Here is a 288,358-nt window from a genome sequence, read left to right as displayed (position 1 = left end):
TCGACAGTTTAAAATTACAATACCGATTGCTGCTTGGCCCCCTCATGTCCTGACTTTGCCCCGCACTCTTTGAGGCTGTTGCCCTTTCTGTACTTGCCCCAGGCCATCTAACCTAAAAAACCACCCAGTCCACGTCACACAACCCCTGCTACCCGTGTAGCCGCCTGCTGCTTGTAGTGGACTCCTTACCTATCCAGCAGAACCCGAAACCCTACCACCCTATGGCGCACGTCGAGGAATCTGCAGCCCACACGGTCGCAGAACCGTCTCAGCCTCTGATTCAGACCCTCCACTCGGCTCTGTACGAAAGGTCCGCAGTCAGTCCTGTCGACGATGCTGCAGATGGTGAGCTCTGCTTTCATTCCACTGCCGGCCGGTGTGGCCGCGCGGTTCTAGGCACTTCAGTCTGGAACCGCGTTACCGCTAAGGTCGCAGATTCGAATCCTGCCTCAGGCATGGATGTGTGTGATGTCCTTAGGTTAGTCAGGTTTAAGTAGTTCTAAGTTCTACGTTACTGATGACCGCAGATGTTAAGTCCCATAGTGCTCAGAGCCATTTGAACCATTCATTCCGCAAGCGAGACTGGCAGTCTTCACCGAATCAGATAGTCGTCGGAAGCCAGAGAGGATTTCCTCCGATCCATAGCGACACACATCATTGGTGCCGACATGAGCGACCACCTGCAGATGGGTGCAACCTGTACCCTTCATGGCATCCGGAAGGACGCTTTCCACATCTGGAATGACTCCCCCCGGTATGCACACGCAGTGCATATTGGCTTTTTCCCCTGCCTTGCAGCAATATCCCTAAGGGGCCCCATTACGCGCCTGACGTTGGAGCTCCCAACCACCAGTAAGCCCACCCTTGGGACCGCCCGGATCTTGCAGACTGAGGGGCAACCTGTGGAACAGGACAAGCAGCCATGTCCGGCCGAAAATCAGTATCAGCCGGACACATGTTTCATATTGCCATATTGAATATAATCGTGACATGATGCAGTTAATACGAGTGTGCACACGTGAGTGAAATTTAATTTAAGCTTCAGTAGATGATATTGGTGATTCCCACCGCTGCTGTGATATCTTGCAACCGGCGTTATACGATTTTTCTTCTTTGTGAAGAAAAATTTTTTTATGTAGCTATTCACACGTACATTACTTAGGCTTCAGTAATTGTTTGTTGGTAGGAAACTAAATTACTCAGCACTGTCTCTGACATTCTGCCTCGTTTGGAAGACAAAATGCGGCTTTTGAAATAAAGAGGTATTCATTGTAGACAGTCTTTGCCCATCTACAAGCCAACTCTGCTATTGTTATAGTACATCAGCAGATTAGGAAACATAGCACGTAGTGAAATGGTAACGGATGACTAGAACTACAACGTTGACTGCACAACTAGAGTGGTTAGCTTACTGTAATTTATATTCTGAAAGTTTTGTTACACTGTGACAAATAACGATGACTACTAAATGTGACTATGTATGAAGAATTTTTTATCATAGCCTTTGACTTTTACAGTTATACAACAATCACCATTCTCTGAACAATATTCTTCTGCTTTTGATTCAAAGTATCTGGTCGCTTATTAGTGGACATAAATATGGGGTATGACCACCCTTCGCCTTTATGACTGTTTGAACTCTGCTGGTAAGACTTAGAGGGGGTGTCTGAATGTCTATGGAGGAGTGGCAGCTCATTCTACCTCAACAGCCCAAATCAGAGATGGTAGTGATGGACTCTGGGGTGTGTGTGGGGGGAGTCAATGTTCTGCCTGGATTCAGGTCGGGACTTCAGTCCATCTGAGGAAATCTATTGTCCATAAGGGATTGCCTCGCAGATGCTGGTTTTAGGTGGGGCGCATTGTCATGCTGATACAATCATCGTTCACGAAGGGAAAGGAGATGTAAGGAAATGACATCGAAACTGGAAACAACTCAGTAGTGGAAGAAAAGAAGAATTCTCCTATTTAGGATTGAAGATCACGCAGGATGGTCGAAACAAGGAAGCTGTAAGTACGCCGGCACAGACGAGGAAAGCTTTCTTAACAAATTACCAGGTAGTGATATGAACCAGGTAGTGAAATGAAAATGAGGCATAAATTCCTGAAAGTCTACGTGCAGAGTTCAGTGTTGTTTGTATGGAAGAGAAACGAGGACTTACAGAATTTCGTAAACGAAGAAAGTGAAAAAAATTGAAAACAGATGCTATTGAAGAATGTTGCTAAACTAAATTAAGTACGCGACGAGAAGTGACTAATCAAAGTAGGCCAAAAAATCTAAGGCTGACGTCTGCCAGAAGAGGTGAGGTATTAGTAACACATATACAGTCGCGTAATGGGCTTGTCAACCTAGCGCTGGCATGAGCACTACAGGGGTAACAGAGCAAGGGCAGACAAATACCGAAATATGCAAACACGTTGTAGAAGTTGTTAGGTACGGCGGCCACGGAGAAACGGGAAGATTAGTACAGACCTATAAAAGAAGTAGACTCATCACATTCACCTTCATATTGGATTTAGCTGTAGGCGTACAAATGTCTAGTTCTATCTCGATTACAGAGTTCTCAAACCAGTTTGCATTAATTTATAATTACATTTATAATTACGCATGCCTATAGCTGGTTTGCTACTAGGGTATTTAGAACTGATTTCATACGAATTTCGTAGCGCATTAAAACGTGGCATCAGTATTTGCCTAGGAGGTCCAATTTCTAACACGTAACACTTTAGTGAAAAATACGTTACACTAAGTGCAATCCAAGGATGAAATAAGAAAACACGGAATTTTATTATTAGATTATACAAATATTATTGTGTACAAAAATAAAGGAAAAAGTCAGTGATGAAACCAATGAGTCAAAGAAAATGTTTGTCGTTAAATCTGAAATCCAGTAGCTCAAAGGCTTCTTTCGACAGGTTGATACCTTTGGTGAATTTCCTTAAATCCCCCTTGTTGAAACTTTAAGGAACTGATGACATCCCCTCATAATCACTGTCTCCATCCTTAACGGTCAGCACTCATTCTCACAAAGCCTTGGTAGCTGGTCAAAAGTTGGGATCGGCACATCCCCTGACTGTGGGTCCGGCGTGGTTGCAGAATCAGGATATACATGAAATGAATTCGCAACTGCGAATAAGGACTACCATTAGCTGTATAATGGAATGATGACAGTGAGAATTTGTGCCGAACGGGAATACGAACCTGGATCTCCCGCTTATAGCGAGTAGACGCCTTACCACTTGGCTATCAGGGCACGTTTCACGGCCAGACCCAAACTTCCATATGTCGCGAACCCTCTGTCCACAACTTGTACTCGTACATCCATTACGTATACTCATGTTCAGAAAAACAAACCAGAACACTATGAACGATTAAAGACAGGACATTCATGTTCACAGTACACGTGTACCATGTAGGCTTTCACGGCCGGTATTGCCTTCATCTAAAAGTTCCGGGCTGATAGGCCCCAAAACTTACACAAGGAGGCTATTGTGTCAACTATTGAGGCAAGTATCGGTCACCTTCCACAGCAGTCCTTTGATGTAATTAGGATGGAAGCAGCTAGGATTTTACGTACATGTAAGCCACCTAGCAGTAATTTGTCGCAGGCATAAATGAATGCGCTGTGGGATATTGACGCTGATAAAAACATTACTGTTCTTAATACAGATAAGGGTAATTCCACCGTCATATTGAAGATTGAGGACTATCATGGAAAGATCAACGATATTTTGGTTCCTTACAATTACAAAAGACTTCAGAAGGATCCGACTATGAAGATTTTAAAAACGACCAATGGGCTGGTGAAAGCGTCTTCATTCGCCTCCGATGATAAGAAGCTGCTTTTTAAAACAAAAGCTTACCCACCTAGACTTTATGGATTACTCAAAGTGCATAAACCTGAGGTTCCGTTGTGGCCAATTGACAGCGCTATAGGCGGACCAACACGCGAATTAGCTAGACAACTTGCCTCATTTCTGCAACCTTATGTTGGTAGGACTGACAGTCATATTAAAAATTCAGCTAATTTCATTGACAAGTTAAAGGAAATGAGCGTGAGTCCGGATGATATCCCCGTCAGTTTTGATATAGTGTCGTTATTACCGTGATTCCGGTAAACGAAGCTATCTCATGCATAGCGGATAATTCTCCTGCCGATATTGTGGCATTATTCCCACGCTCCCTCACCACAACCTACTTTCAATACAATAGTGACTTTTATGAACAGTGGCGTTCTACGGATCGGAGCGTGGAATGCCAGATCCATTAATCGGGCAGGTAAGATAGAAAATTTAAAAACGGAAATGGATAGGTTAAAGTTAGATATAGTGGGAATTAGTGCAGTACGGTGGCAGGAGGAACAAGACTTTTGATCAGGTGAATACAGAGTTATAAATACAAAATCAAATAAGGGTAATGAAGGAGTATATTTAATAATGAATAAAAAAATAGGAGTGCGGGTAAGTTACTACAAACAGCATAGTGAACGCATTATTGCGGCCAAGATAGACACGAAGCCCATGCCTACTACAGTAGTACAAGTTTATATGCAAACTGGCTCTGCAGATGATGAAGAAACTGATGAAATCTATGATGAGATAAAAGAAATTTTTCAGGTAGTGAAGGGAGACGAAAATTTAATAGCCATGGGTGACTGGAATTCGAGAGTAAGAAAAGGGAGAGAAGGAAACATAGTGGGTGAATATGGATTGGGGGAGAGAAATGAAAGAGGAAGCCGTCTGGTAGAATTTTGCACAGAGCATAACTTAATCATAGCTAACACTTGGTTCAAGAATCATAAAAGAAGGTTGTATACATGGAAGAAGCCTGGAGATATTAGAAGGTATCAGATAGATAATATAATGGTAAGACAGAGATTTAGGAACCAGGTTTTAAATTGTAAGACATTTCCAGGGCCAGATGTGGACTCTGACCACAATCTATTGGTTATGAACTGTAGATTAAAACTGAAGAAACTGCAAAAAGGTGGGAATTTAAGGAGATGGAACCTGGATAAACTGACTAAACCAGACGTTGTACAGAGTTTTAGGGAGAGCATAAGGGAACAATACAGTAGAAGAAGAATGGGTAGCTCTGAGGGATGAAGTAGTGAAGGCGGCAGAGGATCAAGCAGGTAAAAAGACAAGGGCTAGTAGAAATCCTTGGGTAACAGAAGAAATATTGAATTTAATTGATGAAAGGAGAAAATATAAAAATACAGTAAATGAAGCAGCAAAAAGGAATACAAACGTCTCAAAAATGAGATTGATAGGAAGTGCAAAATGGCTAAGCAGGGATGGCTAGAGGACAAATGTAAGGATGTAGAGGCTTATCACTCTAGGGGTAAGATAGATACTGCCTACAGGAAAATTAGAGACCTTTGGTGAAAAGACAGCCACTTGTATGAATATCAAGAGCTCGGATGGAAACCCAGTTCTAAGCAAAAAAGGGAAAGCAGAAAGGTGGAAGGAGGATATAGAGGGTCTAGACAAGGGCGACGTTCTTGAGGACAATATTATGGAAATTGAAGAGGATGTAGATGAAGATGAAATGATGGACACGATACTGCTTGAAGAGTTTGACAGAGCACTGAAAGACCTGAGTCGAAACAAGGCCCTGGGAGTAGACAACATTCCATTGGAACTACTGACAGCCTTGGGAGAGCTAGTCCTGACAAAACTCTACCATCTGGTGAGCAAGATTTATGAGACAGGTGAAATACCCCCAAACTGCAAGAAGAATATAATAATTCCAATCCCAAAGAAAGCAAGTGTTGACAGATGTGAAAATTACCGAACTATCAGTTTAATAAGTCACAGCTGCAAAATAGTAACTCGATTTCTTCACAGATGAATGGAAAAACTGGTAGAAGCCGACCTCGGGGAAGATCAGTTTGGATTCCGCAGAAATGTTGGAACATGTGAGGCAATACTGACCCTACGACTTATCTTAGAAAATACGAGGTGCATTCAAGTTCTAAGGCCTCCGATTTTTTTCTCCCTAGTGGAAAGAGATATAAACATGCTCGTTGTTTTAAAATGAGGTTGCGTTCATTGTCAATACGTCCCAGAGATGGCAGCACCGTATGGCAGATGGAATTTTACCGCCAGTGGCGAGAATGAGAACTGTTTTAAATACTTAAAACGGAGACGTTTTCCTTACTTGAACAGCGTGCAATCATTCGTTTTCTGAATTTGCGTGGTGTGAAACCAATTGAAATTCATTGACAGTTGAAGGAGACATGTGGTGATGGAGTTATGGATGTGTCAAAAGTGCGTTCGTGGGTGCGACAGTTTAATGAAGGCAGAACATTGTGTGACAACAAACCGAAACAACCTTGGGCTCGCAAAAGCCGATCTGACGACATGATCGAGAAAGTGGAGAGAATTGTTTTGAGGGATCGCCGAATGACTGTTGAACAGATCGCCTCCAGAGTTGGCATTTCTGTGGGTTCTGTGCACACAATCCTGCATGACGACCTGAAAATGCGAAAAATGTCATCCAGGTGGGTGCCACGAATGCTGACGGACGACCACATGGCGGCCCGTGTGGCATGTTGCCAAGCAATGTTGACGCGCAACGACAGCATGAATGGTACTTTCTTTTCGTTGGTTGTGACAATGGATGAGACGTGGATGCCATTTTTCAATCCAGAAACAATGCGCCAGTCAGCTCAATGGAAGCACACAGATTCACCGCCACCAAAAAAATTTCGGGTAACCGCCAGTGCTGAAAAAATGATGGTGTCCATGTTCTGGGACAGCGAGGGCATAACCCTTACCCATTGCGTTCCAAAGGGCACTACAGTAAGAGGTACATCCTACGAAAATGTTTTGAAGAACAAATTCCTTCCTGCACTGCAACAAAAACGTCCGGGCTAACGTTACGCAACAGTTTCTTCGTGATAACAACTTTGAAGTGATTCCTCATGCTCCCTACTCACCTGACCTGGCTCCTAGTGACTTTTGGCTTCTTCCAACAATGAAAGACACTCTCCGTGGCCGCACATTCACCGGCCGTGCTGCTATTGCCTCAGCGATTTTCCAGTGTTCAAAACAGACTCCTAAAGATGCCTTCGCCGCTGCCATGGAATCATGGCGTCAGCGTTATGAAAAATGTGTAAGTCTGCAGGGCGATTACGTCGAGAAGTAACGCCAGTTTCTTCGATTTCGGGTTAGTAGTTAATTAGCAAAAAAATCGGAGGCCTTAGAACTTGAATGCACCTCGTAGGTTAAGGAAAGGCAAATCTACGTTTCTAGCATCTGTAGACTTAGAGAAATCTTTCGACAATGTTGACTGGAATACTCTCTTTCAAATTCTAAAGATGGCAGGGGTAAAATACAGGGAGCGAAAGGCTGTTTACAATTTTTACAGAAACCAGATGGCAGTTATAAGAGTTGAGGGGCATGAAAGGGAAGCAGTGGTTAGGAAAGGAGTGAGACAGGATTGTAGCCTGGCCCCGATGTTATTCAATCTGTATCTTAAGCAGTAAAGGAAACGATATTAAAATCCATGGAGAAGAAATAAAAATGTCAAGGTTCGCCTATCACATTGTAATTCTGTCAGAGACAGCAAAGGACTTGGAAGAGCAGTTGAACGGAATGGACAGTGTCTTGAAAGGAGGATATAAGATGAACATCAACAAAAGAAAAACGAGGATAATGGAATGTAGTCGAATTAAGTCGGGTGATGCTGAGGGAATTAGATTAGGAAATGAGACACTTAAAGTAGTAAAGGAGTTTTGCTATTTGGGGAGCAAAATAGTTGATGATGGTCGAAGCAGAGAGGATAGAAAATTTAGACTGGCAATGGCACGGAAAGCGTTTCTGAAGAAGAGGAATTTGATAGCATCGAGTATAGATTTAAGTGTCAGGAAGTCGTTTCTGAAAGTATTTGTACGGAGTGTAGCCATGTATGGAAGTGAAACATGGACGATAAATAGCTTCGACAAGAAGAGAATAGAAGCTTTTGAAATTTGGTGCTACAGAAGAATGCTGAAGATTAGATGGGTAGATCACGTAACTAATGAGGAGGTATTGAATAGAATTGGGGAGAAGAGGAGTTTGTGGCACAACTTGACAAGAAGAAGGGACCGGTTGGTAGGACATGTTCTGAGGCACTAAGGGATCACAAATTTAGCCTTGGAGGGCAGCATGGAGGGTAAAAATCGTAGAGGGAGACCAAGAGATGAGTACACTTAGCAGATTCAGAAGGATGCAGGCTGCAGTAAGTACTGGGAGATGAACAAGCTTGCACAGGAAAGAGTAGCATGGAGAGCTGCATCAAACTAGTCTCAGGACTGAAGACAACAACAACAACAACCACAACAACATGAACAGATCGACGGTGTGGCTATGGGCAGTCGTCTTAGTCCTGCTGTGGCTTACTTGTTAATGGAGACTTTTGAACATCGGGCGTTGCATACTATCAGTAAGAAACCAGAAAGATGGTATCGCTATGTCGATGACACTTTCGTAGTACGGACACAAGGAGCAGAGGAGTTGGATGCCTTCCTGAAACACCTAAACAGCACTAATCCGAAAATCTAAGTTACTATGGAGACGGAGAGTAATGGGAAACAGAGTTTTCTGGATGTGTCCGTGATTAAATGGATTAAACGACGGAGCGGAACGTTGGGCCATAAGGTGCATAGAAAGGCCACACATACTGATCGTTATCTGCATAAAGATTCAAACCACCTCCCTAGATATAAGAGAGGTATAAAGACCTTACTAGACAGTGCGTACAAAACTTTTGTACCCGTTTATTTAAAAGATGAGTTTGAACAACTACAGTTGACGTTCGTGAAGAATAGCTGTTCCAGCAAGGAGATAGATCGAGCGCTTCGCTCTAGGCAGACAATCAGAAGCAACGACGAACAAGAGCTGCCAAACGTAAGGCTTTCCTTCCGTTCATTAGTAATGTCACAGATCGCATTTTGAAAGTGTTAACCAAGTATGCGGTGGCAACTATTTTCAGACAGATATATATTTAAGATCAGCAAAAATGCACGACATCCTTTGACTACACCGGGGGTATGTAAAATTCCTTGTAGTTGTGGACAGGTTTATATCGGTATCACAAAGAGAATATAAGAGGAATTGCCGCCTGGGTCACACGGGTAAATCATCAGTAGCAGAACACGTTTACCAGGAAGGTAATCCTGAAATAAAATTCAGCGAGACGAGCGTCAAAACTAAAATCTCGCATTATTGTGCGCGCATGTATAGAGAGGCTATCGAGGTTGTTAAACACCATAATAATTTTAACAGGAAAGACGAAGGTGTTAAACTGGATGAAATTTGGATGTCAGCGTTGCACTGTAAGTGTGACGACCGATTACTTTCAATCGAGAATGTTTGCATTACCAGTGACAGTCTCACGTGGTGGAGAGTGGCGCCCTCTCTACTGCATATATAATCAGCACTTCCTCGAGTTTTTTTTTTTTTTTTTTTTTTTTTTTTTGCAGTCGGAGGATGTCTTCTGTCAGGGAGAGTTTTATACTTCGACCACGGCCTATCAGCCCGGAACTTTTAAGTGTATATTAGTATGTTCTGCAGAATTGATTAGCATTTCAATCATGTCAGCCCGCGGGTTCAGGGTCAACATCGATATTACGGCACGGGCTACGTGAGCGTCGTCCATTCCTCCGCCTACCTTTGACGAAAGTGCAGAAACATGCTAGACGGCAGTGGTGTATGAAACGTCACTGGGGTAGGAATGGCATTAGACAGTCTTTTCGAACGAATCTGGGATTTGTTTGTTTGAAAATGATGGCTGCTTTTGCTTCGCCACAGACACAGGGAGCGGAATCACAGTGGCTGCATTCGCACTAGACATACAGCGCCACCTCAAGGGCCAGTGGTTTGGGATGCTATTGGGTACAACCACAAACAACAGTTGGTGCGTGTCCAGGGCACTGTGACCAATGTGACCTGCTTGAATGACATCCTGTGACCTGTAGGCATATCCTTTCTGCACAACATCGCAGAAGCCATATTTCAGCAAGACAACGCACGAACACATGTATCTTTACGATCACTTGCCTTCTTGGTGTCACAGGATGTCAGCTTTGTACCCTGGCCCGCCAGATCACCATACTTGTGGCCAACCGAAAACGTGTCGGACATGGTGAAATGACAGGTGCAACGCTGTGGCCCAACGCCAACCACCACATATGAACTTTGGAACATCAATGCGGCATGGCTGGCCATACCACAGGACGCCATTCGCGCCTCATACGTGTGGATGCTATCACGCGTGGAACAAGTTATCAGGACCAATGGCGAACGCGGTGCCTACCAGGCAACAGGACAGATGCTGCTCCGAGGTGACTGAAATGCTGATCATTTCTGCAGTGTATACCAATGTACGTGTCCTGCATGTAAGAACGTCCTATCTGTAGTCGTTCAGGGTGGTCTGTTTTTTTTCTGAACATGAGTGTATATTCCCTTGCAGATTAAAGATTTTACTTGAAAATCGCTTGCCCGATGTCGGCGGATAAATACGATATTGCACAGCCTGTGTTACTTGGAATTACGGTGCATCATAATTCGGAATAACACAGGCTCTGCAATATCGTGATGTCGTAACGTATAAATCAGGATACGTCCAGCTGCTACAGTCATTTCGATTGATTCCAGTAATATTCACTGGGCAGAAGTAAATGTCGTCGAAGTAATTTTCAGGTTGTCTGACAACTGCTGGCAAGCCAAATTTCAGTCTTTCCCTGTTACCGGCAGTCCTGTCCCGTAATTATTATGCAGACATTTTTCGGAACTGATGCAGTACACATAATAACTTCAAATTACCTAAGATAAGCTCTGTTTATTACATTATTAATAGTATTTCTGTTTTTTTCGATGTCTATTCTCCATATACGTTGAGATGACAAAAGTCATGGGATTCTTCCCAATGTCGTGCCGAAAGACCTTTTACTTGCTGTAGCTCGTAATACGATGTGCCATAGGTTCAACAAGTCGTTGGAAACGATCTGTAGAAATACTGAGCCATCCGCACTCTGTAACCGTCCATAACGGCGAAAGTGTTGCCGTTGCAGGATTTTGTGCACGAACTGACCACTCGATTATATCCCATAAATGTTCGATGGGATTCATGTCGGGCGATCTGGGTGGCCAGATCATTAGTTTGAACTGTCCAGAATATAGGGTGTCTCACTCAAACCTCCCTGATTTCAAGGACCCAGGAGGGAAAAATCACAGCAGATACGACAATGAAAAATGCTCCACATTGGAGACGATACTTAGCACTTCTGACGCGGGAATATAAATTCTTTGAGATGCTCTACAGAGTGCAGCGTGGTCGCATGAAGTGAAAATGGCGACTCCACAGCAGCGCACGAAAGCAGTAGTGTGTTTTCAGAAACAATATCACCGATTACTGTGCAAAGAAATTATCGTCGTGTGTATGAATGTAATCCACCTGATGTGAAAACAGTTAAGGAATGGTATAGGAAATTTCTGGCAACAGGAAGTGTTCTGAAACGTTCTGGCAGTGCACGTTATGGAGTTTCAGAAGAGACAGTGAAGGACATCAGACAACCATTTCTTAGTAGCCCAAGTAAACCAATTCGTCAAGCATCTAGGCAACTAGATGTACCTCGATCAATATTGCATCGTGTAGATCAGCAGCATCTTCGTATGGGTGCTTACAAAGTGCAAATTCTGCAACATCTGACGACAAACCACCCTGACAACAATTTGCTGCTGATATGCTGCAGCGTATTGATATGGATGCCAGCTTGCTGGAAAGATGTTTATTTTCAGATGAGACGACACTTCATCTATCAGGAAGGGTTAATAGGTACAATGTTCGGATTTGGTGTTCGCAAAATCCGCGCGTAGTCATTGAACATGTTCATGATAGCCCTAAACTAAACGTCTGGTGGGGGCTAATGCACGACAGGATTGTTGAACCGGTCTTCTTTGCGGAACAAACAGTGCATGCGTCAGTGTATCAGGACACTGTTGGAGCAGTTTGCGACCCTCAGATACAAGACTTGCAACCCAACATCATTTTTCAAGAATATGGAGCTCCATCACATTGGTCAACGGCTGTTCGCAAGTCCCTGGATAGAAAATTTCCCAGTCGTTTGATCGGACGCGGAGGACCCATTGCCTGGCCACCACGTTCATCCGACATTACGCCGCTTGATTTCATCATGTGGGGTTCGTAAAGGACCGCGAGTATACGGCCAAAGTGGGCGATATTCCTACGCTGCGACATCGTATCGCTAATTCAATTGCGACAATAACAAAGGCAATGTTACAAAGAACTTGGTATTGAATTGAATATAGATTCGATATTCTTCGTGCTACAAAAGGTTCACATGTAGAGGTGTATTGATGATAAATAAATAAATTGTTTGAGATGCTTTACAATGTGTTCCAATTTTCATCGTCGTATCTACTGTGGTTATTTGTGCTGGGCCTTTGAATTCAGGGAGTTTTCAGTGTGACACGCGGTACTTCTCAAACCAATCGTGAACAATTGTGGCACAGTTGCGGGTAGAATTGTCATCCACAAAAATTCCTTAGTTGAGTGGTTGCAAATGGTCTCCAGGTAGCCCAAAATAACGATTTCCAGTCAATTATCGCTTCAGTTGAACCAGAGTACCCACTTCATTCTACGTAAAGACAACTCACACGGTTACAGAGCCATAACCTGCTTGCTCAGTGCCTTGTTGACAACTTGGGTCCATGGCTTCGTGAGGTCTGCGCTACACTCGAACGCTACCGTCAGCTGTTGCCAACTGAAATCAGGACCTATCTGATCAGGTCACGCCTTTCCAGTTCTCTATGGTCCAAAAGATAGCGCCACGATCCCAGAGAGGAGCTGCAGGCGATGTCGTCCTGTTTGCAAAGGCACTCGCGTCGGTCGTCTATTGCCCTAGCTCATTAACGCCACATTTCGTCGCACTCTCCTAATAGATACGTTAGGCGTAAATCCCACATAGATTTCTGCGGTTATTTCTCGCAGTGTTGCTTGTCTGTTAGCATTGACAACTCTACGCAAGGGCAGCTGCTCTTTGTTTTTAAGTGAACACCGTCGGACACTGTATTCTCCATGATGAGAGGAAATGCCGGAAATTTAGTATTTTCAGCACCTTCTTGACACAGTGGAGCTCGGAATGTTGAATTCACTGATGTTTTCCGAAATTAAATGTCCCATGCGTCTAGTTCCAACCATCATTCCATGTTCAAAGCTTGTTAATTCCCGTTCTGCAGCCATAATCACGCCGGAAATCTTTCGTGTGAATCATATGAGTACAAATGACAACTCCATCAAATCAGTGCCGTTTTATATCTTGTGTACGGGATACTATCCCCATCCGTATATGTGTGTGTCGCTACCCCATGATATTTCACACATCAGTGTATGTACCAAAGCACATCAGCATTATTTACATAACTTCTTCTACTTGAAATCGATTTGTTTCTATTCTGCAGTACACATACAAGAGCCTACAACAGAGTACGTCGGAGTTTAACTTTACAACAAATCTTTCCTATCACGTGAGTCGTCGTCAGCTCTACCCTGTATGGCGAATGCTTACAAAAAACCTCAATGCTAGTAGCGTTCAAGGTGACTTAAGTTACCAAATGCCAGGGTTCGGATGCAGGACAGCAATCATCGAATTAAAATTATATGGGAAACAGTTTAGAATCATTTTTAGTCGACAGTTGTTCGGCTGATATAACGGTAACATCGATATTTGGTGACAATATAATCGGATAATCGTCTTGTTATCATGATATAACTACAGAAAACTGAAATATACTTCCTTTTTAATATTGAAATATCTACAACATATAAATGTACGTAAAGGTTAATACTTTGAAGTTACTAGAGAAGGTTTGACTATTGCCAATTGTGTATTTTTGTAACCTCCGCTTACTAAGAGATACGGTGGAAAAATATCTGAAATATAAATCTCCAACCCTCTACTAGTGCACGAGCGATGGGACGCAGCATCTCCGAGGTAGCGATGAAGTGGAGATTTTCCCGCAAGACCATTTCACGAATATGCCGCTAATATCAAGAATCCGATAAAACTTCAAATCTCCGACATCGCTGTGGCCCGAAAAATATCCTGCAACAGAGGGACCAACGACGACTGAAGAGAATTTTGCAACCCTTCCAAAAATTGCTGCAGATTTCAATGCTGGACCACCAACAAGTGTCAGCGTACGAACTATTCAACGAAACATCAGCAGGGGACTGTTCAAGCTGGTGGAGGCTCTGTAATGATGGGGGCCGTGTGCAGTTGGAGGGATATGGGACCCCTCATACGTCTAGATACGACTCTGACAGGTGACACTGTAACGTCCCCTTACAAAAATTATGAATGACTGTGCCAGTTAACTTCTACGTTATTTGATACAAAGACAGATGAGTAAAACTGGACGTACTCAGATAGTTCTCTCTTTATAAGTAGGCTGTTTATTGTTATGTTGGTAACGCCATGTAGCGCTCTGTATGAAAATCACTGACTGCGCTGTGTGCCGTGTGTGGCTGGCTGGACTCATTGTTGAAATATTCACTAGTGTAGTGTTGGGCAGTTGAATGTGAACAGCGCGTAGCGTTGTGCAGTTGGAGGATTCATCCGAGAAAATGACGTTTTGCATTCGTGCACCCAGGTTCGTCGTTCAGTACACCATCGCAGGCGCTCCAGTCTGTGATGCAGCGTCAAGGGTAACCGCAGCCATGGTCTCCGAGCTGATAGTCCATGCTGCTGCAAATGTCGTCGAACTGTTCGTGAAGTTGGTTGTTGTCTTGCAAACGTTCCCCTCTGTTGACTCAGGGATCGAGACGTGGCTGCACGACCCGTTACAGCCATGCGGATAAGATGCCTGTCATCTCGACTGCTAGTGATACGAGGCCATTGGGATCCGGCACGGCGTTCCGTATTACCCTCTTGAACCCACCGATTCCGTATTCTGCTAACAGTCATTGGATCTCGACCAACGCGAGCAGCAATGTCGCGATACGATAAACCGCAATCGCGATAGACTACAATCCGACCTTTATCAAAGTCGGAAACGTGATGGTACGCATTTCTCCTCCTTACACGAGGCATCACAACAACGTTTCACCAGCCAACGCCGGTCAACTGCTGTTTGTGTATGAGAAATTGGTTGGGAACTTTCCTCATGTCAGCACGATGTAGGTGTCGCCACCGGTGCCAACCTTGTGTGAATGCTCTGAAAAGCTAATCATCTGCATATCACATCATCTTTTTCCTGTCGGTTATATTTCGCATCTGTCGCACGTCATCTTCGTGGTGTAGCAATTTTAATGACCGGTAGTGTATACTACAACATTGCGACATTACCTAGGTTATACCTGCATCTTGTATGGCACAGTCGCCAGCCATCTCTACAGACAATTCGTAGGTATCAATACAAAGCACTGCAATTACGCTTAGGAACTCTAGGATTCGCTCCGACAAACGCACTGTTATTCGAATCAATGGAAGCGTTCTTGTGACTACGTAAAAATACCCCAGCGGAAAATTTATTCTGAAACACAAGCTATACTTTGGGAATTAGCTGACAAATAAACTTTTCGACATTACAGGGCGATGTTACATCGATAGTTAATGGGCCTATAAAGTAACACCATCACTTACGGAGGCACTTTCAGTGCCCCAGAAAATCATTCGAAGAACGCGACAGCTGCCGTATTTTGAGCAAGGCTGTGAACATATCAACCATGTACCTTCGACGCACGTATTAATCTGGAATGCTCTGAGCATCCAGTAATCAATAACAGCAGTTCAGAAAGCCTTCTAGAACAATGACAATTTGCTGAGTGTGTCTGTACCGAAGGGTCTAAGTTCAATGATGCCGTGGGCTGAACCTATGTAGATATTAAAAACGAAAAGAGTGAAGCATTTCGCCTACCGAAAGAGGCTTCAATTTACACGATAGACCACCTAACCATTGGAAGGGCAGTAAGATGCGGAATGATTTGCGCCCTACCAAAACCACGATTTAGTAGTTTTTGTTTACCAAATAAATGACGTAGTAAATTGTAGGATTACAGGTAGTATTGGTATAATTGGAAGGGAAAGAAACATAAATGAATGTCTAAGAGAGAAAATGGGGGCCAACGACTTCTCCCTTTTCTCACAGAATTAGAACAGTACATCACTGAGTGTTAGTTCGGTGTGTATTTTATATCCTTACAGATTATAAACTGCATTTCATAAATAATAAAAATTAGTTGATCGCGTAACTTTTGCACTTTTATGTAACCAAAGCCATTACGTTTTTTGCAAGTGCAATATTATAATTATTGTAGTCATTTTGTGTCAATAGAACGTTCTTCATCACGTTCGAAGACAGTGGTTTCCTGTTATTATTGGTAAACCTGAAAGTTGTTTATAAATAACACAAACATTTAAATCAGTTCGACAAATTACTGAAGCAACATTTGATATTTTTTGCGTATTTTTTATTTTACCTTTCTGTTGAGGAAATTCCGTTTTCTAGCGCTGGATGATAAATCTGGATTACTTTCTATATTTTTACTACAACATCATTCCATTTAAATTTACAGATCAACATTTTTCGAATAAAACCTGAATTAGACATTGACAGTTTTATTTTTACAATAAATACTGTTTATTCTTAAGTAACAGACAGGAGGATAAGTATACAGAGAGGAGGATAATTATGTAGAACAGAAACTTTGTGTAAGTTACCTGGTCTTGTATATATCCTCACTCAGTTTCTAGATGGTTCACCGTTTCAGTTTATAGGGGAATCGAGTAGGACATAGATCGCATATGTAAAGAAAGCGATCGTTGTGAGGTAACACCTGATAGGTATGCAACAAACCCAATGTACAGGTAACACAGACGCTTCCCTGACTGGCCAAAATTACTAGTAAAACAACTATAGTCTAAGCTTACTTGTGGTAGTCTACGGCAGCCTACGGTAGTTTTGCAACTCTACACATGACCATATCAGCTGACCATACCAGAAAACTTATGGACTCGCTGTCTATGGTGCAGTGACATCCATTGGTAAGGACGATCGTGTTCTCATCCAAGAAACCAAACAGCTGCTGCTTCACCAGAGCTGACCAGAACTGCTATGGAGGTATCATTTGCGTGGCTCAAGGACCATGCTGTGATTATGGGAAATGACAGAGCTGACGCGAATACGAAAGGCATACAAGAGCAATCCATCCCAGCGGATGATCTAATTGGTGAGTTAAAGATAGTGAAGAGAATGGAAGAAAGCGTGGAAAACCGAAGATCTGGACTGAGGTACCTGGTACGAACGAATTCAGCGACATCTACTGAAGGTCCAATGGAATACTGAAAACTGAGCTCTGAAATGTAACTCAACTGGTATAGGGAACGAGAGACAGTTTGTAAGGATAAATTCCAGGTTGAAATTCAATCACAGCCTCTAACCACAACAATTCTGTACACTCCACATCATACTATTGTCATATTTCGACCATGGGGAGATCCAGGACATCAACCACATCTACTTTGCTGCTCTCGACATAGAAAATCAGACTGGCCTACTTGCGAAACTGGTCGACAATGATCATGATCTTCCTACGAATGTGTTAACACTCTTGACCACAATGAATGCGGACATTCCTAAATTAATTATGGAATTCGTGCTAGAAGATGAGTTTAAATTGTTAAGCTCAGGTTTGCGTGTGTGTGTAAGATTTGTTTTAAATATCTCAGAAGTTGATGCAACGATAGTATGATGCCTTCAGAGGATAGACTGATCTGTAAATTTTGAAATAGCTGTATTGGTGTACCCATACGACAACAAATAAACAAAGAGGAAACAGAGCAATTCTTCCTATAGTCAGTCAGTTCCGTGTCGTACCGGCTCGTCACGTCAGCCCATGGGAAACTCGCTGCAGGGTCTGCACGCGGTGCGTGGCTGCGGCTGGCTGGCAGACGTGCCGTAAAGGGCTATAAAAGGGCGGCGTGGGTTTTATCTCTGGCAGCGGTGTGGGAATCGTGCGCGCGGTACGCCTTAACTACGGCGATACTGGCGGCGATCACAAAACTGATCCGTTTAAGCTGGCCAGAAATAAACGGCGAGCGGATCGTAAACCAGTACATTCCTATCGACATACGGCAGAGCAACAAAAATAGCGAATATGGCGTTGAGCGGGAGAGGCAGTTGGTTTTGCCGGCGGGAGACGCGGAAAGGGTGCCACGAGAGCGTGCATGAATTTGTAGTCGGGCTTTCAACGCGAATACTGGCACTATAAAAAATTCCCAGTTAAAGTATTTTTGCAGCTAATAAAAAGCGTTAACGATGAGTATATCGTTCCATCACAAGTACATGTATTCTGTGTACTAACGTACTGTTTTCATGAATATTACAATCTCCTGTACTGAAACAAATGAAACGCTATTGCTTGACAAAGAAAGTGAAGCACCCAGAAGAGAAGGTCGTACTTCAACGTAATTTCGTAGACATACATGTACGTATCACTGGAGGGTATGTAAATGACTAGACTGGCAAAGCTCTGTGCCAATGTTTAGCATTGTTACTAGGCCTGATACGGAGTACGAGGTAAGTGAACACTGCTAGGTGTTGAGTGATTATTGTGAGGGACACAGAGATGACATGTACTCCTGTGAGAAGGCACTATCAGCACCAGACATAGAAAGGGGCCTGATCGTGGATCTCCATTTGGCTGGCTGGTCGAACTGGGTAATATCCAGATTTGTTGGGCATTTGGATGTGACATTGGCCCGATGTAGGAATGCGTGGAAACGTGAGGGTAGACACTCTCAAGGTACTGGTCGTCCGTTTGTGACAAATACAAGGTATTGTAAGCCAAGCATAACATAACCTCGTCACATGTGCACCTATCATCCGAGAACAAGTAATGGACTCCTTGAAAAATTGTTGTGTCACCCTCACACAATGGACGGAGACTAGCAGCAGGCGGGATAGGGAATTACGGTCACATGCGTACGCTGACGTTAGCACCCCAACACAAAGAAATGTGTTTGTAGTGGTACCGTGATCGGGAAGAATGGACTACTGATGAACAGCACTGCATTGTGTTCATCGGTTAATGGCGGTTATGCACTAAGAAACAGTAGTGTTAGTCCTAGCGTCATGGTGTGGGGAGCCCTCAGATATGACTTCAGGCCAAGTGATTGAAGAAATGCTGACAACATAACACTGTGCCACAGACATCGTGCGTCCTAATGTGTTACCTTTCATACGACGATATCATGGTACCACTTTTCAACAGGACAATGCTACTCCTCAAATGGTAGCTATCTCTATAGACGTCAATTCTGTTCCAGTGTATTGAGCATATGAGTATGAAGAACAATTTTCTCGAGTTATCAGCCGAGTTAACACACGTTCTGCGGAAAAAAAGATGCAGAAGGACCTGCATCTAAACTCCAGTAGCTGCCACCATCCAGCACACAACGGAAATCCATGCTCGCCACCTTTGCGCGCAGAGAACGAGACGTATGCGAGAAGGAGAGTCTGCCAAACGAGTTGCAGAATATTCGGGAAACCTTTCGCAGGAATGGCTACTCAGACACACAGGTAAGAGGCCCTCTCTAACTGAACAAGGAGAAGAAAAAAGATCAGCTGGAAGAAGACGCAAAGCGTCCGGCGTTCTTTCCGTACCCTGGATCACCCATGGCCAAGACTGTCAGGATTTTCTAGAAAGATAACATAAGAACCATTTTCCGTTCCTCGACTACAATCAAAAATACGCTCGACTCTATGAATGACAAATTATGGCTACGGACACCTGGAGTCTAAAGCATCAGCCGCTCAGAACTTGTGAGAAGCGTTAGCCTCCGCTAAACGGACAAATCTGCAGTCGCTGAGCACAGCCTCAGTGGAGGTCATGTGTTATATTTGAACAGACCAAAGTGCTGTGCCGGGTGAACGATTTTTGGCACTGTCATCAAAGTGGCAGTGGAGATACGGGTCCATGATGATCTTGTCAACTGGGATAGTGGTTTCCATCCGAGCTACGCATGGGGTGTGACGGTTGCAAGAAAACGCGAACAGTGCTCTGCTGTGTAGGCGACTAAGACAGCGGATGAAATAGACAGGTAGCGCTATGACGCGACGGCCGGACCTGCAGCGTACCACTAGTAACCCCACGAACGTCTGCGACACCCCTTTCGGAGGCGCGCGGTGGCAGAGCCGTTGCAGACGGGCCACAGGAGCCTGTCGCCCAGCAACTATACAGACCCGCGGTGAAGATGGAGCTGACTTCTCCTGAAGACGACGAGTAGTAAACTTGACGAAACGTTAAGACACAAAGCGACGCCGTGACTCGGCTAATAACGCAAGAAAACTACATCATCGAGATTCGCAGAGAAGGCTTGCGTCCCCATACGTACAAGACAAGTTGCTAAACTTGTGGCCCATCTTGCCTCGTTGCTGTTGTGGTCTTCAGTCCTGAGACTGCTCTCCACGCTACTCTATCCTGTGCAAGCTTCTTCATCTCCTAGTACCTACTGCAACCTACATCCTTCTGAATCTGCTTAGTGCAGTCATCTCTTCGTCTCCCTCTACGATTTTTACCCTCCATGCTGCCCTCCAATACTAAATTGGTGATCCCTTGATGCCTCAGAACATGTCCTATCCATCGATCCCTTCTTCTAGTCAAGTTGTGCCCAATCCTATTCAATATCTCCTCATTAGTTATGTGGTCTACCCATTTAATCTTCAGCATTCTTCTGTAGCACCACATTTCGAAAGCTTCTATTCTCTTTTTGTCCAAACTATTTATCGTCCATGTTTCACTTCCATACATGGCTACACTCCATACATACACTTTCAGAAGCGACTTCCTGGCACTTAAATCTATACTCGATGTTAACAAATTTCCTTGCCATTGCCACTCTACATTTTATATCCTCTCTACTTCGACCATCATCAGTTATTTTGCTCCCCAAATAGCAAAACTCCTTTACCGCTTTAAGTGTCTCATTTCCTAATCCAATTCCCTCAGCATCACCCGACTTAATTCGACTACATTTCACTATCATAGGCTTGCGTTCCCATACGTAAAAGACAAGTTGCAAAAGTTGTGGCCCATTTTGCCTCAGGAAAGAATAACACGGCCTTACGGCAACCTTCCCAGCAAAACCAGTGTATGCTTGAAGGCCAGAGGTGGTGCACTGCCATGCTGACAAATGCAGTCATATCGCTAAGTTCTTTGTTGACCTTGGTCACGTAACGCACCGATAACGTACTTAGATTCTGCGCCCACTGGCAGGCAGGGTTACCCCGTGCGCGTGCTGTAGTCGTACCCTGGTGCGCCGAGCCAAGTCCGCCTAGCGCCGAGCCAAGTTGAGCGGGTAGCGCAGCTCGCTAGGCGCTCAGCGGGCAGTGCGGCACTATGCTTTCGAATTTTTTCAAACTGTTGCATCCTTGAGTCCCCGTTCACCAGATGTACATCTACAGGTTACAGATGTCAAGAATCACACTTTATTAATAATTATAGTACAGAGGAATATCTCCAGTTACAGTTACATTTTCTGCAAGTACACCAAGTCCTTTCATCCACACATGTATTTTCTCATCATTACTAACTTTTCTGCAAGAACGTGTATACAATGTAAATGGCATATTACTACAAACATAACTAGGTCTACTTTGTATCTTCGGGCTGATACCACAATGCCACGTTTTGTACGCGATGACATCTCGGTCGGGAAAGACTCCAGTCCAGGCAGGGATGCGTTTTCGCGCAACGAACAATGGCCAGTGTAAACCAACCACTACCAGAATTTCCCATGGCTGCATCTAGGGTAAAATTTATCCTACAGCCACGGAAGAATATTGGTCCATTCAATATCACTGTTTGTGCTGTGCCATTTCCCAAAGCTCAGTTTGAAAAAATTCGAAAGGGCAGTGCCGCACTGCCCGCTGAGCGCCTAGCGTGTTGCGCTACCCGCTCAACTTGGCTCGGTGCTAGGCGGACTTGGTTCGGCGCACCAGGGCACGTGTGCTGCTAGTACGACTACAGCACGCGTCCGGGATAACCTCGAATAGCGTCACATACCTTCTCAGCTGTTGGGGAGTTTCATGTTATTTCCTCCTCGTCTTCTGGTTGTGCAGACAGGAAAATAACATCAGGCTTGACAGTAATCATGGTAACAGGTTGAGTAAGGTGCAGTTAAGATCCAATCAGTAACGCCCACTTCACAAGTAAAGCGAAGCAGATTAAGCTACTCTGATGACAGGAGCTTCTCATGGTAGCATGGAAGCCACAAATCACTGGAAGAAGTGTACAGCCTTGCTGGACTGTGACTAACAAATTAGTGAGGTACATCAATGAGTGATCCCTTATGCGTTTTTACTTCTTGAGAGTGCGCCAGATCTTCTCAGAAGGCTCGAGGGCGAAAGCCTCCTGATTGAGGTTTTTTTTCAAATGCATCACAGCTCATGAATATCATTTATTTGTTTAGAAGACGTCAGTACAAAACTAGGTGAAATTAATAGGCTTCTGTTAGTTTGCCTTGTTTTCGCATAGGTGTGTGAAGCCCTTGGGGGATCTACTCAGTACCACATATTCCGATTTCAAGGTCAAATAGACATACGTCTAGAATCATCTGGTAACACAACCCACCACATTACTTACACCTTCGTCAGTTGCACTTAGGACGTCGGCTCTTCACACTGAATACTCGTTGTAAATATTTGTATTCTTGTCACTGTAGACGCTGTGTTCTGATGAAGTATTTACAAACCGTCATTTATTTTTCAATGATGAAACAGGAACAGTTATGCCGATGCCACTAAACCGTTTACTCTGTGTTCCAGAGAATGTGTTCTCCATAGTTTTCATAATTTCATTCACTCGACAAATATACTTATATACTTCCGAAGTAAGGATGGACAGTAAAAATCATATCGAAGTAATACACCGATCAGTGGCACATATGTAATGATGGATTTCTAAAAATACATCCATGTTTCCAACATACCGATTTTTATAATACGAGTAGAATAATGATAATCTGAAGTAGTCAATATGAAGGTTGGCGTGAGCACCACAGTTCTTTACTAGGCATGTTGTTGGAGGTTGTATGTCGCCTTCCTTTTACCTTTGAACTGATTCACAGAGGCTGTTATAGAGGGACCTGCAGTTTTTATGTGGATTCCAAACCAAGCTGCAGTTCGGCGATTTTCGTATGAATAAACATTGTCAGAGGTGAAAGAAGTGATAAGTAAACTAACAATGAGACGACGTGAAAATAGGATTTTTTTTTGCTTCTTTGTGGTACGTGAAGTTCGGAACGTATTAGGATTCCCTCAGAACTGTTCGACGCAGCTCTCCAAAACGCACTAGAAAAGAAGCTTTGAAATTTCCCGAGCGTCTGTAATATTTTTTTCGCTGAGTATTTCGGCTCTATTGTAGAATTATTGCCTGCCCTATCGCCAGCCTTGGTCCTATTCCCAGTTTTGGTAAGTTTTTAAAGAAGTGCGAATGTTCTATGAGCATTTCCGTGAAGTTTAAAGTACATGAAGATGAAAAACTTTAATTTGTCGTATTTTTAAATTTAAATTTAAAAAGTCTTTATTTACAATTGTTTATAAAAGTTAGGTCATTTTTATAGTTCATATTTACAATTAAAACTGATTTTCGTGTGTAGTATGTAATTAGAAATAAGTAAGATTTGAAACCTCCTGGCAGATTAAAACTGTGTGCCCGACCGAGACTCAAACTCGGGACCTTTGCCTTTCGCGAAAGTTCGCAGGAGAGCTTTTGTAAAGTTTGGAAGGTAGGAGACGAGATACTGGCAGAAGTAAAGCTGTGAGACCGGGCGTGAGTCGTGCTTCGGTAGCTCAGATGGTAGAGCACTTGCCCGCGAAAGGCAAAGTTCTCGAGTTCGAGTTTCGGTCGGGCACACAGTTTTAATCTGCCAGGAAGTTTCATATCAGCGCACACTCCACTGCAGAGTGAAAATCTCATTCAAGTAAGATTTGCATTTGCATAAAAATTACAATTAGTGTTAATCAGCATATACGCCTCTAATTTTAAATGACGTATACATTACAACCAAACCAAAACATACGAAAAGAAGAGCGACAGAAACGAGACTTGAACCAGCGATTCCGCGATTACCAGTCTGGAGCGCTACTGATTTTTGTCCCATCTTTAAGTATTTTCCGCTTCAGAGAAATCCTGGTACGACGTGTACATTTTTTTGAAAAATTTGCATCAGTTGGGGGTCGAACCCATGGTCCCGACTTGGTAGCTAAACTTTCTACCACACAGCCGCACTGTCTGTCGAAGGAGTGTCATTGTGGGTTTTACAGAACTTTGGAAAAGTTCTCAAGGATTTTTAAATAGTTAAATATTTTTAAATAGTTGCAACGAACTCAAAAATGGGTCAAAAGGCTCTGAGCACTATGGGACTTAACATCTGAGGTCATCAGTCCCCTAGACATAGAACTACTTAAAACTAACCTTAGGACATCACACACATCCATGACCGAGGCAGCATTCGAACCTGCGACCGTAGCAGCAGCTCGGTTCCGGGCTGAATCTTCAAGAACTGCTCGATCAAAGCGGTCGGCTGCATCGAACTGTTTTGGCAGTTTGACGCTTGAGTTCTGAACTTAATTATAAAAATCCTATTTCCGTATGGTCTCCCTGTAAGCTCCACATCCACATTGGTGTGGTCTAGATATACAAGAAGCTGAAAGTGAAAAATACTTTCATGTAGTCTAAAATCTGTTATGAGCAAGTGCTAATATTTCTTTTCTATGCTTTGAAGGACATCTGTTAAGACATCAGGTTATGACTTCCATGGTACTAGAGGGAGCTGTAGAGGGCAAAAACTGTAGAGGAAGACAGAGATTGGAATACATCCAGTAAATAATTGAGGACGTAGGTTGCAAGTGCTACTCTGAGATGTTGAGGTTGGCACAAGAGAGGAAGAATGACAACCCTCCCCCCCCCCCCTCCCGCCAAAAAAAAAAAGAGATATATGCTTTGACGAAACAAATTTTTCTCAAATACCTCCCCCTCCCCCCCGCCCCAAATCCCCACCAATCGAATCCGTTGTCCATTCAATCAAAACATGCATCACCTTTGAAAAGGCCCTCTAATGAAACACATGTTCCGAGTATTAATTGTATTTATACACGATTTTATAGAGTTATGAAAATTATATTTTATAGTCTTCCCTATATTGCAACAGATCCTTTTAGTCTTTCTATTGTGTATGTAGTCATACAGCAAACAGTAATATCACGAGAGGCATGCTTGCAGGTACCCCAAACTTCCGAGAAGTCGCCACAAATACGGTACTCATAAATTGGAATATACAGAGTGAAGAATCAAATATCGCACTTGAAAGTGGACATGCGATTATTCATACAGATTCAAGACAAAAAATTTATCAACCAAAGGTCCTCCTGCTTAGCTGTGTGCTAGCGTGCCTGCTTCCCATGCAAACGGGCCTGGCTTCGATTCCCAGCCGTGTTGGAGAATTTCTCCGCTCGGGGACTGGGTGTTGTGTAGTCCTCATCATGATTTCATCCTCATCACCGGCACGCAAATCGCTCAATGTGGCGTCGACTGAAATAAGATTTGCAATTGGCGGCAAAAATTCACCGGATGGGCGTCCCGGCCAACGATGCAATACGCTCATTTCATTTCCATATCAAGCAAAATTAAATCGGGTGCATTTTGAAAACATGTGTGCGAAACGAGGAGCTATTAACACTGTCACATTGTGCAGAGCATCGGAACGTGTAGAGGAAGACGTATCACCCGCATTGCCAAACCAGCCGTCGCACCTCACTATCATCAAACCCACGTCCACCACAGAGCTATGATTCTAATCAGTCTACCTTCCGCAGAGGAACAGCACAGATGTCTTGTTAGATTCCCGCAGCGCTGTTCGGGCACAGAGTTGTTTACCTGAGTCCTCCACCATAACGTGCTATATTTTCTCATAAACATAATGGCTTATACCCATAGACAATCGGCACTAAAGATCAAGTTTTCAGCTGAATATGCTCGACCAAAAGCACTTGAACAGTTTATCAGAAATGAAGCGAATATTGATTGTAGCGATCTTATTGGCATCCACCTGTCTGTAATGAGCAGTGTGGTGTACATTAAACTGATTAACAAAAAAGTATGTAAAAAAATTCCACGTGCGACATCAAGTGGTCTTAATCTCCATCACTTTGACGGACACATCAGTGATATCACTGTGGAACATACGGGACTTGGACTGCTGACGATCCACGTATTTTAACTCACTTTTGGGGTTCCTTCTGAGGTGGTGATATCTTATCATGCCCGTATGAGAAGGTATTTAACCACAAAGATGAAAAGTGGGCTCAATTTACCACATACCTGGTTCTCAGCGGGGTACGACAGATCCTCTAATAGCTGTGCCATCGTACGTATTTACTGGCGGATGCCATGCCATTAAAATATATGACGCCCAGCCGAAAATAAGCTCAGAATGTGGTCTTGAAGGACACGTCCGTTCCAGCTGTACGCAATATACAGTTACCGCTTGGGGACCAGTGGGCAGCGACCAACCCGACGACTCTCCCGCTGACGTATGTCAAGCACATCCAGAACTAACTCCTACTACTGAACCACTGTCGCCTCCAATAGCTCCACAGGCTGTTGCGCACTGAATGACGCCTATGCCCATGCTCCCTCCCACAATGCGTGTCTCATGCAGTAGTGAGCAATCTCTGGCGCAGGCGTTTGACCTCGAGTATCGTTGTGGCAACCGCTGGTTTCATGCATGACTGTCAGGATCCCCAGGCGTCTTCGGACAGTGAAGATCATCGTCAAAGAGATCTCTGAAACGGCGGATCGGCCGTCTGACGCCTGCAGGTCACAGTCTCAAGATATTGAGGGTAGTATCAACCAAGATAATCTCCAAATGGATGACACCATGGCTGAACCACAAGCCTGACACCCCATCGAAGGTAAAATCTTCATCGCACGCATACACTGTCCCCGCACTTCACCCATCGTTGTGACAGCAACGAATGCTGTTGCTCCAGCCCACGACTGCTAATCGACAGGTGTACTGGGTGTGGATGTGCCACCTGCTGGGACTTCGCTGCTGCTCTTCCTGTCTCACTGAGCGTCCCAAAGGCCACAATTCCACGACAAGCTTACATATTTGGGTGAATCGAAGTCAGCATTATATGTGCAACTGTCAAACTGCAATTACTTCACAAAATGTTGAGGGCATCTGACCTCGATGTTCCTCTCCTGCAGTAAGTTCTAGAGGTGTTTCCTATGACTATTTTTCTTATGACATGTGCTGACAGTGGTAATAGGACAGCAATACTTTTAAAAGGGGGCACTGAGGTAGACAAGGTGGCTTTCCTACCATCAGCTAGGTGTCACGCTGTGACTTTCCATGGTCATCACTCCTTCACGCACGGCCAAGCGACGGGAACAGTCAAGATTCTATTCAGAAGAGGTCGCCCGTTTGTTTGTGGGCCATTAGGACTGTACCGTTCTTAGCGTCGACTTCAGTTGTGTGTTGTCCCAGAAGGACCCACAGCCCCGTTGTACCATATGCCAGGAACTCAAGCTGACAGTACGCTGACTAAACCTCACCGATACTTGGGACGGCGTGCATGCTGATTAACCTGGATGTAAGTATGCCACCAGCCACTACGCGAATCGTCTTGACTGTGTCTATTTTTTTCCAAGCACTCGCAACTGCCACGCTTGACGCTGAGTTACGGTCTACAATCAACATTTCACTGTTTCCCGCCAGTGGCAGAAGGTGTGGCACATTCGAGGCATGTGGAAGCTCAGTGTCACCCAACTCCACGATCTGGAATGCAGACAGGTCATAGAGATTACTTGGAACGTCTTCCAGCACATGGTTCAACACTCCAGTGGTGGCTTGACTGCATCAAGCCTGTCTTATGTCGATCGATGATGAACGACGGTTGCGACGACATACCATTGAATATTATTACACAGTCCCCCACGAGCTCTCGGGTCATGCTGCCTCTGTTCAACGTCAGGTTGAAATTTAACGGATTAAGGCGTAAATAATTTCGATTATGCGTCAGCCTTGAGTGTATAATAGTAGGTGCGTGATCTCAAGACTGTGTAATAGGAGAACCCCATCCATGCATCATATTATCCAAGAGATGCAGCAACGTCGGAGAACGCATGTCCACGACCTCGACATGTCAGACGGTCGCCGAGTGACGTCCCAGAACACCACAGCAAATAAGCATGTCGTGCACTTGTTTTGCCAGGAATCCTTCATTGGGCTGCTGTGGTGATTCTCACAGAGACGATTACGACTGGTGCTCTTAATAAGAGTGTAGCAGATAAATCCCCAGGTCCTTAACGGGTTTCGATGGAGTTTTATCGGACATTCCACGACATCATGGTTTTACGCTGGACTACGATGTGTTAGGAACTGGTGAACCCTGACCTTTCTCTCCCACCTGAATTCGTAGGAGACCTGCTTATCCAGGTTCCCAAGCCGTCGAGGGTACGGGGAGTAGAACATAATCGGCTGTTGACCATGTTAAACTGTGACTTCAAAACTTTTACCCGGGTTCTTGACGCCCGCCTTCGACACGGTCTCCCTCTAGTCACCTCCATGAATCAAATGGGCGTTGGTGGTGACAGAAACGTTCAGACGGCGCTCAACGATTACCGCTACATCAGAGCCCTGATAGCGATGTGCCGTATTCGCAGTGCCTTAGTGACAGTGGATTTCGACCACACGTTTTATAGAGTTAATCATCAAGTCCACAGTTTGTGGTCTAGTGGCTAGCTTTGGTGCCTCTGGATCACGGGGTCCCATGTTAGATTACCGGCTGGGTTTGAGATTTTCTCTGCCTGGAGAATGGGTGTTTGTATTGTCCTCATCATTTCACCATCATCATCATCATTCGTGACAGTGGCTAGATTGGACTATGTAAAAATTCGACTGTGTAAAATTTGGGACCCTGTACAGGAATTTGGGACCCTGTACGGGCACTGATGACCGTGCAGTTCAGCGCCCCAGAAACCAAACATCATCATCATCATCATCAACAACAACAACAACATTAGTCATGAATCTATAGAAAAGTGCTTCCTACGCACATTTATCGTCTTGAGAGTCCTCCGAGGTAACCCGTCGCCAGTGCTGGTCCATGACCGTGCAATAGACCCTGTTTTCATGACATGGTCAGCACACCAGAGATGTCCACTGTCGATGCTTCTTTACGCCATCGCCCTTGAGCCACTGTTACATGGTTTACGTAGCCAGCTGACTGGGATCACACGCTTTCATCTGTTGTGTGCACGCGGATGACTTGTTGTCCTTCCGTCTATTCGGGGATGAATTGTGAGAGACACTACAATAGTTCAACTGATATGGGACTGCTGTGGGAAGACGTGTGAAGCTGAAGATGCCTGGTGCTATGTTCCTTGATAGAGGTCTTCCTGGAGGAAGTGTGGTCCCATCGCCATTAGTTGACAAGCTCAAATGTTTGGGGCTCATATTCACGCTTGATATACAGTGAACGGCCTCACTCAGCTATCAACGCTCCCTTCAAGTGATCCGCTCGAACGTTCGTGGCAACCTCCTACGAGCACTGGACATGATACAATGGATGGTTTGTGTTAACACTCATCTGGCTATGCGACTGCGCCATTTGGCACAGATTTCGCCAAGGACAAAGGCAACAGCACACAGCTGCAGGCACTGTTTGGCTGCATTGTAAGCATCAAAGTCCGCTACAACATACTAACTCTTCCCCCTCCAGACGCAGACCTCTGTCTTGTCAAAGTTAGTGCGAGAGCAGCTGCCCTTTATGTAAGTATGATGGTTAAATTGTGGTCCCGAACCGGATTCATTGCAAGCCTGACTGATGAACTGAGCCTCCCTTTCGAGTAGCGCACGCTGCAGCAGCACACACTTCTCCCTCCCTCTCATATTTCAGGACCTTTTTTAGCGAATATAGTTACTTGCATAACGACTTGCCTTGTATATGAAATCCTGCTGCACGTGATATATATCACCTAATGATGAGAAATCACACCCAGAATGTGGTGACATGCCGATATCCTACGGTCGCGTGGCTCATGGCCTGGTGTTCTGTGACCCATGTCCTCCTCGACACGAACGTTTGTGCGAGCTGATGTCCGGTTCTTAATTGGAAATGATACATGATACAATTTCGTCTACATTCCATTAACATGCCAGGTTGGCCGCTCTGTCCCCAATGTCACACGCTTGACACAGATGAACATCGACTCATGTGTGGGTCTTCTTCAGAAAATGCTTGCCTTTATTCTGTGTACGGCTCATCGTAGCATTGAACTGAAGACGCTCCGTTCCAGATGAGACGTACTTCTCATGTACGAGTACAGAGTCCATCACAATGAACTAAATAAAAGATCTATCGATCTCCTACTTGTTTCATGAAGGATTTTGTACATTCCTGGAAGTTCGCCTTACCTTTCTCTTGCCCAATCCGAGATACAGTCAATGCTATGCAAACTTTTTAGGTAGTGCTTTCTTGGACCCTCCCTGCAGCCGAGGTGTCCTTTGTATGAGAAGATGGTTTCAATGTAAGAGTATAACAGCAAGGCTTGGACCAGTGTACCGTTAAATGGAATATTCTTCGAGAAGACCTGGAACATGCCTGATTGACTTGGGATTCTAAACGGATCTACCCACAAGCTGGCAGCGTGTGGATGCCATTTCGTTTGTTTCGCTGTGAAGGCGATCTTACTTCCATTTATGTTTTGTTTGCTGTTGATGCTAATTCCACATCGTTATTTTTCGCCTGGAACGCGTCCTATTTCATCTTAATTGTTTGGTGTTATAGTCATGATCACAAATAATGTATGGCCCAGTTGTATGTTTTCCCCTATACATTCCTTTTTGTAAAAATAAAAATAAAAATCAAGTTGTTCCATTAAGTTTCGGGTGAGCAGCGGCTGCAGACCCGAAACTTAATGGAGCAGTCTTTGCGCCGCCAAAACCTGAAGATTCACAAAAATCAAGTTAATTGCAAAACATTGGTGAAAGCCACTTCTGATGGGATATAAAAATGAGAAATCCTTGTTTAGTTCCTCTTTCATTTTTTAGACCTACATTCCCTAGGTCTCGTCGTTTATAAACAGGACATCATTTTGACACAAGACAATAGCCTATCTCATAACGGTGGGAGTCATTAAACAGCGTGTCTACTAGCAGCGAAGTGCACTTTCACGTTCATGTAAGGTGTCTTCCTGACAGAGTGCACAAACTTTGAATACGTCGGTATGGTTTTGGTGCTGGGTGCATCCAATAACCAAGCTCTTACTGCTGCTCGTGCGAATGCTGCGCGGTACCCTCGAACGCGCCATCCCGATAAGAATTTTTTTTATTTCCTAGAGCGACGCCTTCAGGAAACCGTTAATTTTCGTCCACATGTAATGGACAGAGGGCGTCCAAGGACTAGACGTACTTTACAAACAGAGGACGCGATTCTTGAAACCGTTCACCAACCATCTTGGCGAAGTACCGTGGATATTACAAAGCAGTTCAAAATATCTCAAAGACTGATTTCTGAAGTGTTGCAAGACGAAGAACCGCATTAATACCATTACATGTTAACTCAACAACAACGACGAGAGGACCGTATTCCACGAGCAGAGTTTTATGAATGGCTTTGCACCAAGTGAAAGATGAACGTTTTATAAATAACGTGATATAGACTGTCAAATTTAGTTTCGCCCTTGAAGGTATTTTCAGCATCCACAACAGCTATTATTGGCAGGAATACAATCCAAATGTCATCCGTGTATGGGGCTTTTAGGCACGCTGTGGCATAAGCCGGAGTCGTGAGAGGAGTGCTTTCGAGCCCTTACCAATTGCCGGATAAGTTGAATGTATCGCACGTTTCACCAATACTTTGCCATGCCGTTTAGAAAACTTTCCAATTTGCGTTCGTCGAAAGCCGTGTTTCAGCATGATGATACGCTGCCACACTTCGGAATGAATGTCAGTAACTATTACAATGAAGTGTTTCCAGAGAAATGGATTGGTCGTGGTGGTCCAGTTTCTGGTTTCCACGTTCCACAGTCTAAAATCGACTAGATTTTTATTTGTGGGAACATTAAAGGAACAAGTATACAGTAATCTACCCACGGATGTACAGGTACATTACCTAACAACTCGAGAGCGTGCGTAAGGTGCAGCCAAGTATGATCCAGCGAGAGGCGAAGTGTATGCAATTGCAAGGTGGTCGCTTTGAAGATCCTCTCTAAAATGACCATTGACCGTACGTATATGTACCGGCTCTTTAATGAAAAGCCTGGACGTCAAACGTGCAGAATGTAATTATTGTGCGTAGAGTATCTAATGTAGCCTACATACTGTGTTTCTGAATTTCATTGGACGATGTTACCGTTTCCATTAGTATTTTCTGTTTGCTTTATTTGAGTCATCGACGAAACAAAGTGGCAAGAAGATCATGTCACGTCTTAATTTGTAAACGAAATAAATACACGAGATACTGCATTGTAGACGTTTACATTGGATACAATTTGATGCGTCAACTGAGAAACATGTCTGGCTCAATCGTGAATCTAACATCGACGAGTTTGCATATCCGTTCCCCACGTCACTGCCTCATCTCACTTTTCTTTTCTTTTTAATCAAACCTTCATCCACCCCTACAGCCCGTCCTTAAACTCGCCGGGTATTGCCTTCATTGACTAGCTTCCTTAAGCTATATTCGTGTTTTCCTCAGTTACCGAAGTTCTTCTTCTTCCTAAAACCAAAACTTCTTCTTCTTAAGACGCTGTTATAATTTTATTTAAAAGGTGGTTTTTAATTTATTTTTGTAGATATATATATATATATATATATATATATATATATATATATATATATATACTTTATTGCACTGCGATATTTAAGTTGTACAGCACCTCGATGGATATGCTTGGAGGCAGATACAACTAAGCAGTGGTCTGTCAAAGCGTGGGTTACTGAAAACACTGTCAACAAGACTATGTCCGTCCGTAATATCTTCTTTATTGTAAATAGTTAGTAATGAATTAATGACGAGGTCCTTGTCATCCATTCCTTGGAATCATTAATGGAGGCCGTATGACTGCATTTAGATGACCAAGCATAGTATAACTTATACTTCCTGCTGTTTTAATACAGATATAAATTAAACTAAAACTGAAACAGTTCTTATGAGTCTGTGAAGTCCTTCTTCAATTATTATGGAAGGAGAAGAACCAGTTCTTCGTTAGCTAAGTAATACTAAACCCGTTTTCTCCTTATTGTGATAACATAACAAATAAAACCCTCCGAAACCATTCTTGGTTTTTTGGAGGTTTAGCAGTACAACAGTGGCCATCCAAGACTTAAGTTATGGTTCAAATGGCTCTGAGCAATATGAGACTTAACAGCATAGGTCATCAGTCCCCTAGAACTTATCTAGGCGCTTCAGTCTGGAACCGTGCGACCGCTACGGTCGCAGGTTCGAATCCTGCCTCGGGCATGTATGTGTGTGATGTCCTTAGGTTAGTTAGGTTTAAGCAGTTCTAAGTTCTAGGGGACTGATGACCATCGATGTTGAGTCCCATAGTGCTCAGAGCCATTTGAACCATTTGAACCATCTCGACCAACGCGAGCAGCAATGTCGCGATTCGATAAACCGCAATCGCGATAGGCTACAATAATGTCACGTACACTGTACACACTGTTGCAACAATAAATCTTGAATGAATTGGAAACCACTAAAAGAGTGACCGGCAGCATATGTACATAAGAAGAAAGGTGATTCTCCGTATTCGGTTAAAACTCGGAATGAGATGTTTTTTGATCGTATGTCGTAGTGTGGTAAGTTTCATTTGCCAGTTAATTTTAATCATATCCTTCGGGTTTGGGCCAACCTGATCCCTAAATGTTTTCTCTCATTCGTGTGCTGTAGCCGTGTTTGGTCCATGTTTGCGGTTTGGGTACTTGCGACCTTTGTTTTTGATTTGATCCAACTGAGTCTTGCTCTGGTTGCATTTTCATACTTTTTTTTTAATTCGTCTAATTGTGTCAACCTCCTTCCTGGAAGTGGCCATGACACTCTCGTCATCTGCGTAAGTTCGGCACACTGTTTTTACATCAACTGTCTGGAGGCCTAGTAGGGAACTATGGAACTTATGCAACGAAGTTTCTATTGTTGAGGCGAACAGCGAATTTGTGAGGAGGTATCCATGTCGTACTCCTTGTTTAATTCGCAACCGAAGCTGTCAGTTGCCCATTAATGTTCAGCCTCAATTCTACGTCAGCTATGCATTTTATCAGCTTTTTGGTTGGCTCACTGAAACCTATTTTATCCAGAGTTTCAAACGAAAATTGGTCATGAAACTTGTCAATATCTTTAGTAAACTCTATAAAATCAATACCTAATCTGGTTTTACATATCCATGTTAAATGTACAATATCTCTGTATTCGGCTGAAATATTTATCATTGACCTCCCTATGGATGCACTGGCTTGGTACGGTCCAATTACCTTACTAAGTACCTGTTTCACACTGTTGTTTATAACCCGCTACATAATTTTAAAGTCTGTGTTGACCAAAAGTAAGAGAACGTAAATTTTCCAGTCTGTTACTTTGGACAGGCTCTAGTATGAGAACTATCATTCACTCTGTAAGTTGTGGGGGGAAGACGTTATTTACTAAGAGCTCGTGGTACATTTCGGTGAGTTCCTCTCTTATAATATCCCAAAACCGTTTGTAAAATTCAATGGACCATCTAATTCAGCAGCTTCCCTGTTGGGAACGTCAATAATGATACGCCTGACGCTCTCATTTGTAATCTCGTTTCCCGTTTGCATCTCAGGTCCACCCTGTATCGCTGTAATGTTATCGGACTTCTGTTTCCTAGGTATATGTGCCGATTTATCTCGGGGTCCTCTTCGGGGCTTGTACTGCCGTTTTCTAGTAGCCATCCCCTTTTTTTTATTTTGATATGAACTACAAGGATTTACATCGCTGTAATCCATGTCGACATGTTGCTGATGAATTGAAATTCGATGGACTTCGTAGCTGTTTTCATGAAAGATAGTTGCAGACTAGTCGTTACCGGTTTCATCCTCGTCAGCGTTATGTGATTCATTTTCTTGGCGGTCCCATATTCAAGTATGGGAATTTCACAGCAGCTAAAATAAGGATGTGGTCAGAGGATTTCATGTACGTATTCTCGGTGTTGCCTGCTGCCTTACTTGTGTGGATCAGTTCCTGCGTCTCAGATCTTATGCACTGTTGCAGACTGTTTCGTAGAATAAAAATTCGCCGTGGACAGTTTCCCCGATGATGTCCTCGTTCATTGCGTGCTTGACATGTGCAACTTTACCCAACGTATATTATGTTTGCCTTGCAAGGGCCTACTAGAATGTGCGACAGACCTAATCCCTTGTAGCACTGAATCTTTTAGCTATTAGACCTCCTTTCTAATTCGATACTTTTGACCTGTCCATAATTAGAAAGTACCTGTATCAAGTCCTTGTCTAGCTCTGGGGGAAGATGTAACATGCTGATAGTTTTCAGTTCACTGTCAGACTTACTTACATCAACGGTGCTGACAGAATCATCACGATGAAGGAATTCCATTTGGTACTCGGTTTTCACAAATTTTCCGTCTAATATAGCAGAACTATGCAATTTATCAAAAACACAGTACTTCTCATTATTCATTTCAACGAACTCAGCAATCATTCCATGTAACTGATAGTTATCAAACGGGCGGATGGGACCTTAGGCCACAAGGTCTACAGGAAAGGTACACATACTGATCGCTACCTCCATAAGAACTCAAACCACCACCCTAGGCAAAAGAGGGGGGTCATAAAAACACTAGTGGATAGATCCAATAATATTTGTGAACCAGGCTACTTACAAGAAGAACTAAATCATTTACGAATGGCCTTTGCGGAAAATGGTTATACGAAAAACGAGATTAACCGAGCACTTCACCCAAATAGAAAAATGCCTAAAAATAGGAGACAGCAACAACCACCAGCTGGAAAAGTATTTCTTTCGTTCATCCATAATATTACGGATCGCATTGGAAAAGTACTAGCCAAGTTTCAGGTAAAGACCATTTTCAGACCTACTAAGAAAATTAGTGAATGCCTAAGATCAACAAAAGATGCTCGTCACCCCCTAGCCACCCCAGGGGTATATAAAATTCCGTGTAGTTGTGGCAGGGTTTACATAGGAACTACAAAAAGAAGCATCAATACACGGTTGACGGAGCACAAAAGAAACTGTCGCTTGGGTCATATCGACAAATCGGCAGTAGCGGAACATGTTTTTAAGGATGGAGCTCACGAAATAAAATTTGGTGAAACAAGCGTGCTAGCGAGGACGTCGCACTATTATACACGTATGTATAGAGAGGCAATTGAAATCCACAAACATCAATACAATTTTAATCGTAAAGAAAAAGGATTAAAATTGGATAAGATATGGGGGTCGACGTTGCATCAATCACGTGACAATCGATTGCCTGCAATCGAGAGAACAGACGATAGCCAGAGAGAGCTGCACATCGACGCCACGTGACGTGTGGTGGCGCCCCCTACGATCTCTATATAAGCGGCGGCCCCAGCTCCTAGCAGCCAGTCGTCGACGCACCTCGGAAGATGTTATCCATAGTTGAGAACGAAACGTCAGGGAGAAGTTCTACAGATCGACCACGGCAACTTAGCCCGGAAGAGTTTACTGATAATGAACTCAGTAACATCACAAGAAATACCGAAATTTTCATACAGTCAGTCATGAATTAACAAAGCTGAAGGTTGCACATAACTTGTATTCCTGTCAAAGGTGAACCTCAAAGTATATATATATATATATATATCCAATGAACGTGATTTACAGCTAGAGGGAACCTCTGAACAACACAGAAAGACAATGAACAAGAGCTATTACTACTTAAAAGTTCGATGGCTACACAAGGAAACCCGACATACACGTACTGTAGGCTTCTCTACGTTAGAACTCAGATAGAAATCAGACACACCACGGAGCGCCGCACCGCACCTCAACACGGGCTGAGCACTAGGCCGCGGTTGTTGAGTAATCGAAGGCCGACCGCCAAGAGCAGCATTTTCTTTTCACCCTATATTTATGCTACCTCCACGAGATCTTGAAATTGTACGCTTCATGTGCCTGCAATAATGTCAGCCGCCACAGATGGGCGATAGCTGGTTCTAGTCGTACTTTCCTCTTCCGTAGAACAGAGCTCAGATGGACATCATTTCGCGGGTCTTGGATAAATCGAGACATGCCGCACCCATTCGCCCAGTCACAGTTCCTGTTCCAGTTTCCAGCCTTTGCAGTTGGCCAGTTGCATTTCATCAGCTTCGGTCTGCAATTGCCGCCGTTAAGGACAGCCGCAATTAATTGGTTATCGTCGGACAGTAAACGTCGAGTGTCTGAGTGATATTCAGTACTCAGACCCAGAATTCAAAACTGTTAGACACACCTGTCCAGAATCAACTTCTTTATCTGTGTTAGAGTAGCGTGTAGGACTTTAACTTCAATCTCCATATTTCACTACAACCTGAGTATTCTGTGTAACTTCTTTTAAAAAATGGTTATCACTTCTCTCATTGTGTCCGCAGCTCGTGGTCTCGCGGTAACATTCTCGCTTCCAGAGCACGCGGTCCCGGGGTCAGGGATTTTCACCTGCCTCGAGATGACTGGGTGTTGTTGTGTCGTCTTCATCAATATCATTCATCACCATTACGGTTGGATGAAGGCAATGGCAAATCACCTCCGCTAGGACCTTGCTAGTACAGTGGTGCGGTTCTCCCGCTTCGTCCCCTACGCTCTGTCCAGGAGTATGGGACCTCATCATTATCTCTCATTGTGTGTTGCTCAAGTGACTAGTTTTAGATACAACGGCCTGTCATCATATCTACTACGAGCGTGCAAGCCGGCTACATTGTACCTGAAGAGATCTTCTGTCCCTGGAGGTCCGCTTCCTGGTACATTGAATGTTGGGTATCATATTTGTTCTGATGAGTACAACACTTTCTACAGGAGTCTCAGAATGAATTAAAAATTCACGAGAAATGTTATCTTCAGATTTATTAATCTTACAGTTTCAATGTACTAACTCATGATGGTCAACCTATAATGAAAAGATCACTTAATTTTTATCAGACTTGTGAATGTCGGATTCAGTATCTGCATTCTGATGCAATTCAGTCCAGAAGAAATCTCTAACTATTCCAATATCATTCAGAAATTTCGTCGTTAAAGTGCATAGTTCTGAAGTGAGGTCCAAAATGTTTGATGTTGCAAGATCAGTCTATAATTCTATAGGTCCCACTCTTCTGGATACATCATTCTGAGCAATTTTCTGCATCTTTTGCCACTGTTTCTTCAGCTTAAGTAATTTTACATATTTTACAGCGGACAAAGTGTATAAGCTTTCCGTGTTTCCCATGTTGCTTCTGTTGCCGCGTCAAAAGCTAATATCACCTGTATGACTTATGATGCAATGGCTACAGTGTATCTGATTCACTGTGCATTGAGAGTACTTTGGTCTCAAGAGAGGAGAATATCATATGAAACAGTTCACAGTGCTAAACATCTTTATATCAACGAGTGGACACGTCTTTTAACTTTGTTCCAACAGCTGGAGCTTCGCGAATTTCGTCATTAGCAGTGCAACTCTGTTTTTATCTCAGAAATAATATTTTGTCGTTGAATGCATACCATTATGCACTGAGCCATCAAATCCAAACTGTACGTTAAACACATATTGTGTTTGTTTTGATTGAACACTAATTCTAGTATTTTAAGCATGATGGGTGTATTATCGGCACCAAAAGTAGTCACATTAGCTCCACACAACAATTCCAGTTCGATTCAAGACAAAGTTTCTTATGTTGGCAGTGTGATGCTCCACAGATTTTAGAGAATTGTTTTAACCATTTCAGATAATATCCCATTTATAGCAAATACGCTTCTCATAGCGAGATGACAATGTTTACACAATAGGGAAACTCATTGTACGTAAAAATAAGCTCATCCATGGAAAGAATAAAACTGTTACAGTAGCAATTCTGTCACTCGCTCTGCAGTAGTGACACAAAGGCACACATTCGCGGGGACGGCTATTCAATAACTGTCATCCAAAGAGCAATAAAGAATTTAAAGTTAGGAAAACATAAAAATATGAATCAGTCAACTGGCTGGAAGACGCAATTACCACTCTAAAGGAAATGAAATGTATATATGCCGGATATGTAGCCTGGCGAATGAATTATCCAAGGAAGTATCCTGTTAGATTACAATGCATATAAAAACAACAGCTTGGTTAAGAGGCGACGAAGAAAGAGTAGGGTTTAACGTCCCGTTGAGGTCGTGGTCATTAATGACGGAGCACTCACTCGAAACGTTTCGTAGATGGGTAGGGAAATTCAAAGGAACCATCTCGTTAGTTTCCTGGAGCTGTTTTTTGGTCATCAGTCTACTGACTGGTTTGATGCGGCCCGCCACGAATTCCTTTCCTGTGCTAACCTCTTCATCTCAGAGTAGCACTTGCAACCTACGTCCTCAATTATTTGCTTGACGTATTCCAATCTCTGTCTTCCTCTACAGTTTTTGCCCACTACAGCTCCCTCTAGTACCATGGAAGTCATTCCCTCATGTCTTAGCAGATGTCCTATCATCCTGTCCCTTCTCCTTATCAGTGTTTTCCACATATTCCTTTCCTCTCCGATTCTGCGTAGAACCCTGCTCATTCCTTACCTTATCAGTCCACCTAATTTTCAACATTCGTCTATAGCACACCACACCTCAAATGCTTCGATTCTCTTCTGTTTCGGTTTTCCCACAGTCCATGTTTCACTACCATACAATGCTGTACGCCAGACGTACATCCTCAGAAATTTCTTCCTCAAATTAAGGCCGGTATTTGATATTAGTAGACTTCTCTTGGCGAGAAATGCCTTTTTTTCCATAGCGAGTCTGCTTTTGATGTCCTCCTTGCTCCGTCCGTCATTGGTTATTTTACTGCCTAGGTAGCAGAATTCCTTAACTTCATTGGCTTCGTGACCATCAATCCTGATGTTAAGTTTCTCGCTGTTCTCATTTCTACTACTTCTCATTACCTTCGTCTTTCTCCGATTTACTCTCAAACCATACTGTGTACTCATCAGACTGTTCATTCCGTTCAGCAGATCATTTAATTCTTCTTCGCTTTCACTCAGGATAGCAATGTCATCAGCGAATCGCATCATTGATATCCTTTCACCTTGTATTTTAATTCCACTCCTGAACCTTTCTTTTATTTCTATCATTGCTTCCTCGATGTACAGATTGAAGAGTAGGGGCGAAAGCCTACAGCCTTGTCTTACACCCTTCTTAATATGAGCAATTCGTTCTTGATCGTCCACTCTTATTATTCCCTCTTGGTTGTTGTACATATTGTATATGACCCGTCTCTCCCTATAGCTTACCCCTACTTTTTTCAGAATATCGAACAGCTTGCACCATTTTATATTGTCGAACGCTTTTTCCAGGTCGACAAATCCTATGAAAGTGTCTTAATTTTTCTTTAGCCTTGCTTCCATTATTAGCCATAACGTCAGAATTGCCTCTCTCGTCCCTTTACTTTTCCTAAAGCCAAACTGATCGTCACCTAGCGCATTCTCAATTTTCTTTTCCCTTCTTCTGTATATTATTCTTGTAAGCAGCTTCGATGCATGAGCTGTTAAGCTCATTGTGCGATAATTCTCGCACTTGCCAGCTCTTGCCGTCTTCGGAATTGTGTGGATGATGCTTTTCCGAAAGTCAGATGGTATATCGCCAGACTCATATATTCTACACACCAACGTGAATAGTCGTTTTGTTGCCACTTCCCCCAATGATTTTAGAAATTCTGATGGAATGTTATCTATCCCTTCTGCCTTATTTGACCGTAAGTCCTCCAAAGCTCTCTTAAATTCCGATTCTAATACTGGATCCCCTATCTCTTCTAAATCGACTCCTGTTTCTTCTTCTATCACATCAGACAAATCTTCACCCTCATAGAGGCTTTCAATTTATTCTTTCCACCTATCTGCTCTCTCCTCTGCATTTAACAGTGGAATTCCCGTTGCACTCTTAATGTTACCACCGTTGCTTTTAATGTCACCAAAGGTTGTTTTGCTTTCCTGTATGCTGAGTCTGTCCTTCCGACAATCATATCTTTTTCGATGTCTTCACATTTTCCCTGCAGCCATTTCGTCTTAGCTTCCCTGCACTTCCTATTTATTTCATTCCTCAGGAACGTGCATTTCTGTATTCCTGATTTTCCAGGAACATGTTTGTACTTCCTCCTTTCATCAATCAACTGAAGTATTTCTTCTGTTACCCATGGTTTCTTCGCAGCTACCTTCTTTGTACCTATGTTTTCCTATCCAACTTCTGTGATGCCCCTTTTTAGAGATGTCCATTCCTCTTCCACTGTACTGCCTACTGCGCTATTCCTTAGTGCTGTATCTATAGCGTTAGAGAACTTCAAACGTATCTCGTCATTCATTAGTACTTCCGTATCCCACTTCTTTGCATATTGATTCTTCCTGACTAATGTCTTGAACTTCAGCCTACTCTTCATCACTACTATATTGTGATCTGAGTCTATATCTGCTCCTTGGTACGCCTTACAATCCAGTATCTGATTTCGGAATCTCTGTCTGACCATGATGTAATCTAATTGAAATCTTCCCGTATCTCCCGGCCTTTTCCAAGTATACCTCCTCCTCTTGTGATTCTTGAACAGGGTATTCGCTATTACTAGCTGAAACTTGTTACAGAACTCAATTAGTCTTTCTCCTCTTTCATTTCTTGTCCCAAGCCCATATTCTCCTGTAACCTTTTCTTCTACTCCTTCCCCTACAACTGCATTCCAGTCGCCCATGACTATTAGATTTTCGTCCCCCTTTACATACTGCATTACCCTTTCAATATCCTCATACACTTTCTCTATCTGTTCATCTTCAGCTTGCGACGTCGGCATGTATACCTGAACTATCGTTGTCGGTGTTGGTCTGCTGTCGATTCTGATTAGAACAACCCGGTCACTGAACTGTTCAAAGTAACACACCCTCTGCCCTGCCTTCCTATTCATAACGAATCCTACACCTGTTATACCATTTTCTGCTGCTGTTGATATTACCCGATACTCATGTGACCAGAAATCCTTGTCTTCCTTCCACTTCACTTCACTGACCCCTACTATATCTAGATTGAGCCTTTGCATTTCCCTTTTCAGATTTTCTAGTTTCCCCCGACTCGTAGAACGTTATCCTTTCGTTGATTATTCAATCTTTTTGTCATGGTAACCTACCCCTTGGCAGTCCCCTCCCGGAGATCCGAATGGGGGACTATTCAGGAATCTTTTGCCAATGGAGAGATTATCATGACACTTCTTCAATTACAGGCCACATGTCCTGTGGATACACGTTACGTGTCTTTAATGCAGTGGTTTCCATTGCCTTCTGCATCCTCATGTCGTTGATCATTGCTGATTCTTCCGCCTTTTGGGGCAATTTCCCACCGCTAGGACAAGAGAGTGCCCTGCACCTCTATCCGCTCCTCCGCCCTCTTTGACAAGGCCGTTGGCAGAATGAGGCTGACTTCTTATGTCGGACGTCTTCGGCCGCCAATGCTGATTATTTATCTAAATTTAGGCAGTGGCGGGGATCGAACCCGGGACCGAAGATGTTTTGATTATGAATCAAAGACGCTACCCCTAGACCACGGGTAACTCCTTCGTTTAGGGAGGTATATGATACTAGCAGACATACAGGAGTAACGAGGATGTTAATAGGCTAGGAGTGTAACGGATAGATAAGTCTAGAAATGCATTTACCTAGCAGGTGTGAAATGGCTGATGATGAAAATTTGGTGAATACGAGAGGGTCTAGATGGAAAGCAGTAAAGTTAATTTTTTCATTTATGTGGCCATTCTATCCGTAGCTGCTTTAACCCGCCAGGGTAGCCGAGAGCGCTGCCGCGCTGCTTCCTGGACTCGGGTAGGCGCGCCGCCCCCGTATCGAATCCGCCCGGCGGATTAACGACGAGGGCCGGTGTGTCGGCCAGCGTGGATGTGGTTTTTAGGCCGTTTTCCACATCCCGCTAGGTGAATACCGGGCTGGTCCCCACGTTCCGCCTCAGTTACACGACTCGCAGACATCTGAACATGCTCGCACTATTTCATTAATTACACTCGACGCAGACAGTAGGGGGTACACTAATTCTGTCCCGGGGCGTACGGGGTGGCGGCAGGAAGGGCATCCGGCCACCCCTTCAACACTAACCTTGGCAAATCTATTCCTAACAATGCCGACCCTGCGTCAGAGCGGGACGTTCTATTTTTGTACTGCTTTGGAGAACGAAGCTTTCCTTGATGTTAAACACAATGTAGGGGAGGGGAGGGGAGGCGGAGGGAGGGGGAACAGCACGTCAACTGGAACTCGCCACTGTGTTCCTCGAACCAATCCATTATACTCCTCACCTTGGGACATGGCGCATTATCTTGCTCAGAAATGTAACTGCCGTAGGGAAACGTGATCGTCATACCACCAGTACACGATAATCCTTGGTCATCATGGTGCCTTCCACGAACTCCATTGAACCCATGGATGCCAACGCGGATGTTCCCCAGTGCATAATGGAGCCGCCGCAGCCTGTCTCAGTCCTGCAAATAGAGGCGTCAAGGAGCTGTTCTCCTGGAGGACGAAGGATTCGCGCCTTTCCACCAGCATGATGAAGAAGTTGTCGGAATTCATCAAACCACACATCGCCCTGCGACTGCACCAGTGTCCTGTGCCGATGGCCACGTGGCTATTTCAGTTATAGTTGCTGATGTCGTGGTGTTAACTTTGGCAAATGCATGGGTCGTCGCCTGCTGAGGCCCATCGTTGGGAGTGTTCGGTGCACTGTTTGTTCAGACACATACTCTGCCCGGTATTAAAGTCTGACGTTAGTTCCGTCACAGTTCGCCGTTTACCAATCTGCGCAGCGCATGACGTCCGACACCTGTAATGAGGGGTGGCCTCATAACCCCACGTGGTTCCACCACGTTGTGAAGACACCCGCCTCAGCACTCCTCGAGCATCCGACAAGACGTGCAGTTTCCGTAATGCTCGTGCCATCACAGTCTGCCCTCTGTCAAGGTCAGATAGATCGCGCGTCTTCCCTATATAACCACGGACAGCACGCCCACTGATACCACATGCTCCATGCGTGTGTCTGACTAGCAGTCATTCCTCGCTAAGTGACGCTACTACCACCTGGACGGGTTTATATCGGTGGTCATAAGGTTCTGGCAGATCAGTGTCTATCACAGGAGAAAAGATAGATACTGCCTGCAAGAAAATTAAAGAGGCCTTTTGAGAAAAGAGAGGCAGCTGTATGAATATCAAGAACTCAGATGGAAAACCAGTTGTAATGAAGGGAAAGCTGAAAGGTGGTAGAAGTATACAGAGAGTCTGTACAAGGGAGATGGTCTTGCAGGAAACATTACAGAAATGGAAGAAGACGTAGAGGAAGAGAAGATGGGAGGTATGATACTGCGAGAAGAATTTGACACAGCTCTGAAAGATCTAAGTCGAAACAAGGCCCCGCGAGTTGACGACATTCCGTCAGACTTTCCGATAGCCTTGGGAGAGCCAGTGATGACAAAACTCGTCCATCTGGTGTGTAAGATACACGAGAGTGGCAAAACACCCTCAGACTTCAAGAAGTAATTCCAATTCCAAAGAAAGTAGGCGTTGAAAGGTTAGAATATTATCGAACTATCAGTTTAATAAGTCATAATGGGAAAATACTAACACGAATTCATTACAGAAGAATGGAGAAACTGCCAGAAACCGACTTCAGGGAAGATCAATTTGGATTCTGGAGAAAAGTTGGAACATTCTAAGCGGTAGTAACCCTAAGACGTATCTTAGAAGATAGGACAAGGAGAGACAAGCCTACTTTTATAGCATTTGTAGACTTAGAGAAAGCTTTTGACAGTGTTGAACACTCTGTTTGAAATACTGAAGGTAGTTGGGGCAAAATACAGAGAGCGAAACGCTATTTACTTTTACAAAAGCCAAACGGCAGTTATAAGAGAAGCATAAAAGGAATCAGTGATTGACAAAGAAGTGAGACAGGGTTACAGCTTATCCCCGATATTGTTCAAGCTGAACAATGAGCAGGCAGCGAAGGAAACCAAAGAAAATTTGGAGAAGGAATTAAAGTCCTGAGAGAAGAAATAAAACTATTAGGTTTGACGGTGACATTGTATATCTGTCAGAGACAACAAAGACTGGGGAGAGCAGTTGAACGGAATAGACAATGTCTAGGAAGTTGGGTATAAGATGAACTTCAACAGAAGTAAAACAAGGATAATGGAATGATTCTGAGGTTATTACATTAGGAAACGAGACATTTAAAATAGTAGACGAGTTTTGTTATTTGGGCAGCAGAGGAACCGATTATAGCCGAAGCAGAGACGATGTAAAGTGTAGGCTGGCAATTGCAACAAAAGCGTTTCTAACGAAAAGAAATTTATTAACATTGATTATAGATTTAAGTGTTAGAAAACCTTTTCTGAAAGTATTTGTATGGACTGTGACCATATATGGATGTGAAATATGGATATGTTTACACAGGAAGAGAATAGAAGCTTTTGAAACTTGGTGCTACGTAAGAATGCTGAAGATTAGATTGGTAGATCACATTACTGATAGAAGGCACTGAATGGAACTGCGGAGAAAGAAGTTAGTGGCACAACCTAACTAGAAGTGGGGATCGGTTAATGGGACACGTTCTGAGGTATCAAGGGTCACCAGTTTAGTATTGGAGGGAAGTGTGCGGGTAATAAGTGCAGACGGAGACAAAGAGATGAATACAGTACCGGTAAATAAGGAACAGAAGTGGCCCCAACATTGATCCCTGGGCACCCCCCACTTGACCATACCCCACTCAGACCCTACATCACAGCCATTCTCACCATTGTGAATAATGACCTTTTGCTGTCTGTTGCTAAAGTAAGAGGTGAACCAATTGTGAGCTACTCCCTGTATTCCGTAATGGTCCAACTTCTGGTGCAATATCTTGTGATCAACAGAACCGACTGCCTTAGTCAAATCAAAAAATATGCCTAATGTAGTACCACTATAAGAAATGCGTAATTCTACCAAATAATCAATAGCAGCATACGAAGGAATACATCAAAAGCTTTCAAACAGACCTTTCCCGAGGTGAGCGATAAGCAGGCATGAAATACCACCGCAGATGATGTTTCTTTCCAATAAAACAAAACACGTTTTATGACAAAATCACGCACTTTTTTGTAGAAAAAACGGATAATACTACCTTCAATGACTGTAACTGGCAATGTGCAATATGATTGAGAACCAGTGAACATGCAATGGATCATTAGGGTTTTCAAGAACAGAACGCCTACTTACTAAACTGTTTCATTATTTTCCAGGGCTTTAAGCTTTGGAACAGTTTGAAATTGTGTTTAAAGCTTGTAGCAAGTACTCTTATTATACCTCTTTAGATTATGACAGTATTTTCTATTTTTAAATTCACAATGGAAATCAAATTTTTGTTGCGCCTGGAATCCGCTATATAGACTACCTCCTATTAGCACTGAGTGGCCGAGTTACCAGGTGAACTTTTTAGGCATTTAGATAAACAGATTCCAAATTATGAAAATTTCCTAAATTTCCTGCCCTATTATGGTCAATGAATAAAAAGAGTCGTTTAGGTTAGCGTCCTCTGCAACTGTAATGAAAGTCTTATTACGATCAAACGCGTTTCGCTTTATTCTAAAGCATCTTCAGTCGTCACTCTAACAACAAGGTTTTTTATCCTACCCTATCATTTGCATTCCTTAATTTCCTACTATAAACAGTACTAACTGTAGCAATATACTAACTATAGCAATACCAAGATATTTTCCGTAACACACATTACCAAGGATGGGGGGGGGGGGGGGGAGGAGGCTGGTATTTTGTGCCCACCTGAAAAAAATATCCGGTAATTATTACGAATTATACTAACAATATACATTTTAAAGAGGTACTGATGTGTAAATATGATGCAGAACCTGAAAATGTTCAAATGTGTGTGAATTCTTAAGGGACCAAATTGGTGATGTAATCGGTCCATTGACTTACACACTACTTAAACTATCTTATGCTAAGAACAACACACACACACCCGTGCCCATGGGAGGACTCGAACCTCCGGCGGGAGAGGCCGCGCAATCCGTGACATGGCGCCTCAAACCCCGCGGCCACTTCGCGCGGCAAACTCACATTCAGTTAGATGTAGTACCGACTTCGTGACCACCACAAAAAAGTTAAAGAACTCAAATTTCGTTCATTTTCTTGAATTTTACTCTCGACGTATTTTTTAAAGACAATCTGATGTATAAGTAAGACCACGAACTTCGAAATACTGAGTATGACAGTCAGCGGAGAAAGAAATTTATTACTCAGACTGAAATTTTTGGGTTACATTTTACTGAAAAATTTAAAAGATACACGGAACGAGCCGGCCGCGGTGGCCGTACAGTTCTAGGCGCTGCAGTCCGCAACCGCGGGACTGCTACGTTCGCAGGTTCGAATCCTGCCTCGGGCATGGATGTGTGTGATGTCCTTAGGTTAGTTAGGTTTAAGTAGTGCTAAGTTCTAGGGGACTGATGACCTGAGATATTAAGTCCCATAGTGCTCAGAGCCATTTGAACCATTTTTTTTTTTTCACGGAACGAGGTGCAAGAATTCATTAGAAACAATATATATTATCTCAAAATTTAAAGTACAAAGTAAGTGATTAAATTACAATTTTTCAAAAGGCTACCTCAAAATAGCACCCTCCCTTCCCCCCTTGGTATTGCAAAGGTAATTTTTATCGTTATTCGCGGTTTTTTCTTGGTTAAGTCATTCTTTCTTTTCTTCCACTTACACTGCCGTTTACGAAAAGTGCAACACCGAGAAGAGATTACCCGAATAGCGTGACAGTTGGTGGAAGTGGCGACTGCCATACAAGCAATACGTGATACGTTTTGCAGCTAGATGTGGTGCACCTAGGCCGAGCAGAGCTCTCGTGTCGGTCCGACGGGGTCGGTGTTGCGCCTAGTGTAGTCGGTGCAGAGCTGTCACACAAGGTGGAAACAATACACTGAGTGCCAGTATGTCTCGTCGGCATCGAAGGGAGCCATGTCGGCATGTGAGCGAGTTCTAACGGGGCAGAATGATCAGTCTCCGGGAAACGGGGTTGTCACACCGTGGCATTTCGTCTCGCGCAGGGCATGCTGCTAAGACAATGATGTGTGTGTGGAAGCAGAGGACAGAGAAAGATAGTACGCAGCAACGAGCGGGAACTAGACCACGGAACATGACTACAGCATGTCATCTTGACTGCATAGCCCTTACGGAGCGTACCGCGTCACCGACAGTGTTGGCTTGTCGCTGGAGCACTGCAACAGGTGTGAACTTGTCTGCATCGACGGTTCGTCGCCGTCTGCTGCAGGTTGGACTGGTTGCACGCATGCCATTACGTCGCCATCCATTGTCCGGAAACCACAAGCTCCTCCAACTGCAATGGGCACGTGAACACCGTCACTGGGGTGCTGAGTGGCAACATGTAATCTTTTCGGATGAGTCCCGCTTCAATGTGTCCTACTGTGATGGCCGTATACGTGTCCGGTGGTACCGTGGTGAGCGCAACCTGGAGGGCTGCATTGTGGAACGGCATAGCGGACAAACACCAGGTGTGATGGTTTGAGGTGCCATTGGTTATAACAATCGGTCTCGCCCCGTATGTATTGCGGGCACTTTGAACAGCAACCGGTACCTAATGTAGGTTATTTATCCTGAGGTACTCCACATGCTTCAGGCATCTCCACAGGCCACATTTCAACAGGACAATGCCCGGCCACATATTGCGAGGAATGTACACGCCCTCTTCGAAGACCGACGGATACCATTGCTTCCCTGGCCTGCACGTTCGTCGGGCATGTCGCCCATCGAACATGTCTCGGGTATGGTTGGTCGGCATCTGGTGCGTCACGGTCCTTCAGTGTCTGGTGTCACGGATTTGTGGGCTCGGATACAAACTGCTTGGAGGGGAAATCCCTCAGGAACGTATTCAGAACCTTACACGGCGTGTAGCAGCTCTAATTGCAGCGCATGGTGGTCACGCTACATACTGAATAGTAGGGCTCAAAGGACAAGTACAGAATTGAGAAGGTAATCATTTGTTACTTGTCGTGATCCTAACATGTGGTATTAAATTAATTATTGAATTCATGTGTTTCCTTCTTGGAGTTGCAGTTTCCACAAACGGTAGTGTATGCGTGCTAGATTCTAATACACAATATTTTCACTAACAGTAAATATATCAATTTTATAAGTGTTTATATTTTCCGACTGGTGTGTGTGTGTGTGTGTGTGTGTGTGTGTGTGTGTGTGTGTGTGTGTGTGTAAATCTATATACATGTATATACATAAAAACTGGTTAATTGCTTAAGACATTTGATATTGCTTACGACATTTGTAACCGTGTGAAAAAGTGCTCTAGATAATTTTGAGCTGTTGTTAGATCTTGGGAATGTGACTGCGATGTAGACATTCTACAGTAAAAGTGGGCATCCCTAGGTCTTACTCTTTCTCGTCGTCAGTAATCGCGTTTTTGGGATGAACAGACCACTACTGTTGTCGTCATATGAAGCAAGGAACTTAGTTTTTGCTTCACACACTGCACTTAATGAACTAGTGAGGTGAACAGCCGCAGCCGGCCGTAGTGGCCGTGCGGTTAAAGGCGCTGCAGTCTGGATCCGCAAGACCGCTACGGTCGCAGGTTCGAATCCTGCCTCGGGCATGGATGTTTGTGATGTCCTTAGGTTAGTTAGGTTTAACTAGTTCTAAGTTCTAGGGGACTAATGACCTAAGAAGTTGAGTCCCATAGTGCTCAGAGCCATTTTTGAACAGCCGCAGTCAGAGGCTCCTGGTAGGAATGGGAGACGCTGTGCGACCAGTAAAAAGCGATGCGCCACGTGCGAGGCTTTAGCGGAAAATCCGACGAGACCGCCCGTGAGCAGCGAGGTGCGATGTGCCAGCAGCAAGTAGCAGCGAGCAGCGAGGTGCCAGCAGTGCGGCTGCGGTGTAGACGTACCCTTGCTTCCAGTCGAGCTGCATCGATTCTGCACGATCAGCGCCACGAATGCCTCCTGCTTATGCAGCCATTCTGCGGGAACAAATTGCGGCACGTGCAACTGAGTTTTGTCGAGACGAAAGCCCCACGCTGCTGCTGTCCCAGGAGCTCGTAACTACGTGAAATTTTGTTGTTTCAGCGATATACTTGGTAAGGTTGTTTGGAAAGGATTATGTACTGGCTGTTGTACTAATCTCATGAATGTATAAAGTAATTTTGTGTTAAATGTGTACCAGCGCGTGTGAGTTAGGTGCGTGCTGCATTCCTTCAGTATTGAAAGGTCAGAGTTGTGCACTGGATATTGCTCTTTTTTTTTTTTTTGCACTGTTATATGGAGTTTTACTAGAACATCAGATTCGTTACCTGTCAGAAGACTCTGAGTGGCGTTTCGTCAGTGTTTACTGCACTACATTTATCTTTCAGTTGTCAATTTTTGATTCCTCTACAGAGAGCACTATCTTAAAAAGCAGGAAAGCACGCTACAGAAAGGAAAATTAAGGTTTTTTATCAGCTTTAGGATGACTCTAGCACAGACTCTTCCGTCTTCGATGACAGGACGACTAAAGGGTGTGAGGTACTGGGTAATGTGCCGCCCCTTAAATGTTTCGCAATTATCCCTCATAAATAAATTGCCATCTGATTGTTTTCATGTTGTAGCAGCTATTTCCTACGTTAAGGACAGGATTCAGTGCATTGCAACAATAACTGTTACATATCTTTTCAAGATGGCTTCACTGTCTAGATCTGTCCTCCTGCTGCGTAATATTCCACAAAACTATTTCAGTTCACCATAGCTGTTTGTTTTTATCTTCTCATTTTAGAGTGCAAATTTTCACAAATGCTGTATAAATTTCTTCAATGACAACAAATATGAGATGTATCTTGTTCATGCAATCCAAAGACTTTTATCGAAAAACTATCGCTTCACAAGCTGAGAGCAACACGAACGAAATTAAGAGTGCTAATCACACTCTAGTGGAGTCTGATACAGTCCTGACGCTATCTCATGCTCTCGGCGCCAAAAACTCAGATACAGGGTGGTTCGTTGATCGTGATAAGCGTCAAACGAAAAAACTATAAATAACGAAACTTGTCTAGCTTGAAGTGGGAAAACAGATGGCGCTATCGTTGGCCCGCGAGATGGCGCTGCCATTTTTATTACATATTTTTGTAGTGCGTAAAGAAATATGAATGTTTTAGATGGACCACTTTTTTTCGTTTTGTGATAGATGGCGCTGTAATAGTCGTAAACATATGGCTCACAATTTTAGACGAACAGTTCGTAACAGGTAGGATTTTTAAATTAAAATATAGAACTTAGGTACATTTGAACATTTTATTTCGGTTGTTACAATGTGATACATGTACCTTTGTGAACATATCATTTCTGAGAACGCATGATGTTACAGCGTGATTACCTGTAAATACCACATTAATGCTATAAATGCTCAAAATGATGTCCGTCAACCTCAATGCATTTGGCAATACGTGTAACGACATTCCTCTCAACAGCGAGTAGTTTGTCCTCCGTAATGTTTGCAAGTGCATTGACAATGCGCTGAGGCATGTTGTCAGGCGTTGTCGGTGGATAACGATGGAAAGTATCCTTGAACTTTCCCCACAGAAAGAAATCCAGGGGATGTCAGATCCGGTGAACGTGCGGCCGATGGTATGGTGCTTCGACGACCAACCCACCTGTCATGAAATATGCTATTCAATACCGATTCAACCGCACTCGAGCTATGTGCCGGACATCCGTCATGTTGGAAGTACATCGCCTTTCTGTCATGCAGTGAAACATCTTGTAGTAACATCGGTAGAACATTACTTTGGAAATCAGCATACATTGCACCATTTTGCACCATACATTAACCCGCCAAGGTCGCTGATGTTCCACTAGTCGCAGCCATCGTGGATTTTCCGTTGTCCAATAGTGCATATTATGCCGGTTTACGTTACCGCTGTTGGTGAATGACGCTTCGTCGCTAAATAGAACGCGTGCAAAAATTCTATCATCGTCCCGCGATATCTCTTGTGCCCAGTGGCAGAACTGTACACATCAGGCCCAGAATGCTTTGTGAACTTTCCGTATCCCTCATCCTAGCGGCCCACCGGAAAAATAGACCCCAGACAATGAGGGCTCGTCGCTATTTTTTGAACTATCGGAGAAAGCAAAACTGTTGTCAGAAGTCTGCCCCTCTCTTGTGATGAGTGCTAGAGAAGAACACAGCAAGGTGCCAGCTGCCAGATAGATCTCTAGTTTCGTCGTTAGTCTTTGTTACAAGAGGAAATGCTCGCGCCTTCCCCTTCCATTCGCAATATTTTCGAAACATCTGAGCTAATCAGGAAAACCGCGCGCTTTCCGGTGGCTCACAAACAACCGCCGCTGGCACTGCCGAGACGACTTGGACGGTACGCCGTCATCAGCGAGAGGGCTGTTCTCTCCAGCGCATTCCTGTGAAGTTTTATAATGAAGGGCTGCTGGCTTGGCTGAGAACATTGTGCAAGCGACTCTCCGATACAATGTCGCCAGTCTGTGTTGTATGAGGACCACATAGGCCACTCTTCCCAGGAGACACGCGACCCCAGTGGGAATACCAACATGCTAGAACATTACAGCAGACAAAAATACTGTTATTTTAATAAAATCTGACTTTCTTGTTCCTCGTAATTATAAGACGAGTACCTAATTATACGAAACTAAGTCAGAAATGATGGCATAACTTTTCTTAAAATCTTCATACTGACCTCTGTCGCAGTCTATTTCATTGTTATGCTGTCGTGGTCCAGCTAGGAAAGACTCATCCTAATTCCTCTACTTGTCTTCCTTTCACTGCAGATAGACCACGGCCGCTCGGTTAGAACTTTGCACCGAAGTGGAACAACGAGGGGACATGCCGTTTTTGTTGGGAGAAGGTGTATCGGGGACTAAAATCTGACAAGGACCTTTGGCACAATATAGAAACAGTGTCATGCCGCAAAGGATTGTCTACGAATTGCTAAATTCAAAAATGAGTGCAAAAGCGTTATGCAGAAGGAAGGAGCCGGATGACCATCCACCGTGACAGATGACGACAATAATGGGCGTGCGTAGATCTGGTAGACAGACGAGTGACTGCTGATGAAGTGACACGTCGTCTGCAAATTAGTCATGATTCCACCTACAAAATCATCCACAACACACTTGGGTTTCATAAAGGCTCCGTAACATGACTCCACAACAACCAAGAGGGAATAATAAGAGTGGACGATCAAGAACGAAGTGCTCGTATTAAGAAGGGTGTAAGACAAGGCTGTAGCCTTTCGCCCCTTCTCTTCAATCTGTACATCGAGGAAGCAATGATGGAAATAAAAGAAAGCTTCAGGAGTGGAATTAAAATACAAGGTGAAAGGATATCAATGATACGATTCGCTGATGACATTGCTATCCTGAGTGAAAGCGAAGAAGAATTAAATGATCTGCTGAACGGAATGAACAGTCTGATGAGTACACAGTATGGTTTGAGAGTAAATCGGAGAAAGACGAAGGTAATGAGAAGTAGTAGAAATGAGAACAGCGAGAAACTTAACATCAGGATTGATGGTCACGAAGTCAATGAAGTTCAGGAATTCTGCTACCTAGGCAGTAAAATAACCAATGACGGACGGAGCAAGGAGGACATCAAAAGCATACTCGCTATGGAAAAAAGGCATTTCTGGCCAAGAGAAGTCTACTAATATCAAATACCGGCCTTAATTTGAGGAAGAAATTTCTGAGGATGTACGTCTGGAGTACAGCATTGTATGGTAGTGAAACATGGACTGTGGGAAAACCGGAGCAGAAGAGAATCGAAGCATTTGAGATGTGGTGCTATAGACGAATGTTGAAAAGTAGTTGGGCTCATAAGGTAAGGAATGAGGAGGTTCTACGCAGAATCGGAGAGGAAAGGAATATGTGGAAAACACTGATAAGGAGAAGGGACAGGATGATAGGACATCTGCTAAGACATGAGGGAATGACTTCCATGGTACTAGAGGGAGCTGTAGAGGGCATAAACTGTAGAGGAAGACAGAGATTGGAATACGTCAAGCAAATAATTGAGGACGTAGGTTGCAAGTGCTACTCTGAGATGAAGAGGTTAGCACAGGAAAGGAATTCGTGGCGGGCCGCATCAAACCAGTCAGTAGACTGATGACAAAAAAAAAAAAAAAAAAAAACATGACTCCCAAAACAACTCACAGTGTTGCATAAACAAACCTGTTTGGACATCTGCCAAAAACATTTAGACCTCTATGTTAACCAACGTGAAGGCTTCTTAGACAGAATTGTCACTGGTGACGAAACATGAATCCATCATTAGTAGCCTGGAAGTAAACATCAGAGTATGGAATCGAAACATCTACAATGGCCCAGCAGCAAAAGTTCAAAACCCAACAGTCTGTAGGAAAACTGATTCTCACCGGTTTTTTTTTTTTTTCTACACACAGAGCTCAGTATTCGAACATTGCTGACAGAGTGGCACAATATGAATCATTTGGCATTGCAACGTCGTGCTTACTGACAGGCTGATGCCTGCAATTCGAAGCAAACGTCGGGGACTAATGGCGGAAGTTGCTGGGTCGTTGCATGACAATGCCCGTTCACATACCGCTGCCCGCACTGTTGAAACGCTCCGGTAACTCAAGTTGAAGAAATAGCTCAGCCTCCATATAGTCCTTATCTTGCTCCTTCCTAATACCAGTCTTGGTCCACTCAAAGGGGCATTAGGGGTCCGTCGATTCACCTCGGACCAAGAAGTGAAGGACACTGTGCGTCACTGCTCATCCGGAAACCTCTTTTTACTCGTTTGAGGACATCAGGAAGGTTTTACAACGACGGACCAAATTCGTTGAAAAGCAAGGGCACTATATTGGCTAATGATGTTAACGTGTGTGTCCTACTTGTATTACAGCAAAAGTATAGCTACATTTTGGATAATTTTGACTTAAACTCGCATATAAATGTTAGCAACGACGAACCTAACTATTAGGCTGATTGTAATAACCTCTGCTCTGTTTCTGCCTACGCTGAAATAACTGGCAAAAATTAATCTTATACGACTTTTCGTCACAGCAGGGGGTTGTCTAACACCAAGTGCAAATAACGAGACTTACACCAGCAGCTTCCCATGTTCGCTTTATCAATTTATCTGTTTAATTTATCTGTTTGTTAGCCTTTGCTAAATTGAAAATCCATGTCAGCTGGCTTGGAGATAGGGTAAGGAGTGTTGGCCCATATCATTACTTATTAACCATTTCTGAGAAGCTTGTAGCACTTGCAAACAGAAAAAAAATGTACAGTCAAAAAAAATGCAGAACGATGCGAAAAATATCTGACAGATACAATTTAATTGTCCCCTGATTTACTAGAACAGATGTAATATTAGGAGGAACACATTCTTCTTCTTTTACGTTATTTGATACAGACGCTAGCAAACTGTTACACAGTTTACAAATCATATTATATGGTATAAAAACATGATAATCACTACAAATGTATAACTTCTTTAATACAAAAATCTGATGCAGATTCCATCTATTTATGTGAAAAATTTTGAAACTACTTATTCTGTTAGTAAGACATACGTATTAGTTGCATTTTATACTTCATGCGTATTGTTTTAGTTCTGCTTTGCAGCGCTAATATTGACATGTTCATGGTGACAAAATGTCATCCAATTTCTGCCAGTAATCATACCCATCATACAGAATGTCCATGTCTGATTCTGGATAAGATTTGTATATTTCTTTTCCTTTTTGAGGTGCCTAAGTCATCTCCTAAAAGTTATAATGAATGTAGCCTCATCGAAACTTCGAATCGAGTAAAGAAATCCTCGATAAAAGGTATATTTTAGCCAGACCCGAGTTTACTTTCTCACTCAGATTACCTATTTCTTATCTATTGAAGCTCATGAAGTTTTCTAACTGTGAAACAATTTTTTTCCGTGAACATATTTTCCTACTTATATTTCGTTACGTTAACAGATATCGATCTCAAACCATGAAAAAAAGTAGTCACAATTTTAAAAGTATTTGATCTGTAAAGAAAGCTATGTCAGATACAATAATTTGTGTTCTTCAGTATTATCTGTAAACAAAACATTGTTTATAATTTTATTAATTCTACTATTGACAATGAAATCTATTTCATAAAACTACAGAAAGTTATTATTTCTCACCTTTTCAAAATTTTCAGGCTTTGTTATTAATAATTAGGCCTACAAAACTTCACTTAAGTAATTATTTTTATAAAACATATGAATTACAGTCGTTAAGAATTTCAACAACGAATTTACATTAACGCTTATTTCATTTACTACCTGTTCTAGAAGATATTGTATACGGGATTCATAAAAATACAGGGTGGTCCACTGCTAGTGACCGAGCCAAATATCGCACGAAATAAGCATCAAACGAAAAAAAAAAAAGAACGAATCTCGTCTACCTGAAGAGTGAAGTACAAATTCAGGCTTTCCATACTGGAGCGAAGAGCATTGCAAGCCGGAGGCTGTAGAAGCATAGAGATAGATTTGCAAGTCAGGTGAGTGTTGTCGCTTCCGTGACTGCGTGTAACGAATATTGTCAAAAAAATGGCTCTGAGCACTATGGGACTCAACTGCTGTGGTTATCAGTCCCCTAGAACTTAGAACTAATTAAACCTAACTAACCTGAGGACATCACACACATCCATGCCCGAGGCAGGATTCGAAACTGCGACCGTAGCAGTCGCACGGTTCCGGACTGCGCGCCTAGAACCGCGAGACCACCGCGGCCGGCGAAGATTGTCACCGTGTGATTTTTAGGAACGCGTCATAGCGTTAGATGCCTACCTAAAGCCGCATTGGTGACTCTTATTTGTTATTCCTGAATTAATGCATATTAAAGTGAACCTTGTGTTAATATGCCTTGTTTGTTAACTTTCTAAGTGTACGTCAAAATGGTGCAAATGGCTCTGAGCACTATGGGACTTAACATCTAAGGTCATCAGTCCCGTAGAACTTAGAACTACTTAAACCTAACTAACCTGAGGACATCACACACATCCATGCCCGAGGCAGGATTCGAACCTGCGACCGTAGCGGTCGCGCGGTTCCAGACTGAAGCGCCTAGAACCACTCTAAGTGTGCTCGTTCGTTCCTGAGTATATCTGGATACCACCTCTCCTGGTACCATTAGTAAAGCAATTACTTCTGCCACATCCTTTAAAGTCGATTCATTCACCATCTCTGGAAATAAGATTTCTTTCATATAAAGTTTGCGTGTACCCTGCTGGCGAGTCATGTCAGTAGTATGAACTGCGTTTAACGCTTTAAGTGGATCATTAATTTTGAAAGGCGGTGTTAGGTACGCTTAGTTCTTCCCCATGTGTGACTTAAATGTGCAGTAATGGAATTCTTTTCACTATCATTTCGGTAGCTGGTAACCTCTGTGACCCTTTGATTATGGATTAATCGGGATAATCAGCCATATTTCTAAATACAGGAGAAGTTTCTTCGAAAATTGACATTAAGCAATTATCCAGATGACAAACATCATTTCAATTAACCTTGTACAGCAAGGAACATACAATATTAGAAACGCTTCATTTAGCTCACCGCACCAGGATATTTGCTTATTATTAACGATTCTGTTAACGATATGGTAATGAGAAGGTGACCTGGGGGAGAACTGGAAGAAAAGCGAATAGGATGGTTGGAGATAAGGTGCTACACAAGAATGCTGAAAATAATATGAACTGATAAGGTAAGGAATGATGAGGTACTCCGCAGAACCGGCGAGGAAGACACTGGTAAGAAGAAGGGACAGGATGATAGGACATAGGTTAAGATATTAGGTAATAACTTCCACTGCACTAGAGGAAGCTGTAGAGGGTAAAAACTGCAGGGTAAGACAAGAGACTGGAATACATCCGACAGATAATTGAGGACGTAGGTGGCAAATACTATACTGCGATGGGAAAGGTGGTTCAATGTAGGAATCTTTGGCGGGCCAGTCAAAAGACTGATACCTCGAGAAAAGTGTACTTGGGATCCTTTCCTCATTCTGAGGAATTCTACTATCTGTTCAAGTTAGTTGTTTTGTTTTGATATAGCTTGTATACTTTTCTCTTGAGTTAATGATTTCCGTAAAGCTTCAACACTTCGCAGTCGTTGGTGTGTATCTTCTACACTAGCACACACTTTCCACGAAGTGGTTATCAAGACATACTGGTCTAACCCTGTTGATTTGTTATCTGTAATAAACCAGTGAATATATAAGCCGTAGTTGCTGTGGGAATGACATGTGTTTCCAGTAGGAGTATTGCGTGTGTTGTAGGGGGCCGGTATTCGGTGTTCCCCTCCGGAGAGCTGCACATCCGTCACGTGACCCCTGAGGACGGCGCGCTGCCCTACCGCTGCGAGACCAGCCACCTGCTCTCCGGGGAGTCGAGGGTCAGCTCGGCAGCCGGCAGGTGAGTAAATAACGGTACTGGTAAAACTGCTCCGACGGTTTCCACATCATCTCGGTTCTCCCCAAGGGGCCAGGGCGCAAAGTACTGCGCCATAACGAAGGGCAGGGAACCGGAGTCTCTGTTAGTATTCTCGCTCCAGCAGAAGTCGCAGCCACATGTACGTACGTATGCCACCTGGGGCCGACTGTATAGCCTGAACCACCAACATTGTCTCACTTGCCACGCAGACAATGAGACGGCTGATGTTTGCCGCTAGCACTTGGCTGCTTGTGCTGCGCTTGAGCACAGAGCGCTTTGCTCGCCGCTCGCCCCTCGTCCGTCTAACAGCAGACATTGGTGTCCTAGAAACTACACCCAGTAACGTTCTCACGCACTGAAATTTGAACCCAGAAAAAGTCGACGAAATCTCACAGTTTGAACTCCCATCTCGCCCGGCAGGTAAAAGAGCTGAGGGCTCTTTGACTTTAAATGGAGCCTGAAACTTGCGTAATAAATACTTCGCGTGAAGTGCGATTTGCGGCATAAACAAAAATTAATTGCGGAGATGCAATCCACAGAATATGATCAGAAAAGCTTTAGAACAATGCGCACGACTGACTGGACACATTCAGAGGGTACGAGCATTCGCGTACGAGTGGTTGCTATCTGATGAGAAAGATCTATATTAATTTTTTTTTGTGTGTAAAATAATTACGTCGTAACACACTCGGAGATTGCGAACGTACAATCAGGGTAGAGGCACGCACTTTCTATCATTCCCCGTGGCCTGGGTAAAAGAATTGCAATTATTTAAATTTAAGAAAATTTCTTTTTCAATCGGACTCCTATTTTTATACTAAAAAGGAAGATTGCAGGTTCTGAATGTCTCGGCAAAAACACATCGAAAATAATCTTACCGGCCACCAAAGGAAAGTAGTGAGCACAATCACGTACCTCTATTGTTGAGCAGCGCCGTCGCAAAGATCGTCGCCTCCATCTAAAATTCGCCTTCTCGAATTATCAGAATAATTTGTACTCCATTGGTATGGGAATTAGGCTTGATCTTGACAGACATTATAAAACACATTTTTCATCTTTTAACACACACATAGACATGAGACTATAAAGTACGTCTTTACGCCAGCATTTCAGAACAAAAAGGTAGTTAATACTAGATGTAATAAAAGAATCTCGAAATTAGTCATTTATCTCTCAATGATAAAAAAGTTTTTAGAGTATTCCTCTGGTATGACAGTTGAACAAATTTTCTTCTTGTATCTTTGAGATTAAATTACAACATTTTTTAGTTCCTTTTCACGTCCTTTAAGATATAAATTATGGGAATTGTTCTGTACACTAAAGGAACTGGGAATGTCTCACTCGAACACTTTGGGAGGTATGATTCCTCAAATGTTTTGTTGTGTTTTGATAATACCAAATCACCCACATTAAACTTCTGTTTACGTGGATTCGTCATTATAATACACTAGTATACGGTATCCATGAGTCCATTATCACGGGTATCGATTTGTCTCGTTTTTATTGCGCTGTGTTTGGTTCCGTTACATTGTGCAATTACTTCTATGAGGATATCCGAACATTTGTATGAGCCGCAGAGGTTTAAATGCATCTACATTTGATCTTTTTTTGTTCTGCTCAGACGTTCCACAATACTCACCTTCAGGTGGGTGAATGTTGAGTAGTGTTGTATTCCATGGTCTTGAAATACCTGTTGTAAAACTCCCAACCGTGATTGGCTTGGATATTGTCCAGGCGTCGATTCTTTCCTGTCTGCAAAAAATGCTGAAACGCCTTAGTGACATCACTCCCCCTTTTCTTTTAACAGTTAATGCACAGGAAAATTTGGAATATACACTCCTGGAAATGGAAAAAAGAACACATTGACACCGGTGTGTCAGACCCACCACACTTGCTCCGGACACTGCGAGAGGGCTGTACAAGCAATGATCACACGCACGGCACAGCGGACACACCAGGAACCGCGGTGTTGGCCGTCGAATAGCGCTAGCTGCGCAGCATTTGTGCACCGCCGCCGTCAGTGTCAGCCAGTTTGCCGTGGCATACGGAGCTCCATCGCAGTCTTTAACACTGGTAGCATGCCGCGACAGCGTGGACGTGAACCGTATGTGCAGTTGACGGACTTTGAGCGAGGGCGTATAGTGGGCATGCGGGAGGCCGGGTGGACGTACCGCCGAATTGCTCAACACGTGGGGCGTGAGGTCTCCACAGTACATCGATGTTGTCGCCAGTGGTCGGCGGAAGGTGCACGTGCCCGTCGACCTGGGAACGGACCGCAGCGACGCACGGATGCACGCCAAGACCGTAGGATCCTACGCAGTGCCGTAGGGGACCGCACCGCCACTTCCCAGCAAATTAGGGACACTGTTGCTCCTGGGGTATCGGCGAGGACCATTCGCAACCGTCTCCATGAAGCTGGGCTACGGTCCCGCACACCGTTAGGCCGTCTTCCGCTCACGCCCCAACATCGTGCAGCCCGCCTCCAGTGGTGTCGCGACAGGCGTGAATGGAGGGACGAATGGAGACGTGTCGTCTTCAGCGATGAGAGTCGCTTCTGCCTTGGTGCCAATGATGGTCGTATGCGTGTTTGGCGCCGTGCAGGTGAGCGCCACAATCAGGACTGCATACGACCGAGGCACACAGGGCCAACACCCGGCATCATGGTGTGGGGAGCGATCTCCTACACTGGCCGTACACCACTGGTGGTCGTCGAGGGGACACTGAATAGTGCACGGTGCATCCAAACCGTCATCGAACCCATCGTTCTACCATTCCTAGACCGGCAAGGGAACTTGCTGTTCCAACAGGACAATGCACGTCCGCATGTATCCCGTGCCACCCAACGTGCTCTAGAAGGTGTAAGTCAACTACCCTGGCCAGCAAGATCTCCGGATCTGTCCTCCATTGAGCATGTTTGGGACTGGATGAAGCGTCGTCTCACGCGGTCTGCACGTCCAGCACGAACGCTGGTCCAACTGAGGCGCCAGGTGGAAATGGCATGGCAAGCCGTTCCACAGGACTACATCCAGCATCTCTACGATCGTCTCCATGGGAGAATAGCAGCCTGCATTGCTGCGAAAGGTGGATATACACTGTAGTAGTGCCGACATTGTGCATGCTCTGTTGCCTGTGTCTATGTGCCTGTGGTTCTGTCAGTGTGATCATGTGATGTATCTGACCCCAGGAATGTTTCAATAAAGTTTCCCCTTCCTGGGACAATGAATTCACGGTGTTCTTATTTCAATTTCCAGGAGTGTATATCAATAATCATTTAAATGTACACTACTGGCCATTAAAATTGCTACACCACGAAGATGACGTGCTACAGACGCGAAATTTAACCGACAAGAAGAAGATGCTGTGATATGCAAATGATTAGCTTTTCAGAGCATTCACACAAGGCTGGCGCCGGGGGAGGCACCTACAACGTGCTGACATGAGGAAAGTTTCCAACCGATTTCTCATACACAAACAGCAGTTGACCGGCGTTGCCTCGTGAAACGTTGTTGTGATGCCTCGTGTAAGGAGGAAAAATGCATACCATCACGTTTCCGACTTTGATAAAGGTCGGATTGTAGCCGATCGCGATTGCGGTTTATCGTATCGCGACATTGCTGTTCGCGTTGGTCGAGATCCTATGACTGTTAGCAGATAATTGAATCGGTGGTTTCAGGAGGGTAATACGGAACTCCGTGCTGGATTCCAACGGCCTCGTATCACGTGCAGTCGAGATGACAGGCATCTTATCCGCATGGCTGTAACGGATCGTGCAGCCACGTCTCGATCCCTGAGTCAACAGATGGGGACGTTTGCCAGACAACAACCATCTGTACGAACAGTTCGACAACGTTTGCAGCAGCATGGACTATCAGCTCGGAGACCATGGCTGCGGTTACCCTTGACGCTGCGTCACAGACAGGAGCGCCTGCGATGGTGTACTGAACGACAAACCTGGGTGCACGAATAACAAAACGTCATTTTTTCGGAAGAATCGAGGTTCTGTTTACAGCATCATGATGGTCGCATCCGTGTTTGGCGACATCGTGGTGAAGGGACATTGGAAGCGTGTATTCGTCATCGCCATACTGGCATATCACCCGGCGTGGTGCCAGTGGTTACACGTCTCGGTCACCTCTTGTTCGCATTGACGGCACTTTGAACAGTGGACGTTACATTTCAGATGTTTTACGACCCGTGGCTCTACCCTTCATTCGATCCCTGCGAAACGCTACATTTCAGCAGGATAATGCACGACCACATGTTGCAGGTCCTGTACGGGCCTTTCTGGATACAGAAAATGTTCGACTGGTGCCCTGGCCAGCACATTCTCCCGATCTCTCACCAATTGAAAACGTCTGGTCAATGGTGGCCGTGCAACTGGCTCGTGACAATACGCCAGTCACTACTCTTGACGAACTGTGGTATCGTGTTGAAGCTGCATGGGCATCCGTACCTGTACACGCCATCGAAGCTCTGTTTGACTCAATGCTCAGGCGTATCAAGGCCGTTATTACGGCCAGAGGTGGTTGTTCTGGATACTGATTTCTCAGGATCTATGCACCCAAATTGCGTGAAAATGTAATCACACGTCAGTTCTAGTATCATATATTTGTCTAATGAATATCGTTTTATCATCTGCAATTCTTCTTGGTGTAGCAACTTTAATGGCCAATAGTGTAATAATACGTAAGCGTAAGCCCCATTCTCAGATAGCTCCTTCGTGGGTTTTTAACAAAACATCAGATATCATAGTGCCCATTACAGTGCGTTAAAAAAGAAAATTTGGGTGGAAATACCTGAAACAGAGACATGTTACCACAAACAACCAGCATAACTGGAAGGTAAGGGATGGCACTTACTCATTTAGTAAGTGATACAGCTATTGATTTGAGTATTAACAAAGTGTTCATCCTGAGGTCTCAGCGCTGTTCAAACGCTGACTTGAGAATAAACATATGTCAGCTTTCAGATGTAGCCAGGGCGCTGAAAACAATAATGCTCACCGCTGTCTGGAGCCCGTAGAAGAAAATCACAGGCACAAAGCTTGGCTCTCTACATCAGTTAGGATTAACACGGGGTAGCCAAGCGATCCCCCCGTCGGAGGTTCGAGTCCTCCCTCGGGCATGGGTGTGTGTGTTGTCCATAGCGTAAGTTAGTTTAAGTTAGATTAAGCAGTGTCTCAGCTCAGGGAGTGATGAATTCAACAATTTGGTCCCGTAAGACCTTACCACAAATTTCCAAAAAATTAACGCTTTGGCGACAGAATATCAGAGCAAGGATAACTGACAAGACTCCCACAATAGTGTGGCACAATGTGACCAGTTCGTTGCAGAATCGACAAGAGTCCACTGCACAGAATTCTAAAATAGTACACAGTCTCGTGAACTATTCTTCGGTATGCTAACAGAGCCCTTCGCCGACACCCGTGCCTCTAACAATGGCGAGCCAGAACACACTACTACACAAGTTACAGCCACCACACACACACTAAAACCGACTGCCCCGGCGCCTGTCGTCAAAATATGCGTCACTCGCACACAACCTACAACGCTACTATCGTAGAGAACCACATGCCAACGCGCCCGAGTCCAAGTAGCCTTCCGCTCGCTATATAAGAAACCCTCCGACGAGAGAACAATCGGGTTACCCAAGAAGGTAGTAGGCGCACCAGAATCATCGCAAAAGAATTGGATAAATGCAGCCTGGGCGGCTCAGCCACGTAGAAGTTGCACGATCTTCAGGAAAGTAATCGTAGTCAGGTTAAGTATTCCGTAATTTTACATGAAATCGATGTCACTGAGTTAGCTGTACAAGTATTCATCCAGATCTGACGTGTCGACTCTGATCCAGGGCAGTAGCTGAGAATTGCCTCAAAGTGTGAGACACACCGTGTAGAGCGTTAACAGGTTAGCACTTAAGGCTGGGTAGATGTGGGCCGCCGCGTGGAAGGAAACGCCAGGGGGGAGATGGCTACGGCGACAAGCGGCTGGCACGCAGTTAAGGCAGCGGCGGCTAATCTCTGTAATGGCGGCGCGCGCGCTAGTTATGGCCCTCTATCACGGCAGCTCTGCTGCTGCCCCCCGGGCACAACACCCCTTTGTTATCGCCGCCTGCAGCCGTGTCTTCAGCACTTTAGGACGCTTGGAAGCATAAACAACGAGCTGACTTTATCTAGCACTAGCGAATTACCTCACCTGTACATTTATCCCCATCTCATATTTCATAGGAAAGCGTGTAACTGCAGTAAACGTATTGTAAGGTGAAATCTTTTAGAACTTCACCGTAATACCGATATAACTCAACACTTGATGATGTACAACGTTTTAAGTTTACTATCCATGTGCAACAGTAAATACATTGTTTGGTAATACCACTCTTCACTACCATGAAAAAGTTACCTGTGGCAGAAAAACTGCAATCTTTGCTACAATCCAATACATTTAATAGATTGCTTACGTCTATACTAAGTTTGGCAGAAATTTCTTCACATCTATTCTTACACATCACCCCCAAACGTCCCCTATCCCACCTGTATCCACACGAGTTGCAGGGGTATACTTGTGCGAAAGTATTTTGTAAATATCTGTACAAAATTTTGTAGAAATAGTTCGAAGATTTCCAAAGCAATATCTATTTTCACGTCGCCCACAACCCTATAGGATAAATGTCATCGGGCGTGTCATTAATGAGCCCAGCACTTCCTAAAACCTTAATGTCACGTGTATATAGGTTTTTTCAATTATTTTTACATGCAGCTCCCATCACCTCTTCGTCGCCACATTTAACGGTTCTGAGGGTGTAAGGACATACTGTGAATATTAAATACCCAGCAGCTCAAGACAGTAATATGACATTTTTCAAACATGAAAGAACTGTTGGGCACTACTTCCTGAAAGTAAGGGATAAGAATGGAAACGTTTGCATTTGTATCAGTTACTTTCAGGAGTTGGAAAGTTTGGGGCTGAGCGTGGCTTTTTCAGCAGGAGGCACTGTGCTGTTTAATTCAACATCTTCATCTACCTCCATATTCAAAAAACCACTGTCAAGTGGATGGTGGACGGCACTTATCACTATGCAACCTGTTTGGGCTTTCTCCAGTTCCACTCACATAAGGAGCATAGGAAGAACGACTGTTTAAACGCCTCTGTGTGAGCTGTAATTAGTCTAATCTTTTCGTGACAATTTACACTGATGAGCCAGAGCATTTTGACCACCTACTTTATAGCCAGCATGTCCACCTTTGCCACGGATAACGGCAGTGACGCGTCGTGACATGGAAGCAGTGAGGCCTCGGTAAGTCCGTGGAGGGAGTGGGTGCCAGATCTCCATACACAAGTCGCCTAATTTGTGTAAAATTCCGGGTAGGTGGCGATGAGCTCTGACGCCACGTCCAATCACATGCCAGATGTGTTCGACTAGATTCAGATCTGGCGAGTGGGGACGGGGGAGGGGGGGAGAGGGGGGAACGGGGGAGTACTTAAATTTGGACTCGCCAATGTGTTCCTCGACCCACTCCACTGCCTAAAGACCAAGAGGGTGATGGTCTTGTGATATGGAGCGTTATCTTGTTGAAAAACACCGCTGCTATCGGGGAACATGATCACCCTGAAAGGGTGTACGTGGTCTACAACCAGTGTACGATACTCCTTGGCCGTCGTGGTGCCTTGCCCGAGCTCCACTGGACCCATGGATGCCCACGTGACTGTTCCCTGGGGTATAATGGAGACGCCGCCAGCTTTTCTCTGTCCTGCAGTACAGGTATCAAGGAGCTGTTCCTCTGGAATACAATGGATTCACTCTCCCATCGGCATGATGAAGAAAGTATCGGAATTCAGCAGACCATGCAACGCTCTACCACTGCGCAAACGTCCAGTGCTGGCAGTCACATGCCCATTTCAGCTGTGGTTGCCAATCTCGTGGTGTTAACATTGGCACATACATGCATCGTCAGCTGTGGAGACCCAGTGTTATGAATGTTCATTGCACTGTGTGTTCTGACACACCTGTACGCTGCCCATCATTAATATCTGGTGTTAGTTCTGCCACAGTTTGCCGCCTCTCCTGTTTTACCAGTCCGCCCAGCCTACGACATCCAGCATCTGTGATGAGGGTGGCCGCCCAATTGCACGACGTCTGCCCTTGGTTTCAACTTGGTTTCGCCACGTGTTGAACACATTCACCACAGAACTCCACCAATACCTGACAAGTGGTGTAGTTTCCGATATCCTCGTGCCCACCCTCTAGGCCATCACCATCTGCCCTCAGTCAAACTCAGATGAATCGAGCACGTTCCCCATTCTAAACATGGACAGCACTCTCACTGATACTACATGCACCGTGCTTGTGTCTGACACGCAGTCGCCGGCCGGAGTGGCCGTGCGGTTCTAGGCGCTACAGTCGGGAGCCGAGCGACCGCTACGGTCGCAGGTTCGAATCCTGCCTCGGGCATGGATGTGTGTGATGTCCTTAGGTTAGTTAGGTTTGATTAGTTCTAAGTTCTAGGCGACTGATGACCTCAGACGTTAAGTCCCATAGTGCTCAGAGCCATTTGAACCATTTTTGACTACCAGTCATTCCTTACCAGGTGACATCACGATCACCTGGGTGGGTTTATATAGAGAGTGGGTCTGTGATCAGAATGTTTTGTCTAATTAGTACAGAGAGACGTTACTCTTCCAGATATGGGAGAGTCATAGCATTACAAAACTGGAGCCAGGGCACAGTCACTGCTGTTAACGTGTCAGAAATGAAACGCCTTCTGATAAATTATTGCGAACCAGAGGTGATCCTATTGTGTACCCAATGACACCCCATACCGTCACCCCAGATGCTGGGACCCCATGACTTTGACACATGGAGTCTGGCAACAACCTCGGAGACTCCACACATGGAAACGTCAATCGTAAAGCTATAGACAGAACTGGGACTCGTCTGGAAAGACGACTTCATGCAATTACTGTGACCAGTGTTATCGTTGGGCCGTCATTGCCTTCACGATTCACTGCAGTGCCACGTCAAGTAGAGTCACAATAATTGTCTGCATACCTACAGTCCACGGGCCTCCACATGTAATTGCCCTGTCCATATGAATACTCGTCTTGCCCCAATTCCTCACTCAAGGAATGTGACAGCATGGTCGAGCGAATAATATGTCTATCCTCTCGGTTGCTAGACGGGTTAGGTCGTTGGGATACTGAACAACGTTGTAAGTAACCACCGAATCTCTGTGCATATGTCAAACACAGTATCCAATCCAAAGAGGACCACAATGCTGCGCTACAGTTAATAGGCCATGATCGTGCCGCTTTCGATTTTCTTCTTTCGTGAGCCATGACAGGATTAACTCACACGCAGCCAACACTTAAAAGTGGCTTCTGAATCAGAATTCCATTGCGTGAACATTCGTCACACTCTCGCCTACGAGTTTTATGCAATCCCTGATGCCTTCAAATACCACATGCAGGATTTTCGTATTCTGTTGCTTGCTATGCACATACTAGTCATACAGAAAAAATGAGCAGGATCTTTTAGTACGAAATCTAATGTAGTTAAATTTTGTACTGGGATAAGTATTGAAGAAAAACGTACAAAAGACACCTTCAAAAGCTTTTCCGTCAACTACTCGAAAAAATTGCCTCCAGCGAAGACGCATCCCAGTACGAAATTTAACTACATTATATGAAGGGCTTATTTCAATAGTGGTACGAGTCCACTTTTGTTCATCCTGCGGTACAGAGTCCTAAAGTTAAATGAGCGCTGAAAAATCTGCAGTTGAGATACCAGAAATATTCAAGCATATGGCATCTTGCTAAAGATGAACCTTTCTTTCTCTTTGTCAGAATAATTGTAGACAGAAAAGTGGAGGCAATGGACTTGTACCACTACTGAAATAACCCCATCAAATTCCAACAAAAAGATCCTGTTCATTTATTTCTGTTAGACTAACAGCATGCTTGTAGCGAGCGAGAGAATATGGAAATCTCGTATATTGTTACTGAAGGCGTTGCAAGTGGCATAAAACCCACAGGTAGGGGCAGCTGACTTACCATGTGTACAGAATGCGGATGGCATTAAACATACCTACATCAAGTGGTTGCGCTAAAATGTTAAATCATTTGCATTTAAAAGCATGTGGGGTACTTCATTCTAACTTGACGCTTCTTGCGTGTCGTCCTTATCGTATTGCAATTTTAATGGCCAAGGGAATACTCTGAAGTTGAAAAAATGTACGGCTTTCTGCCATGAAAATTTACATCGATCCACTACTAGCAAGAAGCACTTCCCAGACCGACTAATGGAAGAGTCTTACACGTATACATCCTCGTCCTTCTTGGCAAATTCTTCCCAATGTGTTTCAGTGAGCTTGCATGTTTAATAGTCTACAAGTACAAATTTTCTCATCTGCCTACGTACAATAGTATGCTTATTTAACAAAATTGCTGTTAATCACTATTTGCTTCCGTAGTGTTTGAGTGTCGAAGTCACAGTAGGTTACAATCGTTGCATAATCTGCTCACTAGATTCGCTCTGAAAGGAGAAGCGCTACAGTCACAGAGTCTAACGCGCTCTCTCAGTCAGATAAACATTTCTCGACACATTTGAAAAAGTGCTTTAAACAACTGGAAAAGGGCTGCCATCTCGTGCTGTAAGATGTCGGAATTTGTCAGTTTCCTCAAGAAAGGATTTACTCAAATACACACCAAGCTACTATATGGCCCGCCGTGGGAGCGAAAATTTGGTTTAGAACTTTTTGTGACTGTAAAAGACAGTGTCGTGTTTAAAGGTCTGTTTTGCGTTTATTTTGATTACTGTATGGGACTTTTGTTGGCTGCTCTAGATAATCATTGCAACATGATGGATAGCTAGTAACAGAGGCTACCGTTTCTGATCAAAGGTTGTAAACTGCAGATACTAATCGTTTTGTTTGCTTGTTTATCAGTTAGTATGGTCACTGCCTGATAATTTCACACGGCTTCCCCATTCGGGACAGGGCTCTAAGGAGAACCATGGAAAACTGAGAACAAAGCGTTCCAAACCATGTATAACCTCCTCTCGGATTTCAGGTGGTAAAAAATTGTTCAAATGGCTCTGAGCACTATGGGACTTAACATCTATGGTCATCAGTCCCCTAGAACTTAGAACCACTTAAACCTATCAGGTGGTAACTTCACCTTAAAAATCTGCAAGATATCCTTACAGGCCATGGGTTCACCCCATTCCTTTATAGAGGTATTTCTCAAAATACCTTCTCCAGTTTCCTGTCCTAAATGAAAAGGTTTCTGGATTGAAGTTTTCCGTTTTCAGACATTCCTAAATACCATTAGACTAATATTTGGCGATGAAAGCCTTCTCATAGTCTTCATATGTTTGACACATATCCATCATATCAGCTGTCCAGAGGGCTCCTGGACATGTCCTGAGACATAGCTCATCTTTTGCTGCTCATTCCATGACCTGGTAGTGCACACCTAAATTCTCTGATAAATACCACCAGATTAACTGTCCTTTTGTCTGGCAAAGAAGGCTGGAACTGACCATGCATTAATACTTTTTTCTCCAACAACGCGTTTGCACAGAAATTCAGTGTTGCAACGTTTGTATGTGCATTACCAAAACCACTGCCGTGATTGTTATTATAGGCAAAAGAATTGTCACGGTCTAGATAGAGGCCTGAGTTATGGTGCCTCTGTTCCCCTCAAGTCGTAGTAAGGCATTCTTGAATCGTCCCCAGACCTCTTCTAGACTGTTGGAGCAACCTTTGACACATTGTATAACCTCGGTTTCCCATTACAAAATTTCGGAGCGTATTTGGTTCTGTACTCCCTGCAAATCTAGTTTCAGTTGGTCTGATATTCCTAACTAGTCAACCGAAAAATGTTCAATACCCTCCTTGAGACTCTTGCTGACACAATGAATTACTTGCTGTTCTTTATCTTTAGCCCAGTTATATGGTTCAAAAATGGCTCTGAGCTCTATGGGACTTAACTTCTGAGGTCATCAATCCCCTAAAACTTAGAACTACTTAAACCTAACTAACCTAAGGACATCACACACAACCATGCCCGAGGCAGGATTCGAACCTGCGACCGTAGCGGTCGCGTGGTTCCAGACCGAAACGCCTAGAACCGCACGGCCACACCAGCCGGCTCCAGTTATCTGGGTTGAGAAATTTTCCTACTGTTCATGAAACGTTTGTTCCATAGCTTATCGCAATTCATGGCTTATTCCTTTACTGTTACTGCCAATCTTCCTGCAATCATCTCCACTTCTTGATATTTAGTTTCCAAGTGCTGAATTTCTAGATTAACTTTTAACGACCCCAGGCGGAACTATTCTTATGCTTTCCGAAGTTGAGCTCTTTAAGAAATTTCAGCTTGTTTCCATGCAATGTTACTAACTTCAGATTTCACATTTTCGAAATTTTGTTTTGCTGAAAGATATTGTATCTTTAACAACATCTCTCATTGCTGTATAGTTATATTGATAAGTGTCTTAGATGAATGTTTCTTCTTTATCTGTGAAAATGTTTCAAAAAAATTCAAACATAATGTTAGGAAAATATAATTTAGAACTGTTGCTTTGTGTGATGAAAGATGGGTAACATGTGGGGAAAAACACCTTTATTAATAATTTTGGAAATATTTTTTTTCATGACCAAGTCTAAGAACACTTGAGCCATCACCGAGATTTGTAGTTCCCGAGACATGTGAATGCGATGATGACGCAGAACATTGGTCCAACAGGCACGGAATCCACAAACCACCTTTGTTACGAGAAATAAGCAAAAAAAATAACAAAAGACGCCGGTGAAATGTTTCTCGAAATGATTTATATAAAATTAAGAAATAAAAAAGATCGGAGAAACATCTGACTCACCTAGTTTTCTGGAAATGATTTCGATATCATTCATAGGCATGTCAAATGTTTCTCGGATCTGTTTTATTTCATACTTTCAGACAAATCATTTCATAAGACATTTTACTTAGCTTTCTTTCAAGTTTTGTTTAGAAAGAATGAGGTAAGTACTTAATTCGAAGGAAACTATTTTTACTGTGAAACATTTCATCACTCTTTATGTGTAAACTAACTAAGCTTTGAAGAGATTAATTTTTCTGTGTTTCTCTCAGCTACTTATCTAGTATTTCAATATTCTCTCAAATCACTAATTAAGTTTTCCATAATTGCCACAATTATTTTCAAACAGACAAATATGTTTTACAAAACTAGACCTCGCATTTGACAATGTCACGCCTCATCTTCCGTTTCTCACTCTTTATTTGACTAAGAAAATTCGGACAAAAATATTCCTGCAAATCAATAATTCATTTCTTCTTAAGTACCCTAATTACTTTCAAGGAAATAAAACCTATTTCACAAACCTCGACCTGACGCTGATCAGTTTGTTTTCCCACTTGTCCATTTCCCAACCTTCATCTGCCTATAAAATTTGGGACAAAACCACATTGTAGGATTTACAGTGAATCTTGTTTTCGCTCCACCCAAACATCTGATCAATACTAAAATGCAGTCAGTTTTTGCATTACATTCGTTCAGGACTGACAGTACCTTTGAGCCAGATCTGCTGTGATTGTCTTTCAGTTTGCTTTAAAGACTTTCAGGAAATCACTCTTTTTAATCGTTGTGGCTGTATCATTATTTGCAGAATATATAGAGATTTTAGTGATTAATGCGAACTGAGATGAAAGTATTTTCATTTTTTTTCAATACTTTTATGCAATGCTTTTTTTAAAATAATGGACGAATAAAGTGAGATACATATTTACTCCATGTTAAAATATTTGGTATCTTTCGGTTTTGGTGGTAGCGCCCGTGGCGGTGTAATAATACTGAATGCTGTAAGACGTGAATTATAGGGGTTTAGTTATGATACGTATACTGAAAACTTGAATTTTTATGGGGATTTTTATTTTGGGCCTCTATTGCTGGTCGTTTGCTCGAGACAATCTGTAATGACTTAAATGTTTACTGATCTTTTCTGATCGGTATCGGTGGACATTTGATTACCTTTTAAATAAATTCAAACATTCTTTTCATTATAAGAAGGGAGTTCCCACAATTCATATTCACTTGTTAATGTTTTGTTCACCTAAGCTGCTAAAGGAATTATTGATAATTTTTCCTTTAAGTATGTCATTGCTAGGTTACTAGTTACTGCCACATATTTATAATAATGATATTTGCATCTCTGATGTCATCTAGAAAGCTGCTGTATGTTTTAAAGAGGTCTTGTAAGGACATTATAGTAACCTAAACACTGCTCTATTTAAAGACTTTTTATCAAGATGTTATTTTCTGGTTCTAATAGCTTATTTCGCCGCCATGACTACAGTAGTGATATATATAGGGTGTTACAGAAAGATACGTCCAAACTTTCAGGAAACATTCCTCACACACAAATAAAGAAAAGATGTTATGTGGACATGTGTCCGGAAACGCTTAATTCCCATGTTACATGTTAGAGCTCATTTTAGTTTCGTCAGTATGTACTGTACTTCCTCGATTCACCGCCAGTTGGCCTAATTGAAGGAAGGTAATGTTGACTTCGGTGCTTGTGTTGACATGCGACTCATTGCTCTACAGTACTAGCATCAAGCACATCAGAACGTAGCATCAACAGGTTAGTGTTCATCACGAACGTGGTTTTTCAGTCAGTGCAATGTTTACAAATGCGGAGTTGGCAGATGCCCATTTGATGTATGGATTAGCACGGGGCAATAGCTGTGGCGCGGTACGTTTGTATCGAGACAGATTTCCAGAACGAAGGTGTCCCGACAGGAAGACGTTCGAAGCAATTGATCGGCGTCTTAGGGAGCACGGAACATACCAGCCTATGAGTCGCGACTGGGGAAGACCTACAACGAGGAGCACACCTGCAATGGACGAGGCAATTCTTCGTGCAGTTGACGATAACCCTAATGTCAGCGTCAGAGAAGCTACTGCTGTACAAGGTAACGTTGACCACGTCACTGTATGGAGAGTGCTATGGGAGAACCTGTTGTTTCCGTACCATGTACCGCGTGTGCAGGCACTATCAGCAGCTGATGGGCCTCCAGTGGTACACTTCTGCGAATGGTTCATCCAACAATGTGTCAATCCTCATTTCAGTGAAAATGTTCTCTTTACGGATGAGGCTTCATTCCAACGTGATCAAATTGTAAATTTTCACAATCAGCATGTGTGGGCTAACGAGAATCCGCACGCAATTGTGCAATCACGTCATCAACACAGACTTTCTGTGAACGTTTGGGCAGGCATTGTTGGTGATGTCTTGATTGGGGCTCATGTTCTTCCACCTACGCTCAATGGAGCACGTTATCATGATTTCATACGGGATACTCTACCTGTGCTGCTAGAACATGTGCCTTTACCAGTACGACACAAGATGTGGTTCATGCAGGATGGAACTCCTGCACATTTCAGTCGAAGTGTTCGTACGCTTCTCAACAACAGATTCGGTGACCGATGGATTGGTAGAGGCGGACCAATTCCATGGCCTCCACGCTCTCCTGACCTCAACTCTCTTGACTTTCATTTATGGGGATATTTGAAAGCTCTTGTCTACGCAACCCCGGTACCAAATATAGAGACTCTTCGTGCTCGTATTGTGGACGGCTGTGATACAATACGCCATTCTCTTGGGCTGCATCAGCGCATCAGGGATTCCATGCGACGGAGGGTGGATGCATGTATCCTCACTAATGGAGGACATTTTGAACATTTCCTGTAACAAAGTGTTTGAAGTCACGCTGGTACGTTCTGTTGCTGTGTGTTTGCATTCCATGATTAATGTGATTTGAAGAGAAGTAATAAAAAGCTGTAACATGGAAAGTAAGCGTTTCCGGACACATTTCCACATAACATATTTTCCTTCTTTGTGTGTGAGGAATGTTTCCTGAAAGTTTGGCCGTACCTTTTTGTAACACCCTGTATATATACAGGGCGTTCCAAAATGAATGAACGGGTTCTAAAGCTGTGTAGCATTTATTACTTTTGACTTACAAATACAAATAATACATCAAATGAAAGAGCAGCTGAAACAGTTTTTCTTACAAGTGTTAAATGTGAGCACCATTCATCTGACATTGAGTCGGAATGGGAATCTTCCCAAACTTTGATCATGGGTGTGGTATAATTGTTCCAACGATGCTGTTTCTAAAGTCAGAGGGCTCAGCGGGTAGCGGAGACACATACACACGATCCGCTATTAATTCCCAAATGTAAAAGTCGCATTGAGTCAGCTCGTGTGTGAACATGGAGGTCATGCGAAACAAGCTCTGGTATTCGGCCCATTGCAGCAAATCCAGCGTTAAGGGACAATGTCGTTTACCCAATGGCCCACTGAGTTATGCCAATGAGGAGCAGCACCAGTCTGCTGACAAATGATGTTCTGTGGTCCAGCTTCTTCCAGTTGAGGAAAATAGTCATAATTTAGAGCATCAAGACAATAAACATCAGTTATAGATGCTTCACCGAAAAAGAAAGGTTCCCCATGAACTTGCCACCGGGATGTGGCACAGAAAAATTCAGATTAGTCTCTTTCCAACTACCCCGTCTCTGGGGATTTGTTGACCCCCAGATGCGTACATTACTTGTGTTCACATTTTCACTTAAGTGAAATGTCGATTCAGCCGCAGACGACGCGATCCAGAAAATCTTCATCGGCATGCAGCATCATTTCGGTTGCAAAGTTGGCTTTGAAGCTTGTAACAAATGCAAGGGATAAGGACGTAGCTGTAGGCATCTCCTTAAGTCTCCACACAGGTATCTCCGAAACTGCTAATTCACGACTAACCTTCCGAACTGATTTCTTGGAGCTACGCGTCAAAAGCTCTCGCTCGTTCAACACGTTGCTCACTGTTGTCTCGTTCCATTCTCTTCCCTTTGCGTACAGGTACACAAAGGGAAGCTATTTTATTTGATGTATTATTCATAATTGTAAGGTCAATGCAATAAATACTACAAAGCCTTAAAACCCGTATATTCATTTTGAAACACCCTGTATATACATATATACAGGATGTCCCATTTAACTTGACCACCCTAAATAACTGTTTGTCCAGATGCAAATTACAAAATTTTGCAAGCAAATGTTCTTTACCCGTCTGGGGGACATCAATGAGCGTGCTTGCCTTCGTTGTACCTTTGTTTTTTACGAAGATATGAGCAAGGGTATCACGTTTTTAAATGACACCCTGTATTTTTTATTCGGTAATTTATTTCCTCTCCTAATGACCTATTCAAAAATGTATCACAGTGTACCATACACTGAAACACAATGTTATTCATTACATAACACAACATTGACGTTGATGCACCCAGCACTTAGTGCAGGTAAACATCCAGGTACTGACGTTGACATAGGACAAACGTAAACATATGTTGACAGAGGAAAAATGTAAACACCTGTCATTCCGTCAACCTTCGTCAGTTGAAGAGTTGTGTCAGTTGAGGAGTTGTGTGAGTAGAATGTACACCAACAAAGAGAAGGTAGAAATGCTACTCACCTTGAAACGTCCCCTTTGAACAATTATACAGGACTGTGCTTAAACTGACACACAATATTTTTAGCGCAACGCAATCTGACTTTCAAAAACCCCTACAAATGAATGGCCCTGACTAACATTAACCTATACGTTTCACAACTCACTTACCTCACAAAAATCTTGGTTATTCAAACTACTGCAATACAGCGAGCACCACTACTGCCAGCTAAATAAAAGATTCAAACTACGGAAGCCACTAACTACTGATAGGCATAGTTAGCAAATGAAAGATTTTGATAGAGAACAAACAATGTATTTACCTTAATAGTCATCAAAGGTCATAATATATATAGGAGTTCATAACATCCATTCTTACAAATATCAAAACTCCGCCATTTCTCTCCCCACATCCACCACTGCTGGCGGCTCACCTCCAACTGCGCAACGCTACGCGCTGTTCACATCCAGCTGCCGCTGCCCAACAGTACAATGGCAGACAACAATGCAAACTAGCCACAGACTGCACACAGCACAGCCAGTGATTTTTATACAGAGGTGGCGTTACCAATAAGAAAACCTAAACAGCCTACTTACAACTTATGGGGAATGTAAGTTAGCAGAACAGTAATTGCAATATTGTTTTCTTATGTACGGGTACATTTAGTACAGTAGTTTAGTCCTTTTAAATACTGTTTTGTAGAGTAGGCATACAGTAAATACTGTCCTTTCTACAAACTGCAACGACATTAAGTTTCTTTTTTTGTTGATGTTCAAGGTAGGGGAAATGCTAAGCAGATGGCAGAACTGCACAGAGAACGATATCCTGACAAGAACCCGCCTTCCCGTTTTCTTGTCTAGTTGCAACGATTCAGGAAACGGGAAGTTTCAACCCACGACAACGCAATCGTCGCAGCACTCGCACGGACGAAGCTGCCGTAGTTACTGTTCTCGCTTCCGTTGCTATGAATCCACATGTGAGCACACGACAGATTGAGCACGAGATTAGCATTCCTAAGGCCAGTGTACATCGTATTCTTACACGTCGCCGGTTCCATCCTTACCATGTACACCTACATCAAGAATTGCATGGGAATGATTTCCAGAATCGTGTACAGTTCTGTCCGTGGGCATAGCAGCAAATCCTCGCCAACCGGAACTTCTTCTCCAGTGTTCTATTTACCGATGAATGTTCCGTCTAAAACAAAGGACAGGTAAATACAGGAAACACGCATTACTGGTCCAGCAACAACCCACGATAGCTTAGACAGGTCGAACATCAGCGTCAATAGAGAGTTAACGTCTGGTGTGGGATGCTTGGTACTACAATTATTGACCCTTATTTCATCACCGAGCGAGGTGGCGCAGTGGTTAGCACACTGGACTCGCATTCGGGAGGACGACGGTTCAATCCCGTCTCCGGCCATCCTGATTTAGGTTTTCCGTGATTTCCCTAAATCGCTTCAGGCAAATTCTGGGATGGTTCCATTGAAAGGGCACGGCCGATTTCCTTCCCTATCCTTCCCTCACCCGAGCTTGCGCTCCGTCTCTAATGACCTCGTTGTCGACGGGACGTTAAAACACTAATCTCTCCTCCTCCTTATTTCATCAATGTTAGTCTAAACGGGACAAGGTATGGCAATTTCCTCAGACGAATTCTTCCTCCTTTTCTCGATGAAGTGATGCTAAGAACCAGAAGGCTTATGTAGTACCAACACGATGTATGTCCAGCACATAATGCCTTGCGTCCAGGTCGTGTGCTGAACCGAAGGTATCCTGCAAGATGGATTGGTCGAGGAGGAACAGTTACATGGCCTGCTAGGTCTCCAGATTTCTTTGGGGACGCATTAAAGACGTTGTCTATCGCGATATACCAACAACTCCAGAGGACACGCAGGAACGTATCGTGCTTGCTTGAAATTCTCTTCAGCAGGCAACGCTGGAAGCAGTAAATAATTGTTTCATTCAACGAGTGCACTAGTGTATCGGTGTCCAGGGTCACCACTTTGAGCACTTTTGAATGTTCTGCTCCTGGGCAATGGTACAGGAGAGTCAAAGTCAATTTTGTGTTATGTTTTTACTTGGTTTTCATTTGTTTTCTGACAACTCCAGCAAGTGGAGGAGTTTGTGATCCCGGGCTCAAAGTCAGTGTTGTGTTATGTAATTAATAAGGTTGTGTTTCAGTGAATGGTACACTGTGATACATTTAGGAGAGGAAATGAATTACCAGATAAAAAAGTCATACTGCTATTAATATCTTTGTAAAAAACAAAGCTACAACGAAGGCAATCATGATTGATGTCCCGCTGACAGCTAAAGAACATTTGCTTAAAACATATTGTAATTTGCATCTGGAGAAACAGATATTTAGGGTAGTCAATATGAATGGGACATCATGTATATACAGGGTGTATCATAATTAATGGCGTAAACGCGTACAGTTAAACCCCCCAAAGATACTAGAAACATATATATATATATATATATATATATATATATATATATATATATTTGTGTGTGTGTGTGTGTGTGTGTGTGTGTGTGTGTGTTTGCTTGTTTGTAACAACTAACAGTTTTGTATACATTTGTCGTTATACTTACTTGAATAATGCGAAGTTTACACTGCCGCTGTCTGATACTTTGTACGATGAGGTGCCAAATGTCATGGGATAGCGATTGCACGCATGCAGATGATCGTGGTCGTGCATAAACAAGATATGAAAGGCCAGTGCATTGGTAGAGCTGTCTTTTGTACTCAAGTGACTCATGTGCGAAAGTTTCCTATGTGATTATGGCCACACTATGGTAATCAACAGACTATTTTTTATTTTTTTTTTTACGCGTCAAGTTCCGTAGGACCAAATTGAGGAGCAAATTTCCAAGGTCATGGAACGTGTCAGTAGATGAAATTACAACATAAAAGGGATAACAGATAAAGTTAAAATGTTTATGAACCCGAAAAAGGTCAATCCATAAGTTTAAGTAAAAGCAATCGACAATACAGCAAGAATCAGCTTACTTTTTCAAGGAACTCCTCGACAGAATAGTAGGAGTGACCCATGAGGAAACTCTTCAGTTTCGATTTGAAAGCGTGTGGATTACTGCTAAGATTTTTGAACTTGAGTTGCAGCTCATTGAGAATGGATGTAGCAGTGTACTGCACACCTTTCTGCACAGGAGTTAAGGAAGTCTGATCCAAATTCCGGTTTGATTTCTGCCGAGTATTAACTGAGTGAAAGCTGCTTATTCTTGGGAATCAGCTAATATTGTTAACAAGAAATGACAGTTTGAATATATACATTGAGGGTCAATGTCAAAACACCCTGACTCCTGAACAGTGGTCGACAAGAAGTTCGTGGACTTACACCACTTATTGCCCGAACCGCCCGTTTCTGAGCCAAAAATATCCCTTTAGAGCGGGAACAGTTACCCCAATATATAACACCATACGACATAAGCGAATGAAAATAAGCAAAGTAGATTAATTTTTGCGTCGAACGATCACTTACTTCAGATACCATTCGAATAGTAAAAATGGCAGCATTAAGTCTTTGGACAAGATCCTAGTCGTGGGCTTTCCACGAGAGCTTACTATCTATCTGAACACCTAGAAATTTGAACTGTTCAATTTCACTAATCATACGCCCATTCTGTGGTATTAAAACGTCAGGTGTTGTACAGTTGTGTGTTAGAAACTGTAAAAACTGAGACTTACTGTGATTTAGCGTTAGTTTATTTTCTACAAGCCATGAACTTAGGCCCTGTACTTCACTATTTGAAACTGAACCAATGCTGGACGCAACATCCTTTACTACCAAACTAGAGTCATCAGCTAACAGAAATATTTTCGAGTTACCTGTAATACTAGAGGGCATACCATTTATATACCCGTAAATATGGAACAGGAGTGGCCCCAACACTGATCCCTCCCACTTGACAGTACCCCACTCAGACCCCACACTACAGCCATTCTCAACATTGTGAATAATGACCTTCTGCTGTATGTTGCTAAAGTAAGAGGTAAACAAATTGTGAGCTACTCCCCGTATTCGATAATGGTCCAACTTCTGGAGTAATATTTTGTGATCAACACAATCAAATGCATTAGTTAAATCAAAAAATATGCCTAGCGTTCGAAACCTTTTGTTTAACCCATCCAGTACCTCACAGAGAAAAGAGAATATAGCATTTTCAGTTGTTAAGCGACTTCTAAAGCCGAATTCTACATTTGATAGCAAATCATGTGATATAAAATGATCAATTATCCTTACATACACAGCATTTTCAATAACTTTAGCAAGCACTGGTGGCATAGAAAAAGGCCTAAAATTGTCTGTATTATCCCTTTCTCCCTTTTTATAAAGCGGATTTACTACTGAATACTTTAATCATTCAGGAAACTGAACATTCCTACAGGAAAAATTAGAAATATGTCTAAATACAGATCTAACATGTGCAGAACAGTACATTAATATTCTGACAGGCACTCCATCATACCCATGAGAGTCCTTAGTCTTCAATGATTTAATTATTGACTCAATGTCCCCGTTGTCTGTAACACAGACTTGTGTGTGTGTGTGTGTGTGTGTGTGTGTGTGTGTGTGTGTGTGTGTGTGTTTCTGTGTGTGTTTGTAGACTTCTGTTTGTTCTAAAAAGTTCGTTATTGGGCTTTATAATGTTACATGCCGAAATAACATCGCATTTTCTATTTGATTGTGGTTGCGTGTAGTTGGAGGTTGTCGATGGGTTTGTGTCACTGTTTCTTGTACTTTCTCGGTATCTGATTTTATAATTTCTCCCAGTTTGGCCTATACTGAATTTTTTGCAGTCATTACAGTTAATTTTATATATTCCTGGGTAAGTGTGTACTGGTAGTTTCGTTTTTATGGAGTGGATTTTTGTTCTTAGCCTATGTGAAGTGCAATAGTTTTCTTTAGTAATGTGTTAAGTTTGTTTGATATAGGTTCTTTACAAGTTTATGGTGCGTTGTTATTTTCTATTTTCTTTATATCTGTCTTGTTAATTTTGTACCCTATGAAACTTAATATGTTTCGATTTGTTGTGTTTACGATGGATTTGGTTGACTAAGTAGGGACTGAAGTTGTTTTGTTATGCTACACATTTGAGGATCTCCAAATCTTTCACTGGAGGTTCATCAGTTTGTTGTTCGTTGTATAAAAGTATGCATGTTTGTGTATTTTAGGATGAGAGGAATGTGTGTTAATGCTGTCACATATTGTTGTAAGATTTCTGTAGATTTCGGACTGATGTGTGTTGTGAATATGTTATTGTTAGGAAGTTGATCATTCTATTGTTTCCTTGTTCCATGATCAATTTCATGTTGTAATGAAGTTCATTTAATGTTTTGTACATCTTTTTAAATGTCTGTGTCGCAACCATATGTTAGTAGCAATGTGTCATCTACATAATGGTAATAACATACAGTTCTGTTCACATGTGTGTTTGTGAGGCTAAAATTCTTTTGTTCTAATGTGTTCAGAAATGGTGCCAGATTTGCTACAGTCAATGGCCGCTCTATACTTTTGTGCATATAATGCATTATCCAATTCAAAGTAATTCAGATTTAGTACTAGTTTCAGCTGTACAATGATCCCCACTATTCCTGTAATGCTATTTTGTAGCAAGTTGTTTTCTGTAACCTTAATTGTTCCTTGTACTGGAATACTTGTGTAGAGATTCGTGATATCAAGAGACATTAATTTTCCTTCCTCTGGAATTATTATGTCTTTTATGTAGATAACTAAATTTGTTGAGTTGTAAAGCGTTTCTTATATGTATAGTATTTTATCACCAGCATGCTCAGCTTTCTACTAGTAAGGTACGTTATGCTATCTATACAGTCAATCACTAAGTGTAATGGAATTTGTGTTTTGTTATGCGTAGAGTTTAGGTGTTCTGGGATTCATTACTCTGTGTTTTCTTTTTCCACAATCAGTGAGAATCATATTGTCAGTTTTCACCAGTGTTTCTGTCTGTATGGCCTATTTGTTTGTAGGATTTCTGTTAATTTCAGTGGTGCTGTTCGTTGTGAGTCATATAGCATGTTTATATAATCATCATAATTTATTGGTTCAAAATGGTACAAATGGCTCTGACCACTATGGGACTTAATATCTGAGGTCATCAGTCCCCTAGAACTTAGAACTACTTAAACCTAACTAACCTAAGGACATCACACACACCCATGCCCGAGGCAGGATTCGAACCTGCGACTGCCGGCCGCGGTGGTCTAGCGGTTCTAGACGCGCATTCCGGAACCGCGCGACTGCTACGGTCGCAGGTTCGAATCCTGCCTCGGGCATGGATGTGTGTGACGACCTTAGGTTAGTTAGGTTTAAGTAGTTCTAAGTTCTAGGGGACTGATGACCACAGATGTTAAGTCCCATAGTGCTCAGAACCATTTGAACCATTTTTTGAACCTGCGACTGTAGCGGTCGCTCGGTTCCGGACTGAAGCGCCGAGAATCGCATGGCCCGTAATTTATTGTGACCCAAGTATTTCATTTATGTGCTTTAATTGATACTGCGTGGTTTGGGGATGTGTTTTTGGTTTATATTGTTGAGTGTACAGTGATCTAATTTTTCCTGTTGGTTGTATCAATGATTGTGGGTTAATGTTTTTTTATAATTTGTGACATTTGTATGTTATTTAATTTTGTTGTCTGGTTGTTTATTTTGCTGCGTCGATTGCGGCTTTGGTTCCACCTATGAGACTTTTCAAACCTTACATTTTCGGTTGCAGTTGTAAATTACATTTTATCTCCGTTCAAGTAATTTTATTCGTCAGTCATGTAGCTGATATCTGTTAGATTTGTGGTTCTTGAGTGGAACTGGAAAGGTGATGTACATGCCTGTTCCAGTCTAATTGTGGGGTATTATGTGTGCAGTAAATGTTGTAATTTTTTTGTGTTTCTCACACACGTTACTTGGTATAAAACATATACAAGTATTCATTTATAAACTTGGTTAAATGGTCAAAAGTTTGTGGACTGGTGCTGTTACTGAAATGTAACTGCGCAACACGGCTATCTCGACTTTTTCACAAAGACAACATCACTGGAATTAATAGGAATCCTACCAGCAAATGCACCACAGAGACGAAAGGTAGTAAAAAGCTGCAATACACTTCTCATTGATTGTCAAAAAAGAAAACACATATTAATGAACCCAAGGACGCCTAAACTGTATGGATAATCGAAGATCTACATGGCACAAATTCAAATGTACCTGATGTTAACTGTATGCATAAATAGACAACCGTATCTTATTAGCAGAAATCTGAACATGCTGCTCACAAAATACTATGCAAATAAGAAATGCCAGACAATAAAAAATTCAATAGCATTAGCAAACTACGTAAAAGACTTAATATTTCCAGGGAAAGGAAAATTCCGGTCTTTTGACGTTACAAGTCTCTACATCAATATTCCGATACAAGAAACAATTAATACTATAGAAAACAACTTGCTACAACATAGAAAAATATATGTTACAGGAATACAGATCATTGCATTGCTAAAACTAGTACTAAACCGAATTACTTTGAATTTATAATGCATTGTACGCACGTCTCATTTCATTTATTGCATATTTTAAGACTTGCCGCCTGACATTTTGAAAAAAAAACAAAACAAGTCGTACATATTACAATTTTACATGTAGTAGTACACTGTTCCACACTACTAGCAAATATTTGTTTTGATCGATAATACAAAGTCAACAACAATGAGTTACAAAGAAAATTAAATTAACTGTAAGAAACAGAGTGTTAAAATAATAACTACTAGCAATTTAGAAGAAAATAATAGAAAGATAGGAAGATGACAACCAGAATTTTTTATTTACCATTAAAACAAAATATATGAACTATACACCGTGTTGCAATTCCAGTCGAAAGGGCGTCGCCAGAAACACCGAGCCCGTCTCACGTAAGTAGCGTCATCTTGCATTACTCAATGAAATACGTCATAAGCGACTAAGCGTGTAGTTGTTTCTACTGTTTAAGAAACTAGTAGTACTTATTTAATCCTTTAAGTGTTTATGTAGGGCATATCCATTGCACTCCGTGTGTTACTATAACTAGATATGGTTCTGTATGATGTATGTGGATTCATTACCAAGAAACTTAAATTTATCAAATGTGATCGAGAAATAGCTTCGAAAAAGTCTAAGGTTTGTGTAAATGGTGTCATCTGGAAGAAAAGCCACCTATTTTTCCATGTTTTATTCGAAAGAATTCCTGGTTTTATGGAAGAAAGGTGAAAATTATTACCATTCTACAATTTAGGTATTTGTGTTTTCCTCACTGTAAATCGAAATTTTTATCCAAGGAACTTGATCTGGCCAAGGCAGATTGTGGTCGTTTGGAGACAATTTTAGAGAAGTTCGTACGGAAATGTGCGTGAGGCGGAACGAGAAACTTGGTGCCAAAGAGCAGATTGTTGAGGCCAATCTCATTTCAACTCGGCAAGAAATAATTTGAGAGAGAAGGAAAAAAGAGACCGGTGGGTATTTGGAGGTATCCAAAGACGGTGACAAATGATTTTTCGCGTCCTATCGAAACTTACTAAGGCTGTTATATTGAACATTATAAGACAGAATATTTTTTTCCAGGTACAACGGTAAATCAGGCTGTTGTTCTATATATATAAGTCTCAAAAACGAAGATTTGAAGCATCAAACCATAAATCAGAAACTGACTTTCAAGGATGCGATGCGAAGACAGGTGCCCAAACATATGCTATAGAAATCACATGGGCTGTCATTAAACAGTCCCTGTGTGGCTTAAGACAGTTCCACATATTTTTTGACAGATACTGTGTCGAATATATGTCGACTGAATATGTGTGGAATGAAACAAAACCGAAATAAGTGAGACTTTTTTTGTGGAGGCTGATGCACTACTGAATGAAATTTGTTCCAGTTTCATACTTGCTTTCGTTTAATTCCTATTGGTATTCCTAACTCAAGTAGAATTCTATTACTATATTGGTTGCCACAAATACATGATCAGTTAGGCTATTACGTGGTTATTGCTAAATTCGGAAACGAAAGTTTGCTTGTGAGTTGTCGAAGCCAACGAATCTGATAGCTAGAAAGACCCGCTAGCGGTGACAGACTGATGTGTAGCTTAGTTCGAGGTCTCTGTTAGATTCTTATACGACAATATGGTTGCAAGTCGACGAAACCACAGAATATGAAAACTAAGAAAATCAACTTGTGATGACAGACTGATTTTTAGTTTCTCCCGAGGTACCGGTTAGGTAGGGATGTAAAAATCTGATTGCGAGCTGGCGAAGCCAATAAATCTGCAAGCTAAAAATTATATTTGTGGTGATAATCTCATCTGTAGCTTGGTCCGAGGTCTAGTTTAAGGTTTGAGAGGTGACGGTTTGGTTGTTGAGTTGGCGAGGCCAACAATTTCGTAGCGCTCATAGGGTGACACGCTGATCTGTAACTTATCCAGTGGTGTACGTTATGGGAGGTGACGGTTTGGCTGTGAGTTGGCGAGGTCAACAATATCGTAGCGCGCATGTGGTGACACGCTGATCTGTAACTCATCCAGAGGTGTACGTTAGCCGGAGATGTGACTGTTTCATTCAAATATTTAATTAATAATGATTCTTTTCAGAAATATTTAACAGTTTTTTCCGAGCCCGTCATGAATTATGACGTTGTATTCCCTTTGGGAGTCAGGAATCCATCTTACATAGCTGCTGCGTGTAAACGAAAAGAACTACATTTTTTAAATTTTATTGGCTTTCAGGAAGTGCCTATAGAACCATTTCGATAGTGTAATGTCAGATATGACAATATTATCGTAAGGACAAGACAACAGCCAAACCGCAAGCGGAAAAAACCTCCAATCGACAAAGAATCGGACCCACGCCCCTTTAATTTGCAATCAGCAGCGCTGACCGCGCAGCTACCGAGGCAAATCGGGAGAACTTCATTAATTATGTTTGTTAGCATAAATATTTCATTTACGGTTTTCCCGTTTCTCGCGAGCGGTCGCCCTACCATTTTTTTCCTATTTTTTTCTTTTTTTTTATAAAATAATCATACCCCCTTTTTTAACTGTTTATATATATTTCAATTTTGTGGTTAACCATTTAATAACATGAGGAATAAAATAAAATGAAAAAGAGTGTTGGCAGGAGTGGCAATCGAACTGGAGCCAGCAGTTCCCCAGCTGGCACCTTGACCACTTTTTTTTATTTTATTAATTTATTTATTTATTTGCACAAATGGATAAAGGAATGCCGTTCCTCTTCGACGACATAAGCAGAATAATAAAAGTCGTCCCATTACGATATAAGGATGCTCCATGCTATAGCCCGCTGCGGATTTTCCGATGACTGTTGTCTCGTCGCTGTGTTGTTTCCGTTGATTGTCCAATCTCATTAATAAAAGGAACTGGAAAGAGGTTCGAAGGTGATCTTCTCATGTCATGGATAATCCAGCTGCGAGGCGGCTTATGTAGTGCGCTCCAAAGAAAATTAGAAAAACATTTGTCTGTATTTAGAGTTCTTGACGATCGGACAATGTCGTTCGTTGAGGTAGCACCAAAAATCGGGTACTGTCTTGTCACCATTGCCGAATAGGTAGTGAGCAGCGTGGACGCTAATCCGCGTCACAGAGTTCGTTTTTGCTCTTGGAAAATACACCCCATCTGTGAAAAGAGGTGATCGTGTAGTTATCCTGTTAGGAGTCGTGCCTATGTAAAAAGCCGATATCTGACGTCCCAAGTACCAAAGTTCCTTTGCCGACCCGCATTCGCTGCTCGGTAGGCAGAAATGGTTCAAATGTCTCTGAGCACTATGGGACTTAACTTCTAAGGTCATCAGTCCCCTAGAACTTAGAACTAACTTAAACCTAAATAACCTAAGTACATCACACACATCCATGCCCGAGGCAGGATTCCAACTTGCAACCGTAGCGGTCGCGCGGTTCCAGACTGTAGCGCCTAGAACCGCTCGGGCACCCCAGACGGCGGTAGGCAGAAATGCTAACCATTACACCACCACAACACGGTAAACAACATTGCTTCACGAACTACCGAAGCTGAGTGCCCTCAACAACACAAACTACAATTCATGTCTTCAGCTTATTTTCCCTTCCCATGTTACTACTGCCAGGGCTCTCCGGCATTTTAATGGCGCCCCAGCGTTGGACGTAATGGGAAAGTGCTGTACCATACGTGATCTTATGAATCTTATAATTAAATGTTTCCCTGAGACATGCGATGATGATCGAAGAAGAAATGAATTAAAATTTTTGCTGCGGCCGGGACTCGAACCCGGGTTTTCTTGCTTGTTAGGTAAAAATGCTAACCATCACACCACCACAACACAACACTCAGCATTGGTGCACAAACTACTGAAGCTTAGTGCCCTGCCCAACGCAAACTTCAATTCATATCTTCAGCTTCTTTTCCCTTTCATTGTCACTATTTCCAGCGCTGGGGTGCTATTCCAATGTCGAAGAGTCCTGGCAGTTTTGACAATGATAGGGAAAATAAGCTGAAGATATGAATTGAAGTTTGTGTTGGGGAGGGCACTCAACTTTCTTAGTCTGTGCACCAATGTTGACTATTGTGTCGTGGTGGTTTAATGGTTTGCATTTCTACATTTAAAATATTCTTTATTACAAGTATTCCATCCTTTATTCCGAATGGTTTACGAATTAAGTTTTTATTGTTAGTTTCGGAGATGAAAGCACCGTTTCAATGCCTGCGAGCGAAACGACAAGCAGTGCCATTTATAATCTTGATAGTCAATTATGTCTCGCCGATTTTTCGAATACATCGTACACTACGAGACTTTCCGGCAACAACTTTTTACTTTTTCTGACGAAGTTTTTATTGCTTCCAGTATTCTGGTACAGTCACTTGAGAACGGAGCGTGTTTCGCTTCTTCCTTCTAAATACATTTACCTGCTGCTCCTTCATTGGCGGCATGGAACAAATAGCTGAACAACAGATGCTTAGAACAAATAGCTCTTTCGTTCTCATATATATCACGACAAGCTCTGACATTCCTGCACGAAACACGTGAGTGCGCGACTAACCCTACCCTAGCCTTTTACCCAAACATTCATACAATGAAAAACTGACTGATGAATCTAATATTACGACAATCCGCAATACAAAAGGAGTTACAGATCCGCATATACGTAGCACACCAAAACAACTTCAGGCTCAAAGTAGTCAACCAAACCTATGAAAACCCAACAAACTTATTCATATAAGAAACTAATATATATTAAGATTCGTAGAATAATAAAATAATCAAGAGAGGTACCAACTAAACAGAAAGCAATGAAAATACCACAAACGTATATACGACATATGTCACCCAAAAGTAACAAATTATTAAAGATAACTAGAGTAAGATTAGAATATCGTACTACAAATAACCTAAGCAAAGCGTCAACTCTGGAGAATGAAGATACTAGGCACACATAACCAGGGGTGCGTAAAGTTAATTTTAAGGACTGCAAAATATTCCACACAGGCCAAACGGGCAGAAATTTCAAAATTCATACCGAGAACATACCAGAAATTGTGACACGTACCCATGCACAGTCTCCTCCCACATGTAAACAGAGAAACATAATGTAAACCAGATCGAGTGAGTTACAAATTCTGAACATGACATCAAAGGGCACAATAATGAACTATAAGGGTCATTTCAAAAGTTCTGCCGACTATAAGATAGATCTGAACAAAATAATTTATTTTACAAACTAGGCTACCTTTACAGACCATTAGTGTAATCTCCAGTCTTGCTTATGACAGGATCTCAAAGTTTTGGCAACCCTTATATTCCGGATAGCACACCTTCATTGTCTAATTACCCGAATCATCTCGTTGGAAGCTCAATGAATTGTGTCAAAACGTTTTCAAGGAAGTTGTTCCTTCAGTTTTGGAAACAAATCAAAGCCTGGACTATATGTTGGGTGGGGAAGTAATTTCCATCGACGTTTGTCGAGCGTTTATCACACAGATACGGCATTATGCCGTTTTGCAGTGTCGTGCAAAATGAGGACGCTCACTGCAAACATGTCAGGCTATCTTTGACGAATTTTGCAGAAGCAGCCTGTAGTACGTTCATGTCCCCCTAGAACATTCTATCTGTAACTAAGAGTGGAGAGTCGGAACATTTCCACTGTGACGACTGAGACTTTAGTTCTGGCTCAGAATCTCGTATCCAGGTTTCACCAAGTGCAACAACCCTTTGCAAAAACTGTTCGCCATCTGTTCCATAACATCAAGCAATTCTTCTGCGATTCTTTTGCGACCTGATTTCTACCCTTCATTCAGATGATGCGGAACCCATCTGGCAGCAACTTATCTCATCTTTAACTTTTCAGTCATGATTCTGTAAACTGAAGGGACAGACATTATGGCCTCGTATGCAATTTCCTTATATGTTTTCCGTCGATCATCTGGAAGCGTCACTAACAATGACGTGATAGGCGTGGTCAATTGCAGTTGATGGCCTTCCACTTCATGTGTTGTCCTCAGTGGTTGCCCGATCATAATTGTAAACGAGCAGACCACCGTGATGCTGTGCTACGATCCACTACACTATTCCCACACACGTCTCTCAAATCTTTGTAAATTTCCATTGGGTTCTTGCCACATAGGAATTCGATTCTGATGCGAACGCTTGTCACTAGCTGTAATCCTGGCTCGATTTCAGTTTCCATTTTAAAACTGAATTAGTCCCGACACGACCAAGCGAACCAGCAAAAACATATACAAATGAAGTCTCGTCCACAACTGATATGAATTTCAACCTGAGAACGCCACCGAAACGGTCGCACATGCGCTGTGTGCAGCACCTTTGAAATGACCATGCTGTTATGAAGAAATAGAAATTTATATACACGCACAAACTTCAAAACAAAAAAAATTCTTGACTAACACACTATCTTACAACATAAAAATTATATTGACAGCTTTTTTGAAACTATGGAACACAGTAACGAATAAAACAAATTTAAGGCAACGACAATACCAGCGACCATCAGCAAATAATTTATTACCACAGACATACATTCCTTAATTGGTACAGATACACCTTTTACTGAAGTCGAACTATGGTGAGATCTGTGAATAATACTAGTAAGATTTTCTGAAACGAAATGACGTTTTTAAGTTTACGAGGTGGTCTAAACAAGTTCTGCGTTGAGCAAATATTTGCGTATTAGTTGCATTTTACACATACTTTGTCAAATCGCATTGTGAGAACATCAGCTCAGATTTACACGCATTTAAAGCAGGCTGTACTTTTCATAGTAACACTAAAAGGGGTAGATACTTCTTATCAATCACAAATCGGACGTTCTACTTATAGGATCACTTTCATAGCTAATATACTATTCGAAGAAAAGCCGATATTGATCAAAAGTGATTTGTAGCACATCATTAAGCTACGTCTCTTAATACTACATTGATTAAACCCCTTAAACACACGTTAACTATTTAAACACCGCTGGTTTTTCAGATAAGACTAACTATAAAGTAATTATTTAGGCTTACATACATTACAAAAGCAAAATCACGTAAAATGTTTCTAATTATGCCTTACAGTGAGACATGTTCCTTTCCTTGTATGTTCTATCTGCTGTACGAGAAATTACAGCCAGACACGTCGCATATGTTGACCATTATGTCGAAATTCCAAAGCAAATGTAGCCACATCATTTTAGCCCCATGTCTTACGACTGTTTTCTCAGTAAACAAACAGCTGTTTACACGTCCTTTGCACTAGCCTCGATACTACGATTCACTGACACCAGTAATCTGTATACAGTATACAGTATTGCCGGTCTAGTGATGTATGTCTGTGCTGTTACCACACTCAACTCCATAGATGAATAAGCCAACTACGTAGTCATATAACATCGTTGACTTAGTTGCCAACTGAAGCTGTCAAACGCACGAAAAATGTTGAAAAGGTCTTAGCGAATGTTTTTCAGCAACAATTTCCACTGCTGAGTTATTACCTATCTAGAAAACAACAATTTCGTCTGCGCTACACCTACGACACGCAGCAGTACGAGGTAATAGACAGAGACAGTGTTATGGAAGGAAATACTACGATAGTTACATACAAAACCGTTATGAGTTACAAATAGGCACAGATATTTGCTCTAACAATTCCATATGTTTACAGATAATTTGATGATTGCCACGGAAACGAAATAAACTTACAGCACCAGAATATATAATCGTAATAAAATGTCTCTAAATATAACGGCATTAGATATAATGTCCTTGCAAGACATCTATAGCGCTGCAGTCCCAGAAAAATTCAAAATCTTCAAGAGATGTTTCACTACAGTCTTCTGGTAGTTTGTGCTCGCTTAAGTAAAAGTAATATTTGGGGCTGGTCATTTATCTTGTATACGGAAGCAACGGTAATATTGCCCCTCAGCAGACTTACGTCTCGCGCTGCTAATCTACGCTTGTGATTATGTGCATGGATTAAGTAGTTCAGCTCGACAACGATGGTCACTTGAACAACAACCGTGTTCGTACTTTTCAAACAAGTTGCAAATCGGAATACTGTATAAATTAATTCTCTTTAGCTGTGTTTTCATGAATTGTTATTGCTGTATCATACTTCATCCCTTTCGCTCAGTTCCTTCACGTGCGAGGGAAGATCATAGGTAAACGTTCTGACGACGACCTAGTCATTAGTGAATACGAATAGTTCAAAATCTCTTTGAAGCACTTGTGTTATCCATAACTGAGTTTGAGAAAACAGGGAAAACCAAAATCATGCTTGGCCGGACGGCTATTTGAGCACTGCTCCTCACAATAATGAATCTATTTCTTTGGTCATTGCGTCAGTGCACTCGGTTTCACAGACTGCGGCGCTTCACTTCTTGAGTTGTCACTTCTTTGACGGTTTTCGCTTGACTGCAGCTGTGGTAGTTCATTTGTCCGATTTCTCGTAATCTTACCTACCGATTTGTGATTATTTCCGTATGATTTTCTTCGCTTTGAATATTTGTTCTTCTGACTCGTAGAGGCATTTAACCGTGTGAATGTAAAATCAATTTTACAAACAGTGCCGGAACACATCGTTTGTATTGACTGTAGCCCTATGTCATCTGTTGTTGTTGTTCTGGCCTTCAGTCCAGAGACTGGTTTGATGCAGCTCTCCATGCTACTCTATCCTGTGCAAGTTTCTTCATCTCCCAGTACTTACTGCAACCAACATCTTTCTGAATCTGCTTAGTGCATTCATCTCTTGGTCTCCCTCTACGATTTTTATCCTCCACGCTGCCCTCCAATACTAAATTGGTGATCCCTTGATGCCTCAGAACATGTCCTACCAACCGATCCCTTCTTCTAGTCAAGTTGGGCCACAAACTCCTCCCCAATTCTATTCAATACCTCCTCATTAGTTATGTGATCTACCCATCTAATCTTCAGCATTCTTCTGTAACACCACATTTCGGAAGCTTCTATTCTCTTCTTGTCCAAAATATTTATCGTCCACGTTTCACTTCCATACATGGCTACACTCCATCAAAATACTTTCAGAAACGACTTCCTGACACTTATACATTTTATATCCTTTCTATTTCGACCGTCATCAGTTATTTTGCTCCCCAAATAGAAAAACGCCTTTACTACTTTAAGTGTCTCATTTCCTAATCTAATTTCCTCAGCATCACCCGATTTAATTGGACTACATTCCATTATCCTCGTTTTGCTTTTGTTGATGTTCATCATATATCCACCTTTCAAGACACTGTCCATTCCGTTCAACTGCTCTTCCAAGTCCTTTGCTGTCTCTGACAGAATTACAATGTCATCGGCAGACCGCAAAGTTTTTATTTCTTCTCCATGGATTTTAATACCTACTCCGAATTTTTCTTTTGTTGCCTTTACTGCATGCTCAATATACAGATTGAATAACATCGGGGAGTGGCTACAACCCTGTCTCACTCCCTTCCCAACCACAGCTTCCCTTTCATGCCCTTCCACTCTTATAACTGCCATCTGGTTTCAAATTGTAAATAGACTTTCGCTCCCTGTATTTTACCCCTACCACCTTTATAATTTAGAAGAGAGTATTCCAGTCAACATTGTCAAAAGCTTTCTCTAAGTCTACAAATGCTAGGAACGTAGGTTTGCACTACCTTAATCATTCTTCTAAAGTGAGTCGTAAGATCAGTACTGCCTCACGTGTTCCAATATTTCTACGGAATCCAAACTGATCTTCCCCGAGGTCGGCTTCTACCAGTTTTTCCATTCGTCTGTAAAGAATTCGCGTTAGTATTTTGCAGCTGTCATCTGTATGTTCCGTAAATTGATGAATCATTGCAAGTTACCTGACAATCTTTCCGCAGGTTACGGATCACCAAAGGACAAATCCGTACCCATAATCCATTAGTTATACGATACTGAAGTTCGCCGTACCATTGTAGCTTGCTGGAGATTTCGGCTTCACCACTGCTTAGTAGCGTGGCCGAGTACAGTTACCTGGAACACTGACCAGACTAAGCGAGGTACTCGACGGGTAGCAGCGCCGCTGGAAGGCTTTCGAGAAAATCTCTCTGTGTCTTTTCCTGTCTGCCTTTCGTCTCTGTGTTAGTTCAGATTTCCACTTTTTGAGCCTAATTTCTGATGCACACTGACGTAAATCCAGAGTATCATTACGGAAGTTATCATAGCGGGTCGTTCTAGCAGGGTAGACTAATGAAAGCGTAGTGCACTGTCCGCCTGGTTTCCTGGAAATAACGAGAGCGCGGTCTATAGAGATGTTCCTCCCAGCCGTAAAGTTTCTGAGGCGTGCGGAAGCGGTGACTTCCTCTGCGAAGAAAGCTCGCCGACAAGTGACTCGGATCAATCTTGTCGCGAATCCGGCTTCAGAAACTCGGCTGCCCTGTTAGAATAAGTCTCAGGCTCTCTGAATCACTCCAGGATTGTGGAATCAATTCCAGGAACAAATTTCGAGCCGCAGCACAAATATGTGTTTCTGTGCGTCAAAACTAAATACGTCTTCCACTATTTTTCACGTCGAATGACAGGATATTGGAACAGATTCGAGTCACTGCAGCTGCTTGTATTGCCCTGTGCTGATAACTGCGTACTTTGGTACTGTGGTTGTTATTGCTTATCCTGAACAGTCTCTCCAACGATCGTGATGGCTGGCGCAATACTAATTAGCTGATAAGCGATATGGGACTTTTGATGCGAGTTTCATGGCCAATGCATTTTTTAAGCTTCGATAAAAGTATTCAGACAGCACAGTAGATCGTCTTCTGAAATGATAAAAACAACATATGGATGTTCCATGGCCGGCCGTGGTGGCCGAGCGGTTCTAGGCGCTCAGTCTGTAACCGCGCGACTGCTATGTCGCAGGTTCGAAACCTGCCTCGGGCATGGATGTGTGTGTTGTCCTTAGATTAGTTATGTTTAAGTAAAGTTCTATAGGACTGATGACCACAGATGTTAAGTCCCATAGTGCTCAGAGCCATCTGAACCATTTTTTTTAATGTTCTATAACGCTATTTGAATGGTCTTTTCTTCTAGCCCTTAGTGGCTTTCGGTTAAGTAACCCTTCATCTGTCGTGTACTCTATTTCTACATCATACGACAGTTTTCCGTTGACAAGATGAGTGACTGCGCCTACAAATAATGGAAATAAGGAGAAAGTGGGAGCCAGTACACATCCGGTGTCGACATCAGATACGCAAATGTGCGTTCTGTCGTCTAGGGAAAAGAATTTTCCGTGACCATAACATTAGCGCTTGGACTAAGCTTATGACGACAAGAAAGATTTCAAATTTAAAAACAGTCTGGATTCCAAAATTGAATGACATTATAAACCAGACTGTTTATCAATTTGAAATAATTCAAAACTGTTGCTGTACCAGCCGGCCAGAATGTTCGCCGAGCAGAGCGTATTCTCCCTAACAAAATATTTGTACTTCGGCCAACTGGTAGATGTCGAAGAGGAAGTCCGCAAACGAGTTGGATAGACATAACTTTAGTGACCCAGCACTGAGGATGCCTGAGACACAAGTAAAAGGGCAAACATATGTAATCAACGTTTGTGATGTTACAATTCTATTTAGACATGATTCGTGGACTGGATGTGTTGATCATTTCGTCATGTTTTACGTTTCTGTGTTTGCGTATTTTAGCCTTCTGCCTTGAGCTTAAATGGCATGTTCATGAGGAATGAAACATGAACTTCGGTGTGTTATTCTCGTCGTTCGTATGCCAATCAAAACAAGCACATTCAACTTACGATTGGAACACATACGCATGGAGAGCAACAGAAAATGCACAAGGAACCACTGAAATGCAACATGCCGAAATTACTAATGTAGAAAACAGCAAGGCCGCCGAATCCAACAGACAGCATGGTATTGGTACACGAGTAAATACCTCGCGTCACGCAATACAGTGGGTAACAGTGGGTATGCATGACGATGTAACTGATTCGCGAGTTACAGACATTCAAACTCCACTCCTAGATGTGAAAGGAAGTCTTTCGTCGACGGTATTAGTTCCCTGGTAACAACTCATCTAAGGTGTTTCTATCATAGATCAGGTAAGATTCACCGTAGTTCCAAATCCACGCCACATCGTCGGAAGAAGGGAACGACGCACCACCTACAGCACTAAGATGCCTCGTAGAGCAGTGTCTTGTTTAAAATCGGGGACGGAGCGTCATTGCTGTATTAATGAATCTATTTCTCCGCATAATAAGAGGAGTCACAATCCACTTTTTGCACCTACCGACTTCTTATATTCTCAAAGACCTTTGTTCTTACATAGCTTTTGTTATATCTTTGCTCACATGCGGTTGCTTAGAAACCTAATGTCAGCACCATACAGTTAATTTCTACAAGTATATTGTCTACTACAAAAATTCAAATTTGTCTTTCTTGGATTCAGGTTTTTGATTTGTTTCCTTGCTTCAATCACGTAATATCCACAAAGCATTAGGCAGTGAATTTTGCAAGGAAATTACGGTTTCATGGTACAGAAAACATCGGATCAAGAAGTATTTGCTTCTTTATTACGTCTAAGCTATTTAGCATAAATTATATACCGAGGACCAGTAGTTACTTTTTTACATCTTATAATTAAGTAAGAGTTTTTTTAATCAGTCATCTAAGCGGTTTCATGCGGAGCCCCACGACTTCCTCCGCCGCCCCATGTCTTCGTCTACGTCTCAGCATAACGCTTGCATCCAAAGTCCTCAATTATTTCTTGGATATATTCCAATACCCCTTTTTCCCTGCAGTTTTTACCCTCTAGAGCTCCTTATACCACCCTGTAAGTTTTTCCCTGATCTTCAAACACTCTTTCTTTCACCCTGACACTTCTTCTTGTCAATATTTTCCCCATGTTAATCTTCTCGTCGATTACACTGCTCTTCTTATCACGTCAGTTAATTTTCAGCATCCTAAAACACCACATCTCAAACGCTTCGATTGTCTGTTCCGGTTTTCCACCCAGCCCGTGATTCCCTTTGAGACAATGTTGTGCTCCAGACGTACGTTTTCAGAAATTTCTCCCTCAAATTGAGGCCAATCTTTGACATTAGCAGACTTGTTTTGGCCAGGGTTTCCCTCTTCGTGCTAATCTGTTTCATGTTCTCCTTGCTTCATCCATCGTACGTTATTTTGTTTCGAAGGTAGATGAATTCTGCCACTTGATCAATTTTGCTGCTAATTTCAACGCTGATTATTTTTCTGCTACTTCTCATGACTTTCGTTTCGTCGGTTTACTCTGTCCATATTCTTGCTCACAGGGTGCACATTTCGTTCCACATGTCCTGCAATTCTTTGTCGCCTCCATTGAGGATAGTAGTGTCATCACTGAATATTATTGTCTTTGGTATTCTTTCACACTAAATTTTAATCCCACTACTAAACTTATATCTTTTATTTCCGTTATCGCTTCTTCGACATAAATGTTGAACAGTAGAGAAGAAAGGCTTTAGCCTGGTCTAACACCCTGTCCAATCCTAACACTTCGTTCTTGGTCTTCTTTTCTTACTGTTTCCTCTCAGTTCTGATGCAAATTGTGCCCCACAATAATCTACATCGAATGACACTATGTATATTGAAGTTGTGAGTGCAGCCACTGCCTTCAGTAGATGATGCAAGTTAAACGTATATTAACAAAATTTTTTGTGGGTTGTGCTCTAGTTTCAATCAAAGTTCTAAGTAAGAAAACTTCACACTGTGTCTCCACGGAGGAAAGATCGTCGTCCTGTAATTAATGACTAAAAATAACACGTGTGAACTTATGTTTCTATGACACCATTACGGTCATACACATTTATGTTTCAGTGGTTTCCCTAAACCGCTTGAAGGGAATGCCGGGATAGTTCCTTTGAAAAGGACGTGGTCTGTTCCCTTCCATTATCTGTCGCCAATTGGTTGTTCGTGCTCAAATTCCTATGATACAGAAGTCGACAAGTCTCTGAAGTCCTATGTTTATTCAGTTCACAAGGAAGCCTAGTTGTAAGGAAGCTTGCTGCAGCTGCCGTGCGTGAATTACCTTGCAGGAAGGGCGCTACTAAAGCGTGGTCCATGTAACGAGGCTGGCGGCTGCGTTGACGGCAGACGCGATACGGACGCTTGCGACCTGAGGCTGATGGCAGTACAGGCACAACCTTAGGCTTCTCATTTCGCTAATGCGAAAGCATGAAACCTTCATCAATTTATGAAATTAATTTTTTTGGTTGATCTTACCATTTTTTATTATTGTTCCCGGTTACAATGTATTTTCAGCACAATACAATACATCAAATTTAATTTCCATTTTGTATTTCTTCTTACCTGTCCTTAGAGATTCTTCAATATTTCTTCTAATTAATACCTGAATTTCCTGTATGCACGTGGTGTGTGATCCACTTTCCTTCCCTCTTGCTGATTCTCATTCCGTGATCATTCGTGGCAATCTCTCCTCTAACATCCTTTTCATATGTCCATACCGTCTGAGTTCTTTCCCCCCTTACACAAAATTAATAACCAAACTTTTAACGTCTGTTTCCTGATGACTTCATTTCTCATCCTTTCCCGCCTGCATATTCACGCAGACCATCTTCAAAAGCCTATCTCACTTCCCATCAGTCTTTTCATTAATTGGTATTTAACTTCCATAGTTCTGACCTGTGCATCAAAATGCTTTAATTAATTATTTAGAACATTTTTTCTTTCGTTTTGTTTTCTAATTTGTTGATCCGTCCAATACCATTCAATGTTCCAATAGCGAACTATCTTGAATATAAGCTTGACTTGATTTCTTTATCTTGTTTATCATCTTGTGCAATTTTCACTTCTAGATATTTGTACCCTTTGTAACGTTGTAGCTTAAAATTGTGTTGCTAGCGGTGCTGATAGCCAATTAAAGCGGGTTAAAAGCTGTGAGCTGTCTGGGGAAGTTAATCTTGCATTACTAAGCAACTGTTTCACCAGGTATCTAGTCTAGGTTTACCAAATTCCCAAACAGACTTAACATTAATTATAATCTTTTAATAGTCATACAACAACCGGTAATATATATATATATATATATATATATATATATATATATATATATATAAAGGAGAATTTAAATAAAAAGAAAGAAATCAGTTTATATTTGGAAATTTATTTTTAAGATTGATCATTGAAATTTCAGCATATTAAACTTTATTCCTAACTAAACTGGTGCCTTATTTAGGATTGTGAAAATGTGAGATTGCAATCTTACGGAACACATCAAATATGGAGCCAAGATTGGGAGACTGCATACAACACTGGATTCATAAAACAACTCACAAAGAATGTTGAAAATTATGCAAGAGAAAGTTAACCACTACCAACAGATTCAAATTTTCACCCAAAGAAATTACGTTCGTAGCACAATCCTGTCCGTCATGTAATTACCACACACTGGTATACTAAATTCATACTAACTCTCTGTGAAATCTTCCCAAAAAGAATAGCTGAGGGCTACTTTGATGATTACACCACATGCTTCACGTGGTCAACTTGGTTTACACAAAGCGTATAACTCCACAATAATTTTGATAATTAAAATAAATTAGATCGAAAAGCAATTTACAAAAGAAAAAACTCCAATTCGTTACTAACGTCTTACTGTTGACCTGACGGGTCAAACAGTTATATAAGCACGTGGTACTGGTATCGCAAAGTACACCCCACGTGGGTTGAACATAAAGAAAAGTTGCTATATTGAAAAATATTGTCAAGACGAGACGTTATAATCACACAAGCATTCGCATTTAAGATTGATCTTAGTTATAGTTACTGATCAACACGTGGTTCCACTTTACTCATAAAGTAGTGACAAAGGAACTACCGGAAAATAATCTGAACTTCACACGAGAATTACACTGCGCTGCAATTTAAGATAACCTTAGATATTTTAGTGGTAAACCCGAAATAAAGGTGTTTAAATTTTCAGTTAGGCTGAACTTAACAAATCCATTGTCCTACGGACTTAGCAGACACGCGCTTAGCCGGAGATCTTACCACTTCAGACGCTCGTCACGGACCGACTGACCTGCGCTCCTACCGAGCGTGCTTCCCAAATACAAACGGAAGTGGCCAGAGGGGCAGCTTCCTATACCAACATGACAACGGACGGACAGGACCATACTAAGGATAGAAACCTCTTTGCTTTTAGAAAGTGTAGCTACCTGTTCCGACGTTGGTCCTACTGTTCTCTAGCAGACAGCCTTATCTGCTACCCTCAAGCATGCAACTAGAAATACATTTGCTCATTCATCCTCTCACACAGAAGGGAAGGGGGATGACAGTATCTTATCATATACAGTATATAAAAGAAAGCGGATGTAGGTTCTGTATGAGACTGTGTGACATGAATTACATATAAACTGTGTTTTAAAGTGTAGTAGTGTGACAGATCGTTCTTGTTTGTGTGTAAAAGTAACACGTTCCACTACTCAGTCTCCTCCCAGATAGTCAGAAACGCCACAGTAAATTTAGAAGAGGAATTTATGCCGTAAATGACAACAGATTTAAGAAATTAAACATGAAAGGAATCCAACAGAGACCTTTCAACTTCAGTGTGTGTAAAGTTCCCATTCGTTCTTACACTGTCAAAACTTGACCTGTTCATGTACACTACTTGCCATTAAAATTGCTACACCACGAAGATGACGTGCTACAGACGCGAAATTCAACCGACAGAAGAATATGGTCGAGATCCAATGACTGTTAGCAGAATATGGAATCGGTGGGTTCAGGATGGTAATACGGAACGCCGTGCTGGATCCCAACAGCCTGGTATCACTAGCAGTCGAGATGACAGGCATCTTCTCCGCATGGCTGTAACGGATCGTGCAGCCACGTCTCGATCCCTGAGTCAACACATGGGGACGTTTCTAATACAACAGCCATCTGCACGAACAGTTCGACGACGTTTGCAGCAGCATGGACTATCTGCTCGGAGACCATGGCTGCGGTTACACTTGACGCTGCATCACAGACAGGAGCGCCTGCGATGGTATACTCAACGACGAACCTGGGTGCAGGAATGGCAAAACGTCATTTTTTCGGATGAATCCAGGTTCTGCTTGCAGCATAATGATGGTCGCATCGGAGTTTGGCGACTCGCGGTTACCGCACATCGGAAGCGTCTATTTGTCATTACCACACTGGCGTATCACCCGCCGTGATGGTATTGGATGCCATTGGTTACACGTCTCGGTCACCTCTTGTTCGCATTCTCGGCACTCTGAACAGTGGACGTTACATTTCAGAAGTGTTACGACCCGTGGCTCTACCCTTCATTCGATCCCTGTGAAACCCTACATTTCAGCAGGATAATGCACGACCCATGTTGCAGGTCCTGTACGGGCCTTTCTGGATACATAAAGTGTTCGACTGCTGCCCTGGCCGGTACATTCTCCAGATCTCTCACCAACTGAAAACGTCTGGTTAATGGTGGCCAAGCAACTGGCTCGTCACAATACGCCAGTCACTACTCTTGATGAACTGTGGTATCGTGTTGAAGCTGCATGGGCAGCTGTACCTGTACACGCCATCCAAGCTCTGTTTGACTCAATGCCGAGGCGTATCAAGGCCGTTATTACGGCCAGAGGTGGTACTCTGAATCTATGCACCCAAACTGCGTGAAAATGCAATCACATGTCAGTACCAGTATAATGTTTTTGTCCGATGAATACACGTTTATCATCTGCATTTCTTCTTGGTGTAGCAATTTTAATATCCGGTAGTGTATTTTGTGTAATCTATGTTGTATTTGTGTGATCCATGTTAACTAAAGACCCCATGTTTTGTACTCCTCCACTAATTTTCTGCAGCAAATTGCAGAATATATACACCATTATCATTGAGTCATTGAGTGGGATTTCCACGTTCTCAAATTTCTTCTTCCTGTTTCCAAACGCTTTCTCTATACGTATTTTATTAAATGAGGGTTATATGCTGAATCTTCCACATTTAATATGAAATGAAAGAAATCCACTCTTTCTGATCTCGATTGCTCAAACACCCTCTAATCTTTCTCAGTTTATTTTCAGGAAATTAATTGTTAAAATTAACTCATATTTTATAATTACTAGTGAAATAAGTGTCTTATGATGAAATAAGAAGCTAATAATTCGTCATTATCATTGCATTCCAGTTCTCATAGTTTGCTAAGCAGCTGGCCCGCCTAAAAGCTATGCTCAGAGAAATCATATATTAAACCTGTTTAAAGGGTTCTATCAATTACGGCAAAGAAACAGGAAACGTATAAGGATGTCAGCACACAGGAAAAGTCAGCAGTTTTTCTGCTTAAAGTGGTTTATTGCCTACCAACTGGGATTGGAGACCTCCTTACAACGGCTAAGGATTATTTATTAGTGCAGAAAGGTTGAGTCAAGAAAATAGTTTGTTAGCGTGGTATCGCTTTGCAGGTCAAACAACATCCATCACATCCAACACTTACGCTGCACTCGTCTTTGGTAACCCACTAAGTCTGTCTTCGCTGAGAACTGAATATCCAGACCACATTTAATGGAGTGCGATAAAAGAAAAATATTGGCTACTGTTACATTGTTTTGGAATTCCATTACTGAAGGGACCGTGCCGATACGCATGGTGGAAAACTTTACGTACTGGGGCAGTGGTTGGCACATAATACACTGAGTCCGGGTATTTTCTGTCGCTCAAGACGACAGAGTATGCCGAGGACCATGGCAAGTGGCAACCCACCGGACGACTGAGGTTCATATTTCCGCCATCGAGCTCGCATTTTTCGTCGTTGTGGTACTACGCTCCTGGAACATGCGCAAAACGCATATAGCAAGTTAATAAATCCCGCGACGTGGGTAGGCATTGTTCATCTTAACTAGTTCATCTCCTCGTCTGACAAGTGGCTTCATATAAACTCATAGTTAAACTAGACAGTGACTACAGGAAGGATCACCGTCGTCTTCTGTCTGTGCGACTTTTCCCTAGTCCTGTACACTGAGGTGAGCAGTCATGAGATTACTCCTAATATCGTGTCGGACCTGGCCCCGCAGAGGGCAGCAACCCAACGAGTCATGGACTCTACAAGTCGTTGGTAGTCCTCTGCAGAAATATTGACCTACGCTGCCTCTATAGCCGTCCATAATTGCGAAAGTGTTGTCGGTGCAGGATTTTGTGCACGAACTGACCTTTCGATTTTGTCTCATGAATGTTCGATGGGTTTCATGTAGGGCTAACTGGGTGGACAAACCACTCGCTTGAGCCGTGCAGAATTTCTTCAAGCCAACTATTGTGGCACGCTGACATGGCGCATAGTCATCTATAAAAATCCCATTGTTATTTGGATAAATGACGTCAATGTATGGGTAAAAATTGTCTCCAAGTAGCCACACTTCCTGATGATCCACTCCATTCCACGTAAACACAGCCTTCATCATTATGGAGCCACCACCAGCTTGCACAATGACTTGTTGACAACTCGTGTTCAAGGTTTCGTGGGGTCTGCGCCACTCTCGAACCATACCATCAGATCTTAAAAACCGAAGTATGTAGTCATCTGCCCAGGACACAGTTTTCCAGTTTTCTAGGGTCCGACAGATATGGTCAGGAGTCCAGCGGAGGCGCTACGGGCGATGTCGTACTGTTGGCACTCGCGTTGGTCGTCTACTGCCACAGCGCATGAACGCCAAATTGGGCCGCAGTGTCCTGACGGATATGTTCGTCGTACGTCCCATATTAATTTCTGAGATTATTTCATGCAGTGTTGCTTGTCTGTTGTCACTGAAGATTCTACGCAAACGCCGCTGCTCTCGATAGTTACGTGAAGCCTGCAGGCCACTACGTAATCTGTGGTCAGAGGTAATGCCTAAAATTTGTTATTCTCGGCGCTCTCTTGACACTTCGGATCACAGAATACGAAATGGAATGTACCATGCGACAAGCTTCAACTACCAGTCTGCCGTTGGCGTGTTGATTCCCATCCCGCGGCTATAATCACGTCGGAAATCTTTTCACATGAGTCACCTGAGTACAACTGGCAGGTCTGCCCATGCACTGCTCTCTTATCCCTTGTGTACACGATACTACTGCCATCTGTATACGTGCAAATCGCTATCCCAGTGTGCGACTTTCTTATGAAGATAACTAATACACAGACATTCTTGGCCCATCGCTCGACCATTGAGTAACGTGTATACTTTACTAACAGTTCAACAGGAAGACAACAGTATGCTAGGACTATTAACTACCGATAGAAACGCGTACTTCTGCCATTCTCGATACTTACAAAGCGTCGATCTGTCCCATTCTCTGTCATGCTAATATAGCCTGCTTATCACCTGCAACTCTCCCCAAATCTTTGATCGCCATGCACTCGACCTTGCTTTCCGCACCCGCTTACCCTGTCCTATATAAATCATTCACCAGCTAATCATATTGAACTCTGTTTTCACACACGATGAATACCTCTACATGTCATCTACATTCCGCGTAACTTCAGCCTTGGAAAAATAAAATCTGTGCTGGTGTATAAAGATTTTACTAGCTTGACCCACAGCTTTTTCTTCCGTACGTGAGGGGTCTCTCTTCCCTCCGACAATTCTCGTGTCATAACGATGTACCAAATCTTGTGTCTTCGCAACCATACGTACCCTCTCCAAATTACCAACCCTCCTCGTCCATTGGTGCCCCAGTGTTAAATCAGTAGGAGCACTCAACAACTCTCGTAAATTGCCCCCCTCCAAATGCTGGTCCCCCCCCCCCCCCTGTCTAGATAACGATCTGCATCAGTTTCATTAAGTTTTTTGCTTTTCAGGGATACTGATGTGTAATCATTATTTTCATCATGTTACAAAACCCTGTATGTATTCTTTTCTAATTCACCGCCTGACAGAATAGGTATAAGACTCAGAAGGAGAGGAGGAAACGAAATGAAACTTCACGTTTTGAGAGGATATGTGACTTTATTTCGTTAATTACAAAATCAGTCAAGTTTACAAAGAATTTACCAGCACAAGTGCACTTACCTTTATATGAGGGTCACTCCAAAGGAAATGCACACTATTTTTGTAAAAATACAGTTTTCATTCTGCATGTGTGAATGTTGTACAGTGTGTGGGTACATCCTTCCTGCTTGTTTTCAAACTTAGTTCAACCTGTAGGGATGAAAATTGTGTGGAGAAATGAAAATATTGTTCCTAAAGGACTTATCTACACAATGTAAAACTTTCAAACATGTAGAATAAAATATGGATTTTAAAAAAATAGTGTGCATTTCTTTTGGAGTGTCCGTCGTAATACTGCACTCTCTCCGACCGAGATGCATACACTGATTCTGTTTGGTATAAAGCCATTGTATCGTCTCATGTTGTTAACGCACACACTAAGACGAAGTTGACCTTCGATCTGGGCTCACATAAAGTAGTGGAAATCGGTATAAAGGCATGGATTTTTGTAGAAAAATTAATATTGTCGGCTGGAATTCTATTCATAAGTAACATTTAAGTGTTGGCTAGATGGTTGGATGGAAAACGTCTGGCAGGATGTGTCTGAATTTCGCAGTGGCAGGGTCTTAGCCTGTCAGATTGTGGTATATCGATCCATGGCACTGCGGATCGCGTTGGTCTCGAACCAACAGCTGTCAGACGAATATGAGGTAGATGGGTGAGGGAGGGCCATGCTCAACGCCGCGAAATAAGCTCAATGGCCACCACTTCACTAGCGCCCGAGAGGAATGTTGTTTGCTCGGCATTGCAGTCTCGTTGGGCCAAATCACATACCTTGAGTCAGGGGCCTGTCTTGTTTGCTGCAATACAAGTGTACGTCCGGGCAGTGTTTCGGCGTCTGGTGCAACGAGCACTATCAGCGAGGTGACTGCTGTTGCAGTTTCTCCCGACAATGGGGGCGGAGGGAAGCACGCCAGCGGTCGTGAGCCCGACGACAACACTGTAATCGTGACTAGTACCAAGTCAACTTTTCAAACAAAAACTGGTTCAGCGAATTTCATCTGTATAGATGTATCTGCGTGTGGAGGATCCAAGAAGGAGGAACAATGCCGGATTCCACTCCCGATCGTCATACGGCTTCAGAACCTGCTGCGTCGGTGCAGGCTGCCATTGAATGTAGAACACTCGTTCAGTCCATAATAAGCACGTTATATTTCTTTCGTACTGAGGCCAGTGGCTGCACCCTACCTTTGAAATCTCCGTGATGTAATGTTTCAACAAGATACCGCAAGACCGCATGTCGCCCATGCCGTTCTGACCTGTCTTCACCACAGATGGTATTCGGGTGCTGTCGTCACCAGATCGTTCCGCTGATCTCTCGCCTGTTAAAAACGTGCGATTGAACGTTGCTGAGACTCTTTCATGCACTCGCCAGCCACTATGACTGAAGAACTCTCGGGCAGAGTTGAGACAGCTGGGAATGACGCACCATGGAATGACGCATCCGTATCTGTCATCTGATCTGAACTCGGTTCAATTCGATGGCCAGCCTTCATAGAGCCACTATTGTCACCAACGCTGTATTAAATCTCTATTTAAGTCCCCCTCCCCCCCCCCCCTCACACACCCAAACCAGGTACAAATTTAAACATCCATTCTTCTTGATGTACTGTGTTCACATAATAAATAAAATTGCGTTATTTCTGAACATTCCTTACGTTCAATATTAACATTCTTCCCATTAGGTGGAATTTCAGAACTATGCTGTTTTTAAATACCGATACATCGATATTTTTCGGAAAAGTGTCGATAAAGGTCAGCAATAAATTATTTTCCGACACATCGATATATTGATATCGGAAAGGCAATATCCGGTGGCGATATTTTATTTTATGTTATATTTTTACCCAATTTTCGATAAACAATTGAAAATGTTCCTTTTAAATTGTGGTAGAACGTAATTTTACTTTCACTGTGTCGAGTCTCCCTACTTTTTGAGCTTTCATCATATCAAGTCTATCTTTTTGACTGTGTGAAGGGAGTATACGTACCACAAAGAAGAAGTCCTGTCGCACTGGGGGTGGCGTTGTGAATAGAATAACGAGATTTCCAATGTGCAGAAATAGCACGCCAGCTGCGGTTAAAAAAAAAAATTAACACGACTAGTGTACTACCTCCTCAGATCAGCTTTCTTCGAAAGCAGTTGCTGGAAATGATGAACAAAAATCCAAAATGACGAGATTGATGTTGGTCTCTGAGGAGGGCGGAGACGTGTGAGGGAACTGGTGATGTGATAGTTGCTAGGAACAGCAACTGCGGCGATTAACTTCACCAAGCAGTTCTGACACTGCAACTGCTAGGTCGCTGGCGTTTGCAGAAATGAAAAAAACACGGAAGTCGACTAGAAGTGTTCCGATATGTGACAAAACGCGGGCCACGGACCCATCGGAGAGCTTTTACTGTGCCACTTACATGCAGTTACCATTGTTAGTGCCAAGCGTTAACGTGCATCGTTTTCCTTTAAATTCTTACTCTAAAGCGCATGAGAAGCCTACCTTGTTGATGTACAGATAATCTAATAATAAATCAATACTTAAATACAAATTTCGAGAACAGGCGGTATATTTACAATGTGCAGCCGATATTTTTATAGGCTGCTATATCAGGACACGTATTACAAGGCTGTCTAATAGGACACTTGTTAAAAACCTGTTTTTCCTTTGTAAGTCTGATTCATTTGTTTTACGTACACACTAGCGCTGTTTCCTGTGCAAACGAAAACAAACAAAACATGTCAGACCGATACTGCCTTGTGATAAGAAGTTAATGGCCAGCAGTACATAAAAAGTTATTCATGTATAGTTTATTTGTTTAATACGTTGAATAACTGTGCCAACAATGATAAAGAAGATGCACCAAGATGAAAAATACGACGACTTATCCTCTAAATATCCACGAAAATTAACAATTTTTCGAGGTCGAGCTGTAATGTGCATCGGCATAAATACGAAAATTATGCGATAACGTGTAAACTGTAGAAATGTGTAACGAAATATCTTAAAATAAACCGCCTGAGAAAGCATTTCATTCTATTGAAATGTCGACCTTTATGACATTAAGATTTTTGTTTCCTCAAGCAATTAGTTAAGCAACAATGAAACCTTTAATCTGTGCACTCAAGCACAAGTGAAAACACTGCAACGAAAACTGAAATGGGTAAGTTGTCTGTACTTTCATCTACCTGTCCCCTTTACCTCAGCTACAATGGAAACTGTTTTCTACTGACCAGCTTCGACTGAGAAAACTCTCATCTACAGATCTCGTTAAATTGTACGGGCAGCTGACATTTCTTCATTTTCTTTTTCATTAATTCACAGGTCTCTTTCAGCGCCTGGTGGGGCACAATTTGATTCAAATTTCTCGAAATGAATAATGAGAAGGATATCGTAGAAGAAGATTTTTATTGAAAAGATCGCGTTCAAAATTGTTTTTATTGATCGGTCCTCATTACGAGAGAAAATCTGAAGATGACAGTCTTCCCTGTCGAAACAAGTCAATAAAAAACAGTTCTGAACGCGATCTTGGCCGTAAGAAATTTCTTAAAGTACCATCGAAAGGTTTGGTCATTGTGCTGTGATTACCCTCTGCAGCTATGGAATATCGGGATCATATCAGGATCCCATTCGGAGTCCTGAGCCTTGCGCGTTACCACGCAGTGCCCCGCGCCGGCGGCTGACTGCCCGCTCCTGCGTGTGTTGCAGGCTGCTGGTGACGTCACCGCAGAACCCGGTAGCACCGCGCATCACGGACTCCCGCAGCCACGTGCAGGCGAGCTACGGGCAGCCCGTGGAGCTGCCTTGCGCCGCCCAGGGACACCCTCTGCCCACGTACACGTAAGTGACACGGGCGGCTGCTGCCCGAAAAGCTTTGTAAAAATGGCTCTGAGCACTATGGGACTCAACATCTTAGGTCATAAGTCCCCTAGAACTTAGAACTACTTAAACCTAACTAACCTAAGGACATCACACACACCCATGCCCGAGGCAGGATTCGAACCTGCGACCGTAGCAGTCCCGCGGTTCCGGACTGCAGTGCCAGAACCGCTAGACCACCGCGGCCGGCTAAAAGCTTTGTACTGCTGTCTTGCTCTGATGTACTAGTTCGACGTACAATAAATTCCACTCGCTAAATATATATTGCTCACTGCAGCGGGACAACTATTCCATATAGTCGCATTTTTTCATTTGACTCATCAATCTTGTAATTGATTTCATGCGGTCCGCCAAAAATTCGTCTCCTGTGCTAGCCTCTTCATTTCATAATAGCACTTGAACACTACGTTGTCTATTATTTGTTCTACGTGCTCCAATCTCTGACTTCCACTACAGTTTTTAACCACTACAGCTCCGTCTAATAGCATGGAGATTAATTCCTGCTGCGTTAACGTGTCTCCTATGATCCTGTCGCTCCTTCTTGTCAGCATTTTCCATAATTCCTTACCTCGCCGATTTTGCGGAGAATCTCCTCATTCCTTACCTTATCACACTACATAATTTTCTGGGCTCGTCTGTAGCACCACATCTCAAATGCTTCGGATTCTCTTCTGTTCCGGTTTCCCCACTGAACATGCTTCACTAACAAACAATGCTGTTCTCCAAACATGCATTCTCACAAATTTCTTCTTCAGCTTCCTAGTTTGCAGAATTCCTTAACTTCGTCTACTTCGTGATCACTAATTTTCATGTTGTGTTTCTCGCTATCCACATTTCTGCTAGTTCTCATCACTTCCGTCTTTTTTTCTGTTTATTCTCTATCCATATTCTGTACTTATTAATCTCTTCATTCCATGAAACACATCCCGCTGATTTTATTCACCTTTACTGAGTATAACATCACCTAATCTTATGATTGGTATCCTTTCACTCTCAATTTTAATTCCTCTTGGACCATCCTTTTATTTCAATCATTGCTTCGGCGAAATATGCATCCCTATGTTCAGGGCACTCTCTTGTCCTAGGGGTGGGAAATTGCCCCTAAAGGCGGAAGAATCAGCAATGATCAACGACATGAGGATGCAGAAGGCAATGGAAACCACTGCATCAAAGAAACGTAACGTGTATCCACAGGACACGTGGCCTGTAATTGAAGAAGTATTATGATGATCTCTCCATTGGCAGAAGATTCCGGAATAGTCCCCCATTCGGATCTCCGGGAGGGTACTGCCAAGGGGGAGGTTACCATGACAAAAAGATTGAATAATGAACGAAAGGATAACGTTCTACGAGTCGGGGCGTGGAATGTCAGAAGCTTGAACGTGGTAGGGAAACTAGAAAATCTGAAAAGGGAAATGCAAAGGCTCAATCTAGATATAGTAGGGGTCAGTGAAGTGAAGTGGAAGGAAGACTAGGATTTCTGGTCAGATGAGTATCGGGTAATATCAACAGCAGCAGAAAATGGTATAACAGGTGTAGGATTCGTTATGAATAGGAAGGTAGGGCAGAGGGTGTCTTACTGTGAACAGTTCAGTGACCGGGTTGTTCTAATCGGAATCGACAGCAGACCAACACCGACAACGATAGTTCAGGTATACATGCCGACGTCGCAAGCTGAAGATGAACAGATAGAGAAAGTGTATGAGGATATTGAAAGGGTAATGCAGTATGTAAAGGGGGACAAAAATCCAATAGTCATGGGCGACTGGAATGCAGTTGTAGGGGAAGGAGTAGAAGAAAAGGTTACAGGAGAATATGGACTTGGGACAAGGAATGAAAGAGGAGAAAGACTAATTGAGTTCTGTAACAAGTTTCAGCTAGTAATAGCGAATACCCTGTTCAAGAATCACAAGTGGAGGAGGTATACTTGGAAAAGGCCGGGAGATACGGGAAGATTTCAATTAGATTACATCATGGTCAGACAGAGATTCCGAAATCAGATACTGGATTGTAAGGTGTACCCAGGAGCAGATATAGCCTCAAATCACAATGTAGTAGTGATGAAGAGTAGGCTGAAGTTCAAGACATTAGTCAGGAAGAATCAATACGCAAAGAAGTGGGATACGGAAGTACTAAGGAATGACGAGATACGTTTGAAGTTCTCTAACGCTATGGATACAGCAATAAGGAATAGCGCAGTAGGCAGTACAGTTGAAGAGGAATGGACATCTCTAAAAAGGCCATCACAGAAGTTGGGAAGGAAAACATAGGTACAAAGAAGGTAGCTGCGAAGAAACCATGGGTAACAGAAGAAATACTTCAGTTGATTGATGAAAGGAGGAAGTACAAACATGTTCCGGGAAAATCAGGAATACAGAAATACAAGTCGCTGAGGAATGAAATAAATAGGAAGTGCAGGGAAGCTAAGACGAAAAGGCTGCAGGAAAAATGTGAAGACATCGAAAAAGATATGATTGTCGGAAGGACAGACTCAGCATACAGGAAAGTCAAAACAACCTTTGGTGACATTAAAAGCAACGGTGGTAACATTAAGAGTGCAACGGGAATTCCACTGTTAAATGCAGAGGAGAGAGCAGATATGTGGAAAGAATACATTGAAAGCCTCTATGAGGGTGAAGACGTGTCTGATGTGATAGAGGAAGAAACAGAAGTCGATTTAGAAGAGATAGGGGATCCAGTATCAGAATCGGAATTTAAAAGAGCTTTGGAGGACTTACGGTCAAATAAGGCAGAAGGGATAGATAACATTCCATCAGAATTTCTAAAATCAATGGGGGAAGTGGCAACAAAACGACTATTCACGTTGGTGTGTAGAATATATGAGTCTGGCGACATACCATCTGACTTTCGGAAAAGCATCATCGACACAATTCCGAAGACGGCAAGAGCTGACAAGTGCGAGAATTATCGCACAATCAGCTTAACAGCTCATGCATCGAAGCTGCTTACAAGAATCATATACAGTAGAATGGAAAAGAAAATTTAGAATGCGCTAGGTGACGGTCAGTTTGACTTTAGGAAAAGGAAAGGGACGAGAGAGGCAATTCTGACGTTACGGCTAATAATGGAAGCAAGGCTAAAGAAACATCAAGACACTTTCATAGGATTTGTCGACCTGGAAAAAGCGTTCGACAATATAAAATGGTGCAAGCCGTTCGAGATCCTGAAAAAAGTAGGGGTACGCTATAGGGAGAGACGGGTCATATACAATATGTACAACAACCAAGAGGGAATAATAAGAGTGGACGATCAAGAACGAAGTGCTCGTATTAAGAAGGGTGTAAGACAAGGCTGTAGCCTTTCGTCCCTACTCTTCAATCTGTACATCGAGGAAGCAATGATGGAAATAAAAGAAAGGTTCAGGAGTGGAATTAAAATACAAGGTGAAGGGATATGAATGATACGATTCGCTGATGACATTGCTATCCTGAGTGAAAGTGAAGAAGAATTAAATGATCTGCTGAACGGAATGAACAGTCTAATGAGTATGGTTTGAGAGTAAATCGGAGAAAGACGAAGGTAATGAGAAGTAGTAGAAATGAGAACAACGAGAAACTTAACATCAGGATTGATGGTCACGAAGTCAATGAAGTTAACGAATTCTGCTACCTAGGCAGTAAAATAACCAATGACGGACGGAGCAAGGAGGACATCAAAAGCAGAGTCGCTATGGCAAAAAAGGCATTTATGGCCACGAGACGTCTACTAAAATCAAATACCGGGCTTAATTTGAGGAAGAAATTTCTGAGGATGTACTTCTGGAGTACAGCATTGTATGGTAGTGAAACTTGGACTGTGGGAAAACCGGAACAGAACAGAATCGAAGCATTTGAGATGTGGTGCTATAGACGAATGTTGAAAATTAGGTGGACTGATAAGGTAAGGAATGAGGATGTTCTACGCAGAATCGGAGAGGAAAGAAATATGTGGAAAACACTGATAAAGAGAAGGGACAGGATGATAGGACATCTGCTAAGACATGAGGGAATGACTTCCATGGTACTAGAGGGAGCTGCAGAAGGCAAAAACTGTAGAGGAAGACAGAGATTGGAATACGTCAAGCAAATAATTGAGGTCGTAGGTTGCAAGTGCTACTCTGAGATAAAGAGGTTAGCACAGGAAAGGAATTCGTCTTGGGCCGCATCAAACCAGTCAGTAGACTGATGACCAAAAAAAAAAAAAAAAAAAATGTTACATGCTTTCGTTCCTGCTCTTCCAGTTTTATTTTTTTCTCTTGGTTTTTTTTACACAGAGTGTTACCCGGCTTTCCCTATAGTTGACGTCTATTTTTTTCAGAATTTCGAACGTCTTCCATCATTTTAAATGTCCAGCGCAGTTTCTAGGTCGACGAATCCTATAAGTGTGTCCTAACTTTTCTTCCATCTTACTTTCATTATCAACCGCAACGTCAGAACTGCTTCTCTATTGTCTTTACCTTTCCTAAAGCCAAACGTATCGTCATCTAACAGATCCTCAATTTTCTTTTGCATTATTTTGAATCTTATTTTTGTCAGCAGCTTGGATGCATGAGCTGCTAAGCTAATGGTGCGATAGTTTTCGCATTTACGTCCCCTTGCTGTCTCTGTGTGGATGACATTTTTTCAGAAAGCCCTATGGATTGTCCCCAGTCTCATAGATTCTACAGATCAACTTGAACAGTCGCTTAGTTGCGACGTCCCCCAAATGATTTCAGAAATTTCGATCGAATGTTGTTTTTCGTCTGCCTCTTTTAGTCTAAAGTCTTCCAGCGTTCTTTTAAATTTTGACTAACACTGTGTCTGCTGTCTCTTCCATATCTACTCCAATTATATCTTCTTCTATCACGTTATCAGACAAGTCCTCCCTCACACAGAGACCTTCAATGTCCCGCTGCCACCTATCCACTCCCTTCTCTGCATTTAAAGGGGGAAGTCCCATTTCACTGTAAATGTTACCGCCCTTGCCTTTAATTTTAACGAAGGTTGTTTTCATTTTTCTATATGCTGAGTCAGTCCTCCCGATAATCATTTCTTTTTAGTTTCTTCACATCTTCCCTGTAGCCGTTCCGCCCTGCACTTCCCATTTATTTGATTCGTTAGGTATTTATATTACTGTATTCCTGTCTTTCCCTTGACACTTCTGTACTTCCTTCTTTCGTCAATCAGTTGAAATTTTTCTGTTACCCACGGTTTCTTCGCAGTTATCATCCTTTTACCTATGTTTGTCTCTGTGATGTTCGTGAGTGCCCTTTTTGGAGATGTACACTCCTATGCTTCTGATGTGCCTTCCCAGGTGTCCCTTATCGTAGTATCCACAACCTTAGCTAACTTCGAACGCGTCTCATCATTCCACAGTATTCCAGTATCTCACTTTCTTCCACACTGGTTCTTCCAGATGAGCCTCTCAAATTTCAGTCTAGTCTTCATTACTAACTGGTGATCTGAATCTATGCCCGCACCTGGATATGCCTAGTAATCCAACATCTCATTTTGAAATTGTTGTCTGACCATGAAGTAATCCTGCTGGAATCTTCCTGTGTCTTCAGGTCTTTCCCAAATATACCTGCTCCTCTTGTGATATCTGAACAGCGTATTCGCTGCTATTATCTGAAATTTATTGCAGAACTGTTCTTCTCCTCTCTGATTCCTGTTACCAAGCCCATATTCTCCCGTACCCCTTTCTTCTACTCCATCGCCTACAGCCGCATTCCAATCCCCCTGACTGTTAGATTTTCGTCTCCATTTATGTGGTGAATTACCCTTTCAATATTCTCATATACTTACTCTATCTTTTCAGCTTCTGCTTGCGACGTCCACATGTGTACCTAAACCACAGTTGTCGGTGTTCGTTTGCTATCGACTCTGATGAGGACAACCCTTTCACTGAACTGTTCAGAGTAGCTCGCACTCTGGCCTACCTTCCTATTCATAACGAATCCCACCCCCGTTATACCATTTTCCTACCCTCATTTTCCTACACTCACCTAACCAGAAATGCTTATCTTCTGCCGGTCTGTATGGCCGAGTGGTTCTAGCCGCTTCAGTCTGGAACCGCGTGACCGCTACGGTCCTTAGGTTAGTTAGGTTTAAGTCGTTCTAAGTTGTAGGGGACTGATGACCTCAGACGTTAAGTCCAATAGTGCTCAGAGCCATTTGAGCCATAGTATCTTCTTTCCATTTCACTTCACTGACCCTACTATATGTAGACTGACTTTCTGCATTACCTTTTCAGATTTTGTAGCTCGGCTACTATATTCAAACTTCTGACATTCCAAGCTTCGACTCGTAGAATGTTATACCATCGTTGATTAATTCATCTTTTTCTCAAGGTCACCTCCCACTTGCCAGTTCCCTCCCACAAAGCCGAAGAGGGGCTAATGCAGAACCTTTTGCCAATACAAATATCATCATGACAATTTTTTAATTACAGGCCACATCTTCTGTGGATACGTATTTTCTGTGTTTAACACAGTGTTTTCTGCTGCCTTCTGCACTCTCATACCGTTGATAACTGCTGATCCTTCCACCTTTTAGCGCAGTTTTTCTAACGCAACAGGAAGAGAGTACCCTGAAGCTCTCTGCCAAGGCACTAAAACAGTATGTAAGAGAATGACACCAACCTGTACACGTTCGCGTGGCTAAATACCCTTGCACGTGGGCCATTGGGTTGCGGACCTGACGATTGATAATTGTCTCGATTATGAGCGCTTTTAGCCCAAACCTAATCAACCAAGTTTCAGGGGTTGGACACAAACGTGTAAAAAAGCCGAGAAGTGCAAAAATGGTTCAAATGGCTCTGAGCACTATGGGACTTAACATCTATGGTCATCAGTCCCCTAGAACTTACAACTACTTAAACCTAACTAACCTAAGGACATCACACAACACCCAGTCATCACGAGGCAGAGAAAATCCCTGACCCCGCCGGGAATCGAACCCGGGAACCCAGGCGTGGGAAGCGAGAACTCTACCGCACGGCTACGAGCTGCGGACCGAGAAGTGCAGATGAAATCTAAACATGCAGGTTGCGCTGTCATGTTTGGCAACGACCTGCACCTCTGCATTGTTCTCAATAGTTTGCAAGTGTCACGTGTGGTCATAACAGTGTTCTATGTAGTCGCGAGTGCATTATGTCGAAGCTAAGTGAATTCGTGCGTGGGGAAACTGTTGGCGCTCGCGTGACGGGTGCTTCCGAAACCAAGGGAGCCGAAGTGTTTGAAGAGGATGCATACCGCTTATGGGGAATGCAAACATTATCCGCTAAGTAACAACGCGGATGAAAGTGTGTGCTGAGTGGTCGCGATAGACGCTATTGAAGAGGGTTATGTGGAAAAATAAGAAGACGACAGCTGCAAAAGTAGTTGTGAAAGTGAATGTCGTACTCACAAACCCTATCAACACCAAAACAAACGGAAATCCAACAGCTCATTGAAACCAAGGATTTGATTCGATCCCAATAGCCATGAAGAATTTTCCGTTTGTTCGAGGAATACAAGAGAGTCCATTCATCGTTGTCAGGTCAAGTGAGGAGCATTTATATCGACAAGAGGTCGAATAGCTTTCGTTGAATTCGATTAATGACTAGTAAAGGAGTTACTTCCATACTAAGTTTCCTAATCATAATAAACAGACAACATTTGAAATGTGGTGCTACAGAAGAACGTTGAAAATTTGATGGACTGATAATGTAACGAGTGAAGAGGTTCTCCACAGAATCGACGAGGAAAGGAAAATATGGGAAACACTGACAAGAAAAAGGAACAGTATGATAGGATATCTGTTAAGACGCCAGGGATTAACTTCCACGTTACTAAAAGGAGCTGTAAAAGGTAAAAGCTGAAGAGAAAAACAGAGATTGAAATGTATCCAGCTGTTAATAGAGTATTTCGGTCGCAATCGCTAATCTGAAATAAAAAGATTGGCACAGCACAGAAATTCGCTGCGGGCCGCATCAAATCAGTAAGAAGATTGATGACTCACAATAAGGGTAAACAGATGGAGCAGCAATTATTCGACATCGCTTGCCCGACAGGTCGCTAACACAACGAGGTTATTAGGTTAGTTTTATTGTTTCTTGTCGTTTTATCAGCCTGCAGTTAGTAGCTACATCGTTGCTACAATCTCCATTGCCCATCCACAGGTACCTAGCAGTATTACAGTGGCTACGGATGACCACGCTTTGCGACTTACGTTCGTTATGTGTCCATCACGATACTACAGACTTTTGTAAGTGGCCAAGACAGATTGGATTGGTATCGGACGTAAATTCAATTGTGATACTAATGTGAAGTACGTTGCGGTAGACTCTCTGTTTCATTTGACTTATGTCAATTTCATTACCTACATACCATCTGTCTTGTTTGTCAACCACATTAAATTACACTGAAGCGCCAAGGAAACTGGCAAAGGCATACGTATTCAAATACAGAGATATGTAGCCGGCCAGTGTGGCCGAGCGGTTCTAGGCGCTTCAGTCTAGAACCGCGCGACATCTACGGTCGCAGGTTCGAATCCTGCCTCGGGAATGGATGTGCGTGATGTCCTTAGGTTAGTTAGGTTTAAGTAGTTCTAAGTTCTAAGGGACTGATGATCTCAGATGTTAAGTCCCATAGTGCTCAGAGCCATTTGAACCAGAGATATGTAAACAGGCCGAACATGGCGCTGCGGTCGACAACGGCTTTATAAGACAACAACTGTCTGGTGCAGTTGTTAGATCGGTTATCAAGATTTAAGTGAGTTAGAACGTGTTTTCATAGTCGCTGCACAAGCGATGGGACATAGCATCTCCGAGGTAGCGATGAAGTGGTGATTTTCCCGTACGACCATTTCACCAGTGTACCATGAATATCCGGATTCCGGTTTAATATCAAATCTCCGGCATCGCTGCGGCCGGAAAATATTCTGCAAGAACAGGACCAACGACGACTGAAGAGAATAGTTCAACGTGACAGGAGTGCACCCCTTCCGCAAATTCCTCGAGATTTCAATGCTGGGCCACTAACAAGTGTCACCGTGCGAACCATTCAACGAAACATCATCGAGACGGGCTTTTAAGCCAAAGTCTCACTCGTGTACCCTTGATGACTGCTCGATACAAAAGTTCTACGCCTCGCCTGGGTCCGTCGACACCGACACTGGACTGTTGATTACTGGAAACATGTCATCTGTTCGGACGAGTCTCGTTCCAAATTATATCGAGCGGATGGATGTGTACGGATATGGAGACAGCCTCAAGAAGCCATGTACCTGCATGTCATGGGGGACTGTTCCAGTTGGTGGAGGCTCTGTAATGGTTTGGAACATGTGCAGCTGGAGTGATATGGGACCCCTAATATGTATAGATACGATTCTGAAAGATGACACGTACGTAAGCATCCTGTCTGATCCACTGCATCCCTTCGTGTCCACTTTGCATTCCGACGGACGTGAGCAATTCCAGCAGGACAATGCGACACCCCACACGTCCAGAATTCCTACAGAGTGGCTCCAGAAACACTCTTCCGCAGGCCACCCAATTCCCCAGACATGAACATTATTTAGCATATCTCGGATGCCTTACAACGTGCCGTTCAGAAGAAACCTCCATTACTCGTACTCTTACGGATTTATGGACAGTCCTGCAGGATTCATGGTGTCAGTTCCCTCCAGCACTACTTCAGACATTAGTCCAGTCCGTGACACGTCGTGTTGCGGCACTTCTGCGTGCTCGCGGATGCCCAACACGATATTAGACAGGTGTAGCAGTTTCTTTGGCTCTTCAGTGTAATTACACCTACTAAATGCTTCTAAAAAAAGGGGGGGAAATGCGCATATTCTAGCAAGCTAAACAAAAGAAAGGTCTTTTGACAGAGTACCTTGCGAAGATCTGCTGTGGAACTGTACTGAGGGGCCTATTTCACCACATGGCGAACGTCCAGTACATGGGGCTATTATTGACCGAAAATAATTTCAGAAAAGAGCGAGACGTTTTTAGTGAATAAAAGAACTCGTTGTTTCAACTGTCTTGAATGAAAAAAAGTAAAACAATAAAAACATATTTACATTTTGGCTATCAAACCGTAAAAATCTTTGAACTTCTTACGAACTTTCGCTGAGACTTTCGTCCAAAACTCTAAAATTAAATCAGCGGTCTACTTCAGTTAGCTTACATCTGTTTTCACTTTGGATGCGATGTAGTCTAGGAATTATTCATTCACAAAATTCCAGAAAGTAAAATAAACTGCCTTAAGTATGTTGCAGCTGATGATGTTCGTACTTTCACAAGTAGATTAATACTCCAATTAAAGTCTTCTCTCAATTCAAGCGTTTCCTGCGATAGACAAAGTAAAAGTACAAGAAGGGGACAGACATGTAACTGCAGAGGCTAAATCGGTGCGTCGGACGTATAAAGAAGACAATATTCAGTTCCGTTATAATGTGTATGAAGTCGTTTTGTGTAATTTGTAGTCACGCATTTCGATGGTTAACAGTTCGAGTAAACTGACAAGTCGACTTATCAGGAAATACAAATCGTCTTCAGACTCTAAACTTTTCTGAACTGACACATAAAACGTGGAACAGAAAGTATGATAATTGGTGGCAGTTTTCAAATAAAGAATTTCGAGAAAAAGGAAGAACAATTCTGAGGAAAGTTTCAAGACCAAAATTCAAAAATGACGTTTGTACAAACAACATATCAAAGCAAATTCACAAAGAAAAGGTTGCAGATTCTAAAGCAAAACGGCGACTGCAATTTTATAATCACTTAGAGTATTTAAACGACTGGCTAACAAGTAAGTTTATGAACTGAGCCTTATCGATGAAGGATCACTCTGCTAACATAAATCCGTGAAGAGCTAAAGGGTACTGGCTTACATGAAGAGAAAGAACAAAATTGGGAAGCATGATCATCTTACAAGAAATTTGTCTCTACAAGTTGTAGGACGGACTGAAGAACTGGTGAAGGAAAACAATAACGTAATGAAAAGATACTAGGAGGAAAAGATGAAAAGAAGTGTCACTTAACTCCAAAAGAGCATCTCCGTTGCGTGTAATGAAAATAGAAAGTATCTGTTAAAGTAAAGTAATTAAAAGAATAGTTAAATGCAGGAGTAAACTGAATGTATGTAGGAGTAACACTTACCTGAACGTAAATTGTAATTTACTCGTAGATTGGATATGACAGCTAAATTTTCAGGATGGTATCAAAAAACTTTATTCAGACAAGTTTATAGCTTATGTTGTGCTCTATACGAGCGAAAACTAGCTTATGCCAAGAGATCACTAACAAGAGCCACTTGATGTGAGCACGTAAGTTACCTTCGAATAAAATAGAAAGAAACAGCGGCTCATGAAAGGTCTTAACAATTATTCGATAAATATTACAATATATATTTTTCAGTGGTAACTCAGAAGATACAAAAACGTTGGACAATAATAATTTACAGCTTTAGCTGCTGAATAAGTTTCTACGAGAGCAGCTATGATCCAGACATTTCAAATTATTACGTAACGAGCTAGATAATGAATAGATTATGAATCTTCTGCTGTTCGATGAATAAAATAGCCTACGTGGAGATACAAACTTTTATAACATTCTGAATACAAAATTATCCACTTAGATGCCACGCGTAGTTGACAGCGGGCTTCTTGTGAAGACTGCTTTGAGAGAGAACTCGGTCATCAGAGGTTCACAAAGAGGCCGCTTGAATCAAGACTTTTGTCGGCCACTCCTCACCACCCTTCCACCTCACCCCCCACCCCCCTACTCCCAAGCAGCGGCCAGAGTCTCATTCCCCACCCCACCTTCTCCATCTGCTCCCGTCTGCGGCTGAAAATGTAAACTAAATCCGGCTTTAGAAGTTTCTGCAAGATGAAAAACGTAAGAGGCCGCCAACAGACCCTCGCTGACCACGTTCTCTGGACGGCTGCCTGCGAAAGCTCAGTCTCCGCTCCGCACACACAAACACGCTCCTACCTTTGAGGGAAAAAATCATTAATAATACCGCCGTCCCCAGTCGTTTCCTGCGACTGTAATTGCTCGGTAAATGAAGTATATGCTGCTTAAAAATGACTCTTCAAGCCGCTCTCTTAAGTGACAACATTCGAAATGGTTAGAATAGCTCTGAGCACTATGGGACTTAACTTCTAAAGTCATCAGTCCCCTAGAGCTTAGAACTACTTAAACCTAACTAACCTAAGGACATCACACACATCAATGCCCGAGGCAGGATCCAAACCTGCGACCGCAGCGGTCGCGCGGCTCCAGACTGTAGCGCCTAGGACCGCTCGGCCACCTCGGCCGGCCAACATTCGAAATGGAAGAAGACAGGGGCATTCCTTGAGCCGATGAATTTAGACGTTCTGCGGATACTCGTATTTCACTCGCGGCAAAGTGAGGGCATATATCGTGTGAACCCCAGTAACCCCTGTGTTTACTTTAGCGTACACTGTTCGTGATGCAGGCCATCACTTCACGTGGATGGCCTGGAGTTCACTGACTTGTTACCAAGCATACGAGAAATGCCCCAGCCATGTTGTCGACAACCTTTCAGCACCTGCGGGCCGCGCTAAGAGAACATGCATATCTTGAGGGACGCACACGTTTCTGAGACGGTGAGGATGCGGGGTCCGGGAATGCTAGGTGACTGATCCCACACTCAGCAGAAATACATCACAATTTATTTTACCACGAACAATTTAGGTAACGCACACGCTGGTAACGTGAGCATAACTAGTATGTTAAACACTCATAATCATTCGATTGTGTAAAACCACCAATAAATAAATCAGATACTGCAAACGTCAAAATAGTTTAAAGGCGCCAAAGAGAAAAATTAGACAACACAACGAAAATTATTTAAAAGCCACTGTAAACGTCAAAGTACTTTAAAGGCACCATTGAGTGAATGAAACACTATGGAATTCAATCGATTTAAACTTACTAACTGACAAGGATTCCGATAATACCAGTTAAATTACAACCCAGAACTGATTTACAATGCGAAAACAGCATAACCGACGAAGAACGTCAAGGACTCATCCTGAAAAACTTCATTCTGAAGCTGGTAAGAGCATTTTTACACTAGCCACAGGTTCGCACAGGCATTTCCACTATATTTAAACAGCGACAATGAGGCAGTTAGGTTATAGATATGTAAAACAGGGCCGGCCGGTGAGGCCGTGCGGTTCTAGGCGCTTCAGTCTGGAACCGCGTGACCGCGACAGTCGCAGGTCCGAATCCTGCCTCGGGCATGGATGTGTGTGATGTTCTTAGGTTAGTTAGGTTTAAGTAGTTCTAACTTCTAGGGGACTGATGACCACAGATGTTAAGTCCCATAGTGCTCAGAGCCATTTGCACCATTTGTAAAACAGGAAAAACAATATTATTCCACATGACACAACATCTTAAAACAATTACACATGAGGGCATTCTGAAATGCTACGTCTATGAATTTATGTGAATACTCTTTGCCATCATCTCATAATCTTCGAGCATTAGACCTTTTCTTCTTGTTTTGCCTCCTACGAAACCCACCGCTTCCTCCGTCTTTCTTGACTTCTTCTCCCAACTGGTTTAAATCTTCTTATTTGGAGAGGTAATCTTTAAGGATTTTTACTTAAAACAAACGTGAATATATTTAGTTCTCAACATAATCACTCTGGCGACGAATACATTTCTTCCAACGAGAGGCCAGCTTGATGCAGCCGTTACTGTAGAATGTTCGACTTTGTTGACGGACTCACAACCTCGCCTCTGCTTGCACCGCTTCATCACTATCAAAGTGAAGTCCTCGTAGGTGTTCTTTAAGTTTCCGAAACAGAAAAATCGGATGGGGTCAAGTCGAAACTGCATAAAGAATTATCGATGACAGTGAAACGAAGGCCTGGGATTGCTGGAGATGTCGCAGCGCTCGTCTATGGTCTGGCTTTGTCATTCTGAAGAGACGGTGCTCCATGTGTGGACGGACTCATCAATTTCAAAACTCGACTGCAGCACGCTGTTTCTCATTCACCGGCATAGTTACTTCCAACTCCACCATGTTACACGCTACAATTCGGAGTTCCCTGGCGGCAGAGGGTTGTAAATATGTGGATGTGGAGAACAACGACTTAGAAAGTTAGTAACGTTTGTTTTATTTGAAAAGCCTTAAGAGTTTTCACACAAAAACTCTGAGGCATTACTTTTCTGCCCGCCCTCTTATAATTTAAGAGACACACAAGTTAATATTATCACCCCCTTTACAATCTTAGAATAAAAGACTCAAATAAATCTAACATGTTGTACCACAATACTTGGCACGTGACTTCCAAAGACCAAACACAGAAGGAAATCTTGGCGACATGTAAATTAGCGGACAGCTGATCACGCACAACCACTGCCAAGTTTTAGGCATACAAGTAGTGTGTTCACTCGCCTAGATACACAAGTGCCAGTATGTTATGACTCGGCCAAAGAAAATTCATGATTAATTTTCGTTACATACTGGAAATGGCAGCAAGTTTACATTGGTGAACCACCTTTGTGACTGGTTCAGAACTTGGGTCCACCACATGAAAATGTTGCTGACCAACCATAGAAAGCCATGGATGAACCAAAGAGTTTATATGTGGCTACCAATCACATATCCAGCTCCAAAACTAAAAACGCGTCTCCTTTCGAAGTTGGCACATTGAGAATCTCACCTCTGTCCTGACACCGTGGTCATTCTCCTCCCCACGGCCCAACAACCATTCCGCACTTCTGCACCATATTCTAACGAGCGCATGTGGAACTCACCCCCTCGTCCCGTAATGATGTGCCAACCAAACTTCCTACGCCACAGATCGAGCACCGATGCTAGCTCAGTTGATATCGATAGGAATGTATCCCTCCCCCCCCCCCCCCCAGCTTAAATCAAAACCTGGGGGGGGGGGAGCACCCCACTTTCTTTAATCCATTACATACCTGCCTCTACATCGGCACTACCTAATTTTAGCTGCCTTGAAAGTGACGTGATTCTTTTATGCATTCTGACAACGATTTCGAAGCCTACGACAAAATCCTCCAATGTCTCTCATGTCATTGCAATAAAAGAGCTGCTATGCCAGTATTGGATGCATCTGTCTGCAGAATAAATAGCAAACTGATATCTGCAATACCCAGAATTGGAGCATTGGTCAGTGCATGGTTCAAGGGCAACCTGTTAAGAATCTCCTCACTGGAATTTCTCATTTTTCCGACGTAATTGATTAAGCAGGCCCGCAAATTGTGGAAAACTGAATAGAAATTTTCTAACAAAAATTGACAGTATCTATGAATCTGGCCATGTCCTTCTTGTCCCTGTGCAACGGGTGCTTGTAAACAGCTTCCGACCAGTCCTGAACTTGCTAATCCCCCTGGCTGATACTTTATGCTCGAAACACGAGAGTCCACTTCGAGCCAAATTCACTTTAGATGGCTTGGCAGTCACTTCCGTCTAGTTTCTGGAAAAATCGTTGCACGATGACTCCACTGATAAAAGTGACTGACAAAATGAAACAAGCTATGGACAAACAATAGGAGACTATTATGTCTAGCACTAGCGACTAAGATATTCTACTTGCTAAACTCAGAAGTCAAATTATTTCTTAGAGTGCTGTACAATGGTTCCACTCATAACATTCATACCATCAGCAGTATGTAACGGTCGGAACAAAGAGGTCACAATGGAATAACGTAGCACCAAGGGTCTCACAAGGATCACTACTTGGCCCATTACTTTGCTCACTATACAGGGTGAGTCACAAACTATTGCCACCTAGAAAAACTCCAAAAGTATGATAGTAGCTGAAAGGTTTGTGGGACAAACGTTGCATGAGACGACGGGGGCCGTAATACGACGGTGGCTGTTTGTTGCTAGGTACGGTCGCTTCAGAGATATGAAGATCAACTTTGTTTTTTTAAATGGGGTGCTGTAGTTTGGTGCCAATTTTCTGACAGCGGCTATCAAGACGAATCAATGAAGTGTAACGGTAAGGTCTTTGAAGGTCAACGAAGGTCTCAACGGTTGCATGAACGACTATTGACATAAGATGTTCGAAGTGATGACCACTGGTATCAAAGCAGTGCTCCAATCTTCTTATCATGGATTGAGTGGTATTCCTTATCATTTCAGCACTTATCTAATTACATGCTCTGACAATTCTCACGCGTATCTTCAGGTGTAGTTGGAAAGTCTCCATAAACAATGTCATTTACGTATCTCCACAAGAAAAAAATCCGGAGGCGTCAAGTCTGGCAAACGAGCCGGCCACGACACATCTCCTCCGCTTCCAATCCAACGATTTGGGAATTGTCTCTGCAACTCATTTCTAGCCATCAGGAAAAAATGTGCCGGGTACCCAGCGTGTTGATACCATATTCTCTTCCTTGTTCCTGAAGGTATTTCTTCCAATAACAGACCTAATGCTTCTTGCAGGACGCTGGTGTATTTCCTGCCATTAAGATTTCCTTCGATGAAATGTGCTTCTATAATTCTGTCCTCCAGAATCCCACACCATACATTCACCGACCACGGTTTTTGGCCTAACGCACGGCTTTCCGGAGTGGAAAGGAGCGCCTGGTCCCCGGCACAAATCCGCCCAGCGGACTTATGTCGAGGTCCGGTGAGCCGGACAGTCTTTGGATGGTTTTTAGTCGGTTTTCCATCTGCCTCGGCGAATTCCGGCTGGTTCCCTTTATTCCGCCTCAACTACACTATGTCGGCGATTGCTGCGCAAACAAGTTCTCCACGTACGCGTACACCACCATTACTCTACCACGCAAACATAGGGGTTGTCTGGTGTGAGACATTCCCGGGGGAGTCCACCGGGGGCCGCACCGCACAAAAACCCTGGGTTCGATGTGGGGTGGCGGAGGGGTGAAGTGGACTGCGGTAGTCGTCGTGGGGTTGTCGACCACTGCCGCTGCGACGGGGATGGAGCCTCTCCCTCGTTTCTAGGTCTCTGGTTCACATACAATACAATACAACACGGTTTTTGGTGTGCAACTGGCCGCAGCCAACACGGAATTTCAGTTGAAAGATAGTAGATCTTATGCAAATTAAGATTTCCATGGTTCATGAATGTACGCTCGTCAGTAAAAAAAATCAAATTAATAAATGAGTCATCCCTCTGAATCTGAAGTTGAGCCCATCGGCAATTTCAATGCGACGCATACAATCCGTACCAGTTAATTCTCGTTGGCTACTCATACGGTAAGGATGATATTCATGGCGTTGCAGAACTGGAACAACACTACTCTGGTTCTTGTCAGATTCCCTTCCGATCTGACGCGAACTAACACAAGGATCTTGAACCACTGTGGCAACGGAACCGCAGGACTGCTACGGTCGCAGGTTCGAATCCTGCCTCGGGCATGGGTGTGTGTGATGTCCTTAGGTTAGTTAGGTTTAAGTAGTTCTAAGTTCTAGGGGACTTATGACCTAAGATGTTGAGTCCCATAGTGCTCAGAGCCATTTGAACCACTGTGGCAAGAGTACCAATTTCCGTTTTCTCGTTAGTAACTTTCCTTTGCCGGATATGTTTCCGATGCGTTAAAGATCCAGTTGTTCTCAACTTGTCATACACATATTTAAATGTATGATGTGGTAGGGTGAGTACGTTAAGGATATCTTTCAGCATATAAGTCTCTAGGTCTCACAGAATTTCGTTGGCATTCTCCGTAAATGAGAAGCATATCGACTTGTTCTTCGAAGGAATACATCATTCACATTCGCTTGATCCGACGATACTAGTCTTACCGTTCCTATTAGTGTTGTATTTCGAAACCGTCGATTGGTATTTACATGTCAGTGGCACGTTAGATGGATACTCCGTATTCGTCGAATATGTACGATTTGCACAATATTGTCAGAGCATGTGCTTCGAAAGTGCCGAAGTGATAAGGAATACTACTCAATCCATGTTAAGAAGACTGCAGCACTGCATTGATACCAATTGTCATCGCTTCGAACACCTTCTGTAAATGGACGTTCATGCCACCTTTCTGACCTTCGTTGACCTTCAAAGACCTTACTGTTACACATCATTGGATTCGTCTCGATACACGCTATCAGAAAATAAGTACCAAACTATAGCATCCCATTTAAGAAAACAAAGTTGACCTTCATACCTCTGAAGCGATCTCACCTAGCAACAAAAACCCAACGTCGTATCATGGCCCCCGTTGTCTCATGCAACTTTTGTCCGAAAAACTTTTCAACTCCTATTATACTTTCGGAATTTTTCTTGGTGGCAATAGTTAGTGACTCACCCTGTATGTTCATGGTGTGTCTACTATTATCTCCCATTACAAATATCATTTTTGCGCTGATGGCCTTTAGTTATACCTGAGTGCAAACCCAACAAATCAGCGCACAGCCATCCGGAACGATGAAAATGGATGCAGAATATTGGTATGAAACTTAACCCGTCTAAAACGCAAGCAATCGTAGTCGCCCACAAAAACTTTATTACTCCTTAACACAGATGATCTCCTCCTTTCTTAATCCTCAACAGCACAGAAATCACTTTTTCTTCCTCCGGAAAGAATTTGGGCATAATTCTGGACCATAACCTAGACTGGAATGAACACAACTGCAGCCTGTAAAAAGGCGTCTGCATCACTTCATTGATTAAAGAAATACAAGAAAGTATTTCCTCTAGCTCTTAAGAAGAAACTCCAAGAGTCACTAATACTCCCAATTCTGGATCATGGTGATCCTATTCTTCAAGGACTTTCGTATGAGAGCTCATGTAAGCTGGAACTGGCGATGAAAACTTGTGTGTGATACATTTGTGATGTACGTTATTTCTATTATATCACTCTTGCCTATAAACACTTATCATTGCTACGTGCCTTTAAGCGCAGAGATTATCATACCCTTTTTTTTTGCTGTATCGTCTTCTCAATCATTGCATTTCTTCCTATTTATCTTTGACTCTTAGACTACTATCAGAACAACGCACCAGGAATTTTCGTTCTCAACAAAATAAAAACCAATTTGTACCACTAAGACCACAATGACATGTTGTCTAAATCATTTTCTGAATCAGGAACCCCTCTCTGGAACAACCTTCCTCAAAATATTAGAGAACGAGAGAAATCCTTTCAAACTTCAAAAGGCAGCTAATGGCGCAGCTTCTATCTTAATAGCTACCTGTTCTTGCAGCTCACTGTCACATCCCTCCCTCCTCCACCACTTTTCCCTCACCTTGTCTAGAAAGTTCTCTATTGAAATTTCCTACTTTCCCTCTCGCCTTTCATTACCCCTTTCCCTTTCATTACCCCTTTCCCTTCCTCTAGTACCAAACGATGCTTAAAAAGTGATACACTTATCAACATCGTTCTTAATGCCTCCATTATTTTATTATTATTATTATTAGTGTTAACATTATTATGATTATGATTGTTGTTATTGTTATAAGTTATCTCTTTTTGTTAATAAGCCAAATTATTATTATTCAGATTGTTATGTAACAAATAATTAATATCACTCTTAATTCCTCCATTACTTTATCAGCATTATCGGTGTAACTATTATTATAATAATTATTATTATTGTCAATTATTATTTATATTTACAATGCAAATTTTTCTTATTTGTGATTGTTATGTAGTATTTTTACGCCCTAAGGCGGTCAGACTAATAAATAAAATAAACTTTAGGTTCCCCGAGAAGGAACCGAAAATGCGTGACAAAGCTGTCGCTGTGTGGAAAGGCCAAACGGATCCCTATTAAATTCAAAAAGGTTGTAGTAAGTGCTGAATACTGTTAAAGGCTTGGAATGTTCGGTGAGGGTATCTGATAATACGCTTGGTTAACGTCCAGCACTGTAAAAACGCACGCCCCTGTAAACCACGTGATGCTGTCATGTTGGTCAGGAAGCGGAACAGATTCCAACACCACTTTATGATTTAAGGCTCGGTAATGGACGACCATTCTACAGTGTGCAGTATTGGGTTTTGGCATCAAAAGCATAGAAGCTCCGTCGGTTGAAACAGAAGGAGTAATAACGCCATCTAACAGCCGATTTCTGATTTGACGTAACTCCGACATCTTTGATATCGAAAACTGGAACGGAGTCTGCCGGACTAGAATCCGATCAGGTAGTTGAATATGATATTGATTCTTGTTCATAAAACCTAAACTATCGATCAAGATCTCAGGAAACTCACCTAACAGCTGCGCGGCTTACCGTTGCTGCTACATGACCCACGTAGAATTTAATGAAATTAAATTTTCGTATTGCATTGATGGCACACCTCACCTGGGGGAATTCGACCACCGAAGCGCAAGTCTTTTCAGCTGTCGCCAAGTTGGGCGACTTACGTGTCGATGAGGGTAAAATGATGATGAAGGCAACACCCAGTCCCCGAGCGGAGAAAATCTCCGACCCGGGCGGAAATCGGACCCGGGCCCGCTGCCTGGCAGTCAACTGCATAGATCACTCAGCTAAGGCTGTTAGTATCATTAGCCACAACGCTAAACACATCAGCAACCCTCATGTGACTACAGAATTTATACCTCTTTTCAGCCTCTAATTTAATGACAAAATTCTTACCAGAATAATACAGTACACAGTGAGTTGCACGAGAAAACCACGACCCAACAATACCCCGGTAGTAAACCATTCGTCGGCAATAAATTTTAAAGGGCACATAAAGCTACCAGCTCTTAATTTAAAATGATCCAGCCCTTCAGCATTTAATAAATTACCTGAAGCAGAATGGTAGTTCCGGTACACAGCTTGACATAGTACAGGCTCGTGAGTTTACATTCTGGGTCTTCACAAATTTTTAGACTCACATAAATATGAAAGTGCGAAATTAATAGCATCTTAGGTACAGGACTTATGCCTATCGACATATTTATAAAACTACAGACTTTGCCAATAATTCTAATGGTAATAACAGTAATCATAATAATAATATGCGTAACTTCTAAGAAAAATGGAAGAATTGTTTTTCTGTAATTTTGCTGTTTTGTACATAAGAAAGTACAATTTAGAGCAAGAACTGAAGTTTAATCTCCTGCTGCTCTCCGTTCTTCATTTTACTGTAAGTAGGAGTTTTCGTCCTTTTTTTCTGACAAATCTACAAAATCTATAATACACGTATTAGTTAACAAATTAACTTCCTGCCTGAAAATCAGACACTCTTATGTTACACCCACAAAACAAGTTACGCTTATTACCCATTTCGTTGTCAAATGTTCACTTGTAGTCACGCTTATTTGATTTCGACCCTCCCTCAGTCGGCGGACATGATCTAGGAGGCCACAGTGTCTTTGCAGCTAACTTTTCCTTATAATTTTCTTTCTGTTAGCACTTAAAACAGATTAAAAAGAGTTCATGTTGACACTGACGTTTGTGGAAATGATTCAATTCAATTAGTACTGCCTACCAACATAGTCTCTTGGCTAGAATACAGATGAAGTGCTGAGAACCATAGGGCCGAAAACACACCGTCTTGGTTCCCGCATTTAAGTAAATATCAAAGAAACCAGTGAAACAGCTTTTCGTGAATGTCCATACATGACATGAGAGTCTGCAGCACAGATAAACCTGACCCACAATAAGATCAACAGATCTCATAAGCGTGAATAAATGGATCAATGTCACAATCGGTTTCTGCTTTGTGCTGCTCATCACCTCAAGTGGATTGCTGTATGATAAAATCCAAAACTTAATATACTATATTTCACCCAGAATACCAAAGAATAGGTTTTTCTACCAGTATAACTATAAAATATACTGACTTCCGATCTAATTTTACTAAATAGTGAGTGAATTATGGATTTATGTCAAGTGAGCGAGGATGAAAGTCTGCTGCAGTGTGTTACCACCAGGCGGTATTGATGTAAACGTAGAGTTATGTGGTAAGGGCTAGTTGTGCACACTGCCAACTGTACATCTTCTTTATCAAATCCGTATATATTTAGGCTGTAAGGAAATTACGTCACAACAGCTGAGCATGCGCAAAAACTCATTGAAGCGTCCGCAGCTAAAGGTGTGCGACCCTGAGACCAAGTATCATTGAGTAAGAATGTCGCATAGCGCGCTAGATTTAGTGCCGTGTATTTCAGTTTACCGCGTCTACATTACGTTTAATAACATAAAAACAAAAGTAACCAATAAGTCTGCAAGGTGTCAAAAGTTCTGGTGTTCACATTCTCTTGTGTTCTCACACAACAGCCGCCACTGGCTTGAAGACTAGGAAATTTCCGTACCCGGTGACACCTACAATAGGAGCGGCAGTCAATTAAAGAGAGGTTAGTGTTGGTATGAAGCAATGCACAAAGTATTTGTGCACAAGGGCAGCACAAACAAAGGCAAGATTCACTTTATCACCAATGTATACCTTACAGCAGTCATTTGGCAGTTCAATGCGACTAACACGCATGAACGTCTCTGCCTCCGATGCCTCATCTCCTCATAGTCCTTAAAGAATAACTAACCTTCCTGCCATCCCAGCAAGCCACCTTTCATCACTGAATCCAATACACTCAATGGCGACAACCATTTTATCTAAATCAAAAAATGTGTGCTGGTTAGTAGTAATGTTCTGGTCGCATTCCCTCCAAAATATTAACGTCAGCCTTATCTTCGGCATCACTGCGGCACAGCGCCGTCGTTTCCGTACGTACATCCTCAATACAATCCCATAAATGTTCATTTACCGCTTGCATCCTGAAATAGATGCTAATGAGTGCATTTGTTTCGCCTACGGCTCCCCAAATTTTTTAACCTAGTGCGCCATCGCGCCGCAAACGTTCGGCAAACTGACCATTTCATCACCCGAACGCCAATGAACAAATTACATGGAACACGATGGCGTGCCTAACGTACAACACATTACCTTGCATTTGAAGTCTGAAGTAATTCCAAAGTGTAGTTAATAATTTTGGTAGATAACCCCTGAAATTCTGAATAACCATGATCACTAGATTCTTTGGTTTACTAAATTCTGTCGACACAGCTATATTCTTATTCAGCCCCTCGATCGTATTTGAATTTTGTTCGCAACCATTATTAAAAGCTTTGTCTTCCATATGCTAATTCAGAAACGAAATTTGCTGTTGCAATAGTAGAACATCCTCTTGTAATGCCTGAATGTCCGTCAAAAACTTGGGGTCTTCATTAATCAAATAGACATCTCGGAACCTATTTGCAAAATGATCTACGGGGTGTTTTCGTAAGAGCGTGCAAAAATTTTACAGGACATAGAGGATGCTCCACTGAGCGGTTTGAGACAGGGAAACTGGTGCCGGAGAAGCAGGCTAAAGGAGATAATAGGAATAAAATCACATTCGTGTGTATTGTTTTGTTTAGATTAGTTACAGTTAACTGAAAATACCAACACCGACACAATGAACGTGCCATTTTTTACTGTATCTTACAAAATGTGCTGTAACTGACGGCTGTAAACCTCAATGTAAGCATGACATCGCCGAACAAGATTCTGACGCACCCCGAAAAATATCCCTGGTGTGTTTAGATCATATCACAGGCTGCTACAGTTCTGGCAAGCCGGCCGATGTAGCCAAACGGTTCTAGGCGCTTCAGTCTGGAACCGCGCGACCGCTACGGTCGCAGGTTCGAATCCTGCCTCGGGTATGGATGTGTGTGATGTCCTTAGGTTAGTTAGGTTTAAGTAGTTCTAAGTTCTAGGGGACTGATGACGTCATATGTTAAGTCCCATAGTGCTCAGAGCCATTTGAACCATTTTGTTCTGGCAACTAATTCCATCTCCGAATCCACTGTGGTCTCATACACAAGTGACTGTAGATATCGCCATAGGAAATAATCAAGTGGACTCAAATCGGGTGACCTCGCTGGCCATGGAATAGGACCTCCCCTTCTAATCCAGCGACCAGGAAATACAGCACTGGGATGGTTGCGGATATCCACACTGAAGGTGAGGCGGTGCACCGTCATGTTGTATCCACATCCCTTCACGAACAGCGAAGGGTACGTTCTCCAACAACTCAGGTAGCACTCTTTGCACGAACCTCAAGTAGAGGTGGCCATTCAGACTACTAGGTAGAACACATGGCCCAGTGAGATAGTCACCTACAATGCCGGCCAAGAATGTGCATGTAAATAAACAGGACAGTACTCTGTAGACAGTTCTCCCCTCGAAAGAATCAGTCCCATCAGGCCCCTTGCTCCCATGGCCACATACTATGAAAATAAGCAGAACATTAGTTACCGAAAACATTAATTACTCACCGAATAACCACGCAACCTGCTACTATTGAAATTGTAAGGATGCAGGGATCATGGAGTGGAAAAAAACTAAGTCCACTTTCATCAGAAAGGATTCACAATTTATTTAATAAGGAACAAATTTCAGAACGCACACGCTGGTAATCTGAGCACATCTGACTATTAATTTAAGCACTCGTAAGAAAATTGCTGGACTGTTTAAAACCGCCGATAAATAAATCAGATACTGTAAACATTAAAATAGTTTAAAGGAGTCAGCGAGCAAGTCACATAATAAAACTTCAAAAAATTGCTTAAAATCACCAATAAAGAAATCATATACTGTCAACAAATCCACCCGCAACCCAACAACTAATCATATGCCCGCTCACCGTCTTATAACCGGAGCATGCGGAACTCACGCCCTCTCAATGCACTCAAGGAAACTCCCGACACCACAGACGCGTCACAAACGGATATCGTTACGAACATGTCACTTTCCAAATTAATATAATGTAATGAAGAAAAAATGAGGTTAAAAGTCAAGAACAGTTTGTTTTCTTTTGCTTGTGACATTTTTAAGAATTGACATAAAAAGAGACATGTATAGTAATTTAGCGAAAGAAGTGCGCCTCATGTTTGTAAAGCACCGTTACATTTATGAAGAAGCGAAACATGTAACAGTATCAATACGTTTTTATAATGTTATAACATTTCAAGCGTGCAAGTGACTGCTATTGCGATTTAAAGACAATACACGAAGTTTGAATACAAGATTGGAGAAGAAACTTATTCGTATTCTGCTGTAGATGGCTCGCCATCCGCGTAATTCAGGAAATATTATTGTCTCACCACCGTGTACTCAATAAAAGTTTCTGTAGCTTGCACCTAAGTGAAAACACAGAAGAAAGTCAATATTTATACAATTTGTCTGTAGAAAAGTCTAACGCAATTTATACTGCCATAATAAAGGCTATAGTGTACGGTATCAACACAGTAAGAACAAAGATGACCACAGTGACCACTGACTTGAATTTTTTACATAAAAGATGCATCTTGAGCTTCTGAACTGAGAAAATTATTAAGTGACGAAAAACGATATGCAGCACCTGAACATTAACAGCCGTAATGGTTCCAAGGAACCGAACATCGATCACGAAGCAGTTATAAACTATTAGAATAACGTTGTATAGTTAGAGCTTCCATCCACGCTACCCAAAGGTGGATCGAAATACCACCAGCGAAAAATAACAGAAAGTTCGGTTCCGCAGTGCTCGTTAGGAGAGGAAACATTTGCGAAGCGTAGAATCTGTGCGCAGAAGTGATTCCGTACAGGAATGGAGAAATGTTTCAAAATGAAGGTAGGAACGAAGCCTCTTTGGATCAGCTTTCACAGTGCTGCTGCTGTTGTGGTCCTCAGTTCCAAGACCGATGTCATGCAGATCTCCACGCTTTTTTCCTGTTCTTTGCAAGGCTCTTATGATTATTGCTACTTAAACGTGTATGTAAGATGCTATTGTCCTTTTCTCTGGATACCTTTGATCAGATTATATATGTGGCGCGCAGTAGTGCAAACGACACATTTCAGTGCACAATTTAAGACAATTCACTCGTGTTATAACTCGTATTTGAATACATCTGTCGCGCCGCGCTGGTGGACTATGTGTATGAACAGTGAACTGTATCACAAGAATTAAGTCTGAAATGCCGTGTTGTGTAATATATGCTAAACGTGGACGTATTATTGGGGTGTTCATAAACGAAACGCAGTAGGAAGAACTCGATTATGCTCTCGAGAAAGTGATCGATACACTTGTGTGGTTTTGGCAGGGAAAGTGGTGCCAAGTTATGTGCAAGGAAAGTGTGTGAATAATGAAGCCCTGTGAGAGAACAGGTTTCAGAATAGACTTTATTACCAAAACTGTATTACTTCAGTTGGTTTAGTACAATCCATTTGCCCCGTGTCGAGATTTTGTACTACGATGGAACATTTGTACAAAGGACTGTGTCACAGAGGAACCCGCACTGAAGCCACAGGTCGGTAATTGAGCCCACGGTCTTAAACAGTTCTATCGACCAATATATTCTTCCAATTGGACCGCTTACGTACGAGGGTCGTTGAATAAGTAATGCCCCACGGTTTTTTAAAAAGCCATTAATATATATAGACAAACGTCCTTGTTGATGATTCACATTTGATGTTTCTTCTGTGAAGTTTCGAACCGTTCTGGTAGATGGCAGAGCGGTAGTAAAGCGTCAAAATGGCGTCTACATACGACTCACATTACAAGTGGCGTGCTGTTATTGAATTCTTGTGTACAGAAAAAGAAACCGTGGTGAACATCCATGAACGTTTGTGTACAGTGTATGGCGATGCTGCAGTTGACTGGAGTACAGCTAGGCGATGGGTAAAGAAAGTTACAGCCACAGAAACAGAGAGAAATCCAGAAACAGAGCTCAATGATCAGCGACACTCGGGACGTCCTTGACAGCCACTGCTCCAGACATGCTGAATCGTGTAGATGTCATTATCTGTGCCGACCGGCGCATCACAACTCATCAATTGACTCTACAATTCCGTTCGATATTGGAAGTGCCTCTGCAATGATCGAGATTCTCGGATATTCAAAGAGGTGCTCACGATAGGTTACACGAATGCTCTCAGCGGACCACAAGATACAAATAATGGCCATTTCATCTGAATCATTAGAGCGTTCTGAGACCGATGGAGAGGTCTTTCAGTCACAGTTCTTGTCAGTCATGCAGGGGAAACATGGCTACGCCTACAGGACAAGAGCTTTTACCAGCAGGGAATACATGCTCTTCCACAACGTTGGCGTACGGCCGTAGAACGTGATGGAGTCTACATAGAATAATGGGACGTAGACAAAACATTCTGATGTATATTGCCACCAAATTCTGACTCATAGCAATAAATATGCTCTGAGAAAAAATGTGGATCATTACTTATTGAACGACCCTCGTACATCAGTTTGAAATCCCTTACTTCATTCAGACCTTCGTTCTCCTCCGCAGTTTGGAACCCTAACATTTCCTTCTATAATTTAGTTTCTGATGAACATGTGTAGTAGCCTCTGAAACAGTTCTACGCCATTTTACAGATTTCTCCAACAATTTCTTGTCAGTAAACGTTTTCAGGAAGCCTATGCTATCTTCTGCTATCTCCGAGACACACCTCCAAAGAAACTCTCCACGGTCTCGTCTTGTGCGCCAACCTGTGTATCTCGGAGTAGCACTTACAACCTACATCCTCCATGTCTTGCACTACAGCTGCTTGTGGTACCATGGTGGTTACTTCCTGATGTCTTAACACATGTCCTATCATCCTGTCACTTCTTCTCTTCGCCGATTATGCTGAAAACCTCCTCATTCCTTGTCTTATTAATCTACCTAATTTTCAACAAAGTTCTACATAGCACTTCTCAGAGGCTTTGATTCTCTCCTCATCCACGTTTCCGACGGCCTGTGATTCTCAAACATACAACACATCACAGAAATTTGTTCCTCAGATAAAGGATGATGTTTGATACTAACAATGGGAACGTCTCACATAAGGCCAAACGATTTGGCTCATACTCGGAAGATCGCTTGTGTACAACCTTATTATTAATATCCCTCTGGTTTGAAGAAAAACACACTTTTCACTACATGAAATCGACTCAAAAGTAATAAGATCGATAGATAACTAAAAAGTGAGCATTTTTCATCATCGTATATTGGGCCCGCAAAAGCACATTTTTCTAGAAATAAATTGTTACAACTGTCGTTTATGCAACCATATCGTAAATGTCTTTTCACAAAGTGGCCAAGGCATCTGACTGGGGAGCAGTTGGAGTTTCAGATGCATACTCTGGATTTTTTATGTGGTTTTCTTCCGCATGAAATTGGTGGGAACGGGAGGGTTGATAGGGTAATCAGTAACTAATAATGACTAGATACACAACTAAATTTCTCAAATGACTTGGATTGGTAAGGAATTAAAGTTGTAATCCTGGTTAACTTAGATTGGGTCTTTCACTCACTCTGTTACGTACCTTCATTTTTCTTCGAACGAATAAATGAATGGTGCTCGTGCTATAAACAATCGAAGCAAATATACTCACGACAGCATGAACATGTAAGACGTGCAGTCTTCACGCAACTACCTCGTTGCTTCCGAAGATTTGTCAGAAAACAGTCCTGGTTTACATTTAAAAATATTTATTTTCTGGGTATTAGTTTTGGTGCAAACCATGCAAAAGATAACATCGCCTAAAAAATTGGTTTCGGAGGCTAATTATGAATCATTGTTGTATCCGTTGCAAGCGTGCAATTCCCGCTGGGTTTCCTGAAGCACACTGTGATTTTGAAAATCTTCAGATAAAATTCTCTACCACACCTCGCTGTAAACAAACACCGCGCGATCGACTGTCTGTAGGCCCTAGTCACGCATTGGCCGCAATCTTACTCGGAACTTTTTTTTACCTTGCTATTATTCCATATTGTTTACATTATTAACCCACCATTTACTACCGCTTTTATGCACAAAAATATAAATAAAAAAAAGCAGCAAAACGCATTTCTGACTCGAACACACGCTCTCTGCTCCCCAGCCTGATGCTTTGGTCACTGCGCCAGCGCCGCTTTCCTGCAGCAGCGTTTACGATTTAAGTACACAACCAGAAGTCGTAAAAGTTTCTTTCCTCCATTTGTAGGAAAATGTGCATTTGAAGCCCCCATGTATGATGCTGAGAAATGGTCACTTTTCAGTTATCACACGATTCTGTAAATTCTGAGTCGATTGCTCATAATGAACTTTAGGGCTTGTTTTATCAGAAGCGGAGAGACATTGACCTAAAATGTCTTATTGTCAATGTCAATTAAATTCACCAACAGCCGTGTAACTTAAGATGTTATTTTTATTTTGAAGGTTACCAGTTTCGGTATTTCAGTACGCCATATTCAGGCCTCATATGCATCTCACCACATAAGCGAAAATCTCATATAGTGCCCCAAATCACTGGATGTCGTGAATTGAAGCAACTTGCTATCAAGTCTTCGAATGCTGTAGTGTAACGACGGAATTCACGACACGCAGGGATTTATGGCGTTATAAGATTTTTTTATTCTTTTATTTTTTTCTTTTGTTTTATTTATTCATTTATTTATTTATTTATTTATTGAGTGATGCATAAGGGGCCTGAAGATGGCATAGTGAAATGTCAAAACTGGTAGCTTTCAAAATAAAATAAAATAACATCTTAAGTTACACGGCTCTTGGTGAATTTCATTGACATTGACAATTTCTTAACCATCCGATGTCCAATGTCCATGATGGACCAACAAACAAAAATATCTGAGACATTCACTTTAGGCTGTACACAACGACCTGCAAAATATGAGAAGAAATCGGTTGGCCGTGTCTGAACCCTTCACCCTGTAAGTAGATTTCTCTTGGAAAGTGATACTGTCCTTCCTTGTGCTAGTGTGCTTTATATGTCTTTCTTGATTGGTCCGTCATGTGTTGTTTTGCTTCCTGGGTAACAGAATACCTTAGGTTCGTCTGCTTCATGGTCCCGAGTTTTGATGAAAAATTTGTTGCCGACTACTGCCCATTACTTTCACCTTTCTTCTTTTTAAACTCAATCCATATTATGTACTCATTAGACTGTTGATCACATTCAACATATGACGTAAATCTTCACTTTCAATGAGGACAGCAGTGTCACCAGCGAATCTCATCACTGACATCCTTTCAGCCTCAATTTTAATTCCAGTCTCGAATCTTCCTTTTATTTCCATCATTGCTTCCTCGAAGCATCCCTGCCTGTATAACACCCATTTTAAGTGCAGCACTTCGTTCCTGGTCTCCCAGTCTTATTGTTTCCTCTTGGTTCTTTTGCATATTGTGCGTTACCCGTCTTTCACTATAGCTTACTTCTATTAATCTCATATTTCGAACATCTTACACTATTTTAAACGTCGAACGCTTTTTCTAGGCCGACGAATCATGTAAGTGTTCCTAATTTTTCTTCAGTCTTACATTCATTATCAAGCGCAACATCGGAACTGCTCCTCTAGTGTCTTTGCCTTTCCTAAAGTCAAACTGATCGTCATCTAACAATCTTCAATTTTCTATTCCATTACTATGTATTAAGATACACACCAGAACGTTTCTTTCGTCATTGCTTCCTCCTCGATATACATACCAACCAGGTGGACGAAAGACTACATCCCTGTATTACACCCTGTCCATTCCGAGCACTTCGTTCTTGATCTTCTATTCTTATTGTCCCATTTCGTCGTTGAACTTAATCCGTCTTCCCCTATAACTTACTCCTATTTTTCTCAGAATCGGGAACGCCTTATAGTATCTCCTACTTTGGAATGGGTTTCTCCAGCTAGATAAATCTACATCTACATCTACATCTACATCCATACTCCGCAAGCCACTAGATGGTGTGTGGCGGAGGGTACCTTGACTACCTCTATCGGTTCTCCCTTCTATTCCAGTCTTGTATTGTTCGTGGTAAGAAGAATTGTCGGTATGGCTCTAATCTGTCTGATTTTATCCTCATGGCCTATTCGCGAGATATACGTAGGAGGGAGTAATATACAGCTTGACTCCTCGGTAAAGGTATGTTCTCGAAACTTCAACAAAAGCCCGTACCGAGCTACTGAGCGTCTCTCCTGCAGAGTCTTCCACTGGAGTTTATCTATCATCTCAGTAACGCTTTCGCGATTACTAAATGATCCTGTAACGAAACGCGCTGCTCTCCGTTGGATCTTCTCTATCTCTTCTATCAACCCTATCTGCTACGGATCCCACACTGGTGAGCAGTATTCAAGCAGTGGGCGAACAAGTGTACTGTAACCTACTTCCTTTGTTTTCGGATTGCATTTCCTTAGGATTCTTCCAATGAATCTCAGTCTGGCGTCTGCTTTACCGACGAATGTGTTTTGATTTTTCTTTAGTGTTGCTTCCATTTTCAGTCACGAAGTCAGAGGTGCTTTCTCGGTGCCCTACCTTTGCGAAAGCCAAAGTGATCGGCATCGAACAAATCCTCCGTAACCACTTGCAGTGTTGGGTGGGTGAGGTGTGTTGTGGCTGACGTGTGCAGGTGGTTCCGCAGCCAGGGGCCGTCCAGCGCGCCCGTCCAGCTGGACCGCCGCGTGCGGCAGGTGGGCGGCAGCCTCTACGTGGGCGGCGCGCTGCTCGAGGACTCTGGCCGCTACGTCTGCGTCGTCAACAACTCGGCGGGCGCCGAGCGCGCCTCCACGTCGCTGCTCGTCACCTGTGAGTAGCCTCCACCGTCTGCGTCACCGCAGTCCCTACTGTAAACCTCATCTCAGTACTTGTAACAACTCCTACTTTAATTCTCTCATTTACTGACTCAACACTAGAACCTGCATTGACCCAAGTTCTTTTCCGTAATCGTTCTAGAAGCATCAGCCGTCACGGCACTGCGTTTTAAAACCAATTTGTCAAAGTGCAGTTCAGCTTGAAGTGAAATACAGCGTCTGACAAAAAAAGCCGGAAGCACTCAGAAGGGGAGGAAGAAACGAAATGAATCTTCACAAGTGTGGAGGGTACATCTACATCTACATTGATACTCCGCAAGCCACCCAACGGTGTGTGGCGGAAGGCACTTTACGTGCCACTGTCATTACCTCCCTTTCCTGTTCCAGTCGCGTATGGTTCGCGGGAAGAACGACTGTCTGAAAGCCTCCGTGCGCGCTCTAATCTCTCTAATTTTACATTCGTGATCTCCTCGGGAAGTATAAGTAGGGGGAAGCAATATATTCGATACCTCATCCAGAAACGCACCCTCTCGAAACCTGGCGAGCAAGGTACACCGCGATGCAGAGCGCCTCTCTTGCAGAGTCTGCCACTTGAGTTTATTAAACATCTCCGTAACGCTATCACGGTTACCAAATAACCCAGTGACGAAACGCGCCGCTCTTCTTTGGATCTTCTCTATCTCCTCCGTCAACCCGACCTGGTACGGATCCCACACTGATGAGCAACACTCAAGTATAGGTCGAACGAGTGTTTTGTAAGCCACCTCCTTTGTTGATGGACTACATTTTCTAAGCACTCTCCCAATGAATCTCAACCTGGTACCCGCCTTACCAACAATTAGTTTTATATGATCATTCCACTTCAAATCGTTCCGTACGCATACTCCCAGATATTTTACAGAAGTAACTGCTACCAGTGTTTGTTCCGCTATCATATAATCATACAATAAAGGATCCTTCTTTCTATGTATTCGCAATATATTACATTTGTCTATGTTAAGGGTCAGTTGCCACTCCCTGCACCAAGTGCCTATCCGCTGCAGATCTTCCTGTATTTCGCTACAATTTTCTAATGCAGCAACTTCTCTGTATACTACAGCATCATCCGCGAAAAGCCGCATGGAACTTCCGACACTATCTACTAAGTCATTTATATATATTGTGAAAAGCAATGGTCCCATAACACTCCCCTGTGGCACGCCAGAGGTTACTTTAACGTCTGTAGACGTCTCTCCATTGATAACAACATGCTGTGTTTTGTTTGCTAAAAACTCTTCAATCCAGCCACACAGCTGGTCTGATATTCCGTAGGCTCTTACTTTGTTTATCAGGCGACAGTGCGGAACTGTATCGGACGCCTTCCGGAAGTCAAGAAAAATAGCATCTACCTGGGAGCCTGTATCTAATATTTTCTGGGTCTCATGAACAAATAAGGCGAGTTGGGTCTCACACGATCGCTGTTTCCGGAATCCATGTTGATTCCCACATAGTAGATTCTGGGTTTCCAGAAATGACATGATACGCGAGCAAAAAACATGTTCTAAAATTCTACAAGAGATCGACGTAAGAGATATAGGTCTATAGTTTTGCGCATCTGCTCGACGACCCTTCTTGAAGACTGGGACTATCTGTGCTCTTTTCCAATCATTTGGAACCCTCCGTTCCTCTAGAGACTTGCGGTACACGGCTGTTAGAAGGGGGGCAAGTTCTTTCGCGTACTCTGTGTAGAATCGAATTGGTATCCCGTCAGGTCCAGTGGACTTTCCTCTATTGAGTGATTCCAGTTGCTTTTCTATTCCTTGGACACTTATTTCGATGTCAGCCATTTTTTCGTTTGTGCGAGGATTTAGAGAAGGAACTGCAGTGCGGTCTTCCTCTGTGAAACAGCTTTGGAAAAAGGTGTTTAGTATTTCAGCTTTACGCGTGTCATCCTCTGTTTCAATGCCATCATCATCCCGTAGTGTCTGGATATGCTGTTTCGAGCCACTTACTGATTTAACGTAAGACCAGAACTTCCTAGGATTTTCTGTCAAGTCGGTACATAGAATTTTACTTTCGAATTCAATGAACGCTTCACGCATAGCCCTCCTTACGCTAACTTTGACATCGTTTAGCTTCAGTTTGTCTGAGAGGTTTTGGCTGCGTTTAAACTTGGAGTGGAGCTCTCTTTGCTTTCGCAGTAGTTTCCTAACTTTGTTGTTGTACCACGGTGGGTTTTTCCCGTCCCTCACAGTTTTACTCGGCACGTACCTGTCTAAAACGCATTTTACGATTGCCTTGAACTTTTTCCATAAACACTCAACATTGTCAGTGTCGGAACAGAAATTTTCGTTTTGATCTGTTAGGTAGTCTGAAATCTGCCTTCTATTACTCTTGCTAAACAGATAAACCTTCCTCCCTTTTTTTATATTCCTATTAACTTCCATATTCAGGGATGCTGCAACGGCCTTATGATCACTGATTCCCTGTTCTGTACATACAGATTCGAAAAGTTCGGGTCTGTTTGTTATCAGTAGGTCCAAGATGTTATCTCCACGAGTCGGTTCTCTGTTTAATTGCTCGAGGTAATTTTCGGATAGTGCACTCAGTATAATGTCACTCGATGCTCTGTCCCTACCACCCGTCCTAAACATCTGAGTGTCCCAGTCTATATCTGGTAAATTGAAATCTCCACCTAAGACTATAACATGCTGAGAAAATTTATGTGAAATGTATTCCAAATTTTCTCTCAGTTGTTCTGCCACTAATGCTGCTGAGTCGGGAGGTCGGTAAAAGGAGCCAATTATTAACCTAGTTCGGTTGTTTAGTGTAACCTCCACCCATAATAATTCACAGGAACTATCCACTTCTACTTCACTACAGGATAAACTACTACTAACTGCGATGAACACTCCACCACCGGTTGCATGCAATCTATCCTTTCTAAACACCGTGTGTACCTTTGTAAAAATTTCGGCAGAATTTATCTCTGGCTTAAGCCAGCTTTCTGTACCTATAACGATTTCAGCTTCGGTGCTTTCTATCAGCGCTTGAAGTTCCGGTACTTTACCAACGCAGCTTCGACAGTTGACAATTACAATACCGATTGCTGCTTGGTCCCCGCATGTCCTGACTTTGCCCCGCACCCGTTGAGGCTGTTGCCCTTTCTGTACTTGCCCAAGGCCATCTAACCTAAAAAACCGCCCAGCCCACGCCACACAACCCCTGCTACCCGTGTAGCCGCTTGTTGTGTGTAGTGGACTCCTGACCTATCCAGCGGAACCCGAAACCCCACCACCCTATGGCGCAAGTCGAGGAATCTGCAGCCCACACGGTCACAGAACCGTCTCAGCCTCTGATTCAGACCCTCCACTCGGCTCTGTACCAAAGGTCCGCAGTCAGTCCTGTCGACGATGCTGCAGATGGTGAGCTCTGCTTTCATCCCGCTAGCGAGACTGGCAGTCTTCACCAAATCAGATAGCCGCCGGAAGCCAGAGAGGATTTCCTCCGATCCATAGCGACACACATCATTGGTGCCGACATGAGCGACCACCTGCAGATGGGTGCACCCTGTACTCTTCATGGCATCCGGAAGGACCCTTTCCACATCTGGAATGACTCCCCCCGGTATGCACACGGAGTGCACATTGGTTTTCTTCCCCTCTCTTGCTGCCATTTCCCTAAGGGGCCCCATTACGCGCCTGACGTTGGAGCTCCCAACTACCAGTAAGCCCACCCTCTGCGACTGCCCGGATCTTGCAGACTGAGGGGCAACCTCTGGAACAGGACGTTATTTCAGTGATTACACGATCTAATTAAATTTCCAAAAAACTTGGAAGTAAGATTTCACTTTTCAGTATGACGTTGTATCCACTCTGGCCTCAGTGCATGGAGTGATTCGGGTGGGAAGGCTATCATACAGCTGTTGCATCCTCTGATGACGCAAGCTGGGCCACTGCTATTGCGAATGGTTCTTGACATCTTGGATACTGGCACCGAGCCAGAGTTCACGTCTGGGCTGGTCGCACACATGTTGCGTTGGCACCAGATCTGGCCGCGAGACTGTTCATAGAGGCACTTGCCGAGTGTGGAGGAGCATTGCCCCATTGAAAAATGGCACCACGATATTGTCCCATGGGAGTTAGCATATGAGGGCGCAGGATGTTCTGGATGTACCGCTGTACTGCCACAATCCCCTGAGTCACTACCAGCCATGACCTGAAGTTAATCCCAATGGCTCCACACACACAATGAAGTGAACAGTGTAACACCGTTGTTCCTCTCCAAAGCACTGGAAGAACGCGACCTCTACCCAGGTCGCCGCCATAGTCCCAGATAGGGCTCATCCAGTGTGCTGCAGAACGGCAATTCATCACTGAAGACGCCTTTCATCAGCAGTCCACGCTTCCCATTCACGTACCACTCTGGATGCGTTAACGGCAGCCTATCCATGGGACGGTAATTCCGCTGTCCGACTGCTGCTACGCTGCAACCAGTGGTGGAGGATAGCTCAGAATTTTGGAGGGATTACTCCATTGTTGTGGTGAGACTTGAGTGACTGGAGTCCTGGCATCGAATATTCCTGCCCTCACGTTTCTGTTCAATCCAAACTCGTGCCATTGTCGCACACGTATTCCATTCAAATCGAGCAGCCCGCCAAGTCGAGATCCACAGTGAGGTAAACTCTCTGAGGTACTGATACCACTGTCTCAGTGGAGTACGCGGTACCTCCATTTCGTTCCCAGGCATCACTTAAAACCCGACGACCTTCATACTTCTTATACATCATACCAGACTCGCTAACGACACTACACATAAAGAACACCAATGCACTCGACGATAATGATGGAAGCTGAAGAAATGCATTACAATTATTTACCCCGGCCAGGACTTATTAGTCAAGAATTCTAGCCAGTACACCACCGCATCACTGTAGCTAACAATGCTGCACACACTACCCAAGTCCATTGCCCTCCACAACACAAACTTCAAATCACAATTTCAGCTTACTTTCCTCTTCTTAGAACGGCAATACTGCCAAGGCTTTCTGGCATTGGAATAGCACACCAGCTTTGGACGTAAGGGGGATCTCCTGTACATCATGTGTAGCTGATCAATAGATCTTATAATTACACTATGTGATCAAAAGTATCCGGACACCCCCAAAAACATACGTTTTCCATATTAAGTGCATTATGCTGTCACCTACTGCCAAGTGCTCCATATAAGCGATCTAAGTAGTCATTAGACATCGTGAGAGACCAGAATGGGGCGCTCCGCAGAACGTGAACACGCGATTGGGTGTCACTTGTGTCATAGGTCTGTACACGAAATTTCCACAGTTCTGAAAATCTGTAGGTCCGCTGTTTTCGAGGTGATAGTGAAGTGGAAACGTGAAGGGATACATACAACACAAAAGCGCACAGGCTGACCTCGTCTGTTGACTGACAGAGAACGCCGACAGTTGAAGACGGTCGTAATGTGAAATAAGCAGACATCTATCCAGACCATCACACAGGAATTCCAAACTGCATCAGGATCCACTTCAAGTACTGTGACAGGCGGGAGGTGAGAAAACTTGGATATCATGGTCAAGCGGCTACTCATAAGTCACATATCACGCCGGTAAATACCAAACGACGTCTCGCTTGATGTAAGGAGCGTAAACATTGGAAGATTGAACACTGAAAAATCGTTTATAGAGTGACGAATCACGGTACACAACGTGGCGATCCGATTACAGGGTGTCGTTATGGCCAATGCCAGGAGAACGTCATCTGCCAGCGTTTGTACAGCCAACAGGAAAATTCGGAGGCGGTGGTGCTATGGTGTGGTGGTGTTTTTCATGGAGGAGGCTTGCACCCCTTGTTGATTTGCGTAGAACTATCACATCAGAGGCCTACATTGATGTTTTAAGCACCTTCTTGATTCCCACTGTTGAAGAGTAATTCGAGGATGGCGACTGCATCTTTCAACGCGATCGAACACGTGTTCATAATGCACGGTCAGTGACGGAGTAGTTACACGACAATAACATCCCTGTAATGGACTGGCCTGCACAGAGTCCTGACCTGAATCCTATAGACCACCTTTGGGATCTTTTGGAACGCTGACTTCGTGCCAGGTCGCACCGACTGCCATCGATACCTCTCCTCAGTGCAGCACTCCGTGAAGTATGGGCTGCCATTCGCCGAGAAACCTTCCAGCACCTGATTAAACGTATGCCTGCGAGAGTGGAAGCTGTTATCAAGGCTAAGGGTGAGCCAACACCATAATGAACTCCAGAATTACCGATGGAGGGTGCCATGAACTTGTCAGTCATTTTCCGCCAGGTGTCCGGATACATTTGATCACATAGTGTACATTTTACTCAAGACATTTGAGTCTCATCATAGTCTATGATGAATCTGTTAGCTATAGTGCTGCAGTGGTGTAATGGCTAGCATACCTGCCTAGTAAGCAATAATGTCTGTCTTCAAATCCTGCCTGTGGCACAGATTCCAACTCATTTCCTCAGCTTCCTTCATTATCGTAGATAAAAATGAGACTCTAAAGTCTCAAGTAAAATTTAGTTATAAGAATTTTAACTCTTATCATATAGGCGTTCATACCTGGTAATGCTGTGTGCGTGTACAAAGTTACAATAACATGTCTTGTGGGTGCTCCACTTTTTTTATAACCTGTGTGGTTGTAAACACTGCAATATAACATTGTGCAGGCGCGGATAGTGCCTTGGCACAGTACTTTAGGGAGTGCTCCAGTCCAGTACCGTTACAACAGTGTGCGTTCAAGAGGTTTGCCAGGCCACCACCATTCTTGACATACCAAGAGATGACCACATGTGAAGACTGACTTTGAAAATATTGGACCTAGAAACACGTGGGACTACAGGTCGTACGTTAGCGAAAGATCTTGCCGAGAACAGGAGAAAACTGCGGTCTTACGTAAAAGCGCTAGGCTGATTGAAAGATTCTGTTCAGTCATTCGTCGACCAGACTGGTGTAGCGATGAGGAGAAGTAAAGCAAAAGTTTATTATTTCGGTTTTAGAAAGTCATTCAGTATGGAGAATTTTACAGACATACCATCGGTTGACCACCGCAAAGAGTCGCGTGTGGAGGACGTAGAAATAGGCACCCATCGCACTGAGAAGCAACTGAGAGAGTTGAAGATGAATAAGTCTCCAAGTCTGGGTGGAGTACCTGTCCGGTTTTACACGCTCTACAGCACTGACCCCTTGCACAGATTGTATTTACTACGAATCTCTCCGAAAGTCCCAAGTAGCAAACAACAAGTGCTAGTGGGTCCCATGGGGCCGCCAGTATTGTGCCAAGATTATTCCGAGGTCGCTACAGAACTTTTGCCTGGCAGGTTTTAAGCATCATTCGCACCGTCCCGATCTGCCCTCATGCGATTACGATATTTTTGGAGCCCTGAACAAAGACATTAAGGATTTGCTGCGGAGGACCATGGACACCCCTGGCAACTGCAAACATTTCTACTTTGTGGGCCTTGAGACACTCTTCTGCTACGGCATTGTTCTGTGGGAGTTGAAGGATTCAGGAGTGCATAATTTCCATTAGTATATCTGCTCCCCTAACTCTGTAAAAAAAGAATAAGAAGTAGAGCAACATCGTCTGCTGTTTATATCAGAAAGCTCCTCCTTGGCAAAGAATCTGAGAAAAACAAAAGTAGGACTAACAAAACCAAAACTGCTAAAACCAGGAGTGGCGATACGTCTTCAAGCTCCAGAGTCACTTTAATTTAAAAACGGCTGAAGGCCAATAACTTAAAACGCAAGCTTAATCAGAAGTTTTAAAAGGCAAGCCTTATCTTAAAACACTTCTTTAGTTAGGATGAAGGCCCCAAGAATCAGACAGTTCAACAGCAAACAAGTTAAATTCAAATCGGCTGAAGGCCTAACACTTAAAACTCCATAAAATTAATTATTTTTTAAATACCAATGCTGAAGGCCTTAAGAGCAAACAACTCAAACTCAAAATCGGCTGAAGGCCCAACACTTAAAATTTAACAACATTAAAACCTTTAAGATGGCAAAGATTTTACGTGAAACAGTTCTTTAAATTAGGCTGAAGGCCTAAAGAATCTTATGCCTTAAGGGCAAAACAACCTTAATTTTAAAAAAATCGGCTAGAAGCCACACAAGTACAACCAACAAGAACAAACAATAAAGGCAGTACACCCAACGGTGCTGAGATGTTCGAGGGTCGGCCTGGAATTCAAACACTTACGCTAGCTTAGGTGAGATAGGCAGTAGGGCCAACCATTCAAGATCCGACGACGACCCAGCCGACCGACAGTCAACGGACTCACCGACAAGATAACTTCCACTTCATCTGACCAGGGCACAACACAGAGTTCAATGGAACAAAGTAGAAGATATTGGAGCCCACAAACAATCATACACGGAGCTGTCAAACTACACACTGTGCTGGACAGAAACAACACGATGAGGAAACTACACTGCCTGAAATTTACGTCAACGGCCACGGCAGGTAACCGGAATGTTAACGGCCACAAGGCAGAAGATTCCGCTGGTGCACTTAAATTCAAATAACTAAATACAGTGAAACTCCACTCGAGGGTGGCTAGAAATTTGCAACTTGAAAATCACGTTGATGCTCGCGGGAATATCCCACCAGCCGACAGCGACCTCCAAACAACACAATGTTAACAGTCTTGATTTGCTGGTACATGAAATCATAACTCAAATGTCGTGTCCAGGGTCGGTGAACCACGGACCTCGTATCAAAGGAAATAGCCCCACACACTGCGACACCGCTTAGAAACCGCCAGCTGCTGCAGCCAAATTACGCGCTGTGGAGAATACCTCACTGCTCCCCGCCAACGGACAGACTCCCAGGCCCAGAAACGGTGAAAGGACCAAATATACGTCGGACGGTGAGACGACCAACCAAACGACCAACCAACGGTCGTCCCGCTCCCATCTCCCTCCATCGAACAGTTCATGTGTGTCGCCAGCGGTCGGCGAGCACTGGCTGTCGGCGCCTTACTGGCGCTCCATCCCCGACTTCACTGCTGCTGCGTCCCGACTGCACTGCTGGTCCGTCTCCGACTGACTGTCAGACACACGAAGACCCGGAAATACTATCGGTCGCTCCAGCGATGGTACGACAGTGCACTTATCGATACACTCTGCTGCTGCCGTTCACGGGCAAGTAAGGAAGGAAGTTAGTGACGCCAGTAAATGGAATAAGAAAACGAGGCGGCAGTGCCGTAACAGAAGATGACAATGAATAAATGGCATGGCTCTGAGCACTATGGGACTTAACATCTCTGGTCATCAGTCCCCTAGAACTTACAACTACTTAAACGTAACTAACCTAAGGACATTACACACATCCATGCCCGAGGCAGGATTCGAACCTGCGACCGTAGCAGTCGCGCGGCCCGGACTGCGCGCCTAGAACCGCTAGACCACCGCGGCCGGCATAAATAGCATGAACACGAGCCCTGATGCCAGAGGTAATGCTCTCGCGTTTGATGGCATCAGAATGCAGTTGTGGGGGGGAGAGTAGAAGAAAGGGCTATGGGGAATATGTGTTTGGTAGTAGGAACGAGAGAGGAGAAAGACTAATTGAGTTCTGCAATAAATATCAGTAAGCAATAGCGAATCTCTGTTCAAGACTCACAAGAGGAGGAGGTATACTTGGAAACGGCCGGGAGATACGAGATATTTCAGTTAGGTTATACCATGGTCAGGCAGACATTCAGAAATCAGATATCAGATTCGTAAGGTGTATCCAGGTGCAGATATCAAGTCAGATCACAATTTAGTGAAGCTTATGGGACTAGCCAGGAAGAATCAGTGTCCAGATAAGTGCAATTTTTTGTCATCAGTCTTCTGACTGAAAAGGTAAGGAATGAGGAGGTTCTGCGCAGAATCAGAGTGGAAAACAAGAAGAAGAGGACGGATGATAGGACATCAACTAAGACATCAGGGAGTAGCTTCCATGGTAGAAAAGGGAACTGCAGAGTGAAAAAGCTGTAGAGGAAGACAGAGACTGGAATACATCCAGCAAATAATTGGGCGTGTAGGTTCTAGGTGCTGCTCTGAGATGAAGAGATTGGCACAGGAGCGGAATAGTGGAGGGCCGCATCAAACTAGTAAGAAGACTGATGACACAAAAAGCAAAAAAAGTCCCACTTGTTTGCTCACTGCTTTTTCCTGACTAGTTTCTTAAGCTTCAGCCTATTCTTCATCATTATTAAATTGCGATCCGAGTCTATGTAATCTCCTGGGTACACCTTACAGTCCACTACCCAATTTAGAAATGTGTAACTGTGTAAGTACATTCAGTATTTAAGATCATTTTGCTTGCCTTATTTACTCAATATATACGACTCTCAGTGAAATACTGTCCTTTGTCGCGTCCTATCTGAATTCACAGTTACTATTAGAACACGCTCTCGAAGGTTTATTTATTCAATGACTGGCAGCTGCTACTAAGCAGTAGACTTGTTTTGTAGCCATGTGAGATTTACAAATATTTCTTTACTGAACAGAACAAAATACGATCTATTTATAATTTTCTTCGTCTAACGATAATTTGATAACTATTTTTAGTTTTCATTTTACTTATTAAGAAAAGAATATTCGAAGCAATTATTGTGGCATTATCTTTGTGTTTCTTGTACAACTAACGTTGTTGACATGTTGATGTACATAGTGCCTAATGACGGTGTAGGGTAGCAGCGAAACCGGTCGCAATGAGTAAATAAATTTTAAAAACACACGGCTGAAGGTAGTTCCACCAATCCTCACATACTCAGGACATGTATTCCACCCAGAAAGGAGCTCGGTTCAAAAACACTTGTTGGACAAATTCTTGGATAACGCTCGTCAGTCTGGAATCGTAGAGGATGGAACTGATAGACGAAACAGAGAAGATCCAAAGAAGAAAATTGCACTTCGTTACAGGCTGATATAGTGAGCATGAAATAGTCATGGAGATGGTCAGCCAAGTCAAGTGACAGACACTGCAGGACACGACATCCGCATCACAGTGTTGTTTGTTGTTAAAGAACAGAGAGCGTAAGTTCCCAGAAAAGCCATCCATATATTGCGTCCTCTACCGTAGATTTCGTTATAATGGAGGTAAAATTACAGTGATTTGAGCGAACTCAGAGACATACCAACAACTATTCTTTCCAAGAAACATACGCGAATGGCAGAGGAAGAGACAACACAGGTACGCTCCACCGCACACCGGAAGATTACTTGCAGACTAATGATGTAGGAATAGATGTAGATGTATTTTGACTTCAACATCATTAAGTAAGCTATAGAATTTGCAGCCAAAGTAACTTTTCAATTTATCTGGACAAATTTCCGCTTTCAGTTTTATACAGCCACAATAAAAAATAAAATTAAAAAAAAGCAGCGTCACAGATTGCGTTCACTGTTCTTGGCCAAGCGTCCTTTGTAAGGATGCTTCGTTAAAACCCGACGATATATGCAGAGCCGAAAGTAATAACCTGCCTAAATAAATTAAAATGTGAACCAGATTGCAAAGTAGATAACAAAGTAACGAGAATTCTTAAAAGGTAAAAGTGATCCCATTTCATAACGCAGCATTATTCTCATGTTGAACTGAGTTGTGAACTGTTAATAACGAATTTGATAGGAACTGTGAACACAGTTCTTGAAAGAAATAGTCACGAAAAATTATTGTAGGCGCAGAGGATTTTGAATTATCCTACAAAATATCAGGCGAAGTACAATGCCTGCCTCAGATAGATGGGACGTGCTGATGTGACTTTCGAAATTAAACAAAAATTGTGTTTAACCTTAAGTTTTGAGCAGAATATCTGGCTATTAAATAAGCCGTAACATGATTATCAGCCCCGGGCGGTAATTTCATGGAGTGCCAAATTCATATTCTTGAAGAAAAAAAATCCTCCAGCCCACGTTAGTCTATCGATCATTCATATGATTTGGAAACGCATCCCTGTTGGTTTCTGGACATTCTTAGTCCATTTCTGAACGAATAATAAACTGAATTTTTAGTGTACGTGACATGTCTGCCAGGGAAATCCCCGTCCCATCAAGAAATAAAAGACTTTGCCACATATAAAAGAGGAAGGGGCTGTACGAGCTGAGCCGAATAAACCCGAAGGGGTGGATAACAATCGTTGTTTGTTTATGTGGTTGACTGGGTGTCCACATGATAGCGTAGTTATAATTACTAGCAACATCCATAGATTAAGACTAGCAGAGTGGAAATAAATGGCTAACATGGATAAAAAGTAAGAAGGATTACAAAAAAATGGTTCAAATGGCTCTGAGCACTATGGGACTTAACATCTGAGGTCATCAGTCCCCTAGAACTTAGAACTACTTGAACCTGACTAACCTAAGGACATCACGCACATCCATGCCCGAGGCAGGATTCGAACCTGCGAGCCTAGAGGTCGCGCGGTTCCAGGCTGAATCGCCTACAACCGCTCGGCCACTACTGCGGGAGAATGATTACACATTATCTTCTTGGTGTACCCAAGAAAATGAAATTTTGACAGAAAAGTTTTGAATGATCGCTACACTACTAAAGCCGAGTTGTACAGTCCCCGGTTAGCAGCCGCTTTAACTTCTATTCTCGGAATAGCGCGGAAAATGCGTTGTACGGACACGTAACAACGCCTAACACGGAGATTAGACGCGGGATAACTGAACCGGTGATTCTGGTAGGGTTAGCGAAGTTAACTGGAGAATAAGTTTTGATAATGGCAGAAAGAGTAACAGAATAAGTGATGACAACATTGTTTGTTAGGTCGAGGAAGGAAAAGAAACGGTCACATCACACAAATCACATGGATGAATATGACGGTTCAAAATTGATATAAAAATTTAGTATTGCTACTACGTTTCGATAACATGCTTCAGAAACTGGAGCGTATGAATGAACTAGAAAACTATTTTCTAACCCAAAATTTTTTGCTTGTGTAGGCCTGCTAGGCATTCGTTATTGGTACTTCATGAATTGTATTCCGTCTTGTTATTTATGTAAATGAGGTACATAAAATGACCATTTGTGCCAGAACAGTCTCGCTTATTTGCCGTGTGTTACAATTGCTGCAATATTGGAAAAGCCTGTTTCGTTTTATCTAGCAGACAGTGGCAAAACAGACGTAATCAAATCAAGAAACAACACCACTCTTGGGTGCTACTCGTATTAACAGCTTTTACCGTGTTAATCAATGACATTTTGATTTTTCATATGGGAAAATCTCTGGCGAACTTTGATGGGGTAATAGATTCTTTCACAGAAAAGAAAGCACGCCATGTAAAGCTATAGCAAGATTCATCATTCACCATATAAGCGGATTGAGAGCTGTAGCAAGATTAGAGAGAAAAAATGCCGGGACCTAAGGATTGAAGAAATGTGTACTGTCTTACTTGCCTCTTGTCTTTACTGGTTTTATATTTCGTGCATTTAATTTTATGTCACACAAAAGGGGAAGGTTATTAGCTAATAGGCAATGAAGACTGCAAATTTTGTGAAGAGTTCTGATTCCCCCGGTTACAAATAATCACACCTAGTATTAATTGTGAGTTTCATTTAAGGGGTACAGGTGTCAAACCGGTCGACAGAGAATAGGAGAGGCACCACAGGATATTTGATTTCCATGTCCTGAATATAGATTTGATGGCTTCCATTACAATATCTACACTTCTGAATTCCAAAAAAATGTGTGTGAATTGCTAAGGGACGAAAGTGCTGAGTTCATCGATCCCTAGACTTACACACTACTTAAACTAACTTACGCTAAGGACAACACACACAACCGTGTCCGAGGGAGGACTCGAACCTCCGGCGGGAGGGGCCGCGCAATTCGTGACATGGCGCCTCTAACCGCGCGGACACTGCACGCGGCATTAAAATTCCACATAGACAAATACAGTGACGTGCAATAGAAGAATGCTGTGTGAAGAGAAGGGGCACTGTACTTTGGCACACTTAAGACCAAATAACAAAAAATGGTTGAAAAGACTCTGTGCACTATGGGACTTAGATTCAGAGGTCATCAGTCCCCTAGAACTCAGAACTACTGAAGACTAACTAACCTATGGACATCACACACATCCATGCCCGAGGCAGGATACGAACGTGCGACCGTAGCGGTCGCGCCGTTCCAGACTGTAGTGCCTAGAACCGCTCGGCCACGCCGGCTGGCGCCAAATAACTCGTCATAAGTTTTCTCGAGCATATGTGTTTTATACAGAGTGGTCCAAAAAAATTTATCCTCTGAATAAAAGTCCATAACTTGCAAACAAATTGATGGAGTTGTCTCATTCTTAGTGAAAGTGTAGCTTAAAGTCCAACTTAAAGATATCACTGTAGGTGTTCGAAATGGTCACCATTAACATCCACACACAAACGATGTCGCCAAACTGCAGCACAAACTACTGACTGCAACATGTTCAGTTGGACATTTGCACATGAATGTACGATGGATTCTCGAAGTTCATCCAGTGTGCGTGGCTTTTGTCGATAAACGACGACCTTTAGTGTTCTCCACAGGTAAACGTCGAGAGGAGTTAGGTCTGGGGAACGTGGTGGATGCTCCACAGCACTTCTACGGCCTATCCATCTTCCTGGTAGATTTTCGTCGAGATACGCCCTAACACGAATTTGGTAGTGGGCTGGGACACCATCTTATTGAAAGTAAACTCTTCCGTCTCCATAAAAGTCTCGGATGGCAGGTAAAATGGATGTCTGAAGCTTCTGAAGGTACACCTCACCGATAACTGTGCCGTCAAAGAATGGCCCAATCAGGCCCCGGTAAGACAACCCATACCACACATTTACTTCTGGCAAATTCACGGCTTTGTCTACATTCGGATTTTCGGCGGCGCAGTAGATGCAATTGTGGCGATTTACTGTTCCATTGAGTTTCAACTGTGCCTCATAAGAACACACAATCATATCTGCAAACTCTTCATCGTTGCGCACCATGTTAGTAAACCACTCGCAGTACTCCGTTCTACGATCTGGGTCGTCCTCGTTCATTGCGTGTAGCAATCGTGGCATGTAGCACTTCCACTTTGCTATCTTCAAAATTCGCCGAACACTTGGGTGACTCACTCCACTTTCACGGGCATACTGTTTCACAGACCTCTGTGGTGAGCGAGTGAATTATTGTGACACACGACGGGAGTTAGCTGGACTTGTTACTGTTACAGGTCGTCCAGATCGTTGTTTGTGTACATCTTTAACACAGCACAGCCGTCGGCTTCAAATTTGTCTCGAATGCGACGAATCGTTAAACGTGTCGATGGCTCTGTTTGATACTCATTTCGCCATTGTCGTTGAACCTCATTAATGTTTTCGTACTTAAAATACCACATCAAAACTGACTTCCTTTAATGGAGTGTAAGACTTGAGCCATCCATGTTTACTCGAGTAACTAGGTGCAACTAAGAACAAAACACTGACTATCTGGCGACTGTCATCTGACAAAACAAAACAACGCAATGCAACGCTTGTGTGGCGATTGCCGGAACTACAAACAATTACACTACCACAGATCAGAGAACTCCGTCAATTATATTGCCAGTTATGGACTTTTAAACAGTAGATACATTTTTTGGACCCCTCTGTATATCAAACTCTTCAGAAAAATGTGCGGTACAAAATAAAAATCTTTTTTTTCTAATTTTTGACGTCCTATCCCAAACGCTCGAGTGGGAGGGGGGGCGGTGCCACCATCAAGTTTTTGCCCCAGTTAGGAAATATCGTAGATCCGGGGCCCGGTTAGGGGCACCAAAATGTTTCAGCAATAATGTTTCACGTTGGCAGAACGTCTTCTGTACGTTTTTTGGTTCGGCTCAAAATTAGAACAAGATACTGAATGTGCTTTATTTAACTCGTCGAGTTACATGTGTGTGTTACGGCTCTGGTGACACGTGTTGCAGCGGCGCTGTCAGCGCGGCTGTTCCCGCAGCAGCAGACGGTGGACGTGGGGCGGTCCGCGCAGCTCAACTGCTCCACCGCCGGCCACCCCCAGCTGGCCGTCTCCTGGCTCAAGGACGGCCGCCCCGTCCACCCCTCCAGCAGGGTCCGGCTGGTCAGCCCGCAGGTAAACGTCCTCCACCTGCCCGTATGCTCTGGAACATTGAGTTTACAAGTATCAGTACTGTAAGATCGCACAGTTGACCACTAGTGATTAAAGGATAAGGGTAGAACTAAAGGCTTCCATTCGAAGCCAAACAAACCTCTTGCCCTCATGTCGGTCCTTATATATCCACATGGGAGTCGCACTACGTTGCATACTGCCGTAGCACTGCCCATAAACGGAAACTTTTTGATTGCCCCTTATAATATAAATGTTACTTTCAAAAAAATGTTCTAATGTGTGTGAAATGTTATGGGACTTAACTCCTAAGATCATCAGTCCCTAAGCTTACACACTACTTAAGCAAGTTATCCTAAGAACAAACACACACACACACACACACACACACACACACACACACCCATGCCCCAGGGAGGACTCTAGCCTCCGCCGGGACCAGCCGCACAGTCCATGACTTCAGCGCCTAAGACCGCTCGGATAATCCCGCGCGGCTGTTTCTTTCAATTATTATGACTGATTAACGATTAGCTTTATCCTATGCGAGAAGTTTAATTTGTGTAATTGAAAACGAAACAAATATTCTCTTATTGTATGACCGATTGCGATCTGTATCATCATCATATCCATACATAATTTCAAAATTTAAAAATGTACATATTATGTATGTATGTACGTATGTATGTATATTCCACGCCTCCTCCTAAATCAGTAGAGCGACTTGAACAACACATGTTACTCATTCCACTTACTGGCTGGAAACAATCACTCTGGTGGCGGTAACCACCTGCCTTTGAAAAGGGCAAGTTTGGGGGTGGGGGGGGGGGGGGGGGGAGATGGGGAAGAGAAGAAGAAGCGGAGACCACGATCTGAGAATACCCAGGTTTTATTCATCAAGTATTTAAGACTGCGAGCAGTTAGTGTCTTGCAACAAATTGTACACATAATTTCAAACCTTTATACAACTTTTTCTAGTTGAAAATATCCAAGAAATGACTAACTGAAGAAAATTTGGCGCTTACTATATTTTCGCTTTCCATGTAGTAAATAAGCTGCATCAGGCAGAGCGTTGTAATGTTTTAGTTCTTTACAATTAACTGTATTTGTGGTACATTTTGCAGATAGGATTCACTTAGACTGATGAGCCAAAACGTTAAACCCACCTGCTTAACAGCCGTCTTTGGAACAAAATACGACAATGATTCTGGGTATCAGGGATCCTTCAGTTCGTTGGTAGGTTTGTAGATGTATTTGGCAATCTATTCACATGTCATGTAATTCGCGCAAATAACGAGCCGCTGATTTACGTACGCGCTGATGGCGCCCGATAGTGACCCAGATGGATTTCACAAGATTCACATATTCGTCACCGAGAAATCAACGTCAGTGCACTATAATGCTCCTCAAACCGTTGTAGCACTGTTCTGGCTCCGAGATCTGGACAATTATACTGCTGAAAGATGACTTTACCATCGGGGAAGCTGTCAAACATGAACGAACGCAGATGGCTCGCACCTGTCAACGTGTCTTCGATCACTACCACAGGTTCCGTGCAAGCGTAGGAGAATTGTCTCCCATACTATAATACCGCTCCCACCAGCATGCGCCGGTGGCGCGCTGCACGTTTCGAACTGACGTTTACCTCGATGACGGCATTCGTGGAGACGACCATTTACCTAGTGTAGAGAAAAATCTGATCCATTCAAGGAGCCGACACGTTTCCATTGATCGACGGTCGAACTCCGATGGTCCCGTACCGAGTGCAATCGTAATTGCGATGTCACTACATGAGAACGCGTATGGGTGGTCAGCTGCGGAGCTCCATGTTCAACAATGTACGATAAACTGTGTCCCAAAACGCTTGCGCGTGCACCACCACTGTGCTCTTTTGGTGAACATGCCACAGATCACCATCTATCCTACTTCACAGAGCAGACAAGCGTCCGAACCCCACGTTCTGTGAAGATTGGTAGAGGTTCAACCGCTTAACACCTAGTGGTAGTTTCACTGTCCTACCTTTTCCTGTATATATCGCTTAAAGCATCACGTGAACATTATACTAGCTTTATCGTTTCGGAGATACTCGCTCACAGGTCGTACGTCAGAGTCGCTTATCTCAGTGGATTTCACCATTTGTAGGCCATATCTTTCCTCGGGCGATTCCCATCCGTGTCTGCTCCGATTATATTCTTTTGTTACGGCGTCACGTGCCCGCAGTGCTACTAGGCGGCATCCAGCGTGGCAGTGGCCAGTGGTCATAACGTTTTGGCTGATCAGTGTACACCACTGCAAGCAGCTGTAAAATTATACCATTCTACGAGATATAGTTCAGGACACGTATCGTCGTAAACACTGAGATGCATGAAAAGCTGTGGTATCATGAATCACGTTTTACTTTGTTTCGTTCCGACTAGCAATCCTATTAGCACCATATTTCACAGAGAGTATTCAAATATATCGTTAAATGTACCAGCAAAATTAAATCGCTGTAAGACATTTTGTTCAGGAGGTATGGGGTCATAAAAACTGAGCTGCCTGAAGATGGAAATGTAAGGCGAAATTCACTATAAATACAGGTAAAGCATGAGTACAGATGTGTCTGAAATAATTTTAAGACATGTGCGTACTCTACCAAAGCCGTAGGCAAAAAGCTCCTCATAATCCCTGGACCGATTTCTGCTGAACTTGGTACACATATTACTTGTTGTCTGGAAATATATTCTGTGGGGGTATGAACCAACAGCCTGCTATTCTGCATCTACATCTACATCCATACTCCGCAAGCCACCTGACGGTGTGTGCCGGAGGGTACTTTGAGTACCTCTATCGGTTCTCCCTTCTATTCCAGTCTCGTATTGTTCATGGCAAGAAAGATTATCGGTATGCCTCTGTGTGGGCTCTAATCTCTCTGATTTTATCCTCATGGTCTCTTCGCGAGATGTACGTAGGAAGGAGCAATATACTGCTTGACTCCTCAGTGAAGGTATGTTCTCGAAACTTCAACAAAAGCCTGTACCGAGCTACTGAGCGCCTCTCCTGCAGAGTCTTCCACTGGAGTTTATCTATCATCTCCGTAACGCTTTCGCGATTACTAAATGATCGTGTAATGAAGCGCTCTGCTCTCCGTTGGATCTTCTCTCTCTCTTCTATCAACCCTATCTGGTACTGATCCCACACTGGTGAGCAATATTAAAGCAGTGGGAGAACAAGTGTACTGTAACCTACTTCCTTTGTTTTCGGATTGCATTTCCTTATGATTCTTCCAATGAATCTCAGTCTGGCATCTGCTTTACCGACGATCAACTTTATATGATCATTCCATTTTAAATCACTCCTAATGCCTACTCCCAGATAATTTATGGAATTAACTGCATCCAGTTGCTGACCTGCTATATTGCAGCTAAATGATAAAGGATCTTTATTTCTATGTATTCGCAGCACATTACACTTGTCTACATTGAGATTTAATTGCCATTCCCTGCACCATGTGTCAATTTGTTGCAGATCCTCCTGCATTTCAGTACAATTTTCCATTGATACAACCTCTCGATATACTACAGCGTCATCGGCAAAAAGCCTCAGTGAACTTCCGATGTTATCCACTGTGTCATTTATGTATATTGTGAATAGCAGTGGTCCTACGACATTACCCTGCGGCACACCTGAAATCACTCTTACTTCAGAACACTTCTCTCCATTGAGAATGATATGCTTCGTTCTGTTATCTAGAAACTCTTCGATTCAGTCACACAATTGGTCTCAGAGTCCATATGCTCTTACTTAGTTCATTAAACGACTGTGAGGAACTGTATCAAACGCCTTGCGGAAGTCAAGAAACGGCATCTACCTAGGAACCCGTGTCTATGACCCTGTGAGTCTCGTGGACGAATAGCGCGAGCTGGGTTTCACACGATAGTCTTTTTCTAAACCAATGCTGATTCCTGCAGAGTAGATTTCTAGTCTCCAGAAAAGTCATTATGCTCGAACGTAATACGTGTTCCAAAATTCTACAACTGATCGATGTTAGAGATATAGGTCTATAGTTCTGCACATTTGGTTCGACGTCCCTTCTTGAAAACGGGGATGACCTGTGCCCTTTCCCAATCCTTTGGAACGCTACGCTCTTCTAGAGACCTACGGTACACCGCTGCAAGAAGGGGGGCAAGTTCATTCGCGTATTCTGTGTAAAATCGAACTGGTATCCCATCAGGTCCAGCGGCCTTTCCTCTTTTGAGCGATTTTAATCGTTTTTCTATCCCTCTGTCATCTGTTTCGATTTCTACCATTTTGTCATATGTGCGACAATCTAGAGAAGGGACTACAGTGCAGTCTTCCTCTGTGGAACAGCTTTGGAAAAAAGACATTTAGTTTTTCGGCCTTTAGTCTGTCATCCTCTGTTTCAGTACCATTTTGCTCACAGAGTGTCTGGACATTTTGTTTTGATCCACCTACCGCTTTGACATAAGACCAAAATTTCTTAGTATTGGCGTGAAGATGATAACTTGGTGACGAAGAGAGAAGGTGGGAAGGGTGAGTTAGACACGAGGGAAGAGAAAGTGGACAGAGGGGGGAGGGCGCAATGGACAGAGAAAGGAAAGAGGAGGAACGAGGAGATGCGCAACGAGAAGGGAGTGAGAAGATTGACAGAGAGAGAGAGAGAGATAGGTGGTGGTAGACAGAGCAGATGTACACAGGGTAAAGGGGGAGATGAACTAACAGAAGACTAGAATACAAAATTACACAACAGAAAATACAGGATAGAATAAAGACGATGTTATGAAGAGGTGAGAAGATTGGCATAAATATACATCTAGGCAACACCAGGTAGTCAGCTAGTTTCTCTATAAAAGACAGACAGTGAGCGTAATTATCAGTAACATTATGCCACATTTCATCAAGAATTTAATAACTTCATACACATTCAGTGTATCATTAGACTGCTTATAAAGCGTGACAATTGTTCAAGTTGCTACTACTACGTGGTAAAATGAAATGAAATGAAATGAGCATATGGCATCGTTGGCCGGGAGTCCCCTATTCGGTGAAGTTCGGCCGCCAGGGGCAAGTCTTAATTCATTCGACGCCACATTGGGCGACTTGCGCGCCAGTGATGAGGATGAAAGGATGATGGGGACAACACAACAGCCAGTCCACGAGCGGAGAAAGTCTCCAACCCGGCCGGGAACCGAACGCGGGCCCACTGGCATAGAAGGCGGACTACTACGAGGTAATAAGTGCCGACCCCACCACATACTCTCTTGGCTTTTCTTTTCGCTCTTTGTGTTTTGTCCTGTGAACTAACAATTTACGGCACAGATGAATTGGCACCGGGCTTGGCCATTTGCGCCGGTGCCGATGGTGGTGTCTTTGCGCCACAGCAGAGTCTGCACGAAACCGCAAAGTAGACAGGTGGCGGGGGGGGGGGGGGGGGGGGGGAGGGTTGAAGATTGGCCATGAGTAGTAGCGGAGGCAATTCTGGTGAGGAACAAGGAAGCTGCAGCAGCTCGTAGCCAGCGTCATGGGCCATGAGTAGTGGCAGCAGTACGAGACTTTACCTGCAGTGGCAGGCCGTGCATAGCGTGCTGGCCGGACTTGTTTACTTGTTTACATCTCTGAGCGGCAAGGTCAAGGATTTGGCCTAGGATGAACGTGGTGACTGGTTGTCGGCAGCTGGTGACAGTAGCCCTGTGTGTGTATGGAGGGCGAGGTGGCTGCTGTCGTCATGGCGCTGAAAATAATGGTTCAAATGGCTCTGCGTACTATGGGACTTAACTTCTGAGGTCATCAGTCCCCTAGAACTTATAACTACTTAAACCTAACTAACCTAAGGACCTCACACACATCCATGCCCAAGGCAGGGTTCGAACCTGCGACCGTAGCGGTCGCGCGGTTCCAGACTGTAGCGCCTAGAACCGCTTGGTGCTGAAAGCGCGGAGCCTGAGAAGTGGATGTTGGGATTGGTGTCAGCTGAACAAGAGAGGGTGGCAAGTTCACATATCTAGCAGTGTAGGCAGCCTGGTCGAGTCTAGGTATAAGGTAATGGTGGCTTGTTACCAACAACATGATGCATGGGTTCCTGTTTCGGGTGAGCGGACGTGGCCTGGATTTGTGACTGCACGGGAGGTCACTCTGATGAAATCGAAGCAGATACTAGCTGTAATGTGTGCTCTTTGGACGGCAGTTCACACGAAGGGGATTGTGCTGGTTGTTTTCGACGGAAAAATATGCTTGTGCAGACACCTGTGTCTGGCTGTGTTCCAGCTTAAGCAGTGCCCTAACGCCAGGGATGCTGCAAGGCGCAGTGCTGTTATCTGCAGGTTCATTAGGAGATGATTCTGTACGAATTAAACTCCAAGGTCGCACGTTTCTAAACTCAGTTGTGCTTAACTGTTCTGCCTTGCTAACTTCGAGAGTGCTGACATGGTGGAATCACTGGTCTGGTTTGTTTTGTCCTGTGGCCAGCTCTATATAGCCCGCTTAAGTATGCTTTAATTATCCAATTACTAATTCCTTTGTTCATTATTTCTATTTTTGTCAGTTTTTGGTCTAGATCTGTCTGTTGTAGTGGGTGTAATTTCCACTATTTCATTTTTCTCGTAAACCCTTTCAGCATGTATAGTCCATTAGTATACGTCGGACCCGCGTGTCGCCACTGTCAGTAATTGCAGACCGAGCGCCACCACACGGCAGGTCTAGAGAGACGTCCTGGCACTCTGCCAGTTGTACAGCCGACGTTCATAGCAATGGTTCACTGACAAATGCGCTCTCATTTGCCGAGACAATAGTTAGCATAGCCTTCAGCTACGTTTGCTACTACCTAGCAAGGCGCCATAGCAGTTGATAATTAATATTATGAAGCATGTATCATCAAGAGAGATGTTCTACAACTGTGGATTAAAGTTAAGTATTACCTCATCTACGTACTTTATTTGCAATTCTCAAGATATTGTCCTGTTCCAGAGCTCACGCCAGTCCGCGTGTAATTAAACGCGTGCACTTCGGCCTCCTCTAGCTGTTGCTAGAGGCGGCCTATCCCAACGCTTCTGCCAGCACTACAGTATGTCTATTGTTTCGTGCTTTCCTTGTTATGTTAAATCTAAAATTTAATTTGCTTCATGGGAATCGTCCCCTTTCCATGTGTATTGGATATTAGGATAACGCATATTTGTGGACTGAGCACTGATCGTTTTCCTTGTGTTTTATATTTGATAATATGCTGTGATTTATTGAACTGTATCTTCTGTACTAATAATAGAATGTAAAATCGTCGTATCTGTCAGTTTCAATATGCTAATTTCCAAAACTACTTGCCGAACTTTCATGGGGTTTTCACAGGCAACTTGAGCGTAGCTTCGGGCAACATATAGGCGTTATTTCAAAACAGGAACATACGAGAGTCACTCCAAAAGAAATGTACACTATTTTTTTAAATCCATCTTTTATTCTACATGTCTGGAAGTTTCACTGTGTGTAGATACAATATTTACATTTTTCCACATGATTTCCATCCCTCTCAGCTGCCATACGCCATCTTGGAGCCAGGACCTGTATACCCTCACAGTAAAATTCTGGACCAACCTGTTGCAGCCGCTGTTTGGCAGCGTGAACAAGGGAGTCATCGTCTTCAAACCATGTTCCACGAAGAGAGTCTTTCAGTTTCCCAAAGAGATAATAGTCACATGGAGCCAGGTCAGGACTGTAAGGCTGGTGTTTCAGTGTTGTCCATCCGAGTTCCATGATTTTTTGACTGACATGTGGCCGTGCACTGTCGTGCAACAGCAAAACATCCTGCTTTTGACGATGTGGTCGAACACGACTCAGTCGAGCTTGAAGTTTCTTCAGTGTCGTCACATATGCATTAGACTTTATGGTGGTGCCACCTGGCATGATGTCCACAAGCAAGAGTCCTACGGAATCGAAAACCACCGTAGCCATAACTTTTCCAGCAGAAGGTGTGGTTTTGAATTTTTTTTCTTGGGTGAATTTGCATGATGCCACTCCATTGATTACCTCTTCGTCCCTGGTGAAAAATGATGGAGCCATCTTTCATCACCTGTCACAATTCTTCCGAGAAATTCATCTCCACCATTCTCGTACTGTTCCAAAAGTTCGCTGCATACCGTTTTTCTTGTTTCTTTGTGAGCCACTGTAAACATCCTGGAAACCCACATGGCACTAACCTTTTTTAACGCCAACATTTTCAGTATTCTGCAAACAATTCTTTCCCCTATCCCAACGTGGCGTGACAATTCGTTCACTGTGATGCGTCTGCCAGCAGTCATCAATTTGTTAACTCTCTGCTCATTGTCTAGAGTGTGTGCAGTAAAAGGCCTGCCGCTGCGAGGACAATCCTCAATATTTTCGTGCCCACTTTCATCATGTAACCTGCTTGCCCACCGACTAACTGTAGTGCGATCGACAGCAGCATCTCCATACATCTTTTCCAACCTCTTGTGGATATTTCTCACTGTCTCGTTTTCACAGCATACGAATTCTATGACAGCACGTTGCTTCTGACGAACGTCAAGTGTAGCAGCCACCTTGAAGACATGCTGTGACGGCGCCACTCACGGGAACAGGTTGAACTAAGTTTGAAAACAAGCGGGAAGGATGTGTCTACACACTGTAAAACTTTCACACATGCAGAATGAAAACTGTATTTTTACAAAAATAGTGTGCATTTCTTTTGGAGTGACCCTCGTAAAAAAGGCCATCTTAGTTTAACGTTTTATCTAAAATCGTCTGCACAGCTTAATAGTTCGAATGTTTAAACATCACGGCGTAGTGCACCAAAGAATGAAAGGCACTGTTAATTTTGTAATACACCAAAGAACCAATAGAAGGCGCTCTAAGTTAGTTTTTTTCCCCCTCAGTGACACATGTATTTTCGGAAATTTATAGCAGTGGCAAAATTAAGCGCCACAGTCTTATTTTTACGAATAGCAGCAAATGTACTTGACTACGATATGGATTACTGACTACGCTTTTTGTGTTAAGAAAGAGACCTTGAAGGCCCAACGGTACCGACCGCCAGCCGTTTCATCCTCAGCCCCTAGGTGTTACCTGATGCAGGTATGGAGAGACACGCGGTCAGCACACTGCAATTCCTCATCTGGCCTCACAATGCCGAGTGCACACGCTTGCCAACAGCATTCGGCAGACCCAGACGGTGACCCATCCAAGTGCTAGCCAAGCCCGACTGCGCTTAACTTCGGTGATATGACGGGAACCGGTGTTACCACTGTGGCAAGGCTTTTGGCTCTTTTTGTTAAAAATTTAATGACATTACTTCGTTTCTTTAGACAGGTGTTTTTAAAATCAATGCTATGAAAAGCGAATTTATTGTTTTGTGATTTCGGTGCCTACTCCTTACATTTCGATTTCGTTTTGTTTACGAATAAAAATGCCTAGAAAACGGTCAAGTTTTTTCTGAATACGCCAGAACGGCTGAAAAGCTGAGCTGCATGAGCTCTCAATAAACCAATGAGGATCGTGGGGCGTGAACGTCTGCGGCTCGAGAACATGAGGCTTTAACTCGCTCTTTGGAAATTATTTCCGAAATCCAGCTCGCTGTTACTGTGATCGAGAGCGTCATACATACCTCGATCTTCGGAACCCTTTACTCACAAATTAGTTGCGTCCAATGTAACACTCACAGAGGTGGAACTTCTGACAGAAAATTTGACGCGATTGGGCGAGTTTTTATCCCCTGAATTCTACTCATTCCCAACAATTCTTCGTGAGTTTATGTTACGTCATGACTATAAACAAAGCACAAGGCCAGACACTGCGGGTTAAGAGCGTGGATCTAACCTTCAACTGAATTTCGAGCGGCCAGCTCTACAAGATTCTCTCACAAGTTAGTGAAGCAAACAAGCTCCTTTTTCATGCTCCAAATCGTACTACTTTCAATGATGTATGCAAAGAAGTTTTTGTCGTGTTGGCAGAAGAGCCAACACTGTGCTACTAGTGGAGGCCGAAATGCACGCGTCTTAGCTCACGCAGGCTGGCGTGTGGAGGGAAGAACTATACTGACGTGAGGTCTGGAACATGACAAGGAATGAAAATTCAGAAAGCGGACGTAATTAGTTTGACACTTAACTTTAATCCATTAACGATGAACGTCGTTCTTGACGGTACATGATTCACAATATTATCTGTTCAGATTATAGTAACTGAATATGGCGCCTTGCTAGGTCGTAGCAAATGACGTAGCTGAAGGCTATGCTAAACTGTCGTCTCTGCAAATGAGAGCGTATGTAGACAGCGAACCATCGCTAGCAAAGTCGGCTGTACAACTGGGGCGAGTGCTAGTAAGTCTCTCTAGACCTGCCGTGTGGCGGCGCTCGGTCTGCAATCACTGGCAGTGGTGACACGCGGGTCCGACGTGTACTAACGGGCCACGGCCGATTTAAAGGCTACCACCTAGCAAGTGTGGTGTCTGGCGGTGACACCACAGTTTTGTACATCAAAAATAAATTCCACAAGTACGTAGTCTCGGGCGCAGCTGTAAATTAATATCCGGGCAGCGCGATGTTTCTCAGCTAGTTGTTAATAAGTGTCCTTAAATCTTGTTAATTATTTGCGATTCGTGATCTCGAAAATCATCGGTCTGTGTCCTGTTGTTGTAGCGATTCCAGAACCGGCTCATGCAGCTATTCAGACTTTCACAATATATACGACACTCGAAAAAGTGAATATGGCTTTACTTTTGTGCTGTCTGTCGCCCAACTGCTAGAGCAATGGTGCTATTATTTGCTGATAAATATTCTGATTGTGGTCTTGCTAACCATCTATCTTTGCAAACATTACTCTAAAAAATCAGGAAACCAATTATGTGAAAAATGAAACACGCCAGCAGTAAAGAACAGTAATTGATGAGATAAACACAAAAAGTATTTCAGCAGCTGTAACACTCAGTTCTCTTGTCACTACTGGGCAGCTTGAGTGTGCGATCAGGATTCTGCGAATACACATTTGAGCCCTTTTGTTCCTTTCTACAGTTCGCTTGATCAACAACTTCACGGTTATCACTTTCAGAAACTGTGACAGTTCTGGTGTCGAAGAAAGCTGCGGCCTTTCTGTGCAAGACTTGTTTATGGAAGAAATATCGTTTGCAAACCACGGACAATTCAGCCTCCGCAATTTGCGCTGCCGTTCAACTGAAAATTGGCGTAGAAGTGGATAAACAACTACCTTCGCCCGGCCAACATGAATTAGGGGCTTCACAAGAATATCAACATTGGTCCTGTTTTATAGATGGGAATCGAAATAGTCACACACGTATCTGCAGTTTCTAACTTACTGATGTATGCTGCCGCAGTCATTCGAAGCCCTCCCGATGGGAGTAAGGGAGTCCACACGGTACGAATGTCCAACTTACTACATGCACACAACTACAGACATTCTCATCAAAATATTTGTAAATCATTGGATGAGTCTTCGGAAAGAACAAAACAGACTGCAACGGTATCAGTCTTCACATCTATTAACATTTATCTACGGTGAAGATTAAAACAAAAGATCTACGGGGAAATACCGACGACTCCCAAAGTTATAATACCGTCTAACACTGTTCTGTGTTGTGCTAAGTAAGTGGAGATGAAATTCAATGTACATATTATGGTATGTATCAATCGTCAGCCTCGACGTTTTGAACACCTGATACGAAAGTGACAGTAATTAACACACGAACCATACCTAAGTTGTGTGCTGTTTCCGTTCGCAGCAGATGTTTGTGAGACCTCTTCTCCCGCCAGCGGCAGCAATAGTTCACGGTCCTATTGTCTTGTTACTATTTGATCAAATTGCAAACATGTGATATCACCGAAGTCCTGTTCAAAGCATTTCCTCTCTGTCACAGAACAAAGTACACTGTTTCATTTAAATAAAGAAAAACATTGTGTCGTCAATCGGCAGGTATAACCGTTAAAATTTACTTGTGTGTGAAATCAAATTTTCGTCGTTACCCATTCCTCGATATATTTCTTCATTCTCGATATGTTACATTGGGCCTCCCTTACGTAAACTCGATTACTCACTCTTGGAGATAAAAGCCAAGTTATTGATCCAATCTACGATTCTTTTTGTGCTATGAAATTTTGCAGTAACATTTCACTCGAGATAAAATAAATAGAATTAATCAGCAACGAAAATACGTATCTTCAAATATATTCTTCCTAATTTATCTTTTTGAATCGCAGTTTATTTTTGGAATATTTATCTTACACAATGACTGTTTCTCGATGTTCAGCGTTAATACAATGGTTGTCAGACTTTACGTTATTACAGATGTTTTATTTAGTACCTTATTCCCGTTACTGATTGTTAGTTATTTCTGGTGTCCATAATGAAATTAGGATCTTAAGATATGCATTTCAGACTCCATGTTTGCTGGGAATTTTTTCCTTGTTTAGGTCAATAACACCACCTCTCAAAATATGGAAAGCAGAGGGCTTTTTTTCGTAGGATCCAAGATAAACCACTTGATAGCTCTCAGGTTATGCAGTTTTGGGCCCATATTTACTAGAATTCTTGTTGGCTATTGACGATTCCTCATGGGACAAAGTGAGAATGACGATACCGGTTTCTTACGAATCCCGTTGGCTACCTTACAACATACAAAGAAACAAATAAAACCCAAAGGAAAATTCATGTTGTTGTTGTTGTTGTTGTTGTTGTTGTTGTGGTCTTCAGTCCTAAGACTGGTTTGATGCAGCTCTCCATGCTACCCTATCCTCTGCAAGCTTCTTCATCTCCGAGTAACTACTGCAACCTACATCCTTCTGAATCTATTTAGCGTATTCATGTCTTGGTCTATCTCTATCCTTTGAAAGGGCACGGCCGATTTCCTTCCCAATCCTTCCCTAACCCGAGCTAGCGCTCCGTCTCTAATGACCTCGTTGTCGACGGGACGTTAAACACTAACCTAACCTAACCTAACCTTGATGCCTCAGAACGTATCCTACCAACCAGTCCCTTCTTCTGGTGGTGATGTGCCACAATTTCCTATTCTCCCCAATTCTATTCAATACCTCCTTATTAGTTACGTGATCTACCCATCTAATCTTCAGCATTCTTCTGTAGCACCATATTTCGAAAGCTTCTATTCTCTTCTTGTCCAAACTATTTATCGTCCATGTTTCATTTCCATACATGGCTACACTCGATACAAATACTTTCAGAAAAGACTTCCTAACACTTAAGTCTATACTCGATGATAACAAATTTCTCTTCTTCAGAAACGCTTTCCTTGCCGTTGCGAGTATACATTTCATATCTTCTCTACTTCGACCATCATCAGTTATTTTGCTCCCCAAATAGCAAAACTCCTTTACTACTCTCTCATTTCCTAATCTAATTCTCTCAGCATCACCCGACTTAATTCGACTATATTCCATTATCCTCGTTTTGTTTTTGTTGATGTTCATCTTATATCCTCCTTTCAAGACACTATCCATTCCGTTCAACTGCTCTTCCAAGTTCTTTGCTGTCTCTGACAGAATTACAATGTCATCGGCGAACCTCAAAGTTTTTATTTCTTCTCCATGGATTTTAATACCTACTCCGAATTTTTCTATTGTTTCCTTTACTGCTTCCTCAATATATAAATTCATAGACAGTGTTAAACAAAAGCTAGTTAACGTCAAAGTTGATTTTTATAAATCCACTAAATTCTACCTCCGACTTCCAGACACTCTCTAAATCACTTGATACTACCTCGTCTCGCTCTTCTGAGACCGTCTTTAGTCCAGTCAAATTGCAGAAATACCTTGCAAAAGGTGGGGTAGAAGAGTTTATTTTTTCAACTCGTTCATATGGTTGGAAATATTAGAAAACCGAGTTTTGCCAACAAAATTTCGCTTGCGAAAACTTTCTGCAGTCAAAAAACTTGGAAAATTTCGGCCTTCTTCCGTTTTTTCAAAATATCTCAGTTTCATTTGCTCCTATAGCTTTAACGTCTATTTTGTTTTTTAAAGAGCACAAACTTCTCTACAAATTTGATTGTTGCCATTTTTTTCTACTCCCAATATCTAAGACGCCACAGCGCCTCAAAAAATACCAATTTTTCAAATTTTGAGCATAGTGGCAAGATACCTTATTTTTGAACACTATTTCTTCAGTTTCTGTTTGTGTAGTATAAATACATTAAACGTCATGTTATATGTTGGAATTTACCACCTCACTTTCAAGTATTCAATTTCTATGTATGCAACATGAGGATTGCTGGGCACCCAACTATTGTGATTCTTACATCACTGCCTGAACTTCACTATGGGCCACCTGAGCCCTGGTATTTGTAAAACTATAAATATAAAAATTTATCATTAAGAGACATAGACACACACACACACACACACACACACACACACACACACAACACACACACACACAACACACACACACACACGCACGCAAGCGCGCGCCCGCGAATGCGTACACACACAAGATAAATTGTCTCAGGAAACTGAACTATTATTAGCTGCAATAGGCAACCTAATTAGGTAGGTAATTATTCTTGTGTATAAAAGCCACATAGTTGACATTAAAAATAAGTAGCTTTATTACATTTAAAATGCATCGTCAGTTACTAAAAAATGTTGACAGTTCTGGGTGTGTAATACTTGTAATATCGCACATTAGCGCACTTGAGACAGATATGAGAATCACTTCCAACGTTTTGAGGGGCCAGGTTCCTCAGTGTCACCAGAAATACCTTGAGTTACGGATTCAGGGTCTGTATCTAGAGTTGATCCCACATTGACCTCTTCTTTAAACAGCGAGTCAGCCTCAGCAAATTCGTTGATTTCGTCAGCGGTTTCCTCAACATCCTCCATAACATCTTCTTCACTGTCTTCATATAAAAATTTTGGCACGTTTTCACAGTTGACCCCAATACATTTCTTGCAAATTGAAGAACATTTCAAACCCGCTTTTCTGCAGGAGCACGCTCCGCTACAGTTCAGCTTGCACGAGCATGAAACAATGTGAAGAAGTGCTTCAAGTGCTGGATCTTGGCGCATTATAATGGGTATTGGATCGTGGTCACTGTGATTCCAGCCCCATTTCTCAGGAGGTTTCCAGTTTCCCATCCAACTTTGGACTTGTTGGTAAGTCCGCAACGAATGATTTTGTGCAGCATCTAGTGTAGGTGGCAACCGTGCAAGATTCAGTTTGCTTTTTGTGGCAGACTTGGCGAATAGCTGTTACCGCAAATGGTCTAGTGTGTGGGAACTGCTGACACCTCCACTATACAATGCGATAGTAACCTGTTCTGTTGCTGTTATTATTTCTTCACGGGTAGCATTGGTTTATTGAACGTGCAAAGCGCTGAGGTTAGGTGTTCATTTTTCGCAACAATATTGCAGCACTTAATTTTTCCTTGACCAAAAAAAGCGGATGTTGTATCACATCCGCTAAAGGCGTGAGTGAACAGAATATATTCACTATCAAACTTGTAAGATGCAGTGGAAAACCACTTGTCTTCTGCATTTCCTCTTCCTGGCTTTAAGAAAAATAAGTTTTCAGTGCCTTGCCCCAAACCGGTCTTGAGCACAAGCAGGTCAACATCTTCTCCTACAATTACAACACTTCCAAAATCTTTGGTTCTTGAAAAGACAGATGTTACAATCATAACGTCAGCATCTTCTTGGGCCTGGTGCACTTCAACGCCACACTCCAGAAATTCCTTTCTAAGGAGTGTGATCAAACGCATCTTGTTTCGTTCGTTGTACAAGAACTTGTCCTGAGGGACTTGGTTCACCATCTCTGATTCAACCACAACGTCAACCGAAGAATTTTTTTGGGCCTACGAATGCTCTCAGCACTCTTTGTGCTACATTTGTCTCCCTCACATGGATTCCCATCAAATACAATAGTAAGTTGAGATCCAAATTGACGTTGCAGGTAAGAAACATAGCTTTGGGCTATTGACTTGAAGGAAACATTTCGAGTCCAAGTCACTTTGTGGATAAGGTACCCTCCATCAAAATTTCGTTTGGCATATGGCAGTCTTAACTGCTTGGTTAAAAAGTCATCAGAATTCCATTTTGCAATTAAGAAGCATTTCTCTTTGAACTTGAACTGACCTTTCTCCTGCGACCGACGTAGCACGCCTGTTGGTTCCTGAGGATGTCGGAGGCTAGCTGCTATCATTCTCTCATTAATGTACTTCTTGTAGCATGCTTCATGCACCATCACTTCAATAGCGTTTTCAAAAAACGGGTGTGAGCAGACTCCCTGCGTTTAGCACTACAATCGATAAATGTGCTCAGTCCTTTCTTTTTCACATTGCATACACCACTCACCACAGTTTTTTCGCAAATGAAACACAAATTCATGTCAGAAATACTCATTTTCGGCACCACAACATATACTGAACGGAAGCGACTCCAAACTGTAGGACCCTTACTGTTGTGTGCTAATAGCTGTCAGCGCGCTGTGAACAATCACCAGAGATAATCGCCTTCCGCCCGCCAAAGAATAAATACGCTTTTGTCCGCTAAAGAACAATTCCTACATACTTTTTCTTATAACTGATCATTAACGTCAATCAACTGTACAAAATGTACGTCACCTGCTTGCAATCGTATTACATATTGTAACACAAATAAACTTCACGCAATCCGACGTGAATGTGTTCGTAGTTACTGAATATGATGCTGTTTGTCCTGGCCCTGCACCAGAGTTAGATGGTAAATTCCAATGAATAACATGATGAGTAATGTGTTTATACCACACAAATAGAAACTGAACTAACAGTGTTCAAAAATTAGGCAATTTGCCACTTTGCTCGAAATTTGAAAAATTGGTATTTTTTGATGCGCTGTAGTGCCTTAGATATTGGGAGTAGAAAAAAATGGTAAAAATCAAATATGTAGAGAATTTTATGCTATTTAAAAAAGAAAATAGACGTCAAAGCGATAGGAGCAAATGAAACTGAGATATTTTGAAAAAACTGAAAAAAGTCCGAAATTTTCGAAGTTTTTTGACTGCAGAAAGTTTTCCCAAGAGAAATGTTGTTGGCAAAACTTTGTTTTCTAACCTTTCCAACAATATGAACGAGTTGAAAAAATAAAATCTTCTACCCCACCTTTTGCAAGGTACAGGATTTTTTTCTGACAGTTTCACTGGACTGTCTTGGCGTCCTTCTACATAGAGAGCACTATTCATAACCCGAACTACGAATTTGTGCCTGTGTTCACTTTTTCTTTGTGGGCTTCGCTTTTCAACTATCCCCACAGGCAAATATCAGAAGTGGCAAGATCTGAGAACCTCGGTGGCCAGAGGCATGTGATCATTTCTGCCCAGCTATCTTCCGGGAATGTTAGGTATAGATGAAGTGTTACCTGATGTTATATTGTGCACGGACCCCGTCATGCTGAAAGCACATACCCATCCTTGTAGCTGAAGAAATCCCTTCCAGTAACGCTGGAAACCCGTTTTCAAGAAACTCTAGATAACAGGGTATTCTATAACGATATGATAACATAAGAGGCCCAATCAATTGCTTGTCTGTCATACCACAACATGCTATTACAAAGAAGCGTTCTGGAAAATGTGTCTTCTCAAAAAGAGTATGGGTTTTCGTCGCATCACAAATGTAACTTGCGAGTGTTTTTGATATAGTCACGAGTAAAAATAGCTTCGTCAGCAAACAGCATTAATGAGATTATTAGGCGAGTCACAACTATCCAGTAACAAAATTCCAGTCGTCTACTTTCTTCTCCTACTCGATGATGACGTACCTGCTGTAAATGATATGGATAGAGGCCGGAATACGCCGTGTCGGCCACATTCTTGTATGTAGAACCCCGATATGTATAGTGTACTCGTTGGATGACCACGTTCTACTAACTGAAAATGTCTTTTACTTTCATCAACACTCGGTTTATTTGCACGTTCAGAAGCGATATAACTAATAGGCATTCCTCAATTCTCATGGAGTTTAGTGAAAACACTAGTAAACACCCTTGAATCTCATGCTGTACTGCTAGGAAATCGTCTGCCGGATTGTTTACAAGTATCAGCAACTTTTTCATTATGAAACCCCTTCACAAATATGATATCTACATACTCTGCATTTGTAAATAATGGTACATACTTGAACAATACAGTAGAGTTAATCAACAAATCACAGTTGAAAAATTCAATTGTGTAATCGTAAACACAACTTCACCATGTGAACTTCAAAACAAATATAGCAATCGATTTTTACACTCTTAGCAACCGGCGCACAAACACGTGAAATGAAAAGTGTCTGTGTAAGCAACTGTATTTCCGCAAGCATAGAAACTGGACACACGTTTAATGGAATATTTTATTCGAATCAGTCGATACTGCCACTGCCTGAAATATCTACTATTCCTCCTGAAAGAGGGTGTTAGAGGTATAGTTACAGATATTGTGACAATTGATAACTCAATATGCAACCACTTCATTATGTTAGTTGTTTTTTCTCAGCATCTAGCATTCTTCCCACAAACAGAACATGTAATTGAGTGCCTAATGATTTCTGCATAGTTGTAATGCTCTGTAACATGGACTAGGCCTGTCAGTATAAGGTGGCGCAGTGGTTAGCACACTGGACTCGCATTCGGGAGGACGACGGTTCAATCCCGCGTCCGGCCATCCTGATTTAGGTTTTCCGTGATTTCCCTAAATCGTTTCAGGCAAATGCCGGGATGGTTCCTTTGAAAGGGCACGGCCGATTTCCTTCCCAATCCTTCCCTAACCCGAGCTTGCGCTCCGTCTCTAATGACCTCGTTGTCGACGGGATGTTAAACACTAACCAAACTGCCTGTCAGTATAGACTTTCCGTTTTGCGCCCATACGTCCACAATTCAGTGACTGACCCGCTGCCCAGGAGAAAATAAGCATTAATGGCTGGCTATCTTGTGCCAAGCATACTTGGAGGTAATAATCAACCAAAAAACATGCTATTAGTCTTCTTATGAAGTAAATACTGATATAATGTTGTTCAGCTCAGTGTCCTCAACCATTAGGATAAATATCTGCACTTATACACCTAAAACTCTGTATTAACATAATTATCAGAAATTCATATCAACATTAAGTACGAGTATTTACCTGCTGACACTGAGCCGAAAGACAGTAATGACACTGGCAGCATTTATAACACTACAGTACACATAGCGCTCTTTCATAGACTTTCCTTCTGTGATAGACAACATGTGATATCAGTCGGATTATTCTTGTATCCTTTGCTGTGATACAGCCAGGTACAGTGAGTTTCAGGACCCTCCTAGAAAGAGACTTCAGGTTCTTCAGCTACAAATACAGCTACAAACGCCGGATACACTGATGGACATCTCTTCTGCCTGAACACGCTGCGGAATGGCTTGATGCATCGCTGGAAAGCGTCCTTCGACCATGACCTGGTGATGCTTCCTACCTCAGCGTGAGGCTATGCCATGCACGGATTACATGCAACTGCCCTCCCACAGAGACCAAGATTACCTGATCTCGCCATACGTCAGAGCCGTCTGGGTTACCGAATGAAACACTGTGGTTTTCTTAGGCTGGCTGGGTGATACACGATTGTTGCTTTACGAGAGCAACGTTGATAACGTTTCAAAATGGCCGGAAATCAAAATTGTGCCCTCCGTGAATTTCGGGGCCATAGAGGTGCTGTTCTGTTTGCAAGTTTCTAAACAAACAGAAACGGTTAGTAATAGATGACATTTGGAACATACAAACGAATTTCATCAGAATTTCTTGTTAATATTTTGCGGATGTACCTCACGGTAGCATTTGAAGTGAGTATAAGAACATCAAACTAGTGCACACGGTATTGTTTTATTTCAGTGGGTACTTGTTTGTAGCCGCAGCTATTAAAAACGACTGTCAGTGACTGACGTCGATTTGCAGCCTGGCGTCAGTTCTCAGCGGGACTCATCAGCAGGAGCAGCATTTTCCTGAAGATGGCGACCAGCTGGATCTCCGAAATATCGAGTCAAGTTGATTTTAGGATTCGGCAGCAAACCCGAAGAGACTTTCAAGACTGTCAGTGATGTTTCAATGTGTGGTGTCTTTAAACTAAATAGTCTACGATAGCAACGGATTTCGAGGGACATACGAACAGAACAAAGTATTGTTTCAGAACGAATTACTAGGAAACCCTGGTTCTCGGATTTTTCAAGGCCGAAGCTGTTTCATCGTTGCCACTCTTAACTACTTACACGAAATTTTAGACTCTCCTGATTTTTCTTATTTCTAGCGATCATAACTCTTTTATGTCCGTCGAAATTTTGATATCCCATATGCACACTGTCTTGGTGCCGTACTTCTTTGTTCGAGTGATGAAGAGAAGTTGTGAAAGTTATAGTGTTACTACTATCACGAATCTAGCTGTAGCCAACTTGAGAACATTGCTGATAAGAAGCAGTTAGGGACCTAACTGGGTTAGCTGTACTTTATCGCAGAGGAAGTGGAGCTCTGTGGTTTCCAATAGGAGACGCCCTGCGCTGCCGTTAATGAAGTGGTGGGGGGGGGGGGGGGGAGGGGTGAGAGGGGGGGGGGGCGACGAGGCGAAACTCACCGCATTCATGGGCTTCCGGTGCGATATGGAGTTACTGTTAGACGCAGTAGTTAACACGGGGGCAGTCGCTGCCACTGACGGGGGACTTTACATCGGAAGGTGTTGCCACGTTCTTTTCTCACTTGGTAGCATATCATTTCGTAGGGAAGTAAGCAGAAGCTACTTTGTAGAACCGCGGATGCTGACTATAGTATACTATTCCTTCCAGAATATTAGTCATTTCTTCAGCTAAGTTAACATTAATACGAATGTTGAGAGAAACAGATTAGAGCTACCAATTCCAAGCAGCGACAAAATTTCTGGAAAGTTTATTTCTAACGCTTTTTGGGAAGTTTGACCGGTTACATATCACCTCTCACAATCTCATCCTCCTCAATCTTTCCATCGTTCTCTGTTTTTCAATGTGTGTGTTTGTGTGTGTGTGTCTGTGTGTGTGTGTGTGTGTGTGTGTGTGTGTGTGTGTGTGTGTGCGTGCGTGCAAGCATGCGTGTGTGCTTGCGTGTGGAGAGAGAGAGAGAGTGTGTGTGTGTATGTGTGTGTGTGTGTGTGTGTGTGTACTGATTTTAGATACGTGCTGTTTGTGCAAATTCGTAAGTGTGTGTGTGTGTGTGTGTGTGTGTGTGTGTGTGTATGTGTGTGTGTGTGTGTGTGTGTGTGTGTGTTGTAGAGAGGGAGACCCCCTCAGTTTGCTCAGTCATAGTAGAAACTCACGATTGTAGAGCTAATAGGCGTTATTTTTGATGATACCCAAGAGCAGTTGCTAATACTTCGGCTGCATACATTAAATGGAAGCCCACAATCTAGCTTGTGCCGGAACTTAAAGAAACTAGATTTCGAAAGTAACCTATTTAATTACGGACTATTTAATGTGGTTGTTTATAGCATACTGCCCGCCCGGTTGCCCGTGCGGTCAAACGCACGGCTTTCCGGGAGGCAAGGAGCGCCTGGTCCCCGGCACGAATCCGCCCGGCGGATTTGTGTCGAGGTCCGGTGAACCGGCCAGTCTGTGGATGGTTCTTAGGAGGTTTATCATCTGCCTTGGCGAATGCGGGCTGGTTCCCCTTATTCCGCCTCAGTTACACTATGTCGGCGATTGCTGCGCAAACAAGTTCTCCACGTACGCGTACACCACCATTACTCTACCACGCAAACAAGTCTGGTGTGAGACGTTCCCTGGGGGGGGGCTTCCACCGGGGGCCGAACCGCACAATAACACTGGGTTCGGTGTGGGGCGGCGGAGGGGTGAAGTGGACTGCGGTAGTCGTCGTGGGGTTGTGGAGCACAGCGGCTGCGGCGGGGACGGAGCCTCTCCGTCGTTTCTAGGTCCCCGGTTAACATATAATACAATACAATGCAATACAATTATAGCATCCTGGAATGTGTCTAGAGAGACACATCAAGGTAAATTTGTAGGAAAGATGTTGTGGAGACAAGACAGAGACAACACGTCTTTTTGAAGTGCTTTGTTACGATGGTATCACGAGGACCACCAAACACTTGTTGGCCCCTTAGATCCAGAGCGCTGTCAGCGGTCTCCAAGGATCATTATTAACGAGGCGAACCACAGTGTTTAATGGAGTTTCGTAGATGGCGGGGTGGAACTTATCTTGATTACTTCATTTCCATACGTGGAGGCACTACCACAGGCTTTGTTGCACATTTTGTTACTTGCGCAGAATTTTACTTGCTGTAGGAGCAAATATCTGAGTCACTACTCTAGTGTCAGCAGTTCTCATATGACATATGGGAGGTTCATGAATTGTCGTGGTTTGTGACTAGCTTAGGCTAACACGAGAGTATCTTTCTTATTTGTTCTTCGTTCACCGAAGTTAACAGAATATACTGCGTTACAACCCGAAAATTCAGTGGTAGTGCTTCCACTGTTAAAGAAAGTCTAGCTCCAAAAAATTGGAAGAAAGACAGCAGTAGAAGTCATATTCTAAAGAACCTATTTGTTTGGTAACCAGAGGTACGAGTGTTAAAGCCCGTTTCCTCTACAAATGATTTTCTAATGACGTGTCTGCGACACATGACGGCAAGTAAAATTTACGAAAGAAATCTGTTTCAACTGTTCCTTGCCGCTACTGAATAATTCTTCCCCATTCAGAAGTGGGAAAAATAATTGTTGCCAAACAGGAATAATTTAATTTCGCTGTGGGAAACAATCAGCATCACATAGCAGACCTTGCTATATTTCTGACACCTATCGCAACAGATGTTATAATGTAGTATTTAACCTATCTAGGGTTCTGCATTCGGTTTCTTGTAAATTTATACCTTTGTAATTACTTCCTTTGAATATCTTTTTCAGATATTGCGTATCGAGCGAATGGAGCGATCTGATGCCGGGATGTACCAGTGTGTGGTTTCCAATAATGACGACGCTGCTCAAGGGACTGCTCAAGTTTCGTTACAAGGTGATTTTACGAGTGCACATCAATAATTTTTGACTAACACGTTTGTTCAATTATCTGTTTTATTTGCTTAGTGCAAATTATGTTACTCATATCGATGTTCATAACTACAGTCTCAGTAAAATGAAACTGCGGTGTGGCCATAATTTTCAACTCTTTAATTACTTTCTCTTTTAAAAATAAAAATTCAAATACTGTTCTATTCATATGCTGATTTAAAAGTTTTCTATTGCAGCTGTCGCTTTTTTCTGGCAACATCGACACCATGCTACTTGCAACGGTAAGATCTCAGACACGGCCACCCGATTCGGCTCGTATTTGCCAGTTCGCTAGTGTACAATGAGATATGGAACACTCTAAAATATTTTGACTTGACACTCCCTCCCCGTTTTTCAGAAAACCGCTCCTTAAGTTCACGATGCGAACAGGGTCCCCATCATCATGGAGCCACCACCAGCTTGCACAGTGCCAGGTTGACAACTTGAGTCCATGGCATCGTGGGCTCTGCGACATACTCGAGCCCTACCATCAGCTCTTATCAACTGAAACTGGGACCCAACTGACCATGCCCCGTTTTTCCAGTTGGCTAAGGTCACGAGCCCCGGACATGCGCTGCAGGCGATGTTGTGTTGTTGGCAAAGCCACTCGCGTCGTTCGTCTGCTGCCATAGCCCATTAAAGCCAAATTTCGCCGCACTGTGCTAACGAATACGTTCGTCATACGACTCACATTGATTTCTAAGGTTATTTCTTGTAGCGTCGTTTGTCTATTAGCATTTTCATCTCTACGCAAAAGCTGCTGCTCTTAATCGTTAATTGAAGAGCGACGGTCACTGCGTTGTCCATTGAGGGAAGTAATGCTTTAAAGAAACCCCTATTTTTATTACATATTCGTGTAGTACGTAAAGAAATATGAATGTTTTAGTTGGACCACTTTTTTCGCTTTGCAATAGATGGTGCTGTAATAGTCACAAACATATGGCTCACAATTTTAGACGAACAGTTGGTAACAGGTAGGTTTTTTAAATTAAAATAGAGAACGAAGGTACGTTTGAACATTTTATTTCAGTTGTTCCAATATGATACATGTACCTTTGTGAACTTATCATTTCTGAGAACGCATGCTGTTACAGCGTGATTACCTGTAAACACCACATTAACGCAATAAATGCTCAAATGATGTCCGTCAACCTCAATGCATTTGGCAATACGTGTAACGACATTCCTCTCAACAGCGGGTAGTTCGCCTTCCGTAATGTTCGCACATGCATTGACAATGCACAGATGCATGTTGTCAGGCGTTGTTGGTGGATCATGATAGCAAATATCGTTCAACTTTCCCCACAGAAAGGAATCCGGGGACGTCAGATCCGGTGAAGGTGCGGGCCATGGTATGGTGCTTTGACGACCAATCCACTTATCATGAAATGTGCTATTCAATACCGCTTCAACCGCACGCGATCTATATGCCGGACATCCATCATGTTGGAAGTACATCGCCATTCATTCATGCAGTGAAACATCGGTAGAACATTACGTAGGATATCAACATACATTGCACCATTTAGATTGGCATCGATAAAATGGGGGCCAATTATCCTTCCTCCCATAATGCCGCACCATAGATTAACCCGCCAAGGTCGCTGATGTTCCATTTGTCGGAGCCATCGTGGATTTTCCGTTGCCCAATAGTGCATATTATGCCGGTTTACGTTGCCACTGTTGGTGAATGACGCTTCGTCGCTAAATAGAACGCGTGCAAACAATCTGTCATCGTCCCGTAATTTCTCTAGTGCCCAGTGGCAGAACTGTACACGACTTTCAAAGTCGTCGCCACGCATAGAAATGTGGTACGGGTGCAATCGATGTTGATGTAACATTCTCAACACCGACGGAGCAACATAACGAGCAACTTATTACGATGAGCTACCGTGTGATTTCAACATGATGATTGACTGCTCATGGCTCTACAATATCCCAAAAAGGATTAAATCACGATCTCAGTGGTCTCTGGGTCAGTAGATTGACCTGCCAGATCAGCGGAATCTTTCTTGTGGGATTATCTTAAGGGCAAAGCGTATGCAGAAGTCTCAACTACTCGACAGAACATGCTTGCAAAAACTACGTCACATATGGCCTTACGTCATATACATGCATACGAAGCACGTATTAATAAACGTATCGAAATGGAAAGTTAGAGCATTTGTTGTGAATTAAAATAATGGTGAGAGGCAAGGGGACTCACCAAAATCAAGCGGAGGGGCGTGCCGTGTACTTGTGAGCTGAGCAGTAGGACGAGTGTTAGGTCACTCAGTATGAATTTATCCGTGACATGTGCGCCTATGCCTGTTTTTCTTACATTGGTTGTCGACTGTATTCGTCCGGTAGCCACGTGACGGCCGGCGCGAGAGCTACAGAGGTTGGATCGAAGGACACACCGTAATCAGTGACCTTCCTGATGACGTTCGAGGGTACGTCCGAAACACACCATCGAGATGGAATGGGGATTCATAAGAATCAAACGAGAATGGAACAGAGAACTATATTAAGTTAAAAGTAGCGTATTTCGCAAAGTTTTTAATATCAGTCTGGAGAACGTTTATTGTACAATCAAATATACAAAACTAAATTACATTTTTTTAAAAAAAATATCAACTACTTAGAACAAAAAAGTTTACATATTTATCACAAATGTAAGGTATAATTGTATCTGTTCTTAATTGCAGTAACTGTGAAAGTGCCCTCTACCATGAATGAAAAAAATTCTTTGGGTAAAGTCTTAGAATTTTTAGGATAATTATCCAAATTTCTTGTCTCTTTATATGAAGCTATGAAGCACAATGTATGTTGTGTATGTCTGGGATCTCCCTGTGAGCCCTTGGATTAATTTCATCTGAATTTGGCACCAAAACAGCAGGCCTTACAAGTATCAGTACTGTCGGATTTACAAATTCCAAGCTCCAATACAAGCGGAGATACAGGCAGGAACGTGTTTTCTCCAGTCCCTAGCATACAGGCTGCCCTCCTTTACACTCATATGTAGAAAGAGTATTGGCTCCCTGATCGACCTGTTTGAACGGCAACCTACATTTCAGGACCAACAAACAGTTTTCCAGCCTCAAACATGTAAGCTGTCCTGCATGGGAGGTGTGTTGTGTTGGGAAATGCCGTGCAGCTAGGGCCTCCCATCAGGTAGAACATTCGCCTGGTGCAAGTCTTGAGTTGACGCCACTTCGGCGACTTACATGTTGATGGAGATGAAATGATGATGATAAGGACAACAGAACACTCAGTCTCTGAGTGGAGAAAACCTCCAACCCAGCCAGGAATCGAACCCAGGCTGACAGGCACGACATTGCGTCGCACTGACCACTCAGCTACCAGGGGCAGACTGTGTTGTGTTGGAATATTACCACCCAAGATGGAGGGTTGGATGGAGAGAGAGGGAGCCAGGAAGGCATGGATAGGGAGAAGGGGTAATAAGGGTAAGGTCAGAGACAGGGGCAGAAACAGAAGGACAGAGAATGGGAAAGCTGGAGACAGAGGGTGTGGAATAAGAGAAGGTTGACACCACAGAGAGGGGGTGCAGGACAGATAGAGAGGTGCAGAGGGAACAGGAGAGAGGGGGAGGTGGGGGAGATCAAACAGAGGTGGAGGAGGAAGTGAAGAGGCAGAGTAGCGAGGAGGAGATAGACAGAGGTTTGAGAATGAGGTGGACAGAGTGAGGGAGGATGAGGTGAAAACAGAGAGGGGAGATGAAGTGTGGGCAATATTGTGTTGAATGCATATGAGGGTTAAGGTATGAGGGGGGAGGGGGGAGACTAGTCTGAAATAAACGTAGGAGGTTGTTATCTGAAAATAAAAGGTTGACCTCTCATGGTATAGGGAGGGTCTGGTGGGAGGCCAGCTGTATCACAAACAGATGTCCCCTTTGAAAATATTAACCTCTCATCTCGAATATTTATTTTGTATAATGCATATTTTTGGAGTTAGTTCCAAGTTAAAACAAACACCTTATTTATTATTTGGCTATCATTGATAGGAACAAAAGGGGGTGGCTAGTGGACAATGAACAATTTAAACGTCCTAATAAACACAGATCAGCAAATTAATTGTTTTAAGATATGAGGTATTACTACTTACTACATGAATCCTCACATTGCATTCGACATTATCAACAGGTCCGGAACACACCAAAGCTTTTAAATAGCCTCACAAGAAAAACTAATCTAGCAGGTCAAGTAGGGCAGACACGCTGTTGGCGAGCCACGACCACTACTCTTGTTGTCAGGCGTCCGAATGATGATAAAATCAAACTACGGCGGTATTATCACTTCGTTATTTACACCTCAACTCTGGTAGTAACACCTCAACTCTGGTGTTTATAGATAAATTTAGCCTAGGACTTTAAGAGTTTCTTAACTTTGGTATATCTGCACTTGTGTATATGTCGTATCACAGAAAGCGTTGTTTATTACGATCATTTATTTTTTTTCCATTGTCCCTCACTAGCTCCTTTGTGCTATGGCAGAAACTATTATTAATCTGGGTATTTCATTACAAGTCTCAGTGAAATAATTCTGTGGCAAGTTAGTAAATGGCACGTTAAGTATACAAGTTCGAATCCGACAAAAACAATCAGCCGCAATTTCTGTTAATGAACTTTAACTACGGCAAACCTAAAAAGCTAAATAACTACCAAAAAGAAATAACCAATAATCAGCAGAACTTTTCCTCATTAACAATAATATTTTTAGCGAAACACTGCCTATAACAGTCTGAAACCCTATTAAATATACACATATTCACTGTCTGACAAAAGATAGTGTAGTATCCAGAAGACATGGTCATGTTATTTCGTAGACGAACTCACCATCAGCGGGTGTGTTAATGATTAGAGTTGCAATTCCCTGCCGGCCGGAGTGGCCGAGCGGTTCTAGGCGTTACAGTCAGGAACCGCGCGACCGCTAAGGTTGCAGGTTCGAATCTTGCCTCGGGCATGGATGTGTGTGATGTCGTTAGGTTGGTTAGGTTTAAGTAGTTGTAAGTTGTAGGGGACTGATGACCTCAGAAGTTAAGTCCCATAATGCTCAGAGCCATCTGAACCATTTTGCAATTCCCTGTGACAAGTAAGATGGCGTCCGAAGTGCATTAGTGTTGATCGTGTTCATTGTTGTTATCAGGTCTGTTAGGTTATATGATAGGCGCGAACGACTCATTCGCTGTAAATGTCATAGCTATGCTTAATACTCGTATGAGATAACGTTATTAGCATCTGACAGCAATATCTGAACGTCGCAGGGGCCTAATGTTCATATCTCGTCTGACCACACCAAGGGAGGATCACCGTATTGTACACGATGCTTCTGCGTCTGCATCAGAGAACATGCAGTGGACTCCCTGCAATTTGCAGCAGGCAGACTAGACAATTATTGTTCCCTTTGTAGACTGCCGTTAACACCACAGCGGAAATGGATGCGTTCGTAGCGGTTTCGTGGTCAGGACTTCACGAACTGCTGTTAAACGGCGTCACGTAACCTGCTGCAGCAGTGACTACCGACCATGACCACTGTCGGCAATTACGGGAGCCACTCGGGGAGAGGTCTCACTCTTCTAATGTTTTGGAAAGACACAGTTGTGTTAATTCTCGCGTCACGGTAGGGGGAACCATCGGGTATGACTGCAAGTCATATTTGGTGGCGACTGAGGGAATTCTGACGGTACAACGTGACGCCACAGACTTCCTGCACACTTGTCTGTTACCTGTCTTACGACACCATAGTGGTACAATTTTTCAATAGCACAATGCTTGGACAGGCATGGCTCTTGTCTCTACGAACTGTCTGCATAATTTTGAGGCACTCTCGACGCCATCAAGACCCTCGGTTGTTCCCAGCGGGGCAGGTATGACAGCAGCTCGAATGTCATCTCCGTACTAGTGCTACATCTGCAGCAGGATTGCTTAGGATGCGGCTAGGTGAGCAAGAGCGTTAACGTTCCCTCGCCACTTGGGGAGTTAGCGATCGCAGTAAAATGTAGCGGTCGGTCGTCAATGCGAGCCGCAATGAACGTAATTACGATCAGCGTCGCTTACGATGCGAACATATATACTTGATGGCGTAGTGTTTAAAGTGGAGAGTATTTTTTTTATATCGATGAGAAGTAGCGGGATTAACAGATTAGAAACTTCAGATCGAAGGTCATACACACCAACACAATTGTACAAGAAGTCAGTGGAGGATAAGCGTGTTTGTATGGTATGCGATGATGACCTGACGTGATTATTGTGTTCCAAAACTCTTTACACCAAAAATTCAGTTTACACCATCGTTATAATATGTTCCACGTAAAAGACTATGGACAATTGACAGGTGAACAGTGAATGCGGAGATGCAAAAATTAAAGAACGCGGTGTTTAGCGATGTTACTGAAGAAAATATGCATAGCACGCCACGCAGAGAAATAAACATCTGAATAATTTCCCCCAACATTCCCACTACGAAAATACATTTTTGTGTTGAAGAGTAACACTCAACAAATGAATCTGCAGTTACAGCAAATTTCACTGATTTATTATTTTATGTTGACAATATGGAAGCTGAGGCGCAGTCGGAGCATCCAGACCTACACTGTGAGAGTTGCGTGGTGAGTTTGGTAATTAAATTAGTCTTGCATACTTTTATTTCCTCAACAAAAATTACCACGACTTTACCACTCTACAGGTGCAGTTATATGAATGTTCTGATCTAGATACTTGTGCGGACAACTTTTTCCCGCGATGAAAGAAACGAAATGCACGCACGGAAGCTCATTGCAGGCATCTACTTATAAGCTTACTTCGAATTAGCGGTGCTCAAGAATTGATACCTGACATTGACGCTTTAGTGAATAGCAAAACAGATAATATTCATTGACACCATGAGGCTCTTTTTAACGTTTAAATAAAATGGTAACGAAAATGTGTGTGTCAATTGAAATATCGTCCTAAGACGTCAGTCGTCATTAGGCGCCATCAGTTGTACCTCGCTGCCCCATGCTGTCACTTCATCAAAATATTACAAGAGATGTTTCATTTCATTAGCATTTCTCACTAATGCAACAGTCTTAGGAAAATAAATTTGTCGCGAAACGCATTAATCAGCGAGAATGCAGCAATACATCGTCTTCGACGTAGAATTAATATTCGTTGCGAAGCAAACTTCTTCCGATACATCGCTCCCCTACTTTCCCCATCCGTTCTTCTCCGCACCACACACTGAGGTGACAAAAGACATGCGATACCGCCTAATATCGTGTCCGATCTACTTTTACCCAGCATAGTACAACTCGATGTCGCACGGACTCGACAGTCCGTTGCAAGTCCGCTGCAAAAATATTGATCCATGATGCCTCTATAGCCGTCCATAACTGTGAAAGTGTTTCCGCTGCAGGATTTTGTGCATTAATTGACCTCTAGATTATGTCCCACAAATAGTTGGGTGACTGGGTGGCCAGATAATTCGCTCGAATTTTCCAGAATGTTCTTCAAACCAATCGCTAACCTTTGTGGCCCAGTGACGTGGGGCATTATCTTCCATGAAAATCCCATCGTTGTTTGGAAACATGAAGTGCATGAATTGCTGCAGATGGACTCCATGTAGCCCAACATGGCCACTTCACGTCAATGGTCGGTCCAGTTGTAACAGCGGACCCAGTCCGTTCTATATAAACACGGCCCACACCATTATGCACCCACCATCAGCTTGCAAGGTGCCTTGTTGACAACTTGGCTCCATGGCTTCGTGGGGTCTGCGCCACATAGTGAATATACCATTAGCGCTTCCCAACTGAATTCGGGACTCACCTGACCAAGCAGCCCATGGTTTGGCAGGCGTCTAGGGCCAACCGATATAGTCTCAAGCCCAGGACAGTTAGTGGAGGCGATGTCGTGCTGCTACCAAAAGTCGGCTACCACAGCCCCTTAACACAAAATTTCGAGGCTCTGTGCTAACAAATACGATCGTCGTATCCCCACATCAATTTATGCAATCATTTCACGCAGTATTGCTTTCAGTTCTACGCAAACGTCGCTGCTCTAAGTCGTTAAGTAAAGACCAACGGTCAGTGCGCTGTCCATTCTGAGAGGAAATGCAGAAATTTGGCATTCTCGGCACACTCTTGACACCGTACATCTCGGAATATTTAATTCCTTAACGATTGTTCCATGCGTCTAGCTGCAACTACCATCCCGCGATCAAACTCTGTTGATTCCCATCGTGTGGCAATAGTGACGTCGGAAACCTTTTCAGGTGACTCATCTGAATACAAATGCTAGCTCCGCCAATGCACTGCCCATTTATACATTGTGTACGCTGTACTACCGCCATGTGTATCTGTGCATATTGCTATCCCATGACTGTAGTCGCCTTGATGTACGTCACCATAAGCCAGCCAGTTGCTCATTGCTGTGCCGTGGGCACGAATCAGTTCACACGTGCAGTTCTGATGAATATGAAGCTCCTGCTTGCGTCAGGAGAGAATACTACGGTCTGACGACTGTCTCCCCAGTCAGATCAGTGCGTGCATCCACATCAGAGAGGGAGCAACGTCATACTGATAAATGTGCTAATTGTTCAAAAAAATGGTTCAAATGGCTCTGAGCACTATGGGACTCAACTGCCGAGGTCATCAGTCCCCTAGAACTTAGAAATACTTAAACCTAACTAACCTAAGGACAACACGCACATCCATGCCCGAGGCAGGATTCGAAGCTGTGCTAATTGTTCAAGTTCTTTGTAAATATGACTCGATTTTGTGATCACTGCAGCTGTAGTGACTGACAATGAGCAATTTTTCACAAATACAACGTTTATTTATGTACGTTTTCGAGGTTGATGCCTGAACACAAAATAAAGGTAACAATAACGATGCCTGTAAAAGTCTCATAATTGAAGCAAACAAAAATTCACTTCTAATTTTCCACAAAGGTTCGTGGTAACACACACTCTAGTAGAAGTCCAATTCAGAGACGAAGACGTTATCTTCAGCGGTCGAAGTCCACGAGGTCAGCATCTGGAGTGAACTGAACTTTGGGGCTGGTTCTAGCTCCTAAATAGCTGTCTCCAACCAGTCAGGTTTTGGCGCAGTGATACTTCCTGCAGGCCGTGGATCGAGCTCCACCTGCAGGAAGTAGTGCGCGTAATGTCTGTTTCCATTATTTTGTATGTAAACAGCCGGCGTTTACCATGGTTCTTTTGGTACGCCTTGGACTTAGACAACTCCGCCCTCTGTGGTGCAATATGGATTGCCAGCCATCAGGGCCTACCTTGGCTCCGGCATAACAGCAGTCATATCAAATACGCTCCTAGCGTATGAAATTCCATTTTGTTTACTCCTCTAGTTCATGGTATTTCATTTCATTTAATGGGCGTTTTATGAATGATGCTTCCCCAAAGACAAAGAAAATAACAGTCCAAGAAGGTAAGAACAGGCGAAACACAAAGGAATATGAATTTAATCTCATAATAATTAAGCTCCGATGAGAGTGAATGCAATAGGAGTATTTGAGCTGATGAAAGATATGCTCACCCAGGAGTACTTGCCAGCGTAGCCGATGTAGGGACAGGAATCACAAGAGCGAGTAGAAAAATATTCGTCCGCTTCAACGTGGCACGGAAGACCGTCCCGACACGAGGTGAGAAAACTCGGTAGGTCGGTATTGTGGAGAGGCATTCGGATCTCCATAGATTAAGAAATGGTGGAAATGATAGAATGAGTGACATATAGGTTACATAGGACAGATTTATTGAAAATATCACAGCTCAGCAAATTAGAGTTGTGTGTTCCATGCAGCAATTGCGTTTCATCATCAGACATCTCATAACAACAAGTTATTATGCTTATTCAAATCAGCAGTAGTTGAAGATTATTAAACAGCCGTTAAAACAATTATGATCGAATAGCAAAGAAGTTGACAAAATGAAAACTGAATTGAAGCCAATAAACAGTTCTTCACAAATAAGTTGTCTGATCTGAAATTACACAAGTGCCAGAATATTCACAAATCCAAGTCTTTTGGTAAGGCAATTTACAGCTGATAATTCGACTAATGCCGCAGTTTCAGAAGAAAACCTCTATCATAAGCGTGGGTAATGGTACCACGAAATAGATTTTTATCCACCAATGCCTTACACCGCTTCTATCAGAATACCAACCGACAATGCTCACAATCGTGTATTGAGCAAATTCTGCCTGCTTCATCTGGCAGTCTGACTAACACTAGAATTTATCACTGCCAACCAACAGTATCAGAAACCGTTCTTCCCTTTTGTAATGCTTACTCGAGATCCATGTGCCGTTCGTTACAAGCAAATGCTCGACTGATCGATTTCCAAGTCCTTCAACAGTATACAAAATATTTCATACGTCACCTGAAACAACGCAGTATCAAAAAAGGTACTACAATATTTCATTAAGGTTTGAGGCCAGGTCAAGCTGAACATAAATTATCAGAATGAGTTAAATACACTGATAAGCCAAAACATTACGACCACTGTCCACCGAGACCTTGGATGCCGCCTGGTGGCGTTTCCGGCATTTGACTCAGTAACAGATGTATGCAAGTGCAACAGAAGCCGACGTAGGATCACCTAGCAAAGATATGGGAGGCAAATAGGGAAATCCATTGAGATAAGCGATTTTGAAAAAAGATAATATTATTATTACACAGAGCCTGTGAAAGAGTACCTCGAAAACGGCGAAGCTGGTCGAATGTTCACGTGCTACTGTCGTGAGCATCTACAGAAGGAGGTAGAAGGACTGTGAAACTACCACTAGGCGCTAAAAGGTTGGACGTCCACGACTCTTCACAGAACGTGGGGATCGGAGGCTTTTCTGCTCCGTAAAGTAGGGTGGATGGTGTTCTGGAGTACGCTGCTCATTATACATTGTTGAATAAGGACCTCCGCGGTAGACGACCCTAGCCGGCCGATGTGGCCGAGCGGTTCTAGTCGCTTCAGTCTGGAACCGCGAGACCGCTACGGTCGTAGATTCGAATCCTGCCTCGGGCATGGATGTGTGTGATGTCCTTAGGTTAGTTAGGTTTAACTAGTTCTAAGTTCTAGGGGACTGATGACTTCAGAAGTTAAGTCCCATAGTGCTCAGAGCCATTTGAACCATTTGCAGACGACCCCTACGTGTACACATGTTGACCCAACGACATCGTCACCTACGACTGCAGTGGGAATAGGCCACCAGGATTCGACCGTCAGTCAATGGAAGCGTGTCGGCTTTCGGGTGAATCACGTCATCGACGTGAACGGCGGTTCGAAAAGTGTAGATCGCCACGGACACAGGTTGGTGGGAGCGGTATTATGCTATGGGAGACATTCTCCTGCGCTTTCATGGGACCTGTTGTAGTAGTTGCAGGAGCATTATAGTGAACTCACGCTCATGTTTCAGCAACCGATTTCACCTGATGTAAATCCTATGAAACCCATCTGGGTCATTAATGGGCGTCATCACCGCGTACGCAAATCAGCGGCCCGTTATTTACGCGAATGACATGACCTGTGCGTAGACATTTAACGCCAAATACCTCCACAAACCTCTCAACAAACTGTCGGACCCCTGATACGCTGAGTCGTTCCAACGACGGACGAACAAGTTCTTCAGCAGGTGGTCGTTATGTTTAGGCTCATCAGTGTATATTGCAGATGTTTTAATGCAATACCGGCAATGGCTAACACTGAACACACAGGAAAAAATGGCACAGTAATAGAGGTGAGCCTAACAACACATGCGCAAATAGTAATCAAATTAGCAACACAGGCTGGAGGCGGTTATGACTAGTGCACAATAAGTAAAAGAATGCGCCTGCAATCGAAGTGTTCAACAAAGTCTCACATGGGGCACCAAATATAATAAATGCTTCACGAACAGTTGGAATACTTGACAGTAATAAGGCGTAACGATCAGTACACAGTACATGAAAGCACTGAGTCTCCACCATCGTTAAGGCAGACAATTTCAAGATGTTTTATTCGTTCACAAAGCTCGATGCTCAGTGTACACAATGACATCATCCAGTAAGACAGCGCACGGCGCATCCCGTCTGAGATCCTCTGCTATACCCGCAGGACAGGACACATAGTTTAATTTGTGGAAAGGGGCCAAAATGAGTGGCTGTCAGTTGCACTTGAACATACTAGTTTATTCATTTGACAAACATTACAAGAGTAAAGAAAACATTAAAAACAGAGCAGGCCAAACATTAATTTTATAACTTAATTTCCGGCTAAATGCGCCATCCAGTCTCACGCCTCAACAGCAAATCATCTTTAATTTAAAACGGCTGAAGGCCAATCACTTAAGACTCAAAAACAACAATTTGAATATTAAAAGGCAGAAGGCCTCATCGTAAAACATTTCTCTAAATTAGGCTGAAGGCCCAGACAATCTCATGCCCCAAGGGCAAAACAACTTTAACTTAAAATCAGCTGAAGGCAATAACTTAAGGCTCAAACCAGGAATTTGAATTTTAAAAGGCCTTATCCTAAAATTTCTTTAAATCAGGCCTAAGGCCCAAACAATCTCACGCCTTAAGGGCAAAATAACTTTAATTTAAAATCGGCTGGAAGCCGTATATAAACAAACAACTAGGACAAGTAAGACAGGCAGCACATCAAACGGTGCTCAGAAGTTTCCAAGGGTCGGCGTGGAATTCAAACAGCAACGCTCGCTTAGATGAGACAGGCAGTCGGCCGAACAATTCTCAATCTGACGGCAACCCAACCGACAGACAGTCAAGAGACCGAGCGACAGGATAAAATCCGCTCCACCCGACCAGCACACAACAGGGAGTTCAATGGAACAACGCAGAAGGTATCGGCGCCCACAATGAATTACACATTCAGCTGTCAAACTACACGTCTTGCTGGACAGCCACAACACGACGAGGAAAATACACTGCCTTAATTTACGTCAACACCAGAATGTTAACGGCCACAAAGCAGAAGATTCTGCCGGTACATTTCAAAAATAATCAAGTTAAGTTAAACTCCACAAGAGGACGGCTAGAATTTCTCTAACCTGAAAACAAGCGTTGTTGCTCGCGGGAATGTCCCAACAGCCCACAACGAAATTCAAAAGACACAATGTGAACAGCTGGGCCTGGCTGGTAGATTAAGTAAGGACTCAACTTTAGTGTCTGGGATCGGTGAGCCACGGACCTCGTGGCAATGGGAACAGCCCCTCACACTCCGAGCGCGCGTGGTCCCAGCCAGACACGCGCCACGGAGACTTCCTCGCTGATTCACGCCAACCGACCAACTGTCCGCACACGGCACAGCCCGAAACTATAAGCGTGAGGCCAAAGATAGTACAAGGGTGCGAATATCGATACAAGTTGCTGCTGCGACTCGCGGAGGGAGAGGATAACAGCATAATCGCGATAACAGCGGGAGATTAATCACAGAATAGCAACCAAGGTTTAATGTCTGACGTTTGAGCTAAGTACAGCTATTGACATAGTACACACGGGCGATTTATTTGACATTTTATGCGAGTCTTTTGCCCTTTTGGGCGTTCTGTTTTAATGTTGGAGCATGCCTCTTTAGGCAGTCTGTAGTTTGAGTGTGTTCCGAAGAAGGCGTGGTTACCTGCGTCGAAACCTAGGTCAACATCCAGTTTCAATTTGCAATCGAGACGGATTCTTTATAATCATTTAATGCAAAGCATAACACGAGCCAGCCACGGCTCACCGTCTGCAGCCAAGGAGACGGGTTGTCGCTGCTGACCGAACGTACACGGAGACGCTCTTTGCTGCTCACTCCCGTCACTGTGCAGAGTCACTACAGTCGTTCTGCTGCCACATGGACAGAGAGAGATAAAGCCTCACTTCTAGAGGGTGTATCCAACATACCTGCAATATATGACAGTCACTGTGCTGAGACTGTAGTTGTGGTAGCCGGCCAGCGCAGCCCCGCACGCTGAGCTGCAGTGTGTTCCCCGGGCAGACGCGGCGCCGCAGCTGGTGAGGACGTTCGGCGCCGCGACGCTGGAGGCGGGCGCCCCCTGGTCGGCGGAGTGCGAGGCCGCCGGCAGCCCGCTGCCCTCCGTGTCCTGGCGGCGCGACGGCCGAGCCCTCGCCTCCTCACAGCGGCACTCCCTCCAGGTGAGCCTCACAAACTACCCGCCACCTCTTGTTCTTGTTGCTGATCTCTTTCCTCACAAGATTGGTTGAGTGATGTTCTCCATCTACCCTCTGCAAGTCTTCCGAAGGAGTACTGCAATCTGCACCTACACGGTCCACTCACATTAAGGGGTCCACTGCCTATCTTAGACGTATGTCTAGTGCAAAAACTACTTGAACCGTCAATTTAAACTTTCAAAATCTTTTCTTGAAGAATTTACTTTATTTACTAGCGATTCATAAAGATCATTAACACACTACGTGAGTATGGAAGTAGTTGCCAAGGAGTAACGGATGCAAACTGTGGTGTGCGTACTGTAAGACCTTCGGTACACACACCATCAGATTATTTGACTTGTCGCTCTAGCGAAGTAGGCGAGTGTCAGCAATATGTCTCGTGGTCGTATCGTGGCGTGTTTATCTTCTGCCGTTAGGTCAGACAACAGAAATGCCACTTGCACGCTTAGAGTAGCGGGTTGACGGTGACCAACTTTAAACAGAACTTGATTAATTTTCACACACATTTATTAAAATAATAACAAGCATAGAAATTACTTAACTTGATTCTGGATGCTATTTACAATTGACAATCTGAAGTTCCTTTGGTCTTGGTACGTTAATCTTATTCTCACATATCTCTGATACTTGACAAAGTGTTTATACATTTATCTTCATGGGTAAGTACAGGAATATGATAATCTTATTAGGTACAGACTAATGCAGACTAATGCAGACTAATGCACACTAACGCAGACTAACGCAGACTGACTAATCGGAGGTCTGTACACTCGTTATAATACCTCGCGCGTTCAGGTATCACTGCCCGAGTGTGATCTGCGAGGAGAAAAGGTTCTCCGTTAGCAGCAATCTCACTGGCTGCGTTACATATTAATACGCGGATCGGCGGAAGCAGAATCTGGTCCATCTTTATGTCAGCGCCATCTCGTAGAGCGGAGACGGACGAGCGCTGCGCCTGCGCTGTTGTGCTTAGCGGGGCGCGCTCTATTGGGAAACTTGTGTACGCGCTGACTACGCGGAACTATGTACACAACACAAACAAATTAAATTTCAACCAATGGAAATTTTATTCATAAAAGCCTTTTCAAAAACACATCTCAAATTTTTAAGTAGAAAACCACCCTCGAAATATCAAGTTACAATTTAACAAATGTGAATTTTATTCCTAAGCTTTTTCAAAACAGTTTTAAATTTATAAGCAGAAAAGTACCCTCGATATATCAAGTTACAATTTTTCAGAGGCAGAACAGAAATTTTTTTTTTTTTTTGTTACAGTAGGAGCCTTCGGGCTGAGAAGCTTCTGCTCCCTTTCAACATGGCCGTAGTGACGACCGCAACGACCTCTGAAAACTACACTGGTGCAAATCTGCAACACAGCAGATTACTTTAAATTAAAATTTTCAACAATTCACAGAAACACATTAAACTATGCACCCCGTAAGAGGGATGCAAATGGTACAAACACTCACACTAAGTGTTGTGGATTGGCAGGAGAGCCAACCCGTATTAATAGAGGAAGCCGAAAAGCACGCTTTTTAGCTCACGCAGGCTGGCGTGAGGTCTGGACAAGGACAAGGAATTTAGACTTTAGAAAAACGGACGAAGCTGGTGGAATACTTAACTTTAGTCCATTAATGGTGAACGTCGGTCTGACAGTACATGATTAACAAGATCAATAGCAACTGATAATGGCGGCTTGCTGGGTCGTAGCATATGACGTAGCTGAAGGCTTTGCTAACTATCGTCTCGGCAAATGAGGGCGTATTTTGTCAGTGAACCATCGCTAGCAAAGTCGGTTGTACAACTGGGGCGAGTGCTAGGACGTCTCTCTAGACCTGCCGTGTGGCGGCGCTCGGTCTGCAATCACTGATAGTGGCGATACGCGGGTCCGACGTATACTAACGGACCGCGGCCGATTTAAAGGCTACCACCTAGCAAGTGTGGTGTCTGGTGGTGACACCACACTAAGAACTTATTTTCCACCAAAAGTGCAATTTTTTTTAAAAGGGCTCTTACGGTGGAAGGGTGGCAACTTTATAAAAATGTTTAAATAAAACCCATGAAATTCAGACTTACATAAAGTGTACCACATACTCTACATTACAGATATACCGCCTCGCAAGATGATAGGAAAGATAAAAACATATTTCACGAATTCGGCCTTTGCCTTAATTCTATAAATTCCTTAGCACCGAATCCGACAAGCATGACAGAGGCAGCTACTAACGTATGGCAGACCGACAGACAGACAGACACTAACTGCCTAACCAATGCGGACGGGAGACAGACGAGCAAGCTCGGGACAAGAGACTGGCCAAGAAAACAAGTAGAATTTAACAGGTAAATGAAACAACATATCACAAATCACTTAACTTCTAATAAACTGCGATTGCTGGCGAAGACCTGGCGCAGCACCCCCAAGTCTCTCCCGAACCGACCGCTGCCAGCCGCTACAACGGACGCCGGAAGGAGCGCTGATCTCCCGTCTCATGGCGTCGCAGCCCGCACCGGGCAGGCCGATGTCGTAGGTTGGCCCCTGCTGCTCTGGTGTCGCCGGCGAAGCCACTACTGCTCGCTATACGGCGCGGCCCACTGGATGCCGCGTGGCCACCTCGCATGCGCCGACGCTCAAGACGAACAAGGCATCTTGTGTCTCGGTGCACGACCGACCAACCGATCAATCCAACCGGCCTGAAGGTCGATCCGAACGACAGACATCCTGGCATTCCAGACGGCACACCGACATTGACTAAGCGATCACTCGCGCGGACCCACCCCTGCGCGGGAAACATGCCCTCAGGCTACCCGACATCCCTACCCCGGGAAGAGACCGACCAACCTATCAATCCAACCCCCAGTGTCCATTGCCTGACCAAACTCGAGCAGACTGGCGGCCTAACGCACACTAGCACTCCGGACGACGGACAGACACTGACTGCCCCACACTGACCCGGCTGACCAACTGACCGACTCGCCGAGACTGACAGACTGCCCCAGACTCGCTCCGACTCAGAGTGACAGACTCTCTAGCAGACTGACCCTTTGACGAGTTTTTTTTTCTTTATTGTATTTCAAATCCCCATCAGGGCGGGCTGGCAGCAGCATATGCGCTGCTCTTCAGCCGAAAGACATCGAACAAACAATGGAAGACATTTAAAAATAACAGAGGAGAGAATATGGTGAACATAGATATGAAAAAAGGGGGAACATCATGGAAGGCAATAGACAAAAAACGGGGTGATCGTCAAACGGAGATAAAAAACTGTTAAAACTGTTTAAAAGTAGCACACACAAAGCCACACACTGTGACAATTAAAAGAACACAAGGCACAGTACGACTGGAGCATAAAAGGTATCGACAGATGGCGTAGCACATAACAAACACTGACGGCGAACCTCAAGGTAGTACACAATGAAAATCACACCTCTTGACGCACAGGAGAAACAGCACTAAACACAACACTGATGTGGCACGCTGACGATGATCAAAACAGAGGATCTGCCAGGCACAAGGAGATGAGGGAGACTGGAAGAAGGGAGGGAGGGGAAGAGATGTGGGAGATGAGCGGGGGGCGCGCTGAAGAGGGCCAGGTAGGGAGGGATGTGGGAAGGAAAGAGGCAAGTATGGGGTGCAGGGTCTCAGGGGTGGGGGGGGGGGGGGGAAGGAGGAAAATCCGCTCTGGGAAAAGGAGGGTAGAGGAAAAAAGGGGGCCCTGGGGAGGGGGGGGGGCCTTTGCCGAGCTCATAGCGCCCCTTAAATGCACGTGAACAGACAAAGTTTCCCCTTTCCCGCCAGAGGGAGACATCAAAGTTGCAATTGCCACAGCGGCGCCACCGCCAGAAACGGAGGGCGACTGGTTTACACTACACACTGCGGCGCGTTCTTCAAAACAGTAAGTAAACTTTACTACGGCTCACTAGTCACAGAGGGCAGATGGTAGCGTTATCAGTGGACTGTATGCAAAGCCTGACGGAGAGGGGGGGGGAGGGGGAAGACGCGGAAAACAGTGCAGTCGTCGTCGTAATGTGGATATGCAGCCATTTACCTTACATCCAAAAAGGGCGTGATCGTAGGGTTTCGGTAAAGACTGGAAGCATTTCCGAAACAGCTAAGTCAGTAAACCGTTCGCATGACATTAAAGTACACCATGAATGGCAGAATGCCTCTATCCAAAACCAGTGTCGAGGCAACAACTGTGGTGTTTCACGAACCATAGATGACAGTGGTGAACCACGGATACCTAGATGTGTACGGGCGAATAGACGTCCAACTATTGACCTACTGACCGCCCAGATGAGACAAGGGGCTACGAACAGTCCCTTCTCAACGACCGTTCAGCGAACGTTTGCTGTATATGGGCCTCTGCACTAGGCGCCTAATTCACGAACCCACGCTGCCTGCTGTTTATTGCCGACCAAGACTGGGATTTGCACTTGGATAGCGCAACTGGATGCCCATTGAGTGGCAAGCAGTGGCTTTTTCAGATGACAGATAACCTTTGAGGTGTACGGCGTGGAACGTCTGAAGGCACAAATCCTGCAACAATCGTAAGGGTCCAGGCCGGGTAAGGGAGCGTTATAGTCTGGGAAAAGTTTTTGTGGCTTTCCCTTGGTGAACTCGACATTCTGGGAGACACAGCAGAGAAACACAACTATGTATCTATCCTTGGGTACCATGTCCACCCATGCACCCACTTTGTTTTTCCTCGGCACGATGATATCTACCATCAGGACAATGCAGTGTGTCACACACATCGCAGTGTATGTGCGTGGTTTGATGAGCACCAGAATGAGTGTACCGTATTCTCATGGCCACCAAACACATACAAGCATCTCTCCATTACAAATTCACCATTCCTTGGTGCATCAAAATCTGTTCTGTCAATCGATCTTCTTTTATGCATGTCTGTCCGTAAATTTCTTCGGTTCAGTGTCTCCTCATTACTTTTTCTTGCCTGAACTTTTAAATGTCTATGTTTGACTTACAGGCAAATTCCATTAGAAAAGACTTCCTAAAATTTAAATTTATTCTGATGTTGAAAAACTTCTCTTCTTCAGAAGCGTTTTTCTTGCTAGTCACAGACCGCAGTTTGTATCCTCTCTACTTCGGCCATCATCAGATATTTTGCGGACGAAATACCAGAACACAACTACTACTTTAAATATCGTATTTCCTAATCTAATTCCCCCATTATCTTGAAAAGAACCACATTAACAAATCGTACTGGACACACACAGACTGGTTGTTTTGAAAATAATTTATTGTCAGTACAATTACAATAATTTGCAACAAAATGAAATGTTTCCGCCGGGATCGGTCATCTTCAGATGAAACATATGCTGGGTTCAACCTCACCATAGCGGAAACCACAATGTGAATGTCTTTTATTATCTGAGGGTGGCCAATCCCAGCCGAAACCAGCTATTTCGTTTGAAATTATTCTAATTCTGCTGAAAAATAAAGAATTTTTCTACAGAATCGAGTGATGTAATATGACAACGCAGTGTTAGCCTTGTTTTACTTTTGTTAGTGTTTCTCTTGTAGTCTCTTTTGAAGAACCTGTCCGTTCGCTTCAACTGCTCTTCCAAGTTCATTGACGTCTATGAGAGACTTACTAGTCGTCAGCAAATCTCAAAGTTTTTATGTATTCTCCCTGAATTTTAATACCGATTCGAAATTACCCATTGGTTTGCTTCACAACCTGATCAACATATAGGTTGAATAAAATCAAGGATGGGTTGCAACCCTGTCTAACTTTTCCATGTCAAGCGACTGCAGTCTTCTTTCTGTACAATTTGTGTTTCATTCCGACTACACTACAGAATTCCAATGAACAGTCGACTCAACACTATGAAAAGCTTTCTCTAAATCTAGAAAGCTGCCTTTCTGTAACCTAAGATGAATGGTAGGGTAAGTACTGCCTCGCCTATTTCTACACTTCTCGGGAACTCAAACCGATAGCGAGGTCGTCTTCTGCCAGTATTTCAATTTTTCTGTGAATGCTTCGAGCCAGGGTTTTGCTACCATGACTCATTAAACTGACAGTTCGGTGATGTTCACATTTATCAGCAGCTGCCTTTTTAGGTATTGGTATTCTCACATTCTTCCGGAAGTCTGAAGGTGTCTCACCTATCTCACAAAAACCAAAAAGCAAAGCAAAGATCCGCGTTTTGACCCAGATGGCCGAATCGAGATCGACCGACCGGCTTGACATTCTCTGCCAATGACGCCATTTGGATAAGATATGGAGGGCCGTTAGCACTAGGATTGTTGATATTTTTAAAAGCATAAGGAATCCGATATATCGATATTTAAGAAATGTAACAATCGGCCTTCAATATGTCGAAAATTGTATCGGTATAGAGACGAAAAAATATCGACGTAACTGCCTATAAAAATATCGGCTGCACATTGGAAATATACTCCCGGTTTCAGAGCTGTACATTTAGATATTGATTTATTATTAGATATTCTCCACATCAACGAGCTAGCAGCCTGCTTATCCCCTTAGAGCAAGAACTGAAAGGAGTACGATGCTCGCTCACCCTTGGCGATTACCACTTTGCTAACAATGGTAACTGCAGGTAGGTGGCATAAGAGAAGGTGTCCGATAGGTTCGTTTTGCCGTTTCGTCACATACCGGATTTGTCCGGAGCACTTCATATGGACTGTCCTGCTTTTATTTAATTTCTGCAGACGCCAGAGACCTAGTACGTGTAGCGCCAAAATTGCATGTCCTATATGTTAGTGTCCCTATATGTTAGTGGTTGCTAATTGATATCTACATTCTATTCTAAAACTACTAGAACATAATAACTACTACGTAAGTGCTATTGTCAGTTCGGTGTTAGTGACACACCTACCTCCGTAATCCAGGTGCGCGGTGGAGCTCGACCGTAACGTCAAACGGCCATTCCACGCCCGGCGGTAATGGGCAGGTGCATCTCAGTCTTGGTCAATTCTTTTGATTCAGAGACCATTCTGGTCCCTTACAAACTCCCTCAGATTCTTTTGTGATGCCTAGTTTGCCAAGTGTTTAAGTATCTGGAAGGTATCGTCGCGTCTAAGTAAGGGAAAAGTGTCACTTAGTTAGGTGGCCACATCGTTGTATGTCGGGCATTCGTAGATCACGCGATCAGGAGTGCCTCCTTCAGCGACACAGTCACGCGCTGATGTAGCCCGTTTACCAAAACGATATAAATATGTCGGATATGGTCCATCTCCTGTAAGGAAGTGCAGTAGACCCCTACTCGGCTTCAAGTATCCCAGCTGTAATCTTTCTCTAACGTCAAAAAACAGTTGGAAAACCCTCCATCCTGTCTCCTCATTTTCCCTTGACTCTTGCCATAAATCCTCTCCTCTTCTTCTGATTTGTCTCCCACCCCTACCCCCATAATCTCCATAGTCTTTTCAACTTTTCCCTTGGTTACCCAATACCAAAGCCCCCCCCACCCCAAGCGTTGTTCAGTACGTCCAACAGAGCGTAACACCATATTCCGCTGCAACGTCATCACAGCCATGGAACGGATCACCCTCGCGAGCCTGTGCGCCCAAACTACGGCCCCATATCCAACTATAGAGGTTAATAAGCTATTGTGGTTAAGTCTGATTAAGTCGAGTGGCATCTTTTGTGCATGGTGTTAGTTACATTGCTTAAAATTTCTACAAATCGTTGGGCTACGGTATTTATATGGGCTGTAAATTTCCATTTTTCGCCAATAATTACCCCTAGATATCAGGCCTCGCGGCGCCGAAGATCTAGTGTTCCCTCTATCCTCGTAGTTTGATTCCTAATTAAACTACTTCTAAGCAGCAAATATGTCGACTTATTTGGTTTGATCTCCATTTTGGATTTGTGGCACCATTCAGCAAGTGATGTCATGGCCCATTCCACTTTAGGCTCTAAGTCCTCGCAGCTGCGGCCACCAACAGCATGAGGAAGTCGTCTGTGTGGGCTATCACCTCTAGCACGTCGTCACTAAATTGTTGTTTTACAGCAAGAGCTCCACATTCATATTGCAAAAGGGTGACCCCAGGACAGAGCCCCGTGGACAACCTATGTTGATTGTTTTACTTATTTTTTCGCTAGGCGATGATAACCAGACCTGCCTCTCCTCACAATAGCTCCTCAGACAGCCATAGAGGGTCCATGGACACTCCTTCCGTCGCAAGCTGGAGAAGAGCGAGGGCCACGACAGGTTGTCAAAGGCGCCACTGATACCCACCATAATGCCAACCATGTACTTATGTGGGGCTGAGCTGTAGACCTCGGCCGCCAGGGCGATTGCGTCAGACGCCGATAGTCCCGGCCAAAAGCCAAACGGCCTCTCGCTCATCCTGCACAACACCCTGTCTGCCGCCAGTCAGTCAACCAGTAGCCTCTCAAATATTTTCCCCAGAACATCTAGAGGACGTATTGGCTTACAGGACTTGGCTTCCATTGGATCTTTATCTTTTCCCTCCTTTATGACGACAAAATTTGCCTTTTTCCAAATTTTAGGAAATTTTCCAACCCGCAGGCACTCGTTTTAAAGCCAAGTAAGAGGTTCAATTAGCTGAGGGGCGAGGAACTGCACCACCTCCGCTGCAATGCCGTCTGACCTCGGAGCCTTCGCCCCTTTTTATGGATTTTTCATGTGCCGCCACCTGTTCCGCAGAAAAGGGGTACATCACGGTGTTGTTAGTGTATTCAGGAAGATCCTCCCTGCGGATCTGACGCTGGATTTCCGTGTCCTCATGCTCGTCATCATCTAGTTCATCAGAGTCCGAAGGAGGACCTCAGTAGTCTCCTGCCAGGACCCTGTGATCCGGCGCCATTGCTAATGGTCGACAGAACCGTGGGAGATCACATTTTTTCTCTGTTCAGCTGATAGGGGACTCCCCAAGGGTCAGTGGCTAGCTGGTGCAGCACATACTTTTCCCAACTCTTAATTCTCACTTCCTTTAGTTCCTTCTGGAACAACTCCTTGGCATCACGATACCTTTGTAACCAGAACTGCTTTTCACTCCAGACGACACTTCGCTGGTAGTACCTCCTCCCCCTTCTTACAGACTGATGCATACCTATAAGGTCTGCAGACCATGGGAATGGAGAGGCTGCAACGGCTCTCCTCCTGGTTGGTACAGAAGCGTTCATCACTCCAACTACTGATCGCACAAGCTCCTCGGCATATCTATCAACATTTTCGTCACCTTCTGACAATGGAGGAACTTCACACTCCCGAGCTATGCGTTCCCAATCGGTTTTCTTGAAGTTAAATTAAACCTCCCACCCCATGAGGCACTCCCCGTCGCTTGAGGTGAACACAGTCTGGTTATGGTCACTTTTTGTGACCTGATCGAGGACTCTACAATCCCTAATGTTGCCAATGACACTGGGCGTTGATAGAGTTACATCTAGTTTGGTTCCTGCTCCACCTCCAACCCTATACGTGGGGGTATTCCCAGGTCTATTTGCGACAGCTAGTTGTAAAGCCATTATGAGCTCTTCGACTCTCTCTCCATTTGCATCTCGAGTGCCACTGAACCATAGGAGGGATTTAGCATTCATGTCGGATTTTACAATAATCTTGCGCCTCCGCAACGCCGTGATGACTCCTGTAAGGTGATCTTGGTAACCTTCAAACTTACCTCCATATTGGAAGTACGTATCTACGATGTAGACAAGTCCAGCAGCTCACAGAAGCTCGACGACTTGACAGTGACCATCTGACAAATGTGACAGGACTGTGACACGTAGTGCCTTATTGACTACGATTAGTGCTGCTTTTGGCTCATCCCTTTCAAATATTTATCGAAAACTGGGAAAAAAATATAACATTAAATAAAAATATCATCACCCGATATAGCCATTTCGATAAATATATATCGACATATCGCGGAGGAATATCACCTTGTATATCGATATTTTTAAAAAAACTACGGCATTGGCGATATATCGATACTCTATCAACAGCCCATGTTAGCACACAGCTCTCCTAGTCGTGTAGGCTTCCTTCACCTTCGGGTCACTACTTCAGTACAGAGCAGCTCTTCAGTTCACCTGTCGAAGCTGAATGCACCCTGTTGCAGTCCTCTCATTAACGGCAAATCCTTGACACTACCGAGAATAGAATCAGGATTCTACTCATAGCACCCAGATACGCTGACCACTGAGCTACAGAGGTGCGCACCTTGTATGCCAGGTGCAATAGTTTTATCGTGCCTGGCTTCCCTTACTGTTGATTTTAATTGTCACAAGATTTCTGATAAGAGGGAGGCTAGCAGTGATACGGACTGAAGAGAGATTACAGCGAGGTGATCGCTTGTGGCACGAGCTGTGACACTGTCACCGTGCTACCGCGTGCGTTGCAGGTGAGCGTGGAGGCGGGCCGCTCCTCAGTGGTGGGCCGGCTGCGGCTGTGGGCGGCGCGGCCGCACGAGGGCGGCGTCTACGAGTGCGTCGCCAGCAGCGCGGCCGGCGCCGCCTCCCACGCCGCCCCCCTGCGCGTGCTGGGCCCGCCGCACGCCGCACCCATGCCGGACCGCAGGGTCGTCGCCCACACCGACGCCGCCTTCCACTGCCGCGTCACCGGCTTCCCCATCAGCGAGATACGCTGGCAGAGGGAAGGTTAGCACCAGCCCACATGTAAATTTCTCCCCACAAATCTTTCCTGTAGGATGCACTAAATACGCTGGTGTCCAGAATTAAAGCAACGAACTGCTACTTCCCTAGCCTGTGTCTAACCCACAATATAACCATAAAAACTGTTAATATACACAAAAAAAGTTCTGTAATTCTGTAGTTCCGAGAGTTACGGAGCCTGTACTGAAAATTGGAATAGAGATCAACATAAACTTCATTTCCGCCCTTTTTATTGCTCATGAAAAACACACATCGCATGTTGTACCACCATAGAATGAAACCCTCACAGGTGATGGTCCAGATTACTGTACACACCTGTACCCCCACACCCAGTAGCAAGTCCTCTTACACTGATGCATGCCTGTTTTCGTCGTGGCATGCTATCCACAAGTTCATCAAGGTACTGTTGGTCCATATTGTCCCACTCCTCAGCGGCGATTGGGCGTAGATCCTTCAGATTTGTTGGTGGGCCACGTGGTCCATAAACAGCCCTTTTCAATCTATCCCAGGCATGTTCGATAGGGTTCATGTCTGGAGTACGTGCTGGCCACTCTATTCAAGCGATTGTGTTATCCTGAAGGAAGTCATTCACCAGATGTGCGGGATGGGGGCACGAATTGCCGTCCATGTACACGAATGCCACGCCAACATGCTGCCGATATGGTTGACTATCGGTAGGAGGATGGCATTCACTTATCGTACAGCGCCTCCATGACCATCAGCGGCGTATTTCGGCCCACATAATGCCATCCCAAAACAGCATGGAACTTCCACATGGTGCACTCGCTGGGCAGTGTGTCTGAGGCGCTCAGCCTGACCTGGTTGCCCCTAAACACGTCTCCGACGATATTGTCTGGTCGGAGGCATATGCGACACACATCGGTGAGAACGTGATGCCAATCCTGAGCAATCCGTGAGGCATGTTGTTAGGCCCATCTGTACTGCGCAGCAGTAGTAGCCTTGGGCGACGTGAGCGAGGCATGTCATCGACAGTTCCTGTCTCTCTGTATCTCCTCCATGTCCGAGCAACATCGGTTTGTTTCACTCCGACACGCCTGGATACTTCACTTGTTGAGAGGCCTCCCTGGCACAAAGTATATCGATGAAAGCTAATGTAAGTGACGTCATTCGACCAAAGTTGCTGTAATTATAGCACAATCAAACAATATCGACAAGATTCGTGTTATACTGTTTTACTGTTTTATATTTAATATACTGCATATTAGCATCTGAAAGAGTTCATATGCGTTTTTTAATCATCTAGTCCGAGAGTAGGTATGCCCAGTTCATGGACTGGGATAATTTTTAGCATTTTCCTTGTGAGGCAATATTTTCTGTAAGTCTGTGGACTTTCGTGGCCGTTGTCACTAAAGTTAAAATCTTCTGGGTTGTTAGACCGCGACATATTTCCTCTAAAATAATCGACGTGTCGATCCTTCTGCTAGGGTCTTCTTCAGGATCTTCCTGTGTCCACTATTGTTCCAGGAAGAGGGAATGGATCAATAGTGTCCTGGACCAGAGCGTTACCATGATTTTGCTCTACCAATGAAAGCGAGGCTGTATGCACCTCACAGAGCGGGCTGCGCTATCATTCAAAGCAGTTGTAGAGGCGATTGTGTGGCTAGTGTTTGACACAAGTCGCATGAGCCCGCCATCAGCATTGTACGGGGTGACAATTACTGAATTAGATGAAAAAACGTAAATTAGTTACAAACTACGGCGTGCACACACTTTATTCAACATGTAAACGTCACTACAGATATTCGGATTTAGGTTATGACATTTTCGATATGCCTACCATCATTAGCGATGATGTGGCGCAGACGAATAGCAAAATTCTGAGTGACTCGCTGAAGTGTCGGAACATCGATACTGTCGATGACCTCCTGATTGGCTGTTTTGAGCTCAGCAATGGTTTTGGGGCTATTGCTGTACACCTTGTCTTTAATACAGTCCCACACAAAGGAGTCGCACGTGTTCAGATCCGGAGAATATGGCGGCCAATCGCGGCCCATGTCAGTGGCCTCTGGGTACCCCAGAGTCAGAAGGCAGTCCCCAAAGTGCTCCTCGGGGACATCAAACTCTCTCTTGCTTCAGTAAGGTCGAGCTCCGACTTGCATGAACCTCATGTTGTCGAAATCAGGGTCACTGTGGATAATGGAGATGAAATCATCTTCCAAAACCTTCATGTACAGTTCGGCAGTCACCGTGCCATCAAGGAATATCGCACCGATTATTCCGTGACGACACTGCACACAGTCACCCGTTGATGGTGAAGGGACTTCTCGATCGCGAGATGCCGATTCTCAGTCGCCAAAGTGCGCAAATTTTGCTAATTGATGTACCAGTCCAAATGAAAGTGGGCTTCGCCGCTAAACCAAACCATATTCATATAAAAGTCCTTTTTGTCAATTCTGTAGACAATAGTGTTGGCGAAAAACAAGCGCTTTTCCATGGCCTTGGGGCTTAATGGCCGATGTGACTGAATTTTGTATGGGAAGAGATGCAGATCTTCAACAATTTGTCGCAGTGTCTCCCGTTGATTCTCACCTGTTGTGCAGCCCGTCTGATTGATTTCCGCTTTCACCCCTTTTTGAACGACCGACATTGCCAACATTGACATCGCGAACACTACCCCTTCTCTCAAACTTGCGAATCAAATTCTTGATTTTTAGCACACTTGGACCGGCTGTCTTCAGCTTGGACTCGGCCTTTGAGCCGCGGTTGGGATCCCATAGTAGGCCTCCACAAGCACTATACCCTCAGGCACGCTGTACGTGCAATTGGCAGACAACAACAAGACACGTGCGCATGCGCATACTAATTCGCATCACTCCCCGCGGCAAACCGTTCAGATTGAACCTCCTAATGCAAACTGTTCAGAAGTTATGATGATTTTATTTCATGTAGTTCAATAATTGTCACGCTGTACGTATCAAGGTGAGGCCGCGGGTCCAGGGGTTCTCAACATCTCAGGTCCGACTGTGAACATGCAGGAACTACATAGCAACAGCTGGCTGACGGTACGATAGAAAGCGAGCGGACTGAGCATACGTTCCTTAGCGGTTCCGCGTAGAAGGCCTGTAATTCCCTCACGAAGTACGCCGTAGTACTTATGGCTCTGCACATCTAATGTGTTCGGGGTCAATTTTTTGCCAACTGTTCGAGGAAGAGAAACATTTCTTCAGGTAGGGATCGAAATTAAATTTAGTCCCGTTGGGTGACATTTGCATGACAAGTAAAAATAGATTATTTGCACACAGCTGTCTCACGACGTGATGCAGATATGTTCTATCTTGTGTTGTGTATTTCTGCTACACAACAAGAATAATACGAAGTAGTGTACTACATCCGATCTGTAAAATAAATATTTCTGCTCACGTGCGTCAACAACTGCATTCTGTTTCCAACGTATCGTATGTATTTGCAACGGCATGTTTCATTAACCACGATGTAAAGGCTACATTTAAAAACCATTCGCAGATATTGATTTAGTATTCTAATCACCAAAGTACATTTCTAAATTGTTTTATGTAGTGCAAGACGAGACTGGTATACGTTCTTGTAAGAGTAATTCATTACAACAGCAGAAGCCAACAGTTTTATTGAGCCCAAGACTTCTTCTTACTTTGTTTGACGATAACACATTTCTACAAGAAGTACGACGTAATATGCTTAAAAAGCCTATCTAAGATGCGATGTATACAGACTGAATGAAGTTTGAAAACAAAATAGTAAATACAGCAATTACGAAGTACATTACAGGATTTGTGGCTTTCGGGGTACTAAAGTAATTATTTGTCAACAAATTTACAGGTAGATACATAACAAACTAGGCTTTCTAATATTCCATTTGGCTTACTTAATTTTCCTTGTATACTGAACAATATAATTCAGGAGCTCACTGCCCTAACAACTGCTTTCAGGTATCACGCTACCGAAAAACCACAGGCAACAAGTATTCCAAAATGGAACACTCATAATAAGAAACATGCAGAAGCACCTCGATGAGGGAGGTTACGTATGTGTAGCAACAAATCCTGATGGACTCACGGCTAGAAGCAAGCTCAACATCCAGGTGATGGGTAAGAATGATGACGCTGATTTTAAATCAAGTAATTTAGTGTGAGAAGAATGGAAACGAGATTCAGTAATAAACTAACGTGTACGGTAGATAAACTTGTTACAAGATCACGATAAAAAGACTCTAGAGGCCAGTTATCGTGAAGGTTTATGCGTGCTTTTCATTGACTGCTTACAGAACCTCCTGAGATTGACCCAATAGCGACAAAGCCGGACCTTCAGAAAGGTATGCGGACGCACCTGTCGTGTGTCGTCAGTAAAGGCGACCTGCCAATGGAGATCAGGTGGCTCAAGGACGGCGCGCCCCTCCCAGCGGACGCGGAGGTCAGCCAGAGGCCGGTGGACGACTACTCCAGCACGCTGAGCTTCCGCAGCCTGGCGCCCAGGCACGCCGGGAACTACTCGTGCCACGCCTCCAACGCCGCAGCCTCCAGCCGACACACCGTGCAGCTCGTGGTAAACGGTGAGCGGCCGCTGTGTTACGTGTGCGACGTCGACATACAGACCCAATGGAAAGTGAGCCGCATGGCGGTCTACAAACTCCCAATTTCCTGAAATACTTTGCGATAGCACTCTTTCGAAATCTACCTAGTTACTGTCACTTTATAACCTTCCGAAAGGAAACACACCAATTCCTGTCTTGTCCCAACCGCTTCATCCCAGGGAAGACCTTCCACCCTATTTTCTGACTTATTTGCTGCATGTATTCCAAGCTCTGCCTTCCCCAACAGTTTTTACCCTATGTAGTTCCCACTAGCACCATCGGAGTTATTCCACGACGTCTTACCACATTTCTTATCATCCTGTCCCTTATTTTTGTCTGTGTTCCTTTCTACGCCGGTTCTGCAGAGAACCTCTTCATTCCTTATCTTATCAGTCGATCTAATTTCCAACAAGGTTCTACAGTGCCACATCTCAAACGCTTCGATTCATTTATTTTCCGGTTTCCAACCGGCCCGCTGTTCACTTTGTTTGAATGGTATGGTCCAAAAGAAATGTCCTCACAAATTTCTTCGTCACGTTAAGTCCGATGTTTGATAGTTAGAAGTCTCTTGGCCAAGGATGCCACATTTTCCTTTTGCTGTCTGCTTCTAATGTAATCTTTTCTCCGTGCGTTTTGTGTGATTTTGTTTACAGCCGCGGCTATACGATTGACACAAGTGAATATTATTGGGTAAAACACTTATTTAAATTCTTTAAATTATGAAGTTGTACGTTGAAACGTTAAAATTTTGTGCCTCTTTTTATGAATCTGTGAAACTTAAATAATAAAATAGAATTAGATACCTTATTATTTTAAATGTTAATTACACTTACTAGTTACGGTCTTTAAACCCAAGGAATTAGGCTTAATCTCATTCCATTCAGAGAGGATTCCAAAGTTCGTTTACTTCGTCGTCAGCTATTCTGATATTAAGTTTGTCGATAATGTCATTTCTGCTACTTCTCGAAGATATTATTTTCATCGTCAAATCTTATCACTGATATCTTTTCACCTGAACTTCCTTCCTATCAACTTTTGTCCTATCCTTGCCTACGCAAATGTTGCCTGCAAATCTACACCCAAATTACACCTCACCCAGCAAATTATTGAACGTCTTGCATTTCGTCTCATTTTCTGTATCCAATTTTTCGTACCTACCCGCATCCACGTCTTCGATCAGGCTACAAAAATTCCCGGTCTTTCCAAAGAAATGGAATACTTCGGTGGTCATGTATCAAGAGCAAAACCTAATCCTATTAGATCACTGCATCCCCCATCCTCGAGAATCCAGTGACGTCCTAATCACCATATTCCATCTTCAACGTATGGACTTCACTCCTTGTCCTTCCGTAAAGTAATTGATTACTCGTTTTCTTCCCAAACCTAAAACTCAATCCTGTGAACTACCCATACTATCAAGTGTAGTCTCTTCATTGTAAATGAAGGTTGTAACCCAGCCTTTCTCAACAGACGTTCCTACTACCACTTGCATCGCGTCACTTAACCGTTCCCAATACCGATACATGTTCCATACCTCTTTCCGTTAAATTCCGCCAACAACGAAATGCCATATGTAGAAAATTGAAAGGTGAGCTCACAGCGTGGCATGACCAGCCACTCTGGCGGCACCAGTTCACCATTTATTATATTTCCTTATCTCGGGACGCGGTCGGCAGTAGGTGCACAGTACAGATGTGTAGTCAAAGCGTTCACAGGCATCGTTGACTAAGAACAGGTGGCGAAGAGTGACGCTCACGCGGGCTGACGGCGTGAGAATGACGAACCTTGTTGGATAGGTGCTTCAAGTGACTCACAATGGGAAGGTGTTAGGAAACGCTTGAAGCACGGTGTCCTAACACTGACGATTTTAAATATGAAACTCTGTGAAACACACATGGAAAAATTCCTTTAACTTGATGTTCCAACTGTTAACTCTTATACACACATCATAAAAAGTTTTGCATCACCACAGTTCGCAGAATTCCTGCAGGCAGACGTTGACTGTGGATATTGTATCACAGACACAATCCCTTTGACTGTTCAGAGATGTCACTAAACCCGCCCAAAGATGTAAACAACCATGCATGAGCAGCAAAAGACGGAGGGAGTCGGACTGCCTATCAGTTCCAGTCATTCCACCAGGAAGGAGGTATACGGCTCGTGTTGTCTGTAGTTCAACCATGCCCAGACGATGAATGCCGCGGTTCGATCACGTCCGCATTGTTACTTTGTGCCAAGAAGGCTCTCAACAAGGGAAGTGTCCAGATGCCTCAGAGTAAACCAAAGCGGTGTTGTTTGGACATGGAGATACAGAGAGACAGGAACTGCCGATGATATGCCTCGCTCAGGCCGCCCAAGGGCTAATACTGCAGTGGATGACCGCTACCTACGGATTATGGCTCGCAGGAACCCTGAAAGCAACGCCACTATGTTGAATGATGCTTTTCGTGCAGCCACAGGATGTCGTGTTACGACTCAAACTGTGCGCAATAGGCTGCATGATCCGCAACTTCACTCCAGACGTCCATGGCGAACTCTGTCTTTGCAGCCACGACACCATTTAGTGCTGTACAGATGGGCCCAACAACATGCCGAATGGACCGCTCAGGATTGGAATCATATTCTCTTCACCGATGAATGTTGCATATGTCTTCAACCAGACAATAATCGGAGACATGTTTTGGGTCAACCCGGCTAGGCTGAACGCCTTAGACACACTGGCCAGCGAGTGCAGCAAGGTGGAGGTTCCTTGCTGTTTTGGGGTGGCGTTATGTGGGCCGGCGTACGCCGCTGCTGGTCATGGAAGGCGCTGTACGATAAGTGAATGCCATCCTCCTACCGATAGTGCAACCATATCGTCAGCATATTGGTGAGGCATTCGTCTTCACGGACGACAGTTCGTGGCCCCATCGTGCACATCTGGTGAATGACTTCCTTCAGGATAACGACATCGCTCGAGTAGAGTGGCCAGCATGTACTCAAGACATGAACCCTATCGAACTTGCCTGGGGTAGATTGAAAAGGGTTGTTTATGGACGACGTGACCCACCAATCACTCAGAGGGATCTACGCCGAACGCCTTGGAGGAGTGGGACAATCTGGACCAACAGTGCTTTGATGAACTCGTGGGTAGTATTCCAATAAAGTGGGGCGGAAATAATGTTTATGTTGATCTCTGTTCCAATTTTCTGTAAAGGTTTCGGAGCTCTCAGAACCGAGGTGATGCAAAACTTTTTTTGATGTGTGTAGTTAACAGAACAAAAGTGATGCCTAACAAGGAACAGGCAAGAGGCTGTATGACGTTTGAAACTTCTGCACATTAGTACCAGGGGTCTAAATTCGTCTGAAGACGAGCTGTCAGATGGTTTGCGCCTGTCTCCACGTATAAGTACATTTTCATAGTCAGAAGTACTGATTATTTAAGAGATTCTATTACAACTTTTCAAAGCGCAGCTAATTGTCATTGATAAATCGAATTTGAATTATGCCAAACAAAAACCGAGTGACATCCCAAAATATAGAATTTTCTTAACAATTGCACTAAACTACTGCTGCACACCGGTATTGCTTTTATAAAGTGCTCGAAGAATTTGACCTGCAAATCGAGAATTTCCCATTAAAAATCTTATATGTTCCCCAACTGAAATTAGAGTCGTTTGATTAAACAGAATGAAAGAAAATACAATGACCTAATTTAAATTTTAGGGTGTTAATTAGTTGGAAATCTGTGGCACTATAAGGCCGAATTTTACATACTTAACCTTGTTGAATTGAGCTAACTGCCAGAACACCACCAGATTCAGCAGTCACTGGAGCTAATGTCTCACTTCGATGAAATTAGTCTTTAATTCATTAAGTTCCAACAATTGGCGGCTAACGAGAGCCAGCTGTTTCTCGTTTGAATGTTGGTACTTCATGAGGCTTCCCTCACCCCCCTCCCCCACTCCTCCCTCCTCCTACCCGCCCTCACAGTAGGTGCCAAACGGATGCAGTTACAACGGACCCTCCACGGTCCGGAGGTGGATAGCGGCGCTGTCGCTGTCGGCGCTAGTCAGTTGGTAGCGTGCAGGTTTGCGCAGTCACCTGTTTCTTTCAAAGCGAGCTAACAAAGTTACGAGTGCACACCGCGCCGCTCTCACCACTCCGTATCTGTGCTGCAAGCTAGATCTCAGTGGAGACTAATAGTCGTCTACGCATCAAGCCACGACTTGCAGAACATTAATTTCAACAACCGGCTCGCGATGTTATTAGTCGTTCATGTCTGCCGAAGCCGCCGCAGCTTGAGATGTAGTGTTGTTGCCGTCTGTGCTCCAGACCTCAGTGCGAAATCTCATCCTCGTTAGTGTTACCCTTGCCATACAATGCACTTACAAATAGTTGACCTTTGTGAATTACAACTGCAGTGCTTTCAAGTGTTCTGCATGGCACAAATAAGCTATTGTAAGTAATGATTATGTATACTTCAAGAAGAATAACTCAGACGGCGCAGCCAGCAGCAGCTCGTGCGAGAGAGTGGCTTCGGGCAGACAGAGACCGAGGTACATGAGCGGAGAAACGCATCTCAGACTTCCTCTTTTGAAATTGTGCTTACTTAGTGTTTTAGACCAATGTTTTGAGTTCGATTATCAATTTTGACAATATGTTTCAAGTGTATTTTTCACACTGGACAGTATTAGTGCCTTCGCTCTCCACCTCCCAACTTCCTCTCTCCCCTATTAACCATCCATTACATATGGATCTGGATGATGCAACGTGGGCTTAGTAGAATCCTGAATACTGTTTAATGTGATCGGAAATGTGCTATAGTGCTGTTCTGTTTATTTTACAGCTTGTTTCTGCGTTCTTTTAAAAGAAATTTTTAAATTATAGATGCTTCGATCTATGTTATCTAGTTTTATTTATTACTGCTTTGTTTTATTACATTTTATTTCTAGACCTGAAAATTATAATTAAATTGGCCTACATTGGTTATCAAGTGTGACTAAATGCGACTGAGACTGTTACAATAAACATTTTAAAAATATTTTAATGAATTTTTAATTGTTTACTCAACGACTGGATAGAGCAAAACGAGCTGCTGCTAGATTGCACCCTACTAGAGACCGAAAACAACAAAGTGAAAGAAATGTACAAGTGAGAGTAATGTCTCAGTGTTACTTTCAGAACTGCACTCCAAGTGCAACTAATAGACAGTGGTGTACGTAATACATGCAACGCATTACTTGCCAGAGGAGAACGTACGTACAATCCTCTGTGTACTAACATTATTAGCGAAATACAACTGAGGCTGCGAGTAAACAGAATGGTTGTCTGTTTCCCTGGCTTCAGAGCCGCCGTCCTGGAAGAGGCAGCCGAAGGACACGACGGTGGAGGCCGGCAGGTCTGTGGTGCTGCACTGCTCTGCAGACGGCTCGCCTCCTCCGCGAATCCTCTGGAAGAAGGACGCAGGATCCTCGCCTCCCCATTTCCTGGACGTCAGCCTGCTAATGTCCAACTACAAGTAAGTCAAAGCGAGAATGAGATTTTCACTCTGCAGCGGAGTGTGCGCTGATATGAAACTTCCTGGCAGATTAAAACTGTGTGCCCGACCGAGATTCGAACTCGGGACCTTTGCCTTTCGCGGGCAAGTGCTCTACCATCTGAGCTACCGAAGCACGACTCACGCCCGGTACTCACAGCTTTACTTCTGCCAGTATCTCGTCTCCTACCTTCCAAACTTTACAGAAGCTCTCCTGCGAACTGGCAGAATTTAAATTGTGTAAAATAGGACACTTTTTAGCGATATTTCGTTACTATGAATCTAAATTCCCTCTATTGTGTCAATCGTGGCGTTTCTATATCTACATGACACTCAGTGAAATCATCCACATTCGATAGATAACCTGCGTACTTTACATTCCGGAAGAAACAAAAATATGGTGGACTGTATCTGAATTTCGATATAACGTGCAACAGGCTGCATCCAAAAATGCGCTTTGAGAATCTGTGCGTCAAGTACATTTCAGTCATCGAACCTAGAGTACAGTAGTACATCAATCTATTTTAGATATATTTGCTTGCATTGTTACTCACTTTGAGAGACAGGCAAGGTAGCTGGGAACCAAAAGAGTTTTCTTTTATACTACAATTTAGTATCCCCTTGCACCTTCACAACTTACTTCACAAAGCTATGGAAGAATCACCAGAAAATTTAAATATCTTTGGCTATTTCTTCGACCTCCAAATGCGGCACTTGTGAGTACTCATCTTTTCGTTGAGAGGAAACGTGGCCTCGTTCGTAAAGCATTATGTCTTCCATCACACATTTTAAAAAGTAAACACATGGAAAATGAAGTCTTTGGGATGCTGAGCAGTAGTTGAATCTTGCATGACGGTGACAACGATCTGTTTTGCATAACATGGTGAGCCATGGACTGCAGAGTGTAAACCTGCAAAGTACCAAGGATGACAGACGTTTTCAGGTTTCGAATCTATGGTTCTGCTATACCTCGGAATACTTCACTCGTCTCTTTCCGTCGCAGTCTGTTTCCCTAAATCGATGGAAGAAAATAACTGGATACCCACTCAAAAGCACTGAAGAATCAAATCGTTCTGATTGTAGGAATTGATCAATGCCAGTACTGAAAATTACATTTTCAGTAACAATTTATGCTATATACTAATTGGGACAAATAAATGTTTCGTATGTGTGAAAAACTGAAAGAGAAAAGAGAAACTAGCTAACGTACTCCGTCATGTTATTTGGTGAACGGGTTCGGTTGGCCTAAACAATGTTGACGTTCTCTGGAAGATTCGGAAAAGTGCATAGCGAGGGATAGGTCGAACACCCACGTCAGCTCAAAGTTCCGAGGATTGTTAGGCGTTAAACGTATGTCAGCTGGACTTGCAACAGTGATGCTCTATGCTTTTCTCTGTTCAAATACTACTTGCTACAGAAAATATCTGAAGCCCCATATTGATGCGGAGGCATTGGATCTTCCTGGCAAAATATAGATATGAGACGGCATACGTCATGTGATGGTGAGCAGAAGTCGCTTAGAGAACACAGTGAACATGGTATGGTCCCATGCACAATTCTGAGTGTTCAGAGATAAAGGATGACATCTCAGAACGTAAAGCTAGACGGCTGGGTCAATGGAATGTTAAATGTTGAGAGGAATGCGCAGATTACTTAGCAAGAATATCGTTTATTGATAGACAAAACCAAGGCAATGTAACGTAGTTAGAGTAACAAACGTGCATAATATCAAAATTGTGAACAACACTGTTATACAGAAAGTGAGAGAATTCTCCTGTCTGAAAAGTAACGTTACACGGTACAGCTGAAAAAAAGTAAGACATCAGAATTAGACTGATATAGGTGAAAAAAGATTTCTGCAGTAAAACAGTTCTATTTGAGTCAGTTATCAAAAAGAAAATCCCGAAGATGTTCCTGAGGGTTTACGTCTGGTATAAAGCATTGTATGAAAGCGAAATTTGGACCATCGGAAAAACAGAGAAGAACAAATATTGATCACTTGAAATGTGGAGCTACCGATGGTTTTTATCATTTTATCGGACCCGTTAACAAAGAAATAATGAAATACTGAAAAGCACTGCTGAGGAAAAAGTCAATATCAGACCCTTCCCGGAAGGAGGGACTTAGTGATAGTACTATCGTATTCCAAAGTATCCGAACGATCCGAATTACGTTCCACTTTGTTTTCTTGCAACCCAAACAAAGTAACTTTCTTGCAGGTCGTCTATTTTCGGTATAGTCCTTTGGCAGCAGAAAATGTTTAGAACTAGTGACCGTTAAGGAACACTGCTCGTTATGACAGTCACTCCAGATTAAAATAGTATCACGGTATCTCAAATAACGGGAAACACGTTATTAGAGATGGGACAGTCTTTAACGCTTGTGAACTCAAATTTATTACAATACATGATATTTCATAAATGTTACCATATCTGAAATAACTAACACGCGTAACTCTATCACATAAATCACTAATTAATCATTAGTTAAATCTATATTCAAAGTATTACTGCTCTTTAAAGGTTTTCCAACCATTTATTAACCATAAATCTCTTAGTAAGTGGTTTCGCATGAATCAAACAGATAGACTACAGTTACCAGAATCATGTGGTTATAGAAACTTCAACACGATGAGCGTACCACTATTAATTTCACTGCACAAGTCACGTCACATTGATCCATGTGCAACTCAACAGTCTCTTGTAATCCAGGATAAATATGACATCAGATTTCTTAGATATTCATGGAAGCTAGTTTTGCACATGTTTCAACATTAAATAATAAGATTAACGGTTTTGTTATGGATATCAATTCAAACTCAATATCTATAACCAATGTCAACTAACGTAAGCAAAGCTGCTCTGGACTCGAGTACGCTACCAAACGCCAATAACGATTAACCTTGAAGGTAGATGAAATATCTACACTCCTGGAAATGGAAAAAAGAACACATTGACACCGGTGTGTCAGACCCACCATACTTGCTCCGGACACTGCCAGAGGGCTGTACAAGCAATGATCACACGCACGGCACAGCGGACACACCAGGAACCGCGGTGTTGGCCGTCGAATGGCGCTAGCTGCGCAACATTTGTGCACCGACGCCGTCAGTGTCAGCCAGTTTGCCGTGGCATACGGAGCTCCATCGCAGTCTTTAACACTGGTAGCATGCCGCGACAGCGTGGACGTGAACCGTATGTGCAGTTGACGGACTTTGAGCGAGGGCGTATAGTGGGCATGCGGGAGGCCGGGTGGACGTACCGCCGAATTGCTCAACACGTGGGGCGTGAGGTCTCCACAGTACATCGATGTTGTCGCCAATGGTCGGCGGAAGGTGCACGTTCCCGTCGACCTGGGACCGGACCGCAGCGACGCACGGATGCACGCCAAGACCGTAGGATCCTACGCAGTGCCGTAGGGGACCGCACCGCCACTTCCCAGCAAATTAGGGACACTGTTGCTCCTGGGGTATCGGCGAGGACCATTCGCAACCGTCTCTATGAAGCTGGGCTACGGTCCCGCACAACGTTAGGCCGTCTTCCGCTCACGCCCCAACATCGTGCAGCCCGCCTCCAGTGGTGTCGCGACAGGTGTGAATGGAGGGACGAATGGAGACGTGTCGTCTTCAGCGATGAGAGTCGCTTCTGCCTTGGTGCCAATGATGGTCGTATGCGTGTTTGGCGCCGTGCAGGTGAGCGCCACAATCAGGACTGCATACGACCGAGGCACACAGGGCCAACACCCGGCATCATGGTGTGGGGAGCGATCTCCTACACTGGCCGTACACCACTGGTGATCGTCGAGGGGACACTGAATAGTGCACGGTACATCCAAACCGTCATCGAACCCATCGTTCTACCATTCCTAGACCGGCAAGGGAACTCGCTGTTCCAACAGGACAATGCACGTCCGCATGTATCCCGTGCCACCCAACGTGCTCTAGAAGGTGTAAGTCAACTACCCTGGCCAGCAAGATCTCCGGATCTGTCCCCCATTGAGCATGTTTGGGACTGGATGAAGCGTCGTCTCACGCGTTCTGCACGTCCAGCACGAACGCTGGTCCAACTGAGGCGCCAGGTGGAAATGGCATGGCAAGCCGTTCCACAGGACTACATCCAGCATCTCTACGATCGTCTCCATGGGAGAATAGCAGCCTGCATTGCTGCGAAAGGTGGATATACGCTGTACTAGTGCCGACATTGTGCATGCTCTGTTGCCTGTGTCTATGTGCCTGTGGTTCTGTCAGTGTGATCATGTGATGTATCTGACCCCAGGAATGTGTCAATAACGTTTCCCCTTCCTGGGACAATGAATTCACGGTGTTCTTATTTCAATTTCCAGGAGTGTAATTTAGCATCAGTTATTAAGCCTCTACGTTAAACTACAATCTCGAAACAAATGACAAAAGATGTTTATTATGTTTTCATTCACAAGTAAAAAAGTTCGTACATGTTTAAACATGAAATGACGTGACGTAAAATTTGTGCTGGACGGATATTTGAACACGGCACCTGTCGGATTGTTAACTATGCACGGTCACTTGGTAGATCTCGAAATTATTCACTGCTCGTGGGTTGTTTGAGCCTGAATTGAAAAGACGAAAATTTTTAGTATTATCGCGACTCGACCCCTACACTTTCAAAATATGTGTAAAGTTTTGGGGAGTCTCATATAATGGATCCTTCCTCTTTTATTAAAGTATATCTTCATTGTAATTTTTTGATTGTAAGTCGTTAAGTATTTCTATTCCACGTATGTGAGTCGAGGAGAGTTAATTCAGAGAAGAAAATGAAAAATTGCTTTCACGTGAGCCGGTTCCGGTAGAGGTCGTGTATCCTGCAGTCTCAAATGTGTCTCCAGAGGTAAAATAACGAGTCCGGCGGCCCTGGAAATCCTCTGTAGTCAAGAATAGAGGGGGCACACAGTTCAGCACTTGTCGTGTCTATGGGAACACCAAAATGATACTAGGAATTTTCTGCATTAAACTACTACACTCATCACATACTGCACCACTGATAGACATTTCGCATCCAACTCTTCATTATATGAGAAAAGTATCGGACATGAGGAACAAACATAATGATTGGAACTGTAACCATCCTAGCTTTTTATTTATCGTATCTGTAGAAACTACACGACTGTCCTTCAGGAATTTGCAAAAGGGACTTGAATCGCAGTCCTCTAGTATCATATGTAAGGTATTTTCACAGTCAGTTGCAAATCGGAATCTGCACGTTTCTCCCTCCTCATATTTTTTAACATTTTTTGATGATGTCACAACATTCAATTGTTCCCAGAATACGTCTTTGTACGGTAGAATCGTTTCCTTCAATGTTACGTTTTACTTCATGTGCGTGCCAAAAGAAACAAATTCCTGCATTATTTTGTGCATGTAACTGCTCTTATGCAAGTTGTTTGTTTCAGAATTCTGGCCAATGGCAGCCTATGGATTCGTAGCGCCCGCTCAGTGGACAAGGGACATTTCTTGTGCCAAGCTACCAATGGGTTTGGAATTGGTCTTAGTAAAGTCGTCCACCTTGATGTGCACTGTAAGTTTGCATCAAATATATTAACTGCATGATATAAAAAGTGAAGCATCCAGGAAAAAGTAGAATGTCAGTGCAGCTTCGTACACGTATAAACCATTGGCGGGTATTTGAATGATTAGAATTGCAATTCTCTGTGGAAGACCATCAGATGCATTAGCGTTATTCATGTTTAGTGTTGTTACCAGGCATGTTATTTAAGACTAGTTGAACTCTTCTGGGGGAATTTTCAATGACGTGCCTGGATGTCTGGAAGAGTGGCAGCTCAATCCTCCTCAAGCGACAAATCAGGAACCTAATAATGTTGCGCGCTGGGGTGTCGAGCGAAATCGACGTTCAAAGTCATTGCATAAGTGTTCCATTGGATTCAGGTTTGGACTGTGGGAAGGCCAGTCCATTTCAGGAATGTTATCGTTCACAAGCAGTTCAGCTGTGTGTGAATTCCTAAGGGACCAAACACCTGAGGTCATGGGTCCCTAGACTTACAGACTACTTAAACTAACTTAAACTAACTTATGCTAAGGACAATACACACACACCCACGCGCGAGGGAGGATTCGAACCTCCGGCGGGAGGAGTTCACAAGGCATTGACTCATTGATGCTCCTTTATGATAGGGTGCAGTATGATGCCGATACAGTCTCCGAACTGTTCCTCTACTGTACATATGCAGTGCTGTAAAATGTTTTGATAACCTTTCGAATTTACTGTTTCTTTTTTTTTCAGTACAATAGGGGAACCACACGCTAATGACGAGAAACACCCCAATACCATAATATCAGCTTTACCATTGGCACTGCACATGATGACAGATACCTTTCTCCAGGCATCAGCGAAATCCAGAACCTTCCATCAGACTGACACAGGCTATAGTGCGACTCATCACTACAAATCACTAGGTTCCCGCCATACTTGTCCAGTGGCGTTGCCCTGTGCCCCACTCAAACACTGCATAGCACTGACTGCAGAAACACGTGGCTCGTGGGGAGCTGCCCGATCACCGTAACCCACTCTTTTTAATTCCATGCGAGCAGTCACTGTGCTAGCTGGACTGCTAGTAGCACTTTGGAAGTCGCGAGGCACTCCTTCCGCTGATTTCATGCGATTTTTTACAAACACCCTCTGCAGTGCTAGACGGTCCCTGTCCGTCATTACGTGAACTCTGCCAGATCTTGGTTTAGCTTTGGTTGTTCCTTCGCATATCCAGTTCACTGTCTTTTTTACCAACAGTCGACTTGGGCAGCTTTAGAACGGTTGAAGTGTAGTACAGATGTCGAACATCAGTCGTTGACTAGTGCTACATAACCTACAAGTTTTGTCAGCAATGCATTCATGCGAGCAATTATCTCACGACAATGGGCCTGGATCAAATGTAGTGCAAGGCAATATTAGTCAGTCAATATCATTGATTATAATTTTATAGTATTTCCTGTATTTCACCTCTCCTTCTCCTCCTCCTCCTCACTCCCCCCTCGTTGCTCGATGAATCACTGAAAAATTCAGTATCTTCACGTATCTAGATGTGAAATTAGCATCATGGCACCTAATTTAACAGTTATGTTTTAGACATGTGATTAGACGTGTTAATAGCAATATATCACTTGACTTTTGCAGTAGTCGACTATCACAGACAGTAATTGTGTATTTTTGCTTGCCAGTTTAGCAAACCACCTTAGCCCACGTATGTTTTGTGCAGTTCTAGGGATGGTCAGGTCAATTTTGGTATATAGCCTCAGTTATGCCTAGAAATAACACTCACATGACTGCTTAGCATTTTTTTTTCATACAGATCTGTTGAGTGACGATTCAGAAGTGGAATTAGCATTGTGGGTGACAGTTAATTTGAAAATTCAGCCACACTTTACGTGTCACATACTAATTCCATTCTTCCAGCAGTTGCCAGTAATTCATACTGCCTGCGTGTTTGTATGCATGTCTGCTTAGGATAGAATTTTAGTAAACAAGTCTTTTGTGCAGTTATAGGCTTGGGCAGGTGGGTTTTTGTATAAGCTTCATATAGGCCAAAAATACAATGTCAGTTGCCTGTTTCGAATGTTATTTTTTAGCCTTATGTGTGAATAACATTGTGACACTTGACATTGACGTTGCATTATTGTGATGTTGAGATATTTTTGCAGACGTTTTAGATTGTAGCATTGTGAGAACTGACAATTATCTGTTATTTTATTTGGATGTGTAAATATTTAATTTGGGAGTCTGTTGTGGTGTAAGGCACCAAGTTGTACAGACATCAAATTATGGACGTTCACAAGTGCTGCTTAATCCATAAGTTCATTGCATAAGCATCGTGTGTGTGTGTGTGTGTGTGTGTGTGTGTGTGTGTGTGTGTGTGTATGTATGTTTTGATGGAACTTATTTTAGATGTGGAGATACTAAGTTACTCACTTTGTGCGAAGTTTTTGATAAACAGTTTCTGAACATGGCATAAAGTGTTCAAATCATTAGCATACTTCTGAACATGGACAAGATGGCGACTCTGAGCCTACATTGTGACTTACCATTTCATTTTAATGACTGTTAAAATACTGAGATGCGATTGGCAGTTACGCTTTAATGGCCACCAGCATACCAAAAAATGAGGCGTGGCCTGTTTTGTTATGAGTGACACCACATACGATGGAGGCATGATTCTCACATCATGATGATGCTGTGATGGCTAATGGGGTGTGGCGTGTGATGTCATGCATTCAAGGTCAATGACAGCACATGATATCACTACGATAGAGGATCGAACTAATTTACCCAGAATACATTTAGCCTTTTCGCTATCCTGCGGCACCAGTCGGCGATTAGGAGCAGCCGGGTTAGGGAGTTGCCATTCCATGCGTAGGCTGCCGTTAACTCCACAGCACGAACGGATGCGTTTCGGCTTGTGCTGTGACTTAGAAACGTGGACTGCTGATGTATGGCCAGCTATAGTGGCCGAACGCTTCTAGACGCTATAGCCTGGAACCATGCGATCGCTACGGTCACAGGTTCGAATCCTGCCTCGGGCATGGATGTGTGTGATGTGTGTGACGTCTTTTGGTTAGTAAGGTTTAAGTAGTTCTGAGTTCTAGGTGATTGATGACCTCAGAAGTTAAGTCCCATAGTGCTCAGAGCCATTTGAACCTCCTTTTCTTCCGATGTGTGATGTCGCACTGAGTGCAGCAATGAATCGTGGTACTGCATTGCCCCAGACGACCATCGTTGGCTAATATAGTATCGTCCCGGGGAGAGGTCCCACTCTTCCAATGTTTTGGAGAAGCACAGTGGTGTTACTCCTAGCATCACGGTGTGGGGAGTCACTGGTTATGACTTCAGGTCATGGCAGATAATGATTAAGGGAACTCTGACAGTACGAGGATGGGTCACAGACGTTTCTATGCCCTCGTATGTTACCTCTACATGTGAACATCGTGGTATCATTTTTTAACAGGACAGAGCTCATCCACCTTGCCAGTATGTCAAGATATCACGGACCAGTTACAACAGTTGTCGGCGTTTTGGCTCAAGAGAAGATACAACGACCTTTTGCAACCCAGTCAGTTCATGTATCCAGGTCAGAGGAGTTTCAACGCCAGACTCATATGCGGGACCATATTGCCAAGTTATTTGTACATTTCACTCGAGTTTTTAATTACTGAAATGCACTCTAAAAGAAAAAAAACGTCGCACCACGAGGAAAGCATCCGAAAGGGACGTAAATTGGTAGATGTGATGTACAAGTACAGACAAAAAAATGATTACAGTTTCAGAAAAATTGCGATTCATTCAAGAGAAAGTGTTTCACAAACTGAGCAAGTCAGTAACGCATTGGTCCACCTCTGGCCCTTATGCATATAGTTACTCGGCTTGGCAGTGATTGGCAGAGTTGTCTGATGTCCTCCTGAGGGACATCGTACAAAATCCTGCCCAATTGACGCGTTTTATAGTCAAAATACCGAGCTGGTTAGAGGGCACTGCTCATAATGTTCCAAACTTTCTCAACTGGTGAGACATTCGGCGACAGTATTAACTGTCGCTGTGTTCGGGCGGGCGTTATCTTGCTGATATGGAGAACTTGCCATGAAGGACACCCCGAACGAAACGTAGAATATCGTCAACGCACCATTGTGCTGTAGGGTGCCGCAAATGACAACCAAAGGGGTCCTGCTGTGAAAAGAAGTGGCACACCACAGACCACCACTCCTTGTTATCGGGTCAAGTTGATATCCTACCGCTGTCTGTAGAGTCTCCAAAGGTCTTTGGCCTGGAATCTCATTGACTGTCTTTAGCGACGGGTTCCACTGAGATTTTAGCCCCGGTGACGAGCGGAGATGAGTCTGGAACCGCGCCAGACGGACGTGGGTTACCAAACACACCGTCGCCTCCTATACGGCACAGCAACCGGGACTAAGTGTCTGTGGCGCCATTTTTTTTCATATGAGGCTCTATTTGGTTGCGCTCCGCTACATCCTTACTGCACAGCGGTATCTCGACGATACTCTACGCTTCGTTTCGTTGCCTTTCATGGCAATCCATTCTGGGTTTACATATCAGCAAGACAACGCCCGGCTAAACACAGCGACAGTTTCTACTGCCTGACTCCGTGCTTGACAATCCCTACCTTGCCCAGCAAGGTTGCCGGGTCTCTCGCCAATTAAGAACGTTTTGAGCATTATGGACAATGCACTCCAATGAGCTTGGCATTCATCTAACGCTCTGGTTGGACGGACTTTGGCACGATATCCATGAGGAGGACAACCAACAAGCCTAATAAATGCTTCCGTAAGGACCTGACATGGACCAACGGGTTACTGACTTATTCAGTTTGTGACTCTTTTTCTTGAAAAAACCCTCTCATTATCCTGAAATTTTAATCATTTCTGTATCTTTATATCTACTTCACATCTATCAGTTACCGTTGCATTCGGATAATTGCTTCGTGGTGTGGCCACCTTCTTCTTTTTTCAGAGTAATATGACTCACTATCAGAATACGTAGAGTCTGATTCCGTTCCGTCTTCTGGATCCTTCACTTTTTTGTCAGGCAACGTACAAGTCTTTTTACTGCTTTTACAAAGAATTTTAAATGAAAATTACTTCTACAGTAAAAACATGAATCGTTATATTAACTTGGTTCTATAGTTTTAAACTAACAGGTTTTCTTTTGGCGTCCTTCGGATTGTGGCAAGCTTGGTATGTCCTCGACTTTAGCCTGTACCGAATAGGAAAGTAAATTATATTTACAGCTACCTATGTATTTGCTGCAATATTATTTCTATGTAGAGTATTTCTATTCTCTGTCGTGAATAGCCCTCCAGTTACCTCGTGGGTTCTTTAGAACTGTTGTAAGATCTGTAGAACTGCACCTTTCTTTTTTTTTTAAATTTTATTCGACGTACTTATCCCAGATAAAAGTAGGGAGTCAGTGTGCCAATGCATGCAGTGCAACCACAGGAAGTAGGTAGGAGTAACACACAATGCATTTGAATGTTACCTGCGTGTGAGGAGGTTACATTTTGCCTCATGTAAGAAGGAGAACCTTCTACCAGCCAGTGAGAGAATTCGACAGCGGCCATAACCCAGCATATCGAGACTGTGATTTATCAGTACTCGATACCGCTTCTCCTGTTGATGTGGACCAGATGATTGTCAAGCGCATACGGAGATCCATATTCAGCGTCATGCAAGATCTGTTCGCTCGTCCGTATAGAAACGTCCCGACCCTCAAGTGAGGAAACTCACTTATGTGTAGCAAACAAATTGTCCAAACGGACAGTGCGACGAAGCCATGAACATAACGGGCTGTAAGAAAAGAGGCCACGAGTGCTGCTTCCCTTGATGCAGCAGCAGGCAAGTGCGCAGACTGGAGATGGCAACTATGGATGCGGGAGTGACACTGCATCGTCTCTTCCTACGAGATCTAGTTCTGTGTACAGCACCACGAGCTACATCTACATCTTCATCTGCATCTGTACTCCGCAAATCACTGCGAAGAGGCTATGTCCCATTGTACCAGTTATTACAGTTCTCACCAGTTCCATTTATATATGGATGCGAGAATGAATGTTTAAATGCCTTCTTGGGTGATATGATTAAACTAATTTTGTCGTCACGACCATCACGGGAGAGGTTTGTACGGTTTTGGAGTATATTCCCAGTGTCATCATTTATGGTCGGTTTTTGGAACTCTATAAGAATGCTTTCTCAGGGTAGTTTACGTCTGTCTTGAAGAGTATGGCAGTTCAGTGTCTTCAGCATCCCCGTAACAAGCCTGTAACCACTAATACTGCCCTTCTCTGTATATGTTCAGTGTCCCCTGTTAGTCCTATTTTTGACATGGGTGCCAAACACTGGAACAATATTCAGGAACTGGTCGCACGTGTGATTTGTAAGAACGCTCCTTCGTAGACTGCACTTCCCCAGTATTCTACCAATAAACCGAAGTCTGCCACCTGCGTTACTAACAACTGAGCTTACGAGAAAATTCCATTTCATATCCTACGAAGTATTACTCCCAGGTATTTGTATGAGTTGGCGGATTCCAACAGTGACTCTCTGATACTGTAGTCATAGGATACTATGTTTCTTCCTTTTGTGAAGTTCACAATTTTACGTGATTGAACATTTAAAGCAAGTTGATAATCTTACTACTGTGAAATCTTATCAAAATCTGACTGAATATTTCTGCAGGTTTTTCCAGGCAGTACTTCATTGTAGATAATTCTATTATTTAGAAAAAGTCCGAGGTTACTATTACTTGTGTGGGGCACACCAAAAGTTACTTCCACATCAGTTGATGACTCACGAACCAAGAACGTGAACAGTAAGCGTCTCAACACACTTCTCTCGGGCACGCCCAACGTTACTTCATCTATTGGTGGCTCTATCCAAGATAACTTGCTGCATTCTTTCTACCAAAAAATCACGAGTCCAGTCACAAATTTCGCTTCATACCCAGTACAACAGAAATTTTGATAATAATCCTAGACGTGGAACAGAGTCAGATACTTTCCGAAATAAAGAAATACTACATGTAGTTCACTGCACTGCTCCATGTCTTTCAGTATTTCTTCTCTTAATAATAGACAAGTCTTCCGGTCCAGACTCTATACCGACTACGTTCCTCTTAGATTATTCTGATGCAATAGCTCCAAACTTAACTGTCATACACAACAGCTCGCTCGACGAAAGATCTGTACCCAAAGACTGGAAAGTTGCACAGACCACACCAATATTCTAGAAAGGTAGTAGGAGTAATCCACTACATTACAGGTTCATGTCACTAATGTCTATATGCAGTAGGATTTTGGAAGACATATTCTGAATTACCTCGAAGACAATGGTCTGTTGACACAGTCAACACGGATTTAGAAAACATTGTTCTTGTCAAACGCAATCATCTCTTAACTCACATGAAGTGTTGTGCTATTGACAAGGGATTTCAAATTGATTCGTCTTTCTAGATAGAAGAGTTTTAACGCAGTACCACACAAGCGGCCTGTAGTGCTATTGCCTGTTTGTGGAATATCGTCTCAGTTATGTGACTGGATTCGTGATTTCCTGTCAGACAGGTCACGGTTCGTAGTAACTGACGGAAGTGATTTTTAGCATTCCCCAAAGTAGAGTTATAGGCCCTCTGCTGTTTCTTATCTGTATAAGCGATTTAGGAGACAATCTGAGCAGCCATCTTAGGATGTTTGTAGATGATGCTGTCGTTTATCGTCTAGTAAAGTCATCAGAAGATGAAAGCAAATTGCAAAACGATTTATGTAAGATTTCTGTATTGTCCAAAAATTGGCAGTAGACCCTAAATAACGAAAAGTGTGGGGTCATACATGTGAATGCTGAAAGGAATCAGTTAAATTTCTTTTAGACAATAAATAAATCAAATCTAAAGGCCGTAAATTCAGCTAAATATCTAGGAATTACAATTACAAACAACTTCAATTGGAAACAACACATAGAAAATGTCGTGGGGAAGGCAAACGAAAGACTGCGTTTTATTGGCAAGACACAGATCTACTGCCTACACTACGCTTTTGGCGTACTGCTGCGCGGTCTGAGATCCTTACCACATAGGATTAACGGAGTACATCGAGAAAGTTCAAAGGAAGGAAGCACGTTTTGTTTCATCGTGAAATAGGGGAAAGAGAGTCATTTACATGATACGGGATTTGGCGTGGAGATCATTAAAACAAAGGTGTTTTCCGTTGCAGCGGAATCTTCGCACGAAATTCTAATCACCAACTTTCTCCTCCGAATGCGAAAATATTTTGTTGACGCTGACCCACATAGGGAGAAACGATCATCATAATAAAAGATAGGAAATAACAGCTCGCATTTAAAGATACACGTGTTCGTTTTTTCCACGCGCTGTTCAAGATTGGAATAATAGAGAATTATTGTAAAGATGGTTCGATGAAATCTCACCAGGCAATTGAGTGTGACTTGCAGAGCATCCACGTAGGTGAAGAGCTGGCGGTCAGAAACTATGTAAGACCGCATTCGCTATAGTCATGCGGACCCAGGAGCATGCTTATTGGTATGGGGTGCCATCGGGTGCACAACACCATTATCTCTGGTTCGCACAGGCAGTAATTTATACTGCAGCCACTACATTTCTGAAGTGTTAAGGCTGCTCGCAGGGCCCTATTTTCGAGGTCTCTTGATGCTATCTTTCAGGAAGATAACGCAATACCGCATGTTGTTCCATCCGTGTCGACTGACCTCAATACAGTTGACGTTCGACACCGCAACCAGTACATTCTACAGATCGCTCACTTATGGGAAACCTCTGGTCTTCGGTTGAAGAGATAATAGCACACCATCACTCGCTGACCAAACTATTGAACTCTAGTATGGAGTTGAAACAGGAAAGAACTGGTAGAAGCCGACATTAGAGAAGATCAGTTTGGTTTTGCAGAGAAATGTAGCAACGCGCAAGGCAAAACTGACCGTAGTACTACTTTTAGAAGATTGGTTCAGGAAAGGCAAATCTAATTTATAACATTTGTAGACTTTGAGAAAACTTTTCTCAATTTTAACTGGAATACACTCTGTGAAATTCTGAAGGTAGTAGGAGTAAAATGCAGGGAGCAGATTGCTGCTTACAACTTGTGTAGAAACCAGACAGCAGTTATAAAAGTCGAGGGACATGAAAGGGAAAACAATCTTTAGACGGGAATGAGACAGGATTATAGCCCATACCCAATGTTATTCAATCTGTACATTGAGGAAGTATTAAGGGAAACCAAACCAAAATTTGGAGAAGTAATTAAAGTTCAGGGAGAAGAAATAAAAATTTTGAGTTTTGACGATGATATTGTAGTTCTCTAAGAGACAATAAGGGACTTGGAAGGTCAGTTGAAGGGAATGGACAGTGTCTTGGAAGGAGGGCATAAGACTAACGTCGAAAAAAGCAAAGTAAGGGTAACGGAATATAGGAGAGTTAAATGAGCCGATGCTGAGGAAATTAGATTAGCAAACGAGTAATAGGTAAATTAATCAATGGTTACTTTACAATTTTTGTTCTAAAATGGATTGCTGAATTTATATTAAACATACAGGGTGATCACAAACTGTCTGAAAAGCTTGTAAGGGTGCTCGAGACATGGTTGTGCTCAGAAATAAAATTTATGGAAAAAATTCGATACGTTGAATTTCCGAGCAATTAAAGTTAGTCACCGAGGTCGTCGCACGTGCAAATTCAAAATTTCTGGTTGATCTGATGAATGGCAGCTGGCTCTTAAAGTAGAAAGATGTAAGTTAATTGAGTAGGGAAAACAAACCCGTAATGTTGGATACAGCATTAGCAGTGTAGTCCTGAACACAGTCACATCGTTTAAATATCTGGGCGTAACGATGCAAAGTGATATGAAGTGGTACGAGCATGTCAGGCCTGTGGCAGGGAAGGCGGGCGGTGGATTTCAGTTCATTGAGAGAATTTCAGGAAGTTGTGGCTCGCCTATAAAGGAGACAGCATACAGAACGCTAGTGCGACCTGTTCTTGAGTACCACTCGAGTATTTGGGATGCGCGCCAGGTCGGATTGAAGGACATCAAAGCAGTTCAGAGGCGGGCTGCTACATTTGTGACCAGTACGTTTTATCAGTATGCAAGCGTTAAGGATATGCTTCGGGAGCGCAAATGGGAATCCCTGGAGGGTAGAAGACATTCATTTCGAAGAATGCTACTGAGAATATTTAGAGAACCGGCATTTGAAGCTGACTGCAGAACTATCCTACTACCGCCAACATACATTTCGCGTAGGGACCACGAAGATAAAATACGAGTAATTAGGGCTCATATGGAGGCTTATAGCCTGTCGTTTTTCCGTCGCTCTGTCTGCGAGTGCAACAGGAAAGAAACGACCAGTTGTGGTACAAGGTGCCTTCCGTCAGGCATCGTACGGTGGCTTGCGGAGTATGTGTGTAGACTTAGATGTAGATGTTTGTGGTATCACAGATCGAGACCACGGCCATCGGCGCCTCACGTATGGCAGCGGAAACGCACGTTTTCGACAGACGCCCAAACGGTCTTGTGGGGACCCAGCGGATCCACCGAGCCACGCCTTCAGAGGCTCCGACTACGAGCGCCCTCTGACGCCGCGATGTTGGATGGCAGCCGGCAGCTACCCGAGCAGTCTCAGTAGCAGTCTTGACAGTCTTCAGTCTCACTCAGCTTCAGACATTTTGTTCGTGATTTAGTAGCAGGGGCCTCAGATTACGCGATGCTCTTCTACATCTACATCCATACTCCGCAAGCCACCCGACGGTGTGTGGCGGAGGGTACCGTGAGTACCTCTATCGGTTTTCTCTTCTATTCCAATCTCGTATTGTTCGTGGAAAGAAAAATTGTCGGTATGCGTCTGTGTGGGCTCTAATCTCTGATTTTATCCTAATGGTCTCTTTGCGAGATATACGTAGGAGGGAGCAATATACTGCTTGACTCCTCGGTGAAGGTATGTTCTCCAAACTTCAACAAAAGCCCATACCGAGCTACTGAGCGTCTCTCTTGTAGATTCTTCCATTGGAGTTTGTCTATCATCTTCGTAACGCTTTCCCGATTACTAAATAATCCTGTAACAAAGCGCGCTGCTCTCCGTTGGATCTTCTCCATCTCTTCTATCAACCCTATCTGGTTCCGATCCCACATCGGTGAGCAGTATTCAAGCAGTGGGCGAACAAGTGTACTGTAACCTACTTCCTTTGTTTTCGGACTGCATTTCCTTAGGATTCTTCCAATGAATCTCAGTCTGGCATCTGCTTTACCGACGATTAATTTTATATGGTCATTCAATTTTAAATCACTCCTAATGCGTACTCCTAGATAATTTATGAAATTGACTGCTTCCAATTTCTGGTCTGCTATATTGTAGCTAAATGATAAAGGATCTTTCTTTCTATGTATTCGCAGCACATTACACTTGTCTACATTGAGATTCAATTACCACTCCCTGCACCCTGTGTCAATTCGTTGCAGATCCTCCTGCATTTCAGTACAATTTTCCATTGTTACAACCTCTCGATATACTACAGCATCATCCGCAAAATGCCTCAGTGAACTTCCGATGTTATCCACAAGGTCATTTATATATATTGTGAATAGCAATGGTCCTACGACACTCCGCCGTGGCACACCTGAAATCACTCTTACTTCGGAAGACTTCTCTCCATTGAGAATGACATGCTGCGTTCTGTTATCTAGGAACTCTTCGATCCAATCACGCAGTTGGTCTGATAGTCCATATGCTCTTACTTTGTTCAGTTAACGACTGTGGGGAACTGTATCAAACGTCTTGCGGAAGTCAAGAAACACGGCATCTACCTGGGAACCCCTGTGTATGGATGGCCCGCTGAGTCTCGTGGACGTATAGCGCGAGCTGGGTTTCACACGATCGTCTTTTTCGAAACCCATGCTGATTCCTACTGAGTAGATTTCTAGTCTCCAGAAAAGTCATTATACTCGAACATAATACGTGTTCCAAAATTCTACAACTGATCGACGTTAGAGATATAGGTCTATAGTTCTGCACATCTGTTCGACGTCCCTTCTTGAAAACGGTGATGACCTGTGCCATTTTCCAATCTTTTGGAACGCTACGCACTTCTAGAGACCTACGGTACACCGTTTCAAGAAGAGAGGCAAGTTGCTTCTTGTAAAGGCTGGACTATACTGCAGTTTGTTCTTTTGTAAAGTTTCTTCGCAATGCTGTGAGGAAGCTGCAAGTTAAACAAAAGTTGTGTTTACTGTGTTATCTTGTTAGCTAATCATTTCTGCTTCTGTCCAGCTTTCCTACGAAGACAGCTGCTGCAACGATCTGTAGCTCACCTTCCCTTACCATTGTGTATGAAGTAGTACACAACAATGTTTTGGTATTTGGGCAGTAAAAGAAGTGATGATCTCCGAATTAGAGATAATGTAGAATGTAGACTGACTATGACAACATTAACGTCAGATATGCATTTTAATGTTAGGAAATCTTTCCTGCGGGTATTTGTCTGTTGGGTAGCATTGCATAGAAGCGAAAGACAGACCATAAACAGATCAGACAAGAAGAGCATACAAGGTTTTGAAATTTGGTGCTGCAGAAGAATGCCGAAAATTTGATTGGTAGATCATGTAACTAATGAGAAAGTACTGAATAGAATTGGTGAGGAAAGAAATTTGTGGCACAACTTCACTAAAAGGACGGTTGATAGGACACGTTCTGAGATGTCATTGGAGCACCAATTCAGTACTGAGAGACGTTTAGGGGGTAATAATTGTATAGGGAGACTAAGAGATGCATACAGTAAGCAGGTTCGAAAGGATGCGGGTTGCAGATGAAGGGGTTTGCGAAGGAGAGAGTAGGCTGCAGAGCTGCATCAAAACCATTCTTAGGACTCAAGACCACAGAAACTACAGCTTCTTGCTGGTGTGTGTGAGTGTGTGTGTGTATGTGTGTGTGCGAGCGTGCGCGCGGGCGCTAAAGAACAAAGCCCCCATCTAGAGTAGCAATTTTCTGACTCCACAGAATCTGTCTGGTAGAGAGGAAAACCAGACTTCATCCACTCAGATATATATATGTTCGTTATGTATCGATATGTAAATATGGTGGAAACTTTATCATGCCTTCTAGAACCATATAAAGAGGAAAAGTTAATCTACAAATACTGATACATTTTCTTAACTATAATAGCAGTTACTAGTGATATTACTTTCGGAATAAATTAATCAATGAATGATCAACCATTTTTGTTCTAAAATATATTACTGAATTTATATTAAACATACAGGATGGTCAGAAACTGGAAAGACTGTAACCTCCACAGAAGGTTGTGCCGAGAAATAGGTGTTAAGAAAATATTCGTTACGTTGCATATCCGAGTTATTGAAATTAGCCAATCAGGTCGTTGCACATGCAAATTCAAGTACTCGCACATTCTAAAATACGGTAATGCACATACATCTGGGGGTCAGTGAGTTACAACTCGTTTAAACGCTGATTACCAGTTAAAATGTGCCTTGTTCGGAAGCGATAAATTTAGGGTAGGTGAGCAAAAATTGCGTTTGTTCGGCTTGAGGAAACCAAATGAACAACATATTTTGCCATGAATTTGCGTGCGACAACCTCATTAGCTAATTCATTGGTAATGGCGCAACTTATCGATTTTTTTCTTAACAGTTTTTCTCAGCACAACTTTTCCTGCAACACCCTTACAAGCTTTTCACATTGTTTCTTCCTACCATGCATTTATTGTCTGATAAAACCATATAGCTTCTGCATCGTTTCTCAAGAACGTAACAGCTTTACTATTAATGCAATATGTCATAGTCGACAGTCAGCTCTAAATAGCCCAAAAGAATGCTGAAGATTGTTTAGGTGCGAGCTGTCTGCCCTTGCACAAAAGATTCGTTTCTTACATTGAGAATACAAACTGTACATGGAATTTCAAATTTACATCAAATATTGACATTAGCAAGCATTTCCTCGTCATACTACACTATTTCAAGAAGCAATAATCTATATCTACACCTACATCTACATTCTACAAACCACGGTGAAGTGCACGGCAGAGGGTATGCCCCATCGTACCAGCTACTAGGATTTCTTCCCGCTGTAATCACGTTTGGAATGCGGGAAGAATGATTATTTGAATGCAACTGCGCGTACTATAATTACTCTAATCTTATCCTCAGGATTCTTATGTGAGCGTTACATAGCCGGCTGTAGTATATTCCAAGAGTCATCATTTAAAATCTGTTCTTGAAACAATAGATTTCTGTGACACTTTCCCACGGATCAGGCAAACCTTTGACCATTCCTGCTGCCCTTCTCTGTATACGTTCAGTATCCTATTTCGTATGGGTCCCACACACTTGAGCAATATTCAGAAACTGATGCATTAGTGATTTATAAGCAGTCTCCTTAGTAGACTGCACTTCCCCAGTATTCTACCAATCAACCCAAGTCTGCTCTACACTTGACTGAGCCTAAGTGATTATTCTATTTCAAACCTCTACAAAATGTTACTCCCAGGTGTTTGTGTGAGGTGGTCGATTTCAACAGTGATTCGCTGATATTGCAGTCATAGGATACAGTGGTTTTTCGTTTTGTGAAGTGCACAGTTTTACGTTTTTTAACATTTAAAGCAAGTTGCCAATCTTTGCACCACTTTGAAATCTTACCAAGATCTGACTGAATATTTATGCAGCTTCGTTTAGACAGTACTTCATTATAGATAACTCCATCAGCTGTGAATACTCTGAGGTTACTGTTAATATTGTCTGCAGGGTCATTAATATAGAACATGAACAACAAGATTCCCATCACACCTCTCTGGGTCACACACTAAGTTACTTCTACATCTAATGGTGAATCTCCTTCCAAGATAACATGTTGCGTCCTCCCCGCCAAGATATCCACAGTCCAGACAAAAATTTCACTTGCTACCCCACGTGATGGTATTTTGCACAAAAAGTGTAGGTGCGGTACTGAATCAAATACCTTTTGGAAATAATGAAGTACTGCACACGCCTGCTTGTCTTGACACAAGGCTATCAGTGTGTCATGTGAGAAAAGTGCGAGTTAGGTTTGCAATGTTTTCGGAATCCATTCCGCTTGGTATGGAAGATGTCATTCTGTTCGAGATACCTCATTATTTTAGTACAGTGATAAGAAAATAATATGCAGATTGTAGTTACTGAAAAGAGAAACTAGTTTTTCTTTTTAATAATTGTCATTTTTATTTCTGAAAAAAATTTAAAATAATCTAATCACGGTAAATTTGTACGTCGTGATAATGTGTCGTGCTTAATGAACTTGAAGGTGTAGGTGTTATAAATTTAACTTAATGTTCTATATTAAATTACATTCATTTCAATATAGTGTACTTGTGTACAATTTAATTTTTCTCCCCAAATTGCATACTTGAAGGAAAATTTTAAGTATGTTTGGCAATGGACCTAAAACTTTTAGCTGCTTTTCTTAAACTTATTTAACAAAAAATTTGAGCTCTCATCGAAATTAGTGGAACTGTTTATTCAATTGCACGTATGTGTGCGCGATCTACAGGGGCGACCACTTGAAAAATGCTAACACAGAATTTTTTAAATCTTTTGTAGTGGCCCCCATGTTTTAATATCCAATTTCTGCAATAGTTAGATTATGTGGCATTAGTATTCATTTCATAAGTGTTTTGAATTTATGCGGTAACGATATGTTTCACTTCATTTTCAGTGCCAGCAAGATTCCACAGACCCTTTCAAAATATAACAGCGATACAGGGAAGTTCAGCCACTCTCGACTGCACAGCAGATGGGGACAAACCTGTCAGCATAAACTGGTTTCAAAATGGCCACCGTTTTGATGCTACTCTTCACGAACGAGTTACTGCAGAGGAGATCGCATTACCCAATGGAGTGGCAGCAAAACTGGAATTCGAACGGTTACAGAGAACAGATACAGCACGTTTTGTTTGCATTGCTGCTAACAAATATGGTTCAGACAGATCAGAAATCCTGCTGGTAGTTCAAGAGCCACCAGAAACTCCAGTGAACTTCCATGTTTCAAACTACAGCAGCCGCAGTGTTAGCTTGGCCTGGGAACCACCGTACGACGGAAACAGTCGAATCACGCACTACGTCGTGCAATACAAAAATACTTCAGGTACGTAGTCTCTGGAGTGTTACCGTGGTTTGTAGCCTGAAGATTTTATGGAATCTGACCGTGACTGATACTGTTGTGTAATTTCTTCCAGTTTGTGTGTCTGTTGGCAGTTACATGGCATTGGAATGTTGCCCAGGTGCTGGTGCAAGGAGACCAGCAAAACGTCACCGTGGCGGGTCTTCTGCCCGCCCACGCGTACCACTTCAGAGCTCTCGCTAGCAACTCCATTGGAACGTCCAACGCGACCAGCGTGCTCTCAGTAACCACAGAGGAAGAGCCCCCTGAATCTCCACCAAGGGATGTGAAAGTTAGGACGAAAAGTTCAGAGAGTCTTCTCGTTACGTGGAAGGTACGTTTCAGGCAAAACGTTTCGGATGAACAGATATTTGCTGCTGCAAAAGCGCCAATGAACCACGACAGAAACAAAAGATTGCCTATGTTACGCCTCTGCTCTCGAACTGCAATTTAATATTAGTGCTCAAAGTGAGTATTTCCGGATTAGCAGGCAACGGTTCGAATTAACTACTTGTAACAAAAAGGGCTTAATAACAAAGAAAGCCGTATCTTTATTTTCTATGTCAGACGCAAATACGTTTCACTGGATATCATGAGAGCTGTTTTCAGTGCTTAGAGTCGCTTGATTAACGTTGACAACAGTAATGGAAGCTATGGGTGCACTTCTGTTCACTTTGCAAGCACACTATGCAAGCGGCACGGGTAATGTGACTTGTGCCTATATTTGTTTCATGTTACAAAATCTATCTCGACTTGCTGGTCCATCCGTGTTGGCTTTCGAGGTCCAGTTACCTCTAACATAAAAACTAAGGCGAAAAATGTCTGCCAATGTAGATGAGATGTGCTTTCTTGCGTTTCTTGATTTTTCAGGTACTGGTTTTCAAACTCAGCGCAAGGGAATGGCAGTAACGACGTCAGGACCAGTCTGCATCCTTGAAGAGTCATACAAATTTTGCAGAATAAAATTAACGGAAGGCCTGAGAATGAATTTGCCATAAATAAACACTGCGTATATTATTGCCAATTTGAAGGTTCCATCACCAACCAAACGTGCAGTCTTCCTTTGCACTTCTAGCCTTCGGTTATCAAATTATAGAATTCGAATGCCTTAGAGCAAACAGTGTAGCTTCATGGCTGTCGAAGTCATCATGGTGAAACCAGATCTTAACATCATCTTCGCAGATTAGAAGTGTGTGATGGACGGGAACTCGAGCCAGGACTCTTTCCTTTCAGCAGAAGGATAATCGAGCAATTTATCAATTTTTAGTTTCTGATTTTTATGAGATATATAATCATATTGTGCCACATCCAGCAGTAGTAATATAGAAGTAAAGTTTGTTTCTGTTAAATGAACGGTTTACTCACTCGACTTGACTTCTCTCTATGAGTTATCCAAACGTCCATACCTCTGCTATACACACTCCTACACGTGATGGTACTCTGTTTCGGTCATTTTGCAGTTATCAAAGATATGGGTATTATATTCTTCTGGGAAGTGATATTCATATTTGTAATTACATAGGCAAGTTACTTCAAGTAGAGTAACTACAATGACACTATAGACATAGATACATGAGTCCAGTGATAAATAAACATCGAGTAGTAGGGAGAAATTTACTTCCGCTTATAATATCTCACAAGATAAATAGCAAACTCTTTATTTTTTTATTTTTTTTAAGCCATAACGCGTCATTTTGATGTGTATCGCCACGAATTCTTCCCTTGTCCACCGGCCTCCTTATCTCGAGCAGCACTTGCATCCTCCGTCCTTAATTATTTTTTGGAATGTTTTCGAATATTTGTCTTCCCCTACTCTTTTTAACCTGTCCTTAAAGTCTCAAGAAATGTCCTCTCGTCCTGTACCTTATTCTTGTCAGTGTTCTCCGTACGTTCTTTATTTCCCGATTTTGCGAACAACCTCCTCCTTCGCTATCACTCTACTTCATTTCTAGCAGTCTTCAGTAGCACCACATCTCAAATGTTTCGATTCTCTTCTTTTACGGTTTTCTCATTGTCGATGATACAGTACAATACAGCGATGTGCTCCAATTTTGTATTGTCAGAAATGTCTTCTTCACATTAATCTTCAAATTAAGATCCGTGTTTGATAGTAGTAGATTTCTGTTTTCTAAGAATGTCTTTTTTGCATGTGTTAGTCTGCCTTTTAAGTTGTACTTGCTCCATCCGTCTTCTGTTATTTTGCTTTTACAGTATCAGAATTCCATGCCTTTGTCTACTTTTCACGTCAATTTTACCGCTATTCTCATTTCTGCTATTCCTCATTACTTCCGACTTTCTGCAGTTCATTCTGAATACATATTCTGTACTCTTTAGACTGTTAATTTCATTCAACAGATCCTGTAATTCTTCTTCACTTTCACTGATGATAGCAATGTCATCAGCGTATCTTATCACTGATATATTTTCAACATGAATTTCAGTCCCACTCTTACATCTTACATCGTTGTTTCTTCGATGTATAAACTGAACAGCAGGGACAAAGGTTGTGCCCAAGTCTTACACCCTTTTTAATGCGAGTACTTTGTTCTTCAATTCTTATTGTTCCCTAATTCTTGTTTATTCATGTTTCTTCAAGTTGTGTTCGTGTATGTAAAACACCAGAATACTACCCTTAAGTTAAATGAGTAACAAAATTATCTAACGGATATTGGATAACGCGAGAAATAAACTATCCCTGTGACATTCAACCCAATGTTGCAAATCTTGACGTATGAATATTCTCTTTCTACAAACTTAATGAAAAAATACGCATCTGAGCAAAATACTTGTGTGAAATTCGATCAGTGGCTCTCTCAGATCAAGGAATCGTATAAGGATACAAATGATTCTTGAAAGACAGGTAGTATGTTTAATGGTTTCATTTACTTCTTGAACCGACTAAAAAAGCACATTAAATATGTTACAGCGATACTTCTGATTGAGTAGTGAATATAAGCAAGGGTGATGAATTCTTCTCGGTTTATCAGCCGAGTGGTGGCATCGTCTTGTCGCAAGGTTTGATGAGTTTCGTATCCATGATCTTGTGACGACATCGCCAGAAGATGATGGGCACGAAACTCATCGAAACGTTGCGACAAGACGACGCCACCTCTTGCCTGATAACCCGAGAAGAATTCATCATTGGCCTGCGCCGAGAAAGCCTGCAGTCGCGTATAACCAAGAGTAATTAAAAAAGAACTTAATTAATTGTTGGCAAACTGTTTTAACGCTAGGGATAAGGAACAGAGTGACGTAACAGTTTTCCTACCGCTCATTCGTGAAGGCATATGCCGTTCGTAATCAACAATGAATGTGCACTATAAAACTAAAATTGGCATGCAAGTCGAAGGATGAAATGAACCATGACCTGAGCTGAACAAGGAGTCGACATCGAGTTCCCTAAACTGCCGGAGCTGATCTGTACTTTACCGTATGAAGGATACGTGCTTCCTTCTCATGGGTGCGACTGCTGGTGAGACGCCACGGGTCATGTGGTGCACGAAGGGTCTGTTTGTACAGACACGTCTGGTGTAAAAGCTACTAATCCTACCCTACGCTGTAATGGGTACTGAAAAATCCCTGTTCATATTTACGTTCATGAAGACGACGGTACATCTCCATTTCAACGCAAAACGTATCATTAAACTTTCATACAATCAAATCACAAAGTTAACGAATATTCTATTGGTGTGAACATACTAAGTACTCTACACTTTGACAAGTAGGAACCAGACGTCCACCAAATTTCGTATCTGATGACAAATTTCATACTTAAAAAGGAAGAAGTTAAACATAAATCTGTGTACTTGGCTGAATGCAAAGGCCGAATCTCATTCTGCATTTGCTTAGTACCGCGTAGAAGCTGTCCATGACCGCACGCCGAGGCAGAAACTTCCCTGCAATTACACACGATCAATTAGACTACTGTTTGATCTGTTAATTCCGAAAACAGCTTGGACCGGTCCGTCTCGTATCAGGGTATCTATAGTGCCCAGTGTAGGGAGAAGAAGTGAGCCCCGTATGTATTCCAGTGGAAATCACGAAAACTCGTACCACAAGTATGTTTCTGTCTTTTCCACTAATCTTTTCCAGTCATAGGCCTAAGTACCACGAGGGACTCCTTACTACCAAAGAATATGTCCAATCGAATGTTTCGTTTCAGCCTTCTAGTATAGGTGGGAAACTGACATCCACCCCTCTGACGTCAACACATCTTCACCAATATGAACTGCTCTCTCTGAACCTACAGTATTCGCACGCTATGGATTGGAGCCAAAAGAAAAGGAAAATATTTTAAAAGTGGTTGGTTCGTGGTATTTTTGTGCCCTGTGACAGTATTTTTTTTTTAAATTCCAATGTGCTGATATTGTCTTTCCAATGTGCAGAAAAAGAACGGAGCCCTTCTCTAACATGGTGGAGGCAGTAAAACGAAATGTAAAAGTATGTTTTCTGTTTCGTAAGCTCTGAAGCAAATTGTAAGCTAAGGAGCAAAAAAAAAAATTCTCCCTTCCATTCTCTGTGCCTTGGAGGTTGGCTGGCTGGCTGGCCTCTGAGCTGGTGGTGGCGCCCTGTCATAAACTCATAACCTTGGAGCTGCCAAATCGACGCCCCTGGCTCCCTCTCTTTATTGTGAAGAGTGCTTGCCTCACCCTTTTCCAATCAACTTTGATAAGAACCCTCTACACTTAACAAAGTACACCATGACGGCAAGCTACAATTGTGATAAGAATTAAAAAGGAAGTTACCGACAGATACTCGTTGCTTGGATTTAACTGATTCGATGCAAATCTACATACCTAATCCTTTACGTGGATTAACAGGCTATAAAAAGACAATAAAAAACGAATTAAATATGAGAAATATTACATGAAAATCGTAACATTTATTAGTGTATTAGTGTGATATATTATATCTGTCTTCTACTAAGGCTCTTTCCTCTTTTTTTTTGTTTTTTTTTCATTGTTGAACTCTTTATCGAGATTCACAAATCCTACGAACATATCTCGATATCTCGATTTTTCTTCTGTCTTGTTTCCATTAACAATGGTGACGTCAAAACTGCCTCCTTCATGTCCTTACCTTCCCAAAAACCAAACTGATCGTTATATGATCCAAAATTCTGTTGTGCGATAGTTTTCACACTTATTTTCCCCTGCTGTCTTCAGGATAATGTGGATGACATTTTACCGAAAGTCTGATGATATGTCTCCCGCCTCGTAAGTTCTACACGCTAATCTGAATAGTCACTAGTTTGCCATTTCCTCCAACGATTTCAAAACTTCCATAGGAATGTTATCTTCCACTCCTGCCTCACTTAGTCCAAGTTTTCCAAACTTCGTTTACTCTATGACTCTAATACTGGATACCATATATATTTCACTTCAACTGCTAGTTCTTCTTCAGTCACGTAACTGTACATGTCCTCCCTCCTAGGATCCTTCAGTCTACTGTTTCCAGCTATCCACTCTCTCCTATGTACTTAACACTAGAATTCTCATTGTACTCTTTAAGCTGACGTTCCACATTTTAATTTCACTGAAAGTAGTTTTTACTTTTCTGTTTGCTAAATCTGCCCTTCCAGTGACCATTTATTTTTCGGTTTCTTCACATTTTCCTTGCAACCTTTTCGCTTTGACATCCTGTACTTCCTACTTATTTCATTCGTAAGTGATTTACATTACTGTGCTCCTGATTTTTCCCAAAACATTACTGTACTTCCTCCTTTGGTCAAGCAATCGAAGTCTTTCTTCTGCTCCACAAGGTTTCTTCGCGGTCACCTTCCTGGTACCTACGTTTGCCTGGCCAACATACACTGACCGAAAAAATCATAACACGAAAAATAATTAATACAGAGTAATGAATTTTTAGGAATGTATTTGTGTAGGTAAGATATTTAAGTGATTAACATTGAAATATCACAGAGTAACGTAAGAAACAAAATAATATATTGCAAATGTGAAATGCTGGTACATTAATAACCGCCGGAATGAATGACAGCAAGCAAACTTACACATCTTGTGTTGTACAGGCGCCAGATATCAGTTTGTGGCACGGAGTTCCATATTTGTGGTACTTTATCAGTCAGCTCAGGGACGTTTAGTCCTGTTTGTGGATGACGCTGGAGTTGCCGTCCAATGATAGACTGTAGACAGTTTTGGTGATAGAGCAGGCCAAGGCAACGTGTCCACACTCTGTAGAACATTTGCGGTTACAACAGCAGCTTGTGTGCGAGCGTTACCCTACAGCAAAACAGTTCCTGGAATGCTGATAGCGATTACCAGCACATCAGTTCGTATCACCAGACTGACGTACAGATTTTCAGTCAGGGTGTGTGGGATAACAATGAGAGAGCTCCTGTTGTCGTACAAAATTGCACCATATACCATAGCTCCAGGTGTCTAGTACACACACCGGTTGCTTGCAGGCCCTCATCTGGTCTCGTTCTAACCAACACATGTCCATCACTGGCACTGAGACACAATCAGCTTTCAGCGAAAAACTTCTGACACTTCACTCCTTTTCTCTTTTTTGTCAGAGGTCAGCATAAACGCTCTGAGTGCATTAACATCTATAAAATAAATAACTAGGGTAAGGAGTGATCCCTTATTCTGTGACAGAGAACAATGGTGTTTAAGCTGTAAACAAATTGGTTTTTAATGCTGAAGTTTTTCCGTAGAAATAGACGAATTTTTACAGTTTGCAATGTGAAAATGTTAGGACAGTTGTCAAGATATCGCATCTCGTCCTGGATAAGTGACATAGCTTTAAACAGTATGTCATGAAGTTGGCCAATATTACGATAAATTATCCGATTCCGGTTCTAAGTCTGGTACTATTTAGGATGACAATACAGTCTTCGGAAGATGCTTAGTTTTGTGACAAGCTGAGCAAAAGATTACCCAAGGTTGCTCGAGTTGACAATGGTCGCTGATGAACCAACAAGCTACGCCTCTGCCCGGGGTAGTTACCTTAGCTGTGATGAGCTGTCATCTGTATGGCTCCTCTCGTCCTCTGAGCTTGCTATAAAAGCTAATCAAAATCTTTGCTGATTTCATCAGCAGAAACTCTCCTTTGTTTCTCGTGAGGAGAGAAAACACGCACTCACCTCAAGTCTTGGAATATGGCGATATGCACGCACATGGCTGGAGCAGCGTGAATATTACAATGCCCTCTCAGTTAACGCCAGAACATTTAATCAAGTGTCTGGTTCGTTTCTCCACGGTTGGAGCTCCATGTCGCTACATCTGATATCTGCCTGAATGTCAGCCGCAGTGAACGCAGTCTTCACACAAATTTCTCCTCTGCCTTGACACCAGTTCAGAGGAGAGGTCCTCGAAATTTTTGGTCTTGTCTTTCTGGTAGCAAAACTGTCCCCCACCTGGGTCCTTGCGTGCTCCATGTCATGACTTTTTCCAACCAATAGGAGAGTTCCTCTTATTTTGTGGACACTCTCTCTCCCAATCACAAAGGCCCTACCATTTAACTGCGCCGAAATCTCAGCACTTTACTCCTTCCTAGTTCGTTTCTGCCGATCAGACATTTTGTGCCTACTCCAGACACCTAAAAGTTACATGCGTACAGCATGAGCGTACCACGTGCTGTTCGTGTGACCAACTGCATCACTTGTTTGTTGGTATCCATTTGGAAATTCCGAAACACAGTTTTCTAAAGCTTCTTTCCGTCCCAATCTGGTGCTCTCCCATCTAAGTCACCTGGGGCCCATTCGTTGACTTCCGCCACAGGACGCGCCCTAAGAGCTTTCCGTTGTACTGCGCATAGTGTGTCCTTGACTCCTGCCTGCACCTGATTCCAAACAAAACATTTCCTCTAGCTGCTTGTTTCACCTCTTGCTCAATGACAAGCATTATATAGAATCGGTGTGTTAATATCGTCGATTGAGGGTCATCCCTTTACATACTTATAGGTAAATCTGCTCATTTTCGCTGAACTGAGTTAAGTGTCCTATTCACCTTCCCTTTACGATGTACAAAAACTCTCATGTAAGGTGCGAAATGGACCTTTATTTTATCTGCCACCTTACAAACTCAACAGATTTCCATCCTGCTTTCCAATGAGTTCTCCCACGACAACACAGAAGTCGCAAATGGCGGTGATTTGGCGTCAGTTGAAAGCACGCTACAGAGTGTCTAGTCTGTAGCTATCCTTGAAGTAACCATTTTGTAACAGTTCGTGGTGTCGGTGTGGTTTCATCTGCTGCTCAAATTGCTGCAGCAGATGCAGTACAATGCGCCAGAGCCACACGCCGAACACGATGGTCTTCCCTCTCGGTAGCGCCACTTGGCCGGTCTTCTTGAGACCTCGTGACCAACGCTGCCAACACTGATGGACGGTAGCTGCGTTCCTGCCACGTCTTTCTGCAATATCGAAAAGAAACATGCACCTTTCCATAGCCTTATTACACGACCTCATTCAAACTCAGTGGTAATGGCGTCTTTGTCGCCTTAAAGCAGTTCTTAACCAACATCAACACGTCCAATTTCAAAGGTAGCCAACGCTCACGACCATTACAGCATGTATTCAAAGCAAACCTGGTTTGCATCCTCATAGTGGCATTACTAGCGCGAAACCTCAATGGACATCATCTTTCAGACATATAAACATGACTGGCAACTTTCATTTATGTCGCAGAACTCCTTTTTAATGCTTTTTTTCAGCTTTGTATGGGATTGTCCTTTTATCTAGATCCATTCGTCTTCAGGTGAAGTAAATGTCAATGTCGTGTCACTATGGCCTCCAGTCGGGTAGCCCGTTCACCGGGTCCAATTCTTTCGATTTGACGCCACTTCGGCAACTTGCGCGTCGATGGTGATGAAATGATGATGATTAGTATAACACAACACCCAGTCCCTGAGCGGAGAGAATCTCCAACCCAGCCGGGAATCGAACCCTGGCCCTTTGAATTGACTGACCACTCAGCTACCGATGGCGGACTTCAGCTTCGAGGTGCCTACTATGGTATTCATTATCACAGTATCTACAGCAATAGAGAACTTCATACGTAACGCCGCATTCTTAAATACCACTGTATTCCACTTTTTGCCACATTGATTCTTCCGCGCTATTGTCTTAAAGACTGCTCTATGCTTCATCATTACTAAGTTGTGATCCGAATTCACGTCTGCTCTTGGGTATACAATACGATCTAATATCAAATTTCTGAATCTCTGCCTGAGCATGACGTAATTCAGTAGATATCTTTCCCTATCCAGAGGCCTTTTCCTTTTATGTTTTTTGAACAGTATATTCGCTGTTGCTAGCTAAAATTTATTGACCAAGTCGTTTAGCCCTTCTCCTGTACTATAATGCCCGTATTCTCCGAAAAATATTTCATCTATTCGTTCCCCTATTGCCGCAGTCCAGTACGGCATGGTTATTGGTTTATCATCTCCTTTTCATACTGAATTACGATCCCAATATCGTCATATCCGTTCTCTGTTGCCTCATCTTCTGCTGGTGATGTCAGCTTGTGTACCAGTTCTTTTATTGTTGACGTTCTTTTACTGTCAATTCTCGTCAGAGCAACCCTGGCATAGAGTTTTTCGCAGTAACTCATTCTTTTCCTGTTCATTATGAATCTCACACACATCAGACCATATTCTTCTGCTATTGCTGTTACCCTATGCTTGTCTGAGCAGAAATTCTAAATTTTTCCCATTTCACTGCACTGATCATCACTACGTGTAGACCGAGATTTCGCGTTTGGCTTCTCAGATTTTTTAGCTTCCCTACCACGTTCAAACTTCTGACGTTCCTCGCCCTGACAAATAGTATGCTACCATTTCATATTGTTATTCATTCTCATGGTCAGCTTCCCTTTGGTACTCACCTCCCGGAAAGCCGAATGGGGAACTAATCCTGAATCCTTTTCCAATCGACAGATTATCATAGCACTTTCTCAATTACACGGCACTTGCCCTGTGGATAAACATTTATTGTCCTTAACGCAGTGTTATTCATTGCCTTCCGTGTCCTCATACCGCTGATCGTTGCTGAGCGTTCGGCCCTTTATGGAAAGTTTGGCACCCTAAGGGCAAGAGAGTCCTCTGAAACTCTGTCGGCTCCCCAGCCCTCTTCGACATGGCCGTCGGATGAACAGACATGCCGGAATTCTTCGACCAGTATTGATGATGGATGATTTTATTCTATATTTAAACAGTGGTTGGGTTTTCTGACAATGGAAACAGGCATTTCATTGTTTCGACTCTTAGCCATAATGGTGATTGTAAATTGCATGTCTTTTTTGGAAGTAATTTACACTACTTAGGTAACTGAATTATCTTACACTGACTAAAGTGCACAAAAACTATTGTTAGTGCAATAATCTAATCGCGTTAGGATTTCTCTGCACACTTATGTACATTAATGAAGATACATGAGGTTTGTAAAACCGTCCGTTAGAAGTAAGTTGTTTCGAATGTGCAACAGTGTAGTGTTTCTGTTTCCGCAGTCATCAAGTGATTACATGATCCTGCAGATTAACGAATTAATGGTTTTCTTTTTCAGCCACCGGAGCAGAAATTTCAGAATGGAGAAATCCTTGGGTACCATATTGGTTACAGAGAGAGTAACACATCTGACGAATTCCATTACAAAACGTTCGAAGTAATCCCTGGAACGCAGCTGCAAGGGCTGCTCGACAGCCTGCGGAAATTCACTGAATACTCGGTGCACGTGCAGGCCTACAATAGAGCGGGCACAGGTCCCAGGAGCCCAGCAGTTGCCGCCACGACAGGCGAAGACGGTGAGTCTGCCCTAGAATGCTCAGAGGCGTGGAACTTGGTTTTGATTCCTTTTCTCATTTTGTCATTATTTTGTCATTAACATTTTTACACGATATGTTAGTGACACGCCTGAAATCGTTCCTAATGTCTCATCCTTTAGGCATGTTTGTGAAAAATAAATAACGATTCTTACTTGGTGATGGAAATGTGAAAATTTATAATGAGCTGAATTAAAGTGAAAAATGGTTGGGTTTCAAAGGTTCGTAGCCTAAGCCCATGGTGCAGGGTTTTAGGAATGTTTACAGGTATATCTGTTCTCCTTGCTCTACCATAAGAAACGTTTTTTTTCTTCAGGAATTAGCAGCAGGGCAGAACCTCTTACAGACATAAATATTGATAAGTTTATTTTTTTCTGAGTCATCAGTTTGATGCGGCCCGCCACGAGCTCCTCTCCTCTGCCAACCTCTTCATCTCCTAGTAGCACTTGCAACCTACGTCCTCCATAATCTGCCTGATGTATTCCAATCTCTGTCTTCCTCTATTGGTTTTGCCCTCTACAGCTCCCTGTAACACCATGGAAGCCCCTGATGCCTTAACAGACGTCCTGCCGTTCTGTCCCTTCTCCTTGTTAGTGTTTTCCGCATTTTCCTTTCCTCTCCGATTCTGCACAGAACCTCCTCACTCCTTACCTTATCAGTCCACCTAACTTTCAACATTCGTCTGTAGCACCACATCTCATACGCTTCGATTCTCTTCTGTTCCGGCTTTCCCACAGTCCATGTTTCACTAGCATACAGTGCTGTGCTCCAAAGGTATTTTCTCAGAAATATCCTCAATTTAAGGCCTATATTTTATACTAATACACTTCTCTTAGCTAGGAATGCCCTTTTTGCCAGTTATGGTCTGCTTTTCATGTCCTCCTTGCTCCGTCCGTCATTGGTTATCTTGTTGCCTAGGCAGCAAGATTCCTTAACTTCCTCTACTACCTGACCATCAAATCCTGATGTTAAGCTTCTCGCTTTTCTCATTTCTGCTACTCCTCATTATTTTCGTCTTTCTTCGATTTACTCTCAGTCCATATGCTGTACTCATTAGACTGTCTATTCCATTCAGCAGATCATGTAATTCTTCATCACTTTCTGTCAGGGTAGCAATGTCATCAGTGAATCGTATACCCTTTCATCTTGAATTTTAATTCCACTCCTGAAGCTTTCTTTTATTTCCATCATTGCTTCTTCCATATACAGGTTGAACAGTAAAGGGAAAAGACTACATTCCTGTCTTACAAGCTTTTTATTCTGACCACTTCGTTCTTGGTCGTCCGCTCTTATTATTCCCTCTTGATTTTTGTATATACTGTATATAACCCCTCCCCCCCTCCTCCCCCCATGAACCATGGACCTTGCCGTTGGTGGAGAGGCTTGCGTGCCTCAGCGATACAGACAGCCGTACCGTAGATGCAACCACAACGTAGGGGTATCAGTTGAGAGGCCAGACAAACGTGTGGTTCCTGAAGAGGGGCAGCAGCTTTTTCAGTAGTTGCAAGGGCAACAGTCTGCATGATTGACTGATCTGGCGTTGTAACAATAACCAAAACGGCCTTGCTGTGCTGGTACTGCGAACGGCTGAAAGCAAGGGTAAACTACAGCCGTAATTTTTCCCAAGGGCATGCAGCTTTACGTTTGGTTAAATGATGATGGCGTCCGCTTGAGTAAAATATTCCAGAGGTAAAATAGTTAGTTCCCCATTCGGATCTCCGGGCGGGGACTATACAAGAGGACGTCGTTCTCAGGAGAAAGAAAACTGGCGTTCTACGGATCGGAGCATGGAATGTCAGATCCCTTAACTGGGCAGGTAGGCTAGAAAATTTAAAAAGGGAAATGGATAGGTTACAGTCAGATATAGTGGGAATTAGTGAAGTTCAGTGGTAGGAGGAACAAGACTTTTGGTCAGGTGAATACAGGGCTATAAATACAAAATCGAATAGGGCTAATGCAGGAGTAGGTTTAATAATGAATAAAAAAGTAGGAGTGCGGGTAAACTACTACAAACAGCATAGTGAACGCATTATTGTGGCCGAGATAGACACGAAGCCTATGCCTACTACAGTAGTACATGCCAACTAGCTCTACAGATGATGAAGAAATTGAAGAAATATATGATGAGATAAAAGAAATTATTCAGGTAGTGAATTGAGACGAAAATTTAATAGTCATGGGTGACTGGAATTCGAGAGTAGGAAAAGAGAGAGAAGGAAACATAGTAGGAGAATATGGATTGGGGGTAAGAAATGAAAGAGGAAGCCGTCTGGTAGAATTTTGCACAGAGCATAACTTAATCATAGCTAACACTTGTTTCAAGAATCATAAAAGAAGGTTGTATACATGGAAGAATCCTGGAGATACGAGAAGGTACCAGATAGATTATATAATGGTAAGACAGAGATTTAGGAACCAGGTTTTAAATTGTAAGACACTTCCAGGAGCAGATGTGGACTCTGACCACAATCTGCTGGTTATGAACTGTAGATTAAAACAAGAAACTGCAAAAAGGTGGGAATTTAAGGAGATGGGACCTGGATAAACTGACTAAACCCGAGGTTGTACAGAGTTTCAGGGAGAGTATAAGGGAAAAATTGACAGGAATGGGAGAAATAAATACAGTAGAAGAAGATTAGGTAGCTCTGAGGGATGAAGTAGTAAAGGCAGCAAAGGATCAAGGAGGTAAAAAGGCCAGGGCTTATCTTAGAAGAAAGATTAAGAAAGGCAAACCTACGTTTCTAGCATTCGTAGACTTAGAGGAAGCTTTTGACAATGTTGACTGGAATACTCTCTTTCAAATTCTAAAGATATCAGGTGTAAAATACAGGGAGCGAAAGGCTATTTACAATTTGTACACAAACCAGATGGCACTTATAAGAATCGAGGGGCATGAAAGGAAAGCAGTGGTTGGGAACGGAGTAAGACATAGTTGTAGCCTCTCCCCGATGTTATTCAATCTATATATTATATGTCTATAGCAATATGTTATTTACTTTGTATACATGCTCATGTAGAAAACTTAGTAATGACTAAAAAATACATGTATGGATGAAAGGACTTAGTGTACTTGCTGACAATGTAACTGTAACTGGAGATATTACTTCGTACTATAATTATTAATAAAGTGTGATCCTTGACCTCTGTAACCACTTGACGTACATCGCGAACCGGGGCTCAAGGATTTAACAGTTTGAAAAAATTCGAAAACGTAGTGCCGCACTGCCCGCTGAGCGCCTAGCGCGTCGGTGAGGCAACCCGCCCGACTTGTCTCGGCGCTAGGCCGGCGCACCAGGGTACCCGCGCTGCTGTTGTGACTACAGCTCGCGTATAACTCTCGCCCGCTGATGCCTGCAGAGTCGTAAGTCCATTATCAGCGCGTTACGTAATCAATGTCACCCGCTCTCTATATAAGCGGGCAGTGCACGCCAGCGGAACCATTCCGCTGTGAACTCTATCTGCAACAGCATTGAAGCACTATGCCCCGTCGACGTGTGTATCGTCAACGCCGCCACCGCATGCCTGTGTACAGACATATTATAAGCCTTGAAAATAAACTGGGAGGCAATGGAACAGCTCAAGCAGTAATATTAAATGGACCTATATTCTTTCGAGGCTGCAGGGTTAATTTTAGTCAGGATGTCGCTATTGGAATCAACCTCCTCCGTGGACTGCGTCGTCTCCTGTTAGGTGTGAATTGTCGTTTGATCCAATACGAGCGTAGAATGTCGACAGGATTGATGCGAAGGACGGGATCAACAGGTGACTGATTTCAACACTGCAGACACCAGTCTGAAAAATTTATTACAAAAGATCCCCATTAGCCGTACAGAATTTCCAAACATAATTTACAGATACATTAAAACGTATAGAGAATTCATCAATCCTAGTTTTATCACTAGGTGGGGTAATGTCATACAATGGAATTGGTGCGTGGATCAATTTACATGTATGGAAAGGACGACATACATCCATTTTTTCATACAATGACGATGGAATAGAAGCATTCAGAAAATCACTGGTAGATATATACTTCTTAGCCCGTGTATAAAGAGTATACTTGCGAACTACACGTGGCTTGCAAACTAGTCTAGGTAATTGCTCATTTTTATGTAAAATACTACCGGTACATTCTGCAAGGGCACCACGCCACGGACCAAATATTATTTGGGGTCTTGTTGTGTACATAGTTCCGCGTAGTCAGCGCGTACACAACTTTCCCACTATAGCGCGCCCCGCTAAGCACAACAGCGCAGGTGCAACACTCGTCCGTCTCCGCACTACGAGATGGCGCTACCTTAGAGACGGACCAAATTCTGATTCCGCCGATCCACGTATTAATATGTAACCCAGCCAATGAGATTGCTGCTAACGTAGAACCTTTTCTCCTCGCGGATCACACTCGCGCAGTTATACCTGAACTCTCGAGGTATTATAACGAGTGTACAGACCTCCATTTAGTCAGTCTCCATTAGTCTGTACGAGTCTGTATTTATCTGCACCTGTCTGTACCAGTCTACATTAGTCTGTACCATAGTCAAGTTTCAGTCTGCGCCTAATAAGATTATCATATTCCTGTACATAGCCATGAAGATAAATGTATAGACACTTTGTCAAGTATCAGAGATATGTGAGAATAAGATTAACGTACCAAGGCCAAAGGAACTTCTGATTGTCGATTGTAAACAGCATCCAGAATCAAGGTACATAATGTCTATGCTTGTTATTATTTTAATAAATGTGTGTGAAAATTAATCACGTTCTGTTTAAAGTTGGTCACCGTCACTCTGCTGCTCTAAGCGTGCAAGTGACATTTCTGTCGTCTGTCTTAATGGCAGAAGATAAACACGCCACGATAAGACCACGAGACATATTGCTGACACTCGCCTACTTCGTTAGAGCGACAAGTCAAATAATCTGATGGTGTGTGTACCGAAGGTCTTACAGTACGTACACCACAGGTCTATATTGATACAATTGAGGACCTTGATCAACTATAAACAAATAATCGGTAACAGGAATTGCAGCTGCCTGAACACTTTCCGCCTACCGTCAACGCCGCCACCGCATGCCTGTCTACAAACATATGACAAGCCTTGAAAATAAACTCGGAGGCAATGGAACAATTCAAGCACTAATATTAAATGGACCTATATCCTTTCGAGGCTGCAGGGTTAATTTTAGTGTGGATGTCGCTACTGGAAATTCTCGTAGTGGTTGGTTTACCCGAGCTATTGTTCGTTGTGAAAGAGACAAGAAACTGCCATTTCTAGATGTGCTGGTCACAAGGGACGGCGAAAACCTGGGACACAGCGTGTATCGAAAACCGACACACACGGACCGATACCTGCACAAACTGTCAAACCACCACCCGAGCCAGAAAAGAGGCATGATTAGTACGCTCGTAAAGAGAGCAGGACGAATATGTGAGCCGCAACACCTCAAACGAGAAATGCAACACCTGGAAACTGTTCTGAGGAGCAATGGGTACTCCACAAATTACATTAGAAGTGTAACAGAGCCAAACACTCGGCGAAGTAAGGAACCAGAAAAAGAAATGTCGGGTACGGCCTTTCTGCCATACATTCCCAGAGTGACGCACAGAATCGGTCGTATATTGCGCAAACATGGCGTAAAGACGATTTTTAAACCGACAAGGAAGATCAATGGGTGTCTTAGATCGACGAAGGAGAAAAGAGACCCACTTGCAATGTCGGGAATATACCGTATACCATGCACATGCGGAAAAGTTTATGTTGGAATGACTGGACGATCAATTAACACCAGGATCAAAGAGCATAAGCGACATTGCAGGTTGGGGCAGGTGGAGAAATCGGCCGTGACAGAGCACGTACTGAATGAGACCGACCACGTAATAAAATTCGCCGACACGGAAGTTCTGGCTGTAGAGAAGCACTATCACGCGCGCTTGTTTAGAGACGCTGTAGAAATACAAAAACACGCGAACAGTTTCAACAAGAAAGACGAAAGCCTTAAGGTAAACGGATCCTGGCTTCCCGTACTGCAGCGAACGACCGTCGCAGGTAGAAAGAGGAGAACCGCACCGGAAATGACCGCGGAGAAGCCCTCGGACGTTGGCGCGCCAGGTACATATAGTTTGCGGCCGCGACCTCGGCTCCAGTTCACCACCGGCAATGGAGGGTGAAGCTTTGACAATGCCATCCACTCGTGCTGGTGAAACGTCAGAAAAATCATTAGATGAACGTCGGCCGTAGAACCCGAGACAGAAGCCAATAGGCCGTTTGTCAACAAGTGGCCACGAATGCCTTAACAATTCTGATGAGTGAGTTTGCGATTATAAAAATACGTGACATAAATGGCCGTATCTTTCGACTGCATTGACATAGAAGCTTATATTTCTTACACTACTACACCTACAAGTGAATATAGACCTCAGTATGTGACATACATTCCAACTTGATTCGTATATCTGTTCCTGAGGAAGGACAGACAGACAGTCAGATAACATATGATCTGTGATATAAGTACAAATTCACAATTTTCGGATTTTTTTTCCCTTACTTATGCAATGAATCCTTGCTTCTTGCCAACTTTGACGATACTCGACCAACGGAGGTGCACTATAGGTTTTAATGAGTCAGTTTACGACTATCAAGATATGCGATATAAGTGGCCGTATCTTTCGAGTGCATTGACTTACAAGAGTCACCTTTGTACTTCATCAAGAAACCGTAGATAGTATCGTATGGCGTGAGTTTCAATTCAGTACGCCTACCCATCTGATAGAAAACCATTTTGAACAGTCGGACAGACAGACAAATAGATAGACAAGAAAGTGAAATTATATGGGTTCCGTTTTTACCGGTTTAGGTCGAAACCATAAAAGCCTGACATAGTTTCTGTATTTCAGTTCCTTAATGTAATTTGGTATCGTGTTTTGCAGTAACTCAAAGCAACCTAACGTATTCCAGATACAAAAACGTGTAATGAATATAGCAATTACGGAGTAAGACTGAATAAGCCAATAAAGGCTTTGGACATAGTGCTTACTGCATCTCGATGTACTTGTCACTTATTGAAATTAGTCATAAACAATATGCCTCTTTTCCAAACGAAGGACTCTGTTCACAGACTCAGTACCAGGAATAAGAAACAGGTGCATAAAGGCTTAAAGTAACTCACTTTTGTCCAGAAGTCTGTCCACTACTCATCAAAACCCATTTTATTGGCTTTTTGCCTACAATAAACGATAAACGATATAGGAAGCTGGCCAGCTTCGTGTGCTCTGTTACGGAATTGATGTTACCTATGACAACTGGCCTCAGAACATATTTGATTGTTTTATTTTGACGATGCTTGGCGGGGGGGGGGGGGGAGGGGGGGGTAAGGCCAAGAGATGAATACAGTAAGCAGATTCAAAAGGATATAGATTGCAGCAGTCATTCGGAGATGAAGAGGCTTGGATAGGATGGAGTAGCGTGGAGAGCTGCATCAAATCTGTTTTCGAGCTGAAGACTGCAACAACAGCAACGGATAACAATAAAGAATGTTGTTAAGGGCGATTCATTGCTGATGTTACAAACTTTCAGAGATGACGAGGAAGGGTAAATGTATTAATCTGAAGTAAGATACCCTGGTCCGGAAAAGACCAAATTGAGATTTATAAGCGAAAATTGTTCTGATACTTCTAACAGTGGAATGTATGTACCGCTACTGTTGCTGCTAAGATTGTAGGTTAAGCAATCTTCAGAGGTGGTTGTATAGACCAAAAAAAAAAAGAAAAATCCATAAACATGGACTTCATTGCTTCAGAGGTATGAATAAGCGCCCATACATCTTAAGATACGCGTTTTAGAGCTCATATTTACTAGGCGTTGTTTTAGTGCAGACTACCACCTCCGAAAGCTGCCTACCCTGCAGTATTAGCAACAACAGTGCCAGGTCATGCATTCAACTGTCAGAGGTACGAGAACGATTTTCGCTTATTACTTTCGATTCGATCGTTTCCGGCCCACGGTGCCTTGAGTCAGATTAATTCATTTACTCTTCTCTATCATCCCTGAAAGTCTAAGGAACTGTAGAAGTAAGCCAACTGAGAATTACTCACATTATTACGCAAATGATGAGAATTTTATTGTTACGAGGAAGATTAATCTTTCAGACATCCATGCTGTTCTCTTAAATGAAGAAAAGCGTAAATCACTACATTCTATCATGTGTTTTTCACAATTAGATTAATTTTTATCAAAATATTGTTAATGTAGAAATCCGGAGCCAAGGATGCCAGGTAAAAGAGACACTGAGCTCGTTTGCGTAACGAACGTACTTTTAGACCGTTATAGTTCCTCTGCTTTCTGTTCCAGTTCCCGGATCGCCTCCAGAGGACGTCAGATGCGAGCCCTCGTCCTCCAGCAGCCTGTCTGTGTGGTGGTCTGCTCCCGCTACACAAATCAACGGAGTTCTGCAGGGGTACAGGGTTCTGTACCGAGCCTTATCTGACTGGGATGGTGAGCACTCCTATATAAGATGCTTTAGACAGCAGTGATAAATTTAAGCTAGGTGAGCAAAAGCTACGTTTATTCAGTATGAGCAAACCAAACAAAGAACACGTTTAGCGACACTGTATCTGGCGGACGGCTTGAATTTGCTCGCGCAACGGCCTACGTGGCTACCTTCAATACTAAATAAATCATAAACGGCGCATCGTACCGAATTTTTTCCTGTATAATTATTTCTCAGCACAGCCTCCCCCACAACACCCTCACAAGCTTTTCAGACTGTTCTCACAACCCTCTATATTAGCTGAGCACCCAGCGTTGTCTGGGAATGTATTAATTCGAATTACATGAGTGCAGCTGCTCCATCCCCCTTTCTCTGTCCATTTTCTCCTGGCTTCATGTCCTTCTCCTCACTCTCTCTGTCCTCACTCTCTCTGTCCACCTTTCTCTGTCTTTCTGCTTCTCCCCCCTACTCTGTCTATCTATTCTTCCGCACTCTATCTGCTCCTTCCGTCTCTGTCCATCTCCTCCACTCCCCTTTTAGTCCACCTCCTTCTGCTGGCTCTATCTCCTTCTCACTCCCTTTATCTCCTGATCCACCTCTTCTGTCCATCTCCTCCTCCCCATCCATCTGTCCACCTCCCCCTCTCCTCCCCACCCCTAGTTCATATTCTATTCCCTCCTCTCTCCCTCCATATCCTCATCTTTCCTTCCACTGTCCATCTCCTGCTCCCTCCCCCCCCCCCCTTGTTCCATCTTCTCATTTCCTCTTCCCCTTTTCTCTGTTCATCTCCTCCTCCCCCAAACCTGTGTCCATATACACCTTCCACTTTTCTGTCTGTCCACCTCTTCCTACCTCCTACTCTCACCCCTCAACATGAGTTTGCTGGTTCTTACCCAGACAGTATTTCTTTCCAGACAGTAAGCAACGTTTATACGAAATTTGGCTGGAATCCATCCGTGTGTTTTCGAGGAGTTTTTTTACCTGTGATCTTCTGGCATACGCATATATTTCACGCTTATTTGTACACATATTTCACTTGTATTTCTATCTAATTTCTCCTTGAAATTATTTTTTACGCAACTCAATTTTTATGTTGTCATATTTCCGGAACTGTGTGTCCTACAATGATATAATTTTTCACGTACATTTAGCGATATATGTGTCCACTGCGTGCGAAATATGCTGGAAATGGAGTCAATATCAAAGAAGCATTCATGAGGCACGATTCTCAACTTTTATGACGTATATATCTCGAAGTATCTCTCCTTCGAACATTCAATATTGATTAACAGTTAGCGGCATATGTGCATAATGTATACGAAATATGTTGCGAATAGAGTTAGTAGCAAAAAGCAAGCCCTTCGTCTTCAGGCCACAAGTGGCCCATCGGGGCCATCCAACCGCCGTGTCATCCTCAGCTGAGGATGCGAGTAGGAGGGGCGTGTGATCAGCATACCGCTGTCCCGGTCGTTATGATGGTTTTCTTTGACCGGAGCCTCTACTATTCGGTCGAGTATCCCCTCAACTGGCGTCACGAGGCTGAGTGCACCCCGAAAAGTGGCAACAGTGCATGGCAGCCCGGATGATAACCCATCCAGACCCGACTGCCCTTAACTTCGGTGATATGACGGGAACCGGTGTATCCACTGCAGCAAGGCCGCTGCCAGTTAGTAGCAAAGTAGTTATAAACTTAAATGTCATGCATGATGCAGCAGTTTTTCACTCATCTCATTGTTTATATCATGTCTCCTGAACTATTTGTCGTACAATGACATAATTTTGCAGGTACAGCCAGTGATATATGTGAATAATGACTGCAGAAAGTGTCGCTAATGCGCAATTGGTAGGAAAGCAGTAATAAATTAAATGATCGTGCCTGATGTGGCAGTTTTACTGCATGGGCAGGGAAAATGTAGCAAGCGATGGACTTCTTTCCTTTTGTCATTTTGTTGAAGTTGTCAGAGAGAAAAGTTTCGTAAGGGTTTGAAATGATGAGCACAGGTTGTTGTAAGTCACTAAGTGCTCTCATTCTCAAATATTGGCTGAGTAAGGTCTGTATATTCGAGCGTCGTATGCTAGAATTCTTTTTCAACCACACCCCTTCGATTGGTAGGTACTTTTAGCCACACAGCGATTCTACCCAGACAGTACGTGATACTTGACCCACTCTGATTGAAATCGGTCCATTGGTATCGGAGATGTGGAACATACATACATACACACATATACATACCTGTACTTACGTAGCATCTATTTTTATAATCTGTATGGATTTTGAATGTCACAGTGAAATGGGACGGAGCAAGGATTCCAGTTCAAATTATGTCCCATCGATGCGCTACATATCTAGTATCTCTTTACTGTGACGGAATACAGCAAACATCCATCCACAAGTCTGTACTATGTTAAAGTTCGGACATCATTAACACAGTATTCTCACAATTTTCGCTCGGTTTCTGCTTGCAGTCAAATGCAGGAACGTGGTACCGGTTGCACCTTCACACACTGAGAATTTTCAGACACTACTCGTCGACGACATGTCAACAATAAAATGATGCAAACTTCAGTAAAACTGACGTTTTTATAGCTGTAACAGCTCAAGTTCACACTCTCACCCCTTGCTCTCAAAAGGGCAGAATATCCTAAAGATGGTTTATTGAAGAATAAAGTTGGTGACAATACACTGATATCACCATAATACTTGGCGAAGTGGTTTGATACAAATGCAGGAAATAAACTTTAACACGTCATTCCACTAATGCTCAAAATTATTGTCCTTTTGTTAACTCAGTATACCCTGAGATCTAATTCTTTGAGTTGTAATAATTATGTTACATACCACGATTAGAAACCAGATACGTGCGTTTGATCAACATACCCTACATTCAATATAGAGCAACTATTAATTCATCGATGTTAATCGTGCTTGATCTCCTTGCTGTGGACTGAATAAATATGACAAATGCAAACACAACACACCTTTTTTTATATCTTCACTTGTCTCTTTTATATCTTCACTTGCGCAACGACTCGGAGAACTGATCTAAGATTTAAAAAACAAACGACAACTAAAGTGAACAAAAATGTTGTCCTGACGAAGATATAAAAGTACTTAGCCAATTAAATATTCTTCAGATAACAGAGTAAATTCTCCGCAGCTATGACCCCGAGGTTGCGAACAAACCATCAAAAAAAATGGTTCAAATGGCTCTGAGCACTATGGGACTTAACATCTTAGGTCACCAGTCCCCTAGAACTTAGAATTACTTAAACCTAACTAACCTAATGACATCACACAGATCCATTCCCGAGGCAGGATTCGAACAAACCATCCTCTCCACTATATCCGCTCCTCTGGATGGGTTAATTCTCCAGGATGACTGTAGAGCCACTGATGAACTGTGTGGTGTGTTATATTGTTGACTAGTTTTGGACCCACTGCATGACTGTTTGTCCTACAGAGACTTTTTTTGTTTTTATTTAATCGAAATTTTATGTTGTTCACAAATAACAACACCTTCTAAGCTTTTCACGCAAATTAAAGCGTGGTCTTTTCCGAATGTACTTTTGACCAAAAACCGATTCTAGTAGCTGGAGTCCACAGTTTTTGTTAATCATGCCTTTTGCGTTCTTGTGGAAATATTTCCACAGCAAATTTGATGCCCTAACAAATATTTCTTTATATCTAACAGAGAATTGAAATATCAGTTTTTATAAATTTAGATTTAAAACTGTTTTAATGTGACGAAATATTTTCTTAAAAATACTCATCCCCTGTTGCACTCCCTTTGCAGCTCAATTCCCGAAACAGTGATATGCGCATGTTTTATTTCTAACAGAGAAACGAGCCAACTACAAATTTTCTTAGATTTGACAATACCTGTTATATCCTAGCCAGTAATCCCATCCCCGTTGCCAGTTTTGTGGCGGCGTTCGTAGCGACAAACGATTCGCTGTAGAAACGGCTTACGAAGTCACCGCCACACTTTTAATAGCGGGCCGACCGGTCCGCTGGAACAGTGAACAGAAAGATGAAAACCCAAACACTCTGATTAAATAAAAGTCGGTACTTATCTTTATTAAAGAAGATACAGAAACACAGTAGTGACTCCGTGCCTACAGAATCTGTCTAGTTCGAGTCGGAGCGGCTAGGTCGGCGTCGGCTGACGACAAACAACAACTCTGCTGCGATGAACACACAACTGACTAGCAAGTACACAATTCGGTGGCGAGTATACAACTGAGCGGCGAATACAGAACTGTCCTATCGCTCGCGACTCCAGCGCTTAAGAACCCAGAAGCCAGCGGTGGCGCGCGCAGACTTGCGGCGATTTGCTGTCTCGCTGGCGCTGCTTATGCGGACGGCGTCCGGACTTTGATGCTGCCAACCTTTTGGCAGCGGGCTCGGGTGGCATTACTGGCTAGGATATAACAATACCAATTTTCATAGACGTCAAAAATGCTTTCATAATGAAATATTTCCACAAAAGCTTTCATCCCCGTTTCACCCCCATAGGATTTAAATTTCCAAAACCAGTGAAACACAATTTTTTTATTTGTGATAGAGAAGCCATATTTAAATTTGGTAGATTTATCTTTAAAAATGTTTTCATAATAAAATGTTTTCATAAAAAATCTCATCCCCTTTTTCACGGCCTTAACGGTTCAATTTCTAAAAAACCGCAAAACGTATTTCTTTTATTTGTAACCGAGAACTCAAATACCAATATTCACAGACGTAACTTTAATAATATTTTAGTAGTTCTATAATAATGATATAGCTTCAAAGAAAAAGCTTTCACCCTCATAGGGTTAAATTTCTAAAAATACTGAAATACGTATTTGTTTATTTCTGCCCGAGAAACCGAATAACAATTTTCGTATATGTAGCTTCAAAATTCGCAACACTGACATTTTTCAAAATAACTTTTGTCCTCTATTTTATTCTCTTAGGGTTGGAATTACGAAAAATTCCTTCTTAAATGATACGTATGGTATAAAATCCACACCTTCACCAAATTTGAAGTTCCTATCCTTATCGGCTTGGGCTGGACTATGTGGATTGCCTTTTATTTAGAGAGGTAATGCTAGTTATTACTCAACAGCTTGCCATCTCCAAACGATTCATGTAAATTTTATCTTATCTGTTATTAAATTATCTGCTGTTAATTTCGCATAGTGACTCGTTAGATGACCATAGAGATTTTCTTCACAATCTGGTCGTACGGAACTAGATGTGTAAAATAAATAAAATAAAAATAATAAAATAAAAAAATTCAGAAAGTAGCATGCAAGTGCTCTTCTGAGAGGTTGGCAGAGTAGACGAAAAAATGTGGGTGGCGGCATCAAGTCATTCAGGAAGACATATGCCTCAAAAAATGATGTTTTCGGAATTCTGCATACACCTAACCGCCGAGAATCATGGGTTTCAGGATGTCGTATGAGAAAGTAGCGAATTTTTTTCAATACGACTGGTGTTTTTGGCATTCACGCCATGTCCGCTTCTGTAAACGTATTTTCAAAAATGGTTCAAATGGCTCTGAGCACTATGGGACTCAACTGCTGAGGTCATTAGTCCCCTAGAACTTAGAACTAGTTAAACCTAACTAACCTAAGGACATCACAAACATCCATGCCCGAGGCAGGATTCGAACCTGCGACCGTAGCGGTCTTGCGGTTCCAGACTGCAGCGCCTTTAACCGCATGGCCACTTCGGCCGGCCACGTATTTTCACGGACGCGTTCCTTCAGCTAAGAAAACACTAGATGCTGTACCAGTGTTTACAGGATGAAGCGTCTGAGTATCCACTTGGAAGATAAAATATTTACTGAATACATAATATTTACTGAATGCCACATATGGCGTGTAACCAAGTGTCCTGAAGTGAATATCACAAAGTACACTGTCACTGGTAACGTGATAGCGAGGTAAAAATATAAGTGGTGGTCTCTCTCTCACACACAGGGGTAGTGAAGTGCGGTCCTCCGTTATGCATCTGAGGATTTGTAAGCATGTGTGACGCCTTTCCATGGACTACTCGCTATATTCTGTAGTGTAGTGATCTCCTGAAATTTCACTTGTTGTCAATAGCTGTCTATAAAATCGTCTTCTTGCTTTTCATGAGTAAGAACCTTTATTGTATGTGGGTTTCAATAAACTTTTTCAGCGTGTAGTTTGCACCCACTTTCTAAGAATTTAATGCAGTGGTTAGTAGCGTAACTCAGGGCGATAAAATTTTAAATACAATAGATTCCAGAAGCGTTTTGAAAAGATCTAGAACATAAAAAATGAATATACTAAGCAGAGCTACTAATACGACGTTATGGAGCTGGCATATAAAGCAACAGCAAGATTCAAAACCATTTATGTAGTACAGATTAAGCCTCTACCTACTTGGTACACATCACGCTGAGACTGTAAAGGAGTTGGCAAAAGTGACTGTTGAAGGCTGGATTCCCACAATAATTCAGTTATCTTAAACTGGCTTTATGCACAGTATATTTCATCAACGATAACGGAATCGATGACAAATTAAGGACAGGAAAGGGTACACATTACTAGATGCCCGGTTTTATATTAATCTGAGAATTACGTATTATTACTTTCTGCCATGGAATAACTCGGCACGGAAGAACTCTTAAGAAACTGTGATCTGTGCACAATGGAGCACATAAATATGAGTTAGCAAAATGTGTGGCCCAACTTCTAAATACTAATTTGGCAAACTTAAATAACACTTAATATCCCACAGAAAAAGACTAATATTTGTTAAATGGTCAAAGTATACTAATTTTTAAGACACGAAAGGCCATGCGTTATGATAATGGATTTATTGAATAAATTGTGGATATAATTTTCATTTGAACACAACAATAGAAAATGTATATAAGTTAAGCATCAGACTCATCCAAGCACAAATGAGGTTGACCAGTTGACATGTACGGATGGAACTGTTTGTACAATGGCTTCCCTTTTCTGATTATCAACATTAACGCTGTCTGTCATTTTTTTGTGTTCAGCTGCAGTCATTGCGCACCACAAAACTGCAAAATTATGATACGTGCGTTAATTAACCACCTGCGGAAACTGATGGAACATCTGGGAAATTCCTACGTACCAGGTTGCAAACATGTTCACCGTACACAGCTGTCTTTCGGAAGCAGCCACGCGCTTGCCGCCACAAATCTGTAAGTATGCGATTAGTGCGCCCCTAGACGAATCGAACGATGGACTCCGCTGCGGTTGCCACATTCATGGACCAACTCTCTCTATCGGCGTCCTCGAAAGAACTCTTTCCAAAATTCTTTCGAAAGAACCTACTCCCCGAAAATACCCTCCCTATGGAGCATCACGGAATACACACACTGCCAATAGAATCGGTAGGTACTCTCAATGCCAGTCGATAAGCATATTCCGAGGCACAGCCTCCTTCTCTGAGGCGGAAAAAACCACTCCCCTAATTGAGTGGCTTGCGCCAGACTCCCACGGTACGTTTTCTGACGTCACCGTCTGATTTCCGGTCATGCCCTTACTTTCTGCGAGCGCAAGGTATCGTATGGTACAGGAAACTAAAGAACTCTAAGAAACACAGTGGCTATGCTAGTGAGATAGTGTCATTCATCCAGCAGCGCGGGGCCATTTCAGACTCTGAGGACAAGTGCTTTCCAAGCTAAAATAATCTTCTCTCAAAGAAAGGTCATCTGAAAGCCGGCCCACAAACACCTGTGAATCCCTAAGAAAATCTTTCTGACTACACAGAGCAATTTCCTGGAAACCGGTACGTCGTGCGAGAAGGTCTGAAAAAAGAGAGAAAAAGAAAGTGAATGTACCATAATGAGTTAACGGCACGAACTTCCTCGGGGGCTGGCCGCAACACCAAGTGTCTTCTGTTCCCGCACTGCCCCTGGCATTGCCCCGTATCCCTGCGCTTCCGCCATCCCAGAACTGCGGCCCGTTAAAGGGACCCTGCAATGACTCTCCGAGCAGCGTGTTTCTCCCCACACAGTGCCAACGCAACCAGTCGTCAAGATTACTCGACAGAAATAAATACCCAGAGCAACAACAATGAAGAGCCAAAGAAACTGGTATACCTGCTTAATATCGTGTAGGGCCCCCGCGAGCACGCAGAAGTGCCGTAACACGACGTGGCGTAGATTCGACTAATGTTTGAGGTAGTGCTGGAGGAAAGTGACACCATAATCCCTGCATGGCTTCCATAAATCCTTAAGAGTACGAGGGGTTGGAGATCTCTTGTGAACAGTACGTTGCAAGGCTTCCCAGATATGTTCAGTAATGTTCATATCTGGGGAGTTTGGTGGTCAGCGGAAGTCTTTAAACTCAGGAGGGTGTTCCTGGAGCAACTCTGTAGCAGTTCCGGACGTGTGGGGTGTCGCATTGTTCTGCTGGAATAGCCCAAGTGCGCCGGAATGCACAATGGACATGAATGGATGGAAGTGATAAGACAGGATGCTTACGTACGTGTCACCTGTCAGAGTCGTACGTAGACGTATCAAGGGTCCCGTATCACTAGAACTGCACACGCCCCACAACATTACAGAGCGTCCAACAGCTTCAACAGTCCCCTGCTGACATGGATTCATGAGGTTTTTTCCATACCTGTGCACTTTCATCCGCTAGATACAATTTTAAACGAGACTCGTCCGACCAGTTCGTTTCCAATCATTAACAGTCCAATGTCGGTGTTGACAGGCCCAGGCGAGGCGTAAAGCTTTGTGTCATGCAGTCATCAAGGGTACACTAGTAGGCCTTCGGCTCCAATAGCCCATATCAGTGATGTTTTGTTCAATGGTTCACAAGTTGACAATTGTTTATGGCCCACCACTGAAGTCTGCAGCAGTTTGCGGGAGGGTTGCACTTCTGTCACGTTGAACGATTCTCTTCAATCGTCGTTTGCCCCGTTGTTGCAGGATTTTTTTCCGGCCGCACCGATGTCGGAAATTTGATGTTTTAACGAATTCCTGTTGTGGTAGTAAGGGAAAATCCCGAATTACACTTCATCGCTACCACGGAGATGCTGTGTCGCATCGCTCGTGCGCCGACTGCAACATCGCGTTGAAGCATACTTAAATCTTGATAACCTACCATTGTATCAGCAGTAACCGATCTAATAACTGCGCCAGACACTTGTTGTCTTATATAGGTGTTGCCGACCACTGCGTCGTATTCTGCCTGTTTACATATCTCTGTATTTGAATACGCATGCATATACCACTTTCTTTCGCGCTTCAGTGTAGATTCTGGGGGAATCGGCACGCAATCATTGTCGGCCCGCTTTATTAAATGTCATAACGTCCTATCGCTTTCCTGTTTTTATAATCGTGCGTTTAATGCATATATACTCACGACTGAATCAATTAATAATGGAAGATGACATGCTCTCGTCACTTGTCGTCTTTCAACACTGTGGTACTATCTGGGAAAACGTTATATGACAGTACGTACCCACATTTAACGCATTAGGCAGTTATATCATTTCTGTCAGAAATATCAGCAACTTAATTGGAATATGATTGGACTGTGGATGATGTGCAGCACACTATAACAGTCAGAGTCACAATTCCTCGTTACTATAAAGCATACGAGCATGAACTCATGTTTCTGGTTCATTATTTCAGATGTACTCTACATATTCAGAACTCCCCGGCGGGGTAGCCGAGGGCGCTAACGCACTGCTTCCTGGACTCGGGTAGGCGCGCCGGCCACGGATCGAATCCGCCCGGTGGACTAACGACGAGGGCGGGTTGCCGGTCAGCCTGGATGTGGCTTTTAGGCGGTTTTTCACATCCTGCTAGGTGAATACCGGGCTGGTTCGGTCTCAGCTACACAACTCGCAGACACTTGAAAATGTTCGCAGTATTCCATGACTTACACTAGACACAGACAGCTGGGGTACACTTATTCCGTCCTGGGTGGTACGGGGTGGCGACAGCAACAGCATCCAGCCACACCTTAAAATTAACATGTTGCGTCAGTTTAACCATAACAGCAGACCCCGCAACCTCGGGATTAATGCTTGGATAGAGACTCTACATATTCAGAACTACTCAACGACTTCTATGAGGCACTAGCACACTGTAGAGTACAGCTACCGAACAAACTTATGAATATTTTATTATAAAATGACACTAGCAAGTATTCGGCAGCAGGGGAGTATCTATTCAGAAAGAAAGTTTATATGGGAAAGATCCTATTATGTACAAAAAGCACTGACTGCTTTGCAATGGTTAAATTGTAAAGTATAAAGGTCATTAAACAACGATAATAAATATAATAGTTAATGAGTGGAATTAGTATTGTTCTCGAAGTTGATTGTTGATGAAATACCTGTTGGTTCGTTATTGAAGACAAGATTTTGTGAGATTTCCCTGTTGACTTATGCATCACGATTTGCACGTTTTGATTAGCAACCAATGTCTCTTCTTCCCTCTTCAAATTTCGTTAACTTACAAATTTTTCACTTATAGAAAAGAGTTGGGGACGAATTTCAACATCAATTTCACCTATGTACCACGAACTCCAAACTTGGCGGAATTTGGTATCGAAACAGCCACTCAGAACTTACCTCCGAAGACAAGAATTCCACATCTCAGCTCTCCTTAAATGTAATAGTTCAGCCAAATATCAGGAGACTGTGTATGATCTCGTGAAAGTACTTCCAAGTGTTAAAAAATTATGTCAGAATTACACATATCTCATATTACAGTTGTGCACATATCACACTTACTAACAACCTTGCAGTGAAAATTCGCCGCCATTTAATTTTTCGTTAATACAGAAGGAACGACTACTTCTCATTGTGGCAGCCTGATGGAAAACTGTTCATAGCTAATCACTCGACGCCTGCCTCAGTTGGATCGAAAGGTGATTCCATCTTTTGAATGTGATGCACGAGTATATATATGAAAACTGTGGCCTGTTAATGCTCTATGTAATAGTTAGATTTTAATGCTGGTTGCAGAGCCTCCGGCACCCTCAGAAAGAGTAACAGAAGAGGAGAACATGGAGCTAGCTGACCTTCAGAGCTTCTGCAACTACAGCGTGGAGGTGAGGGCGTTTACCAGCAAGGGCGACGGCGCCGGCAGCCGCCCAGTCTTCTGCAGGACGCTGGAGGACGGTGAGCGACCCAGCAGGTGGCGCCTCTAGCGGGCCGTTTCAGACACAGTGCGGCCGCTTTATTGCAGAATTACAGAACACAAAATAAATCTCTCTAAAAATGAAGCAAAGCTTCCGATTCCATGGCGAATAGTAATGTTATATTAGAACAAATAAGCCCTCGGTCTCAACTATTAAGTCAAAATTGGCCAGGTTTCGACGCTACGATGAGCGTCGTCTTCAGAATTAAACTAACTGTTCTAAAACATATTAGGTATATAATACATCAATAAAATTAAAGTTTGTACTGACTGGAAAGAGATGCAGTACTTACAAGTCACATTTTAAAAAATCTAAGCCGGAAGGGCGACGTCATGAACAGTTGTAAATACTCAAGTAAGGGCAGCCCTTAGCGGCTCGCATCTTATTTACAACTATTCATGACGTCACCTTTCCGGCTTAGATTTTTTAAAATGTGACTTGTAAGTACTGCATCTCTTTCCAGTCAGTACAAACTTTAATTTTATTAATGTATTATATACCTAATATGTTTTACAATAGTTAGTTTAATTCTGAAGACGACGCTCATCGTAGCGTCGAAACCTGGTTAATTTTGACTTAATATTTGCGACCGAGCGCTTATTTGTTCTAATATAATTCTGACACGGTCACTGAACCTTAGTAGCTATGTTCAAAGAATAGTAATGCGTTTATCAGTAAGCTTTTTGCACCCTACGACAGTGAATCAGCTGCCCATCATTGGTAACTACTGCACTTGATTGCTGTTGGAACTATACTGCAACAAACACCACGCAAAGGGTTGTGTTTGATTCACATCTCTCATGTCGTATTCCCAACCATTTCGCCATTACGAGCCAATATAATGCTCCTTATCTAAAAGAAAATCCAAGAACATCGAAAACTAAGTAAATCATTTTTTGTACAACCTATGCCCACTTTCTCTTTCGACAATACATTCCTTCCAAATTCATATTTTTACCAACTTATTATGAACATATATTTACACACAATCGCTATATCAAACACTATTTTTTTTTCGTAGTTGCGTAATAGATAATCCAGTTAAAGATACTTACGAAAACCATCAGCAGACTGTTACGTAGAGAAAAATTATATTTCAAAAATTGAATATTCTAATGGTAATTTATAAAACACTATCGATCTTCCAATTGGACTTTAAGATGTTTCTCTATAAATTTTCATTCAGTCATGTAGTGTCTATGATATATAATCGTTACACAGAATGCATTTCTTGATGTTATATCTGATGCCGCATATTCAGTACCGAGTTTACACAGTAAAATCATTGTAGAAGGGACAGTCAAATAAAAATGAGACAGATGGAATAAAAGTAAGTAAACTGTATCATTTCAGAAGTAATAGTCATAACTGTTACCACATTTATCACACCGTGAGACAAGAAGGTCAGTGCTTTCAAGAAAAAACTTGCCAATGTTGCTTCGGCTCCTGTACAGAAATTTTGCTGGGGAGCCCTCACACGTCAACCATACAATCCTGATACCTTCCCATGAGATTTTCATATTTCTGAAGCCCTGACGAAAGACATTCGTGGCCATCGATTATCGTCGGACGAAGAGGGGCAAGCCTGGGTACAGTCGTGGTTCCGTGGACAACCGCGAACATTTCCTCGTGAAGGCGTTGGCAGCCTTATTTACTACTGGGATAAATGTGTTAACATTTATGACGATTACATTCGAAATAATAAATACTTACTTACCTTTTTTCCATCTTTCTCTTTTGCATTTGACTGCCCCTTGTAAATCATATCGCAGCAACAGACAAACTAATGATCATAGACTCTACTGTAGCAAAAATCAGTATGGATATTACCATTTCTCGAATTCACTATTTGTTATTCAGCTTCATATTATTCAAAGTTACAACTGTTTTTATGGACCTGCAGCAAGTGAAATAGGTGAGACCTTCCCGTTATTAAAGTAAATAGTCGTAACTCCGTTGAAAGTCGCATTAAGGAGTATCCTTTATTTATTGGTGATGACTAGTTGTGGATATAATGTCCATTTTCAAACCATCCATCCTCGTAAGTAGTTAAAATACACTCAAATACGCATTCTTGGTAACAGCCACAGCAGATAGTCCAGAATGGCAATACAAATAGATCAACAAACAATAAACATACTATGCTTACAGTACAGAGACAACTGAGTTGTTGTTATAATTATCACATCCAACAGAACAAATGTGCAGTACTGAGGCTGTTGATTTCCTTGTTAGAGCTAATGTCTCCTCTCTCGAATATTAAAACATTAGACGCCTGATGAAGAGCACGCCCCCTGCAAAACATTAGTGCATGTGTTTCAGACTGGCCAACAAAACAGACTTACTGCACTATAACCACACAAGCAGGACAAAGTGGTACCTAGCGACGCTAAACGTAGCGCTATTTTAATACGTGACAGCTTCATGAGGTTATCTTTCAAGCAAACATCTGCGCAGCACGTTTAATAGTAAGTTTTCTGCTATTGTCTTATTCTACTTCGTGTACAGAGTTAATGGTTAAAACTAGATGTAATCCATTTTGCAGTTCCAGATGAGCCAGCCGACATCAAGGCACTTGTGATGGATTCAGAGACAATTCTGCTTTCGTGGAGACCACCAAAATATCCCAATGGAATACTCACGAAGTACAAAGTCTACATTAAATCGTTGGACGGATTTGGTTTGGTATGTGCTGTTTAACATTTCTGTTCTTGAATTTTTTAACCATACTCGCTCAAACACACACACACACACACACACACACACAGTTGAATACGTGTATCAACTTTTTTGTTTATATGTTAATCATAACGTATCATCTGGATGGTCTTATACATGTATGTATGTATGCGAAAAAGGAACACTGTACTCAGAATGAGATTTTCACTCTGCAGCGGAGTGTGCGCTGATTTGAAACTTCCTGACAGATTAAAACTGTGTACCGGACCGAGACTCGAACTCAGGGCCGTTGCCTTTCGCGTGGGCAAGGCAAAGGTCCCGAGTTCGAGTCTCGATCTGGCACACAGTTTTAATCTGCCAGAAAGTTTCAAAAAAAAATGGCTCTGAGCACTATGGGACTTAACATCTGAGGTCATCAGTCCCCTAGAACTTACAACTACTTTCACCTAAATAACCTAAGGACATCACACACATCCATGCCCGAGGCAGGATTCGAACCCCTCGGCGCCAGAAAGTTTGTTGAACGTTAGAGAGTATGTAATTTCAGCATTTAAGCTCTCACATCGATCGTTGCAAATTTTGCATAAATAAAAAAGAAAGCTTTCCTAGCAAAGATGTCACACTTTTACGCCAACGGTCCACCAATTCATTTGCAGGGCATATGCTGGATATGAGTTACTTATTAAGAAGGAGCTGGTAGGCAACGGTGTAATGCTTGCTCTCACTCAGTCAGTCACAGTCCTCTCGACTGTTCGACACAGGGTTTGAGATTAGTGCTAATGGAAGCTCTTCAGAGATCAGAGCCAATGCCTTCTGTACTGCGACATGAGTAATAGAGATACAGAAAAAAATGGTCTTTTTCTGCAGCAGTACATCCCACAATGCCCAACAAAACGTTCTGAAGAACATTTTATATGTATGTCATCATCATACCTCGGTTAACATATGAGCAGTAAATGCCTTGTACCCACACTGCGCAACACAGTTGAAAGATCACTTCTTTGAAACGTCGTAATTGTTTCCCATTGTGACGCAGAACTTTAACATTTGATTCAAGGTTGCTTAAAACCTGCGTCTATAACGGTGCTGTGTAACGTCACCATCGGGTTAAGTGACGCTCCAGACAGCAAGGTGTCAACACATGCGAAAAAGAGGCCAGAGATCGGAAGTTCACGTGAGATGGAAGGTGGATTAATTTTATTCGTCGCCACCCTCAACTACTTACAGTGTGCTGACGGAAACACAATGAAAGGAGAACGAGGAGAACACTAAAACATTGATAGCGATTAGTGTCGAGAACACACATATTTATTGACGAATACTTAACTTTGTACACATGGGTTCAGGCAACAGATCCTGAAGTTCCATTACTTTTCCACAAGCTAAGGCTGGATAATAAACAGTCCTTGTCCCACTAGAATGTTCACTAAAGGCGGGCTGGTGCGGACTCCCTTGAGACGGGGGATGCGGCGCGAAGTACACAAGTAGAGGCCGGTCTTCCCGGTGGTCGAGCTGGCTTGAGGACTGCCCACTCTGCTGTGGCGCCGGCGGTCGTCACTTGTCTGGCGGCGCCACCGATGCGAATTCTTGGCGCGGCAATGCCTGGGGTGTACACCGCCTCTGGAGTGCGTTGTCGACCTATCGAGGCCTATGGTGCTGCCCGGCGGTACGCGCTGTGCTTGCCACACCACAAGTAACCTATCGTACATGAACTTTTGAGTTCTGTGCGCCACGCTTTTGCAGCATCACAGGGAAAGGTTATAAGCACCTTGAAGCCAAATTTCAAACTTCTGCGTCGCAATGGAAGACAATTAAAGGGTTTCGAAAAAGTTATCTTTTCATTACGTTGCGCAGTGTAGTAATAGGGATACATAAATGATTTAAAAATTGCTTGACCGTCATTATTTGCGGTTATAATTGACTTATTCAAAAATATGTGACATAGATACACTTAATATTTTATAGGAAATCTACTTTTTCCCGGCGTTATTCCGTGTCTTAGTGGGGTCGACATGTTATTCTTGACTTGGCAATGTTAGTGGTAGAGGATGGCAGTATCCCCTTCCTAGCCGACCGGTGTGACCGAGCGGCTCTAGGCGCTTCAGCCCGGATCCGCGCTGCTGCTACGGTCCTGCGTCGGGCATGGAAGTGTGCGATGTCCTTAGGTTTAAGTAGTTCTAAGTCTAGGGGACTGATGACCTCAGATGTGTTTAGTGCTTACTGTTGTACCCGCGATTGGAACGGTCGCAGGGTGGCTGAGAAAGCGCGGCGAGACCAAACGCAGAGCGGCCTGAGAACAAACAAACGAACGGAAAGGACGGACACGAAACAACGACGGACGATAGAGAGAGACATTACGACGACAACACGCAAGAAGCAACGGGGTGACAGACAAAACCAAATGATTCCAAGACGTCCACTAGAAATGAAAACAAAGAACGGTAAATACGCTGTCTATTGTCGAGGCGATATGTCAAGACGCACGCAACGATTAGACTCACTGGCTGAACGAAAGGCAGACGCTTAAATTCATGATCGGGGCGCCGCTATTGGCCTCTGGGACCACGTGTTCCACTTTGGCGCCCTCACATTAAACGTGGGCCAGGAGGCGCGCGCCGCCACAGCTTACGGCGCGATGGAGCAGACCTCTAGGGGTCTTCGACGTCCATGCCGTCTGGCGCGTATTCCAAATACGCGGCACCAGACTTAGAGCCATTTGAACTATCCTCTTGCAGTGACGCACTTTCCCTCTCCCCACCCGCCTGTGACGAAATATGTGTACGCCTTCTGTCTGCGTCTAATATTATCCGATGTGGAAGTGTGAGAACGTTTTCGAGATGTTTGTAGATCGTGTAACTAGGACGATACGTGGATACTAGCCTGACATTCACCTGGTTCAATTTGGGAAACCGCATAAAGCCACATCCATGTTAGCCGACACACCGACGCCCCATCGCTAATCCACCTACCTGTTCCGATCCACGGCCGGCGCGCCTCCCCGAATCCCGGAAGCTGCGTACTAACGCACGCGACTCTCCGGCGGGTAAAATTACGTTGAAAATTTAAAAAAAAGTGTATAAGATGTAACTTCACATGTCATAAAACGTATTCCTTCGAAAGCTTACAGCTGTGTCAATAATGATTTACACTATAATAAAACACCGCATCAGATGCTTTTTTCACGTGTAGCAAGAAGCGTTTCAGAAAGTAATACTCGCTTTTCCTTCTATATTGAAATGAATTTTTGAGACATGTCGTGCTGCGCATGCAGTATTTTATTGGTTAAACTGTTATTATAAATTTTGATCTTCCATAACCCAAACCTGAATTTTTTCACTTCTCTCTGTCCTCGTTCTGTACATCTCTCCACTAGAGTTGTGCTACTATATCATGAGTATACAGGTAAGTGTGTTTCCCAATGACTTCCACAAATCTCTTTTTTTTTTTAAATCAACAGACAGTCGACAGCTTTGAGACTGTCGTTCACCATCTTCTGCTTATGCAGTAGTTCCCAACCTGGGCGTAATTATCTCCTGAGGCGTAAACTGAAGTTTTCTGAGGTGTAAAAACTAAACGATTCGATTCTGTTTCAGTCACGAAATTCAGTTATTTTCAAAAGATTGTTACTATTACCACAATTTTGTAAGATTCTAATATTAATTATATACGTTATCAATAATTACTTTTTCTCAGTTAATAACATTAATCTGGTGGAGGTTACAACTTCCTCACATAGTCCATCCGCTACATACATTTACATTCATTGTGCTTTGTCCCTTACATTGTTGATGATAAAAGTGAGACTCAGGCGTAACAAATGCTAAATATCTCAAGAAAAAGTCTTCTCCATGTTGTGCAGTCTTCCAGAGATTGTTTCATCACTCGCTTCGAAACAGATAAATTAATTAATTGACAGCACAGCAGTAACTACATAAAGCTGTACACAGTATTATTATTATGAGACTTGTTAGACCTAAAGAATTGACAGCCTGAAGTCGTCCAATCTGCATCAGTTCAGAAGTAAGGAGTCCAGCAATCATTTGATTCACAAACAGTTAGCACGAGGCACACATCTGAACTTATTTGATTTTAAAAGGGGTTGCAGTGCCCAGATCATGCAAGTGCCACAATGAAGAGGAGTAATGCAAGGCAAATATGTTTCGTAGTTAGTATCTACCCTCACTATGGATACTTAGCTTTATTATCTGAGAAGTGAGAAGGAGTTGTGGGTAGCACTTGCGATGCACCACGAATTTCTTCTCATTCATTCCCACCCCACCCCCGCACACACCCACACCCACACACACACACACACACACACACATACACACACACACACACACACACACGCTCACACACAAACACACATACGCACACACAAATTAAATATCATTCATCTGTCAACATTTTAAAAATAAGAGTGTTCCAAGAAAAAAGTTCATTCTACATTTTAACTAGGTGCTAAAGTTGGTGATAACGTGGAGGAGTGGGAAGGAGGGGGGACAGATGGCAGGGTGGGAGGTAGGAGGTTACTAGCTAATGTGTGATTGCACTCAGAGGAAATAGACTAAGAAAGGTTGGGAACCACTGTGCTAATGTCTTCATCTCTTCCGAAATACTACACTCAGCATCTCCTCTTCTCTGACGCTTATCGGCTGCTTTTGCACTGCGCAAACGCGACTTCCTTGGAGTCAGTATGAATGTAGCTAGGCATCTGCCGTTGCTTCCTGCAAAAAGCACAGTTTATCGGCCATGTTAACTAGTTTAGCTTCGCCGGAAAGAACACTATATCCATTGCCTAAAGTGAATCTGATGATACGCAAATGTTGCCGACAGAAATCGAAGCCTTCCTTTAAATGGATACAATCAAACTAAGTGTATGGGGGAGACAGCATACGCCTGTGTATCACCTATACTTGGAATCACTCACTCATTGTTGTTGTTGTGGTCTTCAGTCCAGAGACTGGTTTAATGGAGCTCTCCATGCTACTCTATACTGTGCAAGCTTCTTTATCTCCGAGTAACTACTGCAACCTACATCCTTCTGAATCTGTTTAGTACATTCATCTCTTGGTCTACCTCTACTATTTTTACCCTCCATGATTCCCTCCAATACTAAATTGGTGATCCCTTGATGCCTCAGAACGTATCCTACCGACCAGTCCCTTCTTTTAGACAGCTTGTGCCACAATTTCCTATTCTCCCCAATTCTATTCAGTACCTCCTCATTAGTTACGTGGTCTACCCATCCAATCTTCAGCATTCTTCTGTAGTACCACATTTCGAAAGCTTCTATTCTCTTCTTGTATAAGTATTTGTCGTCCATGTTTCACATCCATACATGGCTACACTCCATACAAATACTTTCAGAAAATACTTTCTGACACTTAAATCTATACTCAGTGTTAACAAATTTCTCTTCTTCAGAAATAGTTTCCTTGTCATAGCCAGTCTCCTTTTTATATCCAACTTCGACCATTATCAGCTACTTTGCTCCCAAAATATCAAAACTCGTCTACTACTTTAAGTGTCTCATTTCCTTATATAATTTCCTGGAAAGATTTCGTGGAAAGCAAAGAAAGAACAAGGGAAGTGAGTCGTAGTCCAGGTGAGTTCTTTAACTGAACAGTACTGAAAATTCGGGAGGACAGAGGTTAAAATCTTCGCAGGGTCAATCCAGAGTTAGGCTTTCTGAGATTTCATCAAATGTTTTACTGCGAATATCAATATCCTATTCCACCGCTGAATTCCTATCGCACCATCCGTACGTGCGAACTTCTGTCTCTAATAATTCGTCGTTAAGCCGTTATCTTCATTCTTCAATACCTTCCTTGGTTACGTAAGAAGCAAACACTGTCACACCGCGAGCATAGGTGAGGCATCAGTAAACGAAATATCCTGCGTTTTAAAAGAATGTATTCCACAAAACACAATGAAGGAATTACACTTTTCTAATTGGTCCCCCTGGTAATACATCCTGCGAAATATTATCGATCGAGTTTTCGTAAAGTCATTAAGAACATACCATAAATATATTACATTTGCACGAAGTGATACGTATTCCCTCTTGTTTAGTTACTCTATTCCTTTTCAACAAGTTGAAATGCTATGTCACGTTATTTACTATTATTTGTATTGCTTTTTTAATATTTTACTTGGCACTTTGATTATGTGTTTTACCCGAAACGCGGCAGCACAATCAAGTATTTACTAGTACCTGGATCTTCTTCATTTCAGCGTACCTGGATCTTCTTCATTTCAGCAAGTCTATCAGCATTTTTAAAGTCATATTTACCAGGTGGTTATAATTAAACTTTCCCTATTTAACACGTTATAACACAGAATTTAACTACCGCTCAGATAAACTTAGTAGCATTAATGTCCGGAGTATGGGGTGCTTGATTCCCATGCGTCACAGCGCCACCGTCCAGTTTCAACATGGCCACCAGGTGCCGTGATCAGTCATCGTGATTCATAGTCTCACACATCCGACCAGTCGCAGTGGACTTGTTGATGTGTCAACATGAGCTTGGACAAAAGGATCAGATCGTTATTGGTGAAGCTCTAGTATTAAAACAACAGTGATGTGATGCTGCACCTGCACTTCGAGAGGCTGACAGGATTACGGAAGGGGTACTCTTTATCCATCTTCTGTGCGGAGCATGATGAAGAAGTTCGAATAACCAAGAGAACTCGGCGTCGCTGCGCGAAGAGGTCGACGACCGGTTGCAGCACAGGTGGTTGATGAAACAGCTGTTGCTATGGCAGACAACGCTGCCCGCAATTTCCAATCGTCAGGCAGTGTGTGTGCTGTCACGACAATTGAACATCCCTTGGTCCATTGTATGCAATGTGCTTCGAACCATTCTCAAACTGTATCCTTACACAGCCCATATCGTACAGCGGCTTGCACCACAGGATGAAATACGACGTGTTGACTTTGCTCTCCATTTTCTCGCAAGGACTGAAGTTGACGAGGGCCAGCCCTGGACCATGCTATGGATAGAAATTTATTTTTCTCTGACGGGTGAGGTGAACACGCAGAATTGCCGAGTGTGGGGATTTTCACCTCCACTGTGAATAAAGTTCCTCTGCATGGTGAACGTGTCACCTTATGGTGTGGCTTCACGGCTGCGTTCATCGTTGGCCCATTCTTTTTTGAACAGGTTGGAGCTCAAGAGATGTAGAGTGTGATTGGACAGCGTTACTGTGACACCCTGCTCCGACATGTCATACCCGCCCTACAGGAGAGAGACGCATTGAAATCAACAGATTTCATACAAGGTGGGGCTCCACCGCACATCGCTCGCGAAGTTCAACTGCTTCCCCGAAATATATTTGGAAACGATCGAATTATCAGCCGATCGTTTCCAAATACTTGTCCGATCACCTGATCTCACTCCCTGTAATTTCTGGTTGTGGGGCTACCTGAAGGACAGGGTTTACCAGAGGAACATTCACACCTGTGCTGACCTGAAGCGCAGCATATCAAGAGAGGTAGGCAGCATACCTACGAACATGCTTCGTCCTGCTGTGCAGAATGCAATCCTGCGCTTTAAGATTCTCCTGGACATTGATAGGCGCCAAACTGAGCCCCTTTTGTAGTAGTAATGGTACCGGCATGTAATGGTGTGATGTACCGTAGCAGCATATTAAAAGTGATTCAACTGAATTGATTCTGCATTATTTCTCTTCCCCACGTACATGAAATTAATGCTACCATGTTTGGTACACGTACAGTAATTAATTTCCGTGTTATAAGGTGTGAAATAGGGACAGTTTAATTATAACCACCCGGTATGTGAATTGAAATTAAATATAATTTATTTCCTTCGGTTTTAAGTATGAAGATGCTTGTTTATTCTTTAATTACTGGCCACAAGCTGATAACTCTTAGATTTTCATAAAAATTAAATGCAACTTGTTTACTCAATACTGTTGTTATACTTTCCTTCTCTAATGTCAATTGTATTCTCGTCTGTACCACTCGTCTAGGGTAAGAATATTTTGTAACACCGCATCTTTTGTGTACAGCTGACTGTACGTTCTTTTCCCGAAAATTCCGGGGACTAGCAAAAATGTCCCTCTACTGTTGTTATTGCCTTGTTTCGATATTCATTGCAGCTTCTAGCCGCTGCTTAAGCCTGATTGCTTTCCCCTTTCGCCGCCAAAAGGACCTGCACATTGTCAGGCAATACTATAGTATTTCAGTTCAACAATATTGTTGCCATTACATCCTGGACTTTCCATTGTTTGAGTACTGCAGTTCAGTTTTAACAAAAGTGTGCTCCGCAGCAGTGCGAATACTGTGATTGCTGCAGCAGTATTTTCTAGTATAGCTGCAATGACAGAATCATGAAGGGTTGTCAGAAAAAAGAGAAACCATGTAAGTATGAATATTAGTAGTACGTCTTGTAACTTACTGGAGACATACAATGCAAGTAGCTATCGTCAGTCCATCAAAGGGTCATATGCGTTGAGAAACTGCTGATTTCGCTTTCACTGATTGCGAATTGGAAGTAAAAAGCAACGCAGTTACGTATCACCTGTTAGCAAACAGCCCCAAATGCCGTAGACAGAGGCCCTCAAACGTCAAGGAGAGTTCCAGGCAGAAGCCTTGCACAAGCAACAACCTTTAGTAGACACTGCATAAATGAGCATTTATTCAGTGAAGCTGCACGCTGAGAAGAACATGCAAATATTGTCTTTGAGTACCTCTGGACTAGGGTTACTGGCTTCCATCGTGCGTTTGTCTACATGTGTCTGCGTCTGTAAGCCAGTTCCATCGTGAAGAGTACTTGAACCTAACGGTTAGATTAGAACAATAGAATGTGGTACTTACAGGCTAGTGGTCTGTAGCACCGTACGTTACTTTGTACATTCGAATCTTAATGCATTTATAGGGCCGGGTGGCCATTCGATTTGGTGGTTGATTGGAGAATCTAGTGAGCCCCATCTATGCTTACACTCACGGATGTTATAAACCAGTTTGTGTGCTCTTCTACATGTTCACTGCAAACACATGAAGAACCAAGAAAACACAATCAGTAAGCCACCTCAGATTCTCATTTCCTTATCATCATCATATCTACCTCCTTAGCCTAACAGCCAAGTCATGTGTACCAAGGAACGGGTGATCTCAAATCCTGCGTCACCTCTGACCTGAGAATGAGCTTTAAAGTAAATATGTTGCGACCGCATTCGGTTATGACACAGTCTTATGAAACAATTTCTTTTCCTGTATGGATAAGTTCTTGTATGGAGTGGTCCATCCTCAAATGCAAGTAGTGAAACCATCGAACCTGAGAAAAAGAAACGAGTAATAATTGAAAGGCAATATAGTGATAATTAATATATTATGTTTGTTTTTCTTTTTTGTGAGGTGAGAAAACATACCCAACCCCCGAGTGTGTAATGAGTGGCGAAAAAAATCAGTGACGCTGCTATGGTTCCCAGAAAATTGAAATGACATTTATCAACAGAACATTGCTCTCTGTTAAATAAATATGTGAATTATTTTCATCTGTTGATGGAACAAAATGAGGAACAAGTGCTCACGACGACATCAACACATGTTTCGCAGAAAGGGAGTGAAGCTATCTAACCTTTAGCAGAACATATCATAAAGGCCAAGAAACCACAAACAATAGCAGAAACATTGTTTTTATTTGTTTATTTAACCTTATATGATTAGGACCATCAGGTCCTCTCTTACATCAGACCACGTTTTCACACGTACAGTACCAATTTTACGTCTTAGTTACCAAAGAAATAACAATTTTAATATGACAGCTTGTATTAAAATTATTTGAATGGGTATAGCGGCAGCGTAAGTAAATATACTGACTATGATATAATAAAGTTAATACCGGCACTACTTGTGCTACTACAATTGGTGTCCCTAATAACGCTAATAATAATAATAAATCTATTTCCATAATTGTAAAACTTCGACGCTACAATACTGTCATTAAAGGAGAATGCCTTTATGTACCAGAATACCTTCGTTAAATTGAGCCGCAGACAATCAGGTGAAATAGAAAACAAGGAAAGGAAAAATAATCAGGAAAATCTTGGGACCAAAGTATCAGAATGGGACATGGAAATTAAGAGGTAATAAGAAGTTTATGAAAAAATAAAGCGAAAATCAGACACAATGAGGAAGAGAAGAGCTGCATTCTATGAACACCTAAAAAGGCTAGACGAAACTGGGATATATAGTCAGGTTTGCGAGGTCCACCCAGTTTATTTTACATAGCTGTAAAATGTCTTCTTTTAATAGAAGTTCGCATATTTTTAATTTTTTTTCCTATGACTACGGCGCGTTATTGTCGTCGTTATATGTGTCCTCACTAACTTAAAATTTACCTGTCTTTCATGATGTAAAAGTCGGCTTTTAGTTAGCAGGTTTAAATTGATCCGACTTTTAATGTGTCCTTTTAGTGCTATGGCTGCTAGCTATTATTGGTATAGTAGTTTTTGACAGTGTAGACTGTCAGGTTTTGCGACCTTCCATTTTGTTCAGTAACGAGATGCTTCTTAATAGAAATGCTTCTTAATAGGAGTCGCACATGCGTATTTTCTTTTAACTCATAATTATGACGCGTTGTTCCATGTCGCCATACATATCCCGACTAAATTAAAAACTTGCATGCCACTCGTGGAAAGGGAAAAACTTTCATTGTGTTTTACGGTTTACACATAAATTTCATGTCGCCAGCTTCCAGATAATGTATTTCTGTCGCTTTCTATGTAACGGTTTTGTTTCTCGTTTTGAATAAAATCAGTAATTCAAATTGTGAACGGCGGGGCTAGTTGCCCGTCAACAGATGGCAGTACTTTTTCCAGTCTGGTTTACCAGTTTGCTTCCTGCTACGAGTACGCCACTCGGTGTTCTGCGCTCTCTCGCGGTACACCGCGTCCTGTGCTCGCCCACCGCGGTTCTCGGGGTCACACACAGCACGACTTGTAAGTGTCCCGGTATTCATTGCATATTTCTTTACGCAGCCAGTCGTCCATAGTGTTGTCTGGTGTCACTTTGCCATTGACTTTATCGCACCTGGCCCGACAGCTGGTTTCTAAAATTTTATATGGAACTCCTTTTTTGTTTTTTTTACGTGTATTGCTGCGAGTAGACTATTACTATCTCCGGTCTCTGGTTTATTTTCGGTATAACACGTGATGATAGGCATATAAGAGCCCGAAACCAGTCGCGTTTCAAATAAAAAGAACTTTTCAACTGAAGTGGTATTTTCAACCTCTGCTGTTTCAACAGTGTTTTATTCTTAAAAATCCGATTGTTAGCTAAGGAGGGATCTTCGATGTTTAGAAATCTGAATTGATATGTTTTGAACAAGTAAACTTGGAATGCCGTGTTGTTATAATAAAAGTTGCGTCTGGCTAAAGGGGAACTCCAGGTTGACGCAGGTAAGAGCCTGCTTACAAAATCGGATGTTCCCGGGTGCATTATGTGTTCTCACCTCTCGAAATATGAGGGTATACCCAGGTGTTATGACGTGGGGAGGCATTACGTTGCATAGGCATACAGACCTCCAAATCTTTGATCGCTGCACACTTGGTGCTCAACATATGTGACACTGTAGTCCTCCCCCATTCAGCTGTGAATTAGATCATGGCTTAAACTTAATAAATTGCACTACTGGCCATTAAAATTGCTACACCAGGAAGAAATGCAGATGATAAACGGGTATACATTGGACAAATATATTATACTAGAACTGACATGTGATTACATTTTCACTCAATTTGGGTGCATAGATCCTGAGAAATCAGTACCCAAAACAACCACCTCTTGCCGTAATGGTTCAAATGGTTCAAATGGTTCAAATGGCCCTGAGCACTATGGGACTTAACAGCTATGGTCATCAGTCCCCTAGAACTTAGAACTACTTAAACCTAACTAACCTAAGGACAGCACACAACATCCAGCCATCACGAGGCAGAGAAAATCCCTGACCCCGCCGGGAATCGAACCCGGGCGTGGGAAGCGAGAACGCTACCGCACGACCACGAGATGCGGGCGTCTTGCCGTAATAACGGCCATGATACGCCTGGGCATTGAGTCAGAGCTTGGATGGCGTGTACAGGTACAGCTGACCATGCAGTTTCAACACGATACCACAGTTCATTAGTGACTGGGGTTTTGTGACGAGTCAGTTGCTCGGCCACCATTGACCAGACGTTTTCAATTGGTGAGAGATCTGGAGAATGTGCTGGCCCGTACAGGACCTGCAACATGCGGTCGTGCATTATCCTTCTGAAATGTAGGGTTCCTCAGGGATCGAATGAAGGGTAGAACCACTGGTCGTAACACATCTGAAATGTAGCGTCCACTGTTCAAAGTGCCGACAATACGAACAACAGGTGACCGAGACGAGTAACCAATGGCACCCCATACCATCACGCCCGGAGATACGCCAGTTTGGCGATGACGAATACACGCTTCCAATGTGTGTTCACCGCGATGTCGCCAAACACGGATGCGACCATCATGAAGCTGTAAACAGAACCTGGATTCATCCGAAAAAATGACGTTTTGCCATTCGTGCACCCCGGTTCGTCGTTGAGTACACCATCGCAGGCGCTCCTGTCTGTGATGCAGCGTCAGCGTAACCGCAGCCATGGTGTCCGAGCTGATAGTCCATGCTGCTGCAAACGTCGTCGAACTGTTCGTGCAGATGGCTGTTGTCTTGCAAACGTCCCCATCTGTTGACTCAGGTATCGAGACGTGGCTGCACGATCCGTTACAGCCATGCGGATAAGATGCCTGTCATCTCGACTGCTAGTGATACGAGGCCGTTGGGATCCAGCACGGCGTTCCGTATTTCCCTTCTGAGCCCACCGATTCCATATTCTGCTAACAGTCTTTGGATCTCGACCAGCGCGAGCAGCGATGTCGCGATACGATCAACCGCCATCACGATAGGCTACAATCCGGCCTTTATCAGTCAGAAACGTGATGGTACACATTTCTCTTCCTTACACGAGGCATCACAACAACGTTTCACCAGGCAACGCCGGTCAACTGCTGTTTGTGTATGAGAAATCGGTTGGAAACTTTCCTCATGTCAGCACGTTGTAGGTGTCGCCACCGGCGCCAACCGTGTGTGAATGCTCTGAAAAGCTAATCATTTACATATCACAGCATCTTCTTCCTGTCGGTTAAATTTCCCGTCTGTAGCACGTCATCTTCGTGTTGTAGCAATTTTAATGGCCAGTAGTGTACTATGTGCAACTGCACTGATCTGTGCAGGAGGTGAAGCTCTTGGAATGAGAGGATCCTGTGTGGAAGTAGTGGCCTGCCCATTCCTCCAGCTTAAATCCCATCGAACATAAGTGGGATGCATTGGCGAGACGTACTGCAGCATGTCAGCAAGCTCCAAAGACCATCCAGCAGGTCAGCCGCGATAGTGGAAGAATGGAGCTTCCTACCACAAGAAATTCAGAGGGAGTAGCGTTTATTTGAGTGTGTGTTATCGTAAATACAAACCCGGGAATGTGAACTGGCAACCTAAATGTACTACTGAGCTCAAAGGCACATCACTTACCTGAAACCGAAAAGAATCCTGTGTGTGAAAACCGATCTTATTCGTAAGCAAATAAGTAAGCAAACCAATAATTTCACCCTCAGTAGACTATGTCAGTGCGATCTGTTTGAGAGAAACGTAGCTGCATAAAACAAACTGTAATGTCGATCTGTGTAAGAAAGTAATCTGAAACACGCGAAACTTTCTGCACTGACATATGGCCCTGGCAAAGTAAAGAAACTGACAGAACCTACATTGCGCAAAGGAAACGAAACAATCACATATTGTGAATCTCACCTGCCAAATGGTTCATAATCTTGACACAGAATGCCAATGAAACACATGACTCAACCTTTAAGTTTTGAAATTCCAGTTAGGAAGGAACTTATCAAAGAAAACAATTACAGACTCTAATATGAAAATTCATTTAATCTAATAACTTCGTGGGACAATAAATTAACTCAGAAGATCAATGAACAGAATAATTATCAAAACCTCGACTATGTCGACGGTGAAGTGGACCGACAATACAAGTCTAAAAGAATAAAAATAAAGTTTTTATCTCATAAAATGATACCTTGCCTTAATTTCGAAACCTTTTCTATATCAGTACGCTATCCAACCATTGTTCTGAGTCACTATTCCTCGTCATAATAAATTTGCAACTCACATAGTTCCAAAGGTGCATCCCTGCATTACACTGTGCATTCAACGAACCCTCACCTCCGGCACACCGCAGCTGTCCACTACCGACTGTCACATACTCTACGACTCCACAGTGCTTCGATTGCAGAAACAGATATTGTTGCCTAACAACTGCTTGTATGACCACAATTCATCAAATATATCATTTTCCAATATTAACACATCCAATGACATCATAGAAAATAGCCATCTTACAAACTTCTTACGAGCTTTAAAGACAGCGTGAGAGCCTATTGCAGAGCATGCATTGCCATCCACGGTAATCACACGCCCTGTTAACAACGATGTCCTACCATTTGCAATATCCAGGCAACCCTCATGAACTGCAGTGACATGAGTGCAATTATTGTCTATGACTAAGAGGGTCATTTCTATTCATCTCATTATCAATTTGTTTCAGTTACATTCTGTGCTACAGTGTAGCAGTTCTTTCTACGCGTGGTCCAAGTTCCATCGAGTTATGGAAAGTCCAGAATAAAATAATATTGTGAAAAAATGGTTCAAATGGCTCTGAGCACTATGGGACTTAACTTCTGAGGTCATCAGTCCCCTAGAATTTAGAACTAGTTAAACCTAACTAACCTAAGGACATCACACACATCCATGCCCGAGGCAGGATTCGAACCTGCGACCGTAGCGGACGCGCGGCTCTAGACTGTAGCGCCCAGAACCACCCGGCCACCTCGGCCGCCAACATTGTTAAAATCATACATTGTTACTCCCATATAGCAGACATATTGAGTCACAGACAGACGAAACAAAAAGACTGCCATATATTTAAGATTTTAGCCTTGAGGTGTTCTTGTGAAACAGAAAACACACACATACATTTGCAAAAGCACAACTCGCACGCACATGACTACTGTCTCTGGCCACTGTGGCTTGACTACGGATGGCAACTGTAGGTGTGGGGATATGTCTAGCACTAGTTGTGGGAACATGCAGGGATGTGGTGTGGACAGGAGAGGGCTGCTAGGTACAGTCATGAGGTTTTGGGAGGGGGGTGGGGTAGGAGGAAGACGACAATGAGAGAAGTAAAGGGGGGGGGGGGGGAAGGATAGCGGATACAATGGTGGGTTAGGCGGCTGTGTAGTGCTGCTGTGGGATATGACAGTGGAGCACTGGGACTAGCGAAGAGTGAGGCCAGATGGACTATGAGAATGCATCTTCATACGTCCATATCTACATTGGATGAAGGTGGGACACAGCTGGTATACTTTTTATTATTATTATTAAAAATGAAACTCCCCCAGCTGTACTTAAGATTTTATAGTTACTTGGCTACTAGTTTCGACGTCAACGCCATCTTCAGGCCCGTGCACTTTGATGAAATCAATGTGGTGTGTGGCTCAGTACTACAAGTACGTGGGTGGTCTCACTGCGGACTTCTAGTACTGATCCACACACAATTGATTTGATCGAAGTGTACGGGCCTGAAGATGGCGTTGACGCGACGTCGAAACTAGTAGCCAAGTAAATATAAAATCTTAAGTACAGCTGGAGGAGTTTCATTTTGAATAAAAAAATGAGAATGCAGGATATATTGAAGGGGGAGTGGCCGTCTGTGCAGTTCCGATAAAGGAATTGTGCAGGTTGGAACTCTCCCTGCAATATATCCTTTGTTCCAGTAACCACCTAGCCTCAAGCTTCACGAGTCCTGTCCTCCATCAAATTGTCCTCTTCCCATCTGCCCCACATCTGCTCTGCTATTCCTCCCATTGCCCACACCATGCCCCCTTCTCACGTGCAACACCCACGTCAGATTGCTGCTCCAAACAAGTGCAGTTGCTGTCTGTATTCAGGCTACAGTGGCTAGAGGCATTAGTCATGAATGTGTGAATTGTACTTGTGTGAACGTATGTGCATTTTGTACTTTGTAAGGTGACCTTTTGTCATAAAACTTAACTGTATAGCAATCTTCTCGTTGGGTCTGTTTGTGACTCAACGTCTCCTCTATATGGTGAGTAGCAATATATCCTTTTCATAATATGGTTGTTATTTCATCAAGCTATATTAGCTGGCACTAATACATGATGTGAAAGTTACTTTCGTCCTTACGTTTCCACACCAGTGTAATTCAAACCTATTGAGACTGGGGCAGTGTCTACAGACGCGCCGAGCGGGAGTGAGTGCAGGCGCTTGTTGCAGACGCGGGACGAGTTCGACGTTCCGGCGGGTCAGACGGAGTTCCGCGTGTCGCACCTGCCTGCGCAGCACCGCTACCTGCTGTGGGTGTCGGCCGCCACGGCTGCGGGGGAGGGCGCCGCCTCGCGACGCGTCAGCCAGGCGCCGAGCCGCCGCGCGCCTGCCAGGGTCGCCGCCTTCAGCCGCCAGCTGGCAGCACCGCCGCGCGACACGCTCTCGCTGCCCTGCCTCGCCGTGGGGCAGCCGCCGCCGCTGCGCCGCTGGACCAAAGAGTACGTATGATAACTACCTGGTCATATTATTGCAAATACATCCTCGATGTGAGGAGCCAGACGGCCTTTAGCGCCCATCCAACTAACCGACCAACCAACCTTGACGTGAGATCTAAACCATATAGTTCTTAACACTTAACGTGCTCTCGCGTCCGTCGGATGTCGCAATTTAATATATTATTTATTGGTAACGTTAATTGTTGCCGACCTCGTGGTGGGCCTTAATGAAACTGATATTTCATTTAATTTTGATTTACAATTAAATGCTTTTGTGAAGTTCTCCATTTTTAACAATTTAATCTTCAGTATAAATTATTTTTATGTTAATGAACGTTGTAGCTGTTGTTGTGGTCTTCAGTCCTGAGACTGGTTTGATGCAGCTCTCCATGCTACTCTATCCTGTGCAAGCTTCTTCATCTCCCAGTACTTACTGCAACCTACATCCTTCTGAATCTGCTTAATGTATTCATCTCTTGGTTTCCCTCTACCATCTTTACCCTCCGCACTGCCCTCCAATGCTAAATTTGTGATCCCCTGATGCCTCAGCACATGTCCTACCAACCGGTCCCTTCTTCTTGTCAAGTTGTGCCACAAACTCATCTTCTCCCCAATTCTATTCAATACCTCCTCATTAGTTATGTGATCTATCCATCTAATCTTCAGCATTCTTCTGTAGCACCACATTTCGAAAGCTTCTAGTCTGTATCTATACTCGATGTTAACAAAGTTCTCTTCTTCAGAAACGCTTTCCTTGCCATTGCCACTCTACATTTTATATCCTCTTTACTTCGACCATCATCAGTTATTTTGCTCCCCAAATAGCAAAACTCATTTACCACTTTGTGTGTCTCATTTCCTAATCTAATTCCCTCAGCATCACCCGACTTAATTCGACTACATTCCATTATCCTCGTTTTGCTTTTGTTGATGTTCATCTTATATCCTCCTTTCAAGACACTGCCCATTCCGTTCAACTGCTCTTTCAAGTTCTTCTCCATGGATTTTAATACCTACACCAAATTTTTCTTTTGTTTCCTTTACTGCTTGCCCAATATACACATTGAATAACCACTGCTTCCCTTTCGTGCCCCTCGACTCTTAAGAAAACGTTAGACTCGGTGAATCTTAAAACATGAGCATGTAAGTTGAACAATGGAATAAACTTTTCATACTAATTCCCTCGCTGGGCAGTTCAGTTTAAAGCAAAAAATCTTTAGTTATTAATTACAATTGCGGCCCACACACGCGCGAGAGTATTTCTTCTTACCTCCGTTAACCATTGCATTGTAGTCGGAGTCCTGGCTCTGGCTCTCGGTTGTTGTACTGAAAATAAGAATCTTAAAGCTAAGTATTTTCTGCAACGTCGGGCGGCTGTGGAGAAAAATGAATATTATGTTAATAGGGGGGGGAGTTTTTCGCTTCCGCTTAATTTTATAAGTTAATATCACCACGTAATGGCGTCGTTGACTGCATCGGCCGCTGCGATTGTTGAACTGTAAATTGCTCGAATGCAGGTTAATTCAAGGAAGGCGGACATGAAATCTGGATCAGCTCTTACAAATTAAAAGTGCACAATAATATTAAATCAATATATTATCTGCTTAATTAGTACAAATATGCTTACATTTGCCAGCACTCGCAAGATGTCCGTCTACACGCAACCAAGACAAGAGAAGAAGAAGTGAAGACGACTAAAATACTAACAAAAGAGCGTATCTTGTCGTCTCTTTAGATCATTTTGTTATATATTTGCCCTCTAAACTTACACAGAGAAATTATTATTTTACGGGTACATGAGAAAAATGTATATTATTCAATTTTTAAATGTCTCTTCTTTATAAATACTGTTTTTTAAGTCATTTCATATTATTACACTGTGGACGCTATAGTGCGTCATCTCATGGCCACTGGCGAGTTATGTGCTGTGGGATGCAGGCATACATTTCATCCAATATTTTAATTGGCAAGGAATCTACGCATGCTGGAAAACAGAATGTCATCGACCTACTGACCAAGTGACACAATACACACCTATATGCCAAACCATTATGACTTCTGCCCAAGGCGACTTTGGATGTCACCTGGTGGCGTTGCGAGCACGTGACACGGTATAACAAAGCGGGGCGGGCATGAACGGGGATCATTCCAGCGAAGATATGGACTGCAAATGAGGAAATCTATTAAGAGAAGCGACTCAGACAAAAGGCACATTATTATTACGTAGAGCCCGTGAACGAGTATCTCACAAATGGTGAAGCTGGTGTATGTTCATGTGGTACTGTCGTGATCATCTACAGAAAGCGGTATGAGAACAGTGAAACAACAAATAGGCGCTAAATGGTTGGATGTCCACGACTCTTCGCAGTAAGTGGGATTCTTCGCTCTGTAAAGTACGATTGATGTTGATCTGTGGCATCTCTGCCAAAGAGCACAGTACTGATGCACGAACAAGTGTTTCGTAGCAAACGGTTCACCTTCACCATACATCGTTGAACATGTAGCTCCGATGCAGAGCACCCTTACGTGTTCACATGTTGACCCAATGACATCGTGTAGTACGATGGCAGTGGGCACAGGACCGTCGGCATTCGACCGTCGATAGATGGAAACGTGTTGGCTCTTCGGGTGATCACTTTTTCGCTACACTAAGTCGATGGCCGTCTTTTTAAACGCCTTCATCGAGGTGAGCGGCGGCTGGTTAGGTTGGGTTGTTTGGGGGAAGAGACCAAACCGCAAGGTCATCGGTCTCATCGGGTTAGAGAAGGATGGGGAAGGAAGTAGGCAGTG

At 43.0% G+C, this 288,358-nt stretch overlaps 1 protein-coding gene across 1 annotated transcript; it reads left to right on the top strand.

The window, feature by feature from the left end:
• Nucleotides 1-50,098: 50,098 nt before the first annotated feature.
• On the top strand, nucleotides 50,099-236,714 carry LOC124776143 (Down syndrome cell adhesion molecule-like protein Dscam2). Its single transcript, XM_047250979.1, has 16 exons — nucleotides 50,099-50,156; nucleotides 58,600-58,735; nucleotides 108,484-108,615; nucleotides 139,964-140,139; nucleotides 156,080-156,243; nucleotides 179,109-179,214; nucleotides 193,205-193,362; nucleotides 203,753-203,799; nucleotides 203,851-204,008; nucleotides 207,950-208,108; nucleotides 208,285-208,569; nucleotides 213,919-214,090; nucleotides 219,533-219,657; nucleotides 235,362-235,790; nucleotides 235,901-236,139; nucleotides 236,676-236,714. The coding sequence occupies exons 1-16, from the start codon at nucleotides 50,099-50,101 to the stop codon at nucleotides 236,712-236,714; spliced, it is 2,583 nt and encodes an 860-aa protein (XP_047106935.1).
• Nucleotides 236,715-288,358: the final 51,644 nt, after the last annotated feature.

Source organism: Schistocerca piceifrons, chromosome 2 (genome assembly GCF_021461385.2).
Source record: "Schistocerca piceifrons isolate TAMUIC-IGC-003096 chromosome 2, iqSchPice1.1, whole genome shotgun sequence".
NCBI lineage: Eukaryota > Metazoa > Arthropoda > Insecta > Orthoptera > Acrididae > Schistocerca > Schistocerca piceifrons.
Note: the sequence above shows the minus strand (reverse complement) of the source record. Positions and strands in the feature narration are given on the sequence as shown.

Excerpts from the sequence above, each read along its gene's own strand:
- LOC124776143 (XM_047250979.1), top strand. The coding sequence starts at position 50,099 with ATGCGCCACGTGCGAGGCTTTAGCGGAAAATCCGACGAGACCGCCCGT. Across the intron at positions 156,244-179,108 it reads TCCGGCTGGTCAGCCCGCAG|ATATTGCGTATCGAGCGAAT; the intron begins GTAAACGTCCTC and ends TATCTTTTTCAG. Across the intron at positions 193,363-203,752 it reads CACAGCGGCACTCCCTCCAG|GTGAGCGTGGAGGCGGGCCG; the intron begins GTGAGCCTCACA and ends CGTGCGTTGCAG.